The sequence below is a fragment of the Monodelphis domestica genome, chromosome 5 (genome assembly GCF_027887165.1).
Source record: "Monodelphis domestica isolate mMonDom1 chromosome 5, mMonDom1.pri, whole genome shotgun sequence".
Classification (NCBI taxonomy): domain Eukaryota; kingdom Metazoa; phylum Chordata; class Mammalia; order Didelphimorphia; family Didelphidae; genus Monodelphis; species Monodelphis domestica.
The window spans coordinates 262,523,715-262,812,072 of NC_077231.1; the positions used below are offsets into that span (position 1 = coordinate 262,523,715).

The 288,358-nt window shown below is 36.4% G+C and overlaps 2 protein-coding genes and 1 pseudogene across 9 annotated transcripts; 1 reads left to right on the plus strand and 2 right to left on the minus strand.

The window, feature by feature from the left end:
* Positions 1-3,414: 3,414 nt before the first annotated feature.
* MSRB2 (methionine sulfoxide reductase B2) lies at positions 3,415-27,331 on the minus strand. The gene is made up of 5 exons (XM_056800124.1): positions 27,012-27,331; positions 21,981-22,075; positions 17,078-17,154; positions 6,637-6,784; positions 3,415-3,831 (listed from the first exon to the last, which is right to left on the minus strand). The coding sequence occupies exons 1-5, from the start codon at positions 27,130-27,132 to the stop codon at positions 3,727-3,729; spliced, it is 546 nt and encodes a 181-aa protein (XP_056656102.1). The 5' UTR covers positions 27,133-27,331; the 3' UTR covers positions 3,415-3,726.
* An 80,641-nt stretch (positions 27,332-107,972) lies between these two features.
* Positions 107,973-236,365, minus strand: ARMC3 (armadillo repeat containing 3). Of its 8 annotated transcripts, none has more exons than XM_016426349.2 (19): positions 236,241-236,365; positions 235,016-235,064; positions 223,816-223,933; positions 212,152-212,277; positions 209,522-209,590; positions 208,962-209,137; positions 204,675-204,869; positions 198,638-198,821; positions 184,696-184,848; positions 184,396-184,501; positions 163,642-163,891; positions 156,187-156,323; positions 148,411-148,579; positions 140,165-140,265; positions 139,153-139,233; positions 137,757-137,846; positions 116,550-116,738; positions 111,937-112,099; positions 107,973-108,863 (listed from the first exon to the last, which is right to left on the minus strand). In XM_016426349.2, the coding sequence occupies exons 2-19, from the start codon at positions 235,061-235,063 to the stop codon at positions 108,654-108,656; spliced, it is 2,565 nt and encodes an 854-aa protein (XP_016281835.2). In that variant the 5' UTR covers position 235,064; positions 236,241-236,365; the 3' UTR covers positions 107,973-108,653. The 8 variants fall into 8 exon arrangements, 6 of the variants coding, with proteins under 6 accessions (XP_016281835.2, XP_056656100.1, XP_007504933.2 ...); XM_056800122.1 differs by lacking the exon at positions 236,241-236,365 and adding an exon at positions 235,646-236,162; XM_007504871.3 differs by lacking the exon at positions 139,153-139,233.
* Positions 236,366-261,809: 25,444 nt separating this feature from the next.
* LOC100617867 (kelch-like protein 5) lies at positions 261,810-263,081 on the plus strand (annotated as a pseudogene).
* Positions 263,082-288,358: the final 25,277 nt, after the last annotated feature.

Sequence of the window (288,358 nt, forward strand, 5' to 3'; positions counted from 1 at the left end):
TATATTATTTTTATATATTACATTTTCATAATATTTGGAGAGCTCAGAATATATAAGCTTTGCCTTCTGTTCCAAAGTCAAAATCAGTTCCAAGGCAGAAGAGTAGTAATGGCTAGGCAACTGAGGTTAAGTGATTTGCTCAAGGTCACATAGCTAGGAAGAGTCTGAGGTCATATTTGAACCCAGGAATTCCTGTCTTCAGGCTTGGCTGTCTATCCTCTGATCCACTTATCTGCCCCCTTATTTTTGAATATCAATAATAATGATGGCTAGCATGTATATAACACTTTAAGGCTTGCACACTGCTTTACAAATATTATCTCATTTTAACCTCACAACAAACCTGGAAAGTGGATGTTACTCTTATCATTTTAAAGAGGATGAAACTAAGGCAGATTGAGGTTAAAATGACTTGCCCAGGGTCACTGCTGACTTAATTCTTCCTAAAAAAAAGTCTGAAGGACTTCAGCAACATGACCATTTGAAGACCACCCTTGCCATGCAAAGGAGTAGTAGACAATAATCTGACATAGCATATTTCCTCGGTATCTCAGTGTAGACATGGTCACATCATGGTTAAATGTTTCTGTCTATTCTGGCTATCACAAAAAAGAAAACTTTTGGTGATTTCTGTGATTATGTTTATATAAAAACCAAAGTCACATTTTAACTTAAGCAATTCCCTGGGTTTTTTTGTTTTTGTTTTGTTTTTATAAAAATGAGGGGTTTGCACTTAGTTTTCTACTCTGGATCCTTCCAGCTTTAAAATTGTTTTGTAATTGGTCAACTGGCCATCCAGCATTTATCAAGTGCTTTCCATGTATGTGCCAGACACCGTGCTAGAAATTAGGCATATAAAGACCAAAAAATAAATACTCCCAGTCCATGAATAAGCAGTTTAAATTCTATCCTATGCTATTACACCTGAAATGTAAGTCATCTTTTTAAGGAACCCTAATTGGAGAGAATAGAGGTCCTGGCTAATTCACAAAAAATAATTCCAAACTCACATCTGCTAGATTGTGGATCCTCCAAATTTATTACACTCAGGAAGTCACATCCTGGTTCCACTTTAACAATGGAAGTATTTGGCAAGGAGGTTCCTTGTTACATGGAAAATCCACTAGGACAGACAACATTCAATGACAGCTGAGATTACAGTAAAAAGTAGTCATTTAGTGGTCAGACAAATATAAAAGAGAACTCTGGGAAGGGAATGACAACTCACATAATTTCTATATATTTCTGAAGTTTGTGTTGCTCATTGCTATAAGATGTTAGACCATTCATTCGTACCAAGTTGTCTGTCTGAATAATATGACCACAGAGATTTTCACCTAAAATGACAAAGCAGATAGGGGCTAAGAGCTGTTTCCTATTGTTTAGGAAACAGATCAGTTAAAAAAATGTGTTCCCAAAGACAGATAGCCTGGTAGACCAGTAGGTTAAATCTTGACAAACTATTTAGTGTGGGGGAAAGTAGTATAGTAACAAATACAAAGCACATTAAAGAATCTTGTTGGCTATTATTCTATTGCTTTTACTTTGAGAATCTTTGAATCAGAAAGTATTAAAAGTCTTTTAGAAGTATCCAGAGATCTTTTAGAAGTATCCAGAGATCATCTAGTCCCACCTCTCTTCCCTCTTTCTATACTGGAAGATGAGGCTGAGAAAGATTAAACGACTTAGTGAAAGAACCATATAACCTGGGAGACCTGAGTCACTAAATCAAATAAGGTCACTAACAAGTGAAAGAACTATATGATCTATGAGATCTCGAGCAAAGCACTCACTTTCCCTTAAATATCCATTTCTGGAAATGGAAGGGCTTGAAGTAGATGAACTGCTCTAGTTCCCTTCAAGTTCTCAATCCATGATCTGATGATAAGTAAAGTATTTGAAGGTTTGTAGTACTTGAGGAATGGGAAGAGATGATCAGAGTCCAAGTTATTATATGGCGACCAGTGTTTGCTCACTCCTTTCTCTCCATGCTGCCTTGCACATAAATGCTTCATAAAGCCATGAAGAGCCAATGGAAGAGGCTAAGGGCAATGCTCTGTTGGATATTCCCTTTCTTGCTCCTTTTGTATGCTGTTTCTCTAGATTAGGGTATAAACTCCTCGAGGGCAGGAACTCTCTTTATTATTGTTATTGCCAAGACTTAACACACCATGCCTGGTACAGAGCAGGCATTTAATGTTTTTGAATTGGATCATATCTCCATACTAGCTGGTAAAGCTCTCAAGGGAAGAAATTATATTTTAGTTCAACTCTATGCCCAGAGCAGTTGGCTGTATTGTATTAAAAGTTAACAGAAACAACTCAACCACCAAAAGAAGTGGTGGCCAACCCAGCAGCCCTTTCTTTGACGTCATATGCTTTCTCCTAATTCGATGGTCCATTTATTGGTTATTGAACTGTTTGGGGGAATGCAGGTATTTGTCCTGTGCCATCATTCCTCAATATTGGAAAATAGTTCTAAGCCCATCTAGCTTCATCAGTCTGGGTGAAAATCTCATTCAACTCACACCACTCAGCCAGCTTGGAGTGAATGGTCCAGCTTCTCTCATTTCAATGAGGAATACACATCTCAGAAATAAGTCATTTGGGGGCAGCTAGGTGTCTCAGTAAATAGAGAGCCAGGCCTGGAGATGGGTGGAAACCCTGGGCACTCATCACTTAGCCCCGTCTGCCTAGCCCTTACCACATTTTTTGGAACTGATATTTAGCATCGATTGTAGGACAGAAGGCAAGGATTTTTTTTTTTTGTAAAAAGAAAGAAGTGATTTGTCTTTCAATGATTAGAAAAGAATCTGAAAAATGGACCTTGGAACCTTAATTGACACTGTCTTTGCTACTGCCAAGTCTAATGAAAGTGGCACCAAGGGATTTTGAATGAATAAAAGGATGTTCAGGAAATCCCGTTTGTGGACTTTAAGAGTGAGTTATACTTTCTTTAACAGAATCATAAAGAATTGTTAATGGTGAACACAAACACAGCTGGACAAATATATATGATACAGTTTTTTAAGGCCAGAGAAAGCAGAATTTGATGGGTTTATGCATGACATATCTGCAGCATTGTACAGTCTGTAGCATTCAGTTACAAGGTCATTCATTAATCCATCTCACTTCTCTGAAGGCAGCCACAAAACTACTGGGTAGAAAAGGAGCTGTCAGGGTGATCCTGTCAGTCATAGGTTTATTAATAGTGCTAGCATTTATATAAGGCTTTTAGGTTTGCAAAATGCTTCATGTCTGTTATCTCATTTGGTCAAAAAAAGCCATCCCTGGCCACCGTTCCTTTATATATGTTGTCTACCCCTAGTAGAATGAAGCTTCTTGAGGGCAGTGATTACCTGACTTTTTGCATTTTATCCTTAGTGCTTAATGCAGTGCCTGGCACACAGCAAGTGCTTAATACATGCCTTTTCATTTATTCACTATTAAGAAAATGTGTAATAATAGCTAACACTTAGAGAGTCCTTTAAAGTTCACAAAATACATAAAAAGATGTCATTTAATTTCCCACCAATTGTTAAAGTAGGTAGTACAGCCATTCTACAGATGAAGAAACTGACTGTAGCTCAGGAAAGTTGAGAGATTTATTTGCCCCTGATCACACTGCTGGTGTCAGGGGTTAGATTCAAACCTGCCCCTCCCCTGACTCTAAACACAGCATCAATTCCCCTAAGCCATGTTTTGTCTCTTCAGATTTTGGGTTGATCAGTTTGAACTTGGTTTAAATGTCAGTGCCACGCTGTTGATGCAAAATCTCTGTCCAGTTGGTTCAGGTCCATCTGGAAAAACATGGCCCAAGTGAGCTTCACACTGCCAAAAAAAACCAGCACCAAAAAACTCATCATTAGTAACCAGAAATGTGCTCTAAAGTTTACATTTAGATAAAAACATGCCTATTTTTTTAAATTTAAAAAAAAATCTTCCAACAACCTTACTTTTTGTTTTAGCAACAATTCTAAGAAGGACAAAGTTTAGGTAATTGGGCTTATGTGCCTTGCCCCAGGGTCAAAGAGCTAGGAAGTGTCTGAGGTCAGATTTGAACCCATCTCTTCCCAATTCCAAACCTGACATGTGATCCACTGAACCATAGAACTGCCCAACATCAGTGGTTTCTAAGAAAATGTTTACTGATATCTTTTGTTGTGATATCATTTTTGTTTCCAAATATATTTGCCCCCACAGTAGTGTGTTGGTAAATGCTTAGCAACAAGGCTCTTTGATCACTAAAACCCTTCTCATCTGCATCATGCACAATTTCTCCATCACTTTCTTAAGTCCAGATACTCCACAAAACAATAAATCAAGCTCCGATTTGTAGCATTTGCTGGTTTCTAAGGTATAAGTGCTCATCCTGAAAATGTGACAGTCAGCTCTTTGAAGGAATTGTTTCTCCTAGCAAGTGAGTCATCCCTTGGAACAAAGATTGAAAAAAGAGGAGAAAAGCAGTTCAATAATAGTGACTGACACACCGACTCTGTCCGATGGTCTTCCATACACATGGCCCTCTGGCTCTGCAATGAAGGGAAGGAATGACATTGTTGCAAATTTTTTTCGTGGTACAGATTGCTCACTATAATTGCTATAAATGATATTTGTGCATTTTTTGTCATAGAAAAATGTTTGCCTTTTGAAGAATGGTGGGAAAATTAGCCTAAAAGATGGGGAGCTCAAAGGGACCTTAGAGAGTATCTGGTACCACCCTAGGACTTTATAGTGTTTAGTAAACCTTGGCAAAGTGTTTGGATGAGGTAACACCATCACCATCCCTGTCACCATCACCACCATCATCAGTAAATAAAATGAGCTCACAGACATAAAGTGAATTCCCTAAAGTGGGATGGATTTAGAGGAACACAGTGATGACTTGGCACAGAGGTCCTCTTAACTCTCTTCAGTGCAACTTGGTACCAAACGTATTCCTAAAGAGTAAACACTGTCCCTTCAGCCTTTCTCTTTGGGGAGCTCCTTTCCAACAGTGCAGACTGAAACCTAGGACTTGAAAAATTCAGGAAGGTTCAGGGTCACACACCTAACTAGGTAAGATTTGAACCTAGTTCTTATTCTAAGCTCAGCACTCTAGCCACCATGCCAAATACTACCATCTTCCAATTCCCAGAACCACCTCCAGAAAGTTTCAAATGGCAACTCTGTGCCTTAAAAAGGTTCAACAACTGGCCACAGCATAGGGATGCTTCTGGAACCCACACATTCACACAGTAGAAAGATGGATCTATAAATGTGTCGTCATAGCAACTGAATTTAAATATTGGCTCTGCCTGCCGGTCCGTTGTCACCTGTGTGGCCATGGGAAAAGCATTTACCTTCTTTTGGTCTCACGCCAGGTAGGGACGATTAATACAGTATTTACTATGTGCAAGGCATTGGAGGTATTGTGTGAATTGCCTCAGTCTCCCCATCTGTAAAAGATGGGATTTGAACTAGGGACGTAAATTACACTGTGAGCTCCTTGAGAACAGGAGTTGTCTTTTGCTTGTCTCTGCATCTCTAGCCCTTAGCACAGTACCTGGCACACAGAAGGTACTTGCTGTTTATTAACTGAGCCAAATCTAATGTCTCTCCATCTGTGACCCTCTGAATTCTTCAGTATATATGTTTAACCCTACCGTCTGTCTTAGGATAAATTTTAACACAGAAGAGTGGCAAGGGCTAGGCAATTTGGGTGAAGTGACTTGCCCAGGGTCACATATAACTAGGAAGTGTCTTAAATCCATATTTGAATCCAAGTCCTCCCAACTCTTGGCTTGACATTCTATCCACTGTACCACCTAGCTACCTTCAATATATTGTTTTAAACTGGACTGTACTACTTTTCTCAGTTCAATTACTTTTAATATTTTCTTTTTGGACTTTCAGAGTATTTAACAACATGACATCCTTCAAGGTGGCCAGTGGCCAATAGCCAAGGATGGCAAGTCTGGCTCGGAGACAGGAAGATCTAGGTTCTGATTTCTTTTCTGGTTATCTGTTGGCTTCTTCTCTGTATTGATTTGCAAGATTTCCTTAAATCTAAACATTACCAATTTTCTAGCTCTTCCAAAGGAATCTTTAATTGATCACACAACCCTGGTTAAGGCTGACCAGCCACAAGATTCTTATAACACAGATGAAAAGAGTTTCATGTCTATACTCTTAGAAAAGTCAACTATAGTTTCTTTCTTCTAGGAACTTGGCTTATTCCTCCTTAGTGCTGATATGAGGGCTTAGGCTCAGGTACCATGGCAAAGCCTTCATCCTAGCTGCTTATCTTTAACCAACCCCAGGGGAGAGGGGAAGGTGGAAGGGACCACTTTAATTTCCTGTCTGTTCCCAAACCTGATTCCTTTGGAAGGCTGAAGTGGGAGAGATGCTGTTTGAGAAGGTGTCTCAGAAGGCATCGTAGTTTTATTTACTTCCAGTGTTGAGAGCTATATAAAAGGGACTAGAATCACTTGAAAAAAATTTTTTTTAATTCTGAACTTTAGGACCACCAAACAAAATGAGCCTTTTGGAATTACTTTTGAAGCCAGTAGCTGATGAAAAATGTGTTTTATGTCAACAAAAAGGCTAGAAGGAAACATTCATTTTGACTTCTGTTTAACTTTAAAGTAAATGCACCTGTTTGCAAACAACCTCCACCCGAGTTGATCCCAGGGAGTTGTCCGGACGCCTCAGGATACTGGTCTTACTTTCATCAGAACCAGATGTTCCGTGAGCTTCTGTGAATGAAGGCCATCCGGTGCCTGAGCAGAATTTTTTTTCAGAACTGTGGAACAGATCAACAATAACCAAAATTGTTAATAAGTAGTCCTCTCTTGCCATGCAAAGCACACTCTGCTCGCTCATCTTCCCAGCCAAAACATAAGATGAAATCCTACTTCCTCCCCCTAGCCCACACCAGTAATTTACTTGATCAGTCATCTGAGTGGGAATTTTTTCCCATTGTACCACTGAAAAGTGGGATAGCATAAAGGCTGGTCTTAGTGCTAAAATCTGGGTTTAAATTCTAAGTGATGCAATGTGGAGAGCTCTGGACTTGGAGTCCAGTCCTGCTTCAGGCAAGCCACTTAACCACTGTAACCTCTGTTTGCCTCAGTTTCTTCATTTGTAAAATCAAGGGTTGGACTTGATGACCTCTAAGGTCCTTTCTGGCTCTAAGTCTATGTTCCTAGATCTTGCCTTTTATTATATACTTTCCATGTGATCATAGGCAAATCATATAACCTCCTCAGTTGCCAAGGTAACTCTCTAAGTCCCTGTTTTTTTTTTAAATATATTTTATTTGATCATTTCCAAGCATTATTCGTTAAAGACATAGATCATTTTCTTTTCCTCCCCCCCACCCCCCATAGCCGACGCGTAAGTCCACTGGGCATTAGATGTTTTCTTGATTTGAACCCATTGCTTTGTTGATAGTATTTGCATTAGAGTGTTCATTTAGAGTCTATCCTCTGTCATGTCCCCTCAACCTCTGTAAGTAAGTCCCTGTTTTTTTAATGAGCAACGTGCAATAGCGAAGGGAGTTTAAACTGATGATCTCACAGTTCTGGACTAAAAATGAGCTCCGCGTCCTCCTCCTCCTCCTCACCCCCACCCCAATATTCAGCATTAAGAAACTTTAGTATATCAGTTTAGAGTTACTTCGACAGTGAGACCTATCTCAACATTCCGTAATAGCTACATCTTACAATAGCTTGACATGTAGGGGATCATTCAGTCTTTAAAAAGATTGCCATGAAGGATAGAACAAGGGAAAACCAGAGGTAATGAAAAAGGGAGATGAAGGGTGGAAAGATTTGTTCTTTTAATTTCAATATATCAAAACCAGTAAGGCAGTTGACTGTGAGAAAGGCTTATGTTTAACCCCCCCCCCCACTTTTTTATTAAAAGAAGAGACAGAAATGGGATATGGTTTTTTAAGTGATCAAATAATTCCACGCACAGTCTATTCCTCTTTTGTAAACACAGAGAAGTTGAGTTATCCTACAGAAAATCAGCAGCTATCAGCCCTACAGTGTGATGAAATAAGCCAAAGATGGGACACACAGACATTTATTAGTTATGTGACTCTGGGAAAGTCACTTAATCTTTTCCTGCCTCAGTCTCCTCAAGTATAAATTATGATAATGATAGGATCTATGAACTTGGGGTTAGTCTGAGGATCAAATAAGATGATATTTGTAAAGAACTTAGCATAGTGTCTTGCACAGAGAAATTTTCATATTTCTTCCCTCCCTCCCACTTTCTTTGTTTCTTTCTCTCTTTCTCTCTCCCTCTCTCCCTCCATCCCTTCTTCCTTTCTTCCTTCCCTCCCTCCTCTTTGTTTCTTTTTTGTTTGTTTGTTTGTTTGTTTCTTCCTTCCTTCCTTCCTTGCTTCCTTCATTGCTTCCTTCCTTGCTTCCTTGCTTCCTTCCTTCCTTCCTTCCTTCCTTCCTTCCTTCCTTCCTTCCTTCCTTCCTTCCTTCCTTCTTTCCTTCCTTCCTTCCTTCCTTCCTTCCTTCCTTCCTTCCTTCCTTCCTTGCTTCCTTGCTTCCTTGCTTCCTTCCTTCTTTCCTTCCTTGCTTCCTTGCTTCCTTGCTTCCTTGCTTCCTTGCTTCCTTCCTTCCTTCCTTCCTTCCTTCTTTCCTTCCTTCCTTCCTTGCTTCCTTGCTTCCTTCCTTGCTTCCTTCCTTCCTTCCTTCCTTCCTTCCTTCCTTCCTTCCTTCCTTCCTTCCTTCCTTCCTTCTTTCCTTCCTTCCTTCTTTCCTTCCTTCCTTGCTTCCTTGCTTCCTTGCTTCCTTCCTTCCTTCCTTCCTTCCTTCCTTCCTTCCTTCCTTCCTTCCTTCCTTCCTTCCTTCCTTCCTTCCTTCCTTCCTTCCTTCCTTCCTTCCTTCCTTTCCCCTTTCCCTCCCTTCATCTTTATGCCTACTAATTCTCAAAACAAGAATTATTATTATTCATCTGATCCTATCTGGCCTTTAAAAAAAGGCTCAGGAGATATCCTTTTATCATGCTCTTTCCCAGATATTCTATATTGGCTCATGTTTGTTGATGTTTACTAAGAAAAACTGTCTTATTAAATTATGGTTTCATAAATGATAAATCATACTCAAAATTAAGGCTTGAGAACTAGAGAGAAACAGTTGCAAATAATTCTTAATTCCAAGACAACAATAAAAAGCCAAATTTTCTAGCTAACAGTTTTATAGGGATAAGTCCTTTGTAGACATAATTAACAGAATCTGAATTTATGCCCTAATGGGACAGGCCGGACTGGAACCAACATAAATAACAGGATTTAGGAGGCTTTAAAAGTTAAGACTCTTTAGAAAGGTCTGTACCTACATTTAAGAGATTGGAAAACTTTAAGTGACACAAAGTAAGAAGTAAGAGTATTCTGGACCTATCCTGATTTATTCCTAATTTATTTTAAATTGCAAATCCTGGCAACTCCCTACTCCCCCAGATTGATACAGAGTGACACCTTGTGGTAAAGGATAAAATTCACATCTCAGAAAAACTCAGTAATATTTTGGAATTCACAACAGGGTTTAAAGCAATACTTTATTCACTTGCCCGTCCCATATATCAGACCAGGATGACATGAAACCAAAGCGATGGGACACTTTCCAGGCACATCTATTTTAAGGAGAACCTTTTTTAAAATGGTGAAATACATTTAATGACCCCAAGATAATTCAAGGACAGTTTCAACATCGCATTTACTAAAGACAAAACTCGATTTTCATGAGCACCCAGAGAGCTGGCTTCTGGAACAGGAAGGCTGCTACACAACTCTATGAAGCAGGACTCTAGAGCCTCCATGGCCACTCATTACTTTCCCCTAAGCTTACACATAAATGAAGAATCCCAGACTTGACGTTGGGCGAATGGGAGCTGCCAAAGAAGGCACTCAATGTTCAGGCTAATAATTGCAGTCTTACAAATGAGTCTGGAATGTCAAGCACTTCTCGTTCAGGATGGGATCAGGAAAAGAGGGCAGAGTGATTGGTTCTCACTATTAGGGTCAGATAGACAGTCTGTTTATTTAAAACCCATTGTCATGGTTCAGACCAATTTTTATGTTGATCACGGGCAAGTGGGACATCTCGAGTTTGAATTCTAGCCCAGCCTAGAAATTTGCCTACAGAGTGGATGGGGAGAGAAGCATGAACAAAAGAGACCAAGGCTGAGACTGTGACATCAGGATGCTTCTTAGATCTAAGCAAACTTTGAATTGCATCTCTTCCTCTCTTCCTTTAACTAAAAGGGCCACTTTTTCACCTGCCTATTTTATGTGTATATCTCGGCAGTCAACTTTCTTACAGGTTTAGTTTAATGGAAATTTAGTGAACGCATTTTCCTTTATCTTCTTTTGATTGGAAGCCATTTGCTTAGAGGTGTGTGTGCGTATGTGTGTGTGTGTGTGTGTGTGTGTGTGTGTGTGTGTTTATTCTTTATTGAGAAATACTTTTCCCAGACTTTGCAAATGAGATATTTCAAAGAAAACCAATTTCCAATAACACCAAAACTACACACACAAACAAAATTTTGTCAAACAAGCTCTTATTTAGCAAAAGGGAATTTTTAAAAATTAAAAATAGAAATTATATATTAACAAAAAAGTCTGTGGAATTAACTGACTACTGAAAATTTAGGTTTTCAAGAACTGATCTTTCAAATTGCCCCCCCCCCAAGAGGGAAAAATACAAGCTAGCATCAGCATCTTGATCTAAATTGTTCAATCTATAATACAGTGAAGAAAGTCTCCATGTATATTGAGCTAATTTCTATGAAATAGAAATAGCCATTTGGCTTTGGAGTATCTAATCGTCTTGGTCTACATATGCCCACTTTCAACCATGCTTACCTTTTGAGTAGTTCTCTTCTTTTTTTTTTTAAACCCTTACCTTCCATCTCAAAATGAATGTATTGGTTCCAAGGCATAAAAGTGGTAAGGACTAGACAATGAGGACTAAGTGACTTGCCCAGGGTCACTCAACTAGGAAATGTCTGAAGCTGGATTTGAACCCAGGACAACCTCCAGTCCTGACTTCTATCCATAGCTTCCTTCCTAATAGTATAAGCTTGATTGATGAGTGATAGTGGAGATGACAGCATGTAGAAGTCTTTGAACTGTTACACTCAGAGTTACACTCTCATCTTCCCTCCTAAGTTAGGATGCTTGGCTTGAATAAGCATGAACAAATGCTCTTCTAACATCTTTCTATTTCTATGGAGAAGCAATCACCTTCTATGGAGAAGCTTCAATTTACTGAGCTGCTAGAGGGAGATAATAACAATAATAGCTAACATTTATGTGGCACTTACTACAACTCTGGGAGGTAGAAACTTTTACTATCCCCATGTTACAGATTAGAAATTGAGTCAGAAAGAGGTGGTTAAGTGACTTGCCCAAAGTCACGTAGCTGGTAAGTGTTTTGAGGTTATTTTGAACTCAGGGCTTCCTATCTCCAGGTCCAGTGCTCTAATCACTGAGACACTTAGCTACCATTAAATGGAAAGGATTCTAGATCTGGAGTCAAAATACTTGGGTTTGAGACTTGGCTCTTCCACTTACAATTTGAGTAATCTTAACTGCTTTGGGTCTCAGTTTTCTCATCTATGAAATGAGGTGGCTGAACTAGATGGTCTCTCAGGTTTCTCCCAGTTCTAAATCTCGAATCCTGTAGTAGTGTCCAGTTATGGAAGGTAAATCAAAGGATTATGAGAATACGTATAGGATATAAATGTTTCAAAGCTTAATGGAGCCATGATTTAGTTTGTGTTGATACCCTCTTTACAAATGCAGATTGCAATTCCTCTATAACTCAGATAATTTTTATTGATTTTTATGAATTTCTGCAGTTATATCTATCTGAAGCAATTCACAAAATTATATATATAATTTGTCCCTCTTTAGTCAACCTTGCAAAGATCCTCTCCAAATTTAGCTAGGCTAGTCTTTAAGTAACAATCAGAACGTCATAGGACTTTGAGGCCATTATGCTCCATCCCTTCATTTTCAAAGATGTAGAAACCATGGCACAAAGTGGTTAAGGGACTAGTATAGAATCACATAAGTAGTAAATGTCTGAGGCAGGATTTGAATCTGGCTCTTCCTGCTTTATCTACCTCAATCTTTCATTGGGCTTAGAGTTAGTTCTTCCAACTTGGCAGAGCTTTTACTCAGATGTCATTTTGTTAAGCATTCAGAGATATACCTCTAATACTGCAATGATGCAATTGGACTTGCTCCTTATGAGGTTTTCCAAAGCAGCATCTACACTGTTCCCAGCGGTTTTCTTATGCTTAACTACGACTTCATCAAAACGAGGCATTATTTTCATCTCTCATAATATCCTGCAGTTCAGGTAAGTCCTCAGACTACAATATATCCATCTCTTATGTCAGAACAAAAGAATGAAGAAAAGAAACAGTTGTTTTTCTTTCCCTTTGCATAAGACATGGTGAGTCTCACTTTTAAAAGAGACTTAAGTCCTCCCTGTGAATTTCCTCCTCCTCCTTTTCTGTCAGGAAGACCCATGCACCTAGAGTCTTCCTTTCTGGATGGTAAGATGTAGTCCCCCAAAGCATCTCTAGGGAAGAGAATCCCCCTCAAGGCGCCCCATCTCTTGACAGAATTTGTTGTGAAGTCTCTGGTGTATTTCACCTTGGGAGTCTTTGTCAGCTTTCCACTTTCTATCTGGAGACTTTGACATATCTTCTTCCCCCCAGCATTATTCTCTCCCAGCTTCCCTGATGTCTTCCAAAATGAGAGCCTTGTAAGGCTCTTCTCCTGCCCAAATTGGAAACCATATATTTCTGGATACCCTTTCATCCTTCACATTATTTGAGGGATTTTCTGTGCAGTTCTAACCACAGGAATTTTAACTGACAAACAAAGATCTAATAGGTAGTCATTTAATTCTTCCCTTTCCCTCTGTGGCAGAACTTTTTTGAAGTTAAGACTATCTCCTAATTCTCTTAATAGCCTGAGAAGCAAGTGAATATTTATTTAACTATTTTTTTTCTTGCCTATGTGATCATTTATATTTCATAGCTTTTTTCCTTTATTGAATTTGCATGTCAAATGCCTTGTTTATCTTTGGGTCCTTCAGAAGAGTAAACTTAATTTTTTCCCTTTTGCTGATATTTCATGCTTTTGCATTTGTAGTTAAGATCATCTTTGAAGGATATGTTATTCTAGGGTAAAAACTGATTTCCTTTGCTTTTTAGAATGTTGTATTTTAATGTTTTTCTTTTCTATCTTGTATAGAAGGAATAGCCTTCAGTGATGCTGACTTTTCTCTAGGTATATGAAAGGATACTCCTTGACTGCTTACAAGATTTTTTATTTGTGTGTTTAATATTAGATTTCTGAAGGTTGACAATTGTAAGATTAAAAATTAATATCCAAATGCTTCAAGTAATATAATATATGAGACTTATTAATAATAACTGGAAGTAAAGGATAGTGATAGCCTTAGTAAAGAGGAGGATTCCAGCCCAGGAGCACAGGAGAGAGAGAGCAAGGAGGAGAGCACAGGAAGAACAGAGCTCAAGGGTGGAGTTGACAGAAACTTATTTACAAAATGTGAGGATGCAAAGTAGGGCACATAATTCAAGGAATTCTGGGGAACATAGTCCTGGGACACAAAACTCTGTTTACACACAATGATGGCTCTGAATTTTCTTTCTCTTGACGATCTGAGGAGTCTGTATTATGTGTGCATATTATGTATATATGTATATGTCTATATATTTTGCCCTATGCTTCTAACACTTTTGGAATCGTTTTTTTGAACAATTTCCTGGGTTTGAATCTGGCCTTGGACAATTCCTAGCTTTGTGCCCTGGGAACGTCACAACCGTCATTGCCTAGCCCTTACAGCTCTTCTGACTTAGAACCAATACCACAGCATTGATTCAAAGACAGACAGTATGGATTTTCAAAATATATGTATTGCTTTTATGATGTACAATGTTCTTCTGGTTCTGCTCACTTTACTTTGCATCAGTTCATGTAACTCCTAGGTTTTTTTCAAAATCATCCAGCTTATCATTTCTTAAAGCAGAATAATAGTATTCTATCACAATTGTATACCACAATTGTATTTTTTTTTGGATGGACATTGGATGGACATTTGGATGGACAACCCCTCAATTTCCAATTCTTTGCTACCACAAAATAGGTGCAATATATATTTTTGTACAAATATGTCCTTTTACCTCTTTTGAGGGAAATCTCTTTGGGATACAGAGCTAGTGGCACTATTATTGGGTCAAAGGACATACATCGTTTAAGAGCCCTTTGCGAATAGTTCCAAATTATTCTCCACAATGGGTGGATCAATTGCAACTTCATCAACAGTGAATTAGGAAACATAAATAGTTCTTAAACTTTAAGGATCATAAATTTAAAACTGTTAAAGAGCTTTAATATAATCTAAGTCTTTCATTTCATAGATGAGGAAATAGGCTCAAAGAATGACTTGCCTAAGGACACGCTGTTATACTTGCAGAACTGAGACCCAAATCTAGGTCCTCTGACTCTGAATTCAGCAATCATGCCTTTATCCAGAATCCCTTCACAATCTGATTGGGGCTGAATTAAACAACAAGAGGGAATAACTTGAGAACAACTAAGAGTTGAGTTGCTGGAGTTCAGGAACAGAGTTACCAAAAGATGCAGAACTTGGTAGGACTAGGAGAAAGGAGATTTAGAGAGGAAAGGGGAACAATGTGGTTAAGTATCCAAAGACAGTGAGTGAAAATGGAATGGACAGGTTGGGTACAAGGGATGGTGAGTTGCCCTACTTGTTTGGAAGGAATGGTCTGAGTAGGAGTAACAAAAAAATTGCATCTCTACTTTACAGATAAAGGAATTGAGGCACCAAGAAAAAAATAGGCACACAAACAAAGCCAGTCAAGGCAAATAGTTTAGAAAATTAGAGAGGCTTTGAACTTTCACAATTTACCATGAAATAGTCAGGAAAGGTAGTTTTCTGCCAATAAAAACATATACTTTTGCAAATTTGCCCCTTATTACTCCTCTTTGCCCCCTCAATGTGCTGTGCTGCCAATCTTAACTACACTTAGGTCTAGCTCTGCCCACAGACTTAAATTGATAACTCATTCAAGGAAAGAGTCCTTAACTTTTTTTTTCCATGCCCATGGATGTTGTTAAAATGAAAAAAATAAGGAAAATCATCTCATTAACATACAGTAGCAAGTCAAGCGTTTGAAAAATCTGTTGACCATGTTCTTTATTTTCCTGCCTCTCTCATAAGCAGGCTCCTGGAATATGCCCATCTCATTGGCATTTTTTAATCTAGACCTGGTCTGGTGCTCAGGACACGTTTCTCCTTCTTTATGAGACCTTAGATCTCTGGGATAACCAATGTCAATGACACTGTGGAAATGTGACTTGCAAATTGTGTAAAAATTAACCTATTTAGCCTCAATTACCTCACATCATTTTAGGGCTGACTGCCATCTCAGATCATTTCTCACAAGTCACTGATGGGGTAAATGAATCCAGGCAGGGGCCTGCCCATCAATGAGAATGAAGAAAAAATCAATCCTAATCTCCATTCATCCTTTGATGGCAGGGGTCTGGCCTTCCCCAAGTCCTAATGCAGCCCACATTAGCTGCAGTGCTGGAAAACCCAATCTGTTCAAGGCCAAGGGGACATAATGAAGTACTGTCTAATGGAAGATTCACAGAGCTGGCTTGATTTATATTTTATTCTAAACCAATTTAGAGGAGATGCACAAGAAAGGAAAACATCTTTGAAGTTCTAAAAAACAGGACTTCAAAGATGTTTTCCTTTCTTGTTCATCTAATCTACTTTTTTTAGGCTGTTTCCTGCATGTCTAAACAAAAAGCCTTTGTTGTGAGAGTTCAGATCCTGATTCACTTAAAAGAGGCTTTGAAATCAAGGGACAATTTAATTTACTTTTAACTCTATAGAAAAGGGCATGGTATTCACCACTGTCAAGTACTTTGGGGAAATCTATTCTCATGAAATACTACATTTCTTAAATTAAGTTATAAACCCATTTTCTCCAATAGGGCTACAGTTTTCATCTCATGATAATGGAGCATTATGGGTTTCCCCCTACAACATTTTTTTTCTCCTTTACAAAAAAGTCTCCTGGCTTTGTCTTCAGGTGTCCAATAACACTTCTTGCTTGTACTTTATAATTATTGGGCACATGGAAAGGAAAACACAAAACTAGACTAAAAATAATCAAACTTCCACATGTTATAATACTATATTGTAAAAGGAATATAATTTACCTTCAGCAAGTGTTCTTAACTTTTTTTTTCACATGTCATGGACCTCTTTGGAATTCTAGAGAAGTCTATAGACTCCTCAGAATAATGTTTTTAAATTATTGAAGGACTCCTGTGCCATAAGAAATGAGGAGCAGATTAATTTTTTAAAAATATAGAAAGATTTATGAAATCATGAAAAGCAAAATGACTAGAAGCAGTAGAAGATTATATACAGCTACAGAATTAATGTTTGAAGAATAACTTGTGAATGTCCTTCTCTAGAGAAAGAACCGATAAACAGAAGCAGGAAAGACATACATACATACATACATGCATGTATATATATATGTGAATATATAAACTCTGATGTCTTTTCTAGTCCTGGGATGGGAGAGAAGGAGAGAGATACCAGGGAATTTTAATGTAACTAACAACAAATAAAATTTAAAAAAATAAATAATTGAAAGATATCCTAAATTTCAGTTAGAGGTTAGTGGAGGAAAAAAAGATGCTATTTTCCTCCCCATCCAAGTCCACACCATGGACTGCTTCTCCCTGCCCCCTGCCCCAGCCCACCCCCCACCTCCTGAGTGTTCAAGGGGACTCTGTTTTGGACAGAACTTCTGCTCAAATTCTCTCTATTATTTGCAACAACTCTCAAATTTGGGTAATAAAAAAAAAAGACTTCAAGTGTTTGGACATTGACTTTAGGTCAGCACACACAATACCAACCAAGAGTTTGGAGCATTCAGAGCTCTCCAGGTATGGAGAGATCTCTCCTCTCTCCCCTCTTACCTGAACAGTGGGCTGTCACAGCACACACAGTGATACATTCCTGGCTCTGTGTTATTCAAAAGGACTCCACTGAAGGGCTGCAAAATAAAGATAGGTGGTTGCTTTCTAGGCTCCAAGTCAGGAACAGATCCTGCAGTACCATATTTAAAAGGCAAGAGACAAGTCTTAAAAATGAAGGCCACAACTCAGAAAAAGGCCATGCCTTTAGGAATCCCTGGGCCAACCTGACAGGCAACCCAAACAACTCGGGCGAGAAAATGTGGCATCCTTCTCTCTCTAGAAGAAGCCTGCAGGCTTATTTACAGCTCAGTCTTTATTGTGCCAAATATTCAAATTATGGCATTAATAATGCTTTGTATTTCTATAACACCTTTCATCCAAGAACTTCAAAGTGTTTTAAAAAGCAGGAGACTAAAGTCTCATCCTTTGCCACTCTATAAGGTTTCAGTCTCCCTTCCAAAGGCGCTAATGCAATAGGAATCTGCTCTCCCGGCTAAAGCACTTTGAAATCCCCAATTAAAGTGGGAATATAAATATATAAAGGCATAGCTCAGTGGAGAAGGGGGAAGGTGTTCTGTCTTTACTATGCTCCATGCGGCACTTAAGATACTGCATACTTAAAACAGGTCCACTATAGGCTGGCCTCTCCGAGTGACCAAATACTTTGGGAACTTTGTATTTGGTGCCTAAGAGATGTTTAATAAGTGTTTGTTGATTGACTTGGTAGCTGCATTCACTAAATGGGACAAGGCTTTATCATCTTAAGAGGAATTCACTATAGAACCAGAGAACTGTTGGGGCATAGGAGAAACTGACCAATGATTAAAGATGTGCCGCATTCCATTGCACGTGCGAATCTATCTTTGTCCCTTCTTTTTGCCATCTCTCTCCTCCATAGGACCCTTCTCCCAGTCTCTATTGGTTACTTTAAAAACACTCAGTTACTAGTTCAGGGCTAGGTGAGAACGATGAACACTCATAGAAAGAAAGTTTGGATCCAGCCCTACGAGGCTAGCCAAACGTCCTAAAGTCAAATCCTTAGCAGCCGTGGGAAGTCCACCTTGGGGCTTCAGAGCTTCTCATGTGCTTTTGAGTCAGAAAACTCAGAGGTCAAATATCTAGAGCCCCTGTGGTAGTTTTGCCACTGTATTTTGTAGTGCTCTGCATAAAGGACAATTTCAAATTAACCTAGTGAGCAGACCATCTGGGCACATTTGGACTTTTTCCCTCTGCAAACCCTAAAATTAGCTGTAGAAATCAGAGCTGGTTCTTCTGCCAAGAGGATCTGGCACCTTGCTTTATGGGCAGGCCCACCATGAGCTTCCATCAGGAGTATTGATTGGCATTTGTAATGAAGGGAAGTTTCTTGCATTTGTGGCACTCACAACCGGGCTCATGAAATTCAGCAAAAGGGTATTTTATTTGCATTTAAAAAATCCAATCTGCATACTCCAGCAATTAATGGAAGACCAACTATATCATTCTGATCTGCCTATTCAAATATTCACTCATTCTTCAAGGCATAACTAAGTCTGCAATTCTTAATTTTCTCTGATTCACAGTCATCTCTTTCTATGCTGATATCCTATACCAGGTAACCCTACCCTATAACATTGTAACCTGTAATCCTTTAACTGTGTCCCTTAATCATATACAATCTTATATTGTCATTTAAGGTTCTGATCTCCTTAAAAGTGAGAAGTGACTGGGGGGCAGCGGGGTAGCTCAGTGGATTGAGAGTCAGACCTAGAGATGGGAGGTCCTAGGTTCAAATCTGGCCTCAGACACTTCCCAGCTGTGTGACCCTGGGCAAGTCACTTAACCCCCATTGCCTAGCCCTTCCCACTCTTCTGCCTTGGAGTCAATACACACTATTGACTCCAAAGAGGAAGGTAAGGGTTTTAAAAAAAAGTGAGAAGTGACTGGCTGGTACTTCTTTGGTTATTATGAAGATTAGATGGAGACAATGTCCCTAAAATGTTCTATAAATCTATAGAAAGGTTAGCTATGATTATAATTATTATTCCATGGTGTACTGAAAGCACTTTGTAAGTCACCAACTGCTATATAAGTTACTCAGATTGTAGGCTTTCTGGATATTTACTTAATAAAGTTTATCAAGGGCTTACAAGTTGGAATACTTTTTTTTTCACATATAGAATATGGAAAAGGATCAATCCCAAATGGATTTGCAACATAAGTTCAGATTACAGAATGTGCTCATTTTGTAAAATAGCCAAACATACAGGGTGTGTTATCTATGCCATCTGCCTGAGAAACCCATAAATTTATTCTACTAAACATCTGGCAGCTCTTCTCTCGTATTTATGCACCTTATTTGGCAAATAGGCACAGGAGCCATGGGAGGGGCAGCACCTCTTGGACCACTGGGTGCCCTGCTTCTAGCCCAATCCTCACAACCATTATCCTGGGAAACAATTCCTGTGGAATTGTGGCTAGCCAATCCCACCAATTGCAACTAATTGTGTGCCACATTTAGGGCAAGCAAACCAGCCTGTCTAAAGTAGCAAGAAACTGCGAGAGAGGAGGCAGCATGTGCCAGGCAAATCAAACCACCCACTACCACCACCACGACTGACTGCTGTCTCCCCTTGGACTCCTGATGGAAAAAGTCCAGGACTCTGAGCCCAAAAGCCTTGGGGATGTCAATGCTTCCAGCCCAGTGCCTTCAGCCTCATGGGAAATCAACCCCTGTGGAGACACAGCCTGGCAACTACTCCTGCAGGGGCTACAGCCACAGCTAATGATGACCTAGAAAAGAAAGTTCTTGCCACCAAAGTCCTTAGCACTGTCAAATGGTTCAACATTAGAAAGTGATATGATTTATTGATGGAGTTGACAATAAAGAAGATACATCACCATCTGCTTTCCTTCAGCACCATAAGGATCATGGGACTTTCCCATCTGATTTGCAGCAGAAACCTTCCATATGTTTTTGTCTTCCCCCATTATTGTGTGAGATCCTTGAGAGCAGGATTGCCTTATTTTACTATTAGTATCCCAAGTGTTTCACTCATAGTAAAGGCTTAGTAAATATTTTATTCATTCATTCACCCATTTGTTCTGTACCTGAGAACTGGGGCTGGCTTAATAAACTCTGGAAGCACTCAACAGTAGGCAGAGGACAATTATAATTTTTGACTCCTGCATTAGGAGGCACTATTCTAAACCTCTTGCAGTAAAGGGCAAAGTATGGAGGTTTTATTAACTTCCCCCCTGCCTTTTCATAGAATTTTCTCTTGAAATACAATAAATCTCCCCATAGCATTCAAAAATTGGATAAATCAGGACAGAGGAAAGCATTTCAACAATAATAAAGTGTGGGTGAGGATGATGCTAAAAAAATCATTTCATTTTACTCTCACAGTAACATGTTAACTAAGAGGATAATTATTATCACATTTCATTGATGAAGAAACAAATGAGTCAGGTTAACATACTTGACCCAGGTCCCATTATTTAATTCTAGACCTAGCCAGGTCTAGAACTCAATTCAGAAGGCATTTACTCCATACCTACTATGTTTAGGGGTCCACACTGGAACCAATGTCTACTGGAAGCCCAATGCTACAAGAGGTAGAGCACACTTAGAGACAGGAGCACCTAAGATCAAATTCTGCTTCAGATACTCACTAGCAGTGTGATCTTGAATAAATCACTAAACCTCATGTAGCCTCCATTTCTTTATCTGTAGAATGGGGAGAATAATAACACTATCTCACAGGGCTGTTGTGAGAATCAAATGAGATAACACATGTAAAGTGCTTTGCAAACTCTAAAGTGCTAGTTATTATTATTTATTTATTTAGCACTGTTTTCAAGTCCAGGACTCTTTCACTGTAAAATGGAGCATACCTATATAGACATTCATGTGAATTTGCATGGACATATAAAAGTAAAATTGTAAACAGGTTAGAGCTTTTCTCTAACTCAGGGGGAACTTCTTTATAATGTAGTCCTTTCAGAAGTCCGGTACCCAAGTCTAATTAGGCAGCTTCTATCACCAAAAGTCTCATGAGGAAAATATTTACATTGTTTTGGCTATCTTAGAGGGCCAGAAGAATAACTGACATTTATATAGGATCTTAAGGTTTATAATGCACTTACTATAGGTATTCTGATCCCTATTTTACAGATGTGGAAACGGAAACAGAGGAAAGATGACTTGTATGCGATCCCAGATCTAAAAAGCGGCAGAACCAGGATTCAAATGGAAGTCCTGAACCCCATCCATCATACCACTCTCCCTGCCCCTCCAAAAGCAGCAGAGTTAACCTGGATGAAATGATGTTGTCAATAATAAATACAGATAAAATCCAGTGATAAGGAGGAATAATCTTTTAGGAGACAATTGATTGCTTTGATTGGAGGATAGATTTATCAGACAAGAATTTCTCTTATATTCTCTCTGATATTCTCTTAGGTCTGATGAGACGTAACCTGACACAAGAAGAGTCAGTGTCACATACTCCAGGCTGGGTCTGGAATCAAAAGACTCTGGTTTGGAGCCCACTTCTTCTCCATATTTATTTATGTGATCACAGGCAAGCCTGGGTCTGTTTCCTCATTTGTAAACTGAGAAGGTTGAACCAGATTCTCTCTAAGGTGCTGATCTGATAAAAATTTCATGGCACAGTGCAAACAGAATGGGATTTGGGTCAGAGGATCTGAATGTGAATCCTGGAATTTGACCTTGTCTCTCCATTTGTCAAATGAGGGGATGGAACTTGATTTCTAATGTCTGTTTCAGCAGTAAGCCTATGGTCTTTCATCTATTCCTTCCTCTCCCTCCCTTCTGGACCTCTCACCCTGCCCCATCCCTACCCCCCCCCCCCCCACTGCTCCTGCTCTTCCCCACCCCAAATCATATGGAGTAGTTTACCAGTTCTGTTCCTTTTTCTCTAGTGACATAGTACTGCTCTGGAGTCAGTTTCTTTTTCCAGTCAGTGGCTGGCTCATCATGCTTGTTGAGAAGCCCTATATTTTTTAAAAGAATATTTTAAAAGGCATGATTCATTAAAAGTTTTCCTTTTCCCCCAATGGTCTTATATAGCACACTACTTATCTTCTAGAGCAGCAGTTCTCAACCTCTCAATTTGTAGCAATGAGAATACAGAATGCATATCAGGTATTTACATTCTGAATCATAACTGTAGCAGAATTACAGTTTTGAAGTGGCCACCAAAGTAATTTTTTGGTTTGGGGTCACCACAACATGAGGAACTGTATTGCGGGGTCACGGCATTAGAAAGGTTGAGAACCACTGCTCTAGAGGAAAAGCAAAAAGACATTCAGTTCCTTTCCTCCCAGACTCTCACCCTCCACAATGACTAGGGATCCTGTGTACAAAATGATTTGAGGAGGCCATTGGTTTAATAAGAAATTTAATAACAAGCAGAAGGCCAGTTGTCTATCCCTGCTAGAGGCAGCTGGAGGTGGTGGGGTGGGTGAGTAGTGGAGAGAATCCCTGTTGCAGTTATATACTAAAAACAAAGGAATAAATCCTTGCTGAACACCTAAGGGTAGCACTTGACCCCTTCTGTTCTCTTATTGGTTTCTAAAGAAATATTTCCTATCACTGGTATAGCTAGGAGCTATTACAGGGATTCTATAGAAAGATAACGCAAAGCTGCTATATATCCCCATCTCCCTTTCAAAACCAACCATGGCTTTGTTTTCTGAGGGAAAACTAAGGGCAACTGGGGAGAGGTCATCAGAGGGGAGAGATATCAAGACAGAGACATATAGGGAGGGGGATGGAGAGAGAAGGGCATGAGGAGAGAGGGAGAAGGGAGAAAAATAAAAATGGGGCTATGGATGGGGGGAGAGAGAGACAGAGAGACACACACATACACAGAAAGACAGACAGACAGACAGAGACAGAGGCAGAGACAGAGATGAAGGCATACATTTCTGGAGGAGATGATAGAGAGGCTGACCTTGGCAAGGAGAAAGCCTATTTTTTTTTTCTCAGAGCTTAGATCAAAGGAGGAAATGAGGGCTGACCTTGAGAAAATGTGAAGTGCAGACTTGGGAAGAATAAAGAGGTTGAGGCCCTATTGTCAATTTCATATCCCAAATCTCCCATAGAAGACTCACTTCTACTGTACAGCTATTGTCTGCAAGTGAAGTTTTCTCACTGTCCATCTACAAATTGTACCATTGGTCATCAGGGTAGGTACTGTAGACAAGTAGGGAGCAAAGTTAATAAATCCAGGCAGCTCTCAATTATTAAGATGTGTACTATCTAGTAGCAATTTGGGGAGCTTCCATAATATCTTCCTCCTGCTGCCACATATTTGGGGCACTCTGCTCTGATCTTTCTGTCAACTGATGTTGACTCAGGACCATAGAAGTAATATGCCATCCTTGGTACCCATCTGCCTTCTCTCCAAAGATGAAAATTGCCCGGGTTGGGAGGGCTACTGAATGGTTAAGTGACTTGCTCAGTCACATCTAAGGCAGGATTTGAACCCTTCTCCCTAAGAATGTTTATCAACTAAAGTACAACAATTTGGAGGGCGAGTTTGCTAACAGATATGTATTCCCAAGTCAAATACATTTATTAATTTTGGATGATCTAGGATTCTAGGTCAAATATGTTCTCTTTCATTCTACCAGATGATAAAGTGCTTATGTTCCAGGGGCCCCCACATTCTCCAGTATGTAGAATGCTTAACCATTTAACAAGAGGGTTATATAGTCAGAGGCTCCAAAGAAAATTTCCACACCTCTGCCTGTACAGCTGTATCCCACTCAAAGTAAAGCTATGAGAAGGTCCAATGATTGAAAATGGAATTCTATTTTTCTGTGATGTTGAGGGGGATCCTATTTAAGGGAACTTTCAGATGGAATTTCCTGAAAAACAGTGGTCTTTTTATAGTATAAACTACTGCCTGATAGTGTGTGTAATAGATATGTTTCTGACACTAAGGTTTTTAAGGCTCTTAGGGACAGAAACAGCCAGATAGCACAGTGCATAGGACATCAGGCCTGGAGTCAAGAGGACCTGGGTTCAAATCTGACCTCAGACACTTTCCAACTATGTGACCATGGAAAAATCATTTAACCTCTATTGTCTAGCCCTTACTTTTAAAGCTCTTCTGCTTTAGAATTGATTCTAAGAAGGTAAGAGTTTAAAAACAAAGGTGAGGAGGGACTCTAAGAGCAGGTACTAAGTAAAAAGCAGACTAATAGCAATGCATTGATGCAGGACAATTCTGAGAGATTAATGAAAAAGAATGCTATCCACAGCTAGAGAAAGAACTGTTGGAGTAGAAAGGTAGAAGAAGACATATGAATTATCACTCGTTTATTAGGGTAAATGATTTGGGGTTTTGGTCTTAAAAGATTACTCTATTACAAAAATGAATAATATGGAAATAGGTTTTGAAGAATGATACATGTAAACCCCAAGGGAATTGCTTATCAACTCTGGGAGTGGGGAGGGAAGAGAGGAAGGGAGACAATATGAATTGTGTAACCATGGGTAGAAATTTAAAAATTAAAAAATAAATATAAAGCAGTTATTAAAATGCATTGGTCCATCCCTGTACCAATGAAATCACAAGTTTAGTTTTTTAAAAGATCCTCCACTATATAAATGGGAGAGTATGGATATTGATCCCCCCCCCCCCCCCCCGTTTGCAGTAATGGGATTGGCACATTTTTGGATGTTGGAGCTGATTTAATTGTTGAAAGCACCACTGCTCATTCACATTTACAAGGTAGCTCAAAATTCAACAAAATCTTCCTTCTCTTGTCCACTTGTGAGCTCAAAGTATTTATGAATAGCTTCACAAATGAAAGGTTAAACAGACTATTAGAATGCAATCACACACCCCCAACTGTTAAATAAAAATTAAAAAATAAAACCATCAACAATCAACTTCAGTTCTTCTTATCAAAACATCATTTAATATGCTAAAATTAGCCTAAAACACTAATAATTCTTGAGAGCTAGAAGGGATCTCAAAGGTCATCTAGTCCAATACCCTCCTTGAAGTACAAATCTCATCCACAGAATCTCATTATCTCTATGCAGATGACTTCTAGTTCTAGGTGGTCAGACTTAGTCTCTCTTTGGTCCTCCAACTCCACATCACAAACTGTCCATTAGGCATTTTGACCTGAACGTTCCCTTGGCACTTCAAACACATATTCAAAGCAGAATTCATTATGTTTTCCAGAAAACTCACCCCTCTTCTGCACTTCTCTGTCATTGCTAAGGTTACCACCATTCTTCCTCATAATAACCAATGATTAAAACCTTGGTGTCATCATTGACTCTTCACTCTCATCCTAAATCATGAGTCAATTGCCAAATTTGATTTTTTTTCTTACTCCAAGACATTTCTTGAACATGGCCACCACCCTAGACCAAGCTGTCACCACTTCTTGTCTGGACTGTTGCAATAGCCTCCTTTTTGGCATTCTGGTCTCCATGTTCCTCCATGTTTGGTATTCTGGTCTCCAACTCATGTTCCTAAAGAACTGGTTGGACCATATTGTCCGGCTTTTGCAATAAACTCCAGGAGCTCTCCATTACTTCTAGTGCCAAATGTAAGCATTTCTGTCTCACATTTAAAGTTCTTCATGATCTGATCCCTTCCCACACTTCCAAGTTTTACATATTCCTCTCCCAACACTATGGTCCAGTTCTGCACACATGATGTTCCATCTCCTTTGCTCTGGCTGTCTTCCAGGCCTAAAATGCACTAACTTGTCACCTCAGTCTTTGGGGATTCCTGATTTCCTTCTAGATCAAGCTGGGATGCCATTTTGCAATCTACAGGAAGCCTGTCCTGAAATGTCCCCATAAGCATTTTGTATATATTGATATCTGTTGATATAGAAATAGAGATACTTATATCTTGTTTCCCCGTCAGTATGTAACTTCCTGGAGGGCAAAGGTGGTACCATTTTTGCCTCTGAATCCCCAGATAAAAAGTTCCAGTAGTTAATAAGTGTTTATTGACTACCTGCTTGAAAAAGGAACAGCCAATTATCCTTTTGAGAGTGATGCTCTGATACTTATTCCAGACTCAGTCATGGGTGGAACAGAGTAGTCATATTAACAAATATGTAGTTAGTGTCTATCAGTCAATAAATATTCATTAAGCCCCTACTATGTGCCAGACTCAAGTGGGGCAAAAGACAGTCCATGCACAAAGGGCTTACAGTCTGACCCAGGAGGGAACATGCAAACAACTATATGGAAATAAAATACATACAGGATGAATTCGGCATTGATTTTAAGGTGGATCAGGAAAGGTTTCTTGCAGAAAGGGGGACTTTAAGTGAGACCTAATTCAAGTATGTGAAGTGCTTTGTCTTAGTCCTAATGGGAACCAACTGTAGGATGGAGGCTACCGTCTAGTTAGGAAGGTACCATAAACCTGTGAAAAGTTAAGCCTGAAGCAAAGGCAGAAAGATACGAAGCAAGGTCACAGGGGCAGATAGAAGGGCTGCGCTCTGAACCCCGAGAGAGAAACAAGGGGAAAAGAGGATTCGATTTTGCACCTTTGTCAGAAAAAGAGAGGAGCTTAAACTACGAAGAACCTGTAACTAGGACAGCCAGTCAAAGAGAAAAGCAAAACTGAAACCTGGGGAGAAAGGGTAAGAACAGCCGCGGGGCGGGGACAGCTGAGGACTTGACAGTTGGAGGAGAAAACAGTCAGGGAAGGGGACGGCTGGAGAGGGACAGTTGGGAAGGGGATAGTTGGAAGGGACAAATGGGGAGGGATCGTCGGGACAGGGACTGGATGGAGGTGGAAGCCCCAGGGCGGTGCGGAGAGTGGAGGGTTTAGGGGTCAACTTTGCTGCTCTCATGGCTCCCCAAGATGGTCTCCTGACCGCCTGGGATCCCCCGGAGGTGCGGGCCTTTCGGTAGCCAGGGCCCGCCCGGTCCTACCTACGTCCGGGTGGCTGGCCCTCCCCCCGCCGACGCAGACACAGGGGCCTCTGTGCACTGTCCTAGAGGGCAGATCTTTCCAGCCTAGCCTGGACAGTCCTCGGAGGAGGAGCCGAGCCATATTTCGGAGCAGAGGCGCACTGGCCTGGGCACCTCCGGAATTCTTCGCAGATCCGCCCCTTTTGGCGCAGGGCGGAGAATGGTGCGTGCTCCAGCCATTAGGCGGAGGGCCGTGGGGAGCCCAGGTTGGTGCGGCTCGGGCTTGGCACTGCTCTGCCTCCAGCCGCCAAGTTCCAAGGGGGAAAAAAAAACGGCCGTATCGTCAGTGGCCAGCCTGTGCCAGCCTCTCAGGCCTGCAAGCGCCGCTGACCTCAATTTGGGCTCCCTTTCTAGGCTAGGGGGGGATGAATGGTTTCGATTTAGAGGGATGGAGGGTTGGGGGTGGGAGGTGCAGTGGCAGTAGAATGAGCACCGTCTTCAATTCCCCGACCGAGCCAGGGCTTTCTATACTGTGCCACTCCACCAGACACAAGACCACTCTCGAAAAAGATACTTTTTTGGCTGGTTACTTTTGACTTAAATTTTCATAAAGTCCGCAGACCGAAGAACCTGACGGCCCCTCTTCATGAAAAATTTCAACTAATTATTTTTTTAAAAGACAAATCCAACAATCGTTTATTAAGCATCACTGATGTGTGCAAGGCACGGCCTTAGGAACCGGGGTTACAAAGACAGAAGTGCAAATTCTGGACCCCCTTTTCAAAGAACTTACAATCGATGGTCCATTGGAGGATACAAAGTGAGAAAATAAAAGATTTAAAGGGCATTGACAGCCTGTCTTTCCAGCTTTCTTTATTATTTTCCTTAACACAGTTCAGTCAAACCGACCATCTTGCTTACCTTCACACGTGGTCCTGATGCTTTTTGCAATGACAGCCTCCACTTCTGTAAAGCGAACGCCAAAGAATCCCTACTTTCCTTCAAAATTCAGTTCAAATGCTACCTTTTCCATGAAGCCCTTTCTAATCTCTCCAGCTGCAAATGCGTTGACTTTCTTTTTCTGATTTACAAGTGTTTCTTTTTTGCTTCTCATCTCCCTTTCCTCCTAGAAAAAACAAACAAAAACAAACTAAAACAAAACCCTTGTAACAAGTATACATAGTAAAGCAAAACAAATTCCCATATTGGCCATGTCCAAAAAGATGTCCTTTTCTTCATCAGGGTCCACATTTTCTCTTTTAGGAGGCATTATCACTTGTTTCCAGGAATCATGGTGGGCCATTGCATCTTTACAGTGTCCTTAGTTTATGATTTGTCACATGAGTTTGTAAGGTAGAATGCTGGTTACCTAATTTGCATTTCTCTCATTTTTAAGGCTTCGAAGTATTTTTTCCTATGGTTGTTGATGGTTTCGATTTCTTATTCTTTGCCAGTATTTCAACTGAGGGATCTTCTCCAAATTGCCTTGTACTTATTTCATATGAATTTGAAATCAAGACCTGGGGTATTTCTCATGTAGGGCCACCAGAATGAATCTCAGATTCTCTGTGGACACTTTAGGGGTTCACATCCATTCAAAATGTTAGTTCAGGAGCCACAACTGATGTGTTTATTTCTAGGCAGTCTAGTGAAATAATTCAAAGCAAAGGCATTTAATGAAATCTCTAGGTAAACAAGGTATGAAATAGAACATTTCCCCATAAACCTTGACAACACCTTTCTACAAATATATAAACCATCATGGTTCGGAAGAGTAAGCATGCATAGGGATCATGCATGAAAGATCCATGTTGGAAGGATACATGCTGTATTGCAACTCTATATGGGTATACAGTTTCAGTATACACTACAGGACTACCATATTCTAGTGATATTCCTATACTGCTCTCACTGAGCTGTGAATTTCCATTGAACTGATCTCCTGATCATTGCTATAACATCTTTGGTACTGTGTGTTTAGACAAAAATGACTCTAGAATTGTGTTTTGCTCTCAGTTGTACTTTTCTTTTTCTTTTCTTTCTTTCTTAACTCTCTTCCTTCTTTCGTCCCTTCCTTTTTTCCTCCCTCCCACCTTTCCTCTTTTTCTTTCTTTTTCTCTTTCTTTCTTTCTTTTTCTCTTTCTTTCTTTCTTTCTTTCTTTCTTTCTTTCTTTCTTTCTTTCTTTCTTTCTTCCTTCCTTCCTTCCTTCCTTCCTTCCTTCCTTCCTTCCTTCCTTTCTTTCTTTCTTTCTTTCTTTCTTTCTTTCTTTCTTTCTTTCTTTCTTTCTTTCTTTCTTTCTTTCTTTCTTTCTTTCTTTCTTTCTTTCTTTCTTTCTTTCTTTCTTTCTTTCTTTTTCCTTCTTTCTTTCTTTCTTTCTTTCTTTCTTTCTTTCTTTCTTTCTTTCTTTCTTTCTTTCTTTCTTTCTTTCTTTCTTTCTTTCTTTCTTTCTTTCTTTCTTTCTTTCTTTCTTTCTTTCTTTCTTTCTTCTCTTCTTCCTTCCTTCCTTCCTTCCTTCCTTCCTTCCTTCCTTCCTTCCTTCCTTCCTTCCTTCCTTCCTTCCTTCCTTCCTTCCTTTCCTCGGTGTTTTTACTCTTGTAGTTTGTCCTCTGCTTGAGGATAGTGTTTTTTCTCATAGATACCTTCCTCCTAGAATGGTATCTGTAGGACCCCTAGAGGTACAACATAACATTCCTTCCTTTTGATGCCTGACTCCCCTTTAAATTTGCTGGGGAGGGACCTTCTATGCAAACTCGGAGCCACAATAACCTGCTCCCCAGATGGTTCTTTATCATCGGAAGTACCAGAGGAATCTTTAAATTTACTCCCTGTAATTCTCTCAGAGAGTCAGGAGAAAAAAGAGCATCCCACTTTTGCAATACCTGAAGATATACCGGAGTCTCTATGGGCCACATCTTCTTCCGATGTAGGCTTACTTAAGTCGGCTGTTCCTGTGCAGATAAAAACTAAATCTAGCCCACCTCCTTCCATTCCTCAGTATCCCTTCTCAAAAGAGGCAATTGAGGGAATTACCCCAGTAATTAACCCATTAATTGCACAGGGAATAATAATTCCTTGTAAATCTGAATATAACACGCCCATCCTGCCCGTTAAAAAACCAAAAAGAGGGCCTGATGGCAAACACCTCTATAGATTCGTGCAGGATTTGAGGGCTGTGAACAATCATGTTATAAAGAGACACTCCGTAGTTTCCAATATCAATACTATTATTTCTTCTATTCCTAGCACAGCTACATACTTTAGAGTAGTAGACTTGTGCTCAGCCTTCTTTTCCATACCCATACATGAGAACTCGAGACATATCTTTGCTTTTACCTGGCAGGGCCGTAAATACTGCTGGAGTCATTTGCCACAAGGTTTCGTAGACAGCCCGAGCTTATTTGAGCAAATTTTGAGCCAAGATACAGATAATATAAAATCTAAAAGCAGCAAATTAATCAAGTACGTAGATGACCTACTCTTGGCCTCAACAGATGCGGAAACATGTCAGGAAGATAGCAAGCACCTTCTTTTGGAATTGTACAAAAGAGGTCATAAGATCTTGAAGGATAAGGTTCAGTGGTGCCTCCCTAAAGTAGAATATTTGGGGTTCATCCTGTCTGCAGGTGCCCACTTGATTTCTCCCAAAAGAATTGAGAATATTCAAAATTTAAGTGCTCCTACCACTAAGAAACAGTTAAGAGCAATTTTGGGAGCAACAGGGTTTTGTAGAAAATGGATTCCTTGCTATGGGGAAATTACTAAACCCCTTATAGCACTAAAAGGGATTCAGTCCCTGAACCCCTCAAATTAGAACCAGAACACCTGTCAGCTCTATCAGATCTAAAAAAAGGCTATCCTGTCTGCCCCCACTCTAGGCATCCCAGATTACAACAAGCCATTTACTTTGTATGTACATGAGCGAAGAGGGGTAGCTTCAAGTGTTTTAACTCAGACTTTGGGACCTTCTCAGCACCCAATTGCCTATTATTCTGCCCAACTGGACCCAGTAGCATCAGGAGCACCACCATGTCTTAGAGGAGTAGCTGCTACAGCCTTACTAGTGACAAAAACTGTTGATCTAGTATTGGGATGCCCATTGACAATTATGTGCCCACATGAGGTAGAAGCATTGTTGTTAAGACATAGAACACAGGCATTTTCTGATCAGCGAATTACAAGGTATGAAATAACCTTGTTAAACAATGAAAACATTACCTTGAAGCGCTGTTCAACTCTTAACCCTGCCACCTTGCTTCCAGATTTACCAACTTCAAGAGAACCATTACATAGTTGTGAAACACTAGTGTCCATGGCAGAAAAGCCTTGAGATGATCTCTTGGAAACTCCCTTAAACAACTCAGATCTGGTCTTATTTACTGATGGTTCTTCTTTTATGAGAGATGGCATACGCTACACTGGAGCTTCTGTAGTCACAGAATTTGCCACTAAGTGGTCAGCTTCGCTGCCCTCTAATATTAGTGCTCAAGGGGAAGAACTCATAGCTCTGAAACATGCCTGTATAATTGACAAGGGAAAAAAGGCAAAATTTATACAGATTTTAGATATGCTTTTGGCATTTGTCACTCAGTCGGGATGCTATGGCTCCAGAGAGGATTTTTAACCTCAGCTGGAAAATCCATAGCTAATGCAGAAATTACTAATGAAGTTCTTTCTGCTCTCAAACTGCCTAAAGCCCTAGCTGTAGTTTATTGCTCTGCCCATACAGGTGGCTCTGACCCTGTCTCTAGAGGAAATGACTGAGCAGATGCCGCTGCAAAGCTAGCAGCCATAGAAGGACCTGGATTAATTTTAACATTAACAACCACTGATGATTTAAATTTATCACTTTCCTATAATGAAAAGGAAGTGGAAAAATGGAATCAAAAATTTAAAGCAAAACAGATTAATGGAGTGTGGGTATCGTCTGAAGGGAAACCCCTGCTCCCTAGAAGTTTCTATCACCAAATTTGCCAATCTGTTCATAAAAATGGTCACTTTGGTACCCAGGGCATCGTGGACTCTGTTAAGAGAGTATGAATAGCCCCCGGTATAACTACCATAGCCTCTAAAGTATGTTCAGCCTGCTCTACCTGCCAGGCATGTAACAAACACGCCTTTTGTGGCAAAGCTTTAGGTGGGCATCCTCTGGCTTACACACCTTTTGAGCACCTACAGATAGATTTCATAACAATGCCAAAGGCTAGACATTATAAATTTTGTCTAGTCACAGTAGATCAACTGATCAGATGGCCGGAAGCATTTCCTGTGACCCAAGCCACGGCGGCCCGAGACTGTTTCTCCATTTTGGTCACGTGAGTGATAGGGACTGATCTCTTTTCTTTGCCTCGGCTATCTAAGGCCTTAGGCCTTTGGCGCAGCCTAAGCAGAGTGTGTATTTAAGCCCTATTCCCTTCTCTCCCCTTTCTCTTTCCCTCTCTTTCTCTCTCTTTCTCTCTCTCTAATACCTTTCTTCCTCCTGTTAGTAATTAAAAACTCCAGAAAAGGTTGACTGCTGACTTGAGTTTTCATTTAGGAATTACATAGCTGAATTCCTTGGTGACCTTAAATTAATATATATCAGTCTTTTAATGTTATTTCCATCTCACATATCCCCTCCACCCCTGTAATCAAGCAGTTGCTTTTCATCGGTATTTTTACTCCCACAGTTTATCTTCTGCTTGTGGATAGTGTTTATTAGATCCCTGCAGATTGTTCAGGGACATTGCATTGCCACTAATGGAGAAGTCCATCACCTTCAATTGTACCACAATGTATCAGTCTCTGTGTATAATGTTTTCCTGGTTCTGCTCCTTTCACTCTGCATCACTTCCTGGAGGTTGTTCCAGTTCCCATGGAATTCCTCCACTTTATTATTCCTTTTAGCACAATAGTATTCCATCACCAACATATACCACAATTTGCTCAGCCATTCTCCAATTGAAGGGCATCCCCTCATTTTCCAATTTTTGGCCACCACAAAGAGTGCAGCTATGAATATTCTTGTACAAGTCTTTTTCCTTATTATCTCTTTGGGGTACAAACCCAGTAGTGCTATGGCTGGATCAAAGGGCAGACAGACTTTTATCGCCCTTTGGGCATAGTTCCAAATTGCCCTCCAGAATGGTTGGATTAATTCACAACTCCACCAGCAATGAATTAGTGTCCCAACTTTGCCACATCCCCTCCAGCATTCATTACTTTCCTTTGCTGTCATGTTAGCCAATCTGCTAGGTGTGAGGTGATACCTCAGAGTTGTTTTGATTTGAATCTCTCTGACTATAAGAGATGTAGAGCACTTTTTCATGTGCTTCTTAATAGTTTTGATTTCTTTGGCTGAGAACTGCCTGTTCATGTCCCTTGCCCATTTATCAATTGGAGAATGGCTTGATTTTTTGTACAATTGATTTAGCTCTTTGTAAATTTGAGTAATTAAACCTTTGTCGGAGGTTTTTATGAAGATTGTTTCCCAATTTGTTGCTACCCTTCTGATTTTAGTTACATTGGTTTTGTTTGTACAAAAACTTTTTAATTTGAGGTAGTCAAAATTATTTATTTTACATTTTGTGACTCTTTCTAAGTCTCGCTTGGTTTTAAAATTTTCCCTTCCCAAAGGTCTGACATGTATATACTATTCTGTGTTCACCTAATTTACTTATAGTTTCCTTCTTTATGTTCAAGTCATTCACCCATTCTGAATTTATCTTGGTGTAGGGTGTGAGGTGTTGATCCAAACCTAATCTCTCCCACACTGTCTTCCAATTTTCCCAGAAGTTTTTATCAAATAATGGATTTTTGTCCCCAAAGCTGGGGTCTTTGGGTTTGTCATAAACTGTCTTGCTGAGATCATTTATGCCAAGTCTATTCCACTGATCCTCCTTTCTGTCTCTTAGCCAGTACCAAATTATTTTGATAACCACTGCTTTATAGTATAGTTTGAGATCTGGGACTGCAAGTCCTCCTTCCTTTGCATTTTTTTTCATGATTTCCCTGGATATCCTTGATCTTTTGTTCTTCCAAATGAACTTAGTTATGGTTTTTTTTCTAATTCAGTAAAGAAGTTTTTTGGTAGTTCAATGGGTATGACACTAAATAAGTAAATTAATTTGGGTAGGATTGTCATTTTTATTATGTTAGCTCGTCCCACCCATGAGCAATCAATGTTTTCCCAACTGTTTAGATCTAGTTTTAGCTGTGTGGAAAGTGTTTTGTAGTTTTGTTCATATAGTTCCTGTGTTTGTCTCAGCAGATAGATTACTAAGTATTTTATATTGTCTAGGGTGATTTTGAATGGTATTTCACTTTCTAATTCTTGCTGCTGAAATGGGTTAGAGATATATAGAAATGCTGCTGACTTATGCGGGTTTATTTTATATCCTGCAACTTTGCTAAAGTTGTTGATTATTTCAAGTAACTTTTTGGTTGATTCTCTAGGATTCCTTAAGTAAACCATGATATCATCTGCAAAGAGTGATAGCTTGGTCTCCTCATTGCCAATTTTAATACCTTAAATTTCTTTTTCTTCTCTAATTGCTACTGCTAGAGTTTCTAGTACAATGTTAAATAATAGAGGTGATAATGGGCATCCTTGTTTTACTCCTGATCTTATTGGAAAGGCTTCTAGTTTATCCCCATTGCAGATGATGTTTGCTGATGGTTTTAGATATATACTGTTTATTATTTTTAGGAACAATCCTTCTATTCCTATACTTTCTAGTGTTTTCAATAGGAATGGGTGTTGTATTTTATCAAAGGCTTTTCTGCATCTATTGAGATAATCATGTGATTTTTGTCGGTTTGCTTGTTAATATGGTCAATTATGTGGATGGTTTTCCTAATATTGAACCATCCTTGCATTCCTGGTATGAATCCTGCCTGGTCATAGTGGATGACCCTAGTGATGACTTGCTGAAGTCTTTTTGCTAGTATCCTATTTAGGATTTTTGTGTCTATATTCATTAGGGAGATTGGTATATTGTTTTCTTTTTCTGTTTTTGACCTGCCTGGCTTTGGGATCAGTATCATGTTTGTGTCATAGAATGAATTTGGTAGAACTCCTTCTTGACCTATTCTGTTAAATAGTTTGTTTAATATTGGGATTAGTTGTTCTTTGAATGTTTGATAGAATTCATTTGTGAATTCGTCTGGACCTGGGGATTTTTTCTTAGGGAGTTCTTTGAATGCTTGTTCAATTTCTTTTTCTGAAATGGGGTTGTTAAGGTAATTTATTTCTTCCTTTTTTAGTCTAGGCAATTTATATTTTTGTAAGTATTCATCCATATCACCTAGATTGCCATATTTGTTGCCATATAATTGGGCATAGTAGTTTTTAATGATTGCCTTAATTTCCTTTTCATTAGAGGTGAGGTCTCCTTTTTCATCTTGGATACTGTTAATTTGGCTTATTTCTTTCCTTTTTTTAGACTTTTAATTAGACTGACTAGTACTTTGTCTATTTTATTTGTTTTTTCAAAGTACCAGCTTCTAGTCTTATTTATTAAATCAATAGTTCTTTGACTTTCAATTTTATTAATTTCTCCTTTGACTTTTAGGATCTCTAATTCAGTCTTCATCTGAGAATTTTTAATTTGTTCACTTTCTAATTTTTTAATTTGCATGCCCAATTCATTGACCTCTGCCCTTCTTAATTTGTTAATATATGAACTCAAGGATATAAATTTCCCCCTGAGTACTGCTTTGGCTGCATCCCATAGGTTTTGAAAGGATGTCTCATCATTGTCATTTTCTTCAATGAAGTTATTGTTTCTATGATTTGTTCTTTAACTAACTGGTTTTGGAGAATTGTATTGTTTAATTTCCAATTAATTTTTGATTTATCTCTCCATGTTCCCTTACTAATTATTATTTTCATTGCATTGTGATCTGATAAGTTGCATTTATTATTTCTGCTCTTTTGCACTTGTTTGCAATGTTTTTATACCCTAATACATGGTCAATTTTTGTAAATGTACTATGTGCTGCAGAAAAGAAGGTATATTCTTTTTTGTCCCTATTTATTTTTCTCCACATGTCTACTAACTCTAATTTTTCTAAGATTTCATTCACTTCTCTTATCTCTTTCTTATTTATTTTTTGGTTTGATTTATCTAGTTCGGATAGAGGAAGGTTCAGATCTCCCACTAGTATAGTTTTTCTATCTATTTCGTCCTTGAGTTCCTCTAGTTTCTCCTTTAGAAATTTGGATGCTATGCCATTTGGTGCATACATGTTGAGTACAGATATTTCCTCACTGTCTATACTACCTTTTATCAGGATGTAATTACCTTCCCTATCTCTTTTAACTAGATTTATTTTTACTTTGGCTTTGTCGGATATCATGATTGCGACTCCTGCCTTCTTTTTGTCAGTTGATGCCCAATAGATTTGGCTCCATCCTCTTACTTTCACCCTATGTGTATCTACCTTTCTCATATGTGTTTCTTGTAGACAGCATATGGTAGAGTTTTGGACTCTAATCCACTCTGCTATTCACTTGTGTTTTATGGGTGAGTTCATTCCATTCACATTCAGAGTTATGATTACTAGCTGTGTATTTCCCAGCATTTTGATTTCTGCTCCTTTACCTGCCTTTTCTTCTTTCACTATTTCCTTCTACACCAATGTTTGCTTTTGAACAGTCCCTCTTGTTCCCACCCTTATTTTACTTCCCTTTCTACCCCCTCCCTATTTATCCCCCCCTTTATTTTCCCTGTAGTCTTTCTAAAATTAACCCCCCTCTCCCTCCCTCTCTTGTACTGCTTCCCTCCCAACCAGACCATTTGTTACCCTTCTACTCCCCTATAGGGTGTAAACCTCAAAATTTCTCAGACTTATGAATGTTGGAAATTTCCCCATTGGGGAATCTTCTACTTGGAAGAATTCCCTAGCAGATAGTGAGAATGCTACTTGAATATGAAGGCTCCTTGCCTTGGGAATATCCCTACTCCCTATCCGTATCCCTACAAGACTGCTTTAGGACAGAAAACTCCTTCAGAACAATGAAAGTACTTTGATCCATGCTTATGGAAGGGACAGGAAGTTCTTTGAGTCATGACTGTTTTAGAATTGATACAATGGGATGCTAAGTGCCTAAAAAGGTGGGGCAACTTGTAAACTACTTAGACCTAAAAGGTGAAAACTTACTCAGAGGTTTTCTCTTAATGAAATTAGTCGACACAGCAGCATTTTTTTCTCTCTTACTAAAGAGATTAAACTACTCAGCTGTGGATTCAAAATGGCGGTCCTTTAGAAACATCTATAGTGATTGGTAGATGTAAGGACTTAGGGGAGGTGACAGAGAAAATTTTGCCCTTAAAAATAAGAGCTTGGATCTCATTCAGGGATCTTGATTTCTGACTCTCATTCTGAAGGAGAGCTCTTTGAGGAGCTCCTCTGAGGGGCTCTGTCCCTCTGGGGTAGGAGCTCTGGAGGCTCTTGAGAGAGGCCCTTTGAAACAATCTCTGGCTGGAAGACTCTTTGAGGAAGGACGCTGGCCTGGTGTTACTAGAATCCTTGTTTAGTCAGACCTTGTGGTGAGTGTTAAAAAACTGACTGATTTCTCTTTTAAGACCCAGGTCTAGGCCATATTGGCTTGAGGTCCTTCATACTTATTCCTTTCTTACTCTCTCTCTCTTTCTTTGATTACTCATTGTATTGTTAATTAAAATCTCTATAAAACCCAATTGACTTGGGTATTTGAATAATTGGGAATATTTCCCTGGTGACCACCTTATATTTGATTTTAAAACCCAAGACACTGTAGTGAAACATATTTCTGCGGTCAAATTTACTCACCCTCTCTTATATCTATCACAATTTATATCTTCCATCATTTTCTCACTACAGTTTAAGACCTCAACCATTTTAAATCTCACAAGGGTGCAAATCTATTCTCTTCCCCCAATGGATTGGATTGTTTTTCCCTCTTTGAGTCACTTTCAAAGCACGTAAAAGTTGAGTATTTCCTGTCTCTGACCTCTTTACCCTTCCAGTGTATTAATGTTCTCCTCCCTCCCACCATAAGCTTCTTTATGACATATAAATTTACCCCATTTGTTTCTTTTCCCATTTCTTTTAATATTAACCTATTTTAAGCTCTAGTTATATATATATATATATATGCATACTCATGCGTATGTATTTTTGCATGAATATATCTATATACCTATTTATGTCTTGTCCTTTCATCCTATACAGTTTGTTGCTGTTCCCTCCAAGTATACTTCTTTTTGTTGCCCAGCTAATAACAACAGTTTTTAAGAGTTACCAGTGACCTCTTTTCTTATAGAGATACATATCATTTTACCTTATTGCATCTCTTAAAAATTTTTTTTGTTTTTTTTTTCCTCTTTTTTAATTACCTTTTGATGATTCTCTTGAGTTCTGTGCTTGGACATCAAATTTTCTGTTCAGGTTTGGTCTTTTCTTTATGAATTCTTGAAATTCTTCTATTTTGTTGAATGGCCATACTTTCCCCTGTAAGAATATAGTCAGTTTTGCTGGGTAGTTGATTCTTGGTTGTAGACCTAGTTCCCTTGCTTTCCGGAATATCGTATTCCATACCTTTCTTTTTTTCAGTGTGGATGCAGCCAGATCCTGAGTTATCCTCACTGTTGTTCCTTGGTATCTGAATGACTTCTTCTTGGCAGCTTGTAATATCTTTTCTTTGGTCTGATAGTTTTTGAATTTGGCTATAACATTCCTGGGTGTTGTCAGTTGGGGATTAAGTACAGGAGGTGATCTGTGGATTCTATCAATCTCCACTTTTCTCTCTTGTTCAAGGATTTTGGGGCAGTTTTCTTTAATAATTTCCTTCCCCTCTTGTTCTAGGATATCAGGACAGTTTTCCTGAATAATTTCCTGTAGTATTATGTCCAGGCTTTTTCTTTTGTCATGGTCTTCTGGTAGTCCAATGATTCTTAAATTGTCTTTTCTCAAATGATTTTCTAAATCAACTGTTTTGTGAATGAGATGCTTCACATTTTCCTCAATTTTTTCATTCTTTTTGTTTTGTTTTATAGTGTCCTGCTGCCTTGTGAGGTCACTTAATTCCAGTTGTTGTATTCTGGTTCTTAAAGATTGGATTTCATCTCTGGCTTTTTGGTCATCCTTTTCCTTCTGGTCTGATTTTCTCTGAAGCTTGTCTTTCATCCTCTTTGCCTCGTCTTTCATCTCCTTTGCCTCATCTTTCATCTCCTTTGCCTCATTTTCCAGCTGGTTGATTTTGGCTTTCAAGACACTATTTTCTCATTTTAGATCAAGTGCCTCTGTTTCCAGATGACTTATCTTAATTTTTAAGTTCTTTTCCCAATTGTGGACAGCCTCTCTTAGTTGTGTTTTGAGTTCTTCCACAGCCTGTATCCAATTCGCTGGGATTTCTGATTAATCATTTGCTGATCTCTCCCCCTGTTCCATTTGCTGAGTAGAAGTTGTCTATTGTAGTTTCTTTCTTCTTTTTCTTTCTTTCTTTTTTTTTTGCTCAAATTTACCCCTTCTTTACTCCCTGTATTTGTCTGTGCTCTTGTTCCTCTCATTTTTGGTTTTTTTGGGGGGGGGCTTCTATGAGTCTCCCCTCTTGGAGCTTTAACAGAGGATCTCTCGGTGTAGTCTCTAGGAGAAGGTTGTTGGGGGTTTCAGCTTCCCTGTCCTCTGGAGGCTTTTGACTGGCTTAAAGTCCAGCAGTCAATGAGGATGGGTGTGGAGCCTGGGCTTCCCTGAGTTCTGGAGACTTTTGATGGGATTAAGTTCAGCTTAGTTGGGCTGGGTGTGCTCTGAGTCCTAAACTTCTTGGAAGGTTGGATCAAATATGGAGAATCTCCAAAGCTCTGGCCAGGCTGCCAGGTCTATGCTCCCTGTCTAGCTCCTTCCCCGCTGTCTGTGTTGGACGTTCTGAACTTGGCACAGTCCTGCTCTCAAGCTTTGCCCTTCAGACCAGCACCTTTGCCCACCCAGAAGTTCCCGCTGCTGCTGGAATATCAGCACTCTGGGTGGGAGGGGGGGATGGGTCCTGGGACCTTCCTTCTGTCTTCCCCTTAAACTTGAGTGTTCTCGGATTCCAGCTTTTCAGGGGGTGTACCTTTTGAATTAAGTCCAGCAGGAGGGTTCATTGGCTCTGTTTTGTTAAGTTTGTTTTTCAGTCCCCTGGGATCATTAAGTTTGTGATCAGTAAGGAAGGGTTTTCAGAGGTCTGAACTTCTGGTCCTTCTAGGCTGCCATCTTGACTCCGCCTCCTCTTTCTTTCCTTCTTTCCTTCTTCCTTCCTTACTTCCTTCCTTCCTTCCTCCCTCCCTTCCTTCCTTCCTTCCTTCCTTCCTTCCTTCCTTCCTTCCTTCCTTCCTTCCTTCTTTCCTTCCTTCCTTCCTTTTTCTTTCTTTCTTTCTTTCTTTCTTTCTTTCTTTCTTTCTTTCTTTCTTTCTTTCTTTCTTTCTTTCTTTCTTTCTTTCTTTCTTTCTTTCTTTCTTTCTTTCTTTCTTTCTTTCTTTCTTTCTTTCTTTCTTTCTTTCTTTTTTCCTTTTTCCTCATCCTTCCCTCTTAGAATCAATACTGTGTATGGGTTTTAAGGCAGAAGAGTGGAAATAGCTAGGCAATGGAGGTTAAATGAACAGGGTCACACAGCCATAAAGTGTCTGAATTCATATTTGAACCCAAGACCTGAGATCTCTAGACCTGGCTCTCAATCCACTAAACCACCTACCATTTCCCCTTAGCAATAATTTTCTAGGCCATTTAATCCTAGGGCTGTTTGATAATGGTTAGAACCTCTCTCAGATAAGGGCAGGCTGATAGATCTTTAGTTTTAGCACTATAAGCCAGCTAACTAAAGCCTGGCTAGGTGCCTCCAGGCTAAGATTAGTTCTTTACTTTTTGACACCCAATGCCAGACCCGAGATCAAAGCCATCAGCTACAGAAACTTCCCAACAGAATCTCAAGATTCTCTTTGGTTTAACTTGCTAATGAATTTAAACCAGAATGAAAGGTAAACTAGGAAAGCTAAGATAATGTTCTCTATCTGCCTAATACATATTCTTATCTTTATAATGCTGTGTCTGTAATTTGCAGTGCTTTAGACAATTGAAAAAACCTCAGTCTTTCCCAAATTCTGTCTGTATCTCCTGATTGCTCCTAATATAATGTTTGACACCTAGTAGGTGCTTTACAAATGCTTGTCAATTAACAATTAACATCTAGAAAAATCAAGAAAGTCACTCTGTAACAGGTGACCTGAACTGAGCTTTGAAGGAAAAATAGGAATTTTAAGTAGAGGATTGCACCCCAAGCATAAAGGGGAAGTAGGATAGTCTGACAAAGGTGGCAAATAGACCACTGAGTTTTTGGACCATTTTGCAGCCCTACTGAATTCTGACATCATGCCTATTTTCTGAGATGTTGACCCTAGTTGTTGAGCCTTTATGATGAACTGATAGTCTCAACAAGTTTTGCTGCTGACCAAACAGCACTATCCCACATTTTGCATCCTCCAGGGGCTCTTTGTCATGATCATGAAGTTCTTGCCTTGGGTTGTAAGCTTCTTGAAGGTAGGAACTGGTTTTTGCCTCCTTTTGTACTTTCATTGCTTAGCACAGTACCTGGCAGATAGCAAACACTTAACTAATATCTGATAATTGATTACTTGGCCAAAGCTCAGACTAGAGTAGTAAACAGAGGCCACAGTTGAGCTCTTTCATAAAATAGAGCTTTTCCCTTATGTGTGGCATAGGACAATTGAACACATTAACCTTAGCCTTGTCCTACATTCCATACTCTTTTTCTCAGCCCACATCCAGTCAGTCAGTTGCTACCACTTCTACATCATCATTTCTTGTCTATGTTCCCTTTTTCTCCACTCACTGCCACTTAAATGTACACTCTCATTCTCTCTTGCCTGGATAATAGCCTCCTAATTTGTTCTCCTAGTCCTCACGTCTTTTCCCATTCTAATTTATCCTCCACTTGGCTGCCAAAGTAAGCACCAATCGGATGGTATCTCTATCCCTACTCAGGAAACTCCAGTGGCTCTGTATTACCCTTGATAAATAGAACTTTGTTCTGCTTTTAAAGCCTTTGCAACTGGGCCTCAACTTATCTTTCCAGTCTTATTGTATATTGCTTCCCTTCCTGATCCTTCTCAAAGTTATCATTGATCACTTCTTTGCCATATTCAGTGACCTTTTCTCAGTCTTTTCTTCTTGACTTCTCTTCAGCCCTTGATGCTGTTGATCACCCTCTTCTCCTTGAGGAACTTGTAGAATAATATAAGGTCTTTGAGAGTAGGGATTGCTTCATTCTTTGTTTGTCATTCTCCTACTGCCACCCTCAAGCCCAAGACTGGAACAAAGTTGGAGAGGAGAAAGGACTAAACACTTATATAGCACCTACTATGTGCCATTTGGCCATCACTACAACCCTGGAAGGTGTGTGATCTTATGATCCCCATTTTAGAGTTGAAGAAACTAAGGCAAATAGAGATTTATATGACATGCCCAGTCACATAGCTAGCAAGTGTCTAAGGCTAGATTTGGACTCAGGTCTTCCTAATTTCAAGCCCAACACTCTATGCTCTATGTACCTTGCTCTGCCACCTAGCTGCCTCTAAGTAAAAGCTTAATAAATGCATATTAATTAATCAATTGGGTCCTGTTTTTCTGAGATGCCTCTTACAGCTTTATATGCACACATCCCACATAAAGTTGCCTTGACCAATGATGTTTCATTAATTTATGAAAACTACTCCCAATTAATTAATATACTAAAATCTGGTGATAACATTTTAGTTAGTCCTATCCCTGGAAACTGAGTAGTTCTCATTTTCTGTCCAAAGCATTTCTCAGACCTCCTGCCCATCCTTGATCACTCTTGCCCACCAAAGAAAACATCTTCAATTTATAACACTTATTCTTTTATTTACAAAAAATCCCTTACCTTCTCTTAAAATCCATCCTACGTATCTGTTCAAGGCAGGAGAGAATTAAGAGGAAAGCAACTGAGGTCAAGGGACTTGTTCAGGTTCACACAGCAAGGGTGATAATAACAATACCTGAAGTATTACCTGAAGTAATACCTGAAGAAGTATCTGAGGCTAGATTTGAATGTAGAATCTCCTGTCTCAAAGCCTGGTGTGCTACCTACTGAGCCATCTAGTTTTCTCTGTGATGTTTGTTCTTAAATGTCCTCATTATCCTGTTTTCTTTGAAATTTTTTGTTTTTGTAAAACCTGTTAACAATGTTAGGCAATTACCATGTGTGAGTGATATAGCTTGAATCTAAAGAAATTTCTAAAGAAAAAGAGGGTAAAATATACTGTTATTAAATCAAAGGAAGATGCATTTCTAGGAGCTTCTCCTTATGTCAACCAACCCTTTGGGACACTGGAAAGATTGGGGTCTTCTGTTTAAAGGAAGCTGGGAGCTACAATAGATAAGAACCCTGGACTTGGAGTCAATAAAACCTGAATTCAAATGTGATCTCCTATGTGTTAACCCTGGTCAAGTCACTTAATTTCTGCCTGCCTTGGTTTCCTCCTTTGAAAAAAAGGGATAATAATAGTGCCTACTTCCTTCTGTTGTAAAAGTACATATAAATGCCAGGTATTGTTATTATATACTCTTCCATGGCTACTTCTGAGAAACTAACCCAGATTTGTAGAAGACACTAAAATTTAGATAAGCCAGAATATTTAGGAAATTAGTTCTGGTCAACTGAATATTTTGGTTAATGTCAGCACATTTTTCTTCCTTAATAAGTAATAAACAGTGAAGATAGTGGGCAACTGGGTAGCTCAGTGGATTGAGAGCCAGGCGTAGAGACAGGAGATTCTGGGATCAAATCTGGTCTCAGATACTTCTCAGCTCTGTGACCCTGGACAAGTCACTTAACCCCCATTGCCTAGCCTTTAGTCTTGGAACCAATACACAGTATTGATTTTAAGGCAGAAGGTAAGGGTTTAAAAAAACAGTGAAGATAATTAGCTCCTTCTTATATTAATTCAAGATCTTGTAGGTGAACCAGAATAATAATTCTGAATGTGTATGTGTGTGTATATGTATACATTTATATTTAATGTTTGGAGCCATAAATGAAGATAATGTAAGATCTTGACTAAGTCCAAAGCATTTGGTTTCTTGTAATTTGTTCCTTTTCCCCCAACAATATATATATATATATATATATATATATATATATATATATATATATATATATATATATATATATATATATATATATATATATAGTATGTATATGTATATATATATCCTGGGCAACTTTTGCTTGATTTAGTTATTGTTAACCAAAATTATACTGTACAACAAATAATTACTCTTTTTGTAATGCTTTAAATTAGACAGATCATTCACATTATTTTTTACCTTCGACCTTTCCTTCTTCCATTTAATTATTTTGCCTTTAAATAAAAAAACCCTTACCTTCCATCTCAGAATCAATATTGTGTATTGGGTCTAAGGTAGAAGAGCAATAACGCCTAGGCAATGGGGATTAAGTGACTTGCCCAGGGTCATACAGCTAGGAAGTGTTTGAGGCCAGACTTAAACCTTCTATCTCTAGGCCTGGGTCTCAAATTGCTGAGCCATCTAGCTTCTCCTGATTCCTCTTGCCTTCTATAGCCTTTCTATCTGCATAAGTGATCTCATTCCATCCTATCTCCTCCAACAGATTGCCCCCTCTGTTATCCCTACTCTATCACTAATCTCCAATTTTTGCCTATCTACTAGCTCCTTCCCTACTGCCTACTAACATACCCATGTCTCCACCATCCTCAAAAAACTCTCATCTGATCTTTCATCTTCACTGTTGTCCTTTATGTCTTCTGCCCTTTGTGGCTAACTTCTTGGAGAAGACAATCAACAATAGGTACCTCTCCTTAACCACTTACATTTTGACTTCTGATCTCATTATTCCACAGAAGCTTATCTCAAAAGCTACCATGATTTTAGTTGCCAAATCCAGTGGCATTTTCTCCATCCTCATTCTCCTTGATCTTTCTTTAGCCTTTGACACTTCATCACTTTCTCCTCCTTGATCCTCTCTTTTCTGGTTTTTGGGGACACCACTGACTCCTGAGTCTACCCGTCTGACTGCTCCTTTTCAATTTCCTTTTCTGGGTGTCCTGCCAAATATATGTTACACAGTTCTGTCCTGGAGCTTCTCTTCTCCCTCTAGTAGTGTCACTTGCTGATCCCGTGGATTCAATGACCATCTCTATACTGATGATTCTCAGACCTCCAACCTTACATCTCTAACTGCCCTTTAGATTTGCACAGATCCTACTGGATGTCCAGTAAACATCTTCAACTCAACATGCCCCAAAATGAACTCAATCTCTTCATTCCCAATCCTCCCTCCCTCCCTTCTAACATCTCTATTATTGTCAAGAGCCCAGTCCTGCAGGTTTACAACCTAGATGTCCTCCTCAACTCTTCACTTTCTTCATTCCCACTCACTCTCACTCCAACCCATACACAATCAGTTTCCAATAATGTTAATTTTACCTTTTCAATATCTCTCCAGTATTTCTCTTTCTCTCCTCTGATACAGGCTCTTATCACCTCATGTCTGGATTACTGCTATAGTCTGTCCCAAGCTTCTTTCTATTCCATTCCATCTCCTATTTAGTTATCAAAGTAATTTTCCTAATGCCCAGATCAGATCAGATCACCCTTCCTGCCCCCAGATCTTTTAAAATTTCATTTTGGGGGTCTTCTTTGTATCCACTAAGCAGAGCCCCAGGGTCTAGTGCTGCCAGGACACAGAAAACAAAGCATCTGGAGGAATGAAAGGGGAACAGTGTCTAGTTGATTCTTCCCTGACCTTGCTGCTAGAGTTCCTGGGAATGGGGGGTTTTCTGGGATCAGGAAGGAGGAGGCTAGGCAACCTGCTTGCCCTAAACTGGACTTGAGCTTTGTCTGGAAGAAGCACCAATGGAGCATTTAGAGAGTGTTTCATGGTGTGCCAAAGACATATACATGATTCCATTTGGGTTGCATAGCAACCTGAGGTAGGATTATCCTCATTTGTCAGAGGAGGATACCCCCACTCAGAGGGAGAATGTGATTTACCCATGGTTACACAGACAGGGTCATCAGAGGTGGTATTTCAATCCAGGTTTCTGCAAACTCCAGACCAAAATCTACTCCTCTACCACATAGCTTCCTGATGATGACAAAGATGATGATGCTATTCTCCATAAGATTGGAAACAGCATCTCAGGAGAGGAGAAGACATCCATAGCCCAATCATCCACCCAGAACTTTTAGAGGAAAGGTGGTGAAATACCTTAGGCTGGTTATGCATCCTCTTGCTTCCCCTGCCCCAAAGGTCCAATGAGGAGGGAATGCCTTATTTGTTTACCATATTTCAGCCATTCCACCCACACCTCTGTTGTTCCTAAATCCAGGGACATAGGGGCATAGATGAATATCTAGATTTTCTTTTTTTAATCTGCGGTGCTTGATTTCTACCAGCAGATGAGATGAGATTTTCCAGGGTCATATTGCTTACACGTTGGAAGGCCTTTAGCAACTTTTCCTTTGAAATCCTGGTGTGGTGGATCCCTGAACATATTTCCAGGAGATGGTGAATCCTCTCCATCCAGATGGCTCGCCACAACAACTTAATCCCACTTCATGTTCCTGGTAATTGAAATCTCCCCTGAGAAAGAAATTGCCTGAGATCCATGAACATTTGATGTATGGATATTTCTAAACAGGCTGACTTGGAAAAGATTAAAACAGCCCTGTATTCCCAATCCCTCAGACCTCCTCACCAGCAAGACCCAGATTTTAATCTGCTCCAGGTGGCTAAGCTCAGGAAGGCTTATGTCTCTCAGCATTCTCAATTAATGCCAAGTGTAATCACAGTTGGCAGAGCCTGGGGTGTTTTGGCCCATTTTAAGGTATGGGCAGAAAACCTCCCTGGCAAGCCCTTAGGACTCTGGCTGGTGCATTGCTCTTTTCATAATAAAAAGCTACTGTGATTAATGAGCTACTGGGAGTGGATAACACCCCATACTTAAAAGTAAGAACCATGGAAAAATATGAACAAATGATAGTCTGGAGCCTTGAGCTTCCCGACCCGCTCAGCTTCGTGCAAAATCTTTCTTTGAGGCCCCTCTTATCCTGACAGCTGAGGTCTGATTGACTTATGTTGTTTCTGTGAGAGAGAGGTGACCTGCTGCTCTGCATTTGTTTGTGGGTTTTAATTTTGACCATGTGCTCAGGGACTTTTGGGACTGGGAAAGCTAAAGCACATTGAAATGCAAAACAAAGACATACACAAATGGAAAGGGGGGAAGAAAGGCACACCAGAATTACCTTTACTTCTAGACCTGAAAGTTACCTTCAGATCAGGGAGAGAAAAATTCAGTTCAGTAAACATTATTAAGCTCTTGCTGTATACAAGAACCATGGAGCCATAAAAGGAAAGGTGGATAATACTTAAGAGATGAGAAAGCTTAGACCTAGGTCACCCTAAGTGATTTCCCCAGGGTGTATAAAAGGGTAAAGCTCAAAACTGGGATGGAAATCAAGGTGGTTTCTAAAACTGGTAGTGTTCTTTCTCTTCTTTGCTGTCCGTTGGGATGGGATGGAAAGAGCAGAAGCCTAGAAGTCATGAGATCTAGTTTACCTTCTGACTTCTGTCACAAATTAGCTATGCTGGTGGCAGAATCCATAGAGGGCTGGACCCGGATTTGAGGAGCCCTAAGAGCAAATCTGACCTCAGATACTTAACCACTATCTACCTCAGTCTCCTTATCTGTCAACTGGGGATCTCCTTTCCAGGACTGTTGGGTGAATCAAAGGAGTAATAAATTGGCATACTTAACAAATGCTTCCTTCCTTCTTCCTTCCCTTTCTGTGGCTCAATTTCTACATCCACAGAGCAAAAGGGGTTGAAGTAGATGATATCATAAGTTCCTTCTGGCTATATCCCTTTAGGAATCTGGGCTCTCATCAGAGTTGAATAAATGCACAACAAGCAAAATGGAAACTCTGACCCATAATGTAGCAAGTCATAAAATTCCCCTTCAGTCTACAGGACTGCAAAGGCAGCTGTATGGCAGAAATAATTAGGGATCAGACAAATGTTTTTCTGTCACTCAGTACTGGTGGAGTAGTTAAAACATAAAGGCACTCAGATTCTGCTGCAGTTTAAGTGAACCAGAGCTGAAGAATTGGATGAAGGTGACAAATTCACACTCACTTCCTTCTTAGAAACATGACCAAGATGTCTGGGTCAATAAGAATGGGAACTGGGATAGATTAAAGATCCTCTATGATGGAGGTCTAGATATACCTTCAAAATTTTTATAAGCAAGACAAGGCTAGCCGATGGAGACAAGGTGAGTTCTGACAAGGAAAATCTTTGGGAAGTGGTTGGAACAGTTCCTCTTATGTAAACTGCAAAATTTTACGTTTTCCACTAGAATTAATTGTTCCACATAAAATGGTCCATTTATTTTCATTGCATACTGTTTAAATAGGCAGAGGAGCTAGGTTTTAATTTCACTTTATAATAATGATATATCTATAATTGGAAGAAGCTTCCATTCAGTCATCTAAAACACCATGTAATAATAAAAACACCAATGCTAGAGATCCCAGTGAGGAACGTGTCTGGGAGATGCAGGCAAACATCACTGTGAAACTGAACATCATAAGAATCAACCGAAAATAGATGAGATTAACCAGCTTAAAAAGTAACTCACCAAGAGAATTCATTTGTGAATAGGTTATCAATGAGATTAAATTGTCATTCATTTATTTGTCATCAATCAGACAGGCAACATTTATTAAGCACTTACCATGTGTCAGGTACTGTGCTAAGTGCTAGGGATACAAATTTAAAAAATAGTACCTGACCTCAAGATGCTTATAAGAAAATGAAAGAAGACCACACACAAGAGAAAGTTGAAAAGTGGAAAGAGGCTGCTTGAGAAGGGAATGTACCCAATGCAGAGGGACATGGTGGAGAAATCAGAGAAGTAGTACAACCAGTTGAGCAATAAGGAGATATTCTGACCTGGACTTCTTAAATAGATGTAGTAGAGTTCATGGCTCTAACTTATAATTAAAGGAACTGACTCATAACAATAACATAGATACCAAGGCTCATGGGAGCTTACAGGTTGATTCCCAATAATGACCTTCCTGGGGCTTGGTGGAAGTGTTAAAGAAGATGCAAAGTAGAGTATCCAGATGAGAAAAGAGGAATGAAACATTTATTAAGTACCTCCTATAATGCCAGGCTCCTGGGCTAAGCATATTCATTTATTCATCAAACATTTGAAAAGCACCTACTATATTCCAAAGGCTTTGTTAAGCATCAGGGACCCAAAATAACAGTTACAACAGTTCCTGCCCTCAAAGAATCCACATCCCATTGGAATGTGCATTCCTAATAAAGAAATCCTTTGGAGAGATACCAGTCTAATATGAAATTTGATGTCAGAAGGAGTTATAATTATAATATATGCATCACAAAGTAATGCTGTCATAATTGAAAAGCCATCATTTACTTAGAGTCTATAAAGAGGAGAGCCAGAGAGTAAAGATTTGTTTGTGTCCATTGGAGAAGATCCTTCAGTTGTAATGATTGGGACTGGTGTTATATAGATAGAGAAGGCAATTTGGGAATATACCAGAGCTCAGCAAAGACATCCTGTAAGGACATCCAATTTTCTTTGCTCAGAGTTGAAGGTTTGAAGTTAATTACATCCCATAAACCTTTATTAAGAATTTCTTGTATACACTGTATATCAAGCATTGTCTTAATAAATAGCTAACATCTATATAGTACTTTTCGTTTTATAACTTTGCAATAAGTCTAGGAGGCAGGTGCTAATTATTCTCTTCATTTTACAGACAAGGAAACTGAGACTGAGAGAGATTAAGTGATTTAATTAGCCCAGGGTCATTCAGCTAGAAAGTGTCTGAGGCAGGATTTGAACTAGGTCTTTCTGATTCTCAAGTCTAGAACTTGCCATACTGTACCACCTAGAACCTAGATCATAGAACTATAAAAACAGAGCAGTCTTTGTCCTTAAGGTACTTCCATTCTACCACGGGGATATATTTTGGGCAAAGATTAACAAACAAAGCATTTTGAAGAAAGAGACAGAGACAGAGAGCCAGAGCCAGACAGTGATAGAGACAGAAGAGAGAGGAGAAAGAGAGAGAGAAGGGGATCAAGGGGGTGGGGGGAGATTACTAGCAATTGGAGAATTGAGGAAGGATTCAAGGACAATGAGGCACCTGGGCTTATCTTTGAATGAAAATAAAGATTTTGGAAGGTGGGAATGAAGAGAGAGTGCATTCTAAGTTTGAGGGACAGCTTGTAGAAACACAGAGATGAAATTTGGGGATCACTAATAGTACAATTTGTCTTGAACATAAAGTGCAATAAGATAAAACAATGTAAAAGGAGTGCTCCTAAACTGGGTCCAAATTATAGAGGCCCTTGAATGCCAGACTAGAAGATTTGTAATTTTCCTAGGGAGTCAGTCGTGCCTGGGTCAAGGAAGTTTATTTTGACTCTGTGAAGACTCCCATTAGAGCAGAGTTTGTAACTTGGGTTCTATGAATTGTAGGACGAAAATTACAACTTTAGTTCTACAAACCTAACTGAAATAAGGCACTTCCTTCAATTATTTAAAAGTATTATCCTGAGAAAGGGTCCATAGACATCATAAGACTGCTAAAGGGGTCCATGACACAAAAAAGTTTAAGAACACCTGCATTAGAGAATGTGGGGGTGGGGGGAGAAAGGGAAACAAATTAGTAAATTATTAAGGTAGTCCAGGGGGAAGGGATAATGAGGAATCAAACTCAGCCTGAACTATTCAGCTTCCTAGATGAGATTCACCTACTAACAGGAGGACCCTTTCAGATGACTTAAAACTTATTCAGTGAACTAGTGCAAACATCAATAATAGAGAAATAGGTCTTGATCAATGACACCTGTAAAAACCAGTGGAGCTGCCCATTGGCTCTGGGAGGAGGGAAGGGAAAGAACATGAATCATGTAACCATGGAAACATTTTCTTAATCAATAAAATTAAACAAAAAAACCTTATTCCATGAAACTTTCAAGTCTCTTCTAACCAATTCTATTGTTATGTTATGTTGTGATGTTATTGCACATCATAACAGAGGTGACCTATTTCTTGAAGACAGTGCTAATGGAATGTAAGCACTGAGAGTCCTTACTAAGGTAGTAAGATTGCAGATAAGAGCCTAGTGTTGTGGGGGCAGACCCAGAAACCAAACTATGGAGGAAGTAGAGGACGGGAAGGGGGCAGAAAGAGTAGGAATCCAAGACTTTTATGAGTATGACTACAGATTTCATCATAGAAGGTTGGAAGCAATTGGACTTTCTTCTGAGGGACCTGTATAAAAAAGTAATGCTGGAAAACTGTAGGATTATGATCTCATTGGGGGTGTGAAATATCCATATTAGTTCCTCTTTGGAACAAGGAGAACTTCGGTAGGTATAAAAGGATCCTAGATTCAGAAGTCAAAGGGACCTTAAGGGTCATCAAATCAAACTCTTTCACTTTCCAGATGAAGGGACTGAGAGGTGAAGAAGAGGTGACTCATGGGATCCAGGGCTTAATTGGTGGAGCTAGGATTTGAACTCAGAAATGTTTCTACTGCAGGACAGAATCCAATTCCACAGTTCTGGGTGTCCTTGTTACCTCAATTCCTCCTGCTTCAGCAGGAATTCCATCTTCTTGTTTGATTCTCAGGAGAGATAGTGCTGAATTGGACCAAAGGTCCCTATGCTTTTACTCTTCTCCTGTCCCCTCACCCTGACCAAAAGTCCTATTTGTATATATCTCAGTAGAATACCAATTCCTTGAGGGTGGGAGCTGTTTTGTTTTTGTCTACACCCCCAGAGCTTTTACAGTGCTTTGTAAATAGTAGCCATTTAATAACTATTTTGTAGAATTGAACTGAATTTTCAGGATCAGTCTTTGTCTATTGGGTTACCCAGTTACTCACAGGGTGATTAACTTTTTAGCTTCAGCAACTCTTCAAGGCCATCCACTATGTCATAAGTTGCAATATGCCTCAGAGGTATCACCTATATGGATGAAAATCCTGAGACTTGAAATACTGAAATATTATCAGGGCAGTCCTATCAGTGTTGAGACAATTTCCAAGGCCCTTTTCAATGGTAGGGCTGCCTGAATCAGTAACATGTGATATTAGCCCAGTTCAGTTGTCCTAACTCTTGATCTGTTGCTCTAAACACTGTTCTATGCTTTGATCTAGTTTATTTATTTCTATGTTTAAATAATAAGTATGTATCTATTTTATTCAATAGTACTGCATTTTAAAGGCTGAATGAGTGAATCTTTTTTGGTGTAGTTCAGAGTACATTTTACTTCAAGTCATTCAGATCTGTGTTGCTTTTTTGGGATGTCTCTAATTATAGAATACAAAAACATAGCGTTACATGCCATTTGTCTGAAAGCCAAGGTGGTGAATCTAGTAATTACCCAATCTAGGCACACAGGATATCATTTATTTTATACTTTTTGTTAACAAATTATCGTCACTCAAATAAAATCTCTTTCTTTAAAAAAAAAACCCTTATCTTTCATCTTAGAATTAATACTAAGTAAGCATTAGTTCCAAGGCAGAAGAAAGGTAAGGGCTAAGCAATTGGGGTTAAGCGATTTGCACAGGATCAAACAACTTGGAAGTATCCAAGATCACATTTGAACCCAAGACCTCCTGTCTCTAGGCCCATCTACTTAGCCATCTCTCTGTCCCTAAAAACCAGTTTCTAATTATTTGTTATTGACATTATTTTTTCCTGTTTTTGTTTAATTTTTTCAGTTTCATGTAGAAACAATTTTTGACAATTGTTTCTTGACATTTAAAATTTTAAATTCAGCTTTTCTTCCTCCCTCTCCTCTTTCTTCCCCTCCCCGAGGCAGTGAATAGGTTATGGACATACTTTATAGAACTTCGTATTTCAAAATTATGAATGACATAGGTGACTTTTTCCTTGTCCTTCTGAGTTTATTACTATGCTTCCATGTCAGTAAGTCAACAAGTCAAGATATAAGTATTTAGTCGGTGCTTACTGTGTGCCTAGGACTATGGTAGGTACTCTGCAGCATATGAAAGAGATAGTAGAGTTCCTGACTTTCAGATGTCAATTATTATTGTTATTGTTGTTGAGTTAGAGAGAGAAACTATACCAATAAATATATAAAGGGAGTATCATTAGAAATGGACTGAAGAAGAAGAGGGTGGGACACATTTCAGGATAGGAGATCAACATGGGGAAAGTTATGGAGGTGGGCATGTCTAATGCAGATATTTTTCTTGATTCTCTATATTTGTAATAGATCTTGTTTTTCTTGCTTTCTCAATAGAGAGGGGGAGAACAGAGTGGAGGAGATAAATAGAAGAGATAGAGAATTTTGAGCTGAAAATAAAATAAGATTGATTACAAAAAACAAGTTATGGGGGTAAAAATGAACATGATATATATTATATGTGTGTGTGTGGTGAAGTACAATAAGTAGAAGAATAAACTGAGGCTAAGTCTACAGAGGCAAGTCAAATAGATACAAGTTCCCTAAGTAGCCCTATCTGATCTCATATTAGACTCCTGAAAAATATATCATAGCTCAAAGTACACCTTTGTCAGGATCTATTGAAACCCATAACACAGGTAGCTTCACCAATGTTTTCCTTTTATCAGATCAAACCAAAAGATGCATTAACTCAGAACAAAGGCATTTAACTAGAAAAATAATATGAGAACTTTCCCTATACACATAGGGAGGGATACACTCTCCCAGAGGTTCTAAAGTAGAGGAAAAAGAACATGCATAGACATTAGAACTTGTGATCCCAGAGCTGCATCCCAGCTGGCATATCTTTCTGCCACTAAAACACTGTCTTGCTACCTCTCTGTAGAGCTAGCTATTAATGCAATCTGCTGATCTGCTTTCTCCATTCTGTGGCCTCTACTAGTTCTCCACTGAGCTGCAAATGATATTTGGTAAAAAATGACTGAAGCTAAGAAGCCTTTTTCCTATAGGAGAATACATTTTCTAAGTTCATCCCAGAGCTCAGGGCTTTTTCAGCTCTTTTCTGATTCATATGCTACAACTATACACAGTCAACACATGGAAAGTTGTTTAGGTTAAATCTGTTTATTTGTTTGAGATCCCTTTTCCTTTCTTCCAGCACAGTAGAACCCTCAATCTAGCATAAAACTTGAGTTAGGGTCAATAAATTCCTTTCTCCTCCCATTAAGTCTTTGACTGTTAGCACTGTTAGGGCCACATATAAAAGATTTTCAAGCTTCATTTGGCAAGTTATAGAGGGAAGAGGGGGCAAACTGGAACACTTTATCACTTTATCCTCCATTCCTGTAGTTGCACTTATATTCTCCTTTTTTTTTTACCAAGAAACCTCTTCTTACCAAGAGAAATTGCTAGAGCTATAAGGGACATTAGGACTATATGGCCCTTTCATCTGATCCTGAGAAAAATGAGCATCATACTAGCTAAATAATTCAATGGAAATTAAGTCTTTTATTTCCATTGATTTACACTTTTTCCATCTGCTATGATCAATTCCCCTCCATATACATGGACAATTTTAATAAGAATCACTAAAGGCTCTAATTTTTGAAACTTGAAAACTGAAAATATATAAACTCTTATCTTGTTTAAAGCAAAATCTTACTTAATCTTAGGATAGAGAACTTAGGAACTTAAACTTAGGATAGAGAAGAAAATAATAAGTGATGGAGAAAAGACAATCCTACTCAACTCATGTTTTTTTGACCAAAGAGGAGATTTTCAGCCTGGGAGTCATTAAAAAATAATATATCCTAGGACACTAAAAGAACATGTATGTGTTATTACTGTACTACTTACTGTCTGTGATCTTTAAAAACTATAGATAGGGAAGGGCACCAAATGATTGGAGATGGGCAGATATCCTGATTGTTGGCACTAGGTGGCATAGTGGATTAAATTCTGGAGTTTGAGTCAGAAATACCCACATTATAATGCTACCTCAGACACTTACTAGTTGTATGACCCTAGACAAACCACTTCTCTCAACAAAAAGCATTTATTAAAGGTTTACTATGTGCCAGGAACTATTGTACCAAGTGCTTGGAATACAAATACAAGCAAAAAGAAAGACATTCTCTGCTTTCAAAGAACTTCGATCCTAATGGGGAAAGACAGTACATAAAAGGAAGCTGAAAATCAGGGGTGAAGGGACTGAAGGAAAGAGAAAAACTATCCTTGTGGGGGAATGGTAGAGAAGTCTTGAAAATCAGAAGTTGAGCTGAGAGAAGAATGAAGGATAACAGGACTAGGTACTTCCATAAAATGGAAGTTCCTGGAGGAATTGACCAACCAGAGGAAGGGACAACAGGGGCAGAAGAAAATTCCAGGGTAACAAGATTGCTGGGGCATGGTGGCAGAGCCATCTTAAGAATAGGAAGGCTTTTGGAATACGTTGGTAGAAAAAGGAGTTTCAGTAGTAGTAGTAGCAGTGCTCTAGAGAGCCTCTCTCTCAGTTTCCTCCTTAATAAAATGGAGATAACAGTAGCACCTACCTCATATTTTAGGAAGTTTATTGATCATTATGGACTCTATCTAGAGATGTTAAGCCAAGATGGTCAGATATGATGATTTATTGTGAGAAATGGGAATTTATTTTTGCCTGAAGAAGAAGAGTTTTATTTAAGGGGAGGATATAATAGCTGTCTTCAAATATTTGAATGTCTTTCCCATGGAATAGGATTAGACTAGTTGGATTTTGCTTGACCACACCTTTGCTTCTACCTTTCCTTCTCCCTTTCTGTAAAGAAAGAATGGACAAAAAAACCCTGCAAAGCCTAGTTGTTCCCACTGATGACAAGAAGGGCAACTGCATGAATGTGACAAGTTTAATCAACTTCAAATGTGAAGGACAACAGATTTCTTTCCTAAACTGTTAACTCATCACAGTTATGAGTATAAATTCTCTTAGGAAGAAAAGCAGATTCACTGGGATTAGCAATCCATTGATAATATTTATCAAGGGCACCAATGTGCCAAACACTATGTGTGATGGTTGACATAAAATACTTTGTGATTCTAGTGATATGTTTGCCAAGATCTTTTGGACAATCCCTATGAAGAAAGCCCTATTATCTTCTAAAGCACTGTGTCATTGACCAAAGCATACAAGTCAAAGTTTTCACAAAAACCTGTTGAAAAGCTTTAGTCATGCATCCATATTCATTAACTTCTGCCAGAGGAATGCTTAATCAATCTTAACACATTCCTGCTTGACAAGGTAAAACAGCTGAAGGCTCTCTCTGGATTATGAGGTAATATTTTTCTATCATGTATGACATGATGCATAAGGAACCTTCTTTTGTAAGACCAAAAGATAGGGAAGCTTTCAAGCCAGGAGCAAAGGGAGACTACTCTTGACATTTCCAAGGTGATTAAACAATTGAACTCAGACATTAGATATCTAAGGTGTTTATAATTTCACATTCATATGAATTTGTCAGGATGCAATTTCTTTGAGAGAGGCAGTTGGAGAAGTGTAGGTGATTGTTCCTAGAATTGGATTTAAATCAAGGGGTTTAAGATTAAATTGGGACAAGTGGATCCATTATTCCAGTTCTTTTTTGTTTTTATTTTTGATGGGGGAGTGGGTGGGAGAATAGAGCTTTACTTTTATTTCACTTCTTGAATAGGTTAAAAAGAATCTAGCACATCATACCAGATTCTTCCTGTCCTCTTTCTTCTTTCCCCTCTCCTACACACACACAAACACACACTATTTACCTTTTCCATCTCTTTCCCATTACCCTTTCTCTTCTCTTTTCCCATTCCTTTCTTCTCTTTCCTTCCTCCTTTGTCTTACTCTTTTCCTTTGCACTCTTCCTATATTCTTTTCTATCTCTTAGCTTGACATTTCCCAAACTAATCTGACCATGGAATAATTCAGGGATTAAAATGCATTGGTGGAATTTATAAATTCTACTCTAGAGATCCTGCAGACCTAGAATAGAATCACCTTCCTCCCTAGTTTTCCCATCTCCACATGAAGAATGGAAACATATGAAACAATAATTGATCCCATTTTCATGGCCTCCCATTGGTACTCTTATTTTTTAAAAAGGCAACTAACTAATAGGGCATTAGTAACTGCTGACCTGCGTGCTTGCTTCCTTATTCTTATAAAATTTTTATGAAGATGATCTATACACATATAAAGGATGTGCTCGATTAAACTGTGAGAAGGGAATAAATAATCTTTTGCAAATGATTTTCTTTAGCAGACTACATTTTCTTAGTCACACAATTAACTGGATGGGATAGAGCAATGGTCTCCACAGTGGAGTGCACTCTAGCTCAGTGTGGATGCAAGATGATCTACTGGGGTCCAGCAAGAAACCATTTCAATGTCTACTTATACCTAGTTTTATCTAAAAAGAATACTTAATATATACAACAATGGCACTCTGATTCTGTCCATGTACCAGTTCCAAGTCACATCTGATAGACTGAGATATATTAAGGGACAAATGGGATTCCACAGCATGGAAGTGTTGACAGTGCCTCCCATACTTGTATATTCACATTCAGCATATATAACCACATATTACAGTTTGAATGTGCCTACTTAAGTGTACTTAATGGATTATGTGGTCTCATTGCAATTAAATTGACCCTCACAAAATGGACAAGTGGATTAATAAGATTCCTACAAAGAAAATGTGGATTGAAGATAATACTAATAATATGAGCACAGGGGAACAAGAAAGTGATAGAGCTGATACTTTCACAAAGAATGAGAACTCTTTCAGTCACATTATAAAGTAAAAATGATTATCTAAATCAGAGGAAAACATTTACAGTTATGGAGATTATTTGAAAGATGGATTTACATTCACTACTATTAGTTATAAGCCTTATTTTCAGTATATATCATATCTTGAGACATTAGGTAATAATAGTATGAAGCCATCAGAATGAGTAAGACATTTACAGACTGTTGCCAACATTGATGTGTCAACTATAAAAGATCTTAAATCTGCACACTTTAAAAACTTGGAAACAGAATTTTCTATACTGTTTAAAAATAGTATAGAAGAATAATTTCAGTGGATCTGAAATTTGTTTAAAATACAGCACCTTCTAATTAGTTTGTTAAGAACAACTGATTGCCATTAGAGAGTATAGAAATTTATTAGTTAACATTTTAATGAAAATTTCTACATAATAGGTAGATGGGATTGAAAAAATGAGTATTTTTTTGATTATTTATTTATTTTTAAAATATTTTCCCACAGTTACATGATTCATGTTCTCTCCCTCCCCTCTTCCACCTCACCCTCCTAGAGCTAACAAGCAATTCCCTTGGGTTATACATGTATTATCACTTGATATATATTTCCATATTATTCATTTTTCTAATAATCTTTCAAAACCAACCCCCCCCAAATCCTGTACCCATATAAACAAGTGATAAATCACATATCTTTCTTTTGCTTTTCTACTCCCACAGTTCTTTCTCTTGATGTAGATAGCATACTTTCTCATAAGCCTCTCAGGATTGTCCTGGATCATTGCATTGCTACTAGTAGCAAAGTCAATTTACATTTGATCATCCAACAATGTGTCAGTTTCTGTGTCCAGTGTTCTCCTGGTTCTGCTCATTTCACTCCACATCAGTTCATGGAGGTCTTTGAAAAATGAGTATTATGATTTATTATAACTTTTTCTATTTGTTTCTATGCATCATTATGAAGTATCTTTTCTAGCTATGGCAGCCATTAAAAACAAGTATCAAAATGAACTGAACTTAAACTTAAAACCCTAAGTATGAGTTTGTGAGTTCCATGGCCAAAGTAATCTTCCAAGATGAAGAGATTTCTTTGGACATTGTGGCGATATCCAGAGGAGTGTAGCCTGGTAGGAAATGAAGAGTTGACTAAATTTTTTGTACTATTGTTGACTGATGTGTCAGCTGTTATCTATTCAGTTGCTAGGTATCTTTGAGAACAGTTTTATAGTTATCTTTTGCATTTACACCACAGTCATCTTTGAAGATTCCTTTATGCCCACCTATTTCCCAGGATCAAGCCTACAACTAACTTTCACTTGTAACAAAGAAAACCTCACAAACAAACAAGTTTTACAATGTATGAAATATTCAACACCCATATTCCATCTCTTTAAGGAAAAGAGGGAGATGAATTTCCTGACCTCTGGGGCAAAGATTGGTCATTACAATTGCATAGTGCTTGATGTATTGGGTTTTTTTTTTTTCCCAATTAGTCAGTCAGTATTCTGTATGAAGCCTTTCAGTATTCCCAACTGCTAGTTCTCTCATTGAAGCTACCTTGTATTTAAAATGATTTTTATATATTTATTAAATTTATACTCATGCTATCCATATTTTATGTCCTCATCTCCTGCATTAAAATACACTTTCCATTCTACATATAAAAGGCATAGGTTTACTCTTTATATTTAAATCCCCTGTACATAGTATAGGACCTAGCATATAGTAGGCATTTACTAGTTAACTGATTTGAATCTCATTTTTTAAAAAAGGAAACTGAGGCCCCAGTTTAAGTGATTTTCTCATGGTCACATAGTCCCTAACTGTGATGGCAACACTGACTCCTAGCACTCCCACCAGCTGCTAAACAGCCAAGGTAATGTCATTCTCCTTCTGTTGTGCCTCATTTATCACATGCAAATAGGATTTTAATAAATGCATTTGATGATGATAATGATTTGTTCTTTTCTGATACCTCAAATCAAGCTTTCAGATTCACATTTAAGAATATCTACAGTCACCCTTTGATGGAATGACTGACATATTTCAAACATTTTTTTTATTAGCAGACAAGAAAAGATTACTCTATTTGAATAATTTTAGTGCCAAAATTGTATAGACGACAGAACACCCTGATGGGAAAATTTCTTGAGGTCTTTAATAACAAATTTCATTTAAAATATTTGAAGTCAATTAAATCACTTGAGATGAGGTATAACTACTTATCTCAAGTAAAACTGTACCCAAATTATAAGGGCTTTGGGATTTAGTAATATGTTGATCTGTATTGAATATCACAAGAACTGCTATTTTCCCAGCATCCATTATTGGAATTACATTTGGAAATTGAGGAATTTGAATCTGATGACAAGAGGATCATATCTTTATCTGACAGTGACCATGTACGTGGCAGCCCAGTCTCCAGCCTAGTTTATTAGTATTTGTAGAGAGACAGAGAGGCAAAGATCTCTAGAGACAGAGAGTGAGAACAAGAGTGAAACAGATAGAGAGAAAGAGAGAAGAGGTCATCATGTATCATTAGGTGGAAGTAGGACAAAGGGCAACAGCCTTTTAGACAGTACAACCAGTCCTTTTTACTGTAAAAATACAACAGTGGGATGAGATTAAGAAGGTTACCTTAGTAGAGTGTTCTTCAATCCCTTTTCTGTTTGAGCAAATAGATCCCTGGAACAGTTATACTAGTAGCCAGGGGATACAACAAGTCCTAAAAATTAAAAAAGAATTGCTTTCCATACATTTTTTACAGTTGAATCGAGAAACCTAGGGGAAATAGGAGAGGTTAGGTCAGCTTAGAGTTCAGTTGAGTTCAGAAAAGAAGTTCAGAGAAACAGTTAACAGAAAAGTTCTGAGAAGAATTTAAAGAGCAGATTCAGGCTCAGCCAAGGCTCTTGGATGTTCTGGTACATCCTGGCTAAGGGAGAACCACTGGCTCAGAGCCTTAGCCAGGAAGATCAACTGAGAGACTTGAATGAGGAGAATCAAGAAACTTTCCAACTATTGATTGAGGTAACTGAAATGTCATAGCCCTTGAATGAGAAACTTACCTGAGAAGCCAAACTGAAAAGCATGGTTGTCCTTTCTGCTTAGAAGTTTATTAAGCACAACATTTACAGCAAATGAGGGCTAAATGCAGGTAGACCTGAAGATAGAACTTCACCTGAGGACTAGAGCTGAAGCATAGAAGGATGCTAAAACAGCAGGCTGGCACAGAGTTTGCAGAGGAGAGGCTATTTACAGCATCCCTCAGGGGATGATGGAACTGACTAGATGAGCTGGTGAAAGAACAGTGAATACAAGCATAGGGGATGTTGTACAGGGTTTTAGGTGATCTTGACTAAAGCTGGATTTTATGACCATCCAAGATGGAAAGTAATCCCTGGTGGAGAATAGCAGAGAGGATTGCCTGGTAGGAAAATAGAACAGTGACATTAATTGCTGACATCAGTAACTTTGCTGTACCAGAAGTGTGAGTTGCCCTTTCAGGGATGGGACTTGGTCTTACCTAGTTTCTTTGGGTGCATTCCCTCAAATGTGTGGTAGATATGTCACACATCATTCCTGCAAAATACCTCCTCATTCACTAATTACTCATGGATTTGGGGGAGAATAAGCTTAAAGTTTATGGGGCAAAGTATTTTTTTTATTTTATTTAACTGATTAAGATAATTTTTCCATGGTTACATGATTCATGTTCTTTCCCTCTCCTACTCCACCCTCTCCCATAGTCAACGCTCAATTCCACTGGGTTTTACATGTGCCATTGACTAAGACCCATTTCCATTTTATTAATATTTTCGTTAGGGTGATTGTTTAGAGTCCATATCTCCAATCCCCATTGACCCATGTAATCAAGCAGTTGTTTTCCTTCTGCGTTTCTGCTCCCACAGTTCTTCCTCTGGACTTGGATAGTGTTCTTTCTTATAAGTCCTTCAGAATTGTCCTGGATCATTCATTGCATTGCTGCTAGTAGAGAAGTCCATTACATTCTATTGTGCCACAGGGTATCCATCTCTGTGTATAATGTTCTCCTGGTTCTGCTCCTCTCACTCTGCATCAATTCCTGGAGATAATTCCAGTTCACATGGAATTCCTCCAGCTTATTATTATTTTGAGCACAATAGTGTTCCATCACCAACAGATACCACAATTTGTTCAGCCATTCCCCAATTAAAGGGCATCCCCTCATTTTCCAATTTTTTACCACCACAAAGAGCACAGCTATGAATATTCTTGTACAAGTCTTTTTCCTTATTATCTCTTTGGGGCATAAACCCAGCAGTGGTATGGCTGGATCAAAGGGCGGACAGTCAAAGTAATTGTTTATAGCTGCTTTATTTACATTGTTATTAAATTAGAGTTAGGTTAAGAGATATTAAAGCTTTAACTTTTTTTTATTCACCTGACATCCACATTGTGTGTCCTGGCAATATTCAACAAAGCAAACCTATTCTAAGTTTTCCTTCAAACCTTACCTTATCTATCCTTTATATAACAGTTCTTTTCTCTCCTAAATGTCTTCCCAAGAAATAAGGCATTTAATAGAGCTAGGCATAGGGACTATACCTGTAATTTCCTTGCTATAAGGAATTCTCTAGTGAAGAAATTCCATCTAACAATGCAGGTTGGTACCCTCTCTGCAGTTTATGAAGTCTTAGATACTTACTTAGAGGCACTAAAGTTGTGTTGGCAAACCTTTGGCACACATACTGGAATGTGCCGGAGGGAGCTAATCTCTTCCCCCTCTCCACATGCGCCTGATGACATTTTTCACATGACTTGCCCCTCTTCCCAGCAGCCTAATTGGGAGCACTTCCTCCCTCCCCTGTCTGGTGTAAGGCAGGGAGCTCACATGTGGTGTGAGGTTTGCAGTTTAGGTACTTGGTCTCTAAAAGTTTTGCTATCACTTCACTAGAGAGTAATGTATTTGTCCAGGGTCACACAGCCTCTATGTCCTAGATACAGGATTTGAACCTAGATCTTCTTTGCTTCCAGGTCAGATTTTAAAGTACTGGCAAATATATGCTCTAAAGCTTTTATGACCTTTATTGTTGGCCCAAAGTGCCATAGATAGTCTATTTTGATAGCTCAATTTAAAATCAGAGTAGGTACAGAAGCCTTGATTGACTTGGGGGGAGAGTCCCTGGTTCCCGTAACCACCAACTGTGACTCATTACTGATTTCCCATTGCTTTTGCATTCTCCTGATCAGCTAGTCTAGTATTTATTTGAGAAGTCTATTTATACTTTCATTTGTTAGACTCTTCCCTCTTTCCCCAACCTATTCTTCTCCCCTCCTCTCCCTTCCCCCAACCCCATTCTGCCCACATACTACTCCCCCAACACACTCCTACCATCTGTTTCATTACTCCAAAATTGCCAAATGGGTTGTTATTCACTAAAGCCTAAATGTCCGTGATGGAGTTATTGTTCACAGGGGAGCATCTGGAATAATAGGTAATCTGAAGTTTTTGATTTGTACATTTCCCTACTCACTCTCTTGTGAAGCTATACAGATAATATGGCAGTTGATTATAAAACAGGATTAACATAAATAAAGAATGTTGTTGGTCCCAGGATGCAAAGCACATTATTTTATGACATCATGGAAACTTGGTTTGGGGCCCTGGTCAGAGGATCCGAGTTTGATTCCTGGCTGTTACTTATTACCTGGATGGTCTTGGGTATGTCCCATGATGCTGTCTCTCATTTATAAAATGAGGGGGTTGGATGGATTTTCTCTAAGGTCTTTTTTAGCTCTAGTTTTGAAGCTAAGGTGAAAAATCATGCCGATTGACAGTAATAGCCACAGCCAGACAGACTTCAGCGGTGATGATGTGTGCATCTGGAAACTGCCTCTTTTTACAGAGATCATCAGGGAAGTGGTTTGGATGTGAAAAAGGAGAGTATTCTCTCTAATGCATTGTATTATTATAGCTTCCTCTTCTCCCCTTCTAATGACTCCGTAGACCTGATCTTCTGGATCAGTAAGGAATAAAATGCTTATTCTTGGAAGATGAATCAGTGCTTTTAGCCTACGTCAGGCATGCGTAGGTAGGGCAGGCTTCTTAGCTATATTTAAATTTCAGCATAAGGTCACATATCTGACTATATTGCCCCCCCAAGGCATGAATTCATGAACTATCCACAACTTAGAACCTTAAAGAGTTGCCCCAAGCACTGAGAGATTGAGTGGCATAGCCATATGTGTCCAAAGCAAGACTTGGACTGAGATTTTCTTCTCTCCAAGGCTGCCTTTTCCTCTCCTTCACATTACTTCTTATTACCACTGGAATAACAGAATCACGAACTTTCGTAGTTGGCTCTGAGCTCTATGGCATCTCTCCTGCCCCTTACTTCCTTTATTATTTATTATGGACCTGCCCTATGGGAACTGAACCCAAGAAGATCTCTCCCTTGACTAGAAGGGCTGTCAGGGCAAAAGTGAGACACTTAAGATAATGATATTTTCTGGTGATCCCTCATCTTCCTGGTTCCCCTTTTCTGTTGCTCCTCAAGGCTATGGCTGACAGGAGCAAGTCTTCATCTTCATTGGCGCATGGTTAGATATGGATCTAACCATTCAAAGACATGGCAGCAGAGGAAGCCAAACTGCAGTTCTTGAAGAATTCAAACAATTCCCCATGTCTCTTAACTATTCTCACAGCAGTGCTTTAAGACCATCCAGGGGGCAGCTGGGTGGCTTAGTGGATTGAGAGCCAGGCCTAGAGACGGGAGGTCCTAGGTTCAAATCTGGCCTCATACACTTCCCAGCTGTGTGACTCTGGGCAAGTCACTTGACCCCCATTGCCTAGCTCTTACCACTCTTCTGCCTTGGAGCCAATACACACTATTGACTCCAAGATGGAAGGTAAGGGTTTTTAAAAAAGAAAAAAAAAAGACCATCCAAAATTTTTTTGCATTAAAGGAAGGAAAGAAAAGGTAAGCTGGCTTGTATTTTGGCCCCTCAGGGATATTGAAAGTAAATTTGATTTAATTCAGTTTATTTTTATGAGCATTTATTGAAAGCCTATTAGGTGATCCAGGTACTAGGGATTACAACTTTGAGCTTAATGGGATCTTTGCCTGGAGGAGGCTGTGGGGCAAATAACTTTATTTACAAGACCAATCACAACAAAAGCATAATTGTATAATTCAAGATATGTTTCAACAGCTAGCTGGTACTTTCTGGCATTGAAAAATAATATTAGACGTTGGCTATCTAACATCCAACTGCATATTACTGAATCTTTTCTGTAACCTATTTAAACAAGTCAGTGTTTCAGATTTGAAAACCATGACCAAAATCCACAAAATCTGTTATATTGTGTAATTGAAATTCACTCATTCTAGGCGACATAATGTTAACAGTTGCAGCAGCATCACACCACTAGCCAAACATGCTAAACATAAATATAGCAGCCACTGAAAGTCTGATATACAAGTTCTTTTGTTCATTTAGTCAACCAGCAGTTGAATGAATGACCAGCTATTAATAACAGTGTTATGGAACATTCCCAAATCAATTACTGACAAATACTTCAGTATGATCACAACCAAGATTTAATATCTGATGTATGTATCTGTTCAAATGTGTATTATACCTTTTGGTATGTATTTCCTTTCTCTCTTTTTGGACTATGAACTCTTCCAAGGCAAGGACCAGGACCTTTTTACCACTCCTTCTCCAGTCAGGAAGCCTTGTATAATGCCATAGTATGGCTTAAATGGCTACGGAGTAAATGAATAAACGTTGCTGTAGATTCCCATGGAAAATATTCTATTTCCTTTTATGTCATTACACAGATTGTCTCCAAAATTTGGAGACACTCTAGTTTTACCTCCACCTTTTAGTATCTCTGCCTTCATTTAAGACAGATGCAACTCTACTTCCCATGGAAGGAATCTGCCAATTTCCTCCTTTTGCTAGTGTCCTTCCTCCAAATTTCCTGGATATTTCCTTTGTAGATATTTTCCTATTAACCCATCTGTCTGCATGTTCCTCTCTGTTACAATGTAAATTTCTTTTTCATTTTTGTATCCCAGTGCCTACTTCAAAGTCTGGTAAATGCTTGTTGAATCCAGTTGGTTTGGGCACTGTACCAAACAAGTTAAGTAGACATAATTAATCCCTTTCCTCCAGGAGATTGCCGCTTAAGGCTGACAACACAACACGCATCCCAGGAACATCAGTGACTTATTCTGAGCAAACATTGAATAAACACATCCAATAAATCATTTGCTGGCCTGTTAGTGCTTATGGATTTACAAACAGGTCACTGCTCATTGAAGGGCACTCAGTGTAGGAAGACCCTTGGGAATTTGGAGCTTTGACATGAGGGAGCTAGACAGAGTTTGCTTCTTTTCCAACGAGGTTCCAAAAACACTGCTAAAAGGAGTCTTTTGAATGTATTAATGTGTTCTGTTTTCAGAACTACTACCATTAGGTCTCAAAGCTTAATTTTTCATTTCTCACACTTTTTGGAGTCAGACCTCCAAGTAAACACTGACATTGGAATTCATAGAGAAAAATGAATTATGTGTCTCTTTGTCTAATGTGCACTCATCAGAAGGGAACTTAATGCAAGTTTATTTCCTGCATTCAAAGTCCTATCTCTAAAAATGATCATTCATTCATTCATTCATTATTTATTGAGGTCTTTTACACACCGGGAACTATGGAAGGTGCTAGAAATACAAAGAAATAATAATAATAGTTTCTATCCTTAAATTCACAGCTACCAAATAAAATATTATGGTTTTAAAGTTTTTTTTTCCTTTTAATAATAAACTTAATAATCATCAATGAATGAATTCTGTCCATCCTTCCATTACACCACATGGAATCCCTATTCTATACCTAACATATTTCCTTCTCCCTTTGGACTCTTTTTTGGTGGAATCCTTCCATTTTCTGCCTCTTTGAAAATTGACTTCCTATGGATGGCATTGCATTCCTGACCATTCCCTCCAGCAATGGCTACCCTCTCCTACTATACATCCATATTCACACCACACTGGTCTCAAAGGGAATTTAGGATATTCCTTATTCTCCCTACAAATGTTTCCCGATGCTCCCTTTGTTTTTCCTATGAAACCACAAATATCTATTAGATATAGCTTATACTGTTTTAAGGATATCAAAATTTCAACATGTTCATTCCAAAACTTTCCTATTTTGCCTTTTCTGAACTTTCAGCTATTCTCTTCTAAGTATTTAAAAGAAAAACTGCTTTTTTCTGCTATCCTTACTCCTCATTTCTCTTCTCAGTCTCCCCCTCCCTATTAACAAATATGCATAATCAAGAAAAATCATACCATATATTGGCCATAAATGAAAATAAATGTTTCATTCTATTCCTCTGGTTTATCACCTCCCTGTCAAAGAGTCATACCTTACCTTCTAGAGTCTCTCTGCCAGCATCATTTGTCAACTTTTTCAAAGCCTACTCTATCCCAAATTTAGCACCCAATGGTGATTGTTATCTACTGGCTCTCAAGTCATTCTCCTTTCTTTCTCAAGGGGTAGAGTACTTGGCATATTGTCTTCTCCTCCTCCCCAGCTCCTGTCCTTATATGTTTGTTGAAGTTCTCTCAAACACTTTATAAATTCCCAGATCTTTGGTCTCTTCAAATTCTATGATCTTTCCCTCTTTACCTTAACCACATATAGGGATGGTCATATACTAGATATCACCATTACTTATAAATATTCTAATTCTAATATAAAAGACTGAAATTTTTCTTATCATAATTTATTCTTCCATTTCTTTTTGCCTTACTCTTCCTAGATGTATTTTTTCTCTCTTCATCATGAACTCCTTTTTCTTATATTGATCAGCCATCCCCTAGAAAAATCCATCCATACCCATTGCCCCTTCTTCTCTTCCTCTTGCTCCTTATTTAAAAATCTGGCTCTGATCTCATCACTAAACAAATTGCTTTTTCCAAAGTTAACAATGATTTCAGTTGTCAAATCTGATGGTCTTTGCTCAATCCTATCATTCTTGACCTCTCTCTCTCTCCATCATTTGATCCTATCACCCATATACTTTCTTCTCTCTGAATTTTTAAAGCATTATTGTTTTCTAGATCTTCTTCTACCTGTCTGACCACTCCTCTCTCTCTCTCTCTCTCTCTCTCTCTCTCTCTCTCTCTCTCTCTCTCTCTCTCTCTCTCTCTTAAAAACCCTTACCTTCTATCTTGGAGCCAATGTATTGGCTCCAAGGCAGAAGAGTGGAAAGGGCTAGGCAATGGGGGGTAAGTGACTTGCCCAGGGTCACACAGTCCTCAGTATCTTTTGCTGGCTCATTTGTCATACAATGCTCTTTAATTGTAGAGGTATCCAAAGGTTTTGTCTTTTATCTCATTTGGTAAACTTCCTTTATTTACCTTCTCACTTCCTGAACTCATCAGCTCCCAAGGTCTTAATGATCATCTCTATGCAGATCATTTATAGATTTATATATATCCAACTATATGCCATGTCAAGTCTTTCCTTATCCTAGCAACTGCTAGTTTTCTCCCTGCCGAAACTGTCTTGTATTCTGTCTAAATTTACATAAGTACATAGAGTTTTATGAATCTGTATACATATACATACCTATATGTGCCTAAATTTACTTAGGTATATAGGTGTATGCTGTCTCCCCTCCCCTCCCTGAAAGCAAGGACTATTTCATTTTACCTTTGCATTCTTAACACCCAATAATGTTGGCACACAACTTCATAAACGCTTTTTGTTTGATCAATTGATAAACATTTCAGTATAGGAAAAAAAAAAAGAAAAATGGGAGTAACTATTTGCAGTTTCTTTTAAAAAAATTTTGGGGAGAAAAGGTCACAAGAGAGAATGAACTTTTTTTCAGATTACCCAAAGTGATCAAATTTCCCCCCCTTACTTTGAGGTGCTTTAGACAACAGTGAAATGTCTTAGCAGGTCAACATATATTAAATAGCAAGTATTTAGTCAAAGCAAAGTAGTAGTTAATGGATGGACAGAATCTTGAAAATCACTTTGAAAAAATGAATTGTGGTTTGCAGTTTAAACTGCTGTGTGGGCTATTAATCTGTGACTGCAAATAAAACAATTACTCTTGAAAAATATGTATTGTTTGAGTAGTGCCAGAGAAATTACTTGAATGTGGGCTCTGCCAAAGCTGGTAACATGTCTAAAGCAATGTGAAGAATGGCAGTAAACATTTGGATATTTCAGAGCAGATCAATTCTTTGTCCATGATTATCTGAATATTTCAGGCAAACATGGTTTGGACATTCCACTACCCAGATGACTGAATCAGTTGCTCACTTTAAAAAATGTATATAGATCCAGTGTCAATGGCATTGTTAAAAAATGCTACAATCGGTATCTTTTAAACTGTAATTTCAGGATACTGGAATTCTGTCTGACTGGTTGGGAAACAGGTAGCAGCTAAATATTGTTCACAGTGGTTTTGTTACTGAAACAGCAGCTAGAAAATACAGAGACTGTATTTCTCTGAATTTTTTGGAGTGATATTTTTAAGTCAAGGGATCTGGTGATTGAGTCAGAGTCCAGCCATTATTTGTGGCTTCTGTGACAATTTCTTTGATTCTTCCAGTTGATTGCATGGTCAATTCCAAATTCAATTCCATTTCTATGGACTAGTTGGTAGTTCATATTAGGGAAATTTAGGACTAGTTGAGTGACTAGACTTACATAGCAGACAGTGATTCAGTGTCAACTTGGAAGGAAGTTTCCAGTGTAGGTTTCACAGACCAAGGGGCTATGCTTGGCCTTGTGGTGCTCAACATTTTAATATGTGATTCAGATAAAGACATAGATGCCATCCTTATCAACTTTGCAGAAGATATTCTGCTGGGAGGGATAACTTATCAAACTGGATGACAGAGACAGGATAAAAAGAAGTTAGAACAACTGAGCCAAACCTAATAAAAATGAAATAGGATATTGGATAAATGTAAATTCTTACACTAAGTTTAAGAAAAAATCACCTTCAGAAGTGCAAGATTTGGGAGGTGTGATGAGACAATAGTTTGAAAATTATAAGGGGTTTCAGTGCATTGCAAATGCAATCCATCTTTCACTCACATGTCAAATTGATCTTTCTAAAGCACAGATTTGACCAAGCCACTCTCCTATTCAATAACCTACAGTGGCTCCCAGTCAGCTCAAGGATCAAGTATAACATTTATTGGGCTCAAAGCCCTTTATTATGTAAGGGTTGAAATAGAGGTTTTGACAAAATAAGAGAGCAGCTTTTAATAATTTAAGTTTTAATGAGAATATAGTAGTTGTAAATTAATATTATCTCTTTATGCCAGAGAAAAGAAAACTAACAGCTTTTAACAATTAACAATTTAGTTTAATTAAAATAGAGATAGTAAAAGACTATAGTAAAGGAGGGAAAGATAGAAAAGAGGAGAGAGATAATCTTATACCCTATAAATATACCTAAAAATCATAATAACCACCTCTAACTATCTTCTGAGGACAGCTTCTTCTTGCCTAGAAAACACTAGGCCTATCTAACCTACACTAATTCCCTAAATAATAGATAGCTACCACTCACTCACTCCTTCAATCAGTTTTCTATAATGCCCAACTGTCAGTAGCCAACTGCCAACAGATCTCTGTTGGCCTATGAGACAGATCTCCTGCTCTCTAGAGATCCCCAAGGCAAAAAAAAAAAAAACACTTTAAAGGCTGAAGCCAAAAGCCCCCTCAGTCAGCTCAGGCCCACCTTTATATTCTAGCGACTAAATGCCAACCAACCCCCAACAACCAACTCACACCTAGTAGCCACCTTCCCTGCTACTGCCAGCCCTAACTCCCTACAACAACTGTCAGCAACTGACAGCCTGCAACTGATGCTGGCCCAGCATGGGGCTCCCCAGTTCCTACTTCCTATCATTGTGGGCTGGTTAATTCCTACATATCTCTATGGTGAGAGGACCTCCAGGTCCTCCGTTAAATTAAAGAATTCCTTTTTACAATAATCAGGACCTCTTCTACTTTTCCATTCTTTTTATACCTTATTCCCTTCCCTGTACTCTATAATCCAGTGACACTGCCCTCCTTGTTCTTCTTTACATAAGACACTCCTTCTTCTGACTCCAGAAATTTTTTCTAGTTTACCTTGACTTCCCTCAGTTCCAAGATAAAAATTTACCTTTCTATAAGAAGCCCTGCTCAATCCCTTTTAATATTAGTGCCTTCCTTCTATTGATTATCTCTAATTTATCACGTATATAATTATTTACATCCCCCCCCCCTAATGTGAGTTCCTTGACAGCAGGGACTGGTAAATGTTTCTTTGTATCCTCAAATAAAGGTTTGTTGACTGACCAACTGATATGAGTCAGTAATATGACCTGGAAGCCAAGAAAATTAATGTAATCTTGGGGTGCATAAAGTAAGGGTGAGGGAACTCAGGGTCTCACTGTATGCTCTGCTCAGTTCTGGGTAATACAACCTATCAAGGACACTGATAAGTTGGAGAGAGTTTAGAGGAGAGAAACTAGGATGCTGAAAGGCTTAGAGCCTATCTCATTTGGAACCTGGTTGAAAGATCTGAGAATATTTAAAGGGAAAAAAAGACTTATTGGGGATATGGTTGTCATCTTCCATATATGGAGGATTAGGTTTCTTTTTCTTGGTCTCAAGGAATAGAAGAATTTGAAACACTGAACAGAAGTTGCATAGAATATTTAAACATCAGGGCAGAAAAAACTTCTTTATCCTTAGAGCTGTCTCAGAGCGGACTTGGTTACCTCAGGATTCCTCTTGTTCTAGTATGAACTGGACAAAATGGCCTTTGAGGCCCCTTTCAGCTCTGAGATTCTATAATTCGAATTCCAATTTAACAAGCATTTATGTAGTGCCTACCAAGTACAAAGCTGTCTTATGAGCATTTTCATTCTACTGGGACGTAAATAAGTATGGTACAAGGAAACTGATGGGGGATAGAGCTCTGCCATTTTGAAGATTTGTGGAGGTAGACAAGGATTCTGATAGGCAGAGATGAGGGACCATACTCAGGTATGGAGAATGGCTTGTGAAAATATACAGAGATGAGAGATGGATTATTGACTTTGGAAAATCATTATTAGTAGCTCAGTTTACCTAAAATGTAGAATTTATGAAGGGGAAGATAATATGAAATAAAATTAGAAAATAAGAAAGTAAGACTATGGAAGATGATAACATGAGGGTAAGTAGCTTATATTATCTGGGGCAGTGGTTGTCAAATTCTTTGGTTGTGCCCCCTTATTAGTAAAACAATGTTTGACCTTCGCCAATATGTGGAAATTTCCTTATTCATAAATGATAAAATTTTGCTACTTTAAAACTAATTATGTATATTATAGAAATGAAAAATTATGAGATGATGAAATGACATTTGATCCTCAAATCAACAGGATGCTATTGGAGTTTATTAAGTAGATGAATGACATGGTCAGACTTGTGTTTTAGGGAAGTCACTTTAGCAGATGTGTAAAGGATTGATTGGAGAAGAGAGCTACTTGAGAGGGAAACCAATTAGCACGTTATTGCAGTAGCCTAGGTGAGAGGTGATGAGCTAGGCTAGTGGCCAGGCCATTTGAGAATGCAGAGAGGAGACAGACACAAGTGATACTGTGGAGGAAGAAATGATTGGATTTATCTACTGATTGGTTTTGTAGGGTAAGGGAAAGTGTTAAAATTGTGAACCTAGGGGACTGGAGGGATGGTGTTACCTTTTATAATGATAGAAAAGTTTGGAAAAGCTTGGATTTTTAAAAAATCCTTACCTTCTGCCTTAGAATCAATACTGTGTATTGGTTGCAAGGCAGAAGAGTGGTAAGAACGAGGCAATGGGGGTTAAGTGACTTGCTCAGGGTCACACAGCTAGAAAGTGTCTAAGACCAGATTTAGCCTTGGACCTTCAATCTCTAGGTCTGGATATCAGTCCACTGAGCTATCCTGCTGCCCCACAAAGGTTGGGTTTTGTGCAGAAAATAATGTAATGACACCAAGCCTGAAAATCACAACCCATCCATGCTTGCTCATCCTATGAATATATCCCATCTTACCTAAAATGAAAATAGGTTAGATGGGGATTTTACTGGCCACTCTGCTTGAGCACAAAGCCCATTCTTAGAGGGGTGACTGCCTAAAGCAATGAAGTAATCTAGAGGAGTGGCGTTAAGCATCCTGGGACAGAGGGACAGAATTTTTCCATTGGTAACAGGTGCTGCTGCTGTAGCAAGTCCCCAGGGAGCAAGTAGTTCATAACTGCCTTCAGGGACTGACCCAAAACTCAGAATGAAAAAGATTGGTAGCTTGCAGAGCCTGAAGGACTTTTCAGAGTGGTGGGGAGTTGGAAGATCAGGGTAGGCAGGGCTGTTTTCCCAGAACAGTCCTAAGATTGGCTATCTTGCAGAGGTTGGGATCTTACTATCCTCTGGTGGATCAAATACTCTGAGGCTAGGAATCATCTCTTGGAGTTAGGTCACAATCCCTGGGGCCTCTGTTCATACTTTGGAAAACCCTTGGTTTAGGAGGCCATAGGAAGCAATTGATGATTTTGGGGTGGGGGGGGTGACATCTTTAGACTTGTGCTTTAGATAATTGCCCTCCCCATATTGCCTCTGATTTCCTTGTCTAAACTTGAGGTCAAGGATTATTTTTTTTGTCTTTGTATCTTCAATGCCTGACACATAGTTGGTATGAAATAACTATTTTTAAAAATTAATTATTGACAAGAGAGCAAGCTGTGGTTGTGTGTTATTAGTGTAGAGAAAAGTTTGGTAGAGTTGGAGAAGTGAATCTGTATAATTAATTTTGCTCCCCAGAACTCTCTTTCCCAGCTTCCCATGTTCCTTCTCCTCCCGTAAACTTGGCTGTAGAGGTGGGGTGAGGTGAGTGGCAGGAGAAGTTTACTCAGGTTTTACTTTTGTTCTTTTCTTCTTCTACTTCAAGGGATTATTAATAAACTTTATAAAATATAATACTTGGAGTTATTGGATATTAATTTTAATCTTACAAATCTTACAAAAAGCCAGAGACTCTGAGACACCTGTAACAATCATACCTATGATATGTGACAAGGAAATCACTTTAAAAGACTGATATATATATATATATTAATTTAAGGTCGCCAAGGAATTCAGCTATGTAATTCTTTAATGAAAACTCAAATCAGCCATCAGCCTTTTATAGAGTTTAATTACAAACAGGAGGAAGAAAGGAATTAGAGAGAGAGAGAGAGAGAGAGAGAGAGAGAGAGAGAGAGAGAGAGAGAGAGAGAGAGAGCGAAAGGGGAGAGAAGGGAATAGGGCTTAAATACCCCCTCTGTTTAGGCTGGGCCAAAAGGCCCAAGCCCTTAGATAGCTGGGGCAAAGAAAAGAGATCAGTCCCTATTACTCACATGACCAAAATGGAGAAACAGTCTCAAAGGCCCCCACCTTCAGCTTCCTTCAGAGCAAGCTTCTCAGAGCACACTCCAACCACTCAGACAAACTCCTCAACCCTCACCCCGAGTCTTCAGACCCCTCTATCTTTAAGGAAACCATCCAAGTTCCCTACCCTCAGTTCTCACATCTACCAATCACTGTCCATCAATTTTCCTGTGCCAATGGAGGCTCTAGCTTAACCCAGGACCGCCCAGAGGTCTCTGGCTTTGCACATGTCTGTTGAAGGTCATATTTTCAAATAATTAAATCTTTGATCCTTTGCTACAGCCCTTCCTAAATCCTGTTAACCTGAGTAGGGTAGAGATTGGAATGATTAAATTTTGATCTATGCTGCAGCCCTTCCTCAATCCTGTTAGGACTGAGTAGGGTGGAGATTGATTCCAAGTATCTCCATTGTATCAATTCTAAAATCAATCATGACTCAAAGAAATTCCTGTTCTATGCTTAAGCATAGGTCAAAGTCCTTTCCATTGTTCAGCAAAAGGTTTCTGTCCTAAAGTAATCTTAAGAAGGGAGGAGAAGGAACCTCTCATGCCAATGGGGTTCACATTCCAATAGACTATCAGTAAGAAATTTTCCAAGTATGAAATTTCCCAATGGTGAAATTTCCAACATTTATAAGTCTAAGGAATTTTAAGGTTTACAGATACTATTTATCTTATGCTTTCTCATGCTACAGATATAGTGTTTGCAAATGTACTATCATGGCAAGGGGAGGGATGGGGGAGGGAATATAATGTTGCCAAATGATACAGACCAGAACGGTTTCTTGGCTCCCGCTGACAAAGTGATGATGAAGTTGTGACATCAAGTCCAGCCAGATATTGGCTAAATTGTTTCAGTAGAACTTACTCTCAGTTCCTAAGCTCACCTGTGCACCCTCACTTGTGATAAAGCACTTCTTTTGAGATGGGCATTTAATAGTCACACATCCATTTATGGCTAGAGCTGTTGCTCCTGACTAGCCTCTTCATCATTCAACTTTATCACATTGTAGATGTGGAGTCGAAGGATTTGGGTTCAAATTTGAGTTCTGCTATTATTATATGACTTTGCATTTAATCTATCTTGGCTTCAGGCTTCTTACCTATTAAAATGAAGAGGCTTGAACTAGGTGAACCTCGAAGATCCCTTCCAGTTCTAAATCTATGATCCTCTGAGAGTAATGGCTTAGAATTTCTTAACCTTTTTTTTTTGAGTCATTGAACCCCATTCAGCAGTCTTAGTGGATCTTATGGACCCCTCTTTAGAATAATGTTTTTAAATGTATAAAATAAAATGTATAGTACTACCAAGGAAACCAGTTCTTTCAAATCTAAAAATAATTTTAAAAACCCTCAAAGACATCAGATTAAAACCTCGGGACTAGCGGATACCTACGATCTTTTTCATCTATGATCTCCTTATTTTGGTGATTAAGTGGTTGGCCGTGGTGGCATCTGCCAACCCTCATGTGGATTGTAATGGTTTACATCAGAACTCTATATACTCTTCATAGTATAGAACATTATTCCATGTGTAGAAGGTTCTGTGATACATATCATCAAGATTTTCATTCTCTTATAAGAAGTATCAGAGCACGGGACACCTCTGTTGGTTTTCTTGTAAGTACATACAGTCAGACCCACACTAGCCAATAAGATCACATAACACTGGATAATTTGTGTTAACCAATAAGACCCAATAATAATTACAGTTGTATTTATATGTTATTATCCATTAAGGATAGCCAAGGCTCTGTCGGTGTTATCTTGATATTTTCTAAGTCGAAATAGTATCCCCTCTGAGGGATGGAGGATAAATAATATGACTTCCTTAAAGAAAATCTGTGTCAACATTAAAGACTTGTATCTCTCTGAGAACAAGTAAGACAGACATTAATGAAGCTGCTCTATTTATCCCTTGTATGTACTAACATCTGTTAAAATGTCATTTATGCAGGATAGCATGAGTTATTGACACATTAACACATCAATTTGGCATAGCCAAACCTTTACAATTACATTATGATGTTTTGCAGAGTTCTCATCTGTGACAAGCTCACTTAAAAAGTCACAAGTTAAAGTCATTTTTCTTCACTGCTGGGCTCCCCGCACATGGTTGTGGAGAACGCCAGTTGGAAAGATGTATAATTTGAGAGGCTGGGGAGTTGAAATCAGAGAGTAAGAAGGCAAGCAAGAATATACTGTTTCGCTCACTCATCTTGAAATGGAAAGAAGACCTTGAATTTTATTGGGATTCATCTCAGTAAAGGGAGCTGCCAAGTCTGGCACGGTGCCCAGCCATTTGGAATGAGGACCATCTCAGAAGAGAGGAGATTGCTTAATGAATCTGGGGTTGGGGTGGGGGCAGGGGTGATAGAAGCAATATTTCCTAAAATTGGGTTGGCTTTTCCTAAGGCCCTACCCCATATAGGTTAGGCTAATTTTTCCTTAAAGTATTGAGATCATCTGTAAGAGTAATTTGGCCCAGTGGACTTGAACCACTGACCTAGCTTCCTCATTGCCTAGGTACAAAAGTCTGGGGACTAATAGGGAATCAAGAATTAGGGTCTCCTTCCTGAGAAGTTTATATCATCAGAGGGGAAAACATTACAAATATATCTGGCTGTGAGGGTGTTATGCTTCTAGTGTGAGGGAGAGAAGGTGAAAGATTGGTGAGCAGCACAAGTGAATTTCTCTTATCAAGCTCCAGTCCTCATGTAGAATGTTGTACTCACATAATACATAATGGTTTATATCAGAACTCTAGATTGCCTTCATAATTAAAATAAGAATTATTAAAAGAAAGAATTCTCAAGGAAAACAAAATCGCTAATAAGATCTGGGAATAAGGTCTACATAGTCTTAAGTAACAGTCATAATGAAATAAAATCAAAATAAAGGCAGTAAAAAGTTTAAGGAGTCATGTAAAATATAGGAATAGGATCTAGGATACTTGCCAGAAGTAACTCCTCAAGGAGGAAGCTCTCTCCATAAAAAAAAATAAATATGAACTAAGCCTTGGGTTGGCAGGGAAAAGGAGAAATTCAAAACTAGAAGAAGGAAAAGGAACAGACCAAGAGGTAATACTACTTCCACCCATCCATTCTTTCATCTATCCATCCACCCTTCTTTCCCCAATACCAAGATTTTACTAAGCACTTACTACGTTTCAAGCCCAGCGATCGGGGCTAGAGATCAAGAAAGACAAAAACGATATAAGCCCTACTCTTAAGGTGCTTACATTCTGTTGGGATACTATACATAATACAAGGCTTTTTTTGAGCAAGAAAATAGCAGCTTGAGGAATCATAGAAGGCCTGACATACAAGGTGGTATTAAAGCTCATCTTCAAAGAAACCTAGAGATTTTAAGAAGGAAGTGCATTAGAGTCACAAGTGGCTGGCCAGCACAAGAGCACAGGAGATAGGAGATGGAATATATTGTATGAGGAATGCTGAAAAGGCAAGTTTGAAGAAGGCAAGAAAGGAATGTACAATAAGGCTAGAATATTGTGATGCTCTTTAAATGCCAAACAGGGGAGCTTCCATTTGATCCTAGACATGACAATGAGCTTCTGGAATTTACTGATATTTCCTTGAAGAATATCATTTTGGAAGCTTCAAGAGGGAAGGAATAAGAAGGAAGGCCCTTGCCGTTGTACAGGTGAGGTATATGTTCACTTGCCTCACTAAAGGAATAACCCTAAGCAATCCACTGCATGCCCAACATACCATTCTCTTCTTCCCTCTTCCTCACACTTAGGTAAAGGTGAGGCAGCTGTGATCTTGGATTTGCCCTCAAGGAGCTAATAATGTTTTCAGGAATTAAAACTTGAAAACAAAAAATGATAATATGAAATAGAAGATCTCAAGAGCATAAGGAGAGGGGAGGAAAGTGTTCTGAGAGGGACAAGATTCCTGTTTGGGGGGTATGGTAAGGGAAGAAGAGAATCAGCCAAGACTTCACTCAATGGCCATTCGGGTATAATTCCATTGATTCCCACCTTCTTGGGAATTCTTGGGAGTTATTGACCTGGTCAATATCTACTCATATATCTATATTTTTAAAAAGAGAAACTTATCTGGAATATTTATTTCACTATTTTCCAAATGGTATAATTAAAATGTAAGGGGAAAACCAAAACAAACAAACAAGAACTAATTACTGACATGAGTTTTCCTCCATCCTTTTTAGAACCACAACAACCTATCTCATTACTTTTTACAGCTGTGCTCTTCAGCATCCTTTGTTCTTTCTCAATTTACTGCCTCCCACCTCCTTTCTTTTTCTGTTTATGATTCTTTCATGGCATACTTTGCCTTTTCAGGAAGCTGTTTGCCCATTTCAGGAAATTTGCCACATTGCTGCGAAATCCCTAGCTTCTTTGTCCACTTTTCCCCTTGTTTAGTTCACTTGCTTCCTTTCTTGCTAAAATGCCCTCACAGAGGCTTTGGATTGGTAATAGAACTCATAGGATCATGGCATGGTTCTTTGGAACCCCCTGACAAATTCTGTTCCTCCTTTTCTTGTATCCATGTTCAGTGCATGACTGGATGCAACAAAATGATCCCCAGGATTCTCCTAATGATAAATCAGTGGTCCTATTATTTGTTACAGAAATAGAATTCAAAGGCAAGATGATATGATTGTAGGTTTTGAACTAGAAGGAACCTTAGAAGCCTTCTAATCTAATCTATTGGGGTTTTTTTTTGACGAGGAAATGTCTCCAGAGAGGGTAAGTACTTTCTCAAAGACCTCATGGGTTAGCAAGTGGTAGAATTGGTACTGGATCTCAGGATGCTTTACTCCAAACCCAGTGGTTTTCCATAGCAAGTTACTGTTCTTACCAATGAGAGTAATATCTGTGACCACCAGGGGGCACCTAGAATCTCTGAATATTTTATAGTTCATACTCTATAAAGCCAGCCATTGTGGGGTCCTGAAGCCAAAGTACTCATGGAAGCCAACAATGGATGCAACGGCCATGTTATTGAAAGCAAAAATTCTTGTTACAAGTGTCTTTTCTTGATATCAAGAATGTCTTGGAAAATCTGATATCCCAGGCTCATAGATTTAGAGCTGGAAAGGATCTTAAGAATAAGACCTATATCACTTTGACTAGATCAAACCTCATTTCATAGAGGAGGAAAATGAAGCCCCAGAAGGCAGAGTGGTCCATGTCCAAGGTCATACAAGTTAATGCTGGGTTACCATCACTGCTATGGGGCGCCAGACATCTAGGTTCTCTTGGGATTTCCCTGGCATGCTGGAATAAGTTGGTGAATCATATGTGGATTTCTTCCACCCAAAGAGGATGCATGTGTGTGTCTTCTGCTAGGCTGGGGGACTCTGATAATATTGGCCTCTCATTTCTGGAGTGGTAAGAGAAGGATCTAGAGTTCTCAAAAGTTCTGGTAGGAAACTGGAAGATTATACCAAAGTGGAGGAACTTAGATGTCTGGTATGGCCCCTGAAAGTGACCACTCATTCCCTTTCAGTATTTCTGGGTCTGGCTATAATGCCATGATTCTCCGCTTATTGGTTGGTATTCGAGTGGGATCATCTGTTTTCCATTATGGTATGCACAATGTAGTCCCTTCCCCCACCTATTCCTTGCCCACTCTGAATTTTAGAAAACTTCTATACAGAGAATACTAGATTTGGAGTTAGAAGATCTGACTTTGGGTCCTAGCTTCAGTATTTAGTGGTAGTCTCTCCGTGACCGAGAATGACTCTTGTCTTTGTGCATTATCATCTATTGATGTACCCTCATGTGGCTTTGGAGTCCAAAGACTGAGGCGCAGAGTGTGTGGCACATGGGGCCTGGGACACCAGTTATTACGGGAGGTGAGGTTGTGGCCTGGTGTCGGCGTTCACGCGCAGCGGCAAGACGTCGACGTCGCTCATCTTCAAAGGTGGCGGCGGCATGGTGAATGTGGGCTCGCCAGCTGCTTCTGTCAGAGGCAGCGAGTGCTAGTTGCTTTGGTGTCATGCCAGCCCACTTCAAGTTGGACTTTAGCTGATCCTTGAATCTTTTCTTTGGTCGGCCTTGTTTCCTGAGCCCAGCTGACAGTTCACCGTAGAATACCTGTCTTGGTATTCGCTGGGGGTCCATGCGGATGACGTGTCCAGACCATCGTAGCTGGGTTTGGAGGACCAGGACTTCGATGCTGGTGGAGTTGGCTCTGTCGAGGACTTCCTGGTGGGTGATTCGGTCCTGCCATCGGATCCTCATGACTGACCGGAGGGAGTGTTGGTGGAATTGCTCCAGCTGTTTCCTGTGCTTCCAGTACAGTGTCCATGTCTCACAACCGTACAGGAGCGAGCTGAGGACCACTGCGTTGTACACTTTGAGCTTCGTCGCAGTGCTTACACCGCTGTGTTGGAGGACTTTGCAACGCAGCCGCCCGAGTGCCTGGCTGGCCTTTTGGATCCTGGCATTGATCTCATGGTCTAGGGACCCGTCGTTGGCGATGGTGCTGCCCAGGTACTTGAAAGTGTTGACGTTAGAAAGTTGCGTGCTGTTGATTGTGATGCACGGCTGGTTAGTTGGCCTCCCTGATGCAGGTTGGAACAGCACCTCTGTTTTGCTGAGGCTGATAGGCCTAATTATGGAAGGTCTCTTAGCCTCTCTGTTACACTAACCTCTAACATGAGAGCTATATGTACTCTACCAGTCTCAAAAAATTGGGAGAAAAATACTTTGTAAGCCTTAAGCCACTTTTGTTTGCTTTTTTTTTTAGATTTGATAAATTTAATTTAATTAATTGATTTAGAATATTTTTCCATGGTTACATGATTTATGTTCTTTACCTCCCCTCCTTCCACTCTTCTCCCATATCCGATGAGGAGTTCCACTGGGTTTTACATGTGTCATTGATCAAGACACATTTCCACATTATTGATGTTTGCACTAGGGTGATTGTTTAGAATCTACATCCCCAATCATATCCCCATCGACCCATGTGATGGAGCATTTGTTTTTCTTCTGTGTTTCTGCTCCCACAGTTCTTTCTCTGGATGTGGATAGCATTTCTCATAAGTCCCTCAGAATTGTCCTGGATCACTGCATTGCCACTAATGGAGAAGTCCATTACCTTCGATTGTACCACAGTGTATCAGTCTCTGTGTACAATGTTCTCCTGGTTTTGCTGCTTTCACTCTACATCACTTCCTGGAGGTCATTCCAGTTCACATGGAATCCCTCCAGTTCCTTTGGGCACAACAGTATTCTATCACCAATATCTACCACAATTTGTTCAGCCATTCCCCAATTGAAGGGCATCCCCTCATTTTCCATTTTTTTTTTGCTACCACAAAGAGTGCAGCTATGAATATTCTTGTACAAGTCTTTTTCCTTATTATCTCTTTGGGGTACAAACCCAGCAGTGCTTTGGCTGGATCAAAGGGCAGATAGTCTTTTAGTGCCCTTTGGGCATAGTTCCAAATTGCCCTCCAGAAAGGTTGGATCAATTCACAACCCCACCAGCAATGAATTAATGTCCCTACTTTGCCACATCCCCTCCAGCATTTATTACTTTCCATTGCTGACATGTTAGCCAATCTGTTAGGTATGAGGTGATACCTCAGAGTTGTTTTGATTTGCATCTCTCTGATTATAAGAGATGTAGAGCACTTCTTCATGTGCTTATTAATAGTGTTGATTTCTTTATCTGAAAATTGCCTATTCATGTCCCTTGCCCATGTATCAATTGGAGAATGGCTTGTGCCATTTTAGAAATGGGAACCAATGTTGTTCTTTTCTCTCCCTCTTAACAAGGTCAGGTGCTTATATCTAATCTAAACTTCTCTTATCTTCCATTAAGTCCTAACCCCTGAATGTTCTGCAGGCAGGAGGTGTTCGAATAAATATTTGCTGACTTGTGGAATTATTTATCTACATGAGTGTATATAGACAAGTGTGTAAAGCCTAAGACATTTGTATCCAGTAAAATGCAATCAATAAATATAAGGGCTAGGGACTTCCACATTCCAGCACTACACTGACCTGAGAGCTTCAGGAACCTGGAATGCTGGTGGGAGATTCAAAGAGAGTGGGAGTGGATCAAGTTTTAAATCAGAATAAAGTCAGTTGGTTCTCGGTAATGGAAGAAAGAACTCAAAATGGAATATTCAGGGCAGCTAGGTGGTACAGTGGATAGAATGCCAGGCCTGGAATCAGGAGGATCTGGGTTCTAATCTGTCCTCAGGCACTTCCTAGCTGTGTGACCCTTAGAAAAGTCACTTAACCTAGTTTGCCTAGCCCCTTAACCTTCTGTCTTAGGCTTGTTACTAAGACAAACAGTAAAGATTTTTTAAAAAAGGAAATATTCACAAAGTTGCTACCACAGAACCACTATGTATGTATGTATACATACACATTGTGTCTAGAATAAACCTCTGAACTAGTTGTTGGGAAGCATGAAGAATCAGCTTTCATCATGGCATATGAGCATGGGTTGGCTACTGGCCTAGATTCAGGAACAGGTCAGAGTAGAGTGGATAGGTGATTAGGATTATCTAGAATGAAACTGAAGATGAGCTCTTCTATTCCTCTGTAAATTTGTGAATCCTGTGCTGCTAAACCTTACTTTCTTCCCCCCCACCTTGATTCTGCATTACTCTATATTAAAAGCACTATGATTCATTGCTCTTGGTACTATACAATACTACTACTACTTATTATTATTGTTGTTGTTTTCATCATTGTTTTCTTCCTTAGTACTACTCTTCGCCTTTCCATGCCTTCGGAGAAAATTTCATGAGTTTTAGTGACCAAAAATACCTACCATTTGGTGGCTCACTTTCTAGTGATGAACCTCTCATTTTTGGGTCCCCCAACCCTTTTTCATTTTTGACATGAGATCAAAGTATACTTTATTTATTCTAAAGTGAATTCTTATTCTGACTGTTTTGTTCTTGTATGTTCTATCAGGCTGGTGTTCTGCAATTCAGGAAGGGATACTTTAAACCCATAGTTAATGGCCATGAATTTTTACTCACATGAAACAAAAATGAAGAAGTTGGGACACAGGGAAGGTGGGAGAAGACAGGTTCAATACATAAATTCTTTAATTCATTTTCACAAAAGTACTCCATTCTGCTTCCACTGGACCTACTGGGCCATCTATTCAAATATCCTGATTATTGTACAAGTGAGGAAACTGAAGCTAAGGAAAGCTGTTATTCACCTAGTATTGCAGCTGTAGTAAGCAATAGAGGTAGGACTTGACCAACCCCAGAGCTATACTCTTCCCACTCTACCACATCTGCTGAATCTTCTTTGAAATAGTCACATCCCTGATTTTTTCCCCAGTAAGTCACACTACCCCAAGACACAGAATCAGATTCAGTGTTCGTTTTAGTCATGTACTTCTGTACTGATGTAATAGATTTAAATCGGGAATATGTTGAGATGAACATCCAGTCCATTCCATTCAGCAAACAATGATTAAACACTAACTATGTGCAAGGAACTGTGCCTTGGAACTGAGGCTCCAAAGGTAAAACAAGTAGTTCCTACTTTTAAGAAACTCCTATTTGTTTTGTGAAATTCAGAACTGTTTGGTCAAAGATCATAAGCACCAACTTTTAGTATCATCATGATGAGTTTTTCCCTCTTTTCCCTCAGTACTTTTAAACCTGAAAAGGTAAGAGGGGCAGGGAGGAGGAGGAAGAAGGAAGGGAAGCCTGAGGTTAGGCAATGAAAAATCTGGTCTTCTTACATTAGCATAATTAGGTGAGAAATGACTGTTAAAAATGTGGATAGGTAAAGAGTAATAGATTCTTGCAGATCACAGAAAACACTGTTGGAATAAGAAATAGCATGTTTGGAAGCAGCCTTTTTTATGTCTGATACCATAATACTTGGGGGATCCCATGATCTGCATGTTTAAGGTGCTGCTGAAGAAACAGAAACCAAGAGGGAGAAAATTCCAGGCCTGGGGTGTCAGTGAAAATGTAAATTCATGAGATGGAGTGTATTGTGGATGGAAGGGGTAAGAAGCCAGATCAGGAAAGGGAGTATGTGGAGAGGAGTAAAGTGTGATGCCTGAAAAGTATAACTATGTACATACATGATCATATGCTGGGTAGATGGAAGGCAATCCCAGAAGGAAGGCACTAGGATTGAGGGAGAAAGGGAAAGACTCTACAGAAGATGGAATTTTAGCTGAGATGTGAGAAACTAAGTGGTAAAGGAGGGAGAGAATTCCAGGCATGGAAGACAGTTAATGAAAATGTAAAGTCCAGAGGTAGGGGGTCTTGTGTCATAGTATATGGAAGAGAATAAAGTATAACAAGTCTGGAAGTGGAAAATAATTAGTTTGTGAAGGGCTTTAAAAGGCAAAGACAGGTTTTATATTTAATTTGGAGGTAACAAAGAGCAATTGTTGTTTATTGAGTTGGGAGGACACATGGTCAGATCTACATTTTAGGAAGATCAATTGGATGGACTAGAATGAGGAGAGACTGAGACAAGGAAGCCAAACTGAAGGCTGTTGCAATAGTTAGGGAATAAGGTGATAAGGGTCAATGGCCAAGGAGAAGAGGGAAATTTATATGAGATATTTTCTCTATCTTTGAGAATAGAATTGATAGGATTCAGTAGCAGATTGGCTGTGGGAGGGGAGAAAGTATAAGAAGTTGAAGATGACACTGGGAATGAAAGACTGGGATTACGGAGAAAAGACCATTTTATTGGGCAACTAAGAGATTGTAACTTTAGAGAGCACAGGTTGAGCTGAATATGCATTGCAGAAGCCAGATTGCAGCGATGAAAAGATGAGAGAGTAAAGGAAGTTGAGGCATTAACTTTAGGCTTTTTCAAGGAATTTAACTATGAAAGGGAAAAAATATACAGGACTAGTAGGGAAGAACAAATCAAGTGTAGGTTTTTTGAGAATGGAAGAGACTTGAGCATGTTTATAGGCATCAGAGAAGTAGCCAGTAGAGAAGAAGAGATTGAAAATTAGTGATTGGGCAGAGATGATGGGGGAGACATTCTGCAGGAGAAGTAAGGATGGAATGGAATCATTTGTGAATCTTGGGGATTTGCAAGTGACTGAGCCTCCCTTGGTCTGTTTTCCCATCTGTAAAATGAAAGGGTTAAACAAGTCAGCCTCTTGAGTTTCTGCTAGGTCTGGATGTCTGGTCTTATAACTATCTTTTAAAAATTTTCTCTAAATGAAGTTGACTTGGCAAAGACAGGGAGTCTAAAAGATTTAGCTCATCTGGAACCCAATCCCAATCTGACTTCAGCAGACAGCCACCTGCTGATTGCTACTAGTTAAATCGTCCCCTTTCAGCTGTTGGCTGTCAAGCAGCAACTAGCACCTGAATGAAAGGAGAGAAGAGCGATTGTACTTAAAAAAAATCTTTGTCCCATAATCCACAGTGGCACCAGATTATTGGACCCAAAGTGAGTAGCAGACAGTTTCCCAATCCCTATGCCAACTGCCAGTTTCCTCAGCCAGGTTTTAAATTTCAGCTAATGGCAAGCAATGGTCTTACCACCCCAGAGATTCACTGGTGGGGTCATTGGAGAACTCGATAGTGTGATTAGTTGTGGGAGAAATGTGTTAACTGGACCCAAATTGTCATCTGATACCTAAAATATAAATCTTTTCTGCTGGTTGGGAAAAAAAAGAGCCCAAGGCTTTTTGGATAGTTTACTTCTCATTTTCTTGGGCCTCCCAATTTCTTGGTTCCAGCTGGGTCTGGACAAAAAGCGGCCGAGATTCCCTGGGAAAGAATGGTGCTTCTCCTCAGTGTACTTTTCATCCAGCTGGAGCCAGCAAATGGTGGAGAGTTCATGGAACAGCTTGTTATTGCCAGGTTTCCAGCCCAGTGGAGCAGCTCACAGAAAGGCTAAGAGTTCACCAAAAGTTTGGATAAACATTTTAGCTTCTGGGTGTCTCACTGATTGGGAAACTCAAGAGGGAAATCTGGGGACTACAGACAAAATCACTTTTTGGCAGCCAGATTTTTATTTACAGGTGCTAATTATTTCCTCTGTGCTAAATTTGAGAGTGTTACCAGCAAATGATGGTGTGTTAGACTTGCCTCCACAAAAATGTTTTGTATCTCAAATCAACTGAAAATTTTGAGATTTAGAGATGGAAAAGATCTTAGAGATGATCTAGTCCCTGCTAAAATACAGCTAAAAAAGTAAAGTCAGAGAAGGGAGGTGACCTGCTTAAAGTCACATATTAATTGTTGCAGTTCAGTCGTTCAATTGTGTTCCAACTCTGTGATCCCTTAAACCACAGAACAGCAATACTGTCATGGGGGATTTCTTGACAAAGACACTAGAGTAGTTTGTCATTTCTTTCTCCAGCTCTTTTTACAGATGAGCAAACTGAGTCACACAGGGTTAAGTGACTTGCCTAGGGTCACACATCTATTATGTCCAAGGAGGATTTTCACTCAGGTCTTTCTGACTGCAGGACTGGTTTCCATCTACTATGGCCACTAGCACTAGCTACCCTCTCTCCCTAAGGAATATCTGAGTTGGAATCCAGTTTATAACATTTCTTAACTTGTGAAACCCTTACTAACTCATTTAACTTATAGTTTTCTCCTTTTAGCAATTGGAAAAAAATACTTGTCTAGTTCCATGCAGGGTTATTAGGATTTAAGTGAGATAATGTAGGAAAGAACTTTCAGAGTGCAGAATGTTAGTTAGCTATTATTATAATAATTACAGGTACAGTTCTCCGCTGACTCCACCAAAGAAGGCCGTTTGTGTTTGAGGAGTGGATTTTGCAGCCCTCGCTTTTCTCCTGGTACATTCTGAATGAATTACAGATCTCGACTGTAGTGAGCAGTCATCCAGTGGCAGCAGCCTGGGTTGCTTTTGCAAATTTATCACCCTGAACTCCGGCCTCACCATCTGTTCTACCCTCTAATTACAAATGCAAAAAATAGCTAATTTGCAATGGCGCCATAAAAAAGGAAAATAGAGGTGATTTAAGAGCTCATGTGTGTTGGGTTTCTCATGTTTTACATGCAGCAATCAGAGAAATTTCTGTCCCTTGACATAGTGAATTCCCTGCTAATAGCAAGCTTTTCATCCTGGATGATTGTGGGAGAATTCCTATAAAATGACACAGATCAGGAAGTCAGCCTCAGACCAGGGGCCTTGGCTCCCCCTTGCCAATGGGAACATGTAGGGAAAGTGAGCTGGATTCTCTCCTCATACTTCACACTAGTGTGTGTGTGATTCCTTGGAAGGGTGCTTTTGTTGATTATTAATTGCCTTGATTTTCTTGGAGATGTCCTTAGAGCAGAGGTTCTTAAGCTTTGGTGGGTCATGGATGACCCCTTTGGCCAACTGGGGAAGCCTATGGACTCCTGGAATGATGTTTCTAAATGGATAAAATAGGGGGCAGCTGGGTGGCTCAGTGGATAGAGAGCCAGGGCTAGAGACAGGAGGTTCTAGGTTCAAAATCTGCCCTCAGACACTTTCTAGCTGTGTGACCCTGGGCAAGTCACTTAACTCCTATTGTCTAGTCTTGCCCACTCTTCTGCCTTGTAACCAATACACAGTATTGATTCTAAAAGAGAAGGTAAGTTAAAAAAAACTAAATGCATAAAATCAAATACATAGGCATATAAGGAAGTCAATTATATGGAAATAATGGTCAGAATACTGATTATATAGATTTAAAATGCAAATTCATGGACAAATGGACCAAAAGCAGAGGGACATGAAGCATTAAAAAAGCCCAAACACATTTTGATCTAAGCAGTTTCTCTCCAGGGCTCATTTTCCCTCCAGAGGGTGCCTGTGAAGCCAGTCCTCTTAGCAGAACGACAAATGCACCTGCAGATGGGGTCCCATTTGCATGCCCACACACTGCCAGTTCACAGGAGCATATGAAGCACCAGCTGTGTGCCCAGCTTAGTGCAGAGTGTCCAACACATAGAAGGTGAGTTGGCCCCTGTTCTTAAAGAGCTTGCAGGTCCTACTAAGTACCCATTTTGTTCCCCACTCTAAAGAAGAAAAAGAAAACATACTAATGCTTCAAATAAACCTGGGTCTGATGCAGAGATCCCATACGATTAGAACCCCAGACATAGTTAGTTATAGGGCATGTAGCAAAGTTTATTAGTTAGGGATGGGGAAGTTGGCAGATTTTCACTTGACTTCTGGGCATCTTCAAGTGGGGCTCTCTTGCTATCTTGCTCCAAGCCCCCCCCCCCATTTCTTTAGATTCAGTCTTGCACTCTGAAAGAGGTTATACAGGGGACATTCACAAAGCACTCACAGAGTGCTTATCAGAGGGGACCACATCCATGTACAGGAGAGGCCAAGGCCATGGAAGCCAGCTGGAAATGATGGCAGGAATTTCTGTTTCTGGAGTGTATGCAAAGGATTATTTTAATTCTATTTGTGAAAGACAGGATTATGTGGAGGGGAAAACCCTGGACCTGGAGCCAGATGACCTGGAGTTTGAATCCTAGTTGTGGCATTTATTAGCCACTTGAAAATAGACAAATTACTTTGTCCCTTTGAGACTTGATTTCTTCATCTGCAAAATGGGGAGAAAACTACTTGCATTCCCTACTTCACCAAGTGGTGGAGAGAATAGATAGTCTCTAAGTTAAGGGGTGTTCTTATATAGAAATGATGAATGGGGGCAGCTTGGTAGCACAATGAATAGAATGCCAGGCGTGGAGGACCTGTGTTCAAATTTGGCCTCAGATGTTTCCCAGCTGTGTGATCCTGGGCAAGTCACTTCACCCCCATTGCCTGATCCTAGCTGGTCTTCTATAAAGTAAAGGTTTTTTTTTTTTTTAAGAAATGATGAAGTAGAATGAAGCCCCTGAAATTTGTATCCCCTGTACCCAGCAAGGTATTATTATTATTTAGTTATTATTATTATGTAGTAACATAATACATGTTTATTGATTACTTGATAAAATACAGAGAAACACAGGAAGACTTGCAGGAACTGATTGGAAGTGAAGTAAGTAGAAATAGAAAACAATATCCCCACTGACAACAACAATGTAAATGGGAAAAAATTAAAACTGAAATTATAATGGGCTGGTTGACCTCCTACAGTAGGCATGAAAATTCCCTTCCTTCCCCTCTTTGAAAAGAGGCACAGAATGATGAGTGTGAAACACTGCTGGGCTTGGTTGAACCACGTCAATAGGTTTTGGAGACCCATTTGGTCTGAGTTGATTTTTTCATTCTTCTCTATTCCACGAGTTGGCTCTCTGGGAAGAAGAGGGGAAGGTACAGATTGGAAAATGAAGGTGACATAGAAACAAAAATATGAGTACCTTAAAGAATGCAAAGCACTCTCTGAACATGAGCCATTATTAGTCACTAAGTGGCAGCAATGTGTTATGAGGCAAGTAACAATAGCTGGCATTTTTAGAACACTTTAAAGTTTACAATGTGCTTTACAAAAGTCCTTTCATTTCTTCCTTGGAAACTATCCCTTTAGAGAGGAACCACACCCCTGTTTTGAAGGTGAGGAAAGTAAGATCTTGGCTCATGCACAGTCACAAAGCTGGTAAGTGTCAGAAATGGGGGCCATGCCCAGATTTCTCCTAACTTCAAGATCCCCCATGCTTTCTACCACTTTGTACTCCCTCTCACAATTGCACAGGTCGCCCTCTGACTTTCTTCATGGCATTGAGCAAATCAAGAACTTCTGGAGGCATTTTTCAATGCTGTGGCCTCTGAAACAGCCATCAGATTAGATCTTAAAAGATCTATAAGACTCCAAAACTCTATAGTTCAAAACTGATTGAATCCAATTGGACGGGTTTGCCTGCTTTAGGTTTTTGCAGATCTAGATTTGAGAAGTTAACTGAGCAGAGCTGTAAAGAGTGCTGCTTTGTACACCTAGAGGCAGAGGAAGATGGCTGCCCAAGTTTGTGCTTCCCATCATGAAGGATTGAGGGACAATAATTAGGAGAGAAAAAGCCAACTAGGAGAAATCATTTTTGAAAAAACATCTTCCAGAAATGAGAAAGAGATCGGACTAACCCCTATTTGTTATTCATGGTTGATGGATACTCAGCTCACTAAACATTAAAGACCACCATTCTTCCCTCTAGTACCTGCATGCATTTCTGTACATCACCTGTACCAAGAGTATGATTGACAGTCCTGGATTCCGAGAGCCACTGGGGCAGGATTCTAAGCTGTTGACAGGAGCAGGTTCCCAACTGGCAGTCTGGAGCTGAAAGTGAAGCCTGAAAGGTGAAGATCTGATCTCTCCTGGATGCTCCTGGACAGCTTGCAAGCAGCCTCTTTGAATACCACCAAACAAGGGTGAGAGGAAATTTTCATACACTCTGGTGGACAGAGTGGAAACTTGGGACATCTCTTTCCTGGGACAACTGAGGACTCAGCTGGATTCCTGTACCTGACCCACCAAGGACTCTGCATCTGAGACATCTGGTTCCCTGTTGGACTTACCTTTAGGAGACTTGGGTATTCAAAGAGGCTGCTTGCAAGCTGTCCAGGAGCGTCCAGGAGATATCAGATCTTCACCTTTCAGGCTTCACTTTCAGCTCCAGACTGCCAGTTGGGAACCTGCTCCTGTCAACAGCTTAGAATCCTGCCCCAGTGGCTCTTGGAATCCAGGACTGTCAACCATATTCTTGCTACACCCCCCACCCCCCTCTTGGGAGGCAGTACTTGGAGTCATCAGACTTGGGGGTGAATCCTAGCTCTGACACTTTCCATCGATGTGAACTCAAGCAGTTACTTAACCTTTCTGGGGTTCGGTTTCCTCATCTGTAAAATGGGGGAGGGAGTCAGACTAGACAATGTCTGTCTCCCTCTTCCCCTAGATGTAGGAAAGGTATCACAGATATTGTACTAAACATCTTGCTGTTTGTTTGTTTCAGTCGTGTCTGGTGATTAGTTGACCCCGTTTGGGGTTTTCTTGGCAAAGATTCTGGAGTGGTTTGCATTTACTTCTCCAGCCCATTTTATAAATGAGGAAATGGAGGCAAGAATAACTAGTTCATTAAGGTATTTGAAACTGTTAGGAGCATTTATATTTAAATTATATATTACAAAAAGCCCAATTGAGAAAACTAATCAATAGTGCTTCCCAGAGGGACTATTCTGGTCAAAAACCTGCATGAAACTGTATGACCAAAGAATTCTGACCTTTGGATAGTTCTGGAAAATAATAGAGAACATTGGACTTTCGGTGAGCATCCTCACTTTTTTTTTAAATCGTGCTAAATTGTATTTAGCAAAGTGGGCAGTCAGTTCACTCTCAAAGTTGAGTTGGGGCCAGATAGCAGGGAAAAATGAAACGTCACAAACCCCATCAGTCAAGGTCACTGCAACAGCAAGGAGCCATCCTCCTGATGTCTTCACCATACTCTCAGGTTTTAAATTCCAGAAAAAAAATAAGCAGGAGAAGGGCAACAGGGAATAAATAAAGCACTTCCTTTAAAAATCAGAGTTGCTAAGATAATGAGCTTAAAATGAAGCAGGCCGGCAGGAAAACTGGTAACAAAAGGAGCTCTTTATTGCTAATATATGCATGTCTTGAGATGGAAAATAGGTTCCTCTCTTTCTGCATTTAATAAGTTTAAACAGAACCCAAAAATCAGCTGAAAAATGGGTTGGTTCCTACAGTTGCTCTTTATTTCATGAGATATAATTTGTAGTTTTATTTCTCAATCAGAAAGGAACGCCTCTGGATTCCAGTCCTTTCTGAAAACAATAGTTTGTTTCAGAAATTAGAGTGATGATGAATCAGGCCCTTGAAACAGTTCATAAATGTGTTTAAGGTTCATATTTTCTTGTAAAATTGCCTTCCCAGGAAGGGCTGGGACATGGAAAGAAAAGCTTCCTTCCATATTCTGTGATTACTAGTGATGCTGGAAAGATATTACCATAGCCCCATTGTTGTTCAGGGGTCAAGACTGGGCAGTTAACACAATTCCAAGGTTGGGCTCTTTGTTGGTGAATGGAGTTACATGACACTTAATGGAGATGGATTGGCTGAAGTGGGTTTAAAAAAAATCTCTTAGATGATTGCAGGATGGTTGTTTTGGTCTAGATTACTGAGATTTTTCTGCTTTTCCCCTTTGGTTTCAGGCTAGAGTACTTCTGGAATCCTTACTTCCCAGCCTTTCAATAACACCTCAGTGATCTGGAAGGGCTTTCTGGGTAATTAGCATGCAAATGTGCATTTCAATGTGTGATCATAGACAAGCTATCATGCTCCTGCTGAGAAATTGATTTTGTTAGCAGGCCCAGGAAGGTGTGTTTTTCATTTAGACATGCTTGTGTGGCTATGAACACAAAAGGGAAATTCTACATCAGCAATAATTGATATGGAAAAATGCTCTGGAAGGCAATCACCCACAGAACCAAATATTTCACCTCCTTGGCCTTTAGTTTGTATTCTGGTGAAGTTGTAGACTACCTGGATGAAGGGTATTTGGGAATAATTTATAATCTTTCACTTATTTAAAATGTCATATCTCTGGTGGAGCTGTAAGACTACCTCGATGAAGGGTGTTGGGGAATAATGTATATTTTTTCACTTATTTAAAATGTTGTTTCAGGTTTTTGTTGTTTTAAAGAAATTCTTGTATTCTACTTGGCCAGAGAAGAGGGAAACAATATTTTAGAAGAGTAAACTTTATTTATTCGATTCAAATCTTGGTTCAGTCTGCTGCCTGTGTGACCTTGAGCAAGCCACTTTTCCTCTCTGGGCTTTTATTTTTTCTCATCTGTGAAAAAAAGTGGTTGGATTAGATATTGACTATGTCCAGAATTTTTTTTTCTCTCCCCTCCTCCCCTTCTGTCTTTCTCTCTCTTGTCTTTGTTTCTGTTTCTGACCATCTCTCTCTCAGCAAGAGAGAATAGTCAGAGAGAATTCTCTTTGGGAAGATTTCTACTAAGAGGTGACCTATTAGAAAAGTTCTGCCCCGAGAATATCAATGTAACTACCTCCAATCAGCAACTTGATTCCCAGGCTTGCTGGGGAGAAGCCATCAGTGTGTAATACTGAATGGAGAAAAGTAATCTGTGATAAAACCCTATCTAGGGGATTCTCTCCCATGTTGAGGACGTGGCGGAGGCCCACAGGGCTGTTATCTGGGCTTCACAGGGATTCGAGCAATAAAGCAAAGGAACTCGAGCAACTCCTCTTACCCATCCCGTGGTTGCAGTTCTGGGTCCTGCCTGCACCAGGTGCGCCTGCAAACAGCGAAGTTGGATGCTACAGATGGGAGCACGGACCCGCCGGCGCCCCCTTCCTCAGTCTCCTCTAGCCAGAGGGGGGAGGCTGGCACTTTAGGGCGGTCCACCTGCGGGGCAAGGAGCCAGCAGCTGCGGCCAGGGAGAGCAGCCCCCCGCGGCGGGAACTTCCCCTTGGGCGAGGCGCAGTTAGAATGGGCCTGATTAGGCGGCCCTGCATCTGGGGTTCAGGTGGCTCCCGCTCTCCCTCCTCTCCGCGGGGCTGCATGTATTGCATTAGCTTCCTTGCTGCCCCTGCCTCTCACCACGGGGCGAGCTTTTAGCTTGTTGATTTATGGAGCTATTCTGTGTCAGGTAATTGACCAGCAATATCGTATTTATCATCCGGCCTGTCACAGAATCCGCTTGCTGATCGGCGATTCCAAAGTATTTGGGGAAGGTCCATTGACTTCAAGCAGCGGCAGAAGACTGTCAAGAATGTAAAGCATTCAAGGTTTTGCCCTTCCAACTTCTGCTTGGACGGTATGTTTTTTGTCCAGAAAAGGGGGTGAGGAAAAGCAGCGTGGCTGGCCTTACGTGTAAATAGAATAATAAAAACTCATTCATTCATTCTTGAAACTCGGCCCTACTCCCCATATACCTTTTGGAGACTAGGTCTTTCTATCTTATTCAAGCTGAAATGGTCCCTCACAGGTCTGATTCCACCACTAATAAACTGTGGATTCCTTTCCGTTCTCCCAAATACCCAACACCAGATTGAGTGTGGACACCTAGTTGACTTTCACAGCTCAGAACATCTGACTTCAAGGGTTCCCAACGTTCAGCAGAAACTGATAATAGGGATTATAGACATATACCACCATATCCAGCTCCCTTGTACTTTTCATTGATGTTTGAAATTCCATAATTAGAGATTCATTCCATTGGCTCAGCACTTTATCCTTCCTTAAAATTCAGATACACATGGGAGAAACAAGGTTTGTTTTATCATTTACGGCTTGCTTTAACATTTTTATTGATACCTTTTCTTTTTTTTTTTAAAGCGGGCAATTCCCAATGCACACTTTTTCTCATAGTAACAATAGAAACAACCAAAAGCAACTTGGGAAGAAAAATTATCCAACAAATTGTGAAAAACTCCACACCCATAGTCCTCCACCTTTGGACTGAGACAGAGTTTATCCTAAAAGTTAATTTTTAAAAGTAGAGAAGGTGAGAACAGGATGAGGAGGATGGACATTTGAGGGGGCATGAAGACAGAAAAGAATGAAAAAAGATAAGAGAGACATGAGGCAGAAAAAACATCCTCTCCATTCCACAATTTTATACAGGTACCAACCATGTTAACCAAATATATCCTTGATTACAAATGTAATCTTTTTTTTTTTTAAATCCAAGTTTAGAGACTGGACTCTCCTTTACTTTCCTCTCCTTGTAATAGGTGAAAGGGGAAAAAGGAGTCTGCATATTTTGGGGGAAACACTTGAGTAATTAAAGAAAAAAGAATCCTTTTATTCTGCTTCTAGAAGTTATAAAGGAACATCAAAACAGGACACTTCTGTTTTTGAGAGGACCGATGTTGAAGTAGACCTGGAATGCTCATGCCATTTCTTTACCATCATCAACCTTTATTAGAAATAAGATACATGTGAGTATTTCACATACATTCAGCCTTTTAAAATATTTCTGATTACTCCAGTGGGGTGGGAAGAGCCTATTGTTTCAACTCTCAGAACAGCATAAAAAATAACAGAGGAGTATTTTGGTATTTTCTGAAAAATTTGGGTCAGAAGAAGGTGGCACAGGAATTTTTCATGCAAAAAACTTATGAAATTTGTGCAATTCAAATGAAGAAAAGATTGTCAAGGATTTTCTTTTTCCTGTTAACAATTCTGATTTGCTGATTGAAGAAATAAGGATTACCTTTCTAGCCTTGAAAAGAGTAACCAGACATATCAAGAGGGATAAACTGACCCACTTGAACAATTAGTTAGCCTTGATAGCCAAATATTTTACAGCCCAATGAAATTAATTTCTCTACAATTTCAGTTGCTCAATATGACGAGGCTTTGATGGCAGGGCAGAGAGAAGAATTGAGATCTGATCCCTTCTCACTACATCAACCACAAATAGGATTAAGTTTTCTAAGTGGTTTAAAAAAAATCCTTCCAAAATGGGGAGGTAAATCTAAGAAATTAGAAAACTTCCCATAGTTGGGTTTAGAATAACTTTAAAAATCTGATTGAAAAGTTTGAAAAATGTGATGTTAATGTTAATCCTTCAGATGTCATCTTTTGAGAATAAAAAATATTCAGCCATTAGCTTGGGAAAGTCTGAAGGGCAATGAATGATTACAATGTTCCTTTGACTGGTAGTGGGTCATGGAGTGAGTCTCTTGTCCATCCTATTTCCTATCCTGCCTTCTTCCTAAGGATCAAGTGAGATATTTTCAACTCACTCTTGTATACTTCTGTGTCTCTTTCCTAGGGATACTTGAAGATATAGCTACATGCTTTGGGGACTATGCAGTTATTTGTTTTAACAGTAAAATGCTCGACATAAAAGAGACTTGGTCTTATTTTGAACCAAATCATGCTGAGTCAAATACATGAGTACACATCTCATATGGCTCTCTCATTTTCCTACTTCATAGGCCTTTATAGTTATTTTTTCTCCTCTCATCAGTCTCAGCTGTCAAATAAGTTTTTCTCACAACTCTAAAAGTTATGAAACAATATACTCAGCAAAAAGACCAAAGACCCTCGAGCTTCAGAAGTTGTTATGTGATGTTCCCACATTTTCCCTTTTCTTTGGAAGAAACTATAAAGAACAAGGTGTTCCCATGGGAAGGTGATCCCACTTAGCAAGACAACATGTCACTATTCTTTAGCAGACAAAACACAAAAGCATAGTTTCAGAAAATGGAGAAAAGATAAAAAGACCTAGATAAGAAGTATACAAAATTCCTGGAGAGCTTGTATCATTTGGATGAATTTATCTAATGTGTACCTAAATAGAAAAGGATCTGGCTAGATTGAGCAAAGTCCAGGGGGTATTTCAGCCCTTCATGTCCACACTAAATAGGGAGACTTTTCAGTGATGGATGATACTGGAACATATGACATCAAGTTTAAGTTGAGAAGCAAAGATAAGGGTGAAAGAGGAAAGGAAGAAGTGTAAGTGGATGAAAAGCTAGATGACTCACCTGATCATGCCTCCTCTGGCCTTGGCTTCCAGATTTTGAGGGTACTTCTGTCCTTTGCCCTAATGTTGGAAGTACAGATGGAGTCAGAACTGAGGAGCAGGGTGATGATAGTTTCCACTGCTCTGTTGATGATGGCAAAATTACAGCCCAAAGTCCCCAGGGTTATCTAAGGCATGAATCAAGTCTGGTAAACCCAGTTAAGCATGCTTACATTGACTTAAGTCAACTTCTTGTAGTAGAGAGATAGGAGGCTTGTGCACAGTCAATTTTCTGATTCTCCTTCAACCAGAGAATTGCTAGAGAATGAATAGAGGGAATGGACTTTCATGGAGGAGAAACATAATCAAGGGTTGCTATTGTTACTTGCCCATCATGTTTTTGTTAATTAAATTACATTACTTTTTCTGCAATATGAGAGCAAAGTGATTGACTAATGACATTTAAATAAATATAAGAGGTAGAAATGACTGTTGAGTGGGTGGAGTTGAGCCAATGAGAATATTTTGAATCCAGGAGTAAAGGGGAGATTACCTATAAATTACAAGAAATTGATGCATTTAAATTTTTTCTCTGATAGAAACCTAGTCTAGCTCTTAATCTTTTAGTATATTCATGGATCTATGATGGAGTCAATTTGGGTATTCACTGCATTGGCATAGAGTGCAATCTATTTGTGTTTTCTCATCTTATCTGAGTCTTGTCTATGTTCAATGCTAGCTAACCAACATTTGTTAAGCCATCTCATTTGCCAGAGGCTGAAAATACAAAAACAAAAATTCAAGAGCTCTTGCACCCAGGCAGCTTACATTTTATTGGGGAGAAGGGAGAAACATGCTCACAGAAAAATAAGTACTTAGTCACTGGAGAAGGGAGAGAGAGCGATCTAATATCTGGGGAAAGGGAGGGAGGGTCTGGAAACTTTCTCAAAGAAGATAATTTAGCTTTTAAGAAGCTAAAGACTTTAAGAAGTGGAAATGAGGTGGTACTGTGCATTCTAGGCCTTTGCAAATACATAAATGTGGAGATGAATTGTCCAATTAATTAAACAGCTAGTAGTTTAGTTTAACCGAAAGGCGTAAAGTCTGAAAATGGTAATAAATAATCAAGTTTACTTTAATGTCCTCTCTCACATCAGTGACCTTTTCTTCCTAGTTCAGGCCCTCATGATCTTTCATTTGAATTATTGCAGCAATCTCCCAACTGCTATCCTTTTTCTGTCCCCCATCCCAATTATATATAAAAATAATTTTTGACAATTGTTTTCTGACATTTTATAGTTCAGATTCTATTCCTTCCTTCATTCCCACTCCTCATATCCACCAGTTGGGAAATAGCCTGCTATAGGTTATACCATTGCTTTCATGCAATATATATTTCCATTTTGCTCATGCCATTGACAGAAGACACTCATCACACATACAATAAAAAACTCACAAAGAAAATAAAATGCAAGATGGCATTCTTTGATCTATCAGACTCCAGCATTATCTCTTTGACTGAGGATAGCATTTTGTGGATACTTTGGAAACTTGCTTTGCTGATAATAGCAATTAATCACTGAACAACATTTCTATCACTGTATATCATTTCTTCTGGTTCTCTCACTTCACATTGAGTCAGTTTTCATATGTCTTTCTAGTTTTTTTTTCTGAACTCATCCTATTCATTTCTTATGGCACAATAGTATTACATTACATATACCACAATTTGTCTGGCTATTCTTTAATTGATGGATACCTCCTCACATTCCAATTCTTTGCCACTACAAAAAGGACTATTAAAAATATTTTGGTTCAGGTAGGTCCTTTCCCCTGTTCTCTTTGGGATACAGACCCAGTAGTGGTATTTCTGAGTCTAACTGCTCTCCTTTCATTCAACCTCCTCCCTCCATCTATTCATTCTCCACAAAGCTGCCATATTGATATTCCTAAAGTATGGCTCTGAGCCTTCAGTAGCTCTCCATTGACTCTAGGACAAAATATACATTTCTTCCTTTGGCATTTAAAACTTGACATCTAACTCCAGTCTCCCTCTTTATGCTGATGATAGATATTTATTCTCATTCATACATACTTATTCCAATGAAACTGACCTATTTGCTATTCTACATGTGCAGCATTCCATCTCCTATCTTTTTGTCTTCATATAGACTAGTGAATTGACTTGACTTCTTTTCCATCTCAAGGAATCTCTAGTTCATTTTATGCTATAGCCCCAAAGACACCTTTCCTGATTCTGAACTCCACAGAAAATCATTGTGGATATATTTTGTTTTTCCTTCTTTGTGCATGTCATGTTCTTTCAGTAGAATGTAAGCTCCTTGAGGACAGATACTATTTCATTTTTATCTTGGTTGGTTGGGGTCTGTACTAGAAGAGGACCAATATGATATCACTGGTGATGTCTTTTGCTTTGTGCATGAATTGAATTTTTTTTTAACCCTTACCTTCTGTCTTGGAGTCAATACTGTGTATTGGCTCCAAGGCAGAAGAGTGGTAAGGGCTAGGCAATGGGGGTCAAGTGACTTGCCCAGGATCACACAACTGGGAAGTGTCTGAGGCCAGATTTGAACCTAGGACCTTCCATCTCTAGGCCTGACTCTTAATGCACTGAGCCACCCAGCTGCCCCCCCCCCCCAATGAATTGGATTTAAATGAGGCAGAGTTTCACAAAGTTGTCAGGCTCATTCTGTCTTCCATAGTAATCAAAGTCCAGTGGCAAGACAAAAGTCAGAATGGGTTGCAGTGGATGACCTTGGCTTTATTTTTGTAGTAGTACCTGGCTTATCAAATGAGATAATAATTGTAAAGCATTTAGCATAGTACCTGGCACATAGTAACTACCATATAAATGTTAGCTGTTATTATAGTAGGTTCTTCTAAGTAATTATTGAATGGAATGGGTTTGAGTAATATTAATGAATCTGGAAATATAGTCTGTAGATGCCAATGAAGATTGTTTTTCTTTTGTTAATAGGAGAGTGACCCTTGGGAAGCTATATGGAAGAAATAGATTAGAGAGGAGAGAGACTAGAAGTTGGGAGGCCAAGTAAGAAGCCATTACAATAGACTCCAGGAGAGGTCATGATGGAGAGCAAAAACTAGGACAGTAACCACGTGAGTGAGTGAAGGCCAACTAAATTATGACCACTGCAGTGAATTCAGTAATGTTTAATTCATAGTTGCTATGCTTCTTTAAGATGCATATAAGGAGATGTTTGCTATTCAGAATTTTTGTAACACACGCACCAACCTTCTGTTGTGTATGTAAAACAAACTGAAAAATGTTTTGTAGAGAATGCATACCCAGATTTACATGGAGCTCTGTTGGTAAGTTGAGATTCTTTCTCCCTATTAACAGGATCTTTGGGAAGTTTTTCTCCTAGAATATAGGCAATAATTCAGATGTAGAACCTTCAGGGAAACAATGATTAAATGATTAAAGCAATGATTCTACTATTCTGTTTTGTGTCTGACTATTAAAAATAACAAAAAAAATTAAAAATCCTTTTAGATTACTGCTAAATGCAAGAATGATATATGGGCAGGATAATCTGTTCAGTTCATTTTGGGGGGGGGGCTTAGTTCCTTTTTTCAATTCTCCAAGACTTCAAAATGACACTTAATTATCCACAGCATTTCTACCTTACATGCTGGGGGTCTTCTTACATTTGGTGCTAACTAGGGCACTACTTGAGTTGTCAAACCATTCAGCCTCATTCCTGTCCCTACTGACTCCATTAGAACTATCTTAACAGAGTTCCAAGTCTATCTATGAAAACTATGAACTCAAGATGGTCAGGAGGGCATCAAACTCCATTCCCTTTTGGGTTATGGAGAAGAAACCAGAATGAAAATCAGGATGATGAAATTCTGTGCCTATCATAAGCCAATAAATTAGTCATCTAGTAGGCATTATACTAGAGGATTAGGAAGTAGCTCCAAGGAGAGAGTGATTGTGTGTGTGTGTGTGTGTGTGTGTGTGTGTGTGTGTGTGTGTGTGTGTGTGTGAGAGAGAGAGAGAGAGAGAGAGAGAGAGAGAGAGAGAGAGAGAGAGAGAGAGAGAGAGAGAGAACAAGGGGAAATAAACAAAGAATGGAAAACCTGCAAGCTAAATACATGCCTCAGTATAATTTGACAGTTGATGGTATGACTTGGCTTTAGTGGGATATCCTGGGCATTTTATATATACTTTTGTGCTGTTTCTAATACAATAATAAGTCCTTGTGAAAATGTTTGGCATAGGTTGTATTGCTACTAGTATATCTTGTAAAACATGCCTTGCCTTTTCAAATATTAACTGACATCTGAATGCTTTTCATTTTGTGTATGTGTGTATCTCTATTTCTGTGCCTTTTATCTTTGTCTCTTTCTCAATCCTCTTTGACAGTTGCAAAATTTATGTGAAAAATTTAAGGGGAAACATACATCAGGTAGTTGTTCTCTATTGCCTCAGTTTCCTGGGCTTTGGCTGATGATCCTCTGCCAAGCTAAAGGAAGAGATCTGGTCATTCTTCTGAATTGCTTTTTACCTGAATTACTTTTCAGCTGGATCTCCAGATCCAAGAAATGTTGTTGCTCTTTATGATCTCTGTGGAAAGTGGAAGCTTAGAATTTTATAGTTATCCCTATGCAATAATCAAAGCCTAAAAGATATCAGATGGCAATTATAAAAGAAATTTAATAAGAATGGGTCTACTTTTCCTCCTCTTTCTTTTGGGTTTATTGGAAATTATCAGTGGGTAAATAATGTGGTTGGAAAAGGTGATTGTTATTAGGAGGGAAAGAGTTTAGGAGAGATAAATACCAGGCAGAGATATCAAAACTAGGAATGTATGTTATCTAATCTTTAACTGAGCCCTCAATAAAGCAAGGCAATTCTTTTGTTTCCCCAAAGTAACTTTATACATACAGCCACTTTTCCAAGTCTTCTTTTTCCTGAACACACACACACACACTCCCTCCTCTCTTCCTCTCAGCAGAGGACCTCACTTCTTACTTTACTGATAATTTAGTATCCAACTATCTTGAGTTCTTTTTTCTCTCACTTTTCACTTTAGAACTCTTCTTCATTATCCTCCATTTTCTTTTCTTTTGCTACATGCTAATTCTGAAGTAGGCTTTGTTGTCAAAAGAAATATTTCCGATTGTGCTCAATGCCATTTTCTCATGTCCTTTATGAGTTTATCCCTCATGGATATTCTCATTCCATCATTCTCAATCTCTTTATCCCTTGATTCATTATCAGTTCATCTAAAAACATTCCTAGGCCTTTTATATCCTTTAAAAAATTACTTCATTTGATCTTGCCAGTAAATGTTTTAACAACTAGCTCTCTGGAAAAATAAATGTATGCAATGACAAACCTTAAAATTTCATTTGCATTATTAGTATTTTATCCATCATTTTCTTATATCTGGAAATCAACATAACAATAGATCAGGCCATTATTTTTAATATTTTTACAATTTTTGAAATGTAAATGCTCCTAATGAAAATTTTTTTAAAAAAATGACTCTCAAGTTAAGTTGAGCTAGAACCAGCATCAAATTAGCATACTGTCTCTCATCTCTGCTTTACAACTCAAGTCCTAGAAATATGTTAATCTACCCCTTCTTACCTCTATTTCTTTATTTCCTGTTTACTTCTTAATTACTTATTATCTGATTTCTAGTCAGATCACTCAACTGAAACTGCTTTTATTAAGGTTCCCAATAACCTTTTAACTGCCAAGCCAATGGTATTATCATTCAACTAAACTTTGATACTATCCATTACTTCTCCTCCTATATACCCATTTCTTCTTTGACTTCTGGGATATTGGCCTCTCTTGGTTGTCTTTATAACACTTGACCATTCTTTTTCACTGTCCTTTGCTATATCATTACTCTTTTCCTTACATTTAAGCATAAATATTCTACAAGATTCTCTCCAGGGCACCCTCCCCTCTTTCCCTCTCTTCTTTCTCTCCCTTCTACTGTTTTTGTTCTTGTTCTCCACATTTTAAACAGAAGTTATATTTCCCACCAACCCTATCCTTCCTCCAAACTTTTGTTGCCACTGAGGTTTTTAGCTTTGGAATCTTCTACTCTTCTCTCTCTAATCGAATCTAATCAATTGCCAAGTCTTGTTAATTATTCATCTCCTGAAATTCTTTCTCATTGATCCTCTTCTCTCTTCCTTATTAAAAGTCCTTATTGCCTTGCATGTGGACTAAATTTCTCCCCCTCTTTCTAGCCTCTCCCCTTTCTCAGCCTTCTTTCATATAGCTGCCAAACTGATATTCTAAAACATAGAGCTGACCATGTCATTCCTTTCCTCAAAAAATCTTTGGTGATTCCTTATTATCTCTTAGATAAAATATAAACTCCTTATAGAAATTCAAAGGTCTGGTTTCTAAATTCAATTTATTTTAATATTTGGTTTTAATAGCTGCCATAGCTAAAGAAGATACCTCACAAAGATATATACATTCAAATGGATTAAGTATATTGTTGACCAGGCTTGCTAAATCATGTTATGTTTGAATCCTATGAACTAATTATGCAAAGGTCTTGTTAAGTTTCAGCTAGTAAATTAACATTTTTTTCATTATGTCAATTTAATTCCTGTAAAATAACCATAAAGTTATTCATTGTTTCAAAATAACTTTGAAGTTATTTCATTATTTCAAAGCGTTTCATTCTAATAATTTAACAGATGAATCCAAAAGCTACTCCAACTCTTTCTCTGGATGATTCTTAAACACGTTAGATAATTATTTTTCCAAGTTGTTTAAGTGTGCAGATATAAGTTTTTTTTAAAAAGGTGACTTTTTTTTTTCAGCAACCTGGCACTGAAAGAGTTTTTCAGGAGTGAGAATGGTCAACTGTGCCAAATGCTACAGAGAGGTCAAGAAGGATGCCAATTGAAAAAAGATAATAAGAATCGGCAATGAAAAGATCACAGTTAACTTGGAAGAAGGAAATGTTGAATTCCAAGAAAAAGGGAGCTGAGAAGGCAAGACTATGGGTGGCTTTTTGGGGAAAGATAATATAATGAGATTGGCAACGTAGCCCATTCATATCTATTCACATACCACCCCTATCAAAATATGAAAATTATGATTGTAGGGTTCTTGTTCAATGGACACTGCCCCAGGCACCAAGTCTTCCTTTTGAGGAGCTCCTGAGTCAACTGGAAACTCTTAAATGATGGGAAGTAGGCATAGAAATACTGGGATCAGGCAGGCAGGGAATTTGCTTACACAGATTTCATGGTTAATTGAATCAAGATGAGTTTACAATGGCTTACCAATGCTAGGGAACCATTCATAGGAGAGATGGAATGGGAGAGTGTAACCTGTAATGGCTGAAGTGTAGCTGTGGTTGTTCTGGAGACAAACTCATTATTGACTATAGTGTGGCCCAGCTCTTCTTCTTTTGTTTCAATTGGTTGATCACCATATCCTTGGAATTAAATCACAACTCTGCTTTGGTGATATCTGGTGTAGGGAACTTCTTTCCAAGTCAAGAAGCAGTAACTACTGTTAAAATGGATTTGAAGCTTGTTGGGTGGGATTAAAAACCTGTAGCTGAGTTTTGAAAATTGTAATGCAAGCATCTACTGTTCTCAATATCCTGATATACATTCAAGCAAGACTGGTTATTAGACAGTAGCATTCCTCCTATTTTGCCACACTGCCCCCAGGATCCCAATATTACTAATGTTAAGTGAAACCAATTAAAAAATTAAATGTGCCCATTCTACACACCCAAACATATACTCTGTGAGTATATATGAAGTGAATGACATAAACTAGAATAGTATTAAAAGTGAACAATTCAAGACAAAAGGAATACCATTGTATAGCTATTAGCCTTAAAGTACAAAACTATAATAATAAAGATCAGAGAGAAAATAAGTTGGAGGAGGTGGAGTGAAGGTCAATGGTCTTTTAGAATTCTGTAGCCACCAGGGCTGTTACCATTTTGCATAGAACAGAGGGGCTACTGGAGTGAGGTTAAAAACAGTTTCGTCTACTCTTTCCCATTTCAGCAAATATAGCTTTAGGGAGTTATACTTTGGCCAGAGTGTATAAGTTCCAAAAATTAGATTTCTGAATATATCATGTGACAGTTGAACTGAGAGGATGACTTGGTTCAGATGAAAAGAGTAGTTAATAGAATAATTCTAAAAAGTCATCAGAGGGTTAGTGGGTTTCAGCCTAGGCTTTCTGGAGGCAATCTGGCATCAAGGAGTTTTCTTAACTATTGCCTGAGAGAATTGCCTAGGAAATCTGCAGAAAGCTTCATAGCTATTGGCTAAGAAGCCTTGCTAAGAGAGCTGGTTGAGAATACTGAAAGAAACCTTCGTAGAAAAATGGCTAAGTTTAGATTGGCTAAGAAGAGCTGTTGTCTTTACCTAGATAAATGTTTACTAAGCAAAGACCTTCTAGGAAGTAGAGGACAGAGTTTTAAATGGCACTGAAATCCTCATCTGAGGACTGTGACTCAAGCAAAGAATGAAGCCAAAAGAGTAGGTTGACAACCAACAGAAAGAAGCAGAGTCTCTCATACATAGAGGCTCTCCACTGGATGGTGACAACTGTAACCACAGAATCCCCAGTTTTGTTCAGGGAATGTGATGATGCAAAGATAGCTGGAGTCATCAGCTACCTAGATTAGAGGGCAACACCTAGTGACAAAGAAACAGTTCAATGGCTAAAGGGGACAAGCAGAGATCAGAAGAAAGCACATGTTGGATAGCAGAGGAAAACAATGCTTAGTGGAAAGCAAGTCTGGCAAAGCTCAGTAAAAGGCATCAGTGGCAGCTTTGCAGGGTCAGAGGTATGAGTTGTCCTTCCATGCATGTGCCCCTGTCATAAATGCTCCTTGTATATGCCTACCCTGATGTGTGGATCTCCATGACATGTGGATGTTACATATAAAATGCCAATAAAGATATACTTTTCCTACAGAATATATATGCATTTGTAGAAAGGGGGCTCAAATGTTATGAGAGAATATCCTTTCACTAGTTAATTTACACTGCTATTTAAAATGCCTTTAGTATGACCTAATAAATCTATTATGAAAGATTATTAGCCTTCAGCGGTTGACTGGTAAAAAATAAAATGGACTGGTGAAGACTTCTGAAATATGTTTTGGACAGGATTCTAGCACCCAAAATACCAACAACTTAAGAGGAGTTATCTAGAGAAGAACATCCACAAACATTGTAAAGGTACATTCTAGATTTCCATTTTGGATACCCTAGTATGGATCAACTTGGGAAAATTGTTTTTTCATTTCCAGACTGTGATTATAGACAGACTAATTACTTTAAAATAACAACATATTGTTTCATAGGAAAGTTCTGTTGAAATATGGCTTATTGCTATAGTGAAGATGGTTGAGTAATGGATTAAAAATAAAAGAACAAGAATCTCTAAATGGATATTAAGCCTCTCCAATATTGGTGGGTAACAATGCATATAAATCCATCCAGAAAGATTATTAAAGTATCTCATGACTTAAGAGTTCTGTGAGTGTATGATCTCATTTTACTTTGCATCAGTTCATATAGCTCTTATCTAGATTTTTCTGAAACCACTCCCCTCATCATTTCTTACAACAGAATAAGTACTCCATCACAATCATAGGCCACTTGTTCAGCCATTCCCCAACTGATGAGCAGTCCTTCAATGTCCAATTCTTCGCCACCAGAAAAAGAACTGATATAAATGTTTTTGTATGAATAGGGTCTTTTCCTTTTCATTTAATCTCTTTGGGGTTCAAACCTAGTATTTTTCTGTAGCTAGGTCAAAGAGCATATGTAGTTTTATAGCCCTTTTGGGCATAATTTGAAATTGTTCTCTAGAATGGCTGGACCACTTTATTCCATCAACAGTATATTAGCATACCTATTTTCCTTCATTGCCTCTAGCATTTCGTCATTTCTGAGAGGTGTGAGGTGGTACCTCACAGTGGTTTTAATGTGAAATTCTCTGACCAATACTCATTTGGAGCATTTTTTTCATGTGACTATACATAACTGATTTCTTCTGAAAACATCCTATTCATATCCTTTGGCCCTTTATCAATTGAGGAATGGCTCCTATTTTTACAAAACTGACTCACTTCTCACATATTTGAGAAATATTTCCTTTATCAGAGAAAGTTGTTACAATTTTTTTTGGTATGACTTTAATTACTATAGTACCTTTTAGCAAAATGTAATTTTCCTGATTATCTCATAAGTTTTCTTAGATTGGAAAAATGTCTCTCCCTGATCTTTGCTTGACTCTGTGGTGCCAAAAGTTGATTTGAAGCATTATTTTAAAGTTGTTTGGAGGGAATGCAGCTGGGTTGCTGCAGCCTCTAATCTACCATCTTCTGTTATCTTATTTTAAAATGTGTGTACTGTTACATATGTTTTTGATTCTGTAAGTATTTTGAGAGTTGAGAGATCTCATAATATACTTCTGTACAATATCATTTTATGTGTTGTAGTTTATATACATTTCTTGCACATTTATATATGTATATTACTCATATACACATAAATTTATCATGCTTACTTGGTGTTAATCATGACATTAATGATGGATTTTGGTACAAACATTTAAATGTAATCCAGGTAATTTAATGGGACTTGAAATTTATGGTAAAAAATGTAGAGAAAGCTCAGAGAGAAGAATCAAACTGACATGTGGACAGGTAAAGTAGGATGAACATTAATATAATGGTCTTTAAGAGGTCAAATTTGAACCCAGGACCTCCTGTCTGTAGGTCTGGCTTTCAATCTACTGAGTTACCTAGCTACCCCACCCTTTAACTTAAAAAAAAAAAAAACACCTTACCTTCTGCTTTGATATTGACTTCAAGGCAGAAGAGTGATAAGGGCTAGGGCTATTGGAGGTAAGTTATTTGTCCAGGTTTAAAGAGCTAGGAAGTGTCAGAGGTCAGATATGAATCCAGGACCTTCTGCCCCAATCCATTGAGCAACCTAGCTACCCCTTCCCCTTTAATCTTTAATTAATAGAAACAGCAAGACTTTTTATTCATAGAATTCTTAGGGTTGATTACTAATATGATTCAAAATGTGTGACTACATCTTAATATATCAGTTAAAACTATATCTGCTTCTTATTTTCCCCTTTAAACAAACACCAAATAATCTCTCAAGTTATATTACATTCTTATTTCTCATACTTTTCATAAGAACTTAGAAATTTGGTAATTAAATATGCCTTGTTCATCAGTGGCAAAGTAAATTAGAAAACTGTTTTTGTAATCAAAGAAATTTTATTTCTAAGCTAATAGAGTTATAACAATGAAAACTTATTTTCTGAAAACAATAACAATTTCAGTACATTGAATAATTTTCAACGATGTTCATAGTAGCTAGCCTCTTCAAATGAATAATTGTTTCTTAGAAAGAAAACACCATAAAATAAACCCTACAAGATGAAACCATAGTGAAATAATAATAAATGATTGTGAGCCAAATATCATCAGAAAAACAACTAGATTGACTTAACCCAAAGTGTTTGTTTGTGAGGTACTTTGGGCACAAAATAGTAGCAATATTAAGGATGCTTAATGAGGCATTATTATACTAGATACAATGGCTGAAATCACTTGGATGAGAATACAGAACGATAGAGATTTTTCTGGAAAACAAATCAGTGAGCTAGGTTAAATGATAACAAAACAAATAATTTAGAGAACAGAGTTAAAGAAACAGAAAACAGCATGCAAAGATAATGAATTCTTGGCTAAGGTTTTCTAATTCAAAGTACAAAATAAAGGTGAATTCGATTCCTTAATATTCTGAGTGCAGAGAAAAATGAGAAAAATTATTTTTCTTTAAGGAAACAAAGAAGAAAACTATAATATTTATGTTTCCTGGGAAATGTGTATTAAACATCTAAGAAATAATTTTGTTATGTGAACAATTTTTGAATTAAAGAAATCTATAGTGCTCTGCCTCTCTACTTTTTATCTTCATCAGACTACCAGGTTCATACATTAGGTCGACAATAAATTTTTCAGGAGGAGGTAATAGTCCAGTTATGCCTCGATTTCTTTCATTAATTAATTTAACTTCATTCCAAGCTCTGTTGTATTCTCCTCGGATTAAAGTGGCACCGATCCCAACCTTGTCAGCTAAAGCCTGTGAAAGAAAATTGCCAAAAAATAAGGATGTGGGAGAGAGATCATTAGTTGTTAGAGTAAAAAAAACAAAAAACAAATAGCCCACTGAATTGATATTGGCAAAATAGTTACTTCAAGGAATCAGTGAGGAGAAGAGCTAAAAAATGGAGTTAAGAATCCAGAAACAGGTGGATTTGAGGCTAATTTCCATGATGCCTTGCAAAGTTCTATAGGACAAAAATATCTTGTAGTTTTTGCATGCAAATGACCATGTACAAACAAGATAGACACAAGTAGATAATGAGATAAAATGGACAAAGGGAAATTGGAAAAGGCTTCTTGTAGAAGGAGAGATTTTATCCAGGACATGAAGGAAGACAGAAAAAGAGGCAAGGAGGGAGAAGATTCTAGGAATGGGAGCAGCAATGAAAATGTGCAGTGTCTGGCAATAGAGAGTCTTGTGGAAGTTGCAACCTAGAGGTCTATGTCATTGGAGCAAAAAGTATATAGATAGGACTAAGAAGGCTAGGAAGAATAGGAAGGGGCCAGGTGAGCTTTAAATTATAAGCACAAGATTTTGTATTTGATTGTAAAGGTGATTAGGGAGTCGCTCGATTTTATTAAAAGGGTAACAATCCGATTCCTGGCTAACATTTTGATCCAATCATTCCCTGCCTGAACACCTTCTGGTTCCTTGGAAGCTAACCTGTCCAAATCCCACTCTGGGTAGTCTGAACCAAAGAGTATTGAAAGATCATAACCTTCGAATGTTAAGTTAGTTTTTTAAGGCTACATATTTTTATGTTACATATAGTCATGAGTTGGAAATTCTAAAGGGCAGAGATGGCATATTTTGTTTAGCTTAGTCAAGGAAATGACAAAACAGTTAGGCTAAACGGGTAGCACCCCAAATTTGAACAGCAATTTTCTTGATTCCTTGCAAAATTCTAAAGGTGGCCAATGTAAGTAAACATTAAAAATCAGTTTTATGAATATAATAAAAAAATTTTAATGCCTCAAAGGTAGCTAAATTCTCTCCTATTAGGTTACAAATGTTATTATTTACAGAACAGTGGACTAATCAGTAGCATGAAAATGATGGGAAAATATCAGTGTGTTTTAGTGAACATAGCTCCAGTGTCATAGCCAGGGAGATCTGGGTCCAGTTTTTTCCTCTTGACCCATACTGGCTTTGAGATCCTGAGGGATTTCTAGGCAGTTTTTCTAGAAATAAATTGCAGAGATGGTGGTGACCCACTTAATTAGAGGAAAGTTCTCTTTCATCAATGAAGTCACAGGTCCAGTCCTTATCCCTGTCCTGTGTAGCCTCCACCACGTCCCTTCCCCATATATTTTTCTTCCCTGAAGATCACATAAATCCTACTCCAGCCTTTTTCTCTGAAAGACACCAGCACTGTCAACAAAAGTGTCATTGAACACAATCTGATTTTTCTTTGATAGGAAAAGGAAAGTTAAAATAGCAACAGCTGCTTTCTAAGACCAAAGGATTGCTAATTATTGCTCTGCTTCTCTCCAGCTGCTTCCCATTTCCCTCTTTCCTTTTCTCCCTCCTACATCTTCCACACACGTATGTGCTTATTGCTTTCTTCCCCATCTAGCCCAATCCCCACATTTGACAATTAAGGCCCAAAATCATAAGTAGGAAGCACGAGGGGATGTTTTGAATCTGGGCCCTCTGAATCAGAGCTCTTTCAATGACCCAGGCTGCCTTCTAAGTTCTTGTCTAGTTCTAACACATCCTTAGGCAAATCCCTTCTCTTTGGGAAGTCTCAGTTTCCTTCTCTGTAAAATGAGAGGGTTAGACAAGACAATTACTAGGAATCCTAAATTCTAAATCCAATCTGTGAGTTCCTAAGTAGGAAAAGTACCTTCTAATTACTGAACTAATCATCCCACTCTTTTCCCCATTCATTGTCTACCCTTTTTTCCCACACAATTATGTTCCAAGTAGCATTTCCATTCCAGGGAGAAAGTAATCATTGATGAAAGGGAGAAATTCTAACAAGCTTTCCTAATTGCAGTAACTCTGGATAAAATAGTGCTTTTTAGTAAACATCTAAAAGAGGGATTGCAGAGAGCAGTTGGGGACCAAGATCCAAATGATTGCATAGTTCCCCAACACCCAAATGTTAGAATGAAACATCAAGAAACAAAGTCAAGGAAATGAATGTGAGTAAGCAAAGTAATTAAAACCTTTCTTAGGAAAAATGATCTGTACTTCCTTTTTTTATTTTATCAGAGTAAGAGAATTGAAGTATTTTCTTTATTTGTATTTTTTAAAAGGTACTAAGCATTTATAAGAGAAGTATAGGAACCTGAGCTTGGAAGAAAATACTTTTGTGGGTAAATTAATAATAAGGTATTTCCCTTTAAAATATGAAACTGGGCTCAGAGTAGACTTGAATCAGTTTCAGAACATTTCACAAAACCTTGCTTTCACACAGCTACAGGTCTTCACAGCCACAATTACTAGGGCAACTTTGAAGGGAACCCCCCCCCCCAGACACACACCCTCTTTGTCTTAATTAACTTTCCAACTGAAGCAAAGGCTGATTTTAGTGCCTAAATTATCCAGATAATTGCCAGACCCTTCACCTCAGTTTGTGCTGAATAGCTGAGACCATAAAATGAGTAAGATTAAATGATTGTGTTGGAGAGGCAAGGTAGAGAAGTAGCGGGAATGTTCTCTTTTTCAGGGATTAGGGAAGTGGAGGGGTGTTGAGTTTTTAAGAGAGAACAAGGGCCACTTTAGTTTGCCCCAAAGAAACTAGAAAAGAGCTTCTGATGGGGACCACATGGAATGGTTCAAGACAACCAAGAATGAACTGCTCAGGTTACAAGCAGATGTCCAGGCCACTTGTGCAAAGATCTGTAGTTTAGCCACAAGCAACAGGAATGGAAGGAAGTGTGTTTGCTTCCTGTAGAGTTGTGTGAAAGATTTCAGCACACAACATTGTCATTTGCTTTGGCTTGGGTAACAGTAAAGCCAAAGCTACTCTGCTTGGAGCTTGCCATTTATTTGTTCATCCTCTTTTCTCAGACAGTGGCATGAGTTAGGTATCTCAACACACCTTGAAAAGCAGAGCTCGGTGATAGAAGGTTCCTTTCTTGATACATCCGATAGGTACGACATTGGATTTTAGTTTATATTGTACTTCACTCAAGTGATGTTCCCACTTGAATTCATGCATCAGCTCTTGTGAAACTGGACCACCCATCTTTCCTGACACAAACCTTTAAGTGGAAAGAAAATAAATCGGTCTTAGAGACTTTATTGATATCCTTCATGGCATAATTACACATGTACAAATGGAAATATTTTACATAAGAATTTCCTTATTATCTTTGTTCACTTACATTGAGTAGGCTTAACATTAATTAATGCAACCATTCAATACCTGCAGGCCATTTAAACACACCACAATTCTAGTTATTTCACTAAATGTGAAAAAGCATTTTGAAAATGAAGAATCATTTCTCAAATGTTAGAACCCAAGATAAAAATCAGTCTCACATGATCATTGGTAGGATTTTAAATGAATTAAAGAGCACATAGTTAAACATTTTGATTATGACAATTATTCCTTAACATCATTTTAAAACTAAATGCTTTTTAAACTATAATCCTGGACTTGAGACAAAGTAGAGGCATTTCTCCAGAGATTGGCCAAATATTTTTCACACACACACACACACACACATATGCATTTATCTGAGAACCTCAGCTTTGAGCGCACACAGAAAGGGTCAACCTCGTAGACTTCTCAATAATGGCATGTTTTTATATCAACCCAGGGAAAACTGGTAAACATCTGAAACTGGTTCTCATTTAGTTATCTGGTAAAGTTCTCTTTTGGGGGGTTCCCTGCAAGAGAGCAAGGCTAACAAGAGCATTAAACCAAAACCATTTATTAAAAGACATGTAAAAATAGAAGAGGTTGGTATTGGAGTCTGGTTAGCAAAAGAATAGTTATGGTCCTAAAAATGAATGGGATCAACTATCTCATGTGACTCCTAGGAATGGACCTGGTTTCAACTGACTTCTTCTTTACTAGAGTATGTTATTTTCACTTCAAGTTTGCATTACTATGGAATCAGTTCGCTCCTTGCCTTTATCCCAGAAGCTGAAGGAGTTTTGAAATGTGCCTCCTTTCTCTAATTTTGTTTATGTAGCAAAGGAGTTCATTATTCTTAAAATGCATAATAGAAAAAATATATAAATCCATCTGTGGTTCTCCTCCCCCCACCCCTGTCCCCAGTGATTAATTTATGATTTGCTCAATCAAATAAGCCTGTATTAAGTACAACTTTTATTCTAGGCTCTAATTGGATACTAGGAAAACAATCTCAGTCCTCAAGGAACCTCTGTTCTACTAGATAAGATAATAGATAAATAAATGAAAGATTATATACACAGTAACTTTATTCCTCTGTAAAATGAAAGAATGGGTCAAAATAGTTGTTCTGGGATCTTGTAGCTCTACTTATTTAAAAATCTATGAAACTGGTTTTCCATTTTACTCCACTTCAACTCAACCTCAGTATTTCAGTTAAGAATTGAATGAGTCTTCCTCTGTAAGACTGGGCAAGTCAGGAGCCTCTACAGAAATCAGAGTTAGCCTAGATTCTCCCCTTCTAAGACCCCTTCTAATTCTAACATGATGCTTCAATGTCTTCTTTGTGGGGGTAGCATTGTTTTCAAGCCCTTTTTCATCCTTCCCCCAAATCATTAGATTCATTTCACAGTTGTACCCTTTACTCTCAAATAACTGGGGCTCTTGGATGTTAGATGTTCAGACATGACTCCTTGATGGCTCTTTCATCTGTTACCTCCTTTTGATCACCCTAGCTACCATCCTAGTTCAGGACTTACTCAGTACCTCACACAATGTCTATTGAAGATGCTTTCTAATTAATCTCTTGCCTCAAGTCTCTTCCTTCGCCAATCCACATTCATAGTTGTTCAAGTGATATTCTAAAACAGGTATTGGAACAAGTCACTCCTTTCATTAAATTCTGATTATTCCTGTTACCCTCAGATGAAAAGCAAACTCCACTTCAGGTTCATCATACATTATTCCTTTTTCTACATATACATTATTCCTGCAAGGAAACCAGTGGAGCAAAGGCAGAAGTCAGAGTCTTCCTGAGAAGACTCCCCTTTCCTCTGTTGAAAGGAATACTTGGGAAAATGTGAACTAGTAATAGAATCCATGGATCCAGATTTTCATACACATGTGCAAACCACAGTTTGGCTCTATAGATCCTAGGCATTATTGACAATGTTTGTTCCATCTACAAAAATTACTAGTTTGAACAAAAGAGAAAGGAGCTGAAAAGCCCTTTAATTGAAGTTGATTTCTTCTTAGTGAAAAAAAAAAAGACACAATTTCCTATATTCCCATTCTTTACATGTCCCCTAGCTGAGCGTACCATAAGGCTAGCATTGAGTAAGTGCAAGAATCAAGGAAGCAGGAGAAATTCCTATTTAAAGAAATGTATATGTGTACATTGATGTCTTAATGGGATGAATAGGATATTTCAATTCTATATTTTTAAATTTTTTTATTTATTTGAATTACCTTAGTAACAATGAACGCTCTTTTTCATTTTGGGCCAAACTAGGTGATTTACCACCTTTGTCTATGCAGCCATCATATCTAGACTTGAATATCAACTCCTTTCCACTTGGAGTTAATGTAAATAAGGCCCTTTGGAGCTGGCATCTGGGGAAGAAGTCAGCAGCCCTTTCTTTGGTTGGTGTCAGTCACAATTGTTTCGTCCTTTTCTATAAGTATTAATTTCATACAATTTCCAATTCAAAATTTTAACCTCTCCATTAGTGGAATCAAATCAAGATCTCTAACAAAAGCATTGAAACAGAAATGCTGTAGCTAACAAACCCATAGATGCCTTCACAGCAAAAATACCTATTTTAATAACCTTGAAATATCATTGGAAATCTAGAACTAACAAAAGAAATGCTAGGGGATGCTTAATGCTTTACAAAAGGACTTGACTTTAGAAAATATTTCATGTGGTTCATTTAAGCAGAGACCTATGTATATAAAAACAAATTATAATGTGATTTACAAAATATTTTTATAACATTTTCCAGGTCTCTTTTCAGTGGATAGAGGAATATATGTGTGCAGTGTTTAACTAGGAAGAAAGACACTTTTGGGAAGAGGGAAGGAGGTCTCTTCCAGCTATTAGCTTTAATTGCAGATGGAAATGTGACAATGAACAGAATTTCAATAATTGCCCAAGTTCTGAGATTGTTCCCAAGGTAGATTAAGTTCAGGTCAGAGTTAGACAGGAGTTTCCTGGGGAGAAACACTTCTGTTTGGGCAGAAATGGTTCACGTAAGGGAATACAGTGAGTTGAATATATTTACACTATTTTTTTCTCATTGCATTTAATTGGGAAAATTATTGCAATACAAATACATTTCTTATTTTTTGAAAAATTTATTTAGTCAATTTAGAACATTATTATAAGAATTTATTATATATATTATAAGAATCATATTCTTTCCCTCCCTCCCCTCCCCTCACCCTTCCTGTAGACGATGCACAATTCCACTGGGTTTTACATGTGTCTTTGATCAGAACCTATTTTCATGTTGTTAATGTTTGTACTAGAGTGATCATTTAGAATCTACATCCCAATCATATCCCCATCAATCCATGTAATAAAACAAATTTTTTCAATGTTTCTACCCCCACAGTTTTTCCTCTGAAAGTGGATAGTGTTCTTTCTCGTAAATCCCTCCAAGTTGTTCAGGATTACTGCATTGCCACTAATGGAGAAGTCCATTACATTCAATTGTACCACAGTGTATCAGTCTCTGTGTATAATGTTCTCCTGGTTCTGCTCCTTGCACTCTGCATCACTTCCTGGAGGTTGTTCCAGTTCACATGGAATTCCTCCAGTTTATTATTTCTTTGAGCACAATAGTATTCCATCACCAACATATACCACAATTTGTTCAGCCATTCTCCAATTGAAGGGCATCCCCTCATTTTCCAATTTTTTTGCTACCACAAAGAGTGCAGCTATGAATATTTTTGTACAAGTCTTTTTCCTTATTATCTCTTTGGGGTACAAACCCAGCAGTGCTATGGCTGGATCAAAGGGCAGATAGTCTTTTATCACCCTTTGGGCATAGTTCCAAATTGCCCTCCAGAATGGTTGGATCAATTCACAACTCAACCAGCAATGAATTAATATCCCAACTTCGCCACATTCCCTCCAGCATTCATTATTTTCCTTTGCTGCCATGTTAGCCAATCTGCTAGGTGTGAAGTGGTACCGCAGAGTTGTTTTGATTTGCATCTCTCTGAGTATAAGAGATTTAGAGCACTTTTTCTTGTGCTTATTAATCATTTTGATTTCTTTATCTGAAAATTGCCTATTTATGTCCCTTGCCTATTTATCAATTGGAGAATGGCTTGATTTTTTTGTACAATTGATTTAGCTCTTTATAAATTTGAGTAATTAGACCTTTGTCAGAGGTTTTTGTTATGAAGATTTTTCCCCCAATTTGTTGCTTCCCTTCTAATTTTGGTTGCATTGGTTTTGTTTGTACAAAAACTTTTTAACTTAATGTAATCAAAATTACTTATTTTACATTTTGTGATTTTTTTCTAATACAAATACATTAAAAAAAAATACAACTTACTTTGCAAGTGCCTCAATCTGCTCCATCAGGTCAGTAATAGGCAGGACTGTTTTGGATACCTCGGAGATATAGTTCAAAAACTCTTGGTCAGTTGGTGGGCACCATTCTTTCTCAGCAACCAATTCTACTTTGGTAGGTTGTATTTCCTCTTCCTCTTTTTTTTCTTCTTCTTTTTTTCCCTTTCCCTTTCTTTGGGGCAAAAATAAATTGTATTCAGATCAGCTAATGTTCATTCAATGTCTATAATGTGTGTGAGGCTGTGTGACTAAAATATGAGAATTTTCTTGGTCCCTATCCTTAGGAAGCTTACAGATTAGTAGGAAAATCAAAATGCAATCAGATCTTCCCAAAATTTAGGAGATAAATCTAAATTAAATGAAGTGTAGAATTAAGGAAAAAATCCTTAACAGTAAAATGAAGTAACATATTTCAAGTCTCAGCTTTCAAAATTATAAAATTGCTTCTCTGTAGTCTATATTCTGGAATAGAATAAAAAGTTTGAAAAATTATCATCATATATAGGACTTCTACGTTGCATTGTCTCCTGGTAATTCTTCTAGGCACCTAGACTAGTAATAAGTCATATTCAGTTTCACTTGTGAGGAATTCTAGAAGCATTTTACTCAGTGTTGGCTGGAAAGGAGAGCTCTGGATTTTAATTTCGGAGAATGACCTGAGGGGTATGTTCTTTGGATAGCCACAGATGATATTGAAGAAATGTTAGAAAGATTCCTTCTGCCCTAAATGCTTCCAATATCTTTATGTCTCTGATGTCTTGAATGGCATCTTTGGTAATTTATATAGTCTTATATGCCCTTCTGCCGAAATACTAATATTATGAAGGTGATACACAAAATATTATCTATCACTTTCATCTTAATATAAATGAGTTCATCAAACCCTTCCCCATTGACAGCTGGTTGAAGTAGGTAGGGGTGTTGATGAACAGAGTAGGGTGGAGACAGAGGTCCAAAGTATAAAATACAATGAGTAAGGAAGACAGACTTGCATATGTGGTTTTGACTAGTCAAGGTTGCATTGGATGCCTTAAGCCATGAACACTAAAGGGCACTAAAAAGATGATGGGAAGACAGATGAAGAAAGATTTCATTGACTTCACAGTTTTGACCAGGATCAGAATTGTTTATTCTTAGCTTTAAAAATTTATTCTTTGCTTATTTAGGGTTCTGACTATGCATAACGAAAGTATTCTAAAACATAAAGATTAATTAAATAGTAACCAATGTTAATAAAATACATGAATGCCTCATTTCCTAAAGTGATGTATTCTTAAAAGTAATAAATCACTTTCCCTCACATGTCAGTTCACATTATGGTTAGGTTCTAATCCTACTAGCTCTTTATGTGACCTTGAAGTGATTATTTCATCTCTCTCAGCTCCAGGTTACTATGCATGCTTGACTGGGTCATTTCTAAGTTGCTCTTCCAGGTTTCAAATCCTGTGGTTCTAATTTTTAGAGATTCTTAGTTTACCTTTTCTGATTGATCTTCAGGTAACAGTTGTTCCCAACTTTCTGGCTTTCAGCTGACCTTCACCCTAAGCTCTCTGTCATACAGTTGAAGGATTGCTAAATTCATGCAGTAGCGGAGCTCAAGATTTAAAGAAATCTGTAATTAATATTTTGGTAATTCAAGAATACTTTAATAACTAAAGTGATCATACAAATTGAAATTGTTTTGTAAACTAATGATTTTTGTGTGTATATATATTTTCAAAAAATGAACTATAATATTTAAATTGTTTTAAATTTAGAACAGAAGGTCTTAATTTTTTTTTTTTGGTGCCATGGACACATTTGGCAGCCTGATAAAGCCTATAGATTCCTTCTTAGAATGTTTTTTGTTTGCTTGTTTTGGGGACTTTGGGGCCTACATTCACAATTGAAGGGAATATTCAATTTCAATTAGAGAAGATTGTAATTGCCTGCCCCCTTCCAAGCTCCCAGCCTCCCTTGAAATCTACTTGTGGACTCCTTGCATGTCCATCTTCTAATTGATTTCTCTGGCTCCCTCCTCACTTCAATCTATCCTCTATACAGATGCTGGTGATTTTTCTATAGCTCAAATGTAACTGTGACACAGACCTTTTCCATATTCCCAACTTAAAAATTTCCAGTGGTTTCCTCTATTACTTCTAGGATCAAATATAAAGTTCATTGCTTGACATTTAAAGAAAGCTTTTCATTACTTGGCCTATTCTTACAGTTCTAGTCTCATTACACATACACACATGTATATATATATATGTATAAATATAACATACATATGATGTATGATCTATATGATCCAAACACACTGTACTACTTACTTTTTCTCACACACAAGGCTTCTTTTCTCTCCTCTGAACTTTCCTAGGCTGGTTTGGGGATTAATAATCATGCAGTCTATAACTATACTCACAGCTACAATGTATAAAATAGACACTGAAATATTAGCTTAATCAGTGAGAAAAAATGCTATATTGAGAGTGAAGAAATTTTATTTCACTGGAGGCCAATGATCCACAAAAAATAATCAGGTTATATAGGCAAACAATTTAAAAATATATAGAAGAATATTCCATTAATATGCTTTTTTTAAAAAGCAGGAACACATAAATATAAGACAAAATTTTTAAATTTCAAATTTATGTGATTATATTATAGAACTTATAAATATCACTTTTCTAACAGATAAATTTTAAGGAAAATTAGAAGGGATAATTTATATAATTGACTTATAGACATCTATACAGTTTAAGTGAGAACAATTCTCAATTCATTGCCTGTAGAAATAGGAAAGGAATATGTAGTCCAAAAATCTGCACTTCAGAGAGACGTGAATCATTTTGAGGCAAAATCTTCTCATTAGAATTCATAAATTTGAATCTCCTATAACTATAAATAAAAGCATTACTACTGGGTTAGTTTCCAAAGCTAGCCATTCAATTACATCAATAATGACTTTATTACTAAAAATAGGTATCACTTTTAAAATGTTAAAAATCTTATGTTTTAAATGGATTTCTCAGGAAGGAATCAATCTATAATTAAAGAATATTGTCCCTTTGTCCTGTGAAGGAAATAAAGACATATAAGTTGGAAAAAAGATAGTAATGCATTATATGATATTAAAATTATATGATATCAAAAGAATGGTACTAGTAAGTTAAGTTCTCTAAGAGTTGAGAAGATTAGGTGACATTTCTAATGGGTCTTCTTGAGGAAGGACTAATGGAAGAGATGAGATCTGAACTGAGCCTCAGAGGTGGGTAGAATTGAATAGGTAGAGAAGGGGAGAACGGTCATATGTAAACATGCATATAGGAAAGCTCATGAAATGTTTCAGGACAGGTATTGGGATGGAGGGTGGATATAGGACTACAGTAGACATAGGATGGAAGATAGGTTGGAAAGAAGGTGGACAATGAATGGCACTGAATGCTAGATTAAGGACTTTAGACTATTGTATTGTCTAGGGGTTCTTAAAATGGCTATCATTAACTTGTTTTAAAAATGTTCAGATAACTATATTTCAGTATAAAGGGTTTCATTTGTAATCCTATGCACTTATTTTATGCATTTAAAATATTATTTTGATAAGGGCTCATAGGCTTCACTAGACTACGCCAAAGTGAGTCACGTATAAAAAGGCCAAGACTCCCTACTCAGAAATCTTTGAAGGTTTCTGAGCAAGTCTGTGGCATGATTTACAAAGTATTTCAGTAAGATTAATTTTTCAGGGCAGTTGAGTGAGGGAAGAGTGTATAAGCTACAAGTCTAGCCAGGAGGCTACTTAAATACTCTCATATATAAAAGTAAGAAGGGCTTGAGTAATGAGGGTAACAACTGGCAAAGACAATATTTGATAGATTCTAGAGATGATGTCAAGGAAAAATATAAAGAACATGGTGGTTGATTGCATGTGAAAAGCAAGAGAAAAGAGAATTGAGGGAGAAGACTCCATTCTGGGTAATGGTATAGCACTGACAGAAACAGGGAGACCAGGAAGGAAAGTGGTTTTGATTATTTCAATTTTGGGCATGTTGAATTTGAGTAGGATATCCAGGGGGAAATGAACAGTAAACATTTAGAAACATGGAAAGGAAGCTTGTGAGGAAATCCAGAATTAGAGATAAAAGACCAGAAGTTCTCTAAATAGAGAGGATGATTAAAACCATAGTAGAAAAGTTTCTTAATAAATAGAGAATATGTAGAAAAAAAGACTATCAACTAACAAAGTCTTGAGAAATTCACACATTTTGCTGAGCAGGAGGGGAGGGACCAGTTGAGGAACCTGCCATTCTCTTACTTTGTTAAATTTCTCATTGTTAAGTTACCTCTATCCATCAGAAGAGAAATATAACACTGTGGTGGCAGCATTAGTTTGCAATTTTTATCTGGAGCAAGAAGCCAAAGAAAAGATCTGCAAAACACTTGAAAAGCTGAACTTTGAAGCAAAAACATCCAAACTGAATACTGGAGCTGACTTGGTCTGGTCTGGTGGCATTGGCAATATGCTGGAGAATATGTGAATGAAAGTAAATAGAAATAGACATATTGTTTTAGGAGTATACAAAAACTACCAGATCCAATGGAAGATATGAATCATACTTTCTTAATGTGGATCTGAAAGATGGCCCCAAGGCAAGCTACAGTAATGAGTTTAGGACACTCCTTAACAAGAGGAGAGAGACAGATGGACAGACAGACAGAAGACAAAGAGAGACTTCAGATTTGGAATGCAAACTTATTTGTAAAGTATCATGGAGAGGGGATAGGAGAAGATTATAAACATGCCTTAAATAACAACAAACATCAATGGAAGACAAGTCTGAAAAATGAAAATGAAACCCCAAAGAGCCACATCTTCTCAGAAGCATTTATGGATGATATTGGCAGAGCAACAATTAGATATCAAGTGGAAGTAATGAGTCATTGTTTCTTCCACAAAGAAAATATGGATCTCACATCATATACCAAGATAAATTCAAAATGGGTAAATGACAAGTATAAAGAATGAAGGATCTCTAGATGCTCCTGTTTGTAGATCATAATACTGTCCCAATTATACCCAAATCTAGACTCTTTAACAAAACCTCCTTAATGAGATTAGTGATTATTTAAAAGAGACCAGTCTAACAATCTATTTAAGAAAAACTTAATCATTGAAAATACTTCTTGTCCAGAACATGACTGATGTTAGTCATTTGACAGTTGGATCCAGTACATTGTGTATATTAGTAACATACAGTGCTTTAAGGTTTGCAAAGTGCTTTATAAATATATATATATATATATATATATGCATATATATATTCTTATTTCATCCTCATAACAATCATGTGAAATAGATGTTCTCCCCATTTTATAGATGAGGAAACTGAGGTTGAGAAGTTAAATGATTTGTATAGGATAACATTACTAGTGGTTGAGATGAGAATTGTACATGGACTTCCTTCTCCAAAGTAAATAATCTTCTATACTGTACCATGTTGTACACGAGGGACCTTGAATAGGGCCCAGAAATGAATAGGATATGTATAGTGCTTTACAATGAAAGTATATTACATTTAGAAAATTGTACAATACTTATTTTCATTTTTTTGTCTTTAAATTTTTCTTTTTACACTTTGAGTTCTGAGCTGCCTTCTCCTTTTGCTCCCAACCTTGTACTAGAGAAAGCCAACATTTGACCCAGATATGTACATGAAGCCATATATGTATACTTCCATATATCAGTTCTTTCTCTGGAGGTGGATAATATTTTCTCTCAAAAATACTTTGTAATTGATTTAAATATTCATATTATTCAGAATAACTTAGACATGCAAAGTTACTCTTTCAACAATATTGTTACTGTGTGCATTGTTTGCTTGTTTCACTCTCCATTATTTCTTGCAAGTGTTTCTTTGTTTTTCTTTTTTATCTTAAATGCTTTTCAATTGCATATAGAAATAATTTTTAAACCCTTACCTTTTGTTTTATAATCAATACTGTATATTTGTCCAAGAAGAGCAGGAATGACTAAGCAATGAGGGTTAAGTGAATTGCCCAGGGTCTCACTGGCAAGAAGTATCTGAGGTCAGATTTGAACCTAGGATCTCCTGTCTTTAGACCTGGCTTTCAATTCACTGAGCCCCCACATAGAAATAATTTTTTAACAATTATTATCTAACATTTTTCTATTCAGATTATTATTGTCCTCTCCTCCCTCCCCAAGGTACTAAATAGTCTGATATAGGTTATACCAGTGTTGTCAAGTAATATATTTCTATATTCCTCATGCCATGAAAGAATACGTGTATTGCACATATAATAAAAAACTCATGAAGGAAATGAAGAAAACTGGTATGCTTTGATCTACCATCAGATTCCAACAATTCCTTTTCTTGGCTTTGGATACCATTTTTCATCATGTGTCTCTTGGGGTTATCTTGGAACCTTGCTTTACTGATAACAATTTAGTCTTTCACAGATGATCATCATATAACATTTCTGTTGCTGTATATGGTGTTCTTCTGGTTCTACGCACTTCACTCTGCATCAGTTCATATAAGTCTTTCCAGGTTTTTTAAAACTCATCCTCCTTGTCCTTTCTTATGGCACTAATAGTATTCCACTACAACCATATACCACAACTTGTTCAGCCATTCTCCATTTGATAGACATATCCCTTCCAATAATTGGTTTTTTTTTTGTCCAAATTAGCCAATCTGATAGCTGTGAAGTGGTATCTCAGAGTTATTTTAATTTGCATTTCTCTAATCAATATGATTTGGAGCATTTTTTTATATAATTTCTTCACCTGAGAAGCCTGTTCATATAATTTGACCATCTATCAACTGGGGCATGCTTTGCAATTTTGTAAAGTCGAGTCAGTTCTCTATATATTTGAGAAATTAGACCTTTGTCAGAGATATTAGCTATAAAGGTTTTTTCCTCTCCAATTTTTATTGGGAAAACTTAGTGTCATTGGTTTTGTATATAACCTTTTAAATTTAATGTAATAAATATCCCTACATTTCTCATAATGTTCCCTATTTCTTGTTTGTTCATAAATTCTTCTCTTATACATAGGTCTGAGAGAGAAACTATTCCATGTTCCCATAATTTGTTTATGGCACCATCTTTTATTTTTTAGATCAAATATTCATTGTGACTTAATGTTGGTATATGGCATGAGATTTTGGTCTATGCCTGGTTTCTGCCATACTGTTTTCCTTTTCTGAGTAGTTTCTGTAAAATTTAAATTTTCCCCCCAAAAGATGGTATCTTTGGGTTTATCAAACAACTAGGTTACTATGGTAATGAACATTGGGTCCACTACATTTCTTAGCCAGTACCAGATTGTTTTGATGACTACCACTTTATAAAACAGTTTGATATACGGTATGGTTAGGTCAACTTTCTTCACATTTTTTCATTAATTCCCTTGACATTATTGACCTTTTGTTTTTTGAAATAAATTTTTTTTTTAGCTCTGAAGTAATTTTTGGGTAAAACTGGTGTGATACTGACTAGGTATATTAACTTATATAGGATTATAATTTTAATTGGTTTGGTCTACTAATAAGCAATTGATGTTTTTCTAGTTGTTTAGGTCTGACTTTATTTCCATGAAAGATGTTTTGCAATAGTATTCATATAGTTGCTGGACCTCCAGGTATTTTATGTTTGCAGCTATTTTAAATAGAATTAATGGTTCTATCTCTTGTTGTTGGACATTGTTGTTGGCAAATAGAAATGCTGATAATTTGTCTGGGTTTATTTTATATCCCACAACTTTGCTAAATTTTTAAATTGTATTTAAATTAGTTTTTTGGTTGATTATCTGGGGTTCTCTATACCATCATATCATCTGCAAAAAAAAAGGCAATTTTGTTTTCTTATTGCATATTCTAATTCCTTCAATTTCTTTTTCTTCTCTAAATGTTATTGCTAGCATTTCTAGTACAATAAAAATAGTGATAATTTGCTTCACCTGTGACCTTTTTGGGAAAAGTTCTAGCTTATTCTCATTTCAGATTATGCATGTTCATGGTTTTAGATGCTGTCATTTATCATTTAAAGAAAAGCTCCATTTGTTTTACTGTTTTCAATTTTTTTTTAATAGGGAATGGGTGTTGTATTTTGTCAAAAGTATTTTTTGCATCTATTGAGATAATTTTATGAATTTTATTGATTTTGTTATTTATATAGTCAATTATACTGATAACTTTCTTAAAATTGAATCATCCTTGCATTCCTAATATAAAACCCTGCTCATCATGTTGTAAGATGCTGGCGATATATTGCTTTAATCTCCTTGCTAAAGTTTTATTTTAATTTTTTTTGCATCAATATTCATTAGGGAGAATTGCCTGTGGGTTTTTCTCTCTGTTTTTGTTCTTCCTAGTTTAGGTGTCAGTACCATAGTTGTATCATAAAAGGAATTAAAAGAATTCCTTCTTCACCTTTATTTCCAGATAGTCTATATAGCATTTGAGTTAATTGTTCTTTGAGTGTTTGGTAGAATTCACTTGTGAATCCATTTGACTCTGGGGATTTTTTCCCTAAGTTAATTCATTGGTAGCTTGTTCAATTTATTTTTTCTGTGATGGGCTTGTTTAATCTGGGTAATATATATTTTTGTAAATTTTTACCCATTTCATTTAGATTTTCAGATTTATTGGCATATAGTTGGGCAAAATAACTTCTAATGTTGCCTTAATTTCTTTATTAGTTGTGATTTTACCTTTTTCTTTTTTTAATATTGGTAATTTCATTTTCTTTTTCTTTGTTAAATAAAATTTAAAATTTCCCCATAAAACAAGCTCCTTGTCCTATTAGTTAAATAGTTTTCTTTCAATTTTAGTAGTCTTTCCTTTGGTTTTCAGATTTTTAATTTGGTGTTTGAGATTTTAAATTTGTTGTTTTAGTTTTTTTTTTTAGTTGCATGCCTAATTCATTGATCTACTTTTTATTTTATTGTCATCTTTTAGAGAGATAAATTTGCTCTTAAGAACCACTTTGGCTACATCCCATGAATTTTAATATGTTGTTTCCTCATCATCATTCTTTTTAATGAAATTGTCGACTTTTAAAATTGTCCTTTAGGATAAGATTATTTAGTTTCCAATTAATTTTTAGGCTTTCTGCTGTTCTTTGTTGAATGTAATTTTCACTGCATTATGGACTGAAAAAGGATACATTTAATATTTCCACTTATATGTAGTAGTGAAGTTTTTATGCCCTATTATATGGTCAGTTTTATGAAGGTTTCATGTAATGCTGAGAAAATATGAGAAAAAGTTTTTCCTACTGTCTATCACATCAAACTTCTCTAAAATTCTATAAATTTCTCATTTTTTTGTTGTTGGATTTATCTACTTTGGATAGGGGGAAGGCTGAAGGCTCCCCACTAATGAAGTACTACTGTCTATTTCCTCCTATAACATGCCAATTTTTCTTTAGGAATTTGGGTGCTTTACCTTTTGGTGGATGTATGTTTACTATTGATATTGCCTCATTGTCTATGATGCCTTTAACAAGCTATAATTTCCTTATTTCTTTTGAGTAGATTTTTACTTTTGCTTTCTCAGAGATCATGATTGATAACCTAGTTTGTTTGTTTGCTTTCACTTTAGCTGAGCCATAGAGGATTCTGTTTAGCTTCTTACTTTTACTTTGTGTGTGTCTCCATATTCAAATATTTCTTTGTAGATAATATATTGTGGAATTTTGATTTTTAGTCTCTGCTCTCCTGTTTTACTGGCGAGTTCACAGTTATGATTACTAATTGTGTGTTTCCCTCTGTGAAGATTGGCTTTGGCTCTCCCCTAATTGTAACAATGAAGGTACTTAGCTCTTCCCTGATTGTGAAGATTTAAATTGTAACTCATGTCTATTTTTTTAATGCCTATATGTGTAAACACCTGCTTAAAAGTTAATCATGGAGACCTGCCTATTTTTTGATTCAATCACAAAAAGTGCAAACACGGTATGTAAAAGTTAAGTATGAAGATCTGCCCATTTACATTTAATCACAGTGCAAATATCCCACTTAATCATGAAGTGGGAGGTCTGTGACCCATGTGTGTGACAGTGGGTAAAGAATCAAAATCGACTGCCTTTCTTCTGGGCAGTCCTAGATCAGGGTGTCAGCTGTGATTGGTAGACATGGAATTAGTGGTAGTGATGCAAGAGAATATGTCTTTAAAAGAGTTCAACTTGGAACTGGTATTCTTAGAGTGGAGTACAACTTAGACCTCCACTTCAGCTGGATGCAATTCTTCATGCTTTCAAGTTGAGGCTGGTGAAGAGGGGCAGAAGGATCTGCTGACTGGACTAACACATGGTGAGTGAAAAAGCTGATTCTTAACTGCTGGTTTTCTCTGAAGAGACTGGCCTCAGGAAAGACCTATCCTCTTAAAAAACTACCTGGTTCCTTGGCTTTGCTGAGGCCAGCTGAAACTAATTCTCCCTGTCTGAAGGGGCCAGGAGTAAATTACTTACTGCTCAGGCTATATATCTTACCTTATCCTCTCTCTGATTTCTTGCTTCACTCTTTCTATATTTTGTAAATAAAATATCTTTGGAATTAATTAAATTCCTGGTGACAATACCGTTAAAATATAAAATCCAACCCTTTTAAAAACAAATCCCCTTTCCCCCTTATACCTCCATCTTATTTTTTCATTAAAAAATCAACCTGATCATCATTTCTTACAGTAGTATTCTATCACAATCATATACCCCTATGTATCCAGCCATTCCCCAGTTGGTGGACATTCTCTCAATTTCCAGTTCTTTGTCATCATAAAGAAAACTGCTACAAATGTTTTAGATCATATAGGTTCTTTTCATTTTCCCCTGATCACCTCAGGAAACACTAATAATGATATTGCTGGGTCAGAATGTATACACAATTTTGTAACTCTTTGTGTATAATTCCAGTCCAAAATGGTTGTCAGTTCATAGTTCCACTAATAGTTGATTAGTGTCATCATTTTATCACATTCCCTGCAACATTTGTCATTTGCCCTTTCTGTAATGTTAGCTAATCTGATAGATGTGAGGTTACCTGGAAGTTGTTTTAATGTGCATTGCTCTAACCAATAATTATTAAATCATTTCCTCAAATGACTCTATATAGCTTTGGTTTCTTCTTCCCAAAATTGCCTGTTTATATCTTTTGACCATTTATTAGTTGGTGAGTGATTCATATTCTTATGAATTTGACAAAGTTCTCTATACATTTGAGAAATGAGGCCTCTGAGAAATTATAAATTTTCTCCAATTTTCTGTTTTCTTTCTAATTTTGGCTAATGGATTTTATTTGTAGAAACCCTTTTAAAGTTAATAAAATAAAATTTTATTTTATATCTCATAATGCCCTCTATCTCATTTATTCATAAATTCTTCTCCTATCCATAAATCTGATAGATAATATATATGTTCCATATTCTTCTAGCTTGCTTATGTTATTTTCCTTTATAGGTAGATCATATATCTATTTTTACATTTTCTTAGTAAATGGTGTAACATATCATTCTATACCTAGTTTCTGCCAGACCACTTTCCAGTATTTCCAATAAATTTTTATAGAAATAGTGAGTTTTTATCCCCTGAGCTTAAGTCTTCACATTTATCAACACAAGGTTATTATAATAATTTACTAAGGTGTATTATATATTTATTCTAGTCCAGTGATTCACCATTCTCTTTCTTAGCCATTACCATATAGTTTTGATAATTACCACCATATAATACAGTTTACTATCTGGTACTGCTACATTTTTTTACTCCTTTTATATTCTTGATTTTTTATTCTTCCAAATTATTTTTTCTCAGCTCAATCAATATGATAGTTTAATTGGGAAGGAACTGAATAAGTAGATATAAGTAGATTTAGATAGAATGCTTATTTTTATATTTGACTTCGTCACCAATGAACAATCAATATTTCTGCAATTATTTAAATCTGACCTTATTTGTATAAAAGCATTTTATTATTATGCTCATATAATTCCTGGGTTTGTCTTGGCAGGTATGCTTCCAGGTATTTTATAAATCATCATTTTAAATGAAATATATTTTACTATCTCTTGGCAAGGCTTTTTTAGTAATATACAGAAATGCTGGTGGTTTTTATGGGTTTATTTTATGTCCTGCTACTTTACTAAAACTATTAAACTAACTTTTTAGTTGAATTTCTAGTCTTTTCCAAGTATACCATCGTATCACCTGCAAAAGGAGATAATTTTATTATCTCATTACCCATTCTGATTCCATCAATTTCTTTTTTTTCCCTTATAGCTACTGCTAGCATTTCTAGTACAATATTGAAAAAATTTTGGTGATAATGAGCATCCTTCATTTCACTCCTGGTCCTATTGGGAAGGCTTCCAGCTTTAGTCCCATTACCAATGTTTGATTGTGTAGATGCTTATCATTTTCAGGAAAAATCCATTCATACCTATGCTTTTTTGTTTTTTTATAGGAAGATGTTTGAGGGTTTTTTTGGTCAAAAATTTTTTCTGCATCTACTGATAAAATGATATGATTTTGTTGTTTTGTTATTGATGTATTCAATTATGTTAATAGACTTCCATATATTAAACCTGCCTTGCATTCATGCTATGAATCCTACTTGGTCACAATGCATAATCTTTATATTATTGCAGTTGTCTAGTTGGAATTTTTTAAAAAGATTTTTCCATCATATTCATTAGTGAAATTGTTCTAGAATTTTCTTTGTATTTAAGGTATCAGCACAATATTTGTTTCAGAAAAGTAGTTTGGTAGGATTCCATCTTTGCCTATTATACTAAATAATTTATTATAAATTCATTTGGTCTGTATGCCTTTTTCTTATGAAACTCACTTGTGGCTTGTTCATTTTCTTTTTCTAAAATAGATTTATTTAGATATTCTATTTCCTCCTCTGTTAGTAGTAATAAAATCCTTAAGAGTTACAAATGCCATTTTCCTGTAAAAGATGTAAACGGCTTATCTTTATTAAATCCTTTATAATTAGTCTTTGGTTTTTACCTCTATTGTTTCTCTGAGTTCTTGTACATCATATTTTCTGTTCAGTTCTTGTCTTTTCACTGAATACCTAAAAGTCATTTAATTCATTAAATATGCATTCCCCCTCTCCCTGTAGGATTTTATATTCAGCTTTCCTGGGCAGGTTATTGTTGGTTGCAAATCCAATTCCTTTGTTCTTTTGAATATCAGATTCCATTCCTACCAGTCTTTTGATATAGAAGCTCCTAAATATATGGTTTTGTAGATTTATAAATTGTTTCTTTCTAGTTGCTTGTAACGGTAGCTTTGAAACTTAGCTATAATGTTTCTGTGAATTTTCATTCAGGGATTTCTTTCAAGTGATTGGTGGATTTTTTCAACTTCTATTTTATCCTCTAGTTCTAAAGCTTCAGAGAAATTTTTCTTATTAACTTTTTGAAGTACAGTGTCTACACTATTTTTTGGATCATAACTTTCAGGTAGTCATTCAATTCTCATATTATGTCTCCTTGGTCTATTTTCCAGATCAATTGTTTTTTTTCTAATGAGATATTTCATGTTCTCTTGCATTTTTTCATTCTTTTGATTTTGTTTCAGTACTTTTGTTCTATTATAAAGTTATTACCTTCTCTAATTTTTAAGGAGTTATTTCCTCAGTAAGTTTTTAGATCCCTTTTTCTAATTGGTTGACTTTTTCATACTTTTCTTGCATTACTCATTTCTTTTCCCAATTTTCTCAACTTCTCTTATTTTAAAAGCTCCTTTTTGTTCTTTTTCCTTATGCCTTCTTTTATTTTTTAACTATATGTATAAATTATTTAAAATTGTTGTTTTCTGACCTTTTGCAATCCATATTCATTCCCATCTCTTTTCCTTCCCTTTCCCCAGACGATAAATAGTCCAATATAGTTTTTTTTCTAGCATTGTCATGCAATATAACTTTCCATATTCCTTGTATCATGAAAGAAGACATATATTGCACATTCAAGAAAAAAAAAAAGGTTCTTTGAACCTTTACAAGTAGCTGTTTTTATTTCATTGTCTTCTGAGTTTGAAACCTGATCATCACTCTGTAGTAGCTATCTATGGTTGGATTCTTTCTCTGTTATTCATTCATTTTTTTAAATGGCTCATTTCTTGACTGTTAACTTTGTTAGGGTCAGATTTTGCTCATGGAATGGGGTGAGGATAATGTCTTATGCTGCAAGTTTTTCATTCTGTCATTTTCTGAGCTCTATATGGTGATCTTTCACTTTTTGATTCTTTCAGTGTTCTATAGTTCAAGGCCAGGTGTAATCACTGCTCCTCATGCTTACTTCTTGGTCTTCTCCTCCCTTGAGCCACAAGCCATATGCTTAGCACCACTGCTTTTGTTCCCTATGGCCCCTCCAATGACCACAAGTCTCACTCCACCAGGGATTCTGTTCCCCTGTGAGTGACCATAACCAAAAGGTCCCCCTCCCTTCTCTATAACTGCACTCATTGGCATATGCTTGTTCTTCCTTACCTATAGCCACAGTCGAGGACTGCATTTGGTTAGCATACCTCAGCATTGCATTCAGAGCCAAGAGAGCGCTCCTTAATATTCACCTAATTTGTTGCCTTATTCCAACATTTTCTGTGGTATGAAAGTTTCTGAAGCTAAGACTTCCTGAAGACAGAGCTACACAAAGAGCTTGCTGGTTTTTTTTACTCAAATGGTATCTGCCTCTTTAGAGGTATCTGCATTTCCCTCCAGGTGGACCACCACCCTAGGAGGACAGATCTTTCCTAACATCCTTTCAAGATGTCTTAGACTAGATGATTGCTTTACTCTAACACTTCTGGCAGTTTAAAATTCATTTTGAGGTGTTAGTTATTTGTAGAGGTATTTCCTGCCATCTTCTATGATTCTTCTTCCAACTTTCTTTTAGTCATCCTAGGTGGCCCCTGGTTAAATATTCATCTTTTCAGCAAATATGCTTCCTGGGCCTCTTTTTGTAAACATTTTAGAACCCGATAAAGGGCAGTGGAGTAGGCACAATTAAGTTGCAGCATTTTCCCAATGATTATCTATGTTGAAGCATAAAAGTATAAAAGATACAGTTGAAGAATGGCTTGACTTAAAAAAAAAAGAGAGAGGAGTTAGTCATTTGACACAAGATTACACAGATGGGTAGGTAGCTTGAGTGTTAACAATGATTCCCACAAAATGTGAAAAAGGCTGAGGGTGAATTTTTAGGGAAATATCATGAATACCCTGAGTATGACGTATAGAAGAATATGGGAAAGAATTCTCTAAAGTGAGAAGGCATGGCTGGGTTGTGATTTGTACCAATGAAGAGAAATATCCACATATCAATGACAATAACAGATCCACTGAAATAAAAGTAAAATCTGCTTCATTTTCAAAGTACTCATATGCCATTCATTTAATTCATTTTATAATTTTTCATGGCATTATATTAAAAAAAAAGGTACCTGCACAAGTATAGGCTAGAGATCTGGTTTAGCAGCAACTAATTTGAACAAAATTTGAGAGTTTTAGTTTATGATGAGATCATGAGTCACCATTAAGACATAGTTTTCAAAAATGCAGATGCGAATTTAGATTGCAGTGGACAGAATTATAGCGTCCATAGAAAAGAATAATAATGATCTTTCTGTGTCATTATAAGAGGGACATCAACAAACTGAAGCATAAACAGAAGAGAATGGCTAGGATGGTATAAAGACCTGAAACCATGACTTCTGAGGAATAATAAAAGGAACTATGGAAATTTAACAGGAAGAAGACAAGAAGTTAGCATGATAGCTTGGTAAATCACATGACTGAAAGGTCAGGAGTTAGCCATTCACTGGCTACTGAAAATGAGAGTGATAGGTTACAAAGAATTTTAAGGACCATCATATGGAATAAGATTAAATATATTCTGTTGTTGCTCAGGAGGGTAGATCTGAGGTGGGGGAACTGGTGGAAATTAAACTGTTGGAAATTATAAGGGGATAGATTTGACTTGATATAAGGAAGACCTCTTTAGCAATTAGTGCTCTCTATTCATTGGAGGCAGCTAGGTGATTCAGTGGGTAGAGTGCTAAACCTGGAGCCAGAATGACCTGAAATTATATCTGACCTCAGACATTTACTAGCTGTGCCCTGACTCTGGGCAAGTCACTTAACCTCTGTTTGCCTTAATCCACTGGAGAAGAAAATGGCAACCTACTCAAGTATCTTTGCCAGGAAAACCCCGTATCAGGACACAAAGAGTCAGACACAACTGAACACAAATTCATTGTACATTTTTGCAGATTTAGGTAGTACTGTATAGTGTAAAGATGAACTCAGAATCAGAGAAGTATATATCAACTTAAAAAAGTACAAGTTAGGGGGCAGCTGGGTTGCTCAGTGGATTAAGAGCCACGCCCAGAGATGGGAGACCCTAGATTCAAATATGACCTCAGACATTTCCTAGCTGTGTGACCCTGGGCAAGTCACTTAACCTCTATTGCCTAGCCTTTACTGCTCTTCTGCCTTAGAACCAATTGGTTCTAAGACAGAAGGTAATGGTTAAAAAAAAAAACCCTTACAAGTTAAAGTTATCTTTGTTGGATTGGTGCAACTAGGTAGCATAGGAGATAGAATATTGGTTCTGGATTCAGAAAGATCTGAATTTAAATTTGGCCTCAAACATTTATTTTTTTTGTGACCTGGGAAAATCACTTGGCCCTATTTGCCTCAGTTTCCTCATCTGTAAAGAGAACTGGAGAAGGAAAATGGCAAGTTATTTTATTTATAATACTGTGTATTGGTTCCAAGGCAGAAGAGCAGTAAGGGCTAGGCAGTGGGGATTAAGTGACTTGCCCAGGGTCACACAGCTAGGAAGGGTCTGAAGTTAGATTTGAATCTAGGACCTCCTGTCTCTAGGCCTGACTCTTAGTCCGCTGAGCCACCCAGTTGCCCCTGGCAAGCCACTTTAATAACTGTGCTATGAAAATCCTAAGTGGGGTCCTGAAGAGTTGGACATGACTGAAAAAGACTGAACAGCTACACAAAGTGTTTGCAAATGTTAAAGTGTTCTACAAATAACAGCTAACATGATTCTTTGTAATGATAGAGCTCTATAATTTGTCATTGAGATTGGATGTAACCTAGCAAAGATATACAGTTGGGTTTCTTGCTTTGAACCTCAGCAGTCCCAGGACCTTTTATAACTCTAAGACTTTATGACTCCATTGCTATTTCATTAATCTATTACACAAAGTTTTTGTATTCTAAAAATCCAAATGATATTGTGGGCATTTTTGCACTTAGTGTACCATAGTAATGAACTATATCACCTGTGCCTAATTTTAATAAAAAATGAAGTCTTAAGATAGTAAGTATTAAGATAGAGTAAATAACAGGCATTGTACATTTCACGATGCCAAAGTGTGCCCATGAGGTCCCAATTTTCTGCAACATTGAGACCAAATAGAATAATTACAGTTGGATGATCAAGACCTTATAAATTTAGATCAATGACTTGCCTCAACTATCCATATAAGAAACATTTCAGATATCAATTTCATCTACATCTTTATCGATTTTATATTTTCTTTTCCTTTTGTCTGAGAAAATGAAGATGTTTTGTCAGTAATGGGTATATACGCCTGTGGACTATCTTCATTTTCTTCTCACCTTCACAAATCATGGTTAAGGTAATATATCATAATGATAAGAGCATCAGGCTAAAAGATCCAACTGTTAATCTAGCTCAGTCACTAAGGAGATCTATTCCATGGCCAAATTCCTTAATTTCTTTTAGTCTTGGTTTCTTCATCTATAAAATGAAAATTTAGACACATGTCTTCCCTACGTCAGTGTTATTGTGAGACCAAATACACTCTCATGGGATAGCATCATGGCATTTACTGGTGAGGAGGAAGAAAACAAGGGGAAACAAATATATGGAACCAATTTAGTTAGGACAAAAAGTAGAGCATGGTAAGAGCATGCTTACAGAGGAAGAAAGGAAGCTACAAAGACAAACTTAGCAAGAAGAGCAGCAGCCATATTATCTTTGGGAGTTTGACTTTCCAGAACCATGAAGATTTTCCTTCTGGCTACAGCAGACCATTATCTGACAATGGAAACACTGAAAGGGAAGGATGATAGGAAGAAGCCCCAAACTGGCCGACTAATAGAAGGAAGTCACAAAATATAGGGAGAGAAAAGGGGAAAAAGGCAGAATCTACTTTTCACAAAAATTCCAAGAGAAGAAAATTAAAGAAAACAAGAAGCAGTCTTACTCATTCACTGTGAGGGGAAGAGATTCTTTAAAAAGATGATTCATTGTGCCTCTTCACTCCATGAAAAGATGAGAAAAGATCCTTAGCAAGGGACCACAGAATGGAAACCCTAATTACCAGTTCAGCTGGTGTGAACCTTGGAACAAAGATATGGCAATTCAACTTTATGAAAGAAAGAAGAGTGGTGTGAGATTCACATAAGAGATAGATTGGATTTAATTCATAGAATTATGGACTATTAGAACTGAACAGGACCAGACCTTAGAAGTTATCTAGTCCATCCCTCTTTTGCTTTTTTAATATGCACAAAAGCTGAGGTCCAGAGCAGTTAAGTGATTCTCCAATATCATATTGCTAGTTGGGAAATAAGGTCCAGAATTGAGGCAGGCAACTTTGGAGCTTAAACTGAAACAAAGAAACGTAAGATACAGCTGTAGCAGCAAAGGGAGAATGGGGCTAACTCATATCTAAGTACTTTTCAGTTGGATTTGGTGTAGGAAATAGGTGAGGACATGCACAGAATAAAAGGAAAAATGAGACTTAGATGGCAACATGGAAATGGGGGAAGATACTTATAAGTGGAATAAGAGCTTCAGAAAGAAATAGAGGCAGCTTGGTGGTATAGTGGATAGTGTTCCACTTGGAGTAGGAAGACTTAAGTGCAAATCCTGACATACACTTAAGAGTGTGGCCCTAAACATGTCACTTAAATACAGTTTAAGTTTTTTCATCCATGAAATGCACTTCTACCTCATAGGACTGATGTGAGGATCGAATGAGATAATATATGTAAAGTGGTTTACAAACCTTATAGTGTTGTAGAAATACTAGTTGCTATTATTAAGTGGAAAAAAGATATATTGAAGATTAAAATAACTACCTTAACTAGAAGTGAACAAGATATGCAGCATAGAAGTAAGAGAGACAAAGAGTCTGTGTTGAGGAAACAAAAAAGAAACTTACCTCAAAAGAAGGTTCTCAGAGTACTGAAGGAGAACATTTAGCAAAATTAATGAAATGAAAATCCAAAGAGAATAAAGTAAAAGGCTATTTTTTCAAAGAACTATACTACTAATATAACAATGGATAGAAAAAAATTTTCAGTACTTCTATAAAGTATGACAAAAATAAGCAGAAGGCATAATAGTAGACCATAGAAGGATGGGAAACAGCTAATTGATGAACCAAATGGGGGAAAGAAATACTTGTTTTCATTAAGAAAATTCTTGATTGAACATGGCATCATTTTTCTTTTTAAAGCTAAAATGCCAGATAAACAACTGAGATGGGAGGCCATTATATGAGTGTCAGCAACTCAACATTCAATGAGTTCTGGATAAAGAAAGGAAAAGGGACAAAAGAATTGAGCTAGTAGATGTAATGTTTGTGGTTTTTAATGTAATAATGACTGTCAAATAAGGGAGGTAGTGGAAAGGGTAAACAAAAACTGGTACTGTCCTAGAGGGCTGATTATAGCAGAGGGTGGTAATGGAAGCATGGCAGCCTGTTTTTAAAACTTAAAGAAGGCAAATGGTTAACAAATCAAACTACAAGGCCATAAAAGTAAAAAGAGAACCCTATTATAGTATTGGAGAAATAGAAGTGGAATGTTGGTGATTGGCAAATGCTCTGAAAAGAAGATGAGGACTCATGGAGAAGTTTCTGATAGCATTCCCATGGATAGGATCAGTTTTTGTTTTTTTAAACAATGGAACTTAAATTTGATGACTGCCCCATTATTTTGTAGCTTAATTATTTCATATTATTAAGGGAGATGGAAGTTGGGCTAGGCTTTAACCCTCACCTTCATACATTGAAACACCATGACAGGGGATGCTCTGCTGAAGAGAAAAGATGATCTAAGAAGAAAGCTTGTAACTCATGAAAAGATGATAGATAAGAGATTTCAGGGCAAAGGCTAAGGGTCCTGAAAAAGAAAACCAGGAATGCTATCTATGAAATATCAAAGGAACCCATAGACATGATATAAATTTCTCCATTAGAGGATAAGGACATTTTTTTTAAATTGAGGTTTTTTTCAGAAAAAGAAGAATTAGGACAAAGCAAAGATGCTACATGAAATGTTACACAGCAACATTTTGATTAATGCTAAAATAAAATTTGGGATAATAAAACATCTTCATAAAAGAAGATTCTTAGGAGGAGACATAGCAAGTAACCAGAATCTAAAACCACATGAGAGAATAGTGACAGTATTTTGGGAAGTTAATTAAATGTTAGGTATTACAAGAATACTGGCCAAAGATCCAGCGATTGTGTTTGACACCCTGACATTTTGTGTTTTAGCAACCCTATAGAAAAGGAACTATCTGGTGATCGGTATTTTGATCTAGCCATTTGGTATGAAAATGAAGAAATGGAATCAGAAGAGACAGAAAATAACAAAAGCAAAGAAAAATGTGCAGTTGATATCAGAAGCAGCTTGAGAAACTTCAGGATTTATAGAAGCATATTTGAGTTCATAGAAGATGAAATTAGAAACACCAACAGGTCTGGTGAGCAGCAGAAACCAGGAATGGAGGCAAGCATCAGTGACAGACACAGAAGGAAGGGCAACTTGACAGTCAGGAAGACAGAGCCCCAACATCATTCACCTCAGGAGTCTTGGAAGGTCCAGACATAGGATATCTCTACCTAGTATATTTTAGTATGTGCGCAGTATGTGGAAAAAGTCAACATATACTTCAGTAGCCTTGAAAGCCACAGTCTTAGGACATATTTGATTTGGGGAGAGATGAAAGATGAAAAAACAAACATAAAATTGAGTAGCCCCTAAAGTTGTTGAAAGTGCCAGAGTTAAGGAAATTTGAGAAATAATGGTTCAAATTTCCTCATCTACTATGACCCAAAATGATCAACATTTCACTACATTTTAATTAAGAAATTAAGTGTCATATATTCATACCTTGATCCTTTCTCTTTAATGAAACTTTTGCTGCTGATAGAAGGTGGACCAGTAGATTCTGGTTTTTCTTCTGTAGGAGATGTTACTAGACTGAAATGATATATAACATTTATTATTATTACTATTTTAGAAAAACAACCATTTTAAATTCATATATACTCATTTCACTTTACATATACACACATATATTTCAGCTAATCTATACTCATTGACATCAAATAAGGTGTTAAACAGGGAGACATATGTTCACCAAAGGTGTTTACTAGTGTCATGGAAGATGTCCTGCAACAAAATATTGATAAACACACAGAAAAGATGTTCACAAAGAAGCACAAAAACAAAACAATTGTTATTATCTTATGAAAATAGTCAATTTAATAATAAGTAACAAAGATTTATGATTACATGTCAGTAACATACAATCACATTTCCCCCTTGTTTTGTTTGTGTATTTCTTAAATATTGATGAATTTTGAATAAAATCTATTTTTAAGATGTCTTATATAAGCTCAACACTAAAAGATGATTTCTACTGATGGCAAAATTCTCTAAAACACTCTTATTGGCACATGATATCTTCCTGTACTATACTATAAAGGCCTCCTCAGCAAAATCTATGATGAGATAGAGAGTAGTTAAACCATCCAATGGAAAGACAAAGATCATCTTATACTTAATGCAATTGTACTACCATACTGCTGGATATGTTATATATAAATGTGTGGATATTCATCTGTCTATCTATCTATCTATCTATCTATCTATCTATCTATCTATCTATCTATCTATCTATCTATCTGTCTGTCTGTCTCTTGGAGAAATACTGCTGATGGATGATGAGCCGTGTCTGGAATGAATAAGAAAATGCTCTAAGTGTATTGCTTTTGAAAAAATGATTAGTAACTTAAACGATATTACACTGTTTCTGACTGCAAGAGTGTATCGATTGAATACAAATAATTTCCAGTGATACGTTGCATGTAAGAAATGATGTAAAAGAGACTATTGAGGATACATATAACCAGGAAAGGACATGGACAGGCCATATAATGAGAACAAGAGACAGCAGATGAACAAGAACATAGACATCCTAGAAACAATAAAATAGAACCAAAAGAAGGGTCCAGAACACTGGGTAAAATTTTTGTGGAGGATTTTTGAGAAAACATGGATGAGTATGTGAGAAAGCCAAAAGAGGTTGTGATCCATGTTGGTGAAAGAAATACCCACTCACATGGAGAAAATATAATGAATCCCTCATAATGACAATTTTGAGATCAATCATCATACACAGTAAAAGTAGAAGAATAATCGAAACATGAGATTTTTTTTTCATAATTTTTGTACTCCAGAATGAAAGAGGGAAAACACTGGAATACAAAATGCTATTTCCTACCTGAATTTAGTCCCTTTTCTGGCTGAAGAAGATCGTCCAGAAGTAGACAACTTATCTCCTGGAGTAGAATGATGTGGAGAACTGAAATTTTACACATTTAAAATTATATACAAAGGTTGTCATGTATTTGACAATATTGGCCTTGGTCCCATGAAGCATGCAAAAAGTTTCTTGAAAGAGTAAAGAAAGCCCTGCTGTGTAAGTTGAATTTTAATGGTGAAGTACTAAAACAATTTTATGAAGCTAGATAAGATAAAGAGCTTGGCTATCTCTCTGTTTTTCGAATTATTAATTGAGTGAATGATTACTTTCCCAAATTATTAAGAAATGAAGATACATTAAACTCTTCAGCCTCCTTGTAAACCTCAAGTTGGCACAGTGATGATGATGAATAGTTATTTTATAACAACAGAATAATAAGTTTAAAAGCACCCATTTAGTATCACGTTGAATGAGACAATGTTATCAGCCATGACTGCTAACAATTCTGCAGTAACTTAAAATTCATTAGACCTACAGAAATTTGCCCCAAAGAATTGGAATTGACCAAATGTTGTCTCCTTTTAACCATTTATGTCTTGGTATACATCTCCTGCCACCTGTAGGATAAAAAGAATATAAACACCTATAAAAACACACTTAGAATTCATCGATAAAGATATTTCCATTAAAAGCAACCAACAGAAAGTTGGAAAAGAAGGAAAGTATTCACTGCACTTCTTATGTTGCTATTGCCTTATTTCCTTTAGGTCATGAATTCAGGTCAGTATTTTCTTTAATGTGCTAACTACTAAACCAGGTAAATCTCTCTATCAGAAGTCATGGTCACAAGTTAGGTACAGGAATCACAAATACTTATCAGGAAATTCTGGCTCTGGAAAAAATAAAAACACTCAAAAAGTTGGTTCCCCCACCCCAACCAAGATCTTATTTGAGAAATCACATTTATATTTTCACAATGGATAACAATTAAGCCAAAGCAAATAATTCTTAGATTCTAAAAGTGACTCACGGTGTGCTAATTTTACTATTAATTAAGATTATTGCACGACGGTCACTTGGCTCTTGTAAGGCGAATTCCTTCAAAGATAGAAGTTTTGTGCCAGGGCTTAGCTGCAAAATAAGTCAAAGAAGAGACATATAGATCTCATTTTAAATAGTTTTTTTAAAAATCAATGAATTTATTTTATATTTAAATAGAAACACCAGATGTGTATTATAGTCATAGTTTCATATACCATCATCATAATCTGATTTACTTTTTATATGTAAATGCTCATTTTATTTGGTAAGTTCAGAATAAACTATTAAAAAAAAGATGAATCTATGCATTTCAGACTATAAATCCAACACTGTATGGTTTGAAGAAATATGATAGAGTAGAAATAAGGTGCCAGAACAGATGGAAATTAGAGAGTCTCTATTAGATAGTCACTGAGAAAACTGGCCAAATTATTTGCTATAAGTCTGGGCACTGGGCAAAGGAGAAAGCTAGAAATCAGAGGACAGAAGGAAAAGTTTTTGAGTAACTGTTGTGAGATTTAGTTCATTTATGGTTTGCTTTTAGTTTGTAGTCTAAATTTTTCAGTAAAGTGCATGATTGAAATCTTTCTTCCTTTATGTTCATAAAGATTGCCTCCAGTATGAATTCTCTGAGGGTAAAAAAGTATAAATATCTAGAGAAGAAGGATGTTTTAAAATTAAAATTTTAAATTCAAAGATAAAATTTCTTGAAAGTTTATAAAGGGTTAAATGAAGAACTATAGTATTATTTTACAGTATTTGTAACTGAGCATTTTATCAAATAATCAATGAAGATGACAGAGTTGTTTTAAAGAAAATAGATAAGCACTTATGTTGATCAATTTGAGGTTTAATCTTCCTGGACAGATTGTCCTAAATCAAATAACTTCTTGATAAAACATCTTTACTTTCTCAAAAATTAAGAATGATGTTATATATCCCATTTTCTATTTCCTTAAATATTTTAAAAGAAATCCATTACTTGCAGGTATTTGATCAACATAAAATATCAAACATAAACTTCAGGAACAGGCTTGTATATTTTAACATAATCTTTGGGAAATAAAAACTTGATTTTTAGCCTTCTCAAATTTTCAAATGGATCTCTGATACCAATAATAAGGGTTTCCCCTACTATAACGCAGTTTGCAATCTATCCTTTCTGCTTTTAAACATCTTTCCTGTTTTATTCATAAATTGGGGGAGGAAGAGGAGTAGTGGTTCAATGTTCCTGGGGCCTTTTTTCTCTCTTAACATTGGGGTGTATGGGGTGCTCAGGGAGGGGTAGTATCTCTGGTATGAAGGGCTTGTTATGCCCTCCTAGGGCAGCTCTCCAGCCTCTGACCCCCATCTGACACCCAGCTCTCACTTGTGGCTCCCAGTAGCTGCTAGCATGCGGCAGCGGCCACACTCCCGGCAACTGCTTCGACAGGCCGGCTAAACCTTGTGAGGGTAGCCATCGGGTCGTCGTGACCCCTGGTGAACCAGGGCTTTGCTCACCCAGCATGTGAAGACTGCTTCAGCCGAACAGACGGAAGAAACCAATAAGAAAGTTCAACGGCTGAGAGGGTGACACAGCAAAGCACTGTGGAGTGCTCAGGGCATGTTGGAGCACAAAAGACAACATGGCCATCCAATGCAGCTGAGGAAGTCTCCAGGTGTAACGATTTTTTTGTGCCACTGGACCCAGGCTTCCAACGCCAGAGAGTGGGACTGTCTCTGTGCATCGACTTTTCCATTTAAATCTCCTTCACATACAAGTGTCTTTGTGCACACTCATCTACATCACACATGAAAGCACACAAAGACAATCGTCATCCTTGGTTACTGAGAGACTACTACTAACTAACATTATAAAGATAGTTGTGGAGTACATAGGTTGCCCAGCAGTTATTCCTTACTCTCATCATGCAACCAGCCCATTGTTCTTTTTACCATATATTTTGTAATCCTTGCCCAAAAATTTGGTTCATTGGTATGGGCCTCTCTTTTTATTGGTAGAGTTAAAGGCCACGTCCTTCATGAGGGGCTGGATGGAGCTACTGAGAGGCAATAGCCACTTTCAAGTCCTCCTGGAGAACTCATCAAGCCTTAAATCTTTTTCTTGACTCTTTTAAGTAAGTCACTTTTCTGGCTTCCTGGTTTGAGTTAGAAAGTGGAAGAGGTCAACTCCACTTCAGGTTCTTGAAGGAAAAGACTCTGGGAAGACATGAGAACACATTGGGCAGTTTCCATCATGTCTCTATCTCCAGCTAGAGACTCTTGGGACTTTTTCCACTGGTTGAGATCAGAGATCCTCTGTCTTGATTGAGCTGAAATGCCTTATACTCATTGGGAAACCTCTTTCACTTTGTATAGCCTGGTATATATTTTTATTATGAATGAATATTTTTGGTGATGGTCCGTTGTTCAGTCATGTCTGACTCTTAGTGATCCCATGGATCATATCATGCCAATAATGTCCATGAGATTTTCTTGGCAAAGGCACTGGAGTGGCTGGCTGTTTCCTGACTCCCCCCAGTAATGAGACGGAGTAATCAGAAATGAGATCAAAACTTTTGATGCACATTGGAGAAAGCTTACTGGAGAATGCACATTGAAGAAGCTATTCTCTAGAGCAGCAATATTTAAAGCAGCACACAGGTATGCTTCTCCCCTGAGGGTAGAGTTGGGAGAAGAGTCCTCCGCCCACATTATGAGCTTGGGGGATAGTACAATGAGGTCTTCTATCTCTGGTCTCTTTCACGACATTCTCACTCCCTTCTTCCCAGTCTCTTCCTGTATGTTAGCCTATTCACACACTCGTTGCTCCTTTCCTCTGGGCTCTGATTGTCTTCTGCTTCCAGAGCAGGCTGGTCATTGATGGAGGGAGTCCTCACTAAGGAAACTGCTACCCAGGTTCCCCCTGCCTGAAACCCTCTCTCTTCTTCTCATCTCCACCTCCCGGCATCCCCAGCGTCCTTTAAGTCTCGGCTAAGCTCTTGTCAGCTGCGAGAACTCCTCCCCAAAGCTCCTTAGTACTGAGGCTGAGCCTTCGCTAAGGTTCCCCACTGAAACCGCCGCCAGTTTATCCTGTATCTGGATCCTATATGCATAGTTATCTGCACGTTGTCTTCCCCAGTGAGACCGTGAGTTCCTTGTGGGCAGGGACTAGTTGGTTTGTTTGCTTTGGTCGTGCTTAGCACAGTCTTTGGAATGTAATAAGCACTTAATAAATGCTAGTTAACTGTATGCAGCTCAGCAACTACTCTGCAATTTAGACTCTTAAAGTGGGAGGCCCTGAGAGGTAACATGATTTCTCCTGGGTTACACAGCTAGTACGACTTAGACGTCGTCCAGCCAGCTTTTATTAAGCATCTGTTGTATCTTGCACACACTGCTTAGTGCTGGGAATATAAAAAAAGGCCAAAAAACCACCCCAGATTTTATTGGGGAAAGGGGAGTTCATAGTTTAATGGGGCAGGGAGGAGCTGAATTCAAATTCAGCCTCAGACATTGACTACCTGTATAACACTGTCAGTCACTTAGCCTCTGTCTGCCTCACTTTACTCATATGTAAAATAGGATAATAACATAATAATCTGAAGATTATTGTAAGGATCACATGAGATATTTGTAAAGTACTTAGCACAGTGCCTTGCACATAGTAAGAGCTATATAAATGTTCGTTAATATTATTATTTAACCCCTTACCTTTTATCTTAGAATCAATACTGTGTTCCAAGGGCTAGGCAATGGAGGTTAAATGTCTGAGTCCAGATTTGAACCCCAGACTTCCCGTCCCATGGCTTAGCTTTTAATCCACTGAGCCACCTAGCTTCCTGCAGCTATTATTATTACTGGTGCAATACCTAGGACATACCAAGGTTACCTTGATTCCCCGGCATCTTTCTATACCATCTGCTATGCTGCTTCTCTATGAGTTGGGACTCAAACGTAGTTGTGGATTATAGTGTTCCTTAACCCCCATTCATACAATGCTGGTAGGATATTGGTAGTAAAAAATATAAGCTTTCTTTTCATGGTGAAATTCAGGGTTCCAGAAGCTCCGCAATTTCCCATAGATGTCTGTGTATACACATTAACAAATGACTATTATGAGTTGTCCACATCACTACAAATTAAAGTCTAGGCAATAGACTCTTCAGCCATTTGGTTCTTCCTGTGGATGTGATATGGCCAAATTCTTTTGCATCTTATCCAGGAGGCTCTGAAGTATTCTAGGGCTTGATGTAATCAGTACAATATCATCCACAAATATGAACTTCGGAGGAGTTCAACATCTACATCCACTTTGGAATCTCTACCATGATAGTGGAACATCTTTTGGAGAGCTTATATCCCTATTTTAGGTCTAATCTGAGAGTTATTGAAAATGCTTCTCTCTTATTATGTCTTTCAAGGAAACTTTAATAATTTTGATGCATATTGGACAAAGCTTACTAGAGAATGCATATTGAAGACCCTTTTAAAAAAAGCAGTTTTATTCCTACAAATCAAATTTGTGTATGTGTGTGAGATCAACAAATAATAACCACAATGGAAACTCATATTCTTTAGATCTTTCAGTCAACTGTGTGGTTATAAAGTTGTATTCACTTGTTCTGCCTGTTTCCTATAACATACTCAGTGCACATATACATTATTCTAATTATTTAATATTATATCTATAGCAAAGTTTTATCTGTGGTTATTGATGATTTTCTAGTTACCTTTTTTCATTTATTAATGAACTTTATTAGGTCTAAGTTGGTTTTTAAAAAATATTTTTGGTATCTTCCATTCTTTCAGATATCTTATAATATACCTCAGTGCCTTTGTAGTCATGTCACTTTTAGTACTAATCTCCCCTAAATGCATTTTAGCAGTATTTCTAGTCTTTGTTCTCTATAAAACTTTTTTTACCTCCTCTTTTAAGCACTCTGGGGCTATGAAGTTAGAGTCAAAAGTTTATGGCTTCTCTTTTTTCTTTTTATTTTAAAGTGTTATGCAAAAAAATTCCCCAAATTTTGCAGATAGTTTCCATCTTCTATTTGTTGACCTTTCAATTTCATCCTTAAATGTTTCAGGATGATTGTCAAGCTTTATTTAAACTTGGTTTTGCCCATTACTGTTTCTTTCTTTTTAATGAAGTAATCCTGTGAATACTTTGTCACTATCCTTTTTATAAAGGTTTTTACAAATTAGTTTTTATTCTAAACCAGTGACACCTCTCTCTACTGGACAAGAAAGTCAAGTGTTGGCTGACTATGGTCCTTTTTTAGTTTCTTTTGATCTATTCATGGAAATTGATTCATTTTTTCTATGAAATTATTATAACTCAATGTTTCTATGCTTCTATTCATAACCCATATTTTACATCATTCACTTGTAGGCCAAGATAGAGGCATTTTAGAGGTGTTTTTAGTTGAGTGTCATATAATGTTGATCTTTGCTCTAACAAGTCAATAATCTGACTATACCAGATAGTTGATTTAGGAATGACTCATATCAGGAATACATAATTCCCTGTTCATTATAGTATAATCAGTTTAGGGTTTTTTGTTATTTTTTTCAGTGCTTGATATATCCAACATCATCTTATTCACTTCTCACATAAGTATCTGCTATATATAGCCACACAGCTTATGTATGGTCTGCAAATTATGGGCCACTCCCATTTCTTATTGCTATTCATATGTTCTATTTTGCACTATCCTTATCAACTGCACTTTTGAAGTCATAACTATCAAATCACATATTGATTTAATTTGAAGGGTCTTATAGAATTGTTCAGAGAGCTTTTTAACTTCTTCATGTGTAATAGATATTGGCATGTAAGCTACAATAATTTTCATAGTGTTCTTTCTGAAAATATTTAAGGAAAATTGTCATATGAAGTACCTAAATAGCCCATAAAATAATGTTTCTTACTACCTCTGAGCCCAAAATAGAAACCTATTATGTCAACTCAGTAATTTGTCCATCTCTTAAGAACCTGAGAACCGGTGTTAACTTGCTCCTGTCCTTTGGTTTAATTTATGGTGGGAATGTCAAGACAAGTATGATTCAGATCATCTAGTGGATACTCACTGACAACTGAACAATGAGCTCATAAAGCACTATCAGCTAAGTGAAAGTTCTTAACTTTAGTACCTTTTGTTCCTTTTCTATCACTGACACTATTACTGCGGAAGGGGGAAAGGTCTACATAGGAGTGAGGGTCATTTTATGTTTTTCTTTGTTTTAAGAAATTAATGAGTTGGCTAATAAATTCATCATTATTAGATGGTGGAGGAAAGCAATCAGCCGAGCTCTCCCAAATCCCCCTTTAAAATAATGCCCCAAATTGAATTCTGGAGGAACAAAACAAAACAAAAGGTTATGTTAAATGGTTTTCCAGAATAAGACTGGAAGGAGAATCCAAGTCCAAGACAATTCAGGAGATTGGTAGGAAACATTTGTTTCATCAAAGTGTTAAGCTTTTTGAGGACAGACTGAGTAAAAAGAAAGAGAAGGATAAATAGGGGGGAAATAGGATGAGGCCAATACACAGTAATGCTAACTGTGAGTGTCAATGGGATGAATTTACCCATAAAATGGAAGTAAGGAATAGAATAGATTAAAAACCAGAATCCAACAATATGTTGTTTATTAGAATTCACTTAAAATAGACATATAAAGTAAAAATGAGGGGCTGGAGCAGAATCTATGTTGCTTCATCTGAGATTTTTTTAAAAAGCAATGGTAGCAATCATGATCTCAGACAAAGCAAAAGCAAAAATAGGCCTAATTATAGATACAAGCAGGGAAAACTTGTTATTGTTCAGTCATTTTTCATTCACATTCAACTCTTAATGATCCTTTTGGGGGTTTTCTTGGCAAAGATAGTAGAATGGTTTGCCATTTCCTTCTCCAGCTAATTTTACAGATAAGGAACTGAAACAAAGAGGGTTAAATAATTTACCCAGTCTCACATAGCTAGTAAGTATCTGAGGCCAGATTTGAATTTAGGAAGATAAGTGTCCTTGATTCTAAATCTGACAGATCCACATAGTGGATAGCCACTATGCTACCTAGCTATTCTAAAAAGGGAAATGATATTTTGTTAAAAGGCACTCTAGACAATGGAATAATATCAACACTATATAATATGCACCAAAGGGAATAGCATCAAAATTGCTAAAGGAACAGTTAAATGAGTTATTGGAGTAAAAGGCAGTAAAACTGGGGGAACCTGTATAGTTCTCAAAACTAAATAAATCTAACTATAAGATAAACAAGAAAGAAGTTAAGGAGAGAAATAGAATTTTAGAAAAGTTATATATGATAGATCCCTGAAGAAAAATTGAATGGGAATAGATAGGAGTATGTGTTTTTCTCAGCACCTTCTGAAAAATTGACCATGTTTTAGGGCATTAAAAACCTTACAGCCAAATGCAGGAAAGAAGAAATATTAAATGCATCCCTTTCAGACCACTATGCAAAAATAATTATATTCAATAAAAGGCCCTGGGGAAAGAAAATATCACCAGATGGCCTGCATCCTTGTGATGATCCTCTCCACATTTAGTTAAGCTGGTTCTTAAGAAGCAGATACATTTTGTTATTGAGGTGGAATTTACAGCCTTTCTGGCATGGCAGAAACCATAAGAGCTAGGGCTCTAGTAATATAACCTTTGAGAACCCAAAGTCACTGTCAAACCACAATGTAACATCAGAGTAAAGCTTTATCATCTGTTCTTCTCAAAATCAACAATGTATTACATATCATTTATACATCCTATGAAAAAATTATTGAATGAGAAATGTTTTTTAAATTAATTTTCTGTGCCAATGAATCCCCCTAAATCTAGCACTATATCTCAGTCTTAACTGGATTTTAAATTAGAAAATGAAAACAGGTTCTAATTGAAATTGTTTTCCTAAAGCTGACACTAAATTCTAAAATTAATATTATCCCTAATTTTATCCTTAAGTTTTATCTTAAGTTTTATCAAATAACCTTAGCCTATCACAAATTATGATGATAAATGATCAAATTTACATTTAAATTATAAAAGATGGACTATTGTGGCCTGGCACAATTAAAGATGAAAAGTTAATTTTTATATCTCAGTTTTGTAAAATTAAGCTAGGTGATAATTATAAAATTATACTTTAATAGCATTATACCAACTTGCAAAATAACAGTATCATTATTTAAGAAAAAAGTAATGAAATTATTATAAAATAAAAATTAGTATCAGCACTTACCCGACCAGCATCATAGAATATATCAGAAATTATATCAATAGATGACAAATAGCCATTCATGCAGTACTTCAGGGAAAGATTGTTATGAAGCAATCTGTTATAAGCTGCCTCACTAAAATTATTTTTTCTTTTTAGTGATGTATTAATTTCTTGAAGGATGTCTAAAGCCCTGTCAACAAAACAAAAAAGCTTTATTTCCTCAACATAGATACTTCATCATTAAAGTCAATTATTCTCTTATTTAATATCCTAAATGACAAACTGGAGGAGGGGGAATGACCCCTTTACTTATTCTTTAGACTTGGTGATAGATATTGATTGACACCTTTTTTTTTTCTAGCCTAGTTATTTTAATGTTCTATGTAGCTCCAGGTAAGAAATGTTCTCTAGGAATGCATATATAAAAATTATCTCTGTAACTTATAATCTTCAAGAGTTGCCTGGAGCTATTTAATTGACTTGCCCAGCATCATATAACAAGGCTAGATGGCTAGATGATAGTTCATGCTTGTACCCAGGTCTTCCTGACTGCTCTATGCCCTCAATCATGCTCCTCAACCTGACTGAATTACTGAGATAAAATAATTTTACTCTCAAAGAATGTATGCCTGTGTTCTGATTGTTTCATGTGTATTATTTTGGTCTTTTTGTATAATTTGAAAGCTCTTTGACATAAGACAAGCTTCCATTGTTTTGCTATCTCTTACAACAGAGCACAGTGTGGACAATTGCATACAATACATTTGTTATAAAAAAAGGAAAGAAAACTAACTTATTAACCTCAGAGCAAGATCTGTTCTATGGCAAATTCTCCAAAACTGAGCTTATCTTTCCCTTTAAACATATGTTTTTTATGACATTAGCAGCATGGTATTTCACGCTAGTTGTTGTTGTTCAGTCATTCAGTCATCTTCCACTCTTCATGCCCTAATGGATAATAATTGTACATCAGACCCTTCTTTCTTCCTCCACTGTCACCTGAAGTCAGACCAAGTTCATGTCTACTGCTTCCATGAATCTAACCTTTTGATCCTCTGCCTTCTCTTTTCCTTTTGCCCTCAATATTTCCCAATATAAAGGTTTTTTATAATGAGTACTTTCTTCTCATTAAGTGTTAAAGGTACTTAGGCTTCAACTTTAATATTTTATATCCCAGGAAATAGTATGAAATAATTTTATTAAATGTTGATTTATTATCTCCTTACAGTCCAAGGCCCACCCCTATCATATTAACCAATGGTTTACTATTCTGTTAATTTTTTAATGAAATCAACTCCTAGTTTACTAATTTAATGGCTTCCTTACATCAATTTTATTATTCTCATTTTTAACTTTTAGGATTTCTAATTTGGTGTTTGGTTGAGAATTTTTAATTTGTTCTTTTTCTAGGTTTTTTTTAATTGCATCCCCCAATTCATTGATCTGTTCTTTTTTTTTTTGATATAAGCAAATTTAGAGATATAAATTTTCTTCTAATTACTCCTTTTACTGTATTTTATAGGTTTTGGAATGTTGTCTCTTTATTATTCTCTTTAATAAAAGTATTTTATGGGTGAATTCATCCCATTTATATTCACAGTTATAATTACTAATTGTATGTGTCCCTTCATTCTATTTTCTTTATTCTTTGTCTATCTCTCCTCCTCTTTTTGCCCTATCCTTCTGTAGAAGTCTAATTTCTTCTGACCATTGCCTCCCTAATTAGCACCCTTTTGAGGTGTCCTTCCCTCATCCTCTCCCCTTGCCCTCATAATTCTAAATCAACTTACCATTCTAAGGGCCCTTCCCTCATCCCCTCACCTTGTTATCCTACTTCTTAATGTGAACTCCCTTCTAAAAATCCTTCTATTTACCTATCCCCTTATCTTCCTATTTCCCTATAAGTTAAGAAGACTTTTAACCTTGTAGTTGCATGTGTTGTTGTTCCCACTTTAATCTATATCTAATGAGAATAGGGTTCTAGCACTACCAGCCCTCTACTACTTCTCCTTTGCTATAACAGTTCTTACACTCAAGTCTCTTTCTACCTTATTTTATTGGCTCATTCCATTATATTCAACCTGACTTCTGGCTTTCTATCTATATATGTTCTTTCAAAATACCCAAGTATAAATATTATTCTTAAGGGTTACAGATGTCTTCCCTTATAAGAAGTACATAGTTTGAAACTTTCTTGAATCCATTATAATTGGTCTTTCATGTTTATCTTCCTATGATTCGTGTAGATCAAGTTTTCTGTTGAGTTCTGATCTTTTCCTCAAGAACGTCTGGAAGTCTTTAGTTCATTAAATATATATTATATAAATATATTTTTTTCCTTGTAAAATTAGTCTCAGCTTTACTGGGTATGTTATTCTTAGTTGTGAGCCCAGCTCCTTTGCTTTCTGAAATATTGTGTTCCATAACCTTTATTCTTTAAATGTTGAGACTGCCAAGTCTTGTGTTTATCCTTACTATACCTCCACAGAATTTAATTTTTTTCTGGTTGCTTGTAGTGTTTTGTCCTTAACATGGGGAGCTATGGAACTTTGCAATAATGTTGCTCTGGATTTTCATCTTGGGGTATCTTTCCAGTGGTGATCAATGGATTCTTTCAATTTCTATTTCATCAAATTCTAGAAGTTATGGGCAATTTTCTTTAATAATTTCTTCAAGTAGGGTGTCAACCATTTTCCAGTATTCTGGCATTCCTTATATTGCTCCTCCTTGATCTGTTTTCCAGGTCAGTTGTTTTTGTAATAAGATGTTTCATGTGTTCTTCCATTTTTCCCCATTCTTTTTGTTTTGCTTTGTTATCTCTTCTTATCTTAAGAAGGAATTTTCTTCAGTAAGTTTTTGGATCTTTTTCTCCAATTGGTTGACCTTTCATAATTTTCTTGTGTTGCACTTATTTTTTTCCATTTTTTATTCAACCCTCACTCATTTGGTTTTTAAAGTCTTTTTAAAAAACCCTTACCTTCTGTCTTAGAATCAATACTGTGTATTGGTTCTATGATGGAAGAGTGGTAAGGGCTAAGCAATGGGGATTAAGTGACTTTCCCAGGGTCACACATCTAGGAAGAGTCTGAGGCCAGATTTGAACAAAGGACCTCCCATCTCTAGACCTGGTTCTCAATCCACCAAACCACTCAGACGCCCCCTGGAATTTAAAGCCTTTATAAGCTCTTCCAAAAACTTTTTGGGCTTGTGATAATTTAACATTTCACTTTTGTATTTTAGAAGTAGATGTTTTAATTTCACTCTCCTCTCAATTTGAAACTTGATCTTCTTTATCCCCATAGTAGCCATCTATGCTTGGGCTCTTTCTCTTTTGCTTACTCATTTAAAATAGCAGTCAATAGGTTTAATTATTAGCTTTATCCTAGAGTTGGGCTCCTTTCCCAGGGTGTGGGGAGTGATGTGCCAGGTTTCATGTTTTTTTTTGTGCTGTTATTTCCTGAACCCTATTTAGTTTTTTCCATTTTCTATAATTCAGAGTTAGCTACGGTCCCTTACAGAGCTCACAACCCTAATCTGTGAGTGACCTCAGATGCCCTGGCCTCAGCAGTACTTACACTGCAAACAAATATTTTTACTCTCTGAAATTCCTGTTGGCTGCAAATGTTAGCTACCTTCTCTTCCTTGGGACAGGAATCAGGGACTCGCCTCTCCCAGGAGTCACTGTAGCCATTAGGGTCCTCACCTCTCAGCAACCCTAGGGCATGTTCACCCTTTACTCCTCCTCTCCTAAAGCAATAGCCTGGAGCAGAGTAATGTCTAGTCAGCATGTCTGGGCCTTGGAACCTTCACTTTCCCTGGTCAGCTGCTCAGTGAGTGGGTAGAAATCTCCCATGCTGAGACATTATTTTTTATTGTCTTTTCCAATACCACAATCCAAAATTGTTAATTCTGTGGTATTCAGCTTTCCTTATAGCCCAATTCTCACAGCCATATATTGCTACTGGAAAACCTGTAGTTTTGACTATATGGACCCTTGTCAGAAAAATGATGTCTCTGCTTTTTAGTATGCTATCCAGGTTTGCCATAGCTATTCTTCCAGGAGGCAAAAGCCTTCTAATTTCATTTTTGTAGTCATTGTATACAGTGATGTTTGAGTCCAAGAATATAAAATGTGACACTAGACAATTTGCCAGGAATCTTCATTTTTTTCATGTTAAGATTAAATCCACCCTTTATTTTCTCCTCTTTCACATTCTTAGGCATAACCTCATAATCGTGCTAGCGTGTGAAATGAGTACAGTTGTTTGGTTATCTCAATGTTCTTTGGAATTGACCTTCTTTAGGATTTGCACATACATTAATCTTTTCCAATCCAATGGCCACTGTCATGTTTTCCATATTTGTTGGCTAGTGAGTGAAGGACCTTAACAGCATTATCTTGTAGGAGTTTAAAATCTTTCATCTCCATTAAATTAGTCTTATTGTTAACAATGCTTCCTAAGGCACCCCTGACTTCATTCTCCAGATCTAGGTCACTAACCCACCATCAGGCAAGATCTTTCTTGCATATATTCTCTTCTATTTCTGTAAGTCCATTTTTGTCTTTGATCTTGCCAATTTTTACTTGAAATATTCCCTTTTTATCTTTGATTTTCTTAGAAATCTCAGCTTTCCTATTTTATTTTTTCTTTAATTTAATCTTCTTTTCTTTCCTTGCTATTTTCTGGAGTTGTGCATTTAGTTGGGTCTATTATTCTATTCTCCATTCCCTTTCCTTCTTTTCTCTGCTATTTGTAATCATCAGTCAGATGAGATGTCATCAATAGACAACCATTTTGCTTACTTATGCTTCTTTTTCTTTGGAATGCTTTTTATCACTGTCTCTTGTACAATATTGTGAATCTCTGTCCACAATTCTTTAGGTACTCAAGCTTAATCACTTGAATCTAGTAATTGCTTTTGCTTGATATTCATAAGGGATATTATTTAAGTCATATTGTATAGTCTGATTTTTTTTCTGATTTACTGTCTGAATTTTGCAACAAGAAGCCCATGATATGAGCTTAAGTCAGCTCCAGGTCTTGTTTTAACTGACTGTTGAACTCCACATTTGGCTGCAAAATATATAATCAATATGATTATGATATTGATCATCTGGTGATGCTCACTTATAGAGTTGCCTTTGGGGATCGTTGAAAAAGATTGTTGGCTATGACTATTGAGTTATCTTGACAGAACTCTATTAGTTTTCATTTTTTATTCCAAGATCAAATGTATCTGTAATTCCATTTATCTTTTGATTTTATTTTTACTTTAGCCAATCCAATATCCTCTGATGACTGTGACATTTTTTGTTGGTGTTATTTCTAGATGTTGTAAAACTTCATAGAAATGATCAACTTTTGCCTTTTCACCATCAGCATTTGGAGCATAAGACTTCTAGTAAGTACTGTAATATTGAACTATTTGCCTTGGATTCAAACAGATATTATGTTTTCAAAGTTGAGATTATATCCCAGAACTGCTTTTCTCGCCTTTTTATTGACTATGAAGGCTACTCAATTTCTTCTACGGGATTCTTTACCACAGTTGCGTATGTAGTGAATACCTGAATTAAATTCATCCATTCAAGTTCAATATGTCAGTGTTTATTCTTTGCATCTCCTATCTGACCATATTCAATATATCTTGGTCCATAGATCTTATATTCCAGGTTCCTATGCAATACTGACCTATACACCATTCAACTTTTCTGTCATCACCAGACACACCTACAGCTGAGCTTCCTTTTGGTTTTGGTCCAGCCATTTCATTAGTATTGGAGCTACTTCTAGTAGTTCTCCACTCTTCTCATGTTGGATAGCTTCTGATCTGCGGGGCTCATCTTCCAATGTCTTATCTCTTGTCATTTTAATACTGTCCATTAGGTTTTCTTGGAAAAGATACAGGAGTGGTTTGCCATTTCCTTTTCTGGTGGATCACCTTTTGTTAGAGCTCTCTAGTATGACTGTCCATCTTGGATAGTTTCCCTGAGGTAGTCAAGCCCCTCTACCATGTAAGGCAGTAATCTTGGAGGGAATTCAGCTAATCACCTATGTTTAAACCTTGCAATTACCTTATTTTCTTTCCTCCCTCTTACCTGTCAGATCTAACTTATTATAATATGCTATTGATTCTATGTCTATTTCTCTTGCTTCAATATCATATTCTCTGCTTTTGCTATTTCCTTAATCTAGGGCTTTTTAGTCTATTTTAATAGCCTCCTAATGGGTTTTCCTTTCCCTACTATTTCTCCCCTCTTGATCTATTATTTATTCTTTTGCCAGAATAATCTTCCTCAGAGAAGGATGTTATATTCTGCTAAAAATACTTAGTAGTTACCTACTATCTAACAGGTAAAATTGCAATTCCTTTGTCTGGAATGTAGGGCTCTCCTTAAGCTACAAGCAGTTTGTCTCTCTCAACTTCAGTTTATTCTTTGGCCAAACTGGACTATTTCTATTTAATTAAATTAATTAATTAAACTAATTTAACTCACCTGCTTTTATATTTTTTTTCATGTTCTTTCTTTCACTTGGAATATCTTCCCCTCCATCTAAAAGTTACCTTTAAACACTATCTTTTATAGATAGCCTGAACTTACCAACCCCAACCTACATCAGTAGTGATCATGGAATAGTACCATATTACCTACCTAATGCACTCATAATGTATTATTTTATTATCATAAACTGTAAAGATTAAATTTTAGGGGAGATGGGGAGACTGAGGCAGGTAGAAATTAGTTTCTCTCTGCAAGAAGTATTATATTTTTTACAATATCAAGATATTAGGCTCTAAGTTCCATGAGGAAAAGAAAGCATCTTATTTAAACCTTTGTATCTCCTAGGGTGTAGCATAGTATTTTTGCCCTTAGCAAGAGCTAAAGAAATGAAGCAATCAATTGGCATTTATTAATAACCTATGTTATGTGCCAGTCATTGTTTAAGTCAAATGATTAAAAGGAGAATCTATGGATAAATAGAGATGAAAAACAGAGAACATATTTGGAATAAACCTCAAAACTATTGGAAGACTCTTGGAAAAATTGACTGGTGCTTGGAATTTGGCAAAGGTAGCAGAAGTTTTTTATTCCATTTTAAGATGAGAGGTATGAATATATTAAAGACATAATGGAAAGAGCCAATAGAAAGTGAATGGCATAAGAGGCCAGGGAGAAGAAAACCATGGAGATAGGAATTATGAAGGAACAAGTTTCAATAGATATGGAAGAATCCCTAGCAGAGTTGGAGAAATCAGTTTTTGAGGAAATGAGGGGAATATTTCCCTATGAGCAAATTTGTAGGAACAATAACTTTATCACCAGTAGAATAGTGAGGTACACATATTTTTTAGTACTTTTCTAATTAAAGACATGCAATGAAGACCATGTAAAGTTGGTCTTCTCACTTGGGGAAGAAGAGTTTGTTAATGTTCAATCCATGCTTCCATCTTTAGAGTCCTTGCTTCCATAAGTTTAAAGAAAAAGATGTTTATTTCAACTTCATATATATCCTACCATTTATTCAAATATACTTTTATTCATACAATTTGTCATGGGTGGACTAAATAATGACCTGTATAAAAGAGCCTATGATCATACTGGTTTGGACAGATTTTAAACTTTTTCCTTATTTACCATTTATGTTACTATGAAAATTGAGCATTTGATTCAATTTAAAATACTTTACTTGAAGTTACTATACATTTATAATTCATCAACTATTTTCTTGACATTTAGATAAGTATGTAATTAAACATCTCTATTAAAACAACAAAAAAGAAACAACTTCTTACCCTAGTTTGCATAATTCAACAGCTATTGGCTCATCACTTGCACAAACCATAACAGCCCAACTAGCATTTCTTCTGACTTCTTCATTATTTGAGTGTAGCAATTCCACAAGTCGTATAAGTCCATTTGCATTTTTAAACTAAAAATGGAAAATCAAATGTAATTTACTGTGTAGCTGTTAACACTGAAAAATAATTCTCTTTCCTATAGGATACACCAAATAACTGAGAATAGCTAGATTGTTAGAAAGTTTTCCTGATATAAAAAATGAAACACTTGTAAATTTCCAAACTTCAAGGAGCCATGTTTTCATCAATATGAGCATTTCCTAAATGTACCCTTTCTATTAACTTTCCTAGCTCAGATGATTACATTATCATTCTTCTAATCAAAGATCCACATAGCATATCAATAGAAGCATAGAAAACTTTCAACAAATTGTAGTACTCATTTAGATTAAAAATAATAAAACTCATAGGAATGAAATTACCTTTTACTTACTATAATCAAAAACCCACTTTTAAACTAAGAGTTGACATCATTGTAATGGATAAATACCAGAAACTACTTCAATAAGATCAGGAGTGAAGATAGGAATCCCACCGTCTCCACTATTATTTGACATAATATTAGAAATGCTAGCTATAGAAACAAGACAAGAAAAAGAAATTAAGAGATAAAATACAAACAAACAAAAATATTTGTAAACATATGGCACTTTACTTAAAAAACCTTAGAGAATCAACAAAAGAGAATACTTTCAGGAAAACAGAAAACAAGTCTGTAAAAATCATCATTACTTTACAAACATAATCAGAATGAGAAAGAATTTATCGTGAATCATTTAACAATAATGTACGTTAAATGTCTAGGAGCTAACCTATTGAGAAACAGAGGGAATTTAGAAACAGAAAAGTAGTGTAGTGGTTAGAGTACTGGGCATGGAATCAGGAAGACCTGAGTTCAAATTTGGACTCAGATGCTTACTAGCTATGTGACTTTGGACAAGGTCTTAACCTCTGTGTGCCTTCCTTTCCTCAAAAATAAAATGAGGAAAATAATAACTACCTTTTAGAGTTGCTATGAAGATAAAATAATGATTGTAAAGCACTTAGCATAATGCCTAGTACTACATAAATGTTAGCTAATGTTATTATATGAATAGAACTACAAAATTTTTTCACATAAATAAATGAAGACCTCAGTAAAGGGAGACATGGTCAATATTCATGACTAGACCAAATATAATATTACAAATATCATAATGCTCACTTAAAACATTTTTTGCCATATCAATCAAATCACAAAGGAAATAACAAATAAAATGAACAAAAGTAATGACAAAACCCACATCAAAGGGGGAAAAGTCAAGATTATCAATGGAAATAGTAGGAAAAGAGGAGGAGTTGGCATTACCAACTCTTGTATTACAAGCAATAATTATCAAAACTTCCTGTTCTGGTTAAAATATGTGTATTTTACATATATTAAACTAGATGATTCAAGTAGATAAGAATTACCTAGAAGCAAATATATATATAGCAATCTGGTGTCTTATAATTCTCACAAAAATATCTGTTAGGAAAGAGAGTACAATTGGAACTTAAGGAAAACAATCTGACATTTTTCTAGTACTTAAATGTTTGCAAATCACTTTGTATATGTTATCTCATTTGATCCTCATGATAACTCTGCAAGGTAGGTGATATTATCTTCATTTTACAGATGAGGAAACTGAGGCTGAGAAATGTTAAGTGACTTGCATATAGTCTTGCAGCCAGTGAGTACCTGAGGCAAAATTTGAATTCAGTTCTCCACACATTAGGTCCAACACTCTAGATACACTTTGCTACCTACCTGTCACAAAAGAATTCCAAATTAAAAATTCATCTACATCTAAGAAGTTGTTTCCCAAAAAAGAAATAGAGGAGAGTAATTTGGGCACAGAGTAAAAATTTATAATCAGATTTGAGACAGAAGAGATTATAGAAGACAAAACATAATTTTGATTACATAAAATTAAAAAGCTTTTTCATAAGCAAAAACCATGCAGCTACAATAGGAACAAAATATGGATTGAGAAAAAATATTTTCCATTTAATATCTCTAATTAAAAGCCTGACATTCAGAATCTGTGTGGAAGTGATACAAAGCCAAAAGTCTGAATGATTTCTCAATGGATAAGTGGCCAAAAGATAAGTGTAAACAGTGCTCAAAAGAACAAATGCAAAATTTTAATTTGTATATCTGTCCTCTCTTTTAACTCAAAGTTGCTAATAATCAGATATACAAATTAAGACTACATATGTAAACTTCACAACTATCACACTGACAAAGAATAATAGATATAAAAATAAAATGTTGGAAGAGTTATGGGAAGATGGACACCAATAGATTGCTGATGGAGCTGTGCACTGTTATTGAGGGAATGGTGGGAACTAAGTAAACAATCCTGGCTCCATCTGGAGCTAGCTTGGTTGCTTTTCTATTCACTCTTGGCTCTAGTCCAATTTCTTCTGAGAAAACTTTGTTCAATTATAATACCTGAATTTGTAGATTTTGTGCTATGTTGATCATATCACAAAGGAAATACAAAAATAAAATTAACCAAAATAATGACTAAATTTGTTAGAAAACACCATTAAATTGTTTGAACCCAGTCATGCTAGACACTCTCGATTTACTGCTTAGTGATGCTTATGGTGACCAGAAATCCAGTGTGATCTGAAGATGTACAGAAGGTGTTTTCTCCCAATTGTACATCTCAAGCAACCCACAGGTCTTCTCTGAAAACTGGCCCATTACTGGTTAATCAGCTATTGTTTCCATGTTCCTGTGATTAAATATAGCATTGGGGGGAGTGAGTCACCTCTTTTGCTGATTTCAGGGAATTATAGCTGTTTACTCTTCCCCTCCCAACTTGGAAAGTCCCTAATCTCTCCAATTAGAAACCAGATTATCTAATTTTGTAACCTGGTTAATTATTATCTTTGGATTAAGTGATTGTATTTGATTGTTTTTGATGCATAAAAATCTGTCTACCCCTGTATTGGGGGTCCACTGTGATAGGTAAGGAGGTCTGGTCCCAAATGTGATTCAATCATCATGCATTGTTTTATAAATAGATAATTTCGGAAGCTCAAGCCTTTGTTCCCTTAGTCATTTCATTTTTTGCCTGTCACAGTGAAAGTCTTCAAGAAAATAATTTGAAATTAAGTAAGAAAAGCTACTGGATTTTTTTTTATCCCTTGACACATTCCAATCTCACTACTACATTTGCACCTGAAAGAAGTGAATGAAAACAAGAGAAGACTCATCCTTTCACGAATATTAAACAGAACCAAATTTGTAATAACAACTGCAAGCAAAATCTCTCTCCAACAATTCCTGAGTGGCTAGGCAAACTGAGGCATACAAATGTGATGAAACAACAGAGAGCATAATGAAAATCTGGAGGGCTCAGAGAAATCTGGAAAGGAAAAGGGAAGCAGAATGGCAAATGAAGAGCCCAAAGAACAATGTACACAGTCGATGACAGCAATGTACATGAAAGCAACAGAAGGAAACAAACTTCAGGTTAAGGAAGAGCCTAGATTAAAGGAACACTTTAAGGGTTTTGAAGCATTATGTACATTTTCTCATTTAATTCACATGACAGCCAGGTGAAATGGCCCTGCACAAATCCTCACCTCCATCTTACAGGTGAGGGAACTAAGGCACAGAAAGGTTAAGTGCTTTGCCTAAGGTAGCATAGCTAATATGTGTCAGAGGCAGGGTCTTAACTGGTCTCTCCTGACTCTAAATCTAACAATACCAGCTCTACAATACTCCCTCTCTCAAGTAAAATGGATAACATTAATCTATTAGCACAAATAAAGCACACACCTTTCTCTTCAGAAAACAAAGGCTATGAAATGATGAATATATGAATTTTTAAAAATTCATTTAAAAAATATAAAACAAAAGAAATACCCCTTCCAATAAACAAAATATAAAAGGAGGAAGTGATGCCAAGATCTCATGGGCAGTATGGTGCAATGAACAGAGTGGTGGACTCAGTGTCACAAAGACCTAGGTTCAAATCCTGTCTCAGACACTTATATTATATATGTGATCCCAGGACAAGTCAGTCAAGTTCTCTCAGCTTCAGTTTCCTTGTCTCTAAATTGGAGGTGATGATGACAACACCTACTTTACAGGGTTTTGTGAGGATTAAATGAGGTAATATTTGTAAGGCATTTTGCAGACCTTAAAACAAATGTTAGCTATTATTATTGTAATCACTGTATTTTATCTTAACTATGTTGGGGGAAATAAATTTGTGGTAGATTTGTCTGGGCATTTAAGAAGTGTCTGGTCACTACAAAATAAATCAATACAATTTTAAAAACTCAATGCATTTCATAACACTGCTCACATTTATGTTCCTGTCCTTCCTTATATGCTTTGAGGCAAGTAGTGCAAGTATTATTTTCCAAATCTTATAGATGACAGTGCAAATATTAGTACCTCAACTACAGAGATGTTTCCCATAGAAACAATGGCATAAATGATGGATAGATTCTTAGGTTTGACCAAAAGAGTCCATTAAACCAAAAGTATAGCTGAATATATGATATATATTTACAGTGAGAACAGAATGCAAAACTATTCATTAAATTCAGAAAACAATGAAATTCGTTTTTTTTCAATTTTGAAGGAAAATTTAAATAGTGAAAGTGAGAGTTTCCTGACCGAGAAAGGTGGTGGAGAATGAAGTGTGCGATATGTGTGTGTGTATATATATATATATATATATATATATATATATATATAAAATATATGCCAGAGAATTAATTTGTATTTGTATATATATATATATATATGTATGAAAAGAATATATAACCATGTAATATTCCCCTATCTTTGCATCCATCATAACTGCATGTTTCAGATTTCTGGTTCTACCCTGGTTTTCACTTCCTCTTAGTATGTGTTATGTGCCAAAGTTTTTCTTATGACCATAACCATCTGCTACATTCCAAGCCTCCTTCTTTACCCTTGTATGTTTTACAGTCAATTCACCTCTCCTCGTCCCTTGTTCCTTCTTAAATTGATACTGAAGTGGCCCGTAGCCTTCCCAGCCTGACCTTATCCTTATCCCCACCTACTTGTTTCTTATTATTTATTTTAATTTTCTATTAAATTATTGAAATAAAGTTGAACAATATATAATATAATATGAATGTGTTTCTATGTACACATACACACACACACACACACACACACACACAAAGGCTAATTGAGGTAGAATTGAATTAGAGGACAAGAAAAGGCCATGAAATGTGCATGAGCCTAATAAGGGGGAAGGAAGAAATGTTGATTCTGACAATTCACTTTTTTTAAATCATTTTTTTCTGGCTAAGTGGAAAGGGATAGAGCTGGAAGGGGGACAATTTTGTGTTTGTTGTGTAATTTGGAGGTTTCAAAGTGCATAATTTGTCATTCTGATATCATTCTGGCACCAATGTTAATTCTTTAAAATTTGCCTTCATAGCTTCATTTTAGACACACTCCTAATCAAGATATTCACAGCTCAGGTAGTACCTGCACATGAAATAAAGTGAAATCATTTAAACCCAAACAGGCGTTCAAAATCTCCATCGCACTCTCATTTTAAGAAGAGGTGTAATAAGATATGTTTAACAAGATGAAACCTCCAGGATATTTAAGGAAAGACTATGAGTATGCAATGATACCAACTCAGGCTGTCTTCAAGATGAGCAAGAGGATCCAGAAAAAGGCAGCTCTCTCACAATTGTGGCAGGAGATAGCAAAACAACAACAACAAAACAGATTGAGGAATGATCAGGAAATCCAAGGAGACACTCTAAGTGTATTTTGTTAACTTAGATATACACATAAAGAGAACCAAAAGCCCATGGGCTGAGGGGAGAGTTCCATCCAGAAAAGTATAGCCAAAGAAAATATTTTCTATTTGATACTGGAGGCATAAGGAGTCCCTGGAGCTTAGTGAGTAGGAGTGTGACATGATAAGATTTGCATTTTAAGAAAATCTCCTAAGGGGCTGGAGGATACATTGGAGTGAGGAGAGACTTGAGGCAGGCAGATGCACTATTAGGCGTTTTCACCAGTCCTGAGGGGAGGAAAGCCTTCATCAGAGTGCTGTGGTGGTGTCCAAGGAGAGAAAGGGATGTATTCAAAAGATGCTGCAAAGGCAAAATCAACAGCCCTACAGCTTGGGATGGGATTGAGGGGAGGGAGGAGAGATAGTGAAGAACCCAGGATGACTCTTAGATTGTGAGCTTGAGGGACTGAGAGGATAGTATTGACCTCTACAGTAATAGGGAAGGTGGGAGGTATAGGAGTCATGGTTTAGGGGGAAGATAATGAGATCTGTTTTGGATACATTGAGTTTAAGATGTCTACTGGACGTTCACTTTGAGAAAAGTGACTGGAGGTCAGCAGAGACCTCTATTTGGGGCATTATCGGCAGATTTGAGGATACAGGTGTTAATTAAATGGATGAAAATTGATGAGATCCCCAAATAAAGAAGTATGGAGGGAGAAGAGAACCCAGGACAAAATCCAGAGGGATAACCTACAATTAGGGGATGCAGTCTGGGGAAAGATCCAGCAAAGGAGACAGGGAAGGAATGGTCATGTAGATAAGAGGAGAATCAGGAGAGAAAAGAATATTGAGGAGGAGATCAATCCAACTGGATTTGGCAACTAGTGAGATCAATAGTAATGTTGGAGAGAGCAGTTTCAGTTTAAGGATAAGGTGGGAAGCTGGATTATTAAGTTTATTGAGTTAGGAAGAAAGTAAGAGGAAAAAGTAGAGACATATATGGTAGATGAGTTTTAAATTTTGAGGCCATTAACTACAAAATGCAGAAAGAGGACTGATGAGGATGGAAGGATCAGATGAATTTTTTTCACTTTAGGGGAGATGTGGACATATTTATAAGCATTAGGAAGTGCATCACGAGAGAGAGGTTAAAAATAAATGAAAGAGTGGGGATGACAAAGGGGATAATGTGATGAAGGGGATAGGATGGAATAGGATTCCTTGAAGTAGAGAGGTTGGCCTTGGTAAAGAGGAAAACCACTTCATCATGTGAGACAGGGGTGAAGAAGGAAAGTGAATGGCCTCAAGTTTTTCAATAAAATATGGGACCATGGCTCATGACTTTTAACTAAGACTTTGAGAGGTAGGCAGCACAGTGTATCAGGAGAAATAATGGATTTGTAAACAGAGTCTTTGAGTGTTTAACTCCTGACACTCCCATTTACAACTAGTAGTGACCTCTCCAAGTCTTGGTGAATGAGAGGAATCTCTAAGGTGCCTGCAAATTCTTAATCCTGGGATTCTTGAGTACATTTTAAAAAAGAATCATGCCAGTCTCAGTAGATGCTGAATGGTATATGAGAATGAAGGGTATTAAAATTGTCACCTCAGTCCTTGCATCCGTATCACATGCGATTGCAGCCACAGTGAGAGCGGCTTTACTCTGGACCATATGGTTGGAATTGTTCAGGGGCTGGATGATGGCACGCATGAAGTCATGGTTCTGGATCATCAGGCGCAGGGACTCCTGGGTAGCCATATTTGTCAGCACTGTGGCAGCGTTGGCAATGTTGTTGTCTCTGCTACTGCCTAACATATTTATTAAGGGCTCAATTGCTTCAGCTTCAGCAGCAGCACTGGCAATGCAGAGAAAAAGACACAGTGATGAAACCATCTTCCAAATGCTCTATTGAATAATTACATCAACGAAATGTTAATTTTGTTCACATAAATCATAGAGTTGTTCACAACAGGATCCTCAAGGTAACCTGTTCAGTTTTCAGATATGAATTCATTGGAATGCTGCTCTCTCTGCAGTTCTTTAATAGAGTATAAAATGCTCCATGGGAATTTCCACTGTCCAATGACAACTGTAGTGAGAAGAAAATTCTGTGAATGTTCTTGTGTATTACTTTATTGAAAATGGGTAGAGGGAACACCCCCAATGGTCTTTTTTAGGTAAATAAAGACATTAATATCTATGATAGAAAACTAATAATTATCTCAAGTTAATTGATAATCACTGGCAGAAAGGAAGTCATTTCAAACCATTAAATCTCATCTTGCAAATAGGTTTTCCGATTATATATACTAAACATTCAACTAAATCAATGATACATGCATTCATGGGTATTGGTTTCAAGGGTGGAAAAGGCTAGGCAATGAGAGTTAAGTGACTTTCCCAGGGTCACACAACTAGGAAGTGTCTGAGGCCAGATTTGAACCTAGGACCTCTGGGCTCTGGGCCTGGCTCTCAATTCACTGAGCCAATTAGCTGCCCCTCTCCCCCGCAAGTGCCAAATTTTAAAGATTCTTGTTTCTAATATAATATTGTTCAATTAGCTAATTATTAGAACCAAAAGCATTTCCCCACATTATTAAAAACTCAAAAATCTCTTTTTAAGGAAACTAACTGCATAGGCTTGCTTTCATCACTTAAAGTTCAAGAAACCTTAGAGCAAAATTACAAGACAAAAAATTTTAAACAAAGAAAAGTTTAATTTTATTCTTTAAAACTTAGAATAATTTAAATTATTGACTAAATTGCAATAATTAATAAATTATAAAGTAATTTAATAAATAAATTTAAATGGAAAATATTCCATTCTATGATATATAGATTATCTTAGGTTTAATAAGAATAATAGTACCATCTTCTAAAAATAAACATTCTACCAACATAGCAATAAGATATGGAATATAATTATCTCCAGAGAATTAAAAATGAATGTTATATAATAGAGCAATGATGAGACATATAATTAGGGAGAGCAAGATGGAACATATAACCAATAAAATAACTTCAAAGAAAAATAGTAAAAGATATCAAAGAAATATATGATAAGAGAAGTCAGGCTGGTCACCAGGCAACGGCAAGGGTTGGACAGTCAAGGGTTTTTTTTTTTCCCATGGTCACCTTTGTGATGTGAGAATTCGCTAAAGGCCTAACACACACACAGGAGATGTCCTGTGCTGAGGGCACTGATGGATTACAGTCTGTATTACAGAGGCAAAGAGCCCAATGGATGAGATTATAGATTTATTTGAATCTCTCTAAGTATCTTGCCTTTGATAATAGAAGAGCCAATACATGAACTAAAAGGTTGGTTTTCGATCTTACCTTGTGAAAGGTAAGGAGGACCAAAAATATTAAATATGAATATAACTTTTATAATTTACATTGGATTATTCTTCTACAAGAGAGAAAAAAAAACAGAGACAATATGAAAATAGCAAGAATAAAGGAACTTAGATGAGCCTTCTACACACATGGCTCTTCTACATATACACTTGCTTTTTCGTGTTAATTTTGACCATTTCATAATAGTTTACCTTCTTCCTACTTTAATGTTTACTTTAAATTGATTTAACTTGGATAAAAATGCTGTGAAGAGGGAGAACATATTATCTATACTTTCCCTAGGTATTTTTCCCTTTAGAATATCCCTGGAATAGCATTCGACTTCTGTTCCTAAAACTGAAATGAACATTCTTAAAATTTAACTTTGTCTTTATAACAATATGTAATACACAATACTGTCATATACCATATATAGTATATAGTATAATATATCATCAACATTTACATGTATTCATGAATAACAACAAATTTTACTACCTTCAATAACTTGTTAATTAAAGCAGAAACTTTCTACGTTTTTTAATGTGAATTGGCATTGATCTCTTTATGTACATTCTTCTGATTCCAAAGTAGATTTTGAAAGCAGTTCAAAAATCCAACTCCCCCCCTTTGGAAAATATTTTGAGCCACTTAATTCAAACAAGCAACAGTACCGATGGGGGAGAAAGCATTTAATAAATAAGTTTACCCAGTGGAATCACGCGTCGGCTACGGGGGGGGGGGGGGAGGAAAAGAAAATGATCTTTGTCTTTAATGAATAATGCATGGAAATGATCAAATAAAATACTATAAAAAAGAATATAATGCAAAAAATAAATAAATAAATAAATAAGTGTAAAAGATGCATACAGAGTAGAGAAAAGATAACCTTAGAGAGGAAAGCTCCAGTGACTTGGAGGGGACGGGGGAGGATAAGAACCAGAATGCCTCTTGCAGAAGGTAACCTAAGCTGAATCTTGAAAGAAGTCACAAATGGTAGATAAAAGTGATGAAGTAGAGCATTCCAACCATGGAGGAAATCTAGTGTGAAGTTACAAAAATGGAAAATTAAGTATTATGAGAAAAGAACAAATCTAAGTCGTCTGGTATTGCTGGACCACACTCTGGTGTGAGAGTCAAATGTGAGAAGACAAGATAGACAGGAAGAAAGGAAGATCATAAAAAAGCTTTAAAAGCCACATAAGGCAATTTGGTTAAATTTAATTTGTTAAGTTTAATATACTGTTAAAAAGAATTCTGTAAACTGTATAGTGATGACTTTTGTTTACTAATAGAATATTAATATTTATCAATATAATTAATATTACATATTTATATGTATATAATATAATTAATATAGAAAGAAAAAAATTTAAATCTGATCCAGAAGAAAAATTTCCTATAATTAATTTCTTCACTTTTTCAAGGACGTTATTTATTATTTAGTCAAGTTAAGAAATTATTAATAGCTTTGCTTTGTGTAGTTAAAGAGCTCCAACACATATCCAGATGATCAAAGTCCCCCATCACTGTTATATTATGCCTCTGTGCCAGACTTAGGATCTGGTGCCCAAACTCGTCTATTCTTTCTTGTCCAGATGGTGTGGAATAATACTCTGATGACAATGTTGCTCTTGCTTCTGGTTCTGTTTATCTTTGGCCAAATTTATTCCATATAAATATCATTTTCACACACATTCTAGCTTTCTTGTTCCATAACTCACACAATCATTTGCAAAGTTTCTTGGATCACCATTTTTGTCAATCATCCTGGTTAGTTTTTCCAGCAAGGTTAATATTTCAAGTAGCAAATTCATTGAACTGATTCATTTTTAAGCATGAATCTGGTCATCCTTACTACAGTACTATATTTGCATGGCATTTAGAATCCTGGAACAACCAAGATGTAGCACACTGTCTGAATTACATCCCCAAACTGGTTCTCTTTAATGATGGAATATTATACATATGTGATACAATATAATTGCCATTACAGCCTAATACTTGGAATGCAGTTTGGGTTTTTTTTTAAACCAAAGCCACTTAAATTAAATCACAATGTAACATATTGGACAGAGCAACCCACTGCATTTGGAGTCAGAGGACTTGGGTTTCAAATCCTGGTTTTGCCATTACCTTGTGTTCTTGAGCTTTACTTTCCACCTTGGTAAAATACTGGAGTTGAAGTAGTCCCCCTACTCGAAAACTAATGGTATAGACATTCAAATTTTGTATCCCATAACAAAATGATAAAAAAGTAGGGGAAAATGGAAAATGCGTTTAAACTTAGTGTGTGTGTGGTGTTTAGGAAGCTGTGAGATGCCAACCAGTATTACGATGTCTTTATTACTGTTTGAAGGAGAATAGTATCACTATAAAAAGTATAGCTATAGCTTGATGCTATAGGATATAATACAATATATATATTAAGCTTGGATTTCACCCAGCACTGAAAATCACTGTTATAAAAGTCAATTGAAGCCCGAGAAAAGAAAATCTTTTCCTACATATCAGTCCTTGGATCTTCCTTCATAACCTTGTGTCCAGTAACTATGGTGTTTTTCATTCTTGTATTTTCAGTGCACAACACAATACCCTTTTCATAATTGAAGCTTAATTAAGGTGTAGAGTGAATCAAATTCAGCTGCAAATGAAAAGGAATTTTTCCTTGATCTAAATGTTCAGTTCCATTACTTAATTCCTCTAATACAACTCTTATGTCAAAAAAAAAAAAAACAGGCACTGAACTAACCAGAAGAAAATGTTTTCATGCTAATTAGTTGTTTTTCTCATCATAAAATAAAATAATGGTCAAGATGTTAGAATATATAACAAATTACTTTTGTGGCGTTTATCCACAATTTTTGGTATTTAATAAATTATGAAATTAGTCTATTTTTCTAATATATTTTAACATGGAAATTATCTCTACAGTCATTAATAGTACTGTATAGGGGGCAGGGAGACATTCTTTATTCTGTATAGTAAGTATATTATGTTATTAAGTTGTATGTATGTATATTACTTGGGTCATTATAAATATGTTAATTCAGTAAGAACAACAGTATTTTGCCAGAAATCCAGATATTTGCACCTTCTTCATACTTTATGTTAATAAGTCCAGTGTACTGACAAAACACAATTATAAGAGGACAGCTTACTCTCTGATTACAATCGAGTCTAAGGCTCTTTGTGATAAGAAGTTCTAGGTGGAAAATACATGCTTCTTCCTAGATAGCATCTGATTCTAATTGTAATGCTTTGAAACCCACGTCTGATAATGACAGTGTTTTAAATTTGGTTTAGTGTTAACTCTTTCCCCTTTTCTTTTAGTTCCAATGTAACACTTATTATCTGTAGTATACCATAGAGTAATTGATTACATACTATTCTGTATCATTACATAATTTACTGGAGTCCTACTTTCCTCAAACTTATTTTACTCCTCAAGATTACTGGATAATTCTTATGATTTTTTATAGCCTTGTAGTTCTAATAGGGAGTAATGTATATAATTGAACAAAATATACTATAATAATAATATAATTCACATAGTAAGTGTACAATAAGTATTTGTTATTGTACTGTAGATGAACTTTTTCCTTCTGGTTTATATTATAAAGGTTAGACAACCTAGAAATTTGATATTCATTATAGCAATGAAGGCAATCTAATTCTTTTAACCACTAGTGTAGGTTGATAACAATTTTTGGAAATTTAGAATTGTATTGAATTATATTCTTTGTTGATGAAAAACTAGTTCTCACATCAAATGATCCAAACATTTCTATAGATGATGAATTTAGAAATTGCTGACTACAGTCACTCATAATTGTGGTGCATAATCTGTGGCACCCCCACAGATTGCAGGAACTGCACTCTCCTCTGCCCCCCACCAAATTCAGATAAATCTTTTTTCAATTTAATTTAATTCTTGTTTTTTAATTAATTAATTTAGAATATTTTTCCATAGTTACATGAGTCATGGTCTTCCCCCATTCCCCACCCCAGAACTGACAAACAATTCCACTGGGTTAAACATGTATCGTTGTTCAAAACCCATTTCCACATTCTCCATATGTAAAATAGAGTGATCATTTAAAGTCAAAATTCCCAATCATATCCCCATCAAGCCATGTGATCAATCATATGTTTTTCTTATGCATTTCTACTCCCACAGTTCTTTCTCTGGGTGTGGATAGTATTCTTTCTCATAAATCCTTCTGGGTTGTCTTGAATCATTGCATTGCTGTTAGTAGAGAAGTCCATTACATTCGATTTGCCACAGTCACTCTGCATCACTTCCTGGAGGTCATTCCAGTTCACATGGAATTCCTCCAGTTCATCATTCCTTTGAGCACAATAATATTCCATCACCAACATATGCCACAATTTGTTCAGCCATTCCCCAATTGAAGGGCATCCCCTCATTTTCCAATTTTTTTGCCACCACAAAGAGTGCAGCTGTGAATATTCTTGTATAAGTCTTTTTCCTTATTATGTCTTTGGGGTACAAACCAACAGTGGTGTTGTTGGATCAAAGGGCAGGCAGTCTTTTGGGCATAGTCATGGAGATAAATCCTATCCCTTAGAATTCAGTTATAAAGCTCTTAAGTTTTACATAGAACTTAACTAGAAAAGGGAAGGCACATCACTTCACTACTTTCTCAAGTGCCAAAGTGGAGCACAATATTTTCAGAATAAAGTTTATGTGAGAACTCACGTTACAATTTCTTACTTCACTATGGAGACATTGTTTCCTCCCCCCCCTTTCTTTCAAAAAAATAATGGAATCATCTTCTAAAGTATCACCCTGTTGGCTAAAGATCATGAACCATGTGGGCAGTTATAATAGGTAAAAAAGAATATTAAGTTAAGACGTAGGCTTAAAAAATTTTAAAAATGTAGTCAAAGGAATAAAGACTTAAGTATACCAAGATATTACTTTTTGGATAGTGTAGTAATTTTTAGATTTACTCTTTGACTCTTTTCCCAAGTCATTTAAAAAATAAGACACCGAATCTATTCTGATTTATTTTCATTCTTCTAATTTTAATTTCATTCTAATTCTTCTTAATGTGATGGAGTCATTGTTTTTTATTTAGTCCAACTTAATTTCAGCAAGGTTTTATATTTTCTCTACTAAAGTTTATTCTTCTTTCATTCCGTACTCCGCTAACACTCTCACTTCCTTTCTTATTCTTTTATCTAGAGCTCTTATTTCACTAGTATGGTCATTTAAAATCCTTGCTTCCTTTATTTTAGAAAATTTACTAGAACTTATGGCAAAACTAGCTATGATTTTTTTTGGTGGAGGCTTTGCTTTTAAATTATGTGGAATTATTTTGTTCCCTGAGTTTATGTGTTGAATAATTCTGATATTTCCTTTTTATTGGTCTTTTCTTGTATTTACTCTTTTCCTGTTGTACTTCCTGAATGGGGATTTTGTATCAGAAACAGTTTCTGTACTTCTAAAAGGAATAATGAGGATTTTGGGTGGATGTGGGAAGGGTGGATATTGATATGTAATGAATGAAATGTCTTTCAAGTACTTTAGAAGCAACTCAAGCCAGTGGAGTGGGTAGAGCTTGGTAGAGGACAATGTGCAAATGGGCAAGGTAAGAGTGGTCTATGATTAGGTTGTCTGCTCCAACTAGTCTGCACCAGGGTGGTCTAATCCAGGGCACACCAAGATCATTACCATTCCAGTTCTATCCCTGAAAGGCTTCTGACCCACTTAGGGAATTAAAATCAAAGAATTGCAGGCATTATAGGCCCTTGGCAAGATCCTGATCTGGGGTTCCAGAAGTTTAGAAGGCATTCTCAGGTGGAGCTTTTCATTTGCAATTTCTACTTCCCTAATCCCAATAATTTTCTTGCTATATCTTTGTGAGGATGTAGGCTAGCAAAACATATTGCAGATTCCCTTTGGATTTCTTTTCTCTTTAGTGATTTAATTTTTTTTTCCTTGATGGAACAACTGTTAAGGGGTTAGGTTTTTTTTTTCCAATTTAAGAACATTCTGTCCTCTATGATCTTTTCAAGTCAATCATCCAAGAAGTATTTATTAAGTACTTATTACATTCAAATCGTTCACAATGGATTATCAAGCACATTTGCCAGCTTTTTTTAAATGCAAAGATACAGTAAGAGAAATTATGCTACTTCTGTGACATCAGTATTATTCCCATAGATATTAATTTTAAGAAAATTTTAGAAGGTAGACAACTAGTTTATGTCATTGATCAAAGTAATATATGTCTGTCTGTGTGTGTGTGTGTGTGTGTGTGTGTGTGTGTATACATACATTATAAGACACTGATAAGGCCAGAATTCAAGTTTCTGGATCTGGGCAGAGAAATCTGTATAAATAATTTATAAACAAAAGCATGTCTTTTCTATTATGCACAGTCAACAAAATATACAAAGCCTGCTGTTTCAACAGAGAAAACAATGAGACATTTGTTAATTTCTATTTTTAAGCATTAATAATATGTTCACCCTATATGATTACAAAGTTCATTTGAAGTTGGTTTATGATTACAGTGAATGTGTCAAGATGTTTTTGAGTGATAACATTTTTAAGATAAAAAATGTAATTTAAATAAAAATTTTATATAGCAATGTTTTTTTAAAGGGACACTGCAGTTTTCATATCACAAACCACTGTTTAAAATATTATTTTAGGCATATGGAACAAACCTCAAATTAAATTAGTTTGCATTGCATTAAAATACAAAGTGATCTTGTCCTACCCTCACTTCACCCCTCCCATACAATTTTTTAACCTAAATTTCCACTAGAGGTCAGTATTAAGACACACTTATTTCCATACTGTTGAAATAAATTGCATGTCAGGAACAAATTATGGTAATAAAGAGACCACTATATATAATGATAATAGCTAGAAGACTATAGTTATGTTAAATAATTCCATCTTTAAAGTATGCCAGTTCTACATTATAATCTATATTTGTATGTTTTTTTTTATTATATTGGAATGCATTTTAACCTCAGACATCTTTGTATATTAATATTATGGTCAATGAGTAACCAATAAAAACTTACTAAATGATAGGTTTATTGAGTCTGGATATCAACCTTTCAGCTTCTGCTAATGTATTTCCAAAAAGAAGGCTTTAATTTTTTTTTTTTGAAGTTACCAAGCTTTCGCTTGCCCTCTGGTCATGCAAGGTCCAAATCTATTTTTAAAACACCAACAGAAAAATTATATCTGAAAACTTTTTTTGTTATATCCAGCTGAAGACCTTTTCATAAAAAATATAGTGATCCTGCTGGTGGAGTTGTAAATTGGTCCAACCATTCTGGAGGGCAATTTGGAACTATGCCCAAACGGCACTAAAAGTCTGTCTGCCCTTTGATCCAGCCATATCACTGCTGGGTTTGTACCCCAAAGAGATAATAAGGAAAAAGACTTGTACAAGAATATTCATAGCTGCACTCTTTGTGGTGGCCAAAAATTGGAAAATGAGGGGATGCTCTTCGATTGGGGAATGGCTGAACAATGGCTGTGGTATATGTTGGTGATGGAATACTATTGTGCTAAATGGAATAATAAAGTGGAGGAATTCCATGGAGACTGGAACAACCTCCAGGAAGTGATGCAGAGCGAGAGGAGCAGAACCAGGAGAACATTGTACACAGAGACTGATACACTGTGGTACAATCGAACGTAATGGACTTCTCCATTAGTGGCAATGCAGTGATCCAAGCCAATTCTGAGGGACACATGTGAAAGAACACTATCCACATTCAGAGGAAAAACTGTGGGAGTAGAAACACAGAAGAAAAACATGATTGGTCGCATGGTTTGATGGGGATATGATTAGGGTTTGATGTTAAATGATCACTGTACTATAAATATCAATAAGATGGAAATAGTTTTTGAACAATGATACATGTATAACCCAGTGGACCTGCTTGTCAGCTTTGAGAGGGGGAAGGAAAGAGGGATGGGAAAAATCATGAATCATGTAACCATGGAAAAATATTCTAAATACATTTTAAAAATATAGTGATCAAAAGGACAATACTGTAATCTGCAACCAAACATATGGATAAGCCCAAAGTTAAGCAGTTTTCTATGGAATGAAATAATTAACAAAAACACATTAACAAGTAGGCATCCTTGGCTAAGGCAACCTCCTTGTTTTCTTTTTACGATAAAGAGATGGGGATGGGAGGAGAAAGAAAAAAGGTTACATTACATTACATTACATTACATTACATTAGAGAGAAATTATATCTTTTTGGGGATGCAGACCTTCATTTGTTTGAAAAATTTTTATTGGTATATCTTCTTTTTACCCCAATCAATGCAACTTACTGCAAATATACCATTCCATGAATAATCTTACATATAAGTATGGTATGAATTATAAGGAAAGTTCTCTAATTATTTTATTAATGCAGAAAAAAATGTTAATATTCCTCATCCAGAATGGCTGCCAATTTATCTTTATAAAAAGACCTCTAAGCATTTACTTACCATAATGACAAACACATACATTTGGAGGAGATTTCTCTCTTCTGCCTTAGCACCTAAGCCCACTACAGTGTACAAAGTAAGCACTGAATAAAAATGTGTTGAATTGAATTGATTTCTCCTTTTTTAAAAATTTGACTGTTTCAGGGACACATGTTCTGTTCTTCTTGATCTATGATCCCATGATGTTGCCACTCAGCTCTTTGTGGTCTTAACCACAAATAACATTGCATCAGTAGCAACTTATTCCCCAGGGTAGAGTTCCCTGTCTGTGGCATTCTACAAGGCAGCAGCACAATAGTAATCAATGAACATATATATTCACTGAATGCCTACTCTACACAACACACTGCACCAGAATTAAAGAGTTACAACCATGGTTCTGTCTGTGTGAAGAGAAACTGTTGCTTTAGTGCTAATGCTGCTCTCCTTGAAAGAATTAGACCCAAAGAACTTTTCTAGGGACCAGTTTGATGACCAACGGGAAAAAATGTTTAAAAGGGTGAAATTCCTTTGGAGCTAGAGTGATGGAAAGGGATAGGGATAAGAGATATCACCTAAACTTGCTATCATGGGGAAAGTGTCTTGGACTAAAATAGATCATTTTAATTCATTACAACTGTGTATACATTTATGACACATTTGCTATATCTTTTCTTTACCAAACATGTAGTCCTTTTGAAAAAATAATGACATATGGTCTCATTCTTAGTTTAAATTTTCTAGCTCTCTAATCTTATAAAAAGAAAAAATCCATTTTAATATTTAGTAGGATAAATAAAATATTATTCAATATTTATATTATTGTATTTTCTATAATATGGATAGCAATTTAAAAAAATCTGCCACATGATAATTTCTTCTAAACATACACTATCTGCTAAAAGTCCAAATTAATCCATTTTGGATAATATATCCAGGAAAGAGCAAGTTTTCTTTCTAGTGTGGGATCATTTGTAAAATCCAGAAATGAATTCTGATCAAATCCAACAGATGTCAGTGATGTTATAAATTAATAACAAAAGAATCCTGGAAAGGTGATTTGACCTAGTGACTCATTTGAAGCAAGGTCTACATGCTAATCATGGGCATTAAAATCAAAGTGATTAATTTGATTGAAAGGTATTAGGCAAACATGCTTTTTAATTTTCTTTTAAAAAAAACATATTCACTTTTCCAAGAAAAACCATGACCATTCCAAATTCCAAGAATTCATAAAAATAGCTCATTCTCCAACCAAGTAGTAAAGGAAGCACAAAAGGCTAAAGATAGCACTGCATTGTTTGATTATATCATGTGGTTTTTTTCCCCCTAGGTAAAAATCTCCTATTTTCTTTGTTCTTCATTTTGTAGTAGCTGTTTCAACTTCTATATTCCTTTCTGTGTGTTCACATTATCTCACTTCTTTGATGATTGTAGTACTCTGAGGCTTCCTAAACATCAGCACAATGTTATACACAAATAGAACCACATAAAAGACCTGTGATAGAAGATGTATGTAGCCTCCTCTTCTATTTAGACTGGAGGACATTGTCCATGAAAATACCTTTGCTGAGCCTAAATCTCCCTCTTTTAAATTTCTAATGAGATAGAGAATCTAGTAAGTAATAGGATTATTAGGATTGAGAGACATTTTTTGGAAGGAGAATCATGAGGGTTAATGTGTCATGTTGTTTTACAGTAAAAAAAAAAAAGAACAAACAAAAACTGAACACTATGGAATCCTGTACTTCCTATATCTTTCAATCAGTTGTGTGACTGTTGAGGTTTGATTAATTGTAGACAATTGTCTATAAAAGTCCGGATGTTCTTTTCTCATTAGCTTAAGCAAGGAAATCCCAGGTAGATTTGTAGATCATTCTCAAAAACATTAAAAAAAAAGATGAACAGCCATATAAAATGATAATTACTGATGTCTTGTGGATTTTCTCCAGTGACTGGAATCATAAGAGGGCTTCCTCAATGAGATCCATAACCATTTAAAAGAAATCAGTCCCAAAATTCACTTTGGAAAAGCCAAATTGATGAAGATTTTAAACTGTCCAGGCTATGAAATGCTGTATCATAGGCAATTCAATGAGTTAGTTTATTATTCCATAGATCTTGGATAGACACTGCATATGAAAAGTAAGCTATCCCCAGAACTGAATAGGATAATAGATTTAGAGCTGGAAGGGACAGACCATAGAAGACATTGAGTTTAATCCCTTAATTTCTTGGCTACGTTCTCACTAACTACACCTAACCTAGAAACCAGCATGAAAAAGACTTAATCCTTTCATACCAGGAATTTACAATATCTTGGTGTATACCTTGGTCACTTACTACATCTTTGTTAATAAATAACACAAATAATAACCCTCTATCTATAGCCATGGGTCCTTTCAGTCCTTGGCTCCCTCCTTTCCAGCCACTACTTCTGTAAACATACTCCACCTTTATTACCCTCTATACTCCAGTTCAGTGAGATCACATCTGTAGAGTATTTTAAGGTTTTCAAAGTGCAATACATACTTTAATTTATGTGATGTTACCAATGGGCACAAATAATGGAACAACAATGCAGCTCAATCAAATTATTTTTTCACAATCAATCAATAAGCAAAATGGAGTCTTATTTGCTCATTTCATGTCTTCGTTGCCCTCTGTTTGATGTTCATTTTTTAATACTTTGGCGACCTTTCTCAGTTATACAAATGCCACTAAAAGATTATTGTTATTTAAAATTTAGGCCTTTGTTACTGGGAAAAATTTGGGATAATTAAATTTTAACTTTCCTGAAGGCAATGCAGTTGATACTTCTGCTATTTAATTCTGGGTTCAGCTGATTGTCAATTTATCTGAAATATAGACAACTCCAATAAGCCATCCATACAACTGCATGTCTGAATCTGGCAACTAGACATTTGTTAGATATTTGATCTTTCCTGTGTTGCTGATCAGATAAAACTTTTTAAAGTGGTTATGGATCTCTTCCAGGAGGTTTGCAGTGTTCCAGAGCCTGACACAATTTGTATAATGCCATAAACATGAACATCTGGAGAACCTCAATGCCTTACGGGAAATCTTTTTTCAATTTAGACTCGGCAATCGATCTCCTCCATCCCAGTGGCAAACACCTTTGGCAAGTACACATCTTTCTTTTTTAGGTCTTACTTGATGCTTATTATTAGAGAGTCTATGAAAAGCACTATTTCTATTATACTTTTCAAGGAATCTTGAATAATTTTGATGTGTGAAGGGGAGATAGCTTGTTGGAAGAGAGTGTTTTGCTACGCAAGAATTTGATGCTTTTTTCATAATCAACAATAAATCAGCAGTGTGAGATCTTCTATTCTTTTCATCTTTCAGCTGATTTAGAGATGGCAAAGATGTGGTCCATTATAGAATATTGCTTGTGAAAGCTTGCCTGTTCACTCATTAAGGATGTCTTCAATTTGTATAGATGGGGAAGTAGGTTTATAGGTTTGTGGTTATTGAGGTTTTCTCAGTTGTCTTTTTAATATTGATAAAGTCCAACTTTTTTTCCTATATTATTTTGTATCTTTAGATGATTCAAATACCTTGTGAATCAGTCCTTCAATAGCCTCATAATCAGACTGTCTCAAGCACAAATCTCTATGTAAACTTGGTCCAATCTGGCTGCTTTGCTCTCATCTTCGTTCTCTTTAGAATCATTTCTACTTCTCTAATAGTAGAATCCAAGTATGGCAGCTTGATGGCATGATCCTAGTCTATCACAAAAAACCTTCAGATTGATCCCATTGCCTCATGTCTCTCCCCACTCCAGGTCATCCTTTACTTCAGTTTTCAAGGTGATTTTTAAGTTCAGATCTGATTATGCCTTCTCTTATTCAATAAACTTCAATGCCACCATTCCCTCAAGGATCAAATGTAATTCCCTATGTTTGTCTTTTAAAGCCTTTCATAACCTGGCCTCTTCCTACCTTTCCAGTCTTTTTATACCTTATGTCTTTCCATGTACTCTGTGATCTAGTGAAACTGGCCTCCTTACTATTCATAATATGACATGCCATCTCCAGATTTCATGTGTTTTCTTCTCTCTTTTTTAAACCCTTCCCTTCCATCTTAGAATCAATACTGTGTATTGGTTTCAAGGCAGAGGAGTGGTAAGGGCTAGGCAATGGGGGTTAGATCAGAAAAGACTGATCAAATAGGGAGAGCAGAATAATAAGAATAATTGCCCACATACAATTGTGGCAGCCATAGAATTTTATAAAGCCTAGAGAAAATCCTCCAAGATAGAAAATCTATGGAAGACTTATGAGAAAGTATGGACAATAATGACACAGAAGGTATGGGGCAAGCTGTGGTCTACATTGAAATACACATAGACATCCATGAAGTCACAAATATTTAGACGTATTACTATTTTTGTCCTATCAAGTCTTCAGCATATTAATTTTCCCTTTCGGTAGTTCAGTAGTTTTTATTCCAATAAGAAAATAGAAAAGCAAGGCAGATTTAAAGGAGAATGATTGATTCTTTGTAGTTTGTGGCTAGCCATAAAGTACCACTGAGAAGGTCTTCAAATTTAAAAAAATCCTTACCTACTACTGGCTTAGAATCAATATTTATTATTGGTTCCAAGGGAGAAGAGTGGCAAGAGCTAGGCAATGAGGGTTAAATGACTTGCCCTTGTTCATACAGCTAGGAAATGTCTGAGGCAAGATTTAAACACAGGAATTCTCATCTCCAAGTCTGAATCTCTATCCACTGAGTCACCTAACTGCCCCTCAAATTCTTTTTAATACATTATTTTATATATGTAGCCCCAGAGGATTTCCCCCTCAATGTCCCCCATAAAAAACCATCCAAACTTCAGGTACATTTTATTTATTTTCTACTAAAATACATGTCATAAAAGTCCACCATGCCACATGTCACCTGAGTAATCAGAAACACATTATCACAAAACTAAGTATTTAACTAAGCATGTAGCAAAATAAATAAGAAGGAAAAATTTCCCCCATTGATCTACTCTCCCAAAGATTCCCACACCCCTGTGGAAGTGCAAGTAGGAAATGGGAGAATATATATACATTGAGAGCAAGTGGTGGAAGGCACAACTGTTACTCCTAGGGCTTATCCCAATTGGAAACCACCTCTGTTGCTACAATTCATTGCTCCTGCCACAGAGTCCCAAACTGCACTTGGCTGGATGGGGCTGCCATTGACTTTGCTAACTTCTCAGCTGGGTACCATGATGCTAGCCTAATTCTGCTATCTATTGGGACATTCTTTGTTTCTATCTGCCACTCTCTGGTATCTCCTTCTGGTAGTCAATTGAATTGCCATGCATTCACCTGTGTGTGTGTGTGTGTGTGTGTGTGTGTGTGTGTGTGTGTGTGTGTGTGTGTGTGTGTATGTGTCTTTTCCCACAAGGGAACAGGTGTCAGCTCTTTTGTAAGGAGCCTCAGAGGCAATCATTTGTAATTTAAATGAGAAAGCCACAGCCAACTTGCCAGCTGGTCCTCAGAATTAGTTTAAATTTATGTTTTCAAAAATGACTTTATTTTGAGCTGCCACTCCCTGTTGTCAAGTCTATTATTTGACTTAAAGGAAGAAAGAAATTCCTTTAAAATCCTTTCTGTACCATGTATGATGTATGATGCCACCTTTGGTCCAGGTAGATTACTTCAGGAGCAGAAATATAAAGGGATGGATGGGGCTCATGACCCCTGTTCTCTAGCCCTTCCAGGAACAAAGCCCTTGCTCTTCCTATACATGTGTACATCCCCAATAGAATGTAAGCTCCTTGAGGGCAGAGATGGTTTCATTTTTGATTTCTCATCTGTAGTACGTTAGCACTCTGCCAGCACTTAATAAATGTTAATTGGGAAATTATGTAGTCTTGCAGTATAAATGTTATTTTGTAATGTTCTCATACACCTTGGATTTTTGACCCACTCTAACCCCTTTTACATGATTGTCAGCTCCTTGAGGGCAGGGACTATCTTTGCATTTAGCACAGTGCCCAGCATTGAGTAAATGCTTAATACTTATTGACTGATTTCAAATTTTATCACCTTACTGATAAGATACTGTCAGACTGGGGAGGTTGGGAATGTGTACTTTGTTTCTTTTTGTCTTTACTCATTCATTTGATCACTTTCACCAAAATCCAAAATGATTAAAAAAAAATGGCAAATTTGTCATCCCCTTTATGCATTCCAACACCAAACACTTCACCATGAACACATCTTTTACTTTGATTTTGAATTATTCGCTGCTGACTGTACATAGTTTACCTTACATGGTTGCTCATGGACAAACTCTTCTCCAAAGATGAACTCTTGTTTCCACTCTTCATCTAACCCCACTGTCTACTGGCATGTGCCAGATTGGTGGCACACTGAGGATGTAATGGAGGATGAAGATGGCATCTGCTGATGACCTCCCCCAGTCCTGCCCCCCCACAATAATCTCTTCACCAGGGACCTTGTTTCACACTTCTCCTTAGCACCAAGTACTGTACTCTGCACAGCCCTAGATAAATATCATGTATTTATCTATATAAGCATACATATAAATAAAATTATTTTTGGAGCAACTCATTTTTTTGGTAAGAGAAATAATTCACCCTCTACCACTCTCATCAAGTAAGGAACTTCCACCTGAGAGTTAAGATCTGTTGAGGAATTTGGACACTTCTGATCAGGATCCTCTATGCCTGACACTCAGCTGAATTCTAATTCCTGCTCCACTGTTCCCTGTAATTCGGAACTACCTTCTGCCTGGGCCATAAGTTATTTCTCTACCACCTATCTGTACAGACTCATCTTTTATCCAGCTAAGACCTCCCTAGCCCCCAACCCTTTCTTCCACCCATTCGATTAAGCTTTCTCTGTAACCTTCTTTTGTTGTTCACAAATATCTTTTCACCACAAGTCTTCCCACTCTTGATTGTTTCCCCTGACTTTCAGGATAGTTGGGATGGGACTGGTGGTGAATGGCAGTAAAGAGAGCCAAGTCTTCCCCAGGTACCATACTGGAAAAAGAAATTATTTCACTCCGTTAATTAAGGTATTTAAATTTTAGAATGGTTGCCATATATTTACAAAGATAGGAACCATTTAAATGGACTTTTGTAGAAATTAATCAAATCGAAGCTACTGAAATGGGTTTAGAGAAAATGATGGGGAGAAGAGGAGACAGGCATCTATTAATCACCCACTATATGCCAGGCACTGGCCTAAGTGCTTCACAAATATCTCATTTGAGATAATACATATTATGAAATTTTTTTCTTTCTAGGCCTTTTGTGTATATACATTCACATTTGCTGACAAACCCATTATATTTATTCAGACTAACTTGCAATTAGCTCAGACTAAGGCCAATGGGTCTGATAAAATGCTGAAAGGAGATATTGGAGTTTGGTGAGGAGTGAGGAGAAAAAAATAAGTGAAAGAGGAATAAAGCATAGGGAAAGACAGAAGGAATTTTGTAAGTGTGGATGGTGAGATCCAGGTTATAACCATCATAGTGTGTGGCTGAGGTTTATGGTGAGGGTTTAGGGCATGGCAATTGAGGAGACTGATGAACTGGAATCTGGGTTCAAGTACTTGAGAGGACAGCAAGAATTATATGGAAGTACCCAAGTATGAGGGCAATGGTTGGAGGAGAGAGGAAGACTGTGAGCCAGGTACTATATTCCTTAAGAAAGGAGGGAGAACAGTTTGGGAATAGTAGCTAATTGTCATGAGAATTTGGGGAGGGTCATATCTGCAACAAGAAGACTTCAAAGGAGGAAAATGTTGTTATTTGGCAGAGAGATGTTGGTGGAGTAGCAGTGGGGGGAAAGTTCATCTATCCTCTTTTCATGACCAAGGATGACAATGTCTTTGGGGGTTGGGGAATGGCGGGAGGGTAAGAGAAGGAAAGCCAGGTGTCTATGAGTGCCAGAGTATGGAAGGAGGCAAAAATGGAAAGAGGACTAGTTTTATAGTCAGTTGAAGAACTTGGGCTCACATTTTAATTCTGATAGTTTGGTCTTGGTCATTTCATCTGTAAAACATTGGGACTGGCCTCAGAGGTTCCTTGCAACTCTAGATCTGTGATGCAAAGTTTGTTTAAAATAACAGAACTGTGATCCTGAAAGGCATGATAGAAGGAGAAGGCAGAGCTGGATAGACTTGAGAGGGAAGAGGCCATGGGAGAAAGTGGGAGAAAAGGGATAGTTTTCACTGAGACAACCTACTTCTCTTTTCCTGATTTCAGGAGAAAAAGGGGTGTCTGCTAGACATGTTTCCCTGTGGAATACAATGATGAGAACCAGGCAACAAACAAAGGCTTCTGAACAAACAAAATAGATATTGTAAACCCCATGAAGCACTTTCATTTATAAAGAAAATAATAATCTGTTGCTCAGAATGCTTTTAATTGTACGTTATGCATAATTCTTTTTTACTTTATGCATAATTCGAATAAGTTTTGTTCTTTGACAAATGAGGAGTTGAAAATGAGAAGAGGAGAATGATTGGTACAGACAGACTGAGGAATGATTGAAAAGAGAGGCAGAAAAACTTATGGTCACAAACAGAAGAGAAACCTAAAACACAGGAGACTCATTATTGAGTGTTTGGAAAAAACCCCATGGCCCTCGATTTGTCCTCAGAGACATCACTGTTACAGTTATAGCTCAATAATCAATATAATGAGGGCAGTAAATCATCAAGAAGAGATTAAACTGTTTCCCATATTTAAAGTTGGAGATAATTATATTCCCATTTACAATATTTATAACACAAAAAAGAAACAAACTAGAATGTTCAAATTTATTTGAAAAAACTAAAAACCCAAGGCTCTAGTTGGTCATTGTTTACTGCATCTAAGATTAACTTCTAGAAAATAAGACAATTAAAAAAAACTTCCCACTGAAGTCCTAGTCCAGTGCCTTCTGTGCTCTGAAGAAGTTGGATTTTTTTTTAATCGGTAGAAAAGTCTTTAAAAAAACATGAATAGCGTTTCTTCTCTGTTTTTGATTGTTATTTTCCTCCCATTAGATTTCTATACCACAGGATGAATTTAAAAATTCATAACTTTTGATAGGACTTAAGATATTAATGACAAAATATTTTTGTTTTCATTAATATTGTCGAATTCCACCAGTATTGCAGAATTTAACAAAATTATAACTAAAATTAGTGTTTTCCTGATAAACAATTCATATGACAAAATTTATGTAAATTTTTGACTAACATGTTAGACTAAATTTAAATAGCTTAGAAGGTGAGGAAAACAGCAACTAAGAGGACTTGCAAGAATAGCCCTTATTCATAGCTCATCTCCTTTACCCAAAGAAAAAACACACAAAATAATAGAGTTACAATGAATAGTAGCAATTAGGAATATGAAAGAACAAAGCCTGATCCAACAGATGAGAAATTTGTGTTATTAGACACTATCTTATTTACTTTCATAAGGATTTAGACATGAAAGAAAAGGCAAACAAAATTTAGTCCTCTTTTATTTAAGCATGATGATTATAAAGCATAAAAAGATTATATAAATGACAGAATCTTCAAAATGAGCAGTCATAAGCTGAAGGAAAAAATAACTTCAAGAACTGTTATTTTAAAAATTAGCCCTTGGCCAGTTTTCTATGAATTTCTTTAAATCTTTATAAAGATAAAATCCAGTACAGCCTTTTTATCATATCAAAATGTTTATTCCAAATTCCTCGGAAAAGACAGATAACTTTTTAGTAGCCCTGTTGCACTAGTATTTCTGTCATAGTGTTCTAGAAATGTTGCCTGCCCTTTGAAATAATGATGAATATTAATTTGAGGAATTACTAAACATGGCAACATTTTAAAGGGACTATTATTTTTCTTTGGTAACATGTATTTTGCCTTGTTAAATTTTGCTATTTCATATCACTATTATAAAATATTTGTCTGGGAGAAATGGGAAGAGAAAAAGGTTTGGGGAAGAGGGAAAAAAGTGAGGAAGAAAAAGAAAGATTGTTATGTGTTTGAGAAGCATTTTTCCCAAGTTAAAATTAATGATAATAAAATTAATGCCAAAGGATTTTTTCCTAAAGTTCCGGTGTTAAACATATAAATTATATTTTCAAGAATTTCCTGAAAATAACTTGTGTATTGTTTTGTGGAATTACTTTGGTATTCAGATATTAATTCTTATCATAGGCATTGGCATATTTCCATATCACACTCTTTTGACTTTTTTCTCATTTTATGGGATTGTTTTTAAAAGTTTTTATTTTAACTGGCATTTATCATTTTGCTTGATTCAAATGACCTTCACAAATTCAACAAGCCAGAAAATAGGTGTTTCTCAGTGCCACCAGAAAGTGTTTTTTTTTCTTTTGATGATTTATTATCCTCTTATAAGTGATCTAGAGAGAATGATCTGCAACAGACCACCTGGAAAGATTAAGAAAATCATCTTGGAAATATGATCACTGGGACAGCTTGCAGTGCTGAAGAGTCAAATGATAAATAATGGTACAAGAGCTTTAAACTTACTTTGCATTGATTGAATTCGCTGTTGTCAGATTAGCCAAAGCTTCAGAGGCTGCTTCTTTTACATCATCATTTTCGTTTTTCAGCAACTGAACTATCTGTGGAATCCCTTTAAAAATTTAGATAGAAAATGTGACTAAGTCAATTCTAGGGCACAAGCAGATAATAAGTTGAAGAAGGAAATAGCAAACCACTCTAGTATCTTTGCCAAGAAAACCCAAGTTGGATATGACAGAAAAATGACCAAATGACAAGAGGATAATAATTCTGCCAATTTTTATAATATTATATATTGCACATTACCTTCAGTATTGAAATATTCTTTGCTTTGCATATTTTCAGACATTGCCGAAATCACCTTGGCAGCAGCAACTTTTGTTCCATCATTTTCAGCTCCCAGAAGGGTTATGAGACATTTCTCCACCTCTTGATCATGAAGAACTTTTCTGTTTTCAGCTTTTTATAAACAAAAATAAAAAAGAAACTTGCTTTTAAAAATTGCCATTGAAGAGCAAAGAGCATGTAAATAAACATGATCACCAAAGTTCTTCCAAAGAGGCTAAAGAATAGAAAATTTCTAGCTAGTCTTTTTTACACTATTTAGTCTTTCAGTCAATGAATTTAAGATTTTATTTTGCCAAATATTTGTAATAATTTTCCAAATAAGTTTTTTGAGGTTATATGATTCAGATTATCTCCTTCCCTCCTTCACCTCCTTCCTGTAGATGGTAACAATGTTTTGGGTTATATGTATTATCAGGCACAGCATATTTCCATATTGTTCATTTTTGTAAGAGAATAATCATAGAAAACCAAAACCCTGAAAGAAAAACAAAGTGAAAAATAATATATTTTGATCTGCATTCCATTTCCAACAGTTCTTTCTCTGGAGGTGGATAGCATTCTTTGTCAAAGTTCTTCAGAGTTGTCCTTGATCATTATATTGCTGAGAGTAGCTAAGTCATTCCATAATATTGCTGTTACTATGTACAATGTTCTCCTGCTTCTGCATATTTCATGATGTTCATGAAGGTCTTTTTTCCAGCTCTTTCTGAAATCATCCCATTCATTTCATAGTAAAATAGGATTCCATCACCATCACATACCACAATTTGTTCAGCTGTACCCCAGTTGATGGACATATCCTTAATGTACAATTCTTTGCAAAAACAAAAAGGACTTCTAGAAATATTTTTGTTCAAGTAGGTCCCCCTCTTTTTTTATCTCTTTGGGATACAGACCTAGTAGTGGTATTACTGGATCAAGGAGTATGAACCATTTTATAGCCTTTGGGGCATAGTTCCAAATTGACTTCCAGAATGGTTGGATCAGTTCACAACTCTACCAGCAATGTATTAGTGTCCCAATTTTGCCACATCCCCTCCAACATCACTTTCCAATACTATTATTTTGGTCAATCTGATACGTGTGAGGTGGTACCTCAAAGTTGTTTTAATTTACATTTCTCTAATAAAGAATGATTTGGAACATTTTTTCATATGATTATTGATAACTTGGATTTTGTCATCTGAAAACTGCTTCTTCATATCCTTTGACCATTTGACAACTGGGGAATGACTTGTATTCTTATGAATTTGACTTAGTTTTTTATATATTTGAGAAATTAGATATTTATATGAGAAATTTGCTATTAAAATTTTCCCTCAGTTTGAGGTTTCATTCTAATTCTGGCTACATTGGTTTTGTTTATACAAAAAAATTTTTAATTTAATATAGTCAAAATTACTCATTTTACATCCTATATAATGTTCTCTATCTCTTCTTTGGTCATGAATTTTTCCTCCTCCATTGATCTTGGGTTAAATATTCTATGTTCCCCTAATTTTCTTATGGTATCACCCTTTAGGTATAAATTATATATCCATTTTGACTATATCTTGATAGAGAGAATGAAATATTGATCTATACCTAGTTTCTGTCATATTGTTTGTTATTGAGTTCTTACCTCCAAACCTGGGATCTTTGGGTTTATCAAGCATTAGATTGCTAAAGTCCTTTACCTCCAATCTATTCCACTGATTCAGCAATCTATTTCTTAGGAAGTGCCAGACTTTTGCTTTATTTATAGTACAGTTTGCAATCTGGCACTGCTGGGCCACTAGTCTTTTATTTTTTCCCCCATCAATTTCCTGGATATTCTTGATATTTTGGTCTTCCATATGAATTTTGTTACTATTTTTTGTAGTTCTATAAAATAATCATTTGGTAGTTTGATTGGTATGGCACTGAATAAGTAAATTAATTTAGGTAGAATTGTCATTCATATATTATTAGCTAAACCTACTCATAATGCTTTTCCCAGTTGTTTATATCTGACTTTATTTGTGAGAAAGTTGTTTTCTAATTGTAGTCATAGAGTTCCTGTATTTGTGTTGACAGGTATTGTCAAGAGTTATTTTAAATGGAATTTCTCCTATATCTTGCTGCTGGACATTGTTGGTTTTTTATATATATATGATGATTTTTGTGAATTTGTTTTGTATCCTGCAACTTTGCTAGTTATTCTTTCAACTAGTTTTTCAATTGATTCTCTAGGATCCTCTAACTATACTATCATATCATATGAAAAGAGTGATAGTTTGGTTACTCATTGCCAATTTTAATTCTCAATTTCTTTTTATTCTCTTATTGCTAAAGCTAGCACTTCTAGTACAATATTAAATTGGTGATAGTGGGTGTCCTTTCATCATCACTGATCTTATTGGAAAGGCTTCTAACATCCCTATTTCAGATGATGTTTCAGACTAGTTATCATTTTAAAGAATGGCCCATTTATTCCTATGGTTTGTAGTGTTTTAATAGGAATTGGGGGTATATTTGTCAAAGACCTTTTTTTGCCTCTATTGAGATAATCATGTGATTTCTATTAGTTTTGTTATTGATATGTTCAATTATGCAGATAATTTCCCTATTATTTGGCCAGCCTTGCTTTTCTGGTATAAATTCCACCTGGTCATAGTGAATGGTCCTTGTGAGATATATTGCTGTTGTCTCTTTGCTAATATTTTATTTAAGATGTTTGCATCAATATTCACTAAGGAAATTGGTCTGCAATTTTCCTTCTGTTTTTACTCTTCCTCGATTAGGTATCAGCAATATCTTTGTGTCATAAGAATTTGGTAGGACTTCTTTGCCTATTTTGCCAAATGTTTATATAGTATTGGGATGAGTTGTTCTTTAAATGTTTGATAGAATTCACTTGTGAATCCATTTAGCCTTGGGGATTTTTTCTAAGAGAGTTCTTTGATTTATTATGCATACCTCATCGTGTTAGAGAATATAATCTTTTCTAATGCTGTCTTCATGGAAATTAACCTTTAAGAAAGAGGCTAGTTGTCTACCAATTAAAGACAGTTAATCCAAGGGATGCCGGTCAGTGTTTAAAAATTGGCTCTCTGAAAAAACTACATGCATGAAACATTTTCATATTTAATCTACATTATTGGTATTTTCTCCATTCCTTAAGTTTCAACAATCAACAAAAACACAGTCAAGCTCTTATTTATGCCATAGGCTAATTTTCATGGAGGGGGGGTGAACTTACACTGAAAAATTTATCAATAGACCTCTTTGAGCTTGTTGTTGAATTCAGTATACTCTGAATAACTTGTTGTTAAAGGGGATTTGGGGGCAAGGGGAGGAATTTTTTATTTTATCAATCTAGGAAGTATCCAGTAAGGAAAGTTGTTTCCCTCACCCCAGACACACATACACAGCTACCAATAAATATGGCACATGGCAACATTGTGTAATTAATATATGGTCTTGGAGAATTATTTGGGGGTACCAAGAGGTTAAATGACTTGCCCAGGGTCATACAGAATATATCAGAAGCAAGACTTTGAACCCAGATCTTCCTGATTTCAAGGCTAATTCTCTATCCATTAAACCATGGGACCTCTTGATTAGAAAAAGAAGCAGGAAATCAGACCAACCTAAAAAAATTATATTGGATATTGAGGGTATTAATTATTATGACATCATTGGTCTTTTATACACAAACATAAATACATATGCATACACCCTTCACAGATCACTGATTTCTTCAGTGTGGTTACTCTCACAATACATGCCATTGGTATATGGTTTTCATTATTATGATAGAAAAATTCATTGCTCTGTAGTGAACCAGAGTGATTAGTCTCTTCGGACTTTGTTAGGCTGGTTCTTGGACAACTGATATATAGTCCAGGCTCTAAAATTTTTCAGCTTGGTGAGCCCTACTGAAATCATTGTTTATATTGTTAAATGGGAATTTAAAAATGAAAATAAATCATTAATTTACTTAAATAAAAATAAATATCTATATGTATATCTAAATACATATATGTATGTATACATGAATAAACATTTATTAAAAGCCTACTGTGTGCCACATACTATACTAGATGTTAGGGATAGAGATAGAAGTAAAGGGAGGGAGAGAGAGAGAGAATTTGGATATTTGGATATGTCATAATCCTCTAATCTAGTCACAGGAAATCAGAATGAAAAATATAACTATGTTTCCAGAAAACATCAGATAGTTTCTTTTTTTCTTTTTATTTGGTTGTATTTGTCATTAAAAAAATTGAACTAGTAAATAAACATTAAAATAATGGAAAATTATTAATGTCACAATACCTATTTTCATCTTCTTCAGCTAATTCTAAGTAATTTGATTCCTATTTTATTAAAAGCATATGCTAAGTAAAGAATTGTTGAGCACATCATACTTTAAATACCCTAGAGAGGTACACAACTGGCTTGACAAGTAACGGAGTTCACAGTTGGTCTGTTTCTTACCAATTTAGTTAATTATTCTTTGTAAGTTTGGTCAGAGTTTTGATTCTTTATAAATTAACCTTTAATAAAAGAAGTTGATATAGTAAGAGAAGGGGGGCTAATTATGTTAAGTGATAAATTACTAAATAAAATACTAGTTTTATTTATATTTAATAAATCTGTGACAATTCATTTTTAAAAATTTATTACATGAAGAAATAAATTTTTTAAAGTATTTATTTTATTTCAAAATTCAGAAGTACTCTTTAAGAATTTTTCTGTAATTATTGGCAACTGAATGTGCCTCATGAAGTTACCAAATGCTTTCTTTCCTTTTAGCTATTCACATGGAATAATGAATCATCCTTTTAACAGTTACTGCCTTTGACCCTTAACACATCTGAACGTATTGAACTAGAAAGATTAGACGTAATATGATAAGCACAGTCTAAGGTAGTAACACTTCTGTTCAAGAACTTCAAGCCATTAACGAACCATGTCTCATCATTCTATCCTTATCTGTCAGCCTCTTAATTTAAAACTGAACTCGATGTCTCCAGAACTATATTTGGCTTAAAAATCTATATTTAAACACTTCGATTTTTAATCTATTCACTCCCCAAATATAGCATTAGGAAGAGTCCATCTAACAAACCAAAACTGAAAATGGATTTAATATTTAAATGGATTTTATATTTTATTTAAGTTATATTTAAAATATAAAATATTGAAACATGAATATAGTCGGTTTGACCTGAATAGTTTTGCTTAACAAAGTGCTTTATAACATAACTTTATTCCGCTTTCTAAATAGCCACCTACCAATGCCACTTTGAAAAAATGGCATCTTAACATCCATTGCCAAAAGAACTAATGAAAGAAAATGGTTTTTATAGTAGTTAACTGTTACGCAGCCCAAATAGTACATATATAATTATTAGAGAGGTAAAAAAAATCATTTAAATCAATATTGCAGGTAATTAGTTTCCCAACCCTGCTGGGAATGTTCTAAAAATCCAGCTGTGTTCACCAAACCTCAGAAGTGCAGACTGCTGTGTAGTTATAACAGATTTTAAAGATGAAATAACATATTAACTCAGTACTTCATTGAATTCCTACACCAAGTGAAGCATTTACATTTTAATTACCGAAACAGAGAAGATGCATATGGGAGGTTAGCTGTTAGTATAGCAGTGAACTCTAAAACCATGTTTTAGTGACAGCTTTTTAAAGGCATGAAATTTTGTCATCAGAAACTCTCGTTCATGCTAACATTTCCAGTCTAAGGAGGTGCTGTTGTGTCCCTTTTGTTCCTCATGCCAAGTTAATGTGAATCCATAAACCTAGCTGGGAACAGTATAATTCACCCTTTCATCCCCTTGGTGTCAGGTCAATGGCTTAGTCTTTTACTTCGTTTTACAAAGGTTTGGTTTTACAGAAGTTTGTCACCCACCTTGGTGGAGTTCTCTGTTTTATAGTCACTAGTTAAAAATGTTTTACATGGGCTTACTGGCACTGGGAATCAGGGAAAGAGGCAGGAATTGGGATTTCACCATCGTGGGGAATTTACAGGGTGGAAACTCCTTCCCAAGATTTGCTATTCATCTGTACTTCTGTACAAGTCCACGTAGTGCATTTATTAGGACATCTAAGGTAGCATTGTGGATAGAAAACTGGACTTAGAATCAGAAGGATTCATCTTCCTGAGTTCAAATCCAGCCTCAGATGCTTACTAGCTGTGTGAGCCTAGGCAAGTTACCTAACCCTGTTTGCCTCAGTTTCCTCATCTGTAAAATGAGTCGGGGAAGGAAGTAGCAATCTACTTCAGTATCTTTGCCAAGAAAACACCAAATCGGATGATGAAGAATCAGACACAACTTAAAGAGGTGAAAATAACAATTGGGTATTTATATAGCACTTTATGTATATTATCGCATTTGATCTTCACAAAAACCTTAATATCATAGGTGTAGTTAAATTTTCCTCATTTTACTGATAAGGAAACTAGAAAGAGAAAACTGAATGACTTGCCCAAGGTCATATAGCTCAAAAGTGGCTAAGATGAGATGATGAAATCCAAGTCCAGTGCTCTAGTCCATCATATCATCCAGCTGCCTAACTCATGTTCACAGAGATGTCAAGAAACTGAGAAGTGAAATGCTTTGAAACAGAATATGTCAGAGGCAGAGTTTAAGCCAAGATCTTCCTGACTCCAAGATAGTAGCCTTCTATCCATTAAGGCTACTTAAGCTATAATTCTATCCAATCTATGATGCTTTATAGAAGAACTTCTTACCAAGGGTTTTAAAGAGAAATTTGACTGTGAAGAAGAAGAGAACAAAATATATCACCACAGACATAACATCACAAATTATTTTTGTAGTATTGTGTAGAATGTAGAATACTTGTGAAATTGTGCTTCAGTAATACAATTTAGCAACTTGATTTTATAAATCACCATATAGATGCTTCTTAAATACTGCTTCAGTTTTGCTCTTCTAGCCTCCAGGTTCCTTCGTGTCAGGATCTACACTCCTGGCACTTTTCAGGGTGTAAGACGGGGACACCACATATACAAATGGTAAATGTCTTTGTGCTTCTGCTCTTTTTTATTATTGAAGTTTGGGGATTTCATTTTGTCATACATTGGGACTTTTGAGTTTTTCATGTTGGGACTTGTGAGGGACGAGACTAGCTAATCAATCAACAAGTATTTATGAAATGCCTTTTAAGTGCTAGGCACTGTGCTAGACAAAAATGAACTTGTCTCTGATGTCTGGTAGCTTATGTGGGGAGTTTAGGGAGGGAAGAACAAAGCACACACCTTCCAATAAATGGAAGGTAAGTACAAAGCAATATCTATAGGTATGTATGTGTTAGGTTTGGGGAAGGGAATACTAGCTGCCAAAGGGATCTGAAAAGACAACATAGAGGAGGTGACATTGGAACTGAGTTTTGAAAAAACCTTGGCATTTCAGGAGGCAGGAGTGAAGAGTGCATCCAAGGCACAGGGGGTGTCTATTACAAAGGTAAGGAAGGAGACAGGAGATGGAAGGCTGTGGATAAGGAGCAACAAGGCAGAATAAGGAAAGAGTAATGTACAATCTTCCTGGAAGGTGGGCTGCATCCAAATTTTCAAGGATTTAAAATGCCAAACTAAGGAGTTTGTATTTTATCCTAGAGGCAACAAGGAAGCACAGAAACTTTTTGAGCCTGGGTAGTCTTGGGTTTTAGCAATATCTATTTGGCAGTTGAGTGGAGGATAAATTAAGAGAAGAAAAGAGACTTGAGAGAGAAAGGAAGGAAGGGAGGGAAGGGGAGGGAAATAAGAAGGGAAAGGAGAAGTAGGGAAGGAAGGAAAGGAGGAAGGGAAAGAAGAAAGGGAAGGAGGAAAAGGAACAAGCATTTATTATATGCTTACTATATGCACTCTAAAAATATCTCAACTGATCCTCACAACAACCCTAGGAGGTATGTTCTATGATTATCCATATTTTATAGTTGAGAAAACTAAGGCAGACAGGGCTTAAGTGACTTGCCCAGAGTCATACAGCTTGTCAAGTGCCTGAGGTAAGATATAAATGAGGTCTTTTTGGCTTTAGGCTAGTTCTTGGTCCACTGAGTGACCTAGCTGACCTTAAAAATGGACTTTAGCTAAACACAAAAGGATAGAAAAAGAAGATGAGGAGTTAAAGTTTGAGGTTCACTTAATAGAGGGAAGATCACACAGGCATAAAAATCAAGGTAGGAAGCCAGAGTCCATTCAAGATAGAAGTATAATGGGTTCTATAGATCTAGGAAGGCAAGCAGAGTCATGGAGTAACTCTGAGTTCAACAAAAAAGACATTAAACAAGAGGGTTATGACTTCTGGGCTGATAACACAGGGCAGAGACTTTTTGCATTCTTTGCCCCTCTTTTTTCTATTTCCTGGATGTTGGTCACTGTAGGCTTACATCTGTAAACATGATTATTATAAACAGATGAGAACACCAGAGATGAAAACTCAGAGAAGTGAGATCAGGAATCCCTCCTGGTACCTTGCATAGGTTAAGAGAGGCTAACATAGGGTTATTGTCATGCTTCCTTGGAGTCTTATTGGGAGGGATATCTGTAAGCCATGGACCTGTGCTGAGGGGTTGATTGATGAGCATCACTAATTAGCTTGGCTCAATCCAAGGCAACGCCACCTTTAGGCAGTAATAGCTGTGGCTGCTAAGTGTAATTGGATCACCCAGAGCTGGGTACTTGCCAACAAGACTGCACCAGCAAGTATCTGAACCTGCCAAGGGGGATGGTCCATTAAAATTTTTACTCGCAAGATTGAGCAGCAGAGACTTGTAAGGGCCAGAAGAGAGAAGCAATTCCTCCTCTTTGGTTTTGGTCTCCATGATTCCTACCCTTCCAGTCTTAAGCTCTCAGAGTTGTGTTCTCTTAAGTTTTATCCTACCACCAAGTCGATCATTGGTCAATATTGGGACCCACAGAATCACTCATTGCAGATAATACTGGCCCACTTCTCCAATTCCCATGGTTCTCTGAGAACTCACAATCACAGCCCTTGCCTTGTTTTCAGGGAAAAATGGAATGAGACTGGTGTTTGGGGACAGAGCCACTTGGCACTTAGAATTCAGCCCTAAATTTAAAAAAAATTTAAAAACATACCTTTTTGAAGGTATGTTCCTTGTTGGGAGGCTGCAGGAGTGGTTGGATGTTCCAGGATGAGGAAGCCCCCAGGTGCTGAGAGAACTTTAAGGAGGAGAGTATAGCAGGGGCAAAATTTTAAACAGGACCAAGAGAAGAAAAGTGCAATACCTTGCACACAGTAAGTACTGAAATTCTTGCTTGGATAATTGGTGTCTTTTATTGAGAAGCAAGGAGCTAGAATTTTGTGAGAGATCTGGTTATTCTCATAGGACTTTGAAAGCTCCCACACCAGTACTGAGCATGAGGCAGGGAAGAAGGGTTCTGTTGGAGTCCCTGAATGAATTCAGGCATGTAAAAGTTATTTGGGTCTGGAAAAAATAGGGATTCTGAAGCATGGGTCATTTGGCTGGTCAACCCAATAGTAAAAGAGGAACAGGTAAACTGCTATATCTGATGGACATGGTCATTCAATTAGAATATGAGACAATACTGTCATCAGAAGGGTAAAACCTGTTTCCCAAAGGTCCAAAGGGAGATGGTCTCCATGAGCAAGCAGGCAAATGCTACCAAAGGCAGCAATCGTGGTGCTGGCAGTTGAGGGTAGGACATAGACATCCTTCTCCAGGGAAGGATGGGCTGATCATGTGTCAAGGGCAAAGGACAACATGTAGACATCAAAGGAAGGCTCTCAGCACTGTTGAATGGACTTCCTGTGATGAACATTTGGGAGGATATCAGCATGGGCCAGAATGGTTGGGTTGTGATCCCTGAAGGGGATACTCAAATGGATGACTTTCATTAAAGATTAATTTGAGTTTGGTGTCCATAATAACTGAATTTACTTTAGTGACTTCTGAGTGCTATGACTGATACTGGTAGATATCTTTGAGAGTTTTGACATAGTATAGACAGAGGGGAATTTCTTATGCCTAAGGGTTCCTCACTGGAGCTCTAATACACTAGACTTAAATATCCACTAGGGTGGATGCCAAATATACACAGAGTGAAGAATGTATCTAAGCAAGTCTCAAAGATTGTGATCCCCAAAAGCTATGATTAATGTTGGGTGCACAGGGGTAGTCATCACATACTCTAGGATATTTAGAAAAGTCTATAGAACCTCACTATAGGCATCTCAATGGATGCCCCAGATTTTTAGTAGTAATACCAACCATACATAGTATTTTAAAAACTTGTAGGTTTCACAACAGGATAATGAAGTTTACTGACATTTTCTTCTTGTAATTTGGAGAAATTAAGTAGCTGGTCCATGACCACATAGCAAGTAAGAACAGAAGAGTTGAACCAAAGCCTTTACAACTCCAAGTTTATCATTCTAATTCATTATTTCAAACTAGCATCATTAATCTGGCTCACACTTCCTTTTATATGGTTTGGATTGTGCCATTGGGGGGGGGTCTTGGAAGCAGGGATCCAAACAGAAGAGGCTATATTATAGATTGTTCCAGGTCCAGGAATCTTTAGTACAAGCAAAAAACCCTTGGCATGATGTCATCCTACAAATGCTTTTAGCATTCACTGCTGGGATTGCTTCACTTGCACTGACTATGGAGTGCTTGCGGATTGTCTAGCTGCTCATGTGGTCCCAATAGATTTTCTCTTACATACCCTTTCTGTTAGCTGGTTATAATGTCCCTTCATGGACCATAGGAATAATCAAGGGACAAAACAAGGGCATGTTCAGGCAATCTCTAGCTTAGCAAAGGAGGCAAACAATGACCATGAGGTACAGTGGTCACTAAAAAGAGAGCTTGGCTTGTTTCACTAGGAGTGCTTCGTTTCAATCCTTTCCTGGTGGCACCTTCTTTTATGCTGGAGACAGAAAGGAGAGGAAGCATATGGGTACATCTAATATGACTCCCAAGAGGTGGGCATTTGGGTAGGTGCAGGCAATGGAGGGCATTGCCTGAGGATGAAAGGAGGCTTTTCTAAGTTCTAGCAAAAACACTAAGGCAAAAATAAGTGAAGATAAGTGGTACATCTGCCATGATGTGTTCATCATGCCAAAAGGCTTGGAGGGCAAAAAGAGACACTAAGAAACAAGATTGTCAACTGATCCAAAGGCAGCAGAGATCCAAGATCTCTCTGGTTGGTTTTGTGATGTATTTGAATAGCTCTGGTCCCATAGGTATTCATTAAGGATGGCCAGAGACTATGCCTTGGTTAGATATGCTTAAAACAAAATCTATAAAGAGAAAGACTCGCCCTGTGATCTGAATGATAAGATGATAATACACTTCACAAGATTGTGAGGAAAGTGATACTTAACCTTAAAGAGTTTCTGTAACTGTGATATGGAGGCAGGTCGGTGGCTCAGTGGATAGAGTGCTGGGATGAGGGAACTACATCATGCAGTCCCAATGAAGAATCTTCCTCTACTGAGGCAGGCTGGCCTTTTCTATAGTCTTGGAAAGTTTCCATGAGAAGAAAAATTAAACGACTTTTCTGGGATCATTTCCCCATGATGTGTCAGAGACAGGACTTGAATTCAAAGCTTCTTGTCTCTATCCATTATTTGGAACTTCTTCTCTAATTGATATTGATAATGATTGAACTTTCTTGATGCTACTTCAAAGAATCCTTATATTGAAAAGGGAAAGCAGCCCTATTAAGGGTGGTGTAGCTCATAGAGTACTAAACTTGTGTCAACAAGATGTGAGTTCAACTCCTGTCTTAACCACTAACTTGTTTTATGAGCCTAGGGGTAAGTCAACCTTTCTCAGCCTCACTTCCTCTCCTGGAAAGTCACTGGTTGTGGGGAGGCTCTAAAGATAAAAAGCTATAAAATGGTTTATAAATGTTAATTGTTCTTAATAAGGATTTGCCCAATGATGATAGTTGTTTGACTTCTTGGAAGAGTGATAGAGAAATGGGGATGGTGGGTAGGAACCAATGCAGTGGGTTACCATGAGCTTAGCTTATTCTCAAAGATAAAGAATTCGCCTAGAGACAGGAAAGCAGAGTGGAAACCACTTTTTTGTGGGGAGAGAAATAGTGTAAGTTTCTGCAAGGGCAAATTAGGCGAGGAAACTGAGCTGAGGAGGAGGAAGGCAGTTGCTGTGGCCAAAGCTGATAACCCCAGACTTTTTGGAGCAGCCTCTATTTCCCCAGACTTCTAGTAAGAGAGAGTGTGTGAATCAGGATGGCAATCCCCACATCACATTTGTTGTTGTTTGGTCATTCAGGCATATGTGACTCTTCATGATCCTTTGGGTATTGTCTATGGGTTTTCCTGGGCAAAGATCCTGGAGTGGATGGCCATTTTCCTTTCCCAATGGATTGAGGCAAACTGAGGTTAAGTGACTTGCCCAAGGTTCACACAGTTAATGAGTGTCTGAGGTCACATTTGAATTCAGGTCTTCCTGACTCCAAGCCCCAGTACTCTATCCACTACCTGTCTCCATAGCACATTCACATAAACTCTTTAAGGTTAATTACCACTTTCCTCACAACAGTCTTGGGAGGCAGAGAGTGTCTTATCCTCTCATAGACTCAGGTTTAGGGCTCTGTCCAGGCTCTGAATCAGAGCTGCCTCTTGAACACAGACAGGTCTTCTGACTCCAAGACCCAGTATTTTTTTTCCCATTATACTGTGTTCTATGTAGACCAAGGATAAAACAACTTTTATGATGAAAAAACAAACAAACCCTGAATTTGAGAAGCAATATGGTGTACTGAACTTGTGTTCTAAACCCACCACAGAGACTTGCTACCTGGGTATTTATGGAGAAATTATTTAACCTCTTAAAGGCTCAGTTTTCTGATTTATAAAATGGAGATACCACGTATACCTCCTACCTTACAAGGTCATTACGAGATGGAGTATCAGGTGTGAGGAACAAAGAGATGACTAGTTTATCTGGAAGGTATTTGGCAAGCCTTAAAGCACTATACAAATGATTTGTTGTTATTATTGTTTATGATTATTGATTTCAAATCATTTCTTTGGGTCTAGACTTCTCAGAGTAATTCTTCATGCCTTCTACAGGTATAATTTCTAACTGTCAGTGAAATTCTGTTTGTTGAACAAGGGCAACAGTGGCAAGGAAGGTCTCTAGTGTGGATTAAGAAGGAAATGTTTCCTTTATTATATATGTTCAGAATGTAACTCACTTAAAATAGCCAAGCTGTCATTCTTGGAAACTGGAGTGCTATAGCAGAGGGAAAAAAACTTAAATCACATATTGTGTTAAATAAAATACTCCCCAATAGATATAAATTAAAACTACAATTTCATCTTTGGTTCTGTTGACACAAACAAACCACTCCAGTTTTGCAGATTTATGTTAGCAGAACTCATCACTGCAATGAAAACCTTATTATGTATAGTTATGAATATAGAATTTTTCATATCCTGTTACATGGCACTTCTAGACTTAGATTACAACTTGAAAAATTACTGTATAGACACCATTTCCTGCACAGACTTATTTAAGCAGTAGCTTTCATGATCACAAATAATGCACATATTCTATATAATCCTGAAATCCACAGCAAATAAGAGAAGGTAAAAAAAAAAGTCCCTGTAGAGAATGAATAATTATAAAAAGATAAGAACATGACTAAATTACATTGCTGGTTATTCATCTGTAGCTGCTGCATTGGCGTATGCCACTGACAAGGGAACCTCTGTGCTACTGGCATGGCGGACCATGCATGACCTCATGTGAAAGGTGTAGTGAGCTGGACCTTAGGCTGGTTCATATTTGGAAAAGGACATAAATCAGAGGCCCGCTAAGCAAAAACAAAACGTCTGAGGAAATATGTATGTTTTGCATTTAAAATTATACGTACGATCATAAGCTGCTCTAGAAATGGCCTTAGTTGCACTCTTCTGGATCTCGGGAAATACTGCGTTTTCTGTAAATGTCAAGAGTTTCTTGAGGCCTCCTCCCTGCTGAATATGCACTGTGGTATCTACATCCTCCAGACAATTGGCTATCACATTGAGAGCTTCTGCATGGAGATCAGTAAATTCCTAATGATAAAAACACACCAGATCTTAGCATGTTGACCTTATTTTGTTAAGGGAGACTAAAATTGGGTTGTTGTTGTTTTTTTGGTTTTTTGGTTTTTTTTGGCTAGCATATAAATGAGTTGTGGCAGAGGCAGGAGGAGAGTGGAGTTCCATGGATTGCTGAACTTAACTTCTTTCCTTTCCTATGAACTTCTATCCCTACATATTGCCCAACCACCAAAATAGTACTGGCAGTGTAATATTTTTTTTAAACCCTTACCTTCCATCTTGGAATCAATACTGTGTATTGGTTTCAAGGCAGAAGAGCGGTAAGGGCTAGGCAATGGGGTCAAGTGACTTGCCCAGGGTCACACAGCTGGGAAGTGTCTGAGACCAGATTTGAACCCAGGACCTCCCATCTCTACGCCTGGCTCTCAATCCACTGAGCCACCCAGCTGCCCCCAGTGTCTAATATTTAATGAGGATTCAGACGTGAGCAATTCTAACTCTTTTAGGGATTTTGAACAGATGCTGGGTCTCTATAAGAAATTATGTGGTTCTATTTACAGGAACAGATTAGTAACTTTTTTAAAAAAACCCTTACCTTCTGACTTAGTGTCAATAATAGGGGTCAGTTCTAAGGCAGCTAAGTGGCAAGGGCTAAGCAAGTAAGACGTGTCCGAGGTCAGATTTGAAACCAGGACCTGCCTTCTCCAAGCCTGGGTCTCTTCCTCTGAGCCCCCTAATTGCTTCAGACTAGTAACTCTCCTGAAATTGATGGTTTTAGATAGTTGCCCAGAGTATGAATTGTTCTTGGTCATAGGGCTTGTGCGTATCAGAGGCAGGACTTGACAGCAAAGCCAGCCTCTCAGAAATGTATAGTCATCGATAGGATATGTGAAAGCAATCATGAACATTTCAAAATTTCTTATTATTAAAGAAGTCTTTGTAAAGTCTAGAAGAGAAGGTAGCCTGGCAGAGAAGGCAGAGAGCCAGCCTCAGAATTGAGAAGACCTGATTTCATATCACATCCCTGGCACACACCCACTCAAATTCCTTAATTTCTCAGTGCCCGAGGCAGGCAACATTTTCAGACTGCCATTTGCAAAACAGTGATCCATCTGAACCCCACAGGGTGGGTTTCCTCGCTTGGAACTGCCTACAGCAGCGAAAAGATGAGTCGGGGCCAAACAACAATAATTATGATTTCCGAAATACATGTCGATTTATAGTAGGTGCCTTTCTGAAACTTAGAAGCTTCAGGAAGAACATATTTGAAATAACATAAAATTGGGCAAAGAAACAGCTAAAGGGATATAGAAAAATCAGTGTCTGGTATTTAAAACATGACAGAGATGATTTCTTTATGTCTCCTCTTATTTGGTCAGTATAATATATTCACAGTCTCAGAAATGAAAAAGTAAAATAATAAGATATTAATAAGTTAATAATTGTATTATGTGATGTGTGAACTGCATAGGCAGAGTTATAATTACTGATTCTCTGTGTTGTCTTCCAACCACTAGGTCATGCTGCTTCTCCATTTAGAATTTAAGGCTAAATAAAATTCAAGAAGGACAAAACTTTCCAAACTATGTTTAAAACCAACAATGGGAAAATGACAGTATAAATCTTATAAATGTATATTATACTTGATCATAAAAGTATGAAATGATATTATCAAACAAAACATGAAGATAAAAGAAAGGCAGTAGAGTTAGCTATAAATTATTATCCCAAAGACAAATAGTGATTCTTTTCTGAAAGGAGAACCTGCTTGTAAAATATACCCCTCCCTCTTGACCTTAATAAATAAGACAATTTCTGATACTAGATTTATGTTTAATTCACTAAACTTTAAATTTTTTTTAAAGAGAATCTCAAAACAAACTTATACATACATATACATTTCATTGCTCCTATGTTTGTTCTAATTTACTTCTTAGAAAGCACTGGATACAATTCAGAAGATCCATTCTTTTAAATATCCTTTCTTTTCATTGTTTCCTGATGGATACTCTATCCCATTCCCCACAGAGACTGTTCCAAGCCTCCTCTACTCTTCTCAAATTTTCCACAGTTTTTTCTTTGCCCTGGCTCTCCGCTGAGAGCTTTGCCTTAAAATGTCTTTCATTACAATTAAATAGATCCCATTTCTCCCCTTTACTCTTCTCAAAACCCATGGACATTCCTTATTCTGTCTTCCTTTAATGAAGAGGTGACTCTTCTCCTCATCAAGGCTAACCCCTCAATGTACCCTTGATTCTATCTCTGCTTCCATCTTGTCTAGCAGATTGCCCCTCTAATAATCTCCTCTTTCTAATCTTGCATGCCTCCCCCTCTACTGGTTCCTTCCTTGCTATCTAAAAACATCATCTAAGTTTTGCATCATCCTGGAACAAACCCTCAATAGATCCTACTATCAGCTCAAGTTACCATGTTCTGTCTCTTCTCCCATTTACAATACTAGCCATAGCTGTCTGGGGCTCCTTGCCTTCATTCTATCTCCTCTTTGTGTTCTGGCTTCTGCCTTCATCAAACAACTGAACCCTCTTTCTGAAGGTAGTAGTAGTTAACTCCCAATAGCTCATCTGATGATTTTTACTTCTTAATTTTTCTGCAACATTTGATCCTACCAATCAACCACTTCTGGCTATTCTCCCTTTTCTGGGTTTTCATGGCATTGCTTTCTTGGTTCTCCTCTAATCTACTTGACCATTCCTCTGTATCATTTGCTTGTTCATCGTTCATATCATGCCCCCTAATTGTGGTTGTATCCCAAGGCTTTATCCTGGGACCTCTTTTGCTTGTCCATTCTCTTTCTCTCCCATCCTCAAGTCTCATTGGCTTCATTATCATCTTCATGCAGATGACCGTCCACATCTATAAATCCAGCCAAAGTCTTTCATCTGAGGCTCCATTTGTACCTCTTTAACTACTTAATAGATATTTCAAATTGAACATCCTACCAGAGTCTCAAACTCAATTTGTCCAACATTGACTTTCTCCAAAGATACAGCCCTATTCCAATTTCACGATTTCTAGCAAAGGTACCACCACTCTCTCAGTCTCTCAAGTTTGTAGCCTTAACATTTATCTACAAGTCCTGACACTCCTTTACCCCATATATCTGAGCAATCCCCAACATTATAGCTCTCTTATCTACCATTTTTCTTTACTCATATGGCCACTTTCCTCAACTCTCTAGTAGAACCCAGGCAAACTGGTGTCTTCTGGCAGTTCCTCATCTCTTACCTCAGGACTTTGTACTGGCTATGCCTCATCATCACAAGGGTCTCTTGGAAATTGTCAGTTCAGCCAAGGCTCTGGGATTTGTAAAAGTGGCTAACTCAATCCAAAGGCAAACACTGGGAAATTTTATCTGTTTTCCCCACTGTTTGTTTATTAGTGGTGTTTTTCTCTCTGATTTACCACTGAAGGAATTAAGAATGGTTATTATGACTAATTCTATGACTGATAAGAATTTGACATTTTTGATCATCTAGAATTCAAACTTGTTTTTGCATGGAAACTGACCTGAACCTTACCTAACTCTCATGTCTATTTGAAAGCTAATTTAAAATAACATGGTAATGTAGTCTTGGGCTATTTAAAAATTAATACAATTTAATAAAAATATATTTTTGCCCATTAGAAACCCATATCACTTCTAGGGTTTTTTTCCTTCTCTTCTGTTCTTGCCAATTGAAATCTATTCTCACAAATGTTTTGGCATAAATTTTTGCTTTAAATAATCAGTCAAACCTTAATCAAAACTCCTTTTCTTTTTAAATGCAGATTTCTAATTTCTTATAACTTGAATTGACATCTAGCTTTTTCACTATTTAAATTTTGAGAGAGCATAATTTCTCAATGTTAGTATTAGTATGATGGGCACTGGGCATGTAATGATGAGAACTGGTTTCAACTGTTGGTTCTGACATTTAGCAAATTGCTTCACTTCTAGGAGATTCTCCCTATCTTCTTGGACCAATTAAGTGATTCAGTGTATAGAATGCTGGACCTGGAGCCAGAAAGACCTGGATTCAGGGGACAGCTATGTAACTCAGTGGATTGAGAGCCAGGCTTAAATATGGGAGGTCGTGGGTTCAAATCTGACCATAGATACTTTCTAACTATGTGGCAAACCACTTAACCTCCCTTGCCTAGCCCTTACTGCTCTTCTGCCTTAGAACCAGTACACAGTATTGATTCTAAGATGAAAGGTAAGAGTTTACAATAAAAGAAAGACACTACCTGTGTCACCCTGGGCAAGTTACTTAACCTCTGTCTGCCTCAGTTTCTTCAACTATAAAATGAGGATAATAATAGCACCTACTTCACAGGGTTGTTCTTAGAATCAGATAAGATCATTGTAAAACATCTAATGAATGATAGTTTCTTCTCACCCTCCATCCACCACACAGGGTTGTTGTAAAGAGCGAATGAAATCCTACTCAAGAAGGCATTTTGTATACTCCAAAACAGTATATAGAAAGGCACTATGAAAAAGTAGAAAAAGTGCCAAAAAAAGTAGGAAAAAGTACTATGCTTTGAAGAGATCCAAGTTTTCATGATGACTTTGGCATTACTGATTTACTTCTCTAAACCTCAGTTTCTTTGTCTGCAGAATGAGGCTAATAACAGCCCTGAGTTGTGACCTGAATGGTTAGAGGGAGTCCCTGATGTGATGATGGGATCCTAGATCCACTGAAGCGTGTTGCAACACTTACATAGTATACCTGGGGTAGCTGAAGATAACATGGAATGTGATATTAAAGCATGTTGCTAACTTTAAAGTTCCATAAGAATTTAAGGCAATGTTATTATTGAGATATGAAGGAGAGTGAGGTCAAAGCAGAAAGATTTTGTTTCTGACAGATTTGCTGTTTAGTCATTTTTCAGTTGTGTCTGATTTCATCATGACCCCATTTGGGGTTTTCTTGGCAATGGTGCTGGAATGGTTGGCCATTTCCTTCTCTGGCTTATTTTATAGACGATGAAACTGAAGCAACCAAAGTGAAGGGACTTGTCCAGGGCCCTACAGCTATGGCATACTTATTTGATAAAAAAAGTTATAGATTTTTTTTCAGAGCCTTTCTTATAAAACTAAGGAAAATCAAATCCAAAATATAGGATTTTTAAAAACTAAGTGTTCAAAGAGATCCTTAATATGTCCTCAATGTCCTCTTCCATCAATGAATATTGAGGAATTTTCATGTTGGTATAGGATACATTGTATAGTTATATTATGAATTGTCATTTTATAAATTAATATCTCATTTTCCATACAATTACTTGTATATATAGTAAAACCTTACTAGTTTGAAATTTCTGATATTTCACAGTTTATCAATGCTTAGCAAATAATACGATGCTCATAAAAATGTAAGTTAATATTATGAGCAGTATAATGAAGAGATATTTTAAAATGTCAAGAGAGCAAATTGTTTTCAAATAGTTACAAGTATTTCTGATGAACTATTTATATGTCAGTTACCAGTCTTCTATATTGATCTATTGGAAAAATTTCAGAAGGACTTCTAGTAGGCAACACTTCATTATCCAAATTGTTATTATAGTTATAATATGATTTTATTTCTTTTAAAAGCCTTTGATAGCTTTGGGGTTTTTTTCCATAAATTTAAACTCATCTTATTCCCAAATAGTCTGAATAAGTGAGGTATTACAGTACATTGGTTTTTTAAACCAAGGAAGATTACTGAATTTTTCTTAAAATATTTTTATAGTAATCTTTTTTTTTTGGCCAAACTACCTTTTTCTTTCTGGTTATTATAAATTCGTGAATGCCTTCCTCAAGAATTTTAAAGAAGGTTTAAATTTAAACAATGATAGTCACATTTTTTTAAGCACCTTAGTTTCCAGAATTTTAAGAATTTGTTCCGGTCCTTGGGAGTCTCTGAAAATTAGTCTGCTTTCTCTATCATTGGTAACAACTTCTAAGGTCTTGAGAGCCAGCAATTGAATAATTGGAAATTCAGACTTCAAGAGCTCCATTATAGGAGGGATTGCACTTAGGTCCTGAATTGCCAAACGACAATGATAGTCCTGCCATGGGATACAAAAAAACAAACACACATCAATAATGCAGAACACAAGGCATTAGTGAAGAGATTGTGTTTTCTAACATACAGCAATAAATGACCGTTTTGAGGCTTTTAGCTTTCCTTCTAAAATGAGTTATTTAAATATGTAACAATAACTTCACAAAACTGAAAAGATTCATTAAAACTTGTATATGTAGCTTACCAGGAGGTAGGGAGACCCTATATCTACCATTTGTATTACTTAAGGCATTCTTTACTATATAGAAAATTCTCCTATTAAAAATGAAGTTCAAATAACAATCTGCTTTAAAAAAAAAAGACTTCCAAACTCTAGCTAATGACTCATTTATTTAAAATACAATGAAGTTGCAGTATTTTTATGTGAATAACTCCTTGCAATTGAGGGGGGAGGTATAAACAGTATTTAATCTGTTTCTGATTCAACTTGGCTTTCATTCAACTTTCATCTGGTTTTCATTTATAATGCACAGATTGTGGTATAGAAGGGACTTCAGAGACCATTGAGTTCACCCTTTCATTTTACTGCTGAGGAAACTGAGGCCTCTAAAATATTAATTTAATTAATTAATAATGAAGCATCAAGAGTAATTAATTAATCAAATTAGTTAAAATCTAAAAGATTAAGAGACTTGTCCAAGGACATAAAAGGGAGAAAACTACAGAAGTAGGATTTGAACATAGGTAAATTCTGAATCTTTTTCCATTGCTGTGTGTTGCTTCTTGATAAAATCTGGTCTTGTTATTTATTGAAAGTGGAATTCTATAAAGAAATCATATCCTAATATGATTGTGAATCAATTTGATATTTTAAATGATTCAGAGATGATATTTTGATACTCATGAAATTATGGAATAGTAGAACAGAAAGAATCATATCTTCTTATTTTATAAATAAAACCTAAAGAGGTTAAATAGACTGCCTAAAATGACACAGAAGCTTTAGATTTTTTCATTTTCTTAGTCTCAGTGAAGAATATAGGTTGAGAAATGATGACGTTAGTGCAGTTACCATAATGACTCTATACAAGAGTTAATAACTCATTAAATATATTTCTTTATCAAGAAGAGACATAAGGTAATAGAATGTTGGGGTTAGGAGACACCAAAACCTCCCTCAAAGATTTACTAGATGTGCAATCATAGACAAGAATTTATTCTCTTAGTGGTCCAATTTCCTTAACTTTAAAAGGGGAGAAATAATATTTGCACTAAGGGTTGTTATTAGGAAAACATTTTATTATTTACTGACTTGCCCATCTGCATGCTCAGTAGAATAGGTCAGAGATCTTTATGTGGAATTTTTACAAATTCTCTCCTAAGAATGAATGATTGCTTTGGATGGAGAGGTAGGAAGCATGATCAAGAAGGGAGGCTTCTATTAATTCCAGAGAACTCTATTAGGTTTCAAAGAGAGCATTCTACTGCTTCAGAATCTTAGAAGGTTTATCTTCTAAACCTAGGAAAACTTTCTCCTGTCCCATATAATTAGTATGGGAGAAGATATGATCAGCTCTACCACTAATGTATGTAATTTTATAAGGGGGTCTAAATTATCTATGTATTCAAATGAATATGTGTTCATGGAAATATTTATTAGGTATAGTATGAGGGTAAGGAGAAATTATTTATAACTAAATATAGAGCTCTTTTTGGATACATCAGGAATGTCTCTATAGAAGTATTTTTCATCCTGGTAATAATAATAAATTAAAATGAAATAAGATAAATAATAAAATCATACATGATTAGATCCACTATTGATGCCAAAAAGCTTTCTTAAGGTATATAGACACCGTGGGATTTCTGCTATTAACTAAACCAATTTTCAGCGATTGTCATTTAATGTAAATAATTCCTTTCATCATCACAGAGATGAGGATAATTCCTGGTGGGACTGGGATCTATTCTGAATAGGGAAATGTTTTTTAGGAGGCAGTAGTAATTAGACAGGAATTAGGAAAGGGAAACAGAGCAGAGCTCCTTTTTCCTGAGAATTTCTGTCAGGAAAAGAAGAAAAAAACTTTCAGGAACACTCACATGGTAGGAAAGCCATAATTAGAGTTATATGATTAGGGTTTTGTCCCTAAATTTTATAGCCATTAGATATCTTTAATCATATACATAATCATTCCAATGTCACATGGTAATTAGGCATAGATAGTAAGCAATTCATATAAATAACTATCACCTTTATGTAGTCAAACCAACCATTTCTGGAGCAAAGCAAATGGAGGACTTGGCAAAGCAGGGCATTGCTCTCAGGTCTTTCAAGAATACTTCAGAGGGACCCAGGTCTTTCTGATTTTCAGCAAGGAGTGCCAAAGTATTTCAAGAATCCATGGTAGGCAAATATTCTAGACTCCAGATAATGAAAGTCAGGATGGAGAAAATATAAAAGCCCTGAGCCACTCTTGTCTTGAGTAGATATTCCCCTTCATGGAAGAATGAAATTCTGACAAAGTAATCTAGATCTTAAGTTCCAGACAAGTAGTAGATAAAAGGAGGAAGAAGACCAACATTAGGGAGGAAATTGGGGAATAAGGGAGTATGCATTATTCAATTTGGGCACTCGAGATCACAAAATCTATTCTTTCCTTCTGGGTCCATCCTTGTAGAGAGTAATCTGAAGAGAGGGATTTAAAGAAAGAGTTCCTAACCAAAAGTTTCTGTGAGATACCACCTTAAATTTCACCAAGTAGTGGTTCAATTGGTTTAGCAAGTAAACATTCATAGAAGGGGAAAAGGGTGAGGAAAAGAGTCAATGGAATTATGCTGAGGTGCATGGAGCTTTGATTGGAGAAGAGAAGAGGATATAGAAGGGCTATAGAGCCACCAGGGAGCAAAGAGAAGACACTATATGCTGTAAAAACCTAGAGCAGTGAAGAAGATCAGAATGGGAGTCAGGAAAAATGGAAAAGAATTCCAAAGGCAAGTAGAAACAGAATACAGAAAGAAGGATGGGAAAGAGATGAAACTGAAAAGGTTTCTATGGGGCTGGATATTTTATAGTGCGCATGACTTCACAGGCACAAACATTTGTGGGATCCTTCTCAGAGAAAGGTCCAGGGAAAGGACCAAAGGCCAAGAAGTTAGCTATACAAGGGACAAGAGGGCATGGATCTGTCCTTAAAGGGACACAAACCAGCCAAGCTAGCTAGAGGATTGGCTGGATTCTTCCTTGTAGCGGTGTTGTGTCTTGGTTACAGAGTTCAAGTAGGTAGTTAATTAGTCAGCTAGGATTTTTTATGTGCCTACTATGTGCCAACCACTGTGAAAAAGCAAAAGCAAAGCAAAAAACCCAGTTCCTGTTTTCAAGGGACTTGCTTTAAATAATGGAGTAGATAGCTTGCAATCAACTATGTGTATGTATATAAAAAAGAGAGAGAATAAAATATATTAAATATATAAATATATACTTATTTAAATATACACAAATATAAATATTTAAATAAGTATATATTTATATACACACATATATGTGCATATATACAGGATATATCAGGGATAGTTTCAGAGAGAATGCACTAAGATTAAGGAGGACTGGGAAACTTTTCTTACAGAAAGTAGAATTTTAGCTGAGACTTAAAGTAAGTCAAGGAAGCTAGGAAGCAGAGATGAATGAGTAGAGAGCATTCTAGGTATGGAAAACTATTTGTGGAAATTCATGAAGTCTAGCCATGGAGTAAGAATACAAAGGAGTCCAATATGACTAGGTAGAAGAGTAAGAGTGGGGGAAGAAGAGAGGAGAAAGCAAGAAAGAAGTAAGAAAACTGGAAAGATAAGAAGACGTCACAGGGGTGGGCTGGAGCCAGTTGTTAAATTTTCAGTGTGAACGTTTATACCTCAGAAATTGGCAAATGCTACAAATTAGAGCTAGTCTTTTTTTTAAATTATTTTAATTGACAAGACGTAAATGGTAGAGAAAAATGTTAATAATACAGATTAAACTTAAAAGTATGTTATGGGCAAATGATCTACTGAGCACTATCCTAAAATGTATCATTTTCAATTTCTTCCTATAAATTCTTATAATAAACTTTTTTTATTCAAATACATTTGAAAAGTACATTACCTGTACCAGGTTGTAAAGACATTCAATAGAGTTCTTCTTAACATCAGGGTCTGGACTCCCAAGAAGTCTGACGAGTGGTTCCATTCCACCATACTCAAATATTTGCACTTTACTGGTGTATTCCACAGACATGTTTGCAAGGCAAAGGCTGGCAAACTCATGGATCACTACTTCTTCTGTATGTCAAAAACAAATAATGAAATAGTACATGTTCATTTGTTCAGCTATTAAAGATGGTTGAAAAAGCAAACAACCACAAATCTGAAGTTTATTGAAAATGAATCTTAAGCCCAATCACCACTGAAACAATTTAGAATGAGTGCTTCCCTGTTTTTTGTTTTGTATGTTAACAATCTCAATAATGTCAGTTGATTATGTATTTGTCAACTGACCTCTAAACCTTAAATCTAAAAGAATGGATCTAAGTATTTATTAGGGCCCCCCCTTTAGTGAAAAACTGAATTTTGATTTGAGAATTTTGTTATCAATTTTTTCATTAAAAATTTCCACTGGGTGGCAATAGTTTCTTTTTTTTTTTAATAAATACTAAGCAAAGTTACCTTCTGGTGCCAGCTGAGCAATAATTGAACTCAGGATATCTAATTCCCTTAACACTTTTTTAACGTCATCTACAAAAAGAAAATGAAAATTATTTGTTATTTAAGAGAAATGGGAAAGCATAAGTAGAATGATAAACTGCAATTTAATGTTTTTATTGAATATGGAAACAAACAATTATAAAATAAAAATATTTGTAAATCTTCTATGACATAGACTTACTAACCTTTCAATATAAAATACTTTTCATAAAAGATAAACTGAGTCAAAAATTAGAGTTTTCATCCATGCCAAAAGTGTTCTTTGGCATCATGTACATCCCAAGGCATTATGCAAGCCTAAATCTTAGTAAGACCATGCTATTGGAAGACTGGGATACCACATACAATTCTTTTTTTTTTTTTGCTGATTTGTCAATTCATTTATTAATGATACTTATTTGTTCCAAGAGGGTGATATTGGGGGATGGGGATATCACACAAAAGTGACATACCACATACAATTCATAGTAAAGACTGAAAAGAAGAAAAGGAAATATATAAACTGAACATTTCTTTAAAGAGGAAACAATATTACTATTATGTTATAATATTTGGAGGCACTTTGCTTATCAGTTTATTTATTTCTTTTAAAACAACTAGGGAATACTAAAATTATACTTTGAGAAAACGATCATTCAAGGAGATCATTGGCTATGTTTCTGCCAGTGTCAGGGAACCTAGAATATTAAATATGAAGGGCAAAAGTAAGATATTAAGCAGGAAGCACCAAAGAGGTCTACCTGCAAGTCTGAGATGAAGGATAAGAAAATGCTTCAGGTGAATAGTAATTCTCATCTTCAGAAATGGGGAAATGAGTTTGCAGAAGAAACTTAAAGATAGGATTGTGATGTAGATTATATACTTCGCTTGGGTTGCACTAGATGGTACAGTGGACAGGGAGCAGGGATTGTAGTTCAGATCCAGCCTCCAACATTTACTAGTGATACCACTCCAGTCTTGTTGCCAAGAAACCCCTCCAAAAAAGGAACCATGAAGAGTTGGACATCACTGAAAAACTACTGAACAACAATGACACATATCTCAGACGTCTGAGTGAAGAATTAGTGGGAAGGGGAAGTCCCATATTGTACTGGAGATGTCACGGTGTGTGATTTTTATGTTAAATCCAGCCAGACACAAAACCAAAATCAGATTGCCACTGATAATTTGTTTTCCAATTGCAAGTTGTTCAAATGTGTATGCTGCTGTAATTTTAGGGTTTAAGAGAGGATTAATTTCTGCTCTGTGGGAAACTAATGAATAATGGACGATAAAGCGCTGGTCTCTGCACGTAGATACCTCAAGCTATGGTTGAACAACACTCAAAGAGCAGTGGTTCCTTGAAATAGCCAGATTCATCACAGAAGAGAAAAGGACTGTCTGCACACCAGAACTGAATTTCAACCAAAGGAGTAGGAAATCCCTGGTCATAAGGGAATCTCAAGCTTCCTTGTCAGTAGACCTTTCTGCAGTCAACTTGGAAGAGATGCTACTTTGATAATGTTGTTTATGTGTCAATATGCCAAGGAAGTCTCATGTCTACTAATGGTCAGAGGCTTTTTGAAATCACCTTTTTTTAGAGGGGATAATTGCTAACAGGACAGGCTGTAATTTAACCAAGGGAACTCATAGCAGAGGCACAATGGATCTGTGGTATTACAAGATCACCATTTCCATGAATCCTCCCACTCTGGAAACAGGAACAGGAGGAACAGGTAGTTGGGGAATACATGCTCTGTTTCTTTCACTCTGAACATATCATTCTCTAAGTCCACATATGTGTCCTTCAGAAGTTGGGTCTATCCCAAATTACATTTTAATATGCTTAGGAAGCTTACCATATGTTGGAATGCTTTGATCATATGAAAAATCACCCTCTAAATTTACTGTTTTGTGAGTTGGGTTGCATACATATTGAACGTTCTGAAAATATGGCACTGTCTATGTTACAGTAGATGGAAAACCAGTCTCTCAGCCATAAAGACTTAGTTCAAGGTTCACCCCTGACATTTACTGTCTATGCAAACCAGGTCAAATTACTTAAACCTCTCAATGTCTGAGGCAAGTCACAAAAATTATCAACTACAGAGAAGGGACTGATCTAAACTTGTAGAGAGAGTTTGCTCTCCTAGGGAAATAAAGTACAAGTCTAGTCTCTGTCCCTCTCCTATGACACATCCATAAATCCATATAAAAATAGAAAAACAAACTAGGTTGTTGACTTTGTTAATCTGGCCCTTGATTAATAGGATTTTTTCCCCTATGGGTCAATGGCCCTCAAGAGAAAAAAAAATGTTCCATGGAGACAGAATATACAAAGCAGTAAAATTCAAGATTGTGATTTTCCTTCAACTCAGAAAATAAGAAAATATGTTCTCCCCCCCCATGCCAGGAAAGACAATCATAGCTATAACTATATGTATGTGTGTTACGTGTAGTTTACATGTAGTGTCACACATACATGTGTTTACATATAGTCATGATTTGGCTATTATGTAAGCCATGATAGTTTCTTAAAAGGAGGCTCTTTCAAAATGAAAAATAAAATGAGAATGCATTACATAGGACATATTTGAAAAGTGGATCCTTACTATTAGAAGCAAGAATTCCAAATATCATGGTGGCATTTCTTCTTACAATTTTGTCTTCATGTTTAAGCAATTTAGTTAAAGGTTCCATGGCTCCGAGTTCAAGAAGAGTTGCTTTATTTTCCTCACCTAACATGTACATAAATAACACTGTTAGAGAATTCTTACCTTATTTTCAGTATTCCTCATTTTTATCTCACACATCTTTCATCTGTCCCCTTTCAAATACAGTGTTTTCCTCTCTTATTATTCCTCCCTCTTTCTCCTTTCATCTTTGGGTCCATCACTATTTGCATATTTCAACATATTCTATAAACCTTCTATATACTATTAGCAATACAAAGGATGGAAGCAAGACGAAACAGCTCACCCAAAGCAGGCATCCTCCCCCCTTTAAGGGGAAGTTGAACAGTAATCACCATGCAGGTTCTCTTTCCTACACAGAAGGGATATTGAGTGTGATATTATGAGAAAAACACGGTTTCTAGTCCAGGTTTTTCCATTGACTCACTATATGATCTTGGGAAAGTCACTTAAACTACTTTATGTTTCATCTTCATCTGATAAATGGGAATAACACTACCTGCCCCACTTACTTCTTAGGGTTGTTGGAGAGTTAAGCAATTCATGGATGTGAAAGCGCTCCAAAAGTGTTCAATGCTAGGTAAAATAGAAACTCTTTGTGGCAGCATCTTTTATAGGTAGTAAATCCTAGTAAGGAGGTCATGGGATAAATAATAACATTTTTAACATTAGAATGTGGCAATCCAAATGATTTATACCCTTTGGGTCCTGACAGAACTACCCATTGGGTACCATATTTAAGCAGTTCAGTTTATAATAACATTAACTTTGGGGAAAGTTTATAAGATATAATTGTTAATTTAATATTTCCTCATTTTTGCTTTCTTTGTCCTCTGCTATTCTCAAGTATTTTTTCATTCCTTATATTGCCCTCCCTTCATTCACTTCATTCTCTATCACTTGGGACAGTCAAGGAGTTAATACAGAGAACTCCTGGACAACCTTCTTAGTCTCTCTCTCCTACACACTCTAAATTTACTATTGTGGGCAGCATCATATCCTGACTTCTTCCTTTTAGCCACCCACTTCCTGAACAAAATAAATAATAAGAGAAAGTGGCATCTCTTTCTTAACTCCATTCTATTCAAAACTTAGTATGAATTGGAGGAATAGTGAAAGGCAGTTGTTTGTTTGTTTTTAACTCTAGTCTTTTTCTTCATTTAGCTGAAGGCAAGACTTAGGGGGAAAAAACATATATCACTGGGCATCTCCAGAATGCAGTAACTGGGATTTTGTGGTGCTCAACTTTCCTTAGAGTTCAACCTTTTCTTATAGTCTAGAAGACTCAAAAGGTATCCTAATTTTATATCTATGTTACCTAAAAAGAGGATACAGAGGAGGATATTTCAAAAGTCTTACTTGAGAATCAAAAGGATTGTGTAGGAAATTCTTTATTTCTCACCTCCCCTACAGGACAGTCCTACAAAGATTATCTCCAAGCTTTCCAATAATTTCACCAAGGGTTTGGAAATTTGGAATGGGAACCAGAGTTCTGTTGTTGTTTTGGTCTTAGTTGTTCACAAGTAGATGTAGAATTTCACTAACCAGAGAGACCTAAGTAAGGATACTTCAGATGATCACACATGATTAGCCTTTCTCCTCCAGAATCCCCTTAGATGCTAAAATGTACTTTTATTTGAGAGAAAAATGATTTTAACAGTTACCTAGGTCTCTTATTTGATGATAGGACATAAAAGATAAAAATCATAAAAGTTTTAAATTATTTTAGGTGATTTAAATTGTTGCATAATACATTTTTATTATAAAAGCTAAATTTATACAGCACATTTGATTATAAATTCAAAACAAGTATCCAAAGGCCCAGACCATAGGAATGTCATAGCAAATCATTTTTTCCATCTGAAAGTAAGCCTAGCTAAGTAAGCTTATCACCAGAAAGTTGGGCATTCATTCACTACAGTTGATAGGAATGGCAGTTCAGGAATAAAAAATGAAAATACAAACTGACCCTTAGCCCTACATGTCTATAGTGATCATGGGAGTAAAAAAGAGAAAGATTTTTAAACAGATCTTTTAGATCATCTATAAACAACAAGTTAATTGTTGGTACTTTATATAAATGGTTTCCAAAATATTTTGATCATATATCCCTATTAATAAAAATGAAGGATATATCTTATATGTAATATATGCATATAAATTGAACAGATACTCTGATGTATATTGATTATTAAAATATACAAATACACAAAATAAAAATTGTAAAAGAATGAGATAAAAATAAAATAATTGATAAGGAGCCACTCAGATTGCTAAGCAGGGGAATGACATGATCAGACCTGTGTCTAAGGACTATTAATATAGCAACTGTGTAGAGGATGGATTATATGGGGAAAGCAGGGAGAACATAGGTAGGCTATTATAATAGCCAGGGAAGAGATCATAAGGTCCTAAATAAGAGTGGTTGCTATATGAGAGGAACAAAAAGGAATGGATATGAGAGAAATGGTGTAGAATCTCTAAAGCTTTGCAATAGATTGGATATGTAGGCTGAGAGAGACTGAGGAGTCAGCTCAAATGATTAGAATCATAGTATAAGTAATGAGGAATTGAGAATTTTGGATGGTAATGGATGAGAGGGAAGAGTTATCTTGGAAATGAACCACATGATTAGCTATTATGTAGGGGGTGGGGTATAACTTGTCTTCTTGGATTTGTGGTTTAGTTGTGTTGGACTCTACAGCACACCAGGTCCTTTTACCTTCCACTTTTTCTCAAAGTCTGCCCAAGTTCATGGTCATTGTTTCCATGACACAATCTATCCATCCATCTCATCCTTCTTTTGCCTTCAGTCTTTCCCAACTTCATCTTTTCCAATGAGTCCTTTCTTCTCATTATTTTAAACCTCAACTTCAGTATTTGGCTTTTCAATGAATAGTCTGAATTAATTTCTTTAAGTATTGACTGATTTGATCTCCTTGCTTCCAGAGGGACTCTCAAAAATCTTCTTGAGCAACACAATTCAAAAGTGTTGATTCTATGGTGCTCAGCTTTCCTTATAATCCAACTCTCACAGCCATACATTGATCATAGCTTTGACTATATAGACTTTTTTTTCAGCAAGGTAGTGTATCTGCTTTTTATTATGCTGTCTAGGTTTTCTATAGCTTTCCTTCCAAGAAGCAAGCATCTTTTAATTTCATGGCTTTAATCACTATCTGCAGTGATCTTTGAATCCAAGAACATAAAATGAGACAGTTTCAATTTCTCCTCCTATTTGCTAGGAAGTGATAGGACCGAGTTGCCATGATCTTAGTCTGTTTTTTTTCCTTTCCTTTTCTTGTCTTTTTTTTTTTTGGTTAAGCTTGGAGCCAGATTTTACACTCTCCTCTTTCCCTCATCGAGAGTTCTTAATTTTTCTTTATGCCATCAGAATGGTGTCATTTATATATTGTTGATATTTCTCCCAGCAAACTTAATTCCCACTTTTAATTCATCAACCTGGCACTTTGCATGACATATGATGTAAGTTATATAAATAAGGTAGAGCTTTGTTGTACTACTTTTATAATCTTAAGCCGATTAATTGTTCCATGTTTGATTCTAACTGTTACTTTTTGACCTACAGGTTCCTCAGGAGTAAAGTAAAATGATCTGGACTCCAATTTCTTTGAGGTCTTGCCACATTTTGTTATGATCCACATAGTCAAGACCTTTAGTGTAGTCAATGAAGCAGAAGTAGATGTTTTTTTTTCTGGAACTCTCTTGCTTTCTCCACAATCCAGTGAAATTTGGCAATTCAGGCTCTAGTTCCTCTGCCTCTTTGAAAACCAGCCTGATCTTCTGGTACTTCTTAGTTCACTTATTGCCGAAGCCAAGCTTGTGGAATCTTAAGCATAGCCTTGTTGATGTGAAATGAGTACAATTGTTGGATAATTTGAACAGTCGTTGACATTGCCTTTCTTTAGTTTGGAAATATAGTTATATTTTCCAATCCAGTGATCACTGTTGAATTTTCCAAATTTGTTGGCATGTCAAGTGCAGCATTTTAACAGCATCATCTTTTAATATTTTAAATAGCTCATCTGGAATTCTGTCACTTCCACATACCTTATTGTTGGACATGTTAACTAAGGCCCATTTGACTCCATTCTTGTTAGTGATGATATTAAGATCTTTCCTGCATAGTTGTGTATGTTCCTCCAGTTTCCTTTTCCAGTGTCAGAACTTTCTACTATGACCTGTCCATCTTGGGTAACCCTGCATGGCATAATCCTTGGTTTCATTAAAGAACCAGGCAATGATTCAGGAGAGAATCCTGGATAGGTTATCCTTGTCATATCAATGAATATAGAGACAAAATAGGTACTTTGAAGATCACTCCCCTATCTGAGAAACTGGAAGGAATTAAATGACTGCAGAAGATATGTGGAAGTTACATTTAAATGAAAACAAGATGTAGAAACATTGATTTCATTATATACCCAAAGGCAACAAGATACATCATTTCATGGGACATTTGGTTATTTCATCTTAGTTTGTTTAAAGGTACAGCTCCACAAAACAATTAAATACTATATTTTAAAGTTGAGTTGTTTAGAGTGTTTATATTAACTGTTTTTGGAGGTCATGCTCAACTGGGGGTCCTTGCTTCTTCCACAAAATTTCATATTAGACTATCATCTTTTTCCTCTTGGTTGTTTCACTTGGTTATTTCAGCTGCCACAAATTCAACTATCATTTTTTTGCAGATGACTTTCAGATCTTCTTGTCCAAACCTAAACTTTCTCTGACTTCCAATATTAAATCTCTAATTGCCTATTAGATATATTCAACTGCATGTCTCATAGTTATTTTTTAAATTTTTAATTTTTTCAGATTACAAGTTGATACAATTTTTAATAATTGTTTTCTGAAATTCTGTGATCCATGTTCTCTCCCTCCCTCCCACCTTCCACCCAAGATGGTAGATAATGTGATAAATGGTTGTATGTGTGTTATCATACAATACAAATTCCCATGTTCATCATGTTGTAAAAAAAGGCACAAAGAAAAATTCATGGAGGAAATAAAGTAAAGAATGGCATATGATTCAATTTACTTTCAGACACCACTTGGCTTCAAGTTTCAGGTACAGTTCCACCTTCTATAAGAAGCCATCCATTAACATTCCTTCTTGGTTTTAATACCTTCCCTCTGTTAATTATTTCATCTTGCTTGTATGTAGTTGTTTGCCTATTACTTCCTCCATTAATTAGACCATGAGCTTCTTGAGAGCAAGAATTTTTTTTGCCTTTTTTGTATCTCCAGTGCTTAGCACAGTGCCTGGAACATTGTAGGTGCTTCATAAATACTCATGGGCTGACTGGAGGATGAATTAGAGTAATTAGAATAGACAGTGACTTAAAATGGGGAGCCCAAATCAGAGGTTATGATGATAATCGAGGAGAGAGATAATGAGAGCCTGAACAACAGAGATGGGACTACTAGCAGGGAAGGTTTAGATATGAGAGGAGATGTGGAGGTAAAAATGGCACGATATGTCAACAATTAAATATGTGGAGTAAAGAAGAGGTATTTTACATAATACTGAAGTTCAGAAGCTAGGAAACTAGAAGACTCCTGATACCTTTAATAGAAATAGATAAGGTTATTAGAGAGGACTAATTTCTACTTGGGTCATATTCCATTTTACATGACTCCAAGAGGGTCAGTTTGATTTTCAATGGGTCATTAGTGATACAAGAATGGAGCTTAGGAAAGACTCTGCAGTTTATTTAAATAGGTTTGAGAATTATCTGCAGGGAGCTAAAAATTAAACTCACTGAAACTGATACAGTAAAAAAAAGAAAATAGAAGAGAGTCTAGGACAGTGCTTTGGGGTACACTCACAGACGGGATATATTGTGACATAGCAAAAGAGCCTGAGAAATAGTAGTAATACAGATAAAAGGAAAGGAGAGCATAAAGAAGAGAGATTATTCAGGGGACATACCATGGTCAACAGTGTCAAATACATCAAAGAAGTCAAGAAAAATGAAAACTAAGAAAAGGCCATCATATTCAATGATTAAGAGACTTTGGATAATTTTAGAGATAGCAGTTGAAGTTTACTGATGAGGTCAGAAGCTAAATTTCAAAGGGCAGATGAGGAGGAGGAAGAAGAAGAGAGGAAGTGGAGATAATGAGTCCAGACAGCTTTTTTGTAGTAATTTGGCTGAGAAATGGAATTGAAATATACAATGATGAGAGGATGGTAGGTTTTTTTAAGTACTGAGAAAACTTGGGCATGCTTAAAGGCTGTAGGGATGGAGTCAACAGATAAGGAGAGAATGAAGATTACACAGAGCAGTTACCAACCTGTAAGCACCATAAGGACATGGGCTATCTTCTAGACTTTCTATCTACTTATCAAATGAATGATATTCTTCTGCACACCAGACATATTTAAGAAATGTTTGTTATAGTGAGTAGTAGAATTATAATCAGAAGCTCTTTTCTAAGTTCATTTCTTCTGACCAGGCTTAAAATTTTATAATTCATTTATTTTATGTTTATAATTATATTATATATAATTACATTTATATATAATTATAATGCTATTAAATACACTTTATTCATCATATTTTTGTTGAATTCCTATTATGTGCCCTAAGATGTTAGAAAAGGCACTATAAGAAAAGATATATGCAACAACATTAATAGTGACAGTAGAGGAAATTTTAACAACAAAGATGGTAGATACAGAACATAACTTCAGCATATGCCAAGATGCAGATTTTTCAACTGGAAAAATGTCTTTGGTTTGACCTAAGTAATTATAAACTGTTATCAGACTATTTTAAACAATACCTATCAGATTGATTAAAATGAGAAAAGGGAAGAATGACAAATGTTGGAGGGGACATGGAAAAATGAGGACACTAATATACTACCATGTGCCTCTTCAGTCACCTTTGGGTGACCCTCAATTTCATTCCCTTGGAGAATATAGTATTTTATGATTTGCATTAATCCAATAATACCACAAGAATGTTTGTATTAAAACTATGGCATTTGATTGAGGGAGAAATTTGGGATCATTAAAAGAATTTGTAGTTTCACAAAAACAAACCAATCTGTTTTCCTCTTATGGAATTTTTGACTCCATGCACTATGCCTTTGCAAGATATATATAAACTGATAGACAAGCTACTAGATTGTTTATTCAACTATATATCATATTTTGGGCAGCTGAACTGAATCAAATTTTTAATAGCCAAGAAAAAGTAAGCATAGGGGGAGCTTTATATAGTCTGTACCTTTCAGCCAGTTATGTGACTATATCGTTGTGGTCTGTTCTTTCCTACTCAAGCCTTCATCAAGGATGCCCTCAGTGGGTATGTAGATTATTCCCATAGAGAAGGATAAATAGGCATTTGGGTCAATAGGTATTGATTTCTCAGTCAACTTTTTAAAAAATAACAAAGACCTAATATATTTTCTAAGCATTCATTATCTTCTCCACTTTTAGATATTATTATTATTAACATCACATTGTAATGAAAATTAATATAATAATCATTTACTTTAAATATTGTAGACATTTAATTAAAAACTTCAAGGATACACATTTTCTTCAGTGTGGCTCTTCCACACAAACTTTAAAAGAAATTTATCATAGTACAATAGAAAAATTTGTTCACTGAATTGCACATTGGCTACGGGAGTGAGGTGGGAGGAGGGGAGGGAAAGAACATGAATCATGTAACCATAGAAAATTTTTCTTAATTAATCAATTAAATAACATTTTTAAAAATTGTTCACTGGTCCTCATCTTTCTGGTCACCACCCTCGACAGTTATAATTTTCCTCGTATTCATGTAACAGACTTTCCATCTGTCCTTGGGACCATATTCCAAGACTTCTATTACCTTGTTGGATCTTCCAGCACCTGTGATCCTTTTGAATAGTCTTCCAAAATTCAGAGTAACTTCAGTATTGATTAGTTTTAATAAAGGTAATTGGGTACACATTTTGAGCAAGATCAGTTTATCCACAATGATGCATATAACTGCTAACAAACTGGGTCAGGCTGGCAACTTCATCAAAGGCAGCAGCCTCCCCTCCCAGGGAAGAAGGAGACCTTCTTTATTCCACATGCAAAAAGGGATCTTGGTAGGCTGGGAGAAAGGGTGATAGGTTGCAGGGATGGGGCAAGGAACAACACAATTAGCTATACTGAGAAAGGAAGAATGGCACTCAGGTGCAGCTGATTATACCCTCTCTAACAATTAGAGATTTTTAATTGTTTTATGGAACCCATCTCAGCTTGTAGTTTTTGCTAGAGGCTCACAACTAACATATTTGGTGTCTCCTTAAAAGAGAGGAAAAAAAAACGACCTCAGCAAGACAGTATACGATAAACCCAAAGATCCCAGCTTTTGGGACAAAAATCCACTATTCGATAAAAACTGCTGGGAAAATTGGAAGACAGTGTGGGAGAGACTAGGAATAGATCAACACCTCACACCCTACACCAAGATAAATTCAAAATGGGTGAGTGACTTAAACATAAAGAAGGAAACCATAAGTAAATTGGGTAAACACAGAATAGTATACATGTCAGACCTTTGGGAGGGGAAAGGCTTTAAAACCAAGCAAGATATAGAAAGAATCACAAAATGTAAAATAAATAATTTTGACTACATCAAACTAAAAAGCTTTTGTACAAACAAAACCAATATAACTAAAATCAGAAGGGAAACAACAAATTGGGAAAAAATCTTCATAGAAACCTCTGACAAAGGTTTAATTACTCATATTTATAATGAGCTAAATCAATTGTACAAAAAATCAAGCCATTCTCCAATTGATAAATGGGCAAGGGAAATGGATAGGCAGTTCTCAGATAAAGAAATCAAAACTATTAACAAGCACATGAAGAAGTGTTCTACATCTCTTATAATCAGAGAGATGCAAATCAAAACAACTCTGAGGTATCACCTCACACCTAGCAGATTGGCTAACATAACAGCAAAGGAAAGTAATGAATGCTGGAGGGGATGTGGCAAAATAGGGACATTAATTCATTGCTGGTGGAGCTGTGAACTGATCCAACCATTCTGGAGGGCAATTTGGAACTATGCCCAAAGGGCGACAAAAGAATATCTACCCTTTGACCCAGCCATAGCACTGCTGGGTCTGTACCCCAAAGAGATAATGGACACAAAGACTTGTACAAAAATATTCATAGCTGCGCTCTTTGGGGTGGCCCAAAACTGGAAAACGAGGGGATGCCCATCAATTGGGGAATGGCTGAACAAACTGTGGTATATGTTGGTGATGGAATACTATTGTGCTCAAAGGAATAATAAAGTGGAGAAGTTCCATGGAGACTGGAACAACCTCCAGGAAGTGATGCAGAGCGAGAGGAGCAGAACCAGGAGAACATTGTACACAGAGACTAATACACTGTGGTATCATCGAACGTAATGGACTTCTCCATTAGGGGCGGTGTAATGTCCCTGAACAACTTTCAGGGATCCAGGAGAAAAAAAAACACCATTCATAAGCAAAGGATAAACTATGGGAGTGGAAACACCGAGAAAAAGCAACTGCCTGAATACAGAGGTTGAGGGGACATGACAGAGGATAGACTTTAAATGAACACTCTAATGCAAATACTATCAACAAAGCAATGGGTTCAAATCAAGAAAACATCTAATGCCCAGTGGACTTACGCGTCGGCTATGGGGGGTGGGGGGGGGGAGGAAAAGAAAATGATCTATGTCTTTAACGAATAATGCTTGGAAATGATCAAATAAAATATATTTAAAAAAAAAAAAGAGAGGAAAAATTCCCTTAACGACACAAAGAGAGCAAAGCAAAGAACAGGCATTATATCTTTAGGGGATGGCAATTTTCTGGGGTTAAACAAACATATCCATGAAGCTAGTGGATACCAGCATGAGAGATAACTTTCCTTTTTAAACTAACTTTAAAGTAACATAGAGGAGCATCTGGATTCCTGACCTCCACTCGAGAATATAGCAATGGGGCTTAAGCAGTCATAAAAAATGAGGCACAGAATGGGATCAATTACAGAATAGAATCAATTTAATTTCTTCACCTCCATTCTAAGATAAAGAACTGGAGGAGGGCTGTAGTTCATATTTCTTGATCATAATTTATAATATATATTTTTATATATTGTATATAATATTTATTGAGATGAACAATAGTTAAAACAATTATTTAAAATGTCAAGACAAGACCATGTAGTAGAAAACATCATTTGGATCAAACATTTATTCAGAACTACTCTAGGAAAAGAATTATGCTCAGCCCTGGGAAATCAAAGACAGGACTTCTTGCCCTCCAGGAACTTAAATCCTTGGGGGGGGGGGGGGTGCATACCACACAGAAACAGATAAGTTAACACAAAATATGTACAAAGTAATAAAAAGTTATTTTATTAGGAAGAGAGCATGAATCATTGAAAGATCAGGAAAGTTCTCTTGTAGAGAAGGTGGTACCTGAGCTGTGTTTTAAAGATGGGAATTTTATCTTATAGAAGTGAGAAAGGAATGCATTCCTTTGTGCAGTCAGGGAGTTAGTGGAATTCCGGGTGGGAATAAAAAGCTCTGAGGTCAGTCTGGCTAGAAGGAAAAGTCTAGGTAGGGGAATATCCCAAAGTAAGACTGGAAAGATAGGGTAGGTGGGAACCATATTGTAGTGTTCTTTTTGAATGTCAGGCATGGGGTTTTGTATCTTGTCCTAGAGAAACAGACAGCTGTTAGAGATCTTTCATGAAGGGGGTAACATGCAATTTAAGAATTTCAATTTACCAGTTGACTCTTCATATGACATCTTAGAAAGGAGAGAAATGGTAGAAACAAGGGAACTAATTAGAAAGTTCTAAAAAAAGTCTAACTTAGAGATGGTGGGGCTCCAGTTTAGGGTGATGTGAGTAGAGAGAGATGTATGTATGGGTCAAGTTAAAACTAGCAAAAGTTGGCAAGTGATGGGGGGCGAGAAATGGGAGAGTCAAAGATGAGTCTAAGGTTGAGGACCTGGAAGACTGTAAAAATGGTGGCATCCTCTATTGAAAGAAGGAAAAATTAAGGTTGTGCTTTCATCTGAGCCTCTGGTGAAGGTGACAAATTAACTATTTTTGTTCTCATATATCTGAAGTAAAGTATCATTTTTTAAAAAAGTAAATGGAATTCTAGATCCCATACTAGAATATTACTTACTCATTTCAGTAAAAAAATCTTTATAAAACATCATGAAAAGTCTGTGCGATTTATTAAATATTAAAATTATATCAATGCTTTTATTTGTAGTTTCAATATTATATAGGACTAAGAACTTTCTAATATGGAACATTGAGTGAGGAAATAGATCAGGAGTTAGAAATCATTGATCTTTATTCTATTAAATATAAATTGTTCCCAACATTAAATTATTAGGCTCTGGGGGAGATACATTAATTCTCTTAGGGAAAGTATTAAAGAATACCTAATTCTCTTTGGATTAATTTGACAATGAGTAACAAACATGAGGTAGAAATGGAATTTATCATATTATAAATACTTCAAAAAATATATGAAACAGGACAAAAGACAAGAAAGAACAAACCTTTTAAGGCAAATTTATAAATGGCTTCACACGCTTTAGCCAAAATTTCTTCTTCTGTAGAATTAAGCATTAACACCACTGTTTGTGCCTTTTTACTTTCAATTGTTAATGGATCAAACTGAAATAAAAACAATAATATTTTGTTAACAAGTAAACTTGTTGAATATATCATATAAACAAAATTAAAGATTTTCAGAAATACAGAACAGATTATAATCTTTGGATGCTGTAGTCAATGGATAATTTGAGTGAATTTTGTCTGTTTAATAATAATTTCCTTGTTTTTACATCATAGTTATTTCCATATATTTCTTATCCAATCTAGAATTAAATCCTGCCTTGCTAAAGAGAAAAACAATTAACCACAATAATGAATATAATGAATCTGTTTGATATGAGGCAACATTCTGTCTATTTTCTGACTTCTTTTCCAAGAGATTTCTTTTCTTCTTTCTAGACCAATATTAGTTAATTCAGTTTTTCAGAATTCAGTGTTCTTTTCATTTACATTATTATGGCAATTCTGCATATTGTTCTTTTGGTTCCAAATACTCTACTTTACAAAAGAGCATGTAAAATATTTCCATATTTCTCTGGTTTCCTCAAAGCATTCATAGGTTGTTTAGCCATTCCTCAGTCAATGGCTCGCACTTTCACGCAATCAAAGAATATAAGGATCAAAAGGGATCTCAGCAGACATGGAGTTCAACCTAAACATAAAAACAATCTCTACTACAATCTGATCCATGCTGTCCTCCCAAGGAATGGCTCCCCATCTTGCTGTTCCACCTTGCTTTCCTCCTGGCCATTCTCAACATTACTTTCTACATTAATAAATTTCTCTTTTTATTTTTAAACTAAGTATTAGAGTCTTGCATTTTTGCAAAAGGTATCCTTCCTGAACCCCAGGGGTTCATCTCTAGCACCCCACAACACTTCCAGGGTAAGAAGGAGGGTTAGAGGAGGCTAGAAGGCAATATAAAAGCATTTATTGTAAAGTATATAAACATTTTATTTCATTTAAATCTTACACTAAATTCTCAGTCGTGCTTCTCATTGGAAGTTTTTCTTTACATCAACCCTTTGCAACTAACTTTCAACTATTATTCCTGGCTCTTCCCTCTTGAAAGTGATGCCTTTTAATTTTATTTTAATTTTAAAATATTTTTCCATGTTTACATGATTCATTTTCTTTTCCTCACCTCTTTCCTTCCCCCTCCCAGAGCCTACAGGCAATTCCACTGGGTTGTACAAATGTTACCACTTAATACCTATTTCCGCATTATTCATTTTTGCTATAGAATATAGAATTTTTAAAGTCCAAACCCCAAATCATATACCCATATATACAAGTGATAAGTAATGTCATATGTTTTGCTTTTGCATTTCTACTCTCATAGTTCTTTCTCTCAATGTGGATAGCATCCTTTCCCATAAGTCCTTCAGGTGTGTCCTGGCTTGTTGCATTGCTACTAGTAGCAAAGTCCATTACTTTGGATTGTTCCATGATGTTTTGCTTTCTTTGTACAATGTTCTCCTGGTTCTGCTCATTTCACTTTGCATCACTTCACTGAGGTTCTCCCAGTTCATGTAGAAAGCCTCCAGATCATCAATCCTTACAGCACAATAGATTTCCATCAAGGTGATGACTTTTTAAATACCTGAAAACATTTATCATGTATATCTGTCCTCCTCCCTATGTATTGGTAGATTGATCATTATTATTATGCAATATTTTAGAAGTTTTTAAGTGCTTTACAAATATTCTCATTTCATCCGCATAACAATCCTAGGATGGAGGTGTTATTATTCTCATTTTACTGTTTAGGAAAATGAAGAAGACCTCTGTCTTCTTAATATTTAATATTTAAGCAACTCTCTCAGTTACATCACAGCTAATGAGTATCTGAGGCTAGATTTGAATTCAAGTTCTAGACTGTACATATATAATCAATGTCATATTCAAGAACAATAAATTCTTGAATAGGAAGGAGGTGAGAAAAGGGAAGAGTATGAAGAATATTGCAGTCATGCATAGTGACTTTTAATCTTTTCTCTCTCCCTATTCCTTTGGGCTACAGGAGGAATTCACTGGAGAAGAATAAATGATGTATTTTCTAGAGTATTGTGAACCAAAGGTATGGGGGAGAATGCACAAATCATTAGTCTTGATTAGAAGAGAAGAGAGACATCTCGGCAGTGAACCACTTGTACACAACTGGGACGTTGAGATGCTTAGAAACCATGCCAAGTGGTGGCAGCAGCTAAAGCACTGGCTGTCAGATCAGTTCCTAAAGATTTCTCCTCGAGCCAAAGTGCAGATATTTGGGGGTTGTGGCAACCTCACCAGCCTATGCAGATGAATGAAGGTGGCAGTAATGCTCCAAGATGAAGCCAAAAGAAGAGACCAGGACTCGAGGGAATGGTAAAGTATTCTTCACTGAAGAAAGAAGGTCTAAGTCTTCATGCAACAAGGACTTCTTTATTGATGCTATGAGTTTGTTCCTTGCTATTGGACTTGGACTCTCGCGAGTCTCATGTCCTTGCTTATATTGGAAAAAATGTTTCTGTTCAAAATGCTAATTGGATGCTTTGGTTGTAAGCAGATGAGTTGCCTCAATATGCTAGAAGTAAGCCAATTCTGATATTCCCAGGAGGAAACTCTCTGGGTTTCCAAAGCCTTGTAGATAATATATGTCCAAGACTGAATTCAGTCCATCTGTCTTCAATTGGCATACAGGGTAATTGCAAAAGTACTGGCTAATAGAGTTAAGGTTGAAAACCCCTTAAATAACAGAGATTTCACAATATTAGGTTTACCTAAAGTAAAGCCCAGTTGAGCAAAATAATTTTTTTATTCATTAAACTTAGTCTGCTTACTTTTTCAAAAGGTTAATAATTTCAAAAGGTTGAGAAAAGAAAGGTTTGAGACAATTGGGTTTAATTTTATTTAAAGCATAAGAGAGAAAAGTAAGGATATGAGAACTGGGTTATAAAGTAAAGGTTTTTACTTTACATATAAAGTAAAGGTTGTTAAAGGTGGAGAAGTATTATACTTTGATAGGGTTAGCATGGGACTATGGGAAGAGGAAGTCACCATGAAATCTGTTACTCCTACAGAGTCCTTCATATTATAGTAATTTTATTTTAAGGAAATTGAAAACAAAATGATAGATATAACAGAATGACACATTACTAAACAAATAATATAGAGCTATAATTACTGATTCCATCTGCTTTCACATGAGGAAGCCATAGTCATCAAAAAACAAGTGGTGAGATTATAATTTCACACGATGTACAAAATAAATGAACTAAAATTACTAACAGGGCTCAAAAGAAAAAAGAGACATTCTAACAAGGCTCAGATTTTTTTTAAGTCTCTGGTAATTAAGGAGGCTACCAAATTACAAATTTCAAATACAGACATATGTATGTATTTCAAAATATTGTTGATACTGAAATATATATTCCTTCCCTCTTCTCTCTATAGCGAACCATCTCTAATAATCAAGATGAACCAAACGTGTATTTTAAATGAAAATATATTGTTATCAATGGAAATAAATTGACACATAGGACACACAAATTTAAGATTAGCTTAGGGAATGTTGATAAAGTTCTGTAGTATTTACCATGATGTCAACAGGTACAAATAATAGGTTTTGTTGACACAAGGTTCTAATTTTTCCAAAAAGTACGAAGCAATTTGATATAAAAAACGAGATTATAACCTTACCTAATATGAACTTTTGGTGGAGTATATATAGAGAGATCATTAGGAATTTAGTGTAAAATTGAATTAGTTACTTCAGGTAAAGTCTAGATAGTGGCTACAATTACCTTTAGCTAAAGTCATATCCATCAGTGCCTTCCCACTGTGACATATTCATGTTCTCTGTTATCATTGCAATTAAACCAAAAGGTAAACCAAGTCATGTTTCTCAGAGAAAGACTATAGTTTATTTGCAGGGGTGCTATCAGTCAATAAAATAGGTCATTGGCTTGTATCAGTATCCAACCAAAGACCCAGAACTGGATCTGCAACTAATTTTTATAAGCATAGAATAAAGGACAGAACAGTAATCATATCATTGATTATGAAATTGATAACATCACAGTATTGAGGAATCACGATTTGTTACATTAAAGAAAGTGAGCATAGCACACACACTTTTGTGAATTTATGGGTCCCAGCTGAATCCTGACATCATTTATAAGGACCCAGGGACATAGACTCACTGACACCTGGGAATTAGATAAAATTATCTTTTTAATTGGCAAAAATGAGGCTAAAGATGGGAGTCACCATCAGAAAATCACCTTTTTTCTGACGGTCTTTCACATGCACAGGTTTACCATATAGATTGATTGAGGTCAGATTTTATAGCTAGATTTTGGAGAATACTTTAAAAAAAGCTAAGGGGTTTAAGTACCACTTATCACCAACTAATATCTCAGGTCATACAGAGTTTGCAAACCCAAGCATCAAATAATTTCTCTCCTGTTATAGTGGTATGACTAAATCAGATTTCTTTCAATGGCAGTTTGCCAAGAATAACTGACCTTTTCTTACAGTCTATGAATTCTTCCACATACATATCACCAAAGACCCAGTAAATGCCAACCTTGATGATCTAGGAATATTCACTACTTGTAGAAAGGAATCTAAGACAGTCCACAAATCTTAACGTTTAAGGCTGGCATGGTTACAGTGAAGGGAACAGAGGATCCATGAAGAACAAAATTATTGGAACCAAAGGCATGAGCAGGTCTTTATAAATTTTACGTGGTAGTTACATTAACTCATTCACTATTTTTCAGTGACTAAACCATATGCATTAGTGCTACCACTAATAGGGAAAATTTGTCCAGTTTTCCATGCCTCAGATCTATTAACTGGTATGCTGCTCTGAATTTCTTTGGCAATCATGAGAACTTGCTTCTGCAAGTAGGATCTAGAGAAGGACCTGAAATGCGTTCATTTTTAAATAAGTGATAGAAATAGGTGTGGTTCTATTAGCTGTAATTGTAAAGATTGTAAAGAATACCACCTAGAAAACTATACAGGGGAGTTAATTGATGCCATTTTCCTTCCACAGGTCCTAGAGAGGAGGGAGAGGGAAGTAAGGTAAGAATATTCTGTTATTACAACAATATGGGGAAATAGTAGAGCCAGAAGTAAGAAAACTGAATACTAGTAATCCTATTCCTGCTATTCAGTGGTATCATATAGCTGAGACACTTAAGGAGGTTGAAGGGATTTCACTGAGTTCAGTGTATTATGTCATTTTCTATATGCCAACTTCAAGGCAAATATGACTATCTTGATTGGGCACTGATTTAACTATCTGGCTCCCAGGACTTCTGTCAAGTCTGAAATGCTAGAAATCTGTGAAAATATGTATCAAATGCAAGGTGAACCTGTAGATCTTTGTTAAGTCATGCAATTGTGTCCCACTCTTCATGATCTGTAGACCATAGCAGGCTAATACTCTCCATTGGGTTTTCTTAGCAAAGATTGGCTTGGTTTATCACTTCCTCTTCCAATAAAGGATTTAGGAAAAGTATATACTGTCTTATCCTCCTAGAAAACTTCTCTAATGTGGAACTGTTCTGTGTATTTCTGCAGTAGAATGATAAGTAATAAGAGAGTGCTAGAGAAACAAGTATATATGCTTCTGCCTTTCTACCTCAGACAGTGTATGTTCTGCAGACATACTTGTTATATTTCTGGGTCATAGGGAGGTTATTTTGTCAATAATGTCAAGTTTTTAATAATAATGATAATCAGATATAGTCCAGGCTGTCTTATGGCATAGTCCCTATTCTATGATGAGACTTTGTCTCATCATAACATAGGGATATGTAAAAGTTCTAGATGTAATATTTTACCCTAATCACAAAAATTCATTAATTCACTGTATGCTATTTTCAAAGAAGTTTCATTATAAAGCACTATAAAAGTGGGTCCATCAAAGTTTTTAGTTCCTTATACAGCCCCAAATCTCTTAATCTTAGATTGAGGAATTGGAAGTATTATGCCTGGAAAATAAATGCCTTAAGGGGGTACATGACAGCCATTTAAAAATGTTTCTTAATATCTTTTTCATTGTATTTTCAAAAATTCCTCTCCCTTCCCTCACTCAGAGAATCATCCTTTATAACAATCAAAAAATAAGAAAACAAGTTCAGCAAAATTAACCAACATATCAGTTAAATCTGACAGTCTGTGATGCATTCCATTTCCATTATATCTACAAAGAAGGGAGAGGAGAGAATTCTCATATTCCTTCTTCAATGCTAGGCTGAGTCATACAATTGAACTCAACAATGTTCAGTTTCAAACTGATGTTCTTTTCACTTATCTAGTATATTCACTATTTATGTTTCTCTGTTCTCCTTGCTTTGCTTTATATTGGTTCATACACAAAATTCTTCAAATTTACCAGTTCTAATTAGTTGTATTCCATTTATACGTAATGATTTGGTTAGCCATTTCTAAAGAAATGGCTATTTTGTTTCTGATCTTTTGTTACAATAAATAGTACCATTAAGTATAGTTTGGTGTATATAGGACTGAAAGCATCTCTGGTCATGATGAATATAATATGTTAGTCACTTTTATGTGGTTCCATAAACAGTAGATTAGTGTGCCTGTCTTCCTACAACCCTACCAACAATTACTATTTCCATCTTTTGTCATCTTTGCCAATTTGCTGAATCTGAGGTGAAACTTTAGAGGTTGTTTTGATGTAATTTCTTTGTAATATATGATTTATAACAGGCTTTCATATAACTGTTAATAGTTCAAAATTCTTCTTTTGAGAACTGTTTGTTCTTATCCTTTGGCCATTTTTCATTCATGAATGGGTTTTGGTATTATATAGCTATGTTCATTCCACAGATATACATATGTGTATCTACATGACATAGTTTTTGATATTTTGATTCTGATTTTGAATTTTTATTTCTAACAAAGTTTAATTTTTCCTTCTATTTATTTTTCTTTTCATGTTTTTGGTCTTTCTTTTGATAATTGACTCATATACTCCATAACTCAACCATGTATTCTGACTTGATCTGGGTATTGGTCAACACCCTCCTCAGGGGGAATTGTATATATACATATTTTTTTTTAATCCAAGATTTAAAATTTTTTTTGAGAAAAAATTCATGGAAAGAAGCTTGCTAATTTCTTGAATCCAGAAAATGAACTCTTTGGAGAAGGATGCCTACAGAAAACTACACTGCATCAAGAAGATCCAGAATGAACTTTGGGGTGCAATTAATTGAACTGAAGGGGGCTGAACATATATTTTGAATGTACACTCTTATGCCAAAGGGGACTGCCCCTTAATTGGCTTTTTTGTCAATGCACCAAACAAAACATTGGTTTTACTTTCCCTCTTTTCTATTTTCCACTTATCTCTAAATATTGTAGTTTCCTCTTAGAAGGTGCAATGTTGTATGTACCTGCAGTTAGACAATTTTTAGAGATACAAGATAATTATGTTGAATGATCAATTGGGGAGACTAAATGATCACAGGGGAGATTGTGAAGATGGGGTTAACTCTCCCCTGCCCATTTTTAGATTTAATCACTAGAAGCATATACACCTCATTTACACTTGAGTGGGGGAGGTCTGTGACTCACATGTGTGATAGTGGGTGATGAATCAGAATCGACTGCCCCCTGACTAGTCCTAAGCAAAGCTTTAGCTGTAATTGGCACACGTAAAAAGGAAGGAAGTTACAGGAAGTTGAAAAGGAATGGTCTTTGAAAATGCCAAGAAGTTCCTGTGAAGTCATTTTTTGTCTTCAACTTGATCTTGAAGGAGCTCCAGCTAGAGATCTTGGACTCCTCTTGGACTTTTCCCTTAGAACTACAATGTGGGGTGAGTGAAAAAGGATGACTCCTTTCCTGGATTTTCTGAAGGAACTAGCCTCAGGAGAGGCCTCCCCTCTTGAGAGAGGATTCATGCATCCCCACGTCCTTGACCCAAGACTGAGGCCCCTCTGACTAATGACTAATTAGCCCTGCCTGGATTGAGTCAGGGGTTGGAGCAAAATACTTAGTGGGTTGGGTTAGATATCTTACCCTATCCTCTCTCTGATTTTTCTTACTTTCACTCTTTCTATATTTTAGAATTAAATTGCTAAAAAAATCATTTTGGAATTGATTAAATTCCTGGTGATCCTACTCTTAAATAATCCAGTCCAACCCTTTACATTCTGGCCCTTACAAATCACACATCTTGGTTATCAGATTATCAAAGATATCTGATACAAAACTTTTCCCCTCAATTGACCCTTTCCCTTTTCCCACAATCAACCTCTTTATTCCAATTGTAAATTCAACAACTCAATATTTAATAACCCCAACAAATTAATCAGTCAACTTGTGTTTATTAAGTGCCTAATATGTGCTAGGCATCGTCCTGGGGATATAAAAAGAGGCAAAAAAAAAACACAGTCCCTACTCTCAAGAAGCTCACAGTCTAATGGGGAATAAATTTTTATTTGACAAGAAATGATGGGAAAACTGATTTGGCAGAAATTAAGTTTAATCATCATCTTATACCATATATCACAATAAGCACAAATGACTTGAATATTAAAAATCTCACCAGAAAAACCAAATCAAGTACTTTTCACAGCTCTGGAAACAAGAGATAAAACTGACCACTAAGGATGAAATAGGTGTTTTCTATTACATAAAATTGAAAAGATTTTTCATATGAACATTGACTTTGAAGGCAGAGAACCCGAGTTCAAATTCTGCTTCTCTTACTACCTATGTGATTTTAGGAAAATCATTTCTCCTCTCAGGGCTTCATATTTCTTCATCTGTAAAAGAGGCATATTGGACTAGATGGCCTTTTAATATTCTTTTCAATGTTTTAGTATATCATGCTATGATGACCCTTTAAAATATTTCATAACTTTTCTCATAATAATTCCAGAGGGTATAACCAAGGGGGTAGAAGTTAAGCTAGTTAAATTTTTATAAAGTTCTAATAAGTAATTAAAATTTGTTCAGTACAATTCAGCAAACACCCATTGAACTGACTTAAGTATCATCATTAAAATAGAATGGGATTTCTCATATAGTTATTATTATTCCATTATTGGAACTCTTAATGTAGAAACTGTTTAACTTCCTTTCAGGGATTTCAAAGACAACATTCCTAACATAAATGGGCTAAATGACCTCTAAGGGTCCTTCTAACTCTAAGATTTTATTAAATATGACATAAAGCACTATTTCTTCTATTCATTTTAAAAGAGGAAAATCATATCTATGTCTTTACCACAGTTTCTTAGTTTATTCATATTTGCCACTTAATAGGCCTGAGCTTTTTCATACCTAAACAGCCCAAGAGATTCCTTCTAACTTAAACAAAGTTATTTGTAAACTTTAAAAAGAAAAGACAAAAACTTTTTTTTTAAGAAGGAAGAGACATCAATAGATATATGCCTTATATAGCGGGAAATGGCCAATTTCATAATTCTGCACAAAGAATGTAATATTTATAATATCCAGATATAACTAATTTTTAGATAGATTTGTTTACAAAAAACAGTTGTAGTCCAAACTCTTTTGTTAATATTAACTGATATAATGAACATCACACAGTAAATTTTGGCTAGCATTAAATATTTCAAAGAACTAAAAGGGCTTACTCATTAACTTGATAGATCTCACATTCTTGAAATGAAAATAATTATGGTTCTCTAATCTTATAATTAAATGATCACAATGTTTCAAATTTCCATTCCAAGTTACAATACTATATTAGACTGATTTAGACATTAGCCAGACTTTGAATTCATGTAATCATATATGTGTAAACCTTAAAATTTCTTAGACTTATGAATGTTGGAAATTTCCCCATTGGGAAATTTCATACTTGAAAAATTTCCTACTGATAGTAAGAACTCTATTGGAATGTGAAACTCCTTGGCATGGGAGGATCCTTCTCCTCCCTACTTAAGACTACTTTAGGACAGAAACCTTTTGTTAAACAATGGAAAGGGCTTTGACCTATGCTTAAGCATAGAACAGGAAGTTCTTTGAGTCATGATTGACTTTAGAATTGATACAATAGAGATACTTGGAATGACAGAACCAGGTCTTGGAACTTACAATCTCCACCCTACTCAGAGTAACAGGATTTAGGAAGGGCTGCAGCAAAGATCAAGATTTAATTATTTGAGAATATGACCTTCAACAGACATGTGCAAAGGAAACAGACCTCTGGGCGGTCCTGGGTTAAGCTAGAGCCACCATTGGCACAGGGGAGACATCGACAGTGATTGGTAGATGTGAGAACTGAGGGGAGGGGACTTAGATGGTTTCCTTAAAGATAGTGGGGTCTGAGGACAGGAGAGTAGGAGGTTTTGCTCTGGGAGGTTTTGGCTCTGGGAGGAATTTTTGCTCTGAGCAAGGTGGCTCCGAAGGAGGACTGAGGAGGTTGCTCTGTTGGAGGACCAGGAGAGAAGGCTGGCTCTGAAGGAGGAGAGAGGAGGTTTTTTGCTCTGGAGGAGGTCTGAGAGGAGAGAGGTCCTGGAGGGAGAGCTCCTGGAGAGGTCTTGAAGGAGGCTGTGGAAAGAGAACTCAGGAGGAGTCAGGAGGAGAATTCTCTGGAAACATTTCTTGAAAGGAGGCTCTCTTGAAGGTGGAGCCTGAGGTTGGCATGAGAAGCCTTACCTAGAGAGATCTTGAGTGAGTGATAAAACCAACTGATTGATTTATTCATTCTTATTCCTTTCTTACTTTCTCTCTTTTTCTATTGATTAATCAGTGTATTATAAATTAAATTTCTCTATAAAACCCAGTTGGCTTGGGCATATTCATAAATTGGGAATATATTCCCTGGCGACCATCTTATATTTATATAAAACCAAGACACAGTAAAAAACATATTTCAGCTGTCATAATTGTTATATATATCTCCCATGCTCCCAACTATTTTAATTATCACAGTTTATGGCTCCCACTCTCTTATCTACAACTATTTAATGCTCAAAACTATTTTAAATCTAACATATGCAATATGTGATATATGATACAATAGTACAATTTATACTGCCTCCAAGGTTCCAGATACAGTTATCAAAAAGTTAAAAGTCAATAGTCATAGCATTATTAAATGAATAATTTTCTTAGAGTTGACTGCTAATTAGAATAACTTACCACATCCTTAGGTGGAGGTTCTGCTTCCTTCTTTATTTTTTTACCCATTCTAAAAGGAAATGAAAAAAAAAGTCACTCTAATTTCTTTCTACTATTTACTATTTCATTTTATATTTTACATATGATGGGTTTATTAAGAATGTTCTTGAAAAGTCCTGGCTTTGCAGGTGGAATGTGGACAATAGTGATGCCAAAATTTAAAAACTTTAACCTTATAAAAAGTAGTGACTAAACAGCCAGGAGAATCAAGGCTTTTGTGGCAATAAGTTCTCTCTTTCTCTCTCATTATACATGTATACATATAAAATGTGCGCACACACACACACACACACACACACACATATATATATATATATATGTATATATATAAGTTGATCACAATTACTACTTTGTAGGAAAATGCTTTCATGGAATTCATAAGATCATTTTGAAATCTTGTGAAATCATACCCTTTTTGGATAAGTATTCTTGGCTTAGTCATTTATGGTGCTATCAATTTTCTGACAACAGTTTTTAAAAAGGCAAACTATTTGTAATGGAGCTATAATTGTATTGGTGTGGGTATTCCTTCAATCAGCAGATATCATAAACTCTCTATAACTTAGTAAAAAAAAGTTCAAGTTGTCATACCTTAAAAATCCATGTCCTTATAGATCTAATAGGTTCTATTAGATTGGAAAGATTTTGAGTATTTCTTTTCATCTGAGGACCATCCTAGACACAGGCTTAGCCAAGAGTAGAAGATAAATTGAACTTTGTGTTAAGAGACTTGGGTCCAGATTCTTCCTTATCTATTAACCAGGTTCAGACAAACCATTTAATCAGGACTTCAGTTCTTCATGTACCAAACAGAAATAACAGTACTTGTATTTCCAACTTGGGCTTTGCTCTAATCTCCCTTATAATATAGTGTCAAACACCTTTGGTGAATATGTCTCCCTATTTTATGTTTTGCCTGATGCTAAACAGAGTTCGAGGTATTCTGAATAATTTTGATGCATGCTGGAAACAATTGTTGGAAGAAAAAAAATTTTTTTTTTTGCTAAATCCTGATTATCCTCTGGAGATGAGCGATACTTGGAGATTCGGCTGAGACCTCTAGATCAGGCTGCTCCCTGATCATTTCCTCTGAGCCCGTCTCACCTGCCTGCGTCTCCTGGTTACCTGCCTCTTACCCCTCGAGGGTACCTCCAGGCTCTCCCCTTTTTCCCTACCTAGGCCTTACCTGCCTTGGGAACCGTGAGTAACCGCCCCTCGGCCAACTCCTTCCCGCTCTCTCCTCTCTGTTTAGGCTTTGGGTTGTTTTCCGAGTTGCTAGGAGACCCAGGGGAGGAGGAGAAAGAGCGGGAGCGCGCGCGCAGCTTAGGCGCTTGCGGCCTCGGCCCCCGCCCCGCAGTGGGAGCGTCTAGCATCCTATCGCATCCTAATACATCGCATCCTAGAGAGCTTGGACCCGGCCCCTGGCTTGGAAGCGGGAAACACTACCTGCTTCTCTTCTTTCCTTTTTTTTTTTTTTAAGAATTAAAAAAAAAACCTCTCCTCTGCTTTGAGGAAAAATGACAAGTTCAGATGTTTGTCCTTTTAATTTCCCATTTTAATAACCCGCCACAGTTGGTGAACACTTTCAAACCCAACCTCACCGCGGGGGATGCTGGATTCTTCTGCACTTTGAAAAACGCTTTTGAGTCCTCTAGTAGCGCTTGACAGTTGTCAGGGCACTGTCTCCTTCCATATCGCGATTCCCCCAACCCCCTTCCCGGCTCAGCCTAGGTATACAAATTGAAACCCTCGGAAAATCCGTGGTATGTTGTTGATAAGCAATTAATCTCGCAGTGATTGTTCTTTGTACAGTTTTGCAAAAATAAAGGTTCTGCTTATGACCTCTTTACTGGTACTCAACAGCCCTTTTATTTGTCTCTTGTTTACTTGCCATTGTGTTCTCCAAAGGAGGGACCACATGCTCATATGTCCTCTATCCTTAAAAACAAAACAAAACAAAACCTCAAAGACTCAATTTAGCCCACTGTCTTGCTGATTCTCTCCTCAGTGCCAAGCTGCTAGAAAGAGTAGTTTTATTCTGCCAAACCCAGGCAGAACAAAGACTGGGAAAGCAGTGGATTCGATTGAGTATACACAGAAGGAATCCATACTGGCAGTGACACAGTTATGAGAGTGTTAGGGGAGGAAGTCACAAGGGATCCAAAAGGGAACATTCAGAAATCCTGGGGAAAATCTCAGATTTTATTAATCCTGAAAAAAGGGGACTCTGAATCAATAACCATCAACCTCTATGTCCATTTTCCAACTCGTGTCTCACTCTTCATGGTGCCTTTTGGGGGGTTTTCTTAAAGATACAGCAGTGGTTTGCTGTTTTCTTCTCCAGTTTTATTTTACAGATGAGGAAACTCAAATAAATAGGGTCCAGAGTGGTGTTGTTTGGGTCCAGATCTGAACTGGGTACTTCTTGACTCAAGATCTGGCATTCTATCCACTGCACTTCTTATTTTACACAGGGAAAATCAGTATTAGTAGACAACAGGCAGACTTTCACAAGTGATACAGTTATTGGCTGATTCATTTGGGGTACATGAGACCCCATCATGCTTACTGCTTGTTGATTTTTTAAATTATTGGATTCAGTAAAGTAAAATACTACCTTCTCTTCCAACTCTGTCTCCAACGTGCACCAAAATTATTCAGAATTATTTGAAAGATAACTCTTTTAACATCAGGCAAAACAAAAAATAGAGAGACATAGGCTCATCAAAGGTGCTTGACACCCTCATGATGGAAATTCAAAGTTCAAGTTGAACATGGATTCTCTACAGATATGTGGTCATAGAGATGCTACTGCTTGCACAAATGGAAAGAAAGACAAAAAACAAGTGAACAAATTCACATAATCAAGTAAAACAAATGTTTACATTGGTCATGTCAGAAAATGCATGTCTTTCTCTCCACCTTTAGTACATCACCTCTATCAGGAAGTGGGCAGCTTTCTTCCTTCGTGTATCTTCCTCTAAATACTTGGTTAAATCTGATATTGATTAAAGTTTGTAAGTCTCTAAAAAAAAGTTATTTTTCTTGATGTGTTATTCTAATAAGTTGTTAGTTTGAGGGAATTAACCTTGTATTCTATCACTTTACTAAAGCAATTTAATACTTGTATTCATTTTTCTTAGTTCTTTGAGTTTTCTAAGCGTATAATCATGTCATCTGAAAATAGAGATATTTTAACCTCTTTTTTGACAAGACTTATTCTGTAAGTTTCTTCTAGCTTTAACTACTACTGATAATATTTCTAAAATCATCTTCTAAAGGAATTGTGTGAATGAAGATCTATGTTTAATGCCTGTTTTCAACTGAGAATGCTTCTAAGTGTTCCTCCATTGTACCTATGATTGGGTCATGTTTTAAATTTATATCTGAATCACATTATACAAAATTACTTTTGTTTTTAATATTTTAACATAAATAGGATAATTTAATAAGGGCTTTTCATCCAACAATATGACCATCTCATCTTCACTTTTTTCTCTTGTTGATGTGATTTATTATGGTGATTATTTCCCTTGCATTAAACCGCCTTTATATTTAATTTCTAAGTCCTGTTACCTATGGCTGTTTGTATTATATTTGTTGTTTTTGTACCACTGTTCTTTAATGACATTGATTTATATTTATTTTTCCCAGTTACCTTTCATTTTCTTGAGTTTAGGAATCATGACCATATTTGTCTCATCAAAGCAGCTGAATAGCCTAACATTTCACTATTTTTGGAAATGTTCTATATAACATAGAAGTTATTTATGTTCATTAATAGTTTGGCAAAATACATTTCTTAGTTCTTTGTGACACCGTATCTTTTTTTTTTTCAGAGGAAGATCTTTAATAACCCATTTGAGTTCTTCTGGAATTGGTCTATTTGAGAAGTCTTCTTATTATATTAGTTTGGGAACTTGATCATTTTGTAGATTATCACCTATTTCATTTAGGTTCTCAGTTATAATTTGTATAGGACTGTATGTAATGATGTCTAAAAATTTATTTGTTTCTTTTTCTTCATGTCATCTCATATCTTTTTTGAGACTTTGATTTCTTATATTTTCTTGCTAATATTCTATTTATTCATCTCTTAAATTTCTCTTTTTAATTGTATTAATGCCAGTTTCTGATCTTGGTTATTTCCTCTATTTTCTCTTGGCTTATTGCTTTGTTTCTTTCTTGAGTTTTGGAGATGCAAACTTAATTTATTAATTTTATATCCCTCTTATTGATATCTATATCTAAATTCAATCTACATTCCTGACTCTTAGACTTTCTCTACAATACCCCTGAACCACTTAATTCCTGAAGATTACTCCCACCTGGACTTTTCCCTTGATAAGTATCCTCTATCCCTAGAGCCTCTGCTTCTGATTGGCTGTTTATTCCCAGAACTTCTGTTTTAAGAAAAAGACCCATCTATAGGATGCAGTCAAAGCAGTACTCAAGGGAAAATTTATATCCTTGAGTTCATATATTAACAAATTAGGGAGGATGGAGGTCAATGAATTGGACATGCAAATCAAAAAACTTGAAAGCGAACAAATCAAAAATCCCCAGATAAAAACTAAATTAGAGATACTAAAATTAAAGGCGAAATAAATAAAATCAAAAGTGAAAGAACTATTGAACTAATAAATAAGACTAGAACCTGGTATTTTGGGGAAAAAAAACAAAATAGGCAAAGTACTGGTCAATCTAATAAAAAAGGAAAGAAGAAAACCAAATTAACAGTATCATAGATGAAAAGGGAGAGCTCACCTCCAATGAAGAAGAAATTAAGGCAATCATTAAAAACTATTTTGCCCAATTATATGGCAACAAATATGGTAATCTAGGTGATATAGATGAATATTTACAAAAAATATAAATTGCCTAGACTAACAGAGGAAGAAATAGAATTCTTAAATAATCCCATATCAGAAAAAGAAATTGAACAAGCCATCAAAGAACTCCCTAAGAAAAAATCACCAGGGCCTGATGGATTAAAAGTGAATTCTATCAAACATTCAAAGAACAGCTAATCCCAATATTATGCAAACTATTTAACATAATAAGCAAAGAGGTAGTTCTATCAAGTTCCTTTTATGACACAAATATGGTACTGATTCCAAAGCCAGACAGATCAAAAACAGAGAAAGAAAACTATAGACCGATCTCCATAATGAACGTAGACGCAAAAATCTTAAATAGAATACTTGCAAAAAGACTCCAGCAAGTCATCACGAGGGTTATTCATTATGATCAGATGGGATTTATACCAGGAATGCAAGATGGTTCAATATTAGGAAAACCATCCATATAATTGACCATATCAACAAGAAAACCAACAAGAAATCACATGATTATCTCAATTGACTCAGAAAAAACTTTGATAAAATACAACATTCATTCCTGTTGAAAACACTAGAAAGTAGAGGAATAGAAGGTCATTTCCTAAAAACAATAAACAGTATTTATCCAAAACCATCAGCAAACATCGTCTGCAATGGGGATAAACTAGAAACCTTCCCAATAAGATCAGGAGTGAAACAAGGATGCTCATTATCACCTCTATTATTTAACATTACACTAGAAACACTAGCTGTAATAATTAGAGAAGAAAAAGAAATTGAAGGTATTAAAATAGGCAATGAGGAGACCAAACTATCACTCTTTGCAGATGATATGATGGTCTACTTAAAGAATCCTAGAGATTCAACCAAAAAGCTAGTCTAAATAATCAACAACTTTAGCAAAGTAGCAGGACACAAAATAAACCCACATAAGTCATCAGCATTTCTATATATCTCCAACATATTGCAGCAGCAAGAATTAGAAAGAGAAATCCCACTCAAAATCACCTTAGACAATATAAAATACTTAGGAATCTATCTCCCGAGACAAACACAGGAACTATATGAACACAACTACAAAACACCCTCCACACAATTAAAACTAGATCTAAACAACTGGAAAAACATTGATTGCTTATGGGTAGGATGAACTAACATAATAAAAGTTACAATCCTACCCAAATTAATTTACTTATTTAGTGCCATACCCATTGAACTACCAAAAAACTTTTTTACTGAATAAGAAAAAACTGTAACAAAGTTCATTTGGAAGAACAAAAGATCAAGGATATTCAGGGAAATCATGAAGAAAATGTTAAGGAAGGAGGACTTGCAGTCCCAGATCTCAAACTATACTATAAAGCAGTGGTCATCAAAACAATTTGGTACTGGCTAAGAGACAGAGGAGGACCAGTGGAATAGACTTGGGGTAAGTGACCTCAGCAAGACAATCTATGATAAGCCTAAAGATCCCAGTTTTGGGGACCAAAATCCAATATTTGATAAAAAAAAACTGCTGGGAAATTTGGAAGACAGTAAGGGGGAGATTAGGGTTGGATCAACAGCCATAGCACTGCTGGGTTTGTACCCCAAAGAGATAGTAAGGAAAAAGAGATGTACAAGAATATTCATAGCTGCGCTCTTTGTGGTGGCAAAAAATTGGAAAATGACGGGGTGTCCATCGATTGGGGAATGCCTAAACAAATTGTGGTATATATGTTGTTGACGGAATACTATTGTGCTCAAAGGAATAATAAACTGGAGGAATTCAATGGGAATTGGAATGACCTCCAGGAATTGATGCAGAGCAAAAGGAGCAGAACCAGGAGAACATTGTACACAGAGGCTGATACACTGTGGTACAATTGAATGTAATGGACTTCTCCTTTAGTGGCAATGCAGTGATTCTGAACAACCTGAAGGGATCTATGAGAAAGAACACTATCCACATTCAGAGGAAAAACTGTGGGAGTAGAAACACGGAATAAAAACAACTGCTTGATCACATGGGTCGAGGGGATATGATTGGGGATATAGACTCTAAATGAACATCCCAGTGCAAACTTCAACAACATGGAAATAGGTTCTGATCAAGGACACATATAATACCAGTGGAATTGTGTGTTGGTTATGGGAAGGGTAGGAGAGGGGAAGGAGGGATAGAATATGATTCGTGTAACCAAGGAATAATGTTCTAAATTGACTAAATAAAATTTAAAAAAAGTTTTAAAGGGAAGGCTCATTTTGGGGAGAGAGGTTAGAGGAATATCCAGAAATAACTGTAATGTAAAAACAAAAGGCATCAATAAAACTTATTTTTTTAAATAATTTTTAAAATTAAAAATAATATAAATTGAGTGCTTTTATTCAAAGGAAAAAAGAAAAAAGAAAAAGACCCAGATCAACCACACCTACATACTTCTCCAGGCTTTACACTTCATTTCCCCAGACTTTCTCTACAAACCCTTACTGTGCAGTTACTTTATAGCTTCCTTCCATCCCCATTTTCCTTTTCACTTCTCTGTTATATGCTGTCTTCGCCATTATTAGTTTTTTTCCTTACTTGTATTTGTATTCCCAGTATTTATCTCAGTGCCTAGCACATAACAACTTTGTAATAAGTGTTGCTGATTTGATTTAACCATGAACTTGTCTCTAAGCTGTCCTTTGTATCCCATAGATTTTGTTATGTAGTATATATCTTGTTATTAGCTTTGCCATAATAATCTTATTGTTTAATAATTTCCTTTTATCCAACCACTAATTAATAGACATAATTAAAATTTTGAACAGGGGTCAATACCTTTTAATTTATTTTAATTTATTCATTATTGGTTTTTTATTGCATTATGGTCTGTAAAGATAGCATATAAATTTTTTACATTTCTATGTAAGCCTATTTTTTTCTTTTCAATATGACAAAATAAAATTTTGTATAATTGTCATAACTGCTGAGAAGATAGAAAAGTAATTTATATTTATATTCTTTGCATGTCAAATTCACTTCTCTCCATATAATTACTTGTTAGATTTACCATTTGCTTATAAAGTATTTATAAAATCAACTACTATTATTGACACTTAAATATCTGTTCTTGCAAGGCAATAAGTTTTTTTCTTTACAAATTCTGCTTCAGAATCATTAGGTAAATATACATATATATATTTATACACATTTTATATTTAATATTCATATGATCTCATTTTGTATAAATATACTTTTCCACTTTACAATATATTTCAGATTTTAATTCAGCTATGTCTACTCTATCATTAATGCCTCTCCCATTTTTTATGATTTTTTAGTGCATGATACATTTTCTATGAACTTTCTGATTTGTTTATTTTAGATATTTCTAAGATAAATGTGTTTATATACTCTGTATAAGATTGTACTTTTAAGGCATCTTTAATTTTTCATCCATTTGCATTTAATTTAATTATTTTTAACTATTACATTTTTAACTCATTCTAATCAACCAATAAATCAACAAGTATATGTTAAACATTTAATATGGACCAGGCTCTTCTATACACTTTGGAGATTCAAAGAAAAAGGAAAAATCCCTGCCTTCAGGATCTTATATGCTAATAGGCAAGAAAACATGTATAAAAATAGCTATATGCATAATACATACAGAATAGATGCAAGAAAGGTGATACACCCCCCCCACCATTTTCTGTTATTAAAAAAACTCCTATAACCATTCTAAAGTACCTCTGTCTTTAAAGTGAACAATCAAATGTAATAGAATCTGCTACTAATAGCAGTGCAATGATAAAGAACAATCCTATGGAGCTTATGAAAAAGAATGATATCCAAATGTAGGGAAAGAACTATGGGAGTGGAAACACAAAAGAAAAACATGATTTATCATTCATTATATGGGTATATGATTTGGGATCATGGTTTTTAAAATATTTTTCTATTATAAATACAAATTGTATCGAAATTTGTTTTGAGTAATAAGACAAATATAAATCTCTGGAATTGCTTGTCAGCTGCAGGAGGGGAGAGGAAAAAGGGGAGGGAGAGAACATGAATCATGCAACTATGGGAAAATATTCTAAAAAATTAAAATTTTAAAAATAAACACATATAAAAATAATAAAGTACCTCTGTCTTTTTTAGAGCTATGTAGGAAACAGATACATAGCTCAATGGATAGAGCAATGGGCCTGGAGGAAAGAAGCTCTGAGTTCAAATCTGGCCTCAGACACTAGCTAGCTGTGTATATTTGCCAAAAAAAAACCCAAAGGGGGTAACAAAGAGTCAGACATAATTGAAAATGACTGAACACCAAGATTATTCTAATTGGAGCACCAAAAAGTTTTATTTTGGGATTACCTTCCCATCCATTTTAATATTTTTTCTACTTTTTTCCTAAAAGACCTTTTTGAAATCTTTTGAAGTTTAGCCAAAAAAGTGTTTCAAAGATTCTCACACATTTTGATAGCAACTGCTTAATTTACTTTTTGGCTGGCAGTTTTGTCTGATGCTTATAGATTTCCTCAAAGTATTTGTGTTTCTTTATAAAATTTTCAAAGCCTGTTTTCTTTTCAAATATCTATTTCCTGTCTTCATAATATATAATTAATTTTACTAGATACTGGATAAATAAACCATGATTATTACTTTTTAAAAACAATGTATCTCATTTTCTGTGATCTTCCCTTGTCCTCCTTAGAAAAATCTTCAGTGAGCCTGAAATACTTTGTACTTACTGAGATGTTGGAGTTAGACTATTATATGTCTACATAGATTATATCTTGGATTTTCCCTTGTAGGGTAGTCACAAAATCTTATTCTTTATATGCCACCAATTCTGAGAAATTTTCTTTGATGATATCTAGAAATATAGTGTTCAAATTTTTCTGTGCCTTCTGGGATGACAAAATCCCCAAATTACTAACTAATTCTCTATCCTCTAGGTCTTTCATTTGAGCACCATGTTTTATAATAGTTTGAAGGATTCATTGATCTTTTGAACCTATATTTCCAGCTTATCTGCATTGTTTGTGATTATATTAAGTGCTGTGTTACATCATCAGTTTATTGTTTCTATGGACATTTTGAGGTTTCCTATTGTGTTCTTCATATTAGTAATTTTCTATATTAATTGTTTTTCCCCTTTTGTACATTGTTCCTTCTTACCTAATTTCCTTATGATTTTCAAAGTTCAGACTTTTATTTAGTCGTGTAATTTTCCTTGGCTTTTCCAGTTCTTGTTTAATTTCTTTAAGTGAATATATTGATCTGAAGATCTTTTTTTCCTATCATTGTCACATCTAGCACTTTCCCTGAATAATGTTTTATAGTAATTTTTAAATTTTTATTGCCTTTTGCTTTTGCTCATTAAAAATATTAGTTGGTTTTGTGTGTGTGTGTGTGTGTGTGTGTGTACTGAGGTATAAGTTGAGCCTTATCTCTTTAGTTTTTCTATTGGTGTAGAAGAATGAGGAGATGAGGATATATAAATAAAAATATGACTTCCTGATATCATGAAGTTTGATGTTAATATAGTCTAGTACCTAGCTCTGTGGCCCAAAATTTGATGACTTTGGGTATTCAAAAAGATGAATGGGGGGCAAAGTAATAAAGGACTATTTTGTGAAAGAGCTAAAACTTACACTGGGCTTAAAATTGTTTTCTGGACTATGAAACTAACTGCTTGTGACTTTTTGGAGGAGAGAAATTATTTAGGAAGATATGAATATATTTCAGATCCTTAGCAAATGTTTTAATTTTCTGAATTCAGAATTGATTTAAAAGTAAGTTTTAAAGATGAATAAAACTGATTTATTTCCAAAACAAAATCTACTGATTGATCTACTCACTCCAATATCTTGGATTAGTCTGAAGTTCCATTAATCTTGGAAAACTGAGTGAAGTCTCAGAAACTCTCAGTGTGTTCAAGGTCCTAGTACCTTGTTTGACTACTAAGTGAGGAATTTCTTAGTCCTGGCGATCTTTGAAGCAGGGAAAAAATTTTAAATGTTCCACAATGCTGTATGACTGTTTTCTTTCCCAATGATGATAGTAGAGTGGTATAAAATAGAGATATTGGATATTGGTCATCATATAATTTTTAAACCATCAGCGGAAATTGTATTAACTGTTAGTACTCCATGAGATTTTGGTCTAGTGACAGAGGAGTTGATATATCCTACAACAAGAACTAAATCACATCACTATTGACATCCTCCTTATAAATAAAATTATAAAACAAAAAGAAGTTATGGGTTAATTGTTGTACAGTTCATAAGTTGTTGGTTTTTTTTTTTTTTCAAAGAAGTATCACTAATGGGTCAGGGAAGCATTTCCTTTCCTAGGAAAGGGAACCCAGCTCTAGGTGCACATAGGCTTAGTTCTATAGGACTTTGAACCCAAAGAGAAGGAAGAGGATATTGTCTTTTGCTTTCTGGTTTTTTATGCTTCCCACCCTATAAATTTGCAGATTATCTTAAATAAAGCATAACCATATATCATTCCTAGGGTCTCCTATAAAAAGTATTCCTCTTCTAGAAAAGATGTTCAATATGCTCATACCTACAAACTCATAATAATCAGGCATTAGCAAAAATTTAAAACATAAAACCCCTCTCCCTAATTTCCCTTGGGCCTCAGTTTCCATAGATGTAAAATGAAGGGATTGGACTAGATGCCCTCTGAGATCTCTTGCAAATTGAATTCTATGATCTCTGTTCTATAATTTCATATCCCATGATCCAGCTAAACTGGTCTTTTCTGTTAACAGTAACTAGGATTCTGCAATCCTGAGGGACATGGAGTGAGGAAAACCTGAATTTGAATCCTTCTTTAGAGACTTTCTATCTCTATAATCTCAGAAATACCATGTTTCTCTCTGTCTAAGTTTTCTCATTTGTAAATAAGAATGATGGGAATGATGATGATAGCACTTACTTCATAGGGTTGTTATAAGGATCAAATAAGTTAACATGTTAATGCTTTATAAAATGCTAGCTATACTCTACCTCCTATCTCTGTGCCTTTTCACTAGGCATCCCTCCTACAACCCCTGCACTTTATATCAACCTCATGGAATCTCTCACTTCCATCAATATGTAGATTGTGCAGTCTTTTCTGATTCACCCAATTCCTAGTTCTTTCCCTCACTATGTTGAATTTGTCTTGCCTTTGTTTCTATAATTTACATATATATTTAATATATACACATGTGTACCTGTTTCCTCTTTCCATGGAATGTGAGCTCTTTAAGGTCAAGAATTGTTTCCTTTGGGGGGGGGGGTCTGTTGATTGATCAATATGGGAATAGAACACCAACACGATTACCACTATAATACATAATATTACATGAGAAGTGAATGTAAGAATTATACTGATTGTACCTAAACATATCTCAAAATCTTTAACTCTATCTTTAAAAAGATTTTTATTTATTTACACATTTTATTTACACTTTGATAGAACAAGAATCATGTGAAATAAGAAAGTATGGTTTACTTGTGATTTGCACTAGTACAAGTATCATTTGCATTAGTGAGCCCATCGATACATGAAAGGAACCAAGTGGTATAAAGCAAAATAAGTCAAAAACTAAAAATACTGAAATTGAAAATATTTTAAAAGGAATGAGGTTTCCTTCATAATAGTTTGTAAAAGCTACCTTATCTATTGCTTTGCCTTTACTTTCTTTTTATAACTTCCTCTTTTATCCCAAGTATCTTCCCCTTTCGAATTCTAAATTTTTAATTCTTCCTTTATCTCATGGGAACCTTCTTCATCTTAAAGGCCTCTTAAGGGATATTAGTAGCTTTTGGTGGGTTCGGTTAATTCTTTTTTCTATAATTTTATGGTAAAAGTAGTTTATTTTATATAAATAGTCCATAAAATTATTATCATAATTGATTGTCTCTAAGTAAATTCCCTGTTTCAGTCTTGACCTTAATTCATACTGAAATGTTCTCCCATAGTCTCATGGTATTTCTGGAGTAAAGCAGTGCCTAGAATGCTGGACTTGGAATTCAAAAGATTTGAATACAAATCCTGACTCAGATAATAACTATTATATGACATCAGGCAAATCACTTAAACCATTTGACTCAGAAAATGGTTTTTTGTTCTTGTGTAGTCATTTCAGTTTTCAATTGTGTCTAGATCTTCTCATGATCCTGTTTACAGTTTTCTTGGCAAAGATAGAGTAGTTTGCAATTTCCTTCTCCAACTCATTTTACAGATGAAGAAACTGACACAAAGAGGCTTGAGTGACTTGCCCAGGGCCACACAGCTAGTAAGTGTCAGAGGCCAGAAATTGAATTCAGGAAGAAGAGTCTTCCTGATTTATCTGGCACTCTACTCCCTGGATCACCTAGGTGCCAACTCATCTGTGAATTGGAGATAGTAATAGCACTTATCTCCCTGGGAGAAATGAAATAATACTTATAAAGTAATATGCAAATCTTAAAGTGATGTGTAAATACCAAAATTATTATATAGTACTTTGTTATTACTATTAAGATCCTTCCAGATTAATGGGACAAACATTTCTTGAATTCTAACAATATCCAAAATGTTATACTGCTAAGGTACAATGGTTATGAAGACATATAAGACAATAGAACCTGCTTTCAAGAAATGGAGAGTTTAAGGGAAAGGGGAGGAATAAATTAATAATGAAGACAAAAGGAAGAATGCAGGTACAAGAAGCACAAAGGAGAACTCTAATCAAAATGAAAGGAGAAACTTGAAAATGAAGGGATCACTCACAGCACTATGACTTAGAGGACAGTGGAGGGGATAGGGCAAGTCTGGGAAGATTTCATGGATTGCCCCATAATTAGACCTTGAAGGAAGAAAGGTGTTTCCCTAAGTAGATGAATTTTAATGTGTAAAATTACAGTCTCCCCAAAGAGATTCTGGATCTGCGTAACTTACAGTTCCTTAGTTTTCCACACTGAAAACCCAGAGATTAACCCACTGTTAATCTCTGTTAACGCTGTTAACACACTGATTAACCCAGAGAGAGTTTCTTTTTGGTACCCCCTTTAATGCACCCAAAGTGACATCACAAGAAATATTGAACACTTTGGCAAAGGAAAATATTCATCCCTAAAAGTATCTGTATCCAACTTTTTTATAGTATAGGTTATTTCTGCATAGAATATAGAGATAAAATACAAGGAAACATCAAATCTTTTCCAGGAAATACTAATGATTGATTGATTTGAACTCCATTTTTCCTTGACAAAAAAAGCAGGACTTTATATATATTTATATATATGTACATATATATGTATACATATATATGTAATCAATATAATATACTGTGTATAAACCACAATGCAACTTAGACCATGAGCAAATAGGGAAATGGAAGGAGAAAAACTGTAGGATAATCTTTTGAAACTTTTCTTAAATATTACTAGATATGTATTGTATAGGAGATTAGATTCAGGTCTAAGTAATGTTTTATTTGACCCTATAGCCCTGTTATAAATAAATATGCGTTCCCTCTTTAGGTGTTTAAATTTAGGTGTGCTTTTTATGATTGAAGAAAAACATAGACAAGCATTTTGGTTTAAAGTTCAGAGAGGAGAGCAGCTACCCAACACTTGTGGGAAAATAATAATCATGTTATTCATTCACCCATAGTGCTGGTGTCAACTGTCAGCATCAGGAAGCCACAAGTTTCTAGCAAGACTTCAAGAGCTCCTTATAAAATGGTGTCTTCCTGAAAAGCTGTAGAGAAATGGGATTTTTATAACCTTTGTTTCTCTTTTTAAAATATTTTATTTCCCCAATTACACATAATAACAATTTTTCACATATGTTTCCTGAAATTATAAGATCCAAATTGTCTCCCTCTTTCTCTTCCCTCCTCCCTCCTGGGGATAGTAAGCAATCTGATCTGGGTTATGTATGTTATCAGTTGATTTTTTTAAGTATACTGATGGACCTTATTATTTAAAGAAATCCTGAGGAAAATCCTTGTGTAGAAAGAAAAATCCTTCAGGAATCTCTGAATGTACTCTATCTACACACGTACGATCTATATCAAATTGCTTGCCTCCTAAAGAAGGGAGGAGGAGAGTTTGGAATTTAAAAAATGTAAAAACAAATGTTAAAAAATTCTGCTTACATTGTTCAATTGACCTGTATCCAAATTTGTTTACAGTACAGGTTATTTCTATATAATGTTGTATAAAGTTTTTTAGCAGAGAGATAGCATGATGTGAATGAAAGCCCATGGGAATGGAAGTTAGGTGATCTATGATCTTAGGCAAGCTGATCAAACTGTCTGAACTTCAATTTCCTCATCTATTAAAGTTGTGGATAAGATGAAAAATCATTTAAAAATCACATTATTTAGAGCTGAAATGAACTTAAAGATCTTATTTGTCCCACTCACTCATTTTATAGACCAAGATGACCTCTTATGTCTCTCTCTCTCTCTCACTCTCACTCTCTGTCTCTGTGTCTGTCTGTCTCTCTGTCTGTCTGTCTGTCTGTCTCTCTCTCCCCCCCTCACCTTGTAAATAGTTACTATTTGTTCATTTGTTCTAGAATTGAATCGCCACAAGGCAATTTCCTCCCTGGCAGCACTATTCAAAAATCATCTGAGCGTTGGTTTGGGGGGTTGTTTCTTTGGCTTCTATTCAAGGGAGTTCTCTGTTTATAAATCCCTCTCATCTCCCATGCTGTAGTTCATACAGAGCTTTGGAACAGTTTCAGAGCATGTGTCTTCTACCATGGGAAAGAAATCTGTTCGCCAGAGACACTGACGTTTCAAATTGTTCATGGTCCTCAAACTATTTGCTATTCAGAAGAGCATTCCTACTAAGGGTCCTCCTATGGTTGAAAGATCTTCTTTCACTAATGGTAGCCTTATTAAAAAAAAAAACAACTTACCTTCCGTCTTAGAGTCAATACTATGTATTGGCTCCAAGGCAGAAAGAGTGTTAATGGGGGTCAAGTGACTTGCCCATGGTCACACAGCTGGGAAGTGTCTGAGGTCAGATTCGAACCTAAGACCTCCCATCCCTAAGCCTAGCTCTCAATCCACTGAGCTACCCAGCTGCCCCCTAATGGTAGACTTATTAAAGAGATCCTTCAAGAGTTAAAGGCATCGCTGAAAAGTAAATAATGCAAAACTTTCTACCAGTCATCCTGCCCTTTCCATCAATATAACTTCCTCCTTCTTTCTGTTCACAAAGCCCCTACTCTCATTTAGTCTTTCAATCTCTCACCTGGACTTTGAAATTGGGTTCTTAATTGTTCTTCCTCCCTTCAGTATCTCCTCAAACGTCTTCAACTCATTTTTCACATCACTATCAATTTGAGATTCCTAAAACATAAATCTGACCATATAACCACCATTCCCCCACTCAAAAAATCTTCAGTACCTCCCTACTTCCTCTAGGACAAAACATAAAACATTTTCTGTCTAGTATTTAAAGCCCTCTGTGATGTGCTTCTTCACTTCCTGCCCAGTCTTATTCCATATTGCTCTCTTTCTTATACGCTTCATTTCAGTCTAACCTGCTCACTGTTAATTAGCATCTTCTGTCTCCTGTAACTTGCTCTTTCCTCCCTATTACCTCACTCCTGGTTTCCTCCCAGGCTTAACCTGAGTCCTCTTCTCGGGCTTTGCCTTTATGAACACTGTCTCACTTTCATTCACTTTAAATATGTTACTTTCTTGGGTAAAGGCAAACTCAAAATCCCTTTAAGCTTGTCTATTCATTTCCACCAAGGAAAGACCAGGAATATGGTTGGGTAGGCAGGAAGAGATGATGCCCTTGTTTCTGGGGCTTATCTTTGTCTTTGGGTCCTTACATCGCCTGTTCATTTATGTGGGGACATAGAAAGGTTTAGAAGTTGGGAAACTTGGAAACCCTGAACTCAGCAGCTCCTGGGAAAATAGCCGCAGCAGAGGTGCAGAGGTATAGTTCTAGTTTTCAGACCTAGTTCCAGATATAGTCTAGCTTTCAGATGTTCAAATCAAAAGGGTTTTTTCAAGTGCTCACTTTAAACTGGAGTCAAGTCATCCACACAGATCCCAAGCACTGTGGACAAAAAGTCTAGTCCAAAGAAAAGAGGAAGTTTGAGGGCATTAGCTAGCTGAGGGAACTTTGCCCTCTATCCTGGAGAGCTTAGAACTGGAAGAAAAGAATCTCCCCAAGACTCTAGGAGGGAACAGTTATTCTACAAAGGAAAAAGCCAGCCCAGGGGAATTTCCCCCTAGGAAGGGCTATTGCTGAATCAGGGAGAGAGACTTTTTTTTAAAGCTTCTGACTTTGGTTCAGTCTCCTGTTAAAGAAGACAGGACTACATAGATAAAAACTTCAGCTGAATTCAGGAGCTGGAAGCAGGGAAAAGTTCCATAGAAATGCACTTCAGTGGGCCCTTACCTGTTATGCCCAGCAGAACAGTGCCCATTTGGGCAGCCCCTGCAAGAGCAGTTTCTGGTGGACTGTGTCTAAAAGAGTGGTCCAGTTGAGTAGCATCTGGAAGAAACTATGCATATAGCAGAACCCAGCAGGGAATAGGTCCTATGGGAGCAGCCTAATCAATCAGTTAATAAGTATTTATGTCAGAAATATAGGTGTTTGTGATATCTGAACTATCTTCTATGTGCCAGGAAGACCTGAGTTCCAATCTGGCCTCAGACACTTACTAGCTATGTGACCCTGGACAAACCACTTAATTCTGTTTGCCTCATCTGTAAATGAGCTAAAGAAGGAAATGGCAAACCATCTAGTATCTATTAAAAGGATACAATTGTAAGCAGATATTGCTTCTCTCTGAGGAGATCAGAGAGGTGGGCTTTGAAAGGAGTCAGCTACATCTGAAATGATCAGTTGGCACAGATAACAAGCATGATCCTTTTGTCCCAGATTCCTCATGTTCAGTTGCTGTAAGCAATGGTTTGGGAGTTAGAGAATGTGGGTTTGAATCCCAGTTCTCCCACTTCCTGTCTGTGTGATCTTGGGCAAGTCATAACTTTTCTGAGGCTCCCTTTTCCTCATCAAGTGAAGGAATGGGACAAGATGACCTTAAAGTACTGGAAGGAGCTCATCGGCTTTCATTTTATTGGATGAAAACACACAGAGCACCTTGCCAGAAAGCTTCCCTGAGTGGCCTGACCTGAGAATTATGGTATTCCACCAGTGTGCATAATCTTTTTGAGGGCAAGAATTATTTTGGGTTTGTCCTTATATCTTTGGCGCTTAAGATGGTTGATTGTACATAATAAGTGTTTGCTAAATTAAATAGAATTTTAAAACCTAGTAGCCTTAATTCAATTTAATTATCCACTCTGCTTATGGCACCATAGCAAGTAGACACTGAAGGAGAAAGAAGTCAGGTCTTGCCCTTAAGGGACCCGTAAACTGGTTGGAAATAGGAGACATAAAAAGGCTACAGTGCAAAGTAGAAAATAAGCACATGGTATTAGAACAAGTAGAGAACTAAGAGACTTCATCCAGAGGGCATGGTCTTATCTAACGTTTTACACTCCTTTATCATGTGATTTTTGTCCTCCATTCATATATCTGCAAAATGGAGATATTAAACTTTGGTGAGCAAAAACAAAAAAAAATGCAGTCATATCCCACTTAAATCCACCTTACAGAAACCCATAAATTCAATTTAAAAAGAAATGGAATTTTTGCAATGCTATATAGTGCCTTTCTGTGTGAAAGCAGGTCCCAGAACACGATTTCCATAGCTACTGAAAACCCCTTTAAATACACTCCGTGACTCATAGACGGAGTTCAGATTATCTCTGCAACAGTTTCTCTAGCTGATTTTGTCAAAGAACTCCTTTGCATGTGACATCTCTTAGGAAACCCACCACTTCCTAGAAGTCATTGCTGCTTTTGTGTTGAAATGTCAAAATGCAGCAGTGGCTCAACATTTGTGTTAGAAAGAAATCTATAGATGCTGGTGCTGATGGGAATGCTAAGAATAGGGCAGCTCAGAGTTCTCCCAGGCAGATACAATGTAGGAACTCTCTAAAGGGGACTCCTAAGCTAATTACAGTGATGGAAGTGGCTTCACTAGTTGATCTGTCAGGACGGGTTAGCCTATCAAGAGATGTGATTGTTCATTTGGAGTCCAATTCTTCACACCAACTAGCCTATACCCCTAACCCTGGTTAATCATAATTTACATTTATGATATTTGGGAATTAAAGAATTAAAAAATCAAGATTCTATCTTGAAAGTCATCTTACCCCATTCCTTCATTTTACAGATGAGGAAAGAGAAGCCTCAGAGAAATTGGGACTTGCCTAAGAGCACCTAGACAGAAATTGGAAGCACTGGGATACAAACCCATATTCTCTGATTCTAAAACTATTGTATCCTGCTACTGCTCACAGAGAATCTGGAGTATAGAGAGCATGCTTGGATCTGTGCCAACTCATGAACCGTTCTAACAAAGCAGCTCAAAGATCATGCTCCCCCTCCACCAATGGCAGATCATCACTGTAATTTTTGTCTATATAAGGAAGGGCCCCACGTGTATCAAGAGTGGACCCCACATGTGTAGAGAGGGCAGTGGCAAGGGCTGTCAAGTAGCTCAAAAGAAATCAAAATAGACATCTCTAACATTCTTCTCCCCTCACCCTTCTCCAAGGAAGACTTTTGTCCCTGCCAGGAGGGAAAGCAAGAAGTTGAGACTGGAGCCCACCACTCTGATCTCCTCAGAGAGAAGCAATACCTGGTTAAAATTGTATCACTTTAAACAATCTGGTACTGACTAACGGATAAAAGGATGGATCAATGGAATAGACCAGGGGAAAAATAACTTCATCAATCTCATGTTTGAAAACCCTAAAGATCCCAGCTTTGGCGATAAGAACCCACTATTTGACAAAAAAATGCCAGGAAAATTGGAAAATAGCATGACAAAAATTAGGCTTAGATCAATATCTCACACCCTATACCAAGATAAGTTCAAAATGGGTATTTGATTTAAACATAAAGAGTGATATTATAAGTAAATTAGGTGAACCTGGAATAATATACTTGTCAGATCTATGGGGAAGGAAAGATTTTAAGATCATGCAAGAGATAGAGAACATTATAAGATGTAAAATGGATAATTTTGATTATAAATTAAAAAGGTTTTGTATAAACAAAACCAATGCAACCAAAATTAAATGGGAAGCAACAAACTGGGAAAACATTTTATAACAAAATTATCTGACAAAGGTCTTATTTCTCAAATATACAAATAACTAAGTCAAATGTATAAGAAATTAAGTCATTCCCCAGATGAAAAATGGTCATGCTTGATCAAATGGATATGATTGGGGATATAGACTCTAAATGATCATTCTAGTGCAAATAATAATATGGAAATAGGTCTTGATCAATGACACATGTTAAACCCAGTGAAATTGTGCATCAGATACAGGAGGGGAATGGGGGAAGAGGAGGGAAAGAAAATGAGTCTTGTAACCATGGAAAAATATTCTAAATCATCTAATTAAATAAATTTTTCAAAAAAAAGGAAGAAAAATGGTAAAAGGATATGAATAGAGAGTTTTCAGATGAAGAAATAAATACTATCAATGATCATATGAAAATTATTCTAAATCCCTCCTGATTAGAGAAATGCAAATCAAAACAAATCTGAGGTACCACCTTACACCTAGCAGAGTGGCCAAAATAATAAATAATGGAAATAAAATGAAATAAAATTTTAAAAAATGGAAAATAATAAATGTTGAGGGGGGTGGAAAAATTGAGACACTGGTGGAGTTGTGAATTGATCCAAACATTCCAGAAGGCAATTTGAATTTAAGCCCAAAGGGCTTTAAAAGAACCCATATCCTTTAATCCAGCAATATCATTCCTAGGTTTTTATCCCAAAGAGATTAAAAAAAGGGGAAAGGTTTTTGTCTGGATAAAAATATTTAACATTAGGAAAATTAGAAAATGAAGGGATGTCCCTCAATAGAGGAATGGATGAACAAATTGTAGTATATGATGGCGATGGAATACCATTGTGCTATGAGGAATGATAAACTTCTTGATTTCTATAAGAACTGAAAAGACATGAACTGATGCGGAGTGAAATAAGCAGAACCAGGAGAACATTATACACAGTAACTGAAACATTGTGGGACAACTAAATGTAACTGACTTTGCTACTAAAATAATGCAATGATCTAGGACAACTCTAAGGGACTAGAGAAAGAACTATGAGAGTTGACATCCAGAAGGAAACATATGATTTATCACTCATTAAAAATGGGTATATGATGGAGTTTTGGTTTTAAAATATTATTCTATTACAAAAATGAATAATATGGAAATAGGATTTGAGTGATAAATTGCTTGTCGATTCTTGGAGGGGGGAGGAAAAAGAGGAGGGAGACAACAAGAATCATGTAACCATGGAAAAACATTTTAAAAAAATTTAATAAGGTTAATAAAAGAATTGTTTCCCTTTACTTTCTTACATATTATTCATCTGGGGATATGATCATATTCAATCTAATTTCTGATTGCTTTATCTCTTTATTATTAAGAGAAAGGGTACCCAAAGTTCTATATCCAAGGCTTTGACCCCTTTCCCACCAAAGACAATTCCATAATGAATACACATACTGAATAACAAAGAAAAACTACTTACCAAATCAGCAGTAAAGCAAATAAGAGAAGATCTATATTGGAGAATTTCAGGCAACACAGAGAAAGAACTCTCTGAATAGGAGAGAAGCAACTCAGCTCAATGAAGAGAGAGTCCCTGACCTCACCCAAAGGAATGTTAGTCTAAGTTTTTTTTTTTTCCTTTAGCAACCTGAAGTGGAATTGGCCTTTAAAGACTGAGAAGTTCCAAAGGGGACTCCCCCTTGAAGAGTCTCAAAGGGCAATGATGAAGGCTGGAATTCTCTCACTTCTCATCAGCCCCAATATACTCCTTACAAGGCATGTCTACCAATAAGGAGAAATTCCTAAATGAATAGGCTTTGGGATGGGGAACATATGCAAGAGAAAACACCAGATTATTATGGCCATAGTAGTGTAGTGTTTGAAAAACTCAAAGATCCACTATTTTAGAATAATACTTTGACCAAAACAACTGGGAAAATTGGAAAACAGTGTGGGAGAAATTGGGCATAGATCAACACCTCACACCATATTCCAAGGTAAAGTTGAAATGGACATTTGATTCAGAAATATTGATACCATGAACAAATTAGAAAAGCACAAAATAGTTTACCTGCCTGACCTAGGGATAAGGGAATAATTTCAGTTGAAATAAAACATAGAGAACGTTATGATACATAAAATAGATAACTTTGCACTAAATTAAAAGGTTTCTGAACAAACAAAAACAATGCAACCAAAATTAAAAGGCAAATTGCAAACTGGAAAAAAATTATAGCAAGCCTCTCTAATAAAGGCTTCATTTCTCAAATATATAGAGAACCGAGTCAAATTGGTAAAAATACAAACTGTTCCCCAATTAACAACTGGTCAAAGGTTATGAATAAGCAATTCTTAGATGAAGAAATTAAAACTATCCTGTCATATGAAAAAATGCTCCAAATTACTTTTAATTATAGATATACAAATTTTTAAAATTCTGAGGTACCCCCTCACACACTGGCTAACATAAAAAAGGGGAAATGACAAATATTGGAAGGGATGTGGAAAAATTGGGACACTAATACACTGTTGGTAGATCTGTGAACTGTTATAATCATACTGGAGAGCAATCTGGAACCATGTTCAAAGAGCCATCAAACTGTGCCTACCCTTTGACCCAGCAATACCTGGTATACTAGGTCTGTATTCTAAAGAGGTTAAAAAGGAGGAAAGACCTACTTGTACAAAAATATTTTTGGTAGCTCTTTTTGTGATGACAAAGAACTGGAAACTGGAGGAATGTCCATTAATTGGAGAATGGCTGAACAAGTTGTGTTATATGCTTGTTCTGGAATATTATTGGCTTTAACAAATGACAAAATGATCACAAATAATTTGGAAAGACTTATGAAATGATTCAAAGTGAAGTAAGGAGAACCAGGAGAACATTGTACACAGTACCAACAAGTAATATATGGTGGTCATCTATGAATGACTTAACTATTATCAACAAGGTAAAGATCCAGGACAGTTCCAGGGGACTCATGATGAAAAATAATATCCACCACTATACAAGGAACAGATAGAATCTGATTACAGATTGAAACATATCATTCTTCACTTTCTTTCCTCCATGAATTTTTCTCTAGTGTAAACAGTATATATTTCATTTCACAACATTAGAAACATAGAAATATGTATTATATGATTATATATAAGTATATATATATATATATATATATATATATATACAACTTATAACACCAGTCTTCTTGGGTGGGGGGAGGAGTGGGAAGAAGAGAACATGGATTACAGAATGTCAGAAAACTAATATTAAAAATTGTGTCTACACATAATCTGGGAAAAAATTAAAATTTAACAAAATAAAATAAATAAAAAAGGATGCAACAGACACATAGACATTGTTACTACAGGCTTCTTACATAGTTTCACAATGGGAAGCATAATAAATTTCCATTTCTTTTCTCAAAAAAGAAAAAAAAAGATTATTATGAAAGAGAAATTCCACCATTAAAGGTCGGGCTATTCACATGATGCAAAAGCCCTTACATAGATCTGATACAGGGGAAGAATATCTTGAGCTGTATACTACAGTAATCTTCTGTACCTTGTTTTAAATAGAGTTTTATCAGAAATAAAATTCCTTCTTATTTAATCATGTAATTTAAAATTTAAATACTTTGAAATTTTAAGGCAAGGCGTTAAGACAGAAAGCATTTAAGTGCTTGATATGTGCCAGTCACTGTTCTAAACAACAAGGATACAAATACAAAAGAAAAACTTCCTCTTTTCACAGAACTTACATCCTAATGGGGGAAGATCATATCCAAAAGGGAGCTGAAAAGGCAGGGGAGGAAAGGATTGATGATAAAGCACCTCTGTGGAGACATTGAAATCTGCATAGTCAGAATCACAGCCAGGAGGGGAATGAACACTGTCCAACTGGAACCCCTTTCCAGGAGTCTCTCCAGGGAGATTCACCAATGAGAGAAGGAAGCTGGCATGGTTGTTGGATAGTCCAGGGTGAGGAAGTCCCAGTCACTGAACCAGGTTTTAGAGTGAGACTGCAGTAGTAGAGACATGGTATTAAAATCCAGAAAGTCAGAAGTACATCCAAGGAGGAAAATGTTTATTAGCCAATATAAATTCATTACCATTTGTAATTGGCTAAATTTGGATTCATGTATACAGTACTATTTACATAAATACATGAAGTATATTAAAATCCCCCAAAGTATTAACATATTCTCATACTGTAATCTCACTTTATGTCCTTAAAAAATCCATTATTTCACTTATATGGTTTCTTCTTCCATTGCCACAGATCACAGCCCACCTTTGCTTTAGGAGACATTCTTTATGGATCACTGCAAGCAAGGGAGTTCATCACCTCACATTTGACCTTCTGGTGATGAGTTTTTTCTAACTGAACTAAACTAGTCTACAGACAATTGAAATATAGCCTGTAAGAAGGAATTCTTTGTTCTTTTTTTTTATATAATGGGGATCTGGAGGTCATCTTATCATAAAGATGTGTAGGGATTAACTAGCCCACAGTGACAGGAAGTAGAAACCATAGAGACAGGAAGGAGGAACCGTAGAAATAGGAAGTGAGGTAGAAAAAGAGTATAAAAAGGGCCAGTCAGTTGGTCTGTCTGGCAGTTTCTGACAGTTAGGTGCTGGCAGTTGCACGGAAGTTGGCTACTGAGAGTGTGTTGAGTTGGTGGTTTGTGTTTAGTTGCTGAAATATAAAAAGTGGCCAGTGCGAGGACTGAGAAGGGCTTTTGACTTTTTGATCTTATTAGGGTTGGGAGGTGGTTGGCCATTGGGAACTGGTCATTGGGAGTTGGTTGCAAACAAAATTAATAATTAGATTAACTATGATTCTGAGTAATCTAATTCAAATTCTGATTCTTTTCTTGTCTACCAAAATGGCCTATTTATCCAACAGAATTTTACACAGTGGCTTTATATAGCACTGTTCCTAGCCATATGCATACTGATAGGAGGCCTAGCATTCTAACTATTTCTCAGGAAAAAACAAAATGATAATTTGTTCAGCCTCAAAGCTGAACTAAAAGTTCATGTTGAAAAAAACTCAAGTGACCTTGAGAAGAAGCTGGAGAAGACTTTGGGGGATCTCAAGACTTATATAAAAAGCATTGAGAAAGGCTTAAAAATCCCCAAAGTAAGAAGAGAAATTTATCTCTCTCAACACTCCCTCATCATTAGAGCCGACTTAATCTCTGTGCAGTCCTGCTCCATGCATTTCTATTCATACTCAAACCCCCTCAACTCCTCCTCATCCTGTTTTAACTATTCCTAAATCTACTCAAACTCCTCCCACCCAATCTATTTCCCTGTCTACATCCATCACCTATTCTGTGAAAACTCAAACAAAAAAACAAGAATCAGAAACCAAAAATAATTCAGCCATATATCTATTCCCCTTAAAAGAAGTACCCACCTTTAATAAGAGTGGAGATAGAATTTCATTAAGGCATCATATACCCTTCACCTCCCAAGATATTGATTCAAGCAAAATATTCCTTCTTTTGAGAATGAGCCAATTATGATTATTAAAAAGCTAGGGAGGATTTTTCACACAAATGATCCCAGATGGATTGATATTGAAAATTTGCTCCAAGCTTTTTTGACATAGAGAGAAAAATAAAATCATCTTTCTTGTCAATCACGCTCAGGAAAGTAAAACAGTTCATTGGCCTCTACAAGACCCAAAATGGAACCCCTGCAATGAGCAAGATTACACAAGACTATGCCAGACTAGAGAGGCATTATTATTAATAGCAATCAGAGGTTGCTCTGATAGGACTGGTACTTGGACGAAATTTGAGAATCTTAAACAAAAACCCAATGAAAATCTGTCCCAAATTATGAATAAACTTATTGAGCTGGGAGGTAGATATATAGAACTGGATCTTGCCAGAGAAAGGTATCTCAGACTCCTAATTTAACCCTTACATTTTGGTGAAGGAGAGGGGCCCATCCTGCTGGAACCAAATTTCTTGCCCTTCTCCCTTCCTCCTCAGGGCCACTGATAAGAATTGTTTTTTTTTGCATAGTCCCCCTGAAAGGGACAGAAAAGGGCTGCTGTGGTGATGCCACTGACCTGACCCCCATCCCATCTCCCAGGCTTAGGTTTCCCAGAGAGGAAGAAGTTGTCAAGGAGTCAGCCTCCAGACCCTCCCCTCCTTGGCCAGAGTGGAGGGGGGGGCCTGAGGAGGGGCTAAAAAGCATCCCCTGGCTTAAATATTCCTTCCCACTTCTTCCCTCCTCCCTCCTTTCCCCCTGCCCCCGTAGTAAGCAAAGGAAGATTGCAAAATGATTCTGCAAAATGAACTGCATTAGATTGACAGGGACATGTGACAGAGAATCACATGGGAGCCTGGGTCAATATTCTAAAGTCCCAACTTAAAAAATCAGACTTCTGGGGGAAGTTTGGAGGTAGCTATGATTTCAATCTTTCTACAAGTTTTCTGGCTCTTTTAGGAGATACCAGCTTGAGAGGAGAAAACCTGCTTGAACTGGCTGCAGGCAGCTAGTTTGAAGACCAAAGAAAGAAACATCAAATCTTTTCTGGACCTACTTTGAACTTTTCCTCTGGGATCTTGGCTCATTTACTGGACTCAGTTGTGAGGTTCTGTTTTGGAGGAACTTAACTTATTTAGCCTAGATAAGTTAGCCATTAGGATATTATTAAGGGAATTTAGGTTTGGGGATAAGATTAAGAACTTTTCCTTCTCCCTTGTTACCCTCCTTACTCTCCCTTTCCTCATCAATAAACATAAAATATTTAGATGTTTCCCTCCTGTCTCCTTCTCTTAATCAATCCCATATTAACACCTCCCACTCAGTCCCCCCTGTTTCTCCTTTTCTTTGCCTTCCTCTCTTCTTACTCCCCTCCTACTCCATCCCCCTCAGTAATGCCAGGTGCCTCAGAAGCAGGACTAGCAGTCAGACATTGTCATCTTGCCATAATATGGAACCATATTCATCAGATGAGTTCTTCCATGCCCTTAACCATGCTGAACAAACATTTAAAAAGATGGAAAACTACTTGAGACACAAACAATTATGTGATGTGATTTTAGTTGCTGGAGATTAAAGGATTCCAGCTCACAGATTGGTACTCTCTGCTGCCTCTGATTATTTTGCCACCATGTTTACTAATAATGTAAAAGAAGTAAGACAAGAAGAAATCAAAATGGAAGATATAGAGCCAAATTCACTTTGGGCTTTGGTTCAGACTGCATATACAGGTCATCTTGAATTAAAGGAAGATAATATTGAGTGCCTGTTATCTATAGCTTGCCTTCTTCAACTCTCTCAGGTTGTAGAAGAATGTTGCAAGTTATTAATGAAACAACTTCATCCATCCAACTGCCTTGGAATTAGTTCTTTTGCTGATGCACAGGGTTATACAGATTTGCACAAAATGGCTTACAATTATACTATGGAGCATTTCATGGAAGTAATTAGAAACAAGAATTTGTGTTATTACCAGTGAAATTTCAAAGCTCTTGGCAATTGATGATATGAATATTCCTAATGAAGAAACAAGACTAAATGCTCTTAATGGGTCTGGCATGATATAGAGCAGAGACATAAAGATATTAGTAAACTTTTGGCTTGCATTAGGCTCCGTCTTCTTGCTCCACTGTTCCTTGCTGACATGGAAAATAATACACTCTTTTGGAATGATATTGAATATCAAAAGCTTATTATAAAAGCAATGAAATACCATTTGTTGCCAGAGAGATGAACCATGTTGCAAAGTCCTCACAAAACCTAGAAAGTCAACTGTTGGCACATTATTTTCAGTTGGAGGAATGGATTCAACTAAAGGAGAAATAAGTATTGAAAAATGTGATCTTTGAACAAATATGTGGACTCCAGTAGCTTATATGAATGGACGGAGATTACAGTTTGGTGTTCCTGTTTTGGATGACAAGATGTAGGTTGGTGGTGGTAGAGATGGACTGAAGACTTTGAACACTGTAGAGAGTTACAAGTCCAATTCAAAGATAATAGAAGAAGTCTTCCCAACTTGGTAGATAGACCCAGTGACTCCATGGACAGAACATTCAAGAATCAATTGTCACCTCTTGGCCATGATGAGGTATAATAATGGGGTTTTAGTAGACAAAGTTTCTCCCTCATGATAATATAAAGAAGAAGCATCTCTCCAATAGTAGTGGTAATAAGATGTTATTTTTTATTGATCTATAAAATTTTAATTTTAGTGACATAGGGAACTGTTGGTGAGAAAAATCACTTTTGATAATGGAGATGAGTAACATTCCTTGAAAATTTGGGAACTATGGTCTTAGTTTCTTAGGGCACTCATACATTAAGTGGTTTGACTTGAATCCTACAGCCAGTATATATCAGAAGCAGAATGTGAATCTAGGGTCTTTTTGCTCTGAGGTTAGCCATCCATCCACTCCACCATGCTGCCTCTCAAGAAAATAAGTAATAAGTAATAAATTAAAAGGTAAGATCTGAGTTTAAGTTGTGCTTTCACCATACTGGCTATGGTGACCCTGGGCAAATTGCTTAACCTCTCAGTGTGCAAGGCAATTCCTTAAAAATAAGATGTAGAGGGGACAGCTGGGTAGTTCAGTGAATTGAGAGCCAGGCCTAGAGATGAGAGGTCCTAGGTTCAAATCTGGCCTCAGAAACTTCCTAGCTGTGGGATCCCAAGCAAACCACTTAACCCCCATTGCCTAGCCCTTGCCACTCATCTGCCTTGGAACCAAAACATAGTATTCATTCTAAGGTGGAAGGTAAGAGTTTAAAAAAAAATAAGATTTACAACTGTTGCAGATCTTACTGGGTAGGAGGTGTTTTCTTACCAGGATTTCCTTAAGCCACTGAAATGACAGGTCCAATCCAGAAAAACAAAGTAAATTTTTTTAAATCTTGATTTGTGCCTTTATAATATTATTAATTTTATAGCTAGCACATTTTATAAATTAAGGTACAAATGGATACTGATAAGTAAAATGAGGCAAATCAATGAAAAATTACTATTTATGATAGCCTTATATTTCATAATCATTTAAAATAAGCCTATAAGTTCCTATTTAGACAAGAATGAATTGCTTGGCTCCAGAGTTGAAGGCATATATTTAATTCCCTGAGTCTTTGCAATGAATAAACTGATTCTGAATGTGATTTCTGTTATTAATAATGTTATAAAATTCACAGAGGAATGAACTGTTCTGAATTTTTTACTCAAATTGAATAAGATTCACATATCTACTCAATTATCACCAATTATGGATCTGGGAGAATTAATGAAGACCTTGGTAATTAATTATTTCTTGATGACATATAAAAATCTAGGATTATTTTCGCATTTATACAAATGAGTAAATAAACTCCCAGTAAAGTTAGATGACTTTCCCAAGAACCTAAGCTAGAAATATAAACCAAGACCCCCTAAATCTCAGACCTAAGTCAAGATTAAAAATGATACTGTGTTTCTAGATTCATAAATACTGGCTTCTAACATGAATGTTTCTTCACTGACAAGGCAAATACAACAAAGAGTATTGGATTGGTTTTTCTAGTTGCTAATTTCCATTAAATAATTCTATCATACATACATATGAGCCTTACTAATCTGTTGTAAACAAAATCATACTTGCAAAATCTATTCCCTTTTCTCTGGATATTTATGTTTCAGGTAGATGCATAAATAAACAAAAGATAAGTCATTATTTGGAGCCTTGTCAAAACTAAGTCTATGGACTTTATAATTTTCTTCCTCTATATTCTATAATCACTCTCTCCCTCCTCCCTTTTGACATGGAAGTGTCCTTTTTGTTTTAGTAACACAGCAGATAAAAATTTGCTTCCACATCCATTCCACTTATTAAGTTCTAAGTAAGTGATTTGTCTTCATTTCTGTCACCACATGATTAGTTGGTCTTCTTTGCATATGAGAGAGCCAAGCCAGCTGTAGATTTGGATGATTAACCTATCCTTTTTCACTCAACTTTTGACATTCATACTAAATGAAAATGACTCACATCTTCTAAGGCTTTGGGGGGGAAAGCACTATAACAAATCAAAGTCATGACACAAGGCAGGTTCAAGACTAATGGGAAATTATTCTAAGCTTCAAAGAACTAATTTTAGCCCTTCTGAACTGATTGAAAGTTAACCCTATATGGATTCAATATTCAATTCAGAAGAATTTCATTAGTGAGCAGTATTCTTTCCATAATGAAAGGCACTTTTCCCTAATTCTATGCAATTTTCATTCTTTGGGGGATGTTGGAGATCTCAGCTTTTTTGGAGGATGTAATAAGGTATTTTCATTGTTTTAGGACACTAGAGGGTTACAGTAAAAGTAAGAAGTCCCCCTATTCTCAGACTCTTCAGTACTGAAATTAAATTCTTGAAGTTTCTAGGATAACGAGCAAGAGGTTTCGTACTACATGATACAATTCATTTTAGTTGTCTACTATGTGCCAAGGATACAAAGACATAAAAAAGACTTTAGCCTCAAAGAGGTTATATGTTTCTCAGAGAAAAAACATGTACAGACAAGAAAATGCCATATATATTTTTCCATATATATTTTCCACATGTTTATACATTTCCACATATATTTTTCTATTATAGATTTTCTTTCTTTTTCATTTGACAGGCATTTATTAAGCATTTACTATAAATAAATATATCATACATTTCCATATATTTCACATATATTTTCCATATATCCCACATATATATATTCGATACATGTATGTGCTTATATGTGTATATATGTATATACATATTTGTGTGTGTGTTTATACACATATATGTAAAAGAGATAGGTTTTTGTGTTGACTAAAATACAGCCTCAAAGTTGCTACTGGCCATTGATGTATCTAGATATTCACAGGAAAGGCAACAATATCAGCCCCGGAGTTAGAAAACCATTATTTTGCCTCCTTCCTTAACGTTTATTGTAGCTTAAATTCATTTTCATAAACCATGGAGGGTCCTGGTAATTTCTAGCCCTGTGAAGAGTTGTTTGTAGAAGATAATCCTCTGTGCTTCAAACATGAAGACCAAGAAAAGACTTAATTTTAGTTTGGGGATGTGTTGCCTGAGTTTTGTAACCTAGATGTGATCTGGCAGTGATTAAGTGCCAACAGCCAGTCCATGCCAGGGAGAGGCTTCTAGGTTCCAAATCCAGTTAAGGCAGGTGGCCTTAAAGAGATATACAGATGACTCTGTAGATCATAAGGGATAAACACTAGTAGAATGATATGCCCAGAAAATAGCAGAGTGCCTTAGAAGATGTTAGGAGGCAAAGATAAACAAAAGTGTAGCACCTAGTGGAAGATCATCAGAAGAGTAACTCCCTGACTCAGTCGCAAAGAGGATATAAATATAAGAAATCATTGCTCTTCAAGTCAGAATTGTCCATCCACATACTTGTCCTTTTAAAGGTTATTCTAGCCACATACAAATTCAGGTAGCTCCCATTACATTGGAAAATCTGCTTTTTGATTGACTTAATAAGAAACTTCTTGACTATGGCAAGGGCTGGACTCTAATTTATTATCTGAGAACTAGTCTAGGCAATCTCAGATTACTCACTGTACTATTACTAAAGGTAAAAAAAAATTCTAAAGAATGACCACTTTCTCATAAATCACAATATCCTAGAAAATGCCTGAAATTTCTTAGAGGAAAAATATGAATACTTTCCATATGAAACAATTATAAAATGATATTGTCACAGGACTAGTCCTGGACTTATTTCTAAAGGAATGTAGTTTGTCTATGATATCCTTCCACCTCCTTTTCTGCACCTGAGGGCTACTGTAAGTTTAAAATGACTACCTGTTGCCATAGTTGTGTTTATCACTATATCCCTGTATCCCCATCTCCCCTACTGGAAAGAAAGCTCCTTAAAAGTGATAATTGTTTATCTAGTCACATCTTTCTCCCTTTTTTTCTATCACAAGGTCTCAAATGTAAAAGGCAAATAATAAATTTGTAGTCATTTAAATTGAATTTTTTGGTTAATAGTTCAATATAGTGGAGGAAACTGAGGCTGAAGGCCCATTCTTAGATAATAGAATTAGAATTCAACACTAAGCCATATTAAAATAGTCAACTGAGAAATAAGAATAATTGCTTTGCCTGGGGTCACACAGATAATAAGGTCATAAGATAATAAGACCAGTGATGTTTCCACCATACAATCTAGAGCTGTGTAAGCCTCAAATTATTCTATAAATGTGAATTGCTATTATTAAAGTCAACAGAAATGCATTGGAAAAGACTTTAAAAACTATACTTGCATGAAAATGTTTGGCAATGTGAAACCAACATGACAAGAATATAGCTGGTGCCAACTTAAAGGTCTACACAGAAATATTCAGGATTTTTTATAGAGGTTGAGAGGAACAACCACCTACTCAAAAGAATCTTGAATTCAGCTTTAATGTGGCAAAGGCTTTTTTATTTTATTCTTGGGAGAATGGGTACTCAGGAGCCTGTTTTACAGGTGTTACAGCCAGCAAGCAAGTACCAGGAATGGGAGTTTGCTGGCTCCCATTTATTAACAAGAATTAGTCCTTCTTCTCATTCTACTGAGCATTTGAAAAGAATTTCTGATTTCTAGAGAGTTATAATCTAGTCACAAGAGTCAGCTGATGAAAATGTAATTTACAACCCCAGTCATTCACATTAAAGCAAAGCAACTTCACCTGTTAGCCTCTTAAAGGTGACTAATCTATCATGTATTCCTCATCATGTCCTGCTGACATGGATGTGGGGAAAAAGAACTTGAGGTAGAAACATGAAACTTAACTCAATTTTCTTTTCTTCTTACTCGATTTAGAGCTTATGAGAGGAGTTCACCATCTTGTCAGGACCTGTTCTTCACAGAAGTGATATGATAGGGCCTCTTAGATATGCCCTTCATAGATTTTTTAACAGCTCCCCAATATTGTATAGTGTATTCAAATGATATCATGTATATTAAGTACTTTGCCAAGTTTAAAGCACTATAAAATGTTCATTGTCATTGTTATCATTCTTGTTATAACCTTATATTCAGCATAGAAATAAACAAGGGGAGACATTTTGCTATTCTTTTCAAATGCTCAATAGACAATTGCAGAGGAAAGGGATAACCAAATGATTACTTTTTGTAATTAGTTTTTTAAGTCTTCAGTAATTTTTCCCAATTACATGGAAAAATTTTATTCATTTTTTAATAGTTTGAGTTCCAAATTCTCTCTCTCACTCCCCTTCCTCCTCTCTTAGACAGTAAGCAATTTAACATAGGTTATAAAGGTGTTGTATTCATCAAGTTGTGGAAGATGTAAAAAAAAAAAGAAACGACAGTTAAATTAGTGTGCCTTGATCTGTATTCTAACTCTATCCATTCTTTCTCTGGAGGTGGATAGCATTTTTCATCATGAGTCCTTTGAGATTGGGTTAGATCATGGTATTGTTTGTAATTAAAAAAAATTTAAGCGTTGGGATGCAAAGTGATTTTCACATCTTCAGTGTGACTCCAGCAGCAAACAGGATAATGGGGATGATAATAGTCTTCATCCTGTTCTCACATTTTTTTCTTCTGCTAAATATCCATATTTTGGAAACTTTTCATTCCATGTAGACAGGAGTTTATGGATATTTGTTATACTGACTCTTAATTAAAATAGTACTCCTGAGTTTGTGAGAGTCAATGTTATGTTGAATGACTATTGGAACAATGGATTTGTCTCACATGATGTTCCAGTTCCAATGCAATTTATTTGTTCAATTTCAGGGATATGTTGGGGGAGTGGGATATTTGTAGTATGGAGATTTATTGTCTGTTATTTTATGAAGGATAGCAAAGTTCTGTTGTATAATAGTGATCATTTGATCTAATCCAAGTACTGCAAAAGTAGCAAATTTTTGCAACCCACAGCAATATGTTGCATAGTCTCTGCTATTTTGTTGCTTCATTGATCAATAAATCTTTGTTTTTTTATGCATGATCTTTCTCAAATTTCTGTAGCACTAATCTGGTCTTTTACTGCTATCATAAATCGTTCCATTTCTATACTGGCTATATCTTTTGTTAAACACATATTTAATTTTATAACAATTTTTTTCTGGGTAAGAAAAAATCAATATATTGATTAGACTAGCATTAACCAATAAATTTACTAGTCAGCGATTTAAGATCAGGAAGTCCCCTCCCACTATCTATAAATACACAATTTTGGGAGCTCATTATTCAGCCCCTCCCTTGGATATCCCAAGACATCTCTAACTAGTGAATAGCCAATGAGGAGCTGATCCATCTAAACTCTCAATTCTTCATTATTTCCTGGATGACAACAGTCATTTACTTAGTTCTATGCCTCTAATATACACAGTCATGAGTATCCTCTAATGATTGGGATAATTTCTTTTATATATTCTATGCCTTTAACTTTTATTATGCATTTTTTTGTCTCAAGACCCAGACTATTTGATGCTCATTTCTTGCCTTTTTTCCTTTTTTCTAGGCAGCTTTTTTTGGGCACACTTTGAGCATACTTTGAAAGGAGGAAATAATGAAGTAATTTTCACACCAAGGCTCTTAGAGAAAGACTAGGAGAATTCTTACCACCATTGGTTCAGAAATTTTTTCTCTATCTCTCAACATCATTGAAAGTTTTTCCACTGCAGTACAAAAGAGTGATCAACATGAAGTGAAGAGAGATCAGTTGGCACCTTCGTGGAGGCTGTCGATAAGTGATACACATGGGGAAAGGGGGAATACAGGCATTAGAGCATGGAAAACAGCAAGGAAAACAGACAATCCTAGAACCAGAGCTAGCACTTAGCTTGAGTCTTTATCCCTCCAACCTTTCAGAATTACATTCTGGCTAACAAGAGGAGACTAGACTTTCACTCCCACAATTATTCATTTGGAAGAGTCTGTTCTCCAACTTATTCCTATCCTTTTCCCTTCCTTGTTTAACTCCTACTTGTCCCTGTGTTTATTCTTTCCTTCTACTCTCTGTCATCTCTCATTTCTTTATTCTGTAGCTTTTATTTTCTCTTATATATCTGTCCTGACCTTCCATCTTAAATGAATCATTTTGTATTTGGCATTCCTCACTACAAAACATTTTAGAGGTCTTCTTTGAAATAATTACAGCTATTTCAATAACACTACACTCAATTCTCTCTTGTAATATTAATATTAGCTGTAATTCTTTATGTGTTAAGAGAATCAAGTTAATGTCACATACACAGAAAGAATAGTGTTGCAATGGAGAACTCTGCTAAAGAGTGGCAATAAGAATTTCCATGAGTAGTGGAAAAGTTTTCTGTAAATGGTGGAAGCATTTCCTGGCAGAAGTTATGGCAAGCACTCTTTTTTTCAAACCTCTGTGCAGAATATCTGCCCAGTTCTTATTGGTTAGGAAAATTAGCAACTTTCTCAAACCTAGGTGGACAATTTTAGATATGTCCAATTTTAGTGCTATTTGTGAGCATAGTATTATCTTCCTGAACCATTGAATTATATTTAACAGAGTAATTAGTGGTCTCTTATTGATGGATGGATGATTTTTGTTCCTGGACTGACAACAGTAGTTTCTGTTTGGGTCTTTGGTCTCTGTGACTGATGAGTTGAGGTGGATATTATTCATTATTCTGGTAAGAGGAATTACATACTCTTTCATTTATGGGAGGAAAAAGAAGAAAGGCTAACCTTTCTTGGGTGAGAAGGAGGGGTTCCTCTTCTATTATGCTCATTCAATACATGTTCCCACTGCCATATGATGCTCTCTTCTCCTTCCTTCTTTTCTTCATTCCCTCCTTCAGGTAGTCATTATTACTACTGGTTCCTCATCTCAACCTTGTCTACCTCATCTACCACCTTGTCAAAAATCCAAAGGAGAAAATGGTAGATCCCTTTTCCTCTGTCCTTTTGTAGTCCACAGAGATGGTAGCTCTTTCTGAGTCAATCAAATAATCTATCCAATCCTGTGGAACAGGACACCAATCAGAGATTTTGCTGTGTAATTTCAATAAGTCAAATGATATCTACCTTACAAGAGACCCTGATCATCTCTTCCATGAAATTATCACCTATATTAGTAGAGAAAGAATCGTAGATGCCAGCTTTTGGAGCTGCTTCACCTTACGGATGCTAGATTAAGTTAGGTAGTAAGTAGCCGAGTTAGGATTCAAATCAAAATTCTCTGACTCCAGATTCAGTTTTTTTCTACTGAACCACACTGTTTATTTTTAGATATGACCAATTTTAGGATTTTTCTGACAACATGCATGAATATTTTTCATGTTTACATTAATATCCCAAATCCATTATTGGCCAACAGGTTGCAAACCTAGAGATGGTAAACATCAGTATCAGTAATCCCACTTGGTCAATGTACCACAATATCGTGCCATCTGATTTTAGTCTATTTGTGGCCCTGTAATATCCAATCTATTAGACAGTATATTTTATTGTCCATCATCCTTGCAATATGACCCCCCCCAACCCTAGTATTTTTTGTATGGCAAACTGCCTCCAATCAAAACATATGCCACTGTGACCTTTTGTTGGAGTTCTTCATTTAAATAGGGGTTTCAAAGATGCATCTGGCACAGTACTTTTTCCCATCGTATGCTTTTAGGTACCCAGGCTCCTACATTTATTTAAATTCTATACATCACACAAATACAGGTAATGAAATATGCATTTATAGATGTCCATATTTATTTTTTAACAATGAGATATCACAACAAATAATTGGCAGTTGAGTCTGCTAAAATGAAAATATGATTCATTTTGATAAGGTACCATGTGTGTATATTGAATGAATTTAACAAAATGTGATAGCTTAAGGATATGCTTCATTCTGAGTGCTTTAAATTTAGGCTGTGGTAAGTCAGTTCATCTTCTCGGCTGAAAACCACATAACAAATCCAGAGTGAATTTTTAAAAATGCTAACCCTGCTGCCTGAGGACCTTGCTCTTGTGTCTGATTCTGCTGATGGAAGAATGTCTTTCACAGCTTGAATATCAGTCCTGAAAAAGTATCCAACAGAAAGCAGAAATATTAGACAAAGGGGAAGATGGGAAGTCCAAGGAAGGGCAAGCCATTTCCCTTAGCTCCAGTGTTTCTAGAATGTCACTAATAAATGTCTGAATTGTAACTTTTATAACACTTTGAATTATAACACTTTGGTCAGTCTAAGAGAAAACATTCTTAATGGTTTTATTACTCAAAAAGAAAGAATTTTTGAACTTAATGTATCATCAATTCGTATGTTAAATTTAGTGATAACTCACAAGAGAGAGAAGTTTTACTTAGTGGATAGAAAGGTGGCCTCCATGTCAGTAAAACCCTGGTGCAAGTCTTAGCTTTGACCTATTCAGATTGTGTGACCCTGAGCAAGTCACTTGACCACTCAGTGCCTCATGCAACTATACTGATAGAGAAAATTTCTTTCCTGAGAGTTTTCTACATCAATGAAATCATAGCCCTAGCAAACAGAGGAGAAGGAGGAAGATAACAGACACATAAACTTTTTTAAAGCCAAAGAGATGTCCAATTAGATGCAGGTAGCATTGACTTATCTTTCAGAACTCCTTGGCAACCCAATGTAGTTAGGATGATTAGAGATTCTTTGTAGTATTGCCTCCTTCATTGATACAATAAATTTTTAATCACCGCAAGCAAAAAATAGCCAACACCGCCAATACCACCTGGAACTTAATCTTAGTGGCAGCATTGAGATATGAACCCAGTTCTCTAATTCCAAGTCTTTTCCTACATTATAATGCCTCTCAGATATATGAACAAATCTAAAATGTACACATTAGGAGAAGGGGATAAGTGGGGTTATAGTAGAAAAGAGAAAGGATGAAGTATTAAGCTAGGAACCAAAACCATAGCCCTAATCTTCCCTTTAGATACCTTCCATTTAAAAGCATAACCTGTCTATATTGGATACCTCACAATAAAATTATCCAGCCTTACCAGAAGCAGAAATCAGAATGTCTTCCCCAGATGGTAGAATACATTGTTCCTGGTTTGAACAAGATGGAAAATATTACAGATCCTTTGGCTCACTCTCCCTTCCAGCTGGCTCATACTATTTTGTAAAAGTTTAGAGTCCTTTTTTGTTGTTTTTTTTTAGGACAAGGGGAAATTGTTTCTGTAATTTCCAAGGGCTGGCAAATGAAAATCCTAGCAAAGAAACATAGCTGCATAGTTATTTATTTAGTTAAAGATAAGCAACATTCAGTAAAACTCGAGCCTTTTGATAAAATTTAACCCCCAACTCTCCTACGACTACAATAGAATCACTTCCTAACATTGGTATTGGAGAAAGTGTTAACCTTAGCATGGGCTTACTTAATACATTTATGTTACAGTAGGTATGATAAAGAAACACGGAGCTCTGTAATAGTTTGCCCCAGGGTTTGGCAGTAGAATTGGTTGGTTGTGTTTCAGGAGAGCAACCTGAAATCACTCCCTCTCTTTGCCGTGTACCCAAAAGCTGACTTTGCAAAATATAACAATTATTGGAGTGGAGACTTGTTTGAGAATCCCAAGATGGAAACTCTTTACTTTATTGAGACTGGATATTGGAATATTCAGTCATGAAACATATCAGTATAACCTTGATTTTTCTAGACACCATAAATTTTCAAATATAAAGTCTAAATTGTTTTTTTAAAAACTAAACAAAAAGCATCCATCTGTGTTGTGAACGCTTAATTTGGATTCTTCTAAATTAGGCTTTGAAATTATTTGGATAGGTCTGAACTGGGCACCTAACGGGCCCTTGGACATCTGTCAAATTGCACTCAATTTAAGATTCTCTTTACATCAAGAAAACAAAAGGAATTTATTAATGCAGATTTAATATTTTAATTGCTTCAGGATTCCTTATTGTGATTATTCCCCTCACTGGTACAGATAACAACCCATTCATATTTTCTCATTCTGTATTATTCTGGTCCATATTTTCCCATAAAGCATTTGTAGAATATTTCCCCAAGGCACTGGAGGCCTTCCACTGGTTATTTTTTCTTTTAATATTCCATAGTTACTAGTGACACATTTAAGTTGTCCATCCTTTCTCTCTCACTATATAACCCCACATCTCCTTTTCTAATCATATTTCCTGGATAACATCAGTTACAACACTCTTGCCTCCAAGTAATTGTTACCAATATACTGTATCTTTCTTACATCCACCATTCATTTTCCTGTTGGCCTTTGGTTCATTCAAAGGCCTGACTTTGGGGAGATTGTAGTATTCCACAATCTATAATTATATATACTTACATATATATATATTCACTGGAAAAATTTTGGCATGAAAAAGATGGGGTTTTAGGTTAGGAAGCTGCTTGAAAGGGTTATATTATCCAAATAGTATCTCTCCCACTTTTTTCCTATGATTCTATTCTAGATTCCATTGCATTTCCTATCTAATTGCATTAGACTAATGGACTTTCTACTGTAATGCCAACACATGTATAATTTGGGCATCTCAGACTGAACATATTTAAAACAGAAGTCATTAGTTTTCCTTATAAATTCACCCCCGACTCCTAAATTCCCTATTTTCTAGAGAATAACATCACTTTTTCCAGTCACCTGGTTTCTTAATCTTAGATTCTTCTTTGACTCTTTCACTTTCTCTCACCTCCTATATCTAACCAGTTGTCAAGTCTTTGTTAATTCTACCCACACACAATCTCTTATCCACCATCTTCTCTCCATCCATATAGCTGCCACCCCCAACTTATCACCTTTTGCTTGAACTTTCTCAAGAGTCTTTCCTAACCAAGCCTTTCCCTTTTCTAATCTTCCCTTAACATAACTGCCAACTTACTATTCCTAAATCATGGGTCTGACCATGTTACTTCTCTACTCAAACTTCTATAGCTTCCACTTTCCTCTAGGATTATGAATAAATAGTTCTGCATGACATTTAAATTCATTCATTGTCTGGATTCAATATATCCTTTCAAACTAATTTGCCACTATTCTTCCTCATACATTCTACCTTTTATCCAAATTAGTTTTATTTCTGTTACTTGTATACAATCTACTATTTCCCACTTTCATGCCTTTACTCATATTTCCACACCCCCCAATGCCTATAATGCTCCCCTTTCTCCCCATTGCTTCTTAAAACCTGGAGTCTCTTTTTGTTTTATAAGAACTGAGCCTTGATTTCTTCCAGCCTTAGTTTCATTCTCCTTCAGAGTTAAAATTAATTTGTAATTTGTTTGTATTTACTCATCTAGGTACATATTCTTCCTCTCAACAGACAAATGTAATAGGAACTCTTTTATTTTTGTCTTTGAATCAACAGATCCTTTGCACAATGTCTTGCATATGATTAATCCTTAATCACTGCTGATGAATGAAATTAAATAATTCAGTAGGAAAATTTTGCATATTAAAGTCAAAGCAATAGGAATTTTTTTCATATGCATGGTTTTTTATTATGTCCAATCTCTTGCTGAAAAGCAGAGAGTCTATGCAATAAGGGTTTTTTTAATTGAATTAAATCTTTTAAATGCCATTTGCATGCAGGAGCATCTAGAAGACCTCATCACCCATGAAGAATTATACTAAAAATTGCTATCATTAAATATTGCAAAATAAAACAACAACAGAACAAACTGATTATGTAAGTAGAACATTTACTCTACTAAAAATTATATTGGCTTGGCCTACCCATGAGCAAGTAATATTTATCCAATTGTTCAGTTTTCAATTGTCTGTCTTTATTTCTGTGTAAAGTATTCTATAATTGTGTTCACATAGTTCATGGTTTTATCTTGGCAAGTAGACTCCCAAATATTTTATTTTATTATTCTGCCCAGGACTTTGTTTTATTATGTGCCTTCTTCAAATAGAGAATGTATCATTTACTTTAGCATATATGAAATTCATAATCAATTTCATTGTCTTGATTATTTTCTTTGTCCAAGGCAACAACAAATTGAATATCCCATTTGGCTCCAGAGATTAGAATTTTTCCCCAAAAAGTTGACTCATTAACTGTAGCTCATCAACTCAATCATATGTACATATATATGTACATATATATATATATGTACTACTCAATAAACAAAAAGTTACACATTAAAGTATAAGTGCATATTTATCATTCTTAATATTGATCCAATAATTTGATTTACATTTTGTCAAATGTATACTTTCTGCATGTTCAAGAATCTTTAAATGTGGGTCACAATGAATAAAAATTTTCTAAGGACAAACAAAAAAGCCATGGTTCGAGGTCTTTTGAAAATATCTATTCATGTCTCCTTGTGAGGTACATTTATACCAACCCATTTCGACACACGAAATCAATGGTCATTCTCTCTCTCTCTCTGTCTCTCTCTCTCTGTCTATCTGTCTCTGTCTGTCTGTCTGTCTGTCTGTCTCTCTCTCTCTCTCTCTCTCTCACACACACACACACACACACACACACACACACACACACACACACAAAATGTCCAGAGTGGTTTAGACATTCAAAAAATAATTCAAAGCAGCTCACGTTTGACCAGAGCCATAACTAGGCTAAGGGATCTAGTGCTTTGTCCCATGAACTGGCAGCTGCTCAGGAGGGACTACTGTCTTCATACCTCATGATATTCCACAGATTCATGCCCAGTGAAGCAAAGTGAGCTCCTGGAGAGGCTTTGGGAGGAAGTGATGTGCCAATAGATATCAGGAGATAGAAGAAAGGAAATGGGATTCTCCTCTGCCCTGTGAGATACACTGATAACTATCAAGCATTCTTTGTCTCAACCCCACTACTTTGGTTTTAGCCTGAATGAAAAATTTAATCATACCACTCTTTTACTTTTAGAATATTCTAAGATTGATCAAGAATTTATTTTACAGTAAATGACAATCTCCTTAGTTGAGCATTTAAAACCCTTCATAATGCGTCTCTAATCTTCCAGGCATCTTTCATATTACTTTCCTTCATGCACTCTTATTTCCAACCAGTTCTCCTACTTGCTTATCCTTGAACATAGCATTTGACCTCTTGTTTTTGTGTCTTTGTAAATGCTTCTCTTTATGCTTGGAATGTATTTCCTCCATAGAATCTTCATGTCAATCTAAATAAAGGCTAACAAGTATATAGTCAATGAAAAGAACAAGTTGTGAGTCACTTTTTTCTATTCTGCAAGGATTCAGAGATGAGAGTATTAACTTTTTAGAATTCCTTTGAGAATTAAGAGAATACTTTTGGCCAAAAGGTAGGGCAAGGGATTGAGAAGAATTTTCTTAGAGGAGAGGAGTGAGAAGGAACAAGACATAACTTGTGCTACGAATGGAGATCACCAAAACTAAGAGGTGGGGAGTTCAGGGTGGATTTCAGAGCTACAGATTGGGGAATAGGAACCCTGAACCATACTCATCTAGCCTGGGGAAAGAGACAGTCACCACCTTTGTGAATCTTACTAGTCTAAGGTCATTAAGAGAAGACAGAAAGAATATCATATGCAGTCTGATCAGATAGGTGTATACTAGAGAAGGGAAGGAAAGTCAGGAGAGTGGACGAAACTTATGGGACGATTGGATAAAGATGACTCAGTTTTCAAATGAGGAGCTTGAAGTCCACATGGGTGGGGTGACTTGCTTAGCATCATGCAGGTGGTAAAGGAAGAGGGACCTAGAGTTGAGCCTAGGTCCTCTAACTTAATATCTAGTGCTATTTCACTGTAATGGGTTTCCTACTTAATGCATTAATATTTCTTGGAGTGGGAGAGATTCTGAAAGATATTCTCATCTGGGCTCAGCAATGGAGGAAATACAATTTTTCTTCTTCAGAAATTTCATTTGTTTGTTGGGAAGTAGGAAAATAAAATTAGTATTCTTGTGGGCAAATTCTATAAAGGGGAATTATATGTAAATGTTCTAAATAAGGGAAGGATTGAGGAAAGAGAAAGAATGAATTTGTTGGAATGAAAAGGAGATGGAAGGGTGAGTAGAGGGAATCAACTCACACTTGTATCTAAACAGGTCAAGGAAAGTGTAAAAAATAATGATAAAAGAGAAATTGGGCAGTTTAGATGTAACCCCTGCCCTTAATAGCAGAAATAAAAGTTTATAAATCAATTTTACCAAACATCTATAGATTGATTCCTTTTTCTATGTAATTTATTTTTTAAAATAGCATAAGAAGACTATCTACCAAACTCATTCCTTGAGATAGAACCAAGCCCCAACCCAGAGAAGGATAAAGGAAAGAAAGACAAGTATAGACTGATAATCACTAATCAACATTGCTGCAAAAAGTAAAAATAAAATATTAATGACAAGGCTGTGACAATTTATTTATTAATGAAATTTTTTCAGTTACATGTGAAAACAATTTTTGACAGTTGTTTTATGACATTTTAGGAGTGAAATTTTCTCCCTACCCCCCCTTACACCCTCACCCTGCCATTTTTCCACATCCCTTCCATCATTTATCATTTTCCTTTTTGGTCATGTTAACCAATCTGAGAGTGATGAGGTAGTATCTCAAAATTGTTTTAATTTGAATTTCTCAAATCAACAATGATTTGGAGTATTTTTCACATGACTGTGGATAGTTTTAATTCATTCCTCTGAGAACTCCTGTTCATATCCTTTGACCATTTTTTAAATTTGGGAAATGCTTTGTTTTTTTTTTTTTATAAATTTGAGTCAGTTCTCCACATATTTGAGTAATGAAGAATTTTGTCAGAGATACTTGTTATAAAATTTCCTCCCAGATTTATTGCATTACTTTTTTGTTGTTTTTTTTTTAATCCTTACCTTGTCTTAGAATCAATACTATGCAATGGTTCCAAGGCAGAAGAGTGGTAAGGGCTAGGCAAATGGGGGTCAACTGACTTGTGCAGGGTCACACAGCTAGGAGATGTCTGAGGCTAGATTTGAACCCAGGACCTCCCATCTCTAGGCCTGGCAGTCAATCCCCTGAGCAATCCAGCTGCCCCCTGTTGCATTAGTTTTATTTGTACAAAACCTTTTTCAATTTAATGTAATAAAAATGTTCTCTGTGTTGTTTGGTCATAAATGCTTATTCATAAATCTAGCAGGTAAAATTTTCCATGTCTCCCTTATTAGTGTATGATGTCACCATTTATTTCTACATCAAGTATCCATTTTGACTTTATACTTGTGTATGGTGTGAGATGCCTCGTTCCTAACATACTCTTTTCCAGTTTTCCCTGCAGTTTTTGTCAAATAAAGAATTGTTTCCCCCAAAGCTTGAATCTTTGGGTTTGTCTTGCACTTCATTACCAATGGATATTAACTGCTGTGTGCTGATTACTTTATTTATTCTATGGATCCATTATTCTATTTCTTACCAGTACTAAGTTATTTTGCTGATTACTGCTTTATAATATAGTTTGAGATCTGGTAGAGTTAGACCTCCTTCCTGCATAATTTTTTCATTAATCCCAATTTATTTTAAAAAACTTATTGTGCCCAAATTGAATTTATGTCCTAGATGCTAGAATAGTTCAACATTTGGGAAAGCAATTAGCAGGATTAATCATATTGATAATAAAAATAACAAAAGCCACATGAAACTGATAAAAATTTAAGTAAAATACATCACTCATTTGTAGAACTGGTACTAGGCACAGGAATAGCATCAGCTTTCTAGGTTACTTAGGTCTTATCACTTACTTGTTGTCTGTGATTATAACTCATGATATATCCAAATCCAGATAATAAAGGATTATATTACGACAGACATCTTAGGGATTTGCATTTATGTTGTCTCTCAATACAAATTAATCTTTTGGTTTCTGTGGTCTTCTCTGAACCATAAACATTAAATAGCTGCTCTGTTGGAAGTAGAAGGGGTAGGGGCCATCTGGCCTTAGCAGAGCAAACCATCATAAAAGAAGTCCTTAGGCAAAATCAGGAATAATTCACATTATCGTCTCAATAAACTGTATATTCCAATGCTCAGTTCCTTTCTCAAATTCTGCTTCAATATTTTAATATACTTTATTCAAACCATAACATCTACTTTTCCCATTTCTACTTGGCACCACTAAACAAAGGACTTTGATTACTTTTGCTGTGTCCCTGGCCCATGCTCCACAGGATAGACATGTCTAATGATCTATAGAATTTTGGCCCAGGTTATTGATTGTTCTTTTTAACAAAATAATTTTTTTTACTTTTTTATTTTATTTGGTCAATTTAGACAAAATAATTTTTAAAAAAAGAAAAGTAATTGAAGTTAAAAGACTTCTCAAATTTAAACAATATAAAATACTTGGGAATCTACTTGCCAAGGCACTCACAGGAATTATATGAACACAATTACAAAATATTTTTTATACAAATAAAGTCATATTTCTAAACAATTGGAAAAATATTAATTGCTCATAGATAGACTGATCTAATATAATTAAAAATGACAATTCTACCTAAATTAATTTATTTACTCAGTGCCATACCAATCAAACTACTAAGTAATTATTTTATAGAACTAGAAAAATGATAATAAAATTCATCTGGAAGAATAAAAGGACAAGAATATAAAGGGGACTAATAAAAAAAATGTGAAGGAAGGTAGCCTAGCAATACTGGATCTCAAACTATACTATACAACAACAATCATCAGAACAATCTAATACTGGCTAAGAAATAGAATGGTAGATCAATGGAGTTGATTAGATGCACAATATAGAAGAGTAAATGACCTTAGCCACCTGGTGTTTGATAAACTCAAAGATCCCAGCTTTTGGAATAAGAGCTCACTATTTAACAAAAACTGCTGGGAAAATTGGAAAACAGTATGGCAGAAGCTATGTGTAGGCCAATATCTCACACCCTATATCAAGATAAAGTCAAAACAATATTTGGTATATAATAAATAATATATGATAATATATAGACATAAAGACTGAAAAACAAATTAGAGGAATAAATAAATAAATGGATAGATATATAGATAAATAAATGAATGAATGAATGAATGAATGAACGAACGAACAAACAAATAAATAAATGAATGATTGAATGAATGAATGAATGAATGAATGAATGAATGAATGAATGAATGAATGAATGAATGAATTAGGGGAATACAGAATAATTTACCTGGGAGATCTTTGGAGAAGGGAAGAACTGTTGGAGTCGTCTTTCACATCAATGTATATTATGTTTTATTTAGGTTTTTAAATATGTATGAGTTTGTTCTTACAACAATGACCAAGATGGAAGTGTGTTATGCATGACAATAAAAATAAAATTTTAAAAATCAAGGGTTAAAAAAATTGTATGACTTTTCAAGGTTTTCAGTTGCATAAGTGGCTACATTTTAACTCAGAGGTATTTTGACTTCTTCAAATTTACTTCAAAATCATTTCCATTTACCTTTTTTTTAGTGTGGATCTGGCAATAAATTATCCCATAATCAAATAAAATTACTTAAGAAGACATACTTGTTATGTGCCAGGAACTATGCTAAATCTTGGGAGTAAAAATATAAGCAAAAAGAAAAACAATTCTTGCCCTCAAACTTACATTCTAGTCAGAGAAGTCAACACATAAAAGAATCTCAGGAGAATTTCAAGTTATAAATAAAAGGATTATGCTCTTTTTATTTTCGAGAAAGTAATCTTACTGAGCTCTTTTAGATCTGGATCCTCATTGAATTAAACTGACATTGTAGAAGTTGTTAATTATAAATGTCTTTTCTTTTAGTGGATTATATTTCTTCCTCTAGTTCTCTTCTCTTTCAGTCTGTTCAGGATTTTATTTTTTGATCCATGAGCTACAGAATATTATTTACTCCTCTATTCAATTTGGAGGAATTCCCAATTTGCAAATCCCCTCCCCACCCTTCTCCTTGAAACCCCATCTCTTCCTGCAGGCACAGGAATGTTCTTAGTGGCTCCTTTTCCTTTTACCTTCTGAGACTAGTCATTGTCCAACTTTACTCCCCTCATGCAAATAATTTCCCTTCATTGATTTTATTCTGTCTTTCCACAGGCCCCCACCTTTTTGTGAAATTAAAGGAATTATCCCTTTGCTATTCAATTATGGCATGGTAGGGATTCATGACTCACTTGCCTTTGTCCCTTATCTCCCCACTCCCCAGTCATATAATTTCCCACTCTAATTCCATCCCAACAAGAATATTAATTATTTATTTGGGGGTCCAATGCATTAGTTCATTAAACTCTTCTGATTTTCCTTTCTCCTAATCCAATCCATTCCCCTTGCATCCTTTTAAAAAAACAACAACTTATTGATTATACTCTTTATTCTTTTCTTCATAGATATTCTCTCTCTTCAAAAAAAAAAAAAACACAGCAAACTATAAACATGTTTATTTACCTTACTTGTATTTATGTTATTTGAAGTGTTTGCAAGCCTATTTGTTACTGTTGCTATTATTATTGTTGATGTATTTTGTAGGGTTGGTTGGAGGGTTCACACTGATGATTCACCTGACTCAGGGACCACAAATCCCAAGTCACATGCTTGAGAGTTTATTTTTGCTTACTAAAGAGGATACATGATGTCTATTAGGAGTTTGGACACTGAGTAGGAGCTCTAAATATTAAAGCTCTTAAATACTGAATTGGTAATTAAGGCAATGTCCTTCATTTGAGGAATGGCTGAACAATTGTGGTAAACAATGGTGATGGAAACTATTGTGCTATAAGAAATGATGAACAGGATGATTTCAGAAAAAGACGAAAAGACCTCCATGCCAAGTGAAGTAAGCAGAACCAGGAGAACAATGTATACTGTAACAGCAATATTGTGGGAAGATCAACTGTGAAAGACTTAGTTGCTCTCAGCAATACAGTGATCAAGGACAATTCTGAAGGACTTATAACAAAGAAAACTATCCACCTTCAGAGAAAGAACTGTTGGGGTCAGGATGCAGATCAAATAATGATTTTTCACTTAGGTTTATTTGTGTTCTTATTTGAAGGTTTGGGTTTTATATGAATATTCTTTTACTATAGTGAACAATGGGGAAATATGTTTTTGCATGATAGTGTATATATAATCCAGATCAAATTGCTTACCATCTCTGGGAAGGGGTTGGGGGGAAGGAAGAAGACAAGTTGAATCATATAACTTCAGAAATTTATGTGGAAAATTGTTAGGATATGTAATTGGTAAAATAAACTATCTTTACAAAAATTGTTTAATATTAATTCATATGTTTTTATCTTGTACTGGCATTCTTATCTTGTACATTCAGCTGTAATTACTCCATACATGAGATGCATTTCTTTTCTTTGGGGCTTTGATGTTGAAGAAGTTGACAGAAAGAAAACCAAACCTATTTCATCATTCCGTCCAAATGATATACTTTTTCCCCTTATTTTTTCAATGGATGGTTGATGGAGATGCAATGTTGTTTGCTTGGTTTTGCTATCCTAAGTAGGCATCTTCAACTTTAATATGTCTCTAAATTATCTCTTTATCTATTAGATATGTGCTGAGCCATTTTTTAATGAAAGGCAATACCTACCCCTGTTGCTACATATTAATATAAGGAAGAAATGACGTAAGACCTTGTGATGCAATTTCTTTAAGAAAAACCAAACAGATAAAAGAAAGAATTAAACAAAGGTTGAGCCTGTCAAACTTTTTTCTACAAGTAACTTAGATGTTCAAATCCTGTCTGTGATCAACTGATTTGACAATAATGTTCAAGTAACTTTTCACAAAGAGAAAATAAATATAAAGTAATTAATTGGGAGCTGAACTTGGAGGAAAGAAGACCTGGAGCCCAGGTCCTTCCTCTGTCACCTACTTTTATACTATGTGGCCTAGACAAGTCACTTAATTTCTCAAATACTCTAAGCAACTCTCCAAGAATCTAAGTTGGAAAGAAGGTGTTGCTCTATCTTTGTATACAAATTTCCTCATTCCAAAGACCTCTCACCTAGTTGTTCTCAAAATGCAGACTTAGGGATACCTTTCAGTTCTTAAATGAGATCAAAACTATTTTCATTATAATATTATGATGTTTTCATTTGTGATAGAACAAATATAAATAGATGCAACCCAAATACACAAAAGCCCTTTGGAATTTCTCAGTAAGTTTGAGAACATACCAGTGAGATCACAGGTCCTTTCCCTGTTCCTGTCCTCACTTTATCTAATGTTCTAATGCATAAACTACTTTGAAAAATTTCTTCCTATCTCCTACACACATTACCAAATTCAACTGCTCTCCCCTATCTTTGGGAGTACGTGTGTTTCATATTCTAATAGAACATTAACTCCTCAAAGGAGTTATGTATTCCATGAAGCTGGAACAGTAGCTTGCTCACAAATAAGTACAGAATTAATTCTTGTTGAATGATATTGAAGATCTTTCTCAAACTAATAATCATAAACTGCCCTGGTAAACAATTTTTGTTCATTTATGAAACCAAATAGAAACTTCTGGTGGGCAAATTCATATTACACATCTAAGAATAAGTGCAGAAACAGAAAGATTTTCTAGTCTTGACTCCACTGACACTATAGAAGTATTTGTAACACCAAAAGATAACTGTTTTTACATATATAGTTTATAATATAAATTGTATTTGTTTTCAACCTGGATAATCAACATTGAAAAAAAAGAGGATCCACTCACGGAAACTAGCCAAGGATACCCTCGGTCCTTAAGATAGTCCTCTGTGTATAAAATAACATTTTAATATGGAAGCACAAATTTTCTCATTGATTTTTACTCTCATTTTGAAAATGTATACTCACAAAAGTTTTTGTTGAGATGGGGAAGGACAGGGAGGGAAAAACACACTTTATTTTAAAATTTAAACATTCTAAATCATTCAATACATTTTTTAGCAGCATGTTCAAAGCAAGACATCAGATATATAAGGTAAAATGCTATCATCCTCCATCAAGTAAGTAAATCTTAGTCCATACTAAATGAAGATGCTCTTGGCAAAGTTCTTGTCATTCTTTCATTACTGTTATACTCTGATGTCTCCTCCCAATATGGTGGGGATTTAGGACCTCAAAGGCTTTGACAATAGATTACAGACTCTGGTTTGTCCTACCAGGAAGCAGACTTTTAAGTCCAGGCCCATTGGTGCACTGTATGTTGTCTGGTTTAATCAGGCAAATGGCAAGCATTTAGTAAGTGACTGTTTCATTAAGCCAGACAAAAATAAAAATGGAAAATCCCTATCACTAGAAAATTTATATTCTGCAAGGACAAGTATTCTATCCACTGTGCCACCTAGCTCTCCGACCCTAGCTGTTTGGCACATAGCAAACTCTTAAAAAGTGTTTTCTCATTGATAAAATTAGCAATAAATCCATTGCTGGGGCCATCAAGTCCATTCAAAATAATTTATTTGTTTTAAGAAGCTTAGGCTTGACAGGCAAGTCATTATTTTTGATATTTCTATTCTTTCCAGGATTATCCTGGAAATTATTTTGTTTTTGCTAAAGTTTTACAAGAGTATATTGATTTCCTTGTAGAAAACATAGTATAATACAAATGAATAGAGAATAATGCATTAATAACAATCTTTAGTAAAAGTCCAAATAATTACAGTACACATAATAGCTTTCAGTCCAGGAAGCAGCCAAGGACATTCTGGCTGTGTGTTAACAACAAAGGAAACTTTCAGATTTACAATTTGTAACTCAGCTTACTTATTGACTAAATTACCTTGTTTGTTTTTTTCATGTGTGCTCTGCCAAGAAATATTTGCTTACATATGATTTTTGTCGTCAATCATCAAATTTTGGGGAAATGCCTAACAGAATTTTGGCCTCAAGCTCTATAATTTGCTGTTTTTGAAGGCTGTTTTGAGTCAGCTGAGTGGTTGTCTTTTCCCAATAACCATATTATATATAACTAGAGAGGTTTTAGGTACATTATAGATTTACTATTTGATTTTTTTCTAAAGCTTAAATATCTTTCACAAGTTCATAAGCATTTCCCCTTATATGCCTTAACATTTATCATTTCTAGTGCATTAAGGGGGCTTTTACATGTTTTCTATCTCTTAAGATAATTGGTTAACATTTATATTTGTAATGAGAAAAGGAATGTAATTTAATTAAAATTAAAATGAATTTTTAGCAGCTTTGACAGAAGCTCCCAAAGTTATTATAATTATTATTATTGGCCTGAGAAATATGTCAACTTTAAATGGAACCTACATTTTATGCCTTCTATCAGTGTTTAAGAGAAAGCATCCCAACAGTCTTAAGTTTTTTCATTAATATGATTGTTTCTAGGCCTAGTCCAAAGGAAAGTTATTCAGAAACTGTTTACATTTTACCTTACTTTTCTATTATTCAATATATTCCTTTCCCTGTTGTCTCTTTGGTCTTTTCTTCTTTTCACCCCTAAGGAGTATTGGGCCATCTTTCCCCAGCCTTTATTAAGTAACTTTCATAAAAGGATCATCCATCCATAGTAAGGAATAAATAACAAATAAGATGTACTCATTACCCCCTTCCAAAGGGATTTTTTAAAATTTAATTTTATTAGATTTTTTTTATCTTAACTGGAGTCAAAACCTTTAAGCCAAAGAATGATTCAAATGCAAGAATCTCAGGGATCAATTAACTAGGGAGAGTGAATTTTGCGGTAGTAAGGAGCCTTTCCAAATACTTCTGAAATCATGTCATGTAGGTTACCAATTATGCCACATAAGGCTAGTCCTACTGGTGGCTATAAAATTTAAAACATCAGATTGAAAACAAAACCATCTTAAAACCCAAAACAACTCATTGGCTAATTTGGATTATAACATGCAATAAATTATATTATAAATTAAATTAAGATACCCTAAAAGCATCAGTTGAAAAAGTGTTTATTTAATGGCCATATGGTGGTGATATCACAAGAGAAACAGGATAAAAAGAGAAGCTGGGCGGGTCATTTGGCAAGGATGAGGGAAGGGAGATGGGAGAAGGCAGCAAAAAAGGCTTCTACCATGTTGGGTGAGCCTGGTCTTAAGGGAAGTCACTAAGAAGAGATATCACAGTGAGCAAGAATGGAAGGATAGGTGGTGATCTATAAAATTGGAAGGTTCATCCAAATTAGTGGGATCATAGTCTATTTGAGAATTTGAGTGGAAGAGACAGCCAGCCAGTTGTCTGTTGTTGACAGACACAATTAATTATTTGGTTTATTTTGTTTTTTACAAGAAAACACAAATTAACATTGAAATACAATTAATTGTCAAGGCAATAAGAGTGTGATCATTGAGGAGGGGAAGATAGCAACCCACAGGGTATAGCGGTTAGATCACTGGGCTTGGAGTCAGAAAAACCTGACCTGGTTTTTTAGCACTAAATTTAATTTGTAAAGAAATGTTATGCTGGAAGAGTGAAGAAACCTTTTGCCAGGTAATTAATCTTTTCATTGGACCTGGCCTCACACACTTATTAGTTGTGTAACCCTGGACAAACTACTCAGCCTCTGTCTGTCTGCCAGTTTTCTCAACTATAAACTGAGGCTAATAATGCATCTACCTCTCAGGGTCATTGTGAGGCTCAAATTAGATAAAATTTGTAAAGTACTTAGCACACACAGTGCCTGGCACATAGAAGGCAATCTTTAAATGTTAATCATCACTGTTGTTGTTATGTCAAAGGTATGGAAAAACATCTTAGACTCCCTAAAATGTGGTGGGGTGGGATTTAAGAGAATATCAATAAATACTGACCTATATGTCTACTTTCTCATCCATATGAAATTTTCATGAGAAACAATATACAGAAGCGTCAAGGGCATCCCTGGAGAGAATGAAAAGGAAACAGGTATTTTTCCAGGGTCATCTCACAGTAGGTCACCTTGTTATCAGCAGGTACTTGGTGGACTACTTTTACCAGTAATGCATTGATAAATACAATCACAGACAGCTATGATCGTTTTTCCCTTTTGGTCTTATTTTAAAATTACTATCTAGTTTTGAACACAAAAGGCCCATTGAAGTTCTGCCTGTTACCAAAGCAGCCTTCAAATGAAAAAACACCCAATTAACAAGAAGTTGAAATTAATGAGTGGTAACCACTAAATGAAAATTTGAAAATTTTAATTCATTATTAACTAATAAAATGTCATTATTTAACCATAATATGTAAAAATGACCTTGATCTTATTCAATTACTATTCATGAGTTGCTATTTGTTAGCTTCTAACTGATGTTATCTAGTCATTACAGAACATACTAGTCTTGGAATTGGGAAGATGTATATTCAGACCCTACCTCTGACACTAACCATATGAATTTCACTTGTGCTCTGAGCCTTAGTTTTCTCATCAGTAAAATAAAGATAATAATACC

What these genes read in the sequence shown, in the direction of transcription:
- MSRB2 (XM_056800124.1), bottom strand. Translation starts at nt 27,132, where the DNA reads ATGGCTCGGCTCCTCCTCCGAGGACTGTCCAGGCTAGGCTGGAAAGAT. An exon ending in GGCCAGCCACCCGGACGTAG is followed by an intron (nt 22,076 to 27,011) that starts GTAGGACCGGGC and finishes TAAAAAATATAG; the next exon opens with GGCTTCTCAACAAGCATGAT. An exon ending in TGGAGGTTGTTTGCAAACAG is followed by an intron (nt 3,832 to 6,636) that starts GTGCATTTACTT and finishes TTTTTTTGGCAG; the next exon opens with TGTGAAGCTCACTTGGGCCA.
- ARMC3 (XM_016426349.2), bottom strand. Translation starts at nt 235,063, where the DNA reads ATGGGTAAAAAAATAAAGAAGGAAGCAGAACCTCCACCTAAGGATGTG. An exon ending in TGGAATTCTTGCTTCTAATA is followed by an intron (nt 209,591 to 212,151) that starts GTAAGGATCCAC and finishes TTCTTTTTGTAG; the next exon opens with ATGACGTTAAAAAAGTGTTA. An exon ending in ACCGAGCTCTGCTTTTCAAG is followed by an intron (nt 108,864 to 111,936) that starts GTGTGTTGAGAT and finishes TTTCTTTCACAG; the next exon opens with GCTTTAGCTGACAAGGTTGG.